General features: G+C 40.9%; 2 protein-coding genes, 5 long non-coding RNA genes and 1 pseudogene across 20 annotated transcripts; 3 read left to right on the forward strand and 5 right to left on the reverse strand.

Moving 5' to 3' along the window:
• Window positions 1-5,325: 5,325 nt before the first annotated feature.
• Window positions 5,326-171,149, reverse strand: LOC137250137 (uncharacterized). Of its 5 annotated transcripts, none has more exons than XR_010952768.1 (3): window positions 170,952-171,081; window positions 143,230-150,145; window positions 136,199-137,397 (listed from the first exon to the last, which is right to left on the reverse strand). XR_010952768.1 is itself a non-coding variant. In XM_067782472.1 (2 exons), exons 1-2 carry the CDS (start codon window positions 171,065-171,067, stop codon window positions 5,550-5,552), a joined length of 783 nt encoding a protein of 260 aa, XP_067638573.1. In that variant the 5' UTR covers window positions 171,068-171,149; the 3' UTR covers window positions 5,326-5,549. The 5 variants fall into 4 exon arrangements, 3 of the variants coding, with proteins under 3 accessions (XP_067638573.1, XP_067638571.1, XP_067638572.1); XR_010952767.1 differs by lacking the exon at window positions 136,199-137,397 and adding an exon at window positions 137,823-143,157; XM_067782470.1 differs by lacking the exon at window positions 136,199-137,397 and having other exon boundaries at window positions 137,823-150,145.
• On the reverse strand, window positions 66,540-68,200 carry LOC137248120 (phosphoglucomutase-like; annotated as a pseudogene).
• A 7,499-nt stretch (window positions 171,150-178,648) lies between the features above and the next one.
• LOC137248121 (uncharacterized) lies at window positions 178,649-184,492 on the forward strand. The gene is made up of 3 exons (XR_010952078.1): window positions 178,649-178,743; window positions 178,815-179,045; window positions 184,396-184,492. It is a non-coding gene; the product is annotated as an uncharacterized lncRNA (long non-coding RNA).
• Window positions 184,493-195,025: 10,533 nt separating this feature from the next.
• On the reverse strand, window positions 195,026-201,835 carry LOC137248123 (uncharacterized). The gene is made up of 3 exons (XR_010952081.1): window positions 200,673-201,835; window positions 200,381-200,600; window positions 195,026-195,385 (listed from the first exon to the last, which is right to left on the reverse strand). It is a non-coding gene; the product is annotated as an uncharacterized lncRNA (long non-coding RNA).
• Window positions 201,836-202,435: 600 nt separating this feature from the next.
• On the reverse strand, window positions 202,436-203,075 carry LOC137248122 (uncharacterized). 2 transcript variants are annotated; one of them, XR_010952079.1, is made up of 3 exons: window positions 202,885-203,075; window positions 202,654-202,734; window positions 202,436-202,618 (listed from the first exon to the last, which is right to left on the reverse strand). It is a non-coding gene; the product is annotated as an uncharacterized lncRNA (long non-coding RNA). The 2 variants fall into 2 exon arrangements; XR_010952080.1 differs by having other exon boundaries at window positions 202,654-202,726; window positions 202,867-203,075.
• A 5,468-nt stretch (window positions 203,076-208,543) lies between these two features.
• Window positions 208,544-224,491, forward strand: LOC137250138 (uncharacterized). Of its 4 annotated transcripts, none has more exons than XR_010952771.1 (6): window positions 208,544-208,743; window positions 216,971-217,036; window positions 217,098-217,305; window positions 217,365-217,484; window positions 222,011-222,395; window positions 222,455-224,491. It is a non-coding gene; the product is annotated as an uncharacterized lncRNA (long non-coding RNA). The 4 variants fall into 4 exon arrangements; XR_010952772.1 differs by having other exon boundaries at window positions 216,988-217,036; XR_010952770.1 differs by lacking the exon at window positions 208,544-208,743 and adding an exon at window positions 214,207-216,269.
• Window positions 224,492-226,963: 2,472 nt separating this feature from the next.
• Window positions 226,964-230,248, forward strand: LOC137250139 (protein transport protein Sec24D-like). Its single transcript, XM_067782473.1, has 6 exons — window positions 226,964-227,184; window positions 227,245-228,900; window positions 228,965-229,187; window positions 229,248-229,479; window positions 229,536-229,838; window positions 229,892-230,248. Exons 1-2 carry the CDS (start codon window positions 227,039-227,041, stop codon window positions 227,351-227,353), a joined length of 255 nt encoding a protein of 84 aa, XP_067638574.1. The 5' UTR covers window positions 226,964-227,038; the 3' UTR covers window positions 227,354-228,900; window positions 228,965-229,187; window positions 229,248-229,479; window positions 229,536-229,838; window positions 229,892-230,248.
• A 9,375-nt stretch (window positions 230,249-239,623) lies between these two features.
• Window positions 239,624-246,852, reverse strand: LOC137250140 (uncharacterized). Of its 6 annotated transcripts, XR_010952774.1 has the most exons (10): window positions 245,955-246,852; window positions 245,445-245,893; window positions 245,155-245,380; window positions 244,865-245,094; window positions 244,492-244,807; window positions 244,151-244,438; window positions 243,914-244,092; window positions 243,732-243,864; window positions 241,307-241,691; window positions 239,624-241,247 (listed from the first exon to the last, which is right to left on the reverse strand). It is a non-coding gene; the product is annotated as an uncharacterized lncRNA (long non-coding RNA). The 6 variants fall into 6 exon arrangements; XR_010952777.1 differs by lacking the exon at window positions 245,955-246,852 and having other exon boundaries at window positions 243,914-244,082; window positions 245,445-245,946; XR_010952775.1 differs by lacking the exon at window positions 245,955-246,852 and having other exon boundaries at window positions 243,732-243,849; window positions 245,445-245,946.
• Window positions 246,853-266,451: the final 19,599 nt, after the last annotated feature.

Consider the following 266,451-nt stretch of genomic DNA (forward strand, 5'->3'; position numbering starts at 1 on the left):
GTTCTGCGCTTCTGTCTGAGTTTTGAAAGGCATGATATGACTTTTTTTGTTATGGCGCAGGAACAGTAAGGTTGGCAAGGACCCCGCCCAGCCGACATGACTAGCCACTGTGCGCCCCCAGATCATGCCGACTGCCTTCCTTGCATTTCCTATGGGTATTCCATAACAATTTGGAAAATGGCTATTACAAAACAATTTAGTAATGGTGGAATGCTTACTGCACTGAAAAATCAGTGCACTGTGGCCGACTATGTAGACATGCAATCGTTAAAAAATCCACATGAGCGGATTCTAAAGCTACAATAGCTCTGCTGTTCTGTGATAGAGGGCATTTGTATGAATTCCACGTATAAGCGGGATCCACTTCATGGATAGCTCTGCATGCGGTACATTAATGTACGCGAATAAAGTCACCACAAGTCAAAAGTTGACTTTCCGTTGCGTTATATCGCAACGCGCACAATAGCTGATTCATTATACATAATTGATCAAATATCACTTCTTTAAATAAATATATGATTGCAAAGATATACAACCTATGGGAGCTCACTTACCGAGCACGTATTTTCGGTAACAGGAACAGGACACTCTCTTTTCCAAAAGAAGTTTTGGAAGTCTTCATTCGCTTGAATTTTGAAGCGATCACTTCGTTCTTCCACTTTTATCTCAAACGATAGGGAGCTAAAATATTCCTCAACATCGCCCGAAAGCATTATGTCTTTTATCGTCCTTATTTTCGTTTTTTATCACAGAAAAATAATTTTTGAACTTACCAACTTCAAACTATACAAATTTTAAATTAACTCTCGAAAAATAATGGGCTAAATATTAAACTTATGGTAGTCCAAGATAACTGCGCTGGCGTTGTGCAAGGCAATTGATTTTTTTAGCTCCTCATGTCAGGTAAACTCAGAAAATTTAAATAAATTAAAGTTCTGCAAGTGGGTCTTTGGAAAGATTTCAATTGTAAAGCAAAAACAAACTAAGCAGAAAAAATTTTTAAGCGGTAAAAAAGCGCCCAATAAAATTTTTTTTCCGGATGTATTTGCTTTAACAATTTTTTTATTTTGCAGGACCAACACAGTCTAATGCAATCGTAGGTAATTATATCAGAACAATACTAATCAATAGTACTTGATTTTTGGGTCGTATTCTTAGATCGAAGTTGGGGCAATTTTAAAAAGTGGAAATGCATACGATATATGTATGTACGCATATAAATTTTAACATTTCAATTAGCGAAATTTTATATTTTATTTGCTTGTTGTTGTTGCAGTGCTTCGCCCCATCCAATAGGTGCGACCGATCACAAATTGTCATCAATGTTCTCTAACGGGAGTCCAAGGAAACTGGCTGTTTCAACAGGGGTGGACCAGAGTGAGAGGGGTGAGGTTACAATTAAAGAGATGGTTGGTCTCATGTGGGGACACATTGCAAGCAGCATATACATTTGATTCTGGATAGGTAAGAGTTTAAACCGTTACAGTGCCCAGATCGGAGTTGAGCTAGAGTGACGCTCGTTTCCCTAGGGGAGTGCGTTCCTCTTCCGATAGTTCTGGGTATTTTTCTTTAAGTACTGGATTTGCCGGGCAATTCCTGGCATAGAGATCCGACGCCTGTTTGTGGACATCACTGAGGACCTGATTGTGTTTTTTTGCTTCGCACGGCTGAGTTCTCAGGTGCCGTATTTCCTCATAATGCTTACGGAGATGACTTCTTAAGCCCCTGGGCGGTGTTGGTTCGTCAATCAGATGTCTGTTGGGATGCCCAGGTTTCTGGGTATTGTTGTTGTTGTAGCAGTGCTTCGCCCCACCTAACAGCCGCGACCGATCACAAATTGTCATCAATATCCTCTAACGGAAGTCCAAGGAAACTTGCTGTTTCAACAGGGGGGGACCATAATAAAAGGGGTGTTAGATGTTGGTTCCACATTACAATTAAAGAGATTGGGGTTGATTCTGGATAGGTAAGAGTTTAACCTGTTACAGTATCCAGAACGAAGTTGAGCAAGAGTGACACGCGTTTCCCTGGGGAGTATGCGTTCCTCTTCCACAAGTTTTGGGTACTTTTCTTTGAGTACTGGATTCACCGGGCAATTCCTGAAATAAAGGTCCGACGCCTGTTTGTGGAGTTCACCAAGGACCTGCTTGTGTTTTTTTGCTTCATACGGCTGGGTTCTCAGGTGCCGTATTTCATCAAAATGCTTACGGAGATGACTCCTTAAGCCCCTAGCGGTGTTGGCTCATCAATCAGATGACTGTTTGGATGCCCAGGTTTCTGGGTATTCAACAGAAACTGTCTGGTTAGCATCTCATTTCTCTCCCTGATGGGGAGTATTGTCGCCTCGTTATGTAGATGGTGTTCTGGGGACATAAGAAGGCAGCCCGTGGCGATTCTGAGAGCAGTATTTTGGCAGGCCTGTAGCTTCTTCCAGTGGGTAATTTTTAGGCTTGGCGACCATATGGGTGACGCGTAGCACGTAAACGGCTGGCCAATTGCTTTGTATGTAGTAATGAACGTTTCTTTATCTTTTCCCCAGGTACTGCCAGCAAGGGATTTGAGGATTTTATTACGGCTCTGGATTTTCGGAACAATTGCGGCTGCGTGCTCACCAAAATGTAGATCCTGATCAAACGTCACACCCAAGATTTTGCGGTGGACAGTCGGTAGCGTAGTGCCATCGACGTGGATGTTCAAAATGGTCGACATTTGGGACGTCCATGTTGTAAATAAGGTCGCGGAAGATTTAGTCGGTGATAATGCTAGGTTTCGCGAGGCGAAAAAACTGGAGAGATCAGGGAGGTAGCCGTTTATTCTGTTGCAGAGCTCATCGATCTGTGGGCCTGGGCCTGTGGCCATTATTGTGCAGTCATCGGCGTATGAAACGATAGTGACTCCTTCTGGTAGTGAAGGTAGCTTAGATATGTAGAAATTAAACAAAAGTGGGGATAGGACACCACCCTGTGGCACCACTTGTTTAATTCTTCTTGGTTTTGATGTTTCGTTTCTAAATTGCACCGATTCCTGCCGACCACCCAGATAATTTGCGGTCCACCTTTTAAGACATGGGGGAAGGGTAGACCCTTCCAGGTCTTGCAGTAAAGTGCCATGGTTGACCGTATCAAAACCTTTTGATAGGTCTAGCGCTACGAGTACTGTTCTATGGTGGGGGTTTTGATTTAAACCGCAATTTATCTGGGTGCTGATGGCATTTAGCGCGGTGGTTGTGCTATGGAGTTTTCTGAAGACATGTTGATGAGAGGCTAGCTGCAAATTTGCTTGGAAGTAGGGGAGCAAAATGGCTTCAAGCGTCTTTGCTACTGGCGATAGGAGAGATATCGGACGATACGACTCTCCTATATTAGCTGGTTTCCCAGGCTTTAGTAGCGGGACCACCTTGGCCATTTTCCATTTTTCGGGTATGACAAAGGTGGAAAGAGACAGGTTGAAGACATGTGCTAAGTATTTGAAACCCTCTTTCCCTAGGCTTTTAAGCATCGGCATGGCTACGCCGTCTGGGCCCACTGCTTTGGATGGTTTAGCGTGACCAATGGCATCTTCAACCTCTGGCGGTGATGGTAATTGGTGACGCGCTGAATTTATGCTTATGTGCGTGTTTTTTGGCCCTCCGTCTATCTTTTTCGACCGTAGGATGCATTACATATTGACGGCAGAAAGCGCTCGCGCATTTTTTCGAATCCGACAGCACTTTATCGCCGAAGGCGATGGAAACTTTGTCATTGTGCTTAGACGGATTCGATAGGGACGTTACGGTGGACCAAAGTTTACCCACACCGGCAGAGAGGTTACAACTTCTTAGGTGCTCCTCCCATTTCGCCCGCTTGTGTTCATCCACAAGCAATCTGATGCGTTGGTTTATGCCCCTTATTTGGGGGTCGCCTGGGTCGAGGTGTCTTATAAGGTCACGTTCTCTCGCTAAATTTGCGGCCTCCGCCGGAAAGTGGGCCGAATTTCGGGAATTCTCCCGGCGGGAATGAAACGTGCCGAGGCGGATTCAATGACCTTGCGGAAAGCACGCTCCCTTTGGCGGACATCAATCGAGATAGGGAGGGCAGCAAAGCGGTTGTCTGTAAAAGATTTGTATTCCTCCCACTTTCCTTTTTTAAAGTTTATGAAAGTGCGTTTTTCTGTAACGATGAAGTCGGCGGTACGCTCGAACGAAATAAGTATAGGCAGGTGGTCGGATGCCAATGTTACCATCGGCTGCCAGTAGACGCAGTTTACGAGTTCTGCGCTCACGATTGAGATATCCGACGAACTGTGACAGCTTCCTACCATACGTGTGGGGCGTCTCCGTTTATTGTGCAGAACGTCGTTTCTTCTATTTGATCCGCCAACATCTCACCCCTACAGTCCGCCCGCAAGTTTGAATGCCATAGATCGTGATGGGCATTAAAGTCGCCTAAGATAATGGGATTGTTGCCAGTGAGTAAGGCGCTAATATTAGGGCGGTATCTACTGGGGCAACAGGTGGCAGGAGGGATGTAGATGTTGATGATTTCTAGGTTTGCATCGCCTGAATGGACAGATAGGCCTTGACGTTCTAAGACATTGGCGATGCGGTCGATGCCAGGATCAAATATATGATATTGCACAGAGTGGTGTATGATAAACGCGAGGCCGCCTCCATTTCCGCTCATATGTAGACTACGGGACGCCCTTGGACGTGAACAGCAAGGAGCCACAAAAGATTTATAAAAGTTACGTGGACGTCGGGTTTTGGTATCAAGCCCAGAACAACCTGTCCGATGCAACCATCCCTTACACGAGACACACTGAACAAAGTATGACCCCCCTAAAAAGATTCTTTCCGGCAGATGCAGCCAAACCGTTTCTCAGGACCGGGGTCAGGAGACGGACCCGGACTGGATACGATACCTTCCTGGAACAAGAGAATATGGAGCAGTGCCGCTGCAAGGAGCTGCTGGGAGGATAACAATTTGTGGGAGGGACGCAACAAATTAAATGGGGTTACACTGAAATGACAGTCCTTGGTCGGGAAAAATCCCGAGTCGCTCCGGTACATAGAACCGACTGCGGTGTCTGTTGGGATGCCCAGGTTTCTGGGTATTCAGCATTTCATTTCTCTCCCTAATGGGGAGTACCCTCGTCACATTGTGTAGGTTGTATTCTAGGGTTATAAGAAGACAGCCCATACCGGTTATGAGGGCAGTATTTTGGCAGGCCTGTATTTGCTTCGTGCGGATATGTCAAAATGGAAATGGCTTTACTAAGTTAAATACCAGTTTTCGATCAGAAATCGTATAACACAATTCGGCCCCTGTTTTGCAAATAAAACATCGATTATCATAACTTATTCACATTTCATATGTATCTATTAATGTATAGAAAAACTGAATCAAATAAAAAGTTGGAGTATTCACGTCAGCCTGGTCAACGAGTTTGGGGTCTCAAATTATTTTTGTCTGATGTATTACGTAACCAGATAAACAGGCTTAACCCAATACCCAACTACGTAATTCATTGAAAAACATACATTTAGTTATTTAATTGAAGAAATATAGTTTTTAAAGCATGTTGTCGACGTCCTGCTTGCTGTATATATGATGCAAAATATCTCCGTCATCTTTTTGTACGAAAATTCCATTATTACGGCAAAAAACGTTTTTATATCCTCGGTTTTGAAGAGATCTTGCATATAAAAATACCTCATTAGTATCTTCGTCAACAAATTCGTTCAAAATAATTCCTTTATCTTTTAACACTTCTTTTCTGTCCAGAAACATATTTTTGAAACTTAGTGTGGTAAATTTCACCACTATATTTAGTTTTTCATTTTGGTTTTGAGGCCGCAAAAAAAATTTGCGATCCAAGATGAAAACTGCTTCGATATCAGTACTTGTACAAGATATATTCATAATTTTGGATAACATAAACACTGTTTCGATTAGAGGCGTTTTAATATCGTCTTTTGAAACTCCTTTGATTATAATTGCCTTCATTCCTGTTGGCTCATTCAAAAAATTACGTGCCGTCAAGCTAGAGAAATCGGGCATTGGCTTTTTGTTTTCACAAGTGTCTTCTGTTTCCTTCACCTTCAAATCCCCCTGATCGGGCTCAAGTTTTAACATTTCCATTTCTTCCTTGATTTCCTTCTGTTGTTCGACACTCAAATAAATTTTGTGAGATGTTGGATTAGGATGTCGGCATTGTGGACACACAAATGCTGGTAAGCTAAAAAAAAAAAATATAATTTAGTATATGTATGCATGTAAACAATGAATAGTGTATTGTTGTTCAATATTGCGTATATTGATTAGAACGATTTATTAATAATGTATTTCAATTATAAGATGAATATAAAAAATGAATGAACGAAGATTGGTGTAAAACTTGTGATTGTCTGTGTCGGCTTTTCTTCAGCTACTGTCTCTCTTTACACGAGTTACTACTAACAGTTGTCTTGGTGATGCCAGTTTCAACCGGTGTTCCGGGTAACTATCTCACATGCATGCATTAATAACAGATGTGGTGAAACAATTAAGTGGGGTTAGGCAAAACATTTTGGCCTAAAGGACACTTCTAAATAAGACTAGGCCAAATTCTTGATTATTATGCACTTTAAGTTATCGTTCGAATCGCGGAACTGCCGAATAAATAACTCAAATATTCAGTATAACTAGCATAATGTTCTTTATTTACAACACAACTATGGTAGTTTTACTTCACTTACAACGTTTTTAAATCAAAAATTTTGACTATTCTTTAGCTTGCGCTGCTTTTATACTCTCAGTTGCCTCGTTCGCCTATTTCTCTCAAGGTCTAGATTTTTCACGAACAGCTTTCTCGAATAGTTGCTTATTTCTTTCTCGTTTATGTATCTCATATTGGATTAGGTTATATAAATTTATGTCTGTAGTGTACGTTAGAAACTAAAAAACATAACTATAGTTGATAAATGTTCATTATATTTTTAAGGAAACTGCATTTTATTTTTATTTTAAAAATGAGAACGCCGATGAACCAGTTTCAATAAGAAAACCCATTAGATATGTAAATCCCATGTTATTGTTGTTGGTGTAGCAGTACTTCGCCCCATCCAATAGGCGCGACCGATCACAAATTGTCAATATCCTGTAGCGGGTGTCCAAGGAAACTTGCAGTTTCAACAGGAGTGGACCATAGTGAGGGGTGTTAGATGCGTTGGTTACACATTGCAATTGAAGAGATCGTTGGTTTCATGTGAGGACGCGCGTTTCCCTATGGGGAGTGCGTTCCTCTTCTGCCAGTTCTGGGTATTTTTCTTTAAGAACTGGTTAGGTTAGATTGAACTGGCCTCACATAAACTGAATGTGTCAGAATTTGTTTGACGACCAAACGTAAGAACCCCAATCAGATGCCAGTACTTATGTTATAGAATAACTCCGTCCTCTTGGCCAATACTAGAAGTTTTCTAGGCCCTAACTTAATTACTGCCTCGAGACCTGACAGCTCTGCCTCCTCTACTAGCTGGAGCCTTGACCTGGCGAGTGCAGGACACGAACACAGAACGTGCTCAACCGTTTCTTCCTGCAGCTCACACTTCCTGCAGTTGCTGTTACTGACGAGGCCTAACTTATAAGCATGTGACGCCAGAAGGCATTGTCGAGTCAGTATGACCATCGTGAGCCTTAAGTCTTCTCTCTTCAGAGATATGAGCCACTTTGTGAGTCTAATATCGTAGGCTTTGTTAGAATTTTGTAGCCCTGCACTTTTGTCCACGCCTTTCCTGCTTGATGGTTCATATGCAACTCCTGTCTCCTTTTGATTTCTCCCAGCAGGATTGGGACGTCTATCGTCGACTCAGCGAGTGTTGCACCCTCCTTTGCCAACTGTTGTTGTTGTTGTATTAATGACCTTTTTGTTACCTTCTATCCCTTTATGACCGGGAACCTAGTAAAGATGTATGGTCCGCAGGGTCGTGTGATTTTTATTTGAATGAATCACGAATCCAAAAATAAAATGTATTTTTTATTTGAAAACTTTTTCAAATCAAAGATATTTTTTATCTTGTTATTTGATTATTCAGGCCAATCAAAGATACTTTTTATTTTTTATTTGATTCGGCATCCAAATAAAAATTAATTTTATTTGTTATTTGATTCTTCAGCCAAATCAAAGACACTTTTTATCTTTTATTTGATTCTTCAGCCAAATCAAAGATAATTTTAATTTTTTATTTGGGTTTTCAGCCAAATCAAAGATACGTTTTACACCTTTCATGCTAATGGAGTGGTGCATTAAGTTTGGTAAGTGTTTCGAAATTGTAAGTCCTTAAAGGAGAATAGATAGACCCACCGATTAAAATACGGGCATGATCAGGATATGATCTGAATTGATTTAGCCATGTCGGTCTGTCTGTTCGAACGAAAACTAGTCCCTCAATTTTGAGATATCTTGACGAAATTCAGTGAGAAGGTATATGTGTATTGGTTTCTGATTAGAAGTGTGTCGGAAACGACCGGATAGGACCATTATAGCATATGTTCCTTGGCGAGCTCTCTGGCCTAGTCCTAGCTGATCCACCCTAGCTATAAAAATCTTTAGGCGCTTACGAGCCGATTATGTTAGACAGCTTGGCTAGGCCGATTAGGCCTAGGTAAAAATAAGAAAAATTCGATTGGGCCTGAGTTTTTGCGAAGTTATAGACTTTCAAAAAACAAGAACATACCATTTTCGTACTACGCAAAATATTTCCTGTTTTTATATGCAACTGCGAAAATGGGTTTCAACCCATTAAATATCTTCTGTCGCCCTATCACCCAGCCTTATAGTGTTTTTAATCAGACAAATATCTTAGAATATATTCGTGCATTTATTCAAGAAGTAGATCTTAACTAAGATTCGTATAGTACTAAAACTGATATTTGCAAAAGAAAGTGTATACAACGAAAGGCTTAATGAGCATGGTTCGGATAACACTCGCAATTACGGGTTTTATCGATTTGCTTTATCTAGATCTCCCAAATTCAATAAAATAAAGCATGAGGCACGTATTTTAGGTCTCTGGCTTCAAAATAGCTCCTGCTCCATGAGAAACTTGACCCTGAATGAAAGAGAAAGGGGATACCGATGGGAGTTTGGACCAGAAGGTTACAGGAGGGAGGAGAAGGTCGCAGCTCGAAATCGCATTAGAAACGTCACCAGGTGTTACCGAGCATGGACGACGTGTAAGGCTAGACATTTCCATCAAATGGTTGGTTGGTTGCTGTGCTGCCCGGCTATGGAGCCGGGCCCAAGTAGCGCTCTAGGCTTTCTCCTGGAACCAATTATATGTTGGCTGATGTACCCTGCGTATTGCTTTACTCAAACCACTTGGTTAAAACTATAAACTTACTGATGTCCTTGATGCGGCAGTTTGATACCGCCCTTAAGTCGGGAAACATATAGTTGCCTAGAGTTCGGGACCGAAAGTTCGCGAGGGCTGGGCACTCGCAGAGGAAGTGGGTAACCGATTCCTCGGCACCCTCCTGTCTACAGCTCCTACACCTCTCATTGTAGGGGATACCCATTCTACTGGCGTGCGGGCCAAACGGCCAGTGTTCTGTAATAGTGGCCGTGATTCTGTATATTTCTACCTCGACCTATTTAGTAGATCATCGGTTCTTTTCTGGTTGTACTCTGGCCAGATTAGTTTGGTGGTTCTACAGGTGTCCGTAGAGTACCAATCACGGATTGCTATTTTCCTAAGATAGGTGAGAATGTCTCTTTTAATTGATGTGTGGTCGATGCACCGCGACTGCTTCCGTGATGTCTAACGATACTTCCGCCTTTGCTATTTCATCCACTTTTTCGTTGCCGTCAATGTTCCTGTGGCCGGGTAACCAGCTAAGTGTGATAGCTGCCTGGCTAGCTGCTTCACGTAGCACCCTCTTACAGTTATCGACGGCTTTTGAGGATGCGTATGGTGATTCTAGCGCTTTTAGCGCCGCTTGACTGTCGGAGTATATGACTACCTCACCGTCTATCCGGTTCTGCAGCAGGAAGATGCAGGCCCTCTCTATTCCTTGCAGCTCTGCTTGGAAGATGCTAGCTGTGTTTGCGGATGGGGATTGCGACATTTAGTTGGTTGGAGAAGACACCTGCGCCGACGCCGCAGTCCATTTTGGATCCGTCAGTGTAGAGTGAGGTGACCCCCTCCCTGCCAACTTTGCCGGTCGACCAATCCGTTCTAGAGGGTATCTGCACCTTGTAATTTCTGTCGAAGATCAGTGTTTTTGAGGGGTAATCTGTCGTCGAATCCACATCGGCGAGCCTTGTTAGGATGTCACTGTGGCCATATCGTTTCTCTGTCCAGCATCCAGACTCCCTTAGCCTGATGGCTGTGCTGATCGCTCTATATCTGATGTGGAGGGCTAGTGGCAGCAGGTTAAGTGTAACATTTAGTGCATCCGTCGGGCACGATCTAAGTGCACTTGTTACCCCTGCGCATGCTGCCCTTTGTATTTTGTCTAGTTTTTAGTGTTGTATTGCTTGTTCAGGGCAGGCCACCATGCTATGGCTCCGTCCGTGAGGATGGGCCTTATGACCGCCGTATAGAGCCACATCATGAGTTTTGGCTTTAGCCCCCAATTTCTGCTGACTATTCTCTTGCGCGAGTAGTATGCGATAAACGCCTTCTCTACCCTTTTTTCGATATTGGTTTTCCAATTTAACTTGTTGTCTATTACGACGCCTAGGTACTTAACTCTAGTTGAGAGCGAGAGTTCCGTACCATCTAGTGAGGGCAGTCGAAATGTTGGTATTTTCGTTCTGTTACTGAACAGTATCAGTTCTGTTTTGCTAGGGTTGATGTTGGAGCCGCACGATGCCGCCCAGGTGTGTAGCCTGCTTAGCGCACCCTGAAGGATGTCGCTTAACGTGGAGGGAAAAGCCCCCGAGACTGCAATAACCACGTCGTCTGCGTATGCTACTGCCTTAACATCATTCTTGTCGAGTTCGAGTAGTATCTCGTTCAGTGCAATTACCCATAGTAGTGGCGAGAGGACCCCGCCCTGGGGTGTACCTCTGCCAACTTTGCGGGTCATTGTCACTGAGCCCATATCCGATTGTATGGTTCTGTTTTCCAGCATTGGTTGAGTCCATCCACAAATGTGTGCCTTTGCAGGGCTTTCACAATTGTGCCGGTTTTGATTTTGTTGAAGGCGCTTTCTATATCTAGGAAAGCTGCTAGTGTGAATTGTTTGTAGTGTAGTGATCTTTCCACAAAGCCCGTTAGCTCATGGAGGGCGGTCTCCGTAGATCTTCCCTTCGTGTAGGCATGCTGTGCCTTTGACAGGTTTGGTCCTGTTATTATTGATCTAATATATATATCCAGAAGCCTCTCAAGGACCTTGAGCATGAAAGATGTGAGACTTATTGGTCTGTAGTCTTTGGCATTTTCGTGTGTGCGTCTGCCCGCTTTTGGCAGAAAGATTACTTTTGTTTTTCTCCAGCTATGTGGGATATAGGCCAATGCGATACTCGCTCTGTATACCACATCCAGCCAGAGGATCATTGGATCACCTAGCTTTTGTAGCATTACCGGGATAATGCCATCAAGACCGGGCGATTTTAATGGAGAGAAGCCATTTATGGCAAACCTGATCTTTTCGCTGTCTATTATCCTGTCCAGTAAGCCTTCTGAGGGCTGAGAGTCCCTGCAGAGAGATTCTTTTACTGGTGCTAGATCGCATCCAGGGAAGTGAGTATTGATGAATGTGTCAAGGGAGACCTCTGCTGAGTTTGTCCATAGGCCTGCCTCACTTCTTACGAGGTGATTGTTGTGGTGTTCTTTGGACAGAATTTTACTCAGTCTGGAGGACTCACGAGTGTTCTCTATTGAGGAGCAGAAGGATTGCCGGGACACAGCCTTCGCTACCCTTATAGCTTTTTTGTATGCTTTGAGCGCCTCCCTATATGGCTGCCACTCCTTGGTTATGAGGCACTCATTAAATGCCTTCCGTACTGTCGTTCTAAGTTTCCTAAGGTCCCCGCTCCACCAGGGTGGGGACTTCTTTTTACGAATACTAAATGGGGTGCACTTGTTGTAAGAGGTAGTTAACGCGAGCTCTACCTTGCCGACTAGCTCATCGAGCTTTTGCGGGCAGTTTATGTTAGGTTCGCTTATTTCTAAAGCTGGCGTAGATAGCCCTTCAAATTTATCCCACTCTGTTCTTCTTGGGTTTCTGTAGCGGTGAGTCTGGCCAGATCCAAATTTGATGTCGAAGAAGATCCAGCGGTGGTCCGAGAGGCTTTGTCTGACTCTCCATCAAATACACACAAAATAATAAAAAGCATCTTTGATTTGAATGTCGAATTCGAATCAAATAAAAAATAATAAGTATTTTTGATTTGGATGAAGAATCAAATAACAAATAAAAAGTTCTTTTTAATTTGGATGCCGAATGAAATAAAAGATAAAAAGTATCTTTGATTTGGCTGAACAATCAAATAACAAATAAAAAACATTTTTTATTTGGATGCCGAATCAAATAAAAGATAAAAAATATCTTTGATTTGAAAATAGTTTCAAATAAAAAATACATTTCATTTTTGGATTCGTGATTCATTCAAATAAAAATCACGCAACCCTGAAATAGATTAAACGACGTTCTGCACAATAAACGGAGACGCCCCCACTCGTATGGTAGGAAGCTGTCACTGTTCGCCAGATATATCAATCGTGAGCGCAGGACTCGTAAACTGCGTCAACTGGCAGCCGATGGTAACATTGGCATCTGACCACCTGCCTATACTTATTTCACTTAAGCGAACCGCCAACTTCATCGTCACAGAAAACCGCACTTTCATAAACTTTAAAAAAGGAAAGTGGGATGAGTACAAATCCTTTACAGTCGCTTTGCTGCCCTCCCTATTCCGACTGATGCTCGCTAAGGGGAACATGCTTTCCGCAAGGATGTTGAATCCGCCTCGGCTCGTTTTTTTTCCCGCCGGAAGAATTCCCGAAATCCGGCCTCATTTTCCCCCGGAGGCCGCAAATTTAGCGAGAGAAAAGACAGCTCGATCCCGGCGACCCCCAAATAAGGGATATAAACCAACGCATCAGATTGCTTGTGAATGAACACAAGCGGGCGAAATGGGAGGAGCATTTAAGGAATTGTAACCTCTCTGCCGGTGTGGGTAAGCTTTGGTCCACCGTAAAGTCAGTATCGAATCCGTCTAAGCACAATGAAAAAATGTCCATCGCCTTTGGCGATAAAGTGCTGTCCGATGCGAAAAAATGCACGAGCGCTTTTTGCCGACAATATATAATGCATTCTACGGTTGACAAAGTTAGATGGCGGGCCAACAGACGCGCACATAAACTTAAATTCAGCGCGTCCCCAATTACCATCGCCGTCAAAGAGGTTGAGGATGCCATCGGTCATGCTAAACCATTTAAAGCAGTGGGCCCAGATGGCATAGCTATGCCGATGCTGAAAAGCTTAAGTAAAGAGGGTTTCAAATATTTAGCACATGTCTTCAACCTGTCCCTTTCCACCTTTGTCATCCCCGAAAAATGGAAATTTGCCAAGGTGGTCCCGCTACTAAAGCCTAGGAAACCAGCTTTCATAGGAGATTCTTAACGCCCGATATCTCTCCTATCGTCAGTAGCCAAGACACTTGAAGCCATTCTGCTCCCCTACTTTAAAGCAAATTTGCAACTAGCCTATCATCAGCATGGCTTTAGAAAACTACATAGCACAACCACCGCGCATCCAGCTAAATTGCGGTTTAAATGAAAACCCCCACCATAGGAGAGTACTTATTGCGTTGGACCTGTCAAAAGCTTTTGATACGGTCAACCATGGCACGTTACTGACAGAGCTGGAAGGGTCTACCCTTCCCCCAAGTCTTAAAAGGTGGACCGCAAATTATCTGGGTGGTCGGCAGGCACCGGTGCAATTCAGGAACGCAACATCCAAACCAAGAAGAATTAAACAAGGGGTGCCACACGGTGGTGTCCTATCCCCACTTTTGTTTAACTTCTACATACATATCAAAGCTAACTTCGCCACCAGAAGGAGTCACTATCGTTTCCTACGCCGATGACTGCACAATAATGGCCACAGGCCCAGACCCACAGATCGATGAGCTTTGCAACAAAATAAGCGGCTACCTCCCTGATCTCTCCAGTTTTTTCGCCTCGCGAAACCTGACATTATCACCGACTAAATCATCGGCGACCTTATTTACAAAATGGACGTCCCAAATGCCGACCATTTTGAACATCCACGCCAATGGCACTACGCTACCGACTGTCTTTCACCCCAAAATCTTGGGTGTGACGTTTGATCAGGATCTACATTTTGGTGAGCATGCAGCCGCAATTGTACTGAAAATCCAGAGCCGCTATAAAATCCTCAAACCTTTTGCTGGCAGTACTTCGGGTAAAGATAAAGAAATGCTCATTACCACTTACAAAGCAATTGGCCAGCCGATTGCATACTTCGCATCCCCGATATGGTCAGCAAGCCTTATATACATTGACATTTATAGTTGATTTATATTTATAACCCCGAAAAATATAAATATATACCTCTTACTTAAAAGCGAAAAGTTTTAGTTCGATCCGAAAATGCCCCAACCCCCATTATTAGATGTGCCCAAGACGGCTGAAGATGAGAAGGCCCAAGGTAGCCCGGCTGACGGTACCCGCAGGAAACAAGGTGGAAAACCAAGAAAAATTAAAGACCCTTCAGGTACAAAGTTCATTGCAGAAAGTGACAGACTTGTCAAGTACTGCACTAAATTTTCCTCGACCCCCATAGAAGACAATACGGAATCAATTCTTGAAACAAAGAATAATAGTCTTGACAGTTTTTGGGCCCGCCTTCAAAACACTTAAGATAGTATAATGGAAGCTGAGGATTCCGATTTACCCGAAGGTTTCAAAACTTCGGCTGCGTCAAAATATGAAAACTGCCTGGACCTTTATGAAGACACAAAGGTTAAGATCTCAGATCAGCTGAAAATGCTTAGACCCACTAGCATACCAACCAACTTCCAAGAGTAGAAGAGCCCCGTTCCATAGAGATTAATGCAGGCATTCACCTCAAAGTGCCCGCTTGCGATACGGAGGTATTTCACGGAGGTAATGAAGAATTGCCTTCCTTCCGGGTTATGTTTACTGCAGTTTACATAAACCATCCCAAACTATCTCAAGCACAAAAACTGTACCACCTCAGGTACAAAACAAAAGGCCAGGCAGGAACTATAGTTAAACAATTCGCACTAAACGACGATAATTTTAATCTGGCTTGGGAAGCACTTAAAGATAGATACGAAAATACAAGAGTACTGGTCGATAAATAAGTAACGACTTTAATGAGTTTACCTAAAATTCAAAAAGAACCAAGTGAAGAGTTTATAAAATTACAGTCCACTGTGACTAACTGCTTATCGGTTTTAGCAACCCAGAATATCCCCACAGATAACTGGGACCCAATTCTGGTAAATATATGCGCATCGGCATTACCAGAAAAGTCGTTGCTTCTATGGGAACAATCACTCGCGTCCCGAAAGATATGCCCAACATGGCAACAAATGAAAGACTTCTTAACTACCCAGTACGAAATAGCAGAGAGGGTGGATACAAATCCATCTAAAAATACCCAACATGATTTTCAAAGAAATTTCACAAGACCCCAAGCCAGTAATCAAAATCCCAATAATCGAAGCTTCAACCGATTGCAAAGATATGCCACCGAAAATAGATATGCGTCGTGTGAATTGCGCAGAGGAGGTCACCCTTTAAGATCTTGCGAGCAGTTCAAGAACCTGTCGATTAGCGAAAGATACCATTGCGTAAGGAACGACCAGCTTTGCATTAATTGCCTAGCTCACTCCCACCTTGTAAAAGACTGCGACAGTAAGTTTAACTGTGTATATTGTTATAGGAGACACCATTAGATGCTCCACATGAATAACAATACAAATTCCCCCCACACCAGTTCACACCCCAGTAGAACAACAGGGCTAGTTACTACAGCTAGATCCGAAAATAATGAAATGCAAAACCCCGAAATAGAAACAGAAACCCCCTGCTGCTCTAATGCAGCAAACGTACAAGCTCTTCATGCAAACAGTGAAAGCAAAATTTTGTTGCCGACTGCGATAGTCTCCATCGAGCATCGAGGAGAACTATTCAAACTAATAGCTCTAATCGATCAAGGGTCACAAAGATCGTTTATCTCGTTAAAGGTACAAAACCGGCTAAGACTTCCTACTCAAACATCAAACTTTGAAATTTCAGGAATGGGCGGAAAAGTTATACAAAACTCTAACAAAATCTGCTCACTAACCCTGGTTTCCCCCGATGCTAGTATAAGAATAGCAGCACAAGCTATTGTATTACCACAACTTACGAGTATGCTCCCCAACTATAAGCTAAATAGCAAAGATGATATCCGCTTTCACAACTCAAGTTGAAGATATATCAAATGAAGATCTCAATTCCCAACTTAGAAAGTTTTGGGAATTAGAAGAAATCCCCCCGTACAAGTCACTACCCCCGAACACAAAAGAAGACTACTATGCAGCCACAACAACGCGCGCAGAAAATGGTCGATACATAGTACGACTCCCCTTCAAGCCAGAGTTTCCAGACACTCTCGCCTTAGGTCGCTCCCGTATCTCTGCTCTTCAGCAGTTTTTAAGCATGGAAAAAAGCCTGCTCAAAAGAGGTGAATTGAAATCAATGTATGATGATGTCTTGGAAGAATACCTCCAATTAGATCATATGGAAAAAGTAGATCCATACGAAAAGATTGCTGATGGTAAATACACATCATTTTACCTTCCCCATCACGCAGTTGTTAAGCCAGACAAAAAAACCACCAAAGTCAGAGTAGTCTTCAATGCCTCGAAATCGACAAGCTCAGGTAACTCCCTCAATGATGTGTTATACACTGGTCCCACGTTACAACCCGATTTAATGCTCCTCATATTAAATTGGCATATGTACAAATATGTTTTTAACGGCGACGTCGAAAAAATGTACAGACAAATTTTTGTGCATAAAGACGATCAAGATTTCCAACGCATCATATTTCGCAATTCACCCAACAGCCAACTGATTGATTACAAATTAAAAACGGTAACATTTGGCGTGAATTGCGCCCCCTTCTTAGCCATCCGAACGCTGCACGAATTAGCAGACGAAATTAGGTTCAAGTATCCCAAAGCAAAGCAAGGGTGCCTTTCATGGGGGTGTTTGCGCCTTGCACTCACCGGCGTCACCCCAAACCGTCGACTCGTAGGTGTTTTTTACACCCTCCCTCCCTCATGTAGGGGCGGAGCCTCCTCGTGGTGGCACCTGGTAACGCTTCGGCGGCTAATTCGAGCGGCGACCTTTCATCCCATTCCCCTCAACCCTATCTTCCCATCTTCTTCCTTTTCCTTTTTCTCACCCCTTCTCCTTAATGGGCTGGATCAAGGTGTTATACGACCCGTGCCGAGGATCAGCCTGGCTGGGGCCCATAAATAGCCCAGTCGTTAACGGAGTGCATCGAATACCGGGCGACCTTCGATGCTATTAAGCCTTACCCGGACATCGCGGATCTCTGTCTAGGTGGACCTTTCCCCTTCTCCGCTACTCGTGGGATGTTAAGTATGGAGGAAAAATTTTTAAGAATTGGTAAGGAGGGCGACTCTCCAAATAAGAAGTCGTTAGGAGCTTGCTCCGCAAAGGCTACGGCTCAGCCGGGTCTCAAATTAGCTGAGAGAACTCCTCAGAGGTTCGCTGTTGCAGCGGCAGATAGGCAGAAAAGGGCCGAGAGTTTATCCGGTTCGAGCAGTCCGATGGCCAGTACCTCTCATGGAGGGGGTACTGACCGGGAGGCCATCAGTGCCACTACCGCCCCTCCCTTGGGCCCTACCAGCAAACCCTCCACCCAGCGACAAGTGTCTGGTGGGTCAACTGCTGGGGGCCTCAGGGAGTGGGGGGGGGGGGGGGGTCGGATATAGGGCCAAGGGCCAATCAAGGCAGGAAAGGGCTGAGGGAAAATCCAGCCAGGGTATTCCAAAGGCCGGTACCTCTCGGGGAGGGGCCACCGACCGGGAGGCCCTTGGGGCGGCTGCCGCCCATCTCGTAGCCACCAGCACGGCTGCCACTCGGCGTCAAGCGTCTGGCGGTTTGGCTGCTGGGGGCTCCAGGGGTGTGGGCCGGCTCTAGGGTCAAGGGAGTCAAAAAGCCCAGTCATCAGGACTAGCGCTGGGCTGCCCGGATCCTGCGTAGGAATTCCTCCTCGCCGATAAGGGAGGGGGAAGTTTCCGCGGAGGACTGGGCGAAGGCTCAGCGCGATCTTGCTTGGGCAAAGCAGATGTTGCCGGAGTTCAGGCCGGACTGGGTCGAGAGCGATGAAGCCTCGAAGCGCCAGCGGTCTATGGATGAATCCAACCCTACGGCGCCGAAAAGGGCCAAGATGCAGGGAGGCTGGACTCGGTCTTTCGCCGAAATAGCCAAGGATCGGCAGATCATTGGTGTTATGGACGAGAGCAGCGAAGATGGCAGGATCCCGAAACAGCAGTGGACGTGGATTGAGGCAGCGCTCGCTACTGTGGCCGTTAAGGTCAAAAAAGATAACCCTGGTCCGCAGCCTTCTTATACCGATGCAGGGTGGTTCCAGGGAAATATAAAACTAATTGCGTGTGACGACGCCAGGTCGGCGAAGCTTTACAAAGCCGCCGTTTCGCTGAAAGGGGAGGTGTATCCGGGCGCGCGCCTCAAGGTAGTGGAGGCGTGTGATATCCCCTCACGACCAAGGGCGAGATCTTGGGTTCCAGTGACGCCAACGGACCCCGCTGATATCCTGGAACTGCTCCAGGAGTACAATCCGGGTCTACCGACCCAAAACTGGAAGGTGATTAACGTGGAGAAGACTGAACGGGCCACGATGCAGATAGTCCTGCTGCTCGACAGCGCAAGCGTCGAAGCGTTGAAAAGGCAGGATTTCAGGGTAAGCTACGGCTTCAAAAATATAAGCCTTAAGGTTTATAAGGCTGACGTTGAAGCCTTGGTAAACCTTGCATCTCGTACGGAGGTGGCTGAACTCCCCCCCCCCCCCCCCCCCCCCCCCCCAGTAAAGACGAGATGGAGGTAGACGAGGGCGAAGAAGCTGGTGGCTATGCTTCGTCAGGTTCGAGTGGAAGCTTGGCTCTCAGAGGGTTGTACTCTGAGGGTCAGCTTCTGGAGGACAAACAAGCAGTGATCCGGGTCCTCCAAATAAACCTGCATCACTGCAAAGCAGCATCAGCTGCACTCCTACTGCACCTGTCTTCAGGTGCGGTAGACATAGTTCTAGTCCAGGAGCCGTGGATCGCTGGCAATAGGATCTGTGGCCTGCGGACACCAACGTATAAGCTTTATAGCGCTCAGGAAAAGGGTAAGCCTCGCACATGTATATTGGCTAAGTCTACTCTTAATGTTTTTCTTCTACCCAATTATAGCGATGGGGATTTGACAGCGGTCAGCGTCGAGGTGCTAGGGAGGAGCTTTAAACTTGCCTCCTTCTACCTAGCGCACGATCACCAAGGCTCATTACCACCGGATAATTTCAAGGAGTTCGTGAGAGCGGCAAATCCACGAAACGATTTCATCCTACTCGGAGGCGACGCCAATGCTCATCACGCCCAGTGGGGCAGCAGAGATACAAATGACCGAGGTGAGTCTCTATTTAACTATCTGTTAGGCACTAATCTGAGTATATGTAATAGGGGAAATGCTCCCACTTTCATTACGAGGAACCGCGAAGAGGTCCTTGACATAACACTGGTCACAGACTCTTTCAGTGATCTGATCGTTTCATGAAGAGTTCTAAAGGAGCACTCCTTTTCTGACCATAGATATATAAGTTTTTCTATATCGCTGGCGCACGCAAGTCCTAAGTACATACAAAATATTACAAGAACTAACTGGGGGTAATATAAGAAGATTATAGGTAAAAAGCTATCTGAGGAGGTACGAGTCCCAGAAAGCGAGGAGGAGCTGGACGTGGTTGTAAATAATTTCAGTCAAAAGTGCAGGAATGCTTTAGATAGGGCTTGCCCGGCTAAAAAGGTTTTGCAAACTCACAAACCACCATGGTTGTCGTCTGATCTTGATAAACTTAGGAAGTCATGTAGGGCGGCATTTAATAAAGCAAAGTATGATGGACATGAATCCTCATGGGCTGCTTATAAAGCGAAAATAAATATATATAAAAAATCAATCCGGAATGGAAAGCGATCCTCCTGGAGGGATTTCTGCGGCAGAATTGAATCCACATCCGCGGCCTCCCGGTTAAGGAAGGTGCTATCGAAATCTCCAACTCAGCTAAGTTACGTCCAAAAGCCGGATGGGCACTGGACGGACTCCAGCGCTGCAACCATAAACTTGCTAATGGATGCGCACCTCCCAGCAAGTACGGGCGTGTCTTCAAGTATTGTCGGCGGAGGGTCACCTAATGATCAGCTGATAAGCGAAATCACAGATGATAAAAGGATAGATTGGGCTTTACAGACCTTCAAGCCCTATAAATCGCCGGGGCCGGCATTTTTCTGGCTCAGCTCCAGTGTACTGGCGAACTTATAAGGCCCTGGATTAAAGGGATGTTTATAGGTTGTCTTAGGCTCAATTACGTGCCAGTATCTTTATCCCCAAGGCAGGGAAACCCTCCCACTCTAAACCAAATGATTATAGGCCTATAAGCTTATCTTCTTTTCTGCTTAAAGCGCTCGAAAGACTTCTAGAGGACCACATCAGGAGGAGGATTGAGCCGTCGCTTCTTTCGCAAGCACAGCATGCCTATACTAAGGGCAGGTCAACTGACACGGCCTTGCACTCACTGGTATCCGCTATCGAAAGGTCACTAGACCTCAAGGAATACACATTGGTGACATTTCTAGATATAGCGGGTGCCTTCAACAACGTTCTGCCGGAGGTCATCACCTCGGCGCTGACCGATCTGGGGGTGGACGCGTGCCTGGTGGAGTTTATATACAATCTGCTTACGCGTAGGCAGATTAAAACTGAACTAGGTGGATGCGTGATCCGCAGACCGGTCGGCAGAGGCACTCCGCAGGGAGGTGTTCTCTCTCCGCTACTTTGGGCGGTTACCGTCAACCAACTACTCCGCCTCATGGAATCAGAAGGTTACCAAGTGATCGCGTATGCAGATGACATCTGCGTCACCATGCGGGCGAAATTTTCGCAAACTCTTTGCAACCTAATGGAAGGGGCACTATGCAAAATTTCGCACTGGGCCACAGCCACAGGCTTGGAAGTCAACCCGGATAAAACCGAGCTTGTCCTCTTCACGAGGAGGTATAAGGTACCAAATCTAACACCGCCAAGAATTGGGGGTACGTTTTTAGCGTTTAGCGATCGAGTCAAGTATTTGGGAATAATTCTGGATAGGAAGCTATTATGGAGTGACCATATAGTGGAGCGATGCAAGAAGGCAGCGGCAGCGCTGTTCGCCTGCAAGAGGGCAATTGGTACCTCCTGGGGATTCTCTCCGATTCTTCTTTATGGTGCCTTGGTCTGGTGGCCTACACTAGCTAAAACTACCTATCTTAAGACGCTTCAAAAGGTGCAACGGAGTTCGGAGCTCTCGGCTCCACTCCATCTGAAGCACTGAACACAATGCTATACCTTCCACCTCTTGACCTGGTGGCGAAGGAAATAGCGGTCATCGCCGCTCTACGCATAAGAGAAACAGGTCTCTGGTCAAATGGATCTAGTGGACACGCAACAATCCTGGGCACGAGCGCCCCAGTCCCAATACCGGTGCGCACTGACTACTGCACGCCAAAAAACGTCTTCGTTAAAAATTATAGTATATATATACCATCGCGACAGGACTGGCATACCAGACAACATACGATACCGGGTGCCATCAACATATTCACGGATGGTTCTAAGCTTGACGGGAAGGTGGGAGCAGGCCTCTTTTCGCCGGATTAGGGTCTAGAGGTTTCTTTTCGCCTACCAGATTACTGTAGTGTTTACCAAGCGGAAATGCTGGCGATACACAGGGCTGTGAACCATCCAGGGTCTATGCCTAAAGATGGTAAACGGGTGTTTATTTTCTCAAACAGCCAGACCGCCTTAAAGGCCCTGGACTCATTCGTAGACAACGCAAATTCGGTCACTGAATGCCGCAGATCTCTTAACGAGATTGCTCAGCACTTCAGTATCAGCCTTATATGGGTACCTGGGCACAGGGCCATCGAAGGCAATTGCAGAGCAGACGAGCTGGCCAGAAGAGGCTCCACCGACGATATCCTTCCGGGAAATGATTCGGTAGGCATACCCATGGCCACTTTCAGGCTTCGTGTGAACACAAGCAGTATAAGAATCGCAAATGGACTATGGTCAGCCATATCATCGTGTGAGACATCCAGGCAAACCTGGGGTCCTATTCAGTAACTGTGAGTTTTAAAATGTACACTTTCTTCATATAATTTGTATGAAAGCAAAATGTACATTTCAAAACTCATATGACAAGCGCACAGAAGCGCTTCTGATTTTAAACAAATCAGTTCTATCATCCCTGATAAGGGTTCTAACAGGGCATTGCTTAATAGGCACGCATGGAAGAGAGCGTCCAGCACCTTCTCTGTCATTGTCCAGCGCTTAGTAGGCGTAGGATGGCTATCCTTGGTAAACCTTTTCTACATGACCTCGCTGAGGTCTCTTGCTATGAAGTAAAGGCTCTGGCAAAATTTATAATTTCCACGAGGTGGTTTGACCCGCTTTAGGCAGGGTAGGGGTCCTCTTTTGAGACCGTATAGGGTATTACAATGGGCCCATTGGTGGCCTAAGTAGTGAGCTGTTACCATAGTGTTCAGCTCAGCCCTTGCAACCTAACCTATGCCAAAGCAACCCCAGTGTTATAAACCCAGACTTATGTAGATGACATATTGTCAGGAAGCCACAGTCTACCACTAGCATGCGAATCGCTATCCCAAGTGATAAAAGCCCTCAGTTCGGCTGGATTCCCCCTAAAAAAGATTACTGCAAATCACCCAGAAATATTGAAGGATATAGATCCTAGCCACCTTCTGGACTCAAATTTCCTAGTCTTTGAAAAGAAAAGTACAACTAAAACCCTTGGCATACAGTGGAATGCGATTACGGATACATTTTCGTACACCCTCGAGTCAATAGCTGCCATATCCGCAACGACAAAAAGACAAATTCTGTCGTCGGTGGCAAAATTTTTTGACTCTGCAGGATGGCTCGCATCAATTATGATACAGGCTAAAATGCTGATACAGGAATTATGGCTAGACGGAACTGATTGGGATGAGTCAGTGAAACCACTTCGCTTGGTGAAATGGTCCCAATATGCAAACAATTTGCAGTCCATCTCCGATATACAGATATCTCGATGGGTAAACTTTTCTCCCGTCAAGTCCAGATCCACGGCTTTTGCGACGCCTCAGAAAAAGCATACTGCGCCACTTTATATGTGCGAACACAACTTCATGGCAAACTAACCAGCCAATTGTTAGTCGCAAAAAGTAAGGTCGCCCCTCTTAAGACCGTAAGCCTGCCACGGCTTGAGCTATGTGGCGCCCTCTTTCTGGCCAAATTAATCTCTACCGTACAAGCTCACTTCAGCCTCCAAGATCGACGACTTTATCTCTGGTCTGACTCTGAAATCGTCTTAGCCTGGTTAGAAAAACCACCCCATACGTGGAAAACTTACGTTTCCAATCGCACTGCCAAAATCCTTGATCTAATAGGACCAGCCACTTGGCGACATGTAGTTAGTGCTGACAATCCCGCTGATCTTGGTACAAGAGGTTGCAACCCCCTGCAACTATCCACCTCCTCCCTTTGGTGGAACGGCCCTAGCTGATTATTAGACTCACGAGAGGTTGGCAATGTAATACCCCCCGAAATCCGAAAAGTCCCTTCTGGAGGAACCTGACTTCCTTGAACGATTTTCCCCTTACCCCCGAGCAACGCGCGTAGTCGCATATATGTTTCAATTTATACAGTGGCTCATGTCACTTTGGATCACCACCACTTACAGAAAGCAAAGATATCCCTCATTTCTGCCACCCAATCGGGGTATTTCAGCCATGAAATATCAATGCTAAAAGCTTCTAAGCCAATCGATAAGAAGAGCGCGCTTCTGGTCCTTAATCCATTTCTGGACACCAAAGGCATTCTTCGTGTCCACGGCCGTCTAGCGAAGTCCAATTTCCCATATAACGAACGGCATCCAATAATAATACCGGAGAAATCCGCCTTTGCGTCCCTTGCCGAGCATCGCCTCTTGCAACAAATAGTCCGACAAAAGTTCTACATCCCCCGCTTAAAACCGCAAATCAAGAAATGCATAATTATGTGTAAAACTTGTACTATGCACAAGCAAAAAATGCGCATTCAGATCATGGCACCCCTTCCTCCAGAACGCTGCAATTTCGCTCCGCCCTTTACCACCACTGGTGTTGACTTTGCTGGGCCTTTCCAGATAAGGGCCTCCATGTTAAGGACCTCCACCTATACAGAGGGTTATGTGGCCGTTTTTGTATGTTTCACTACAAAAGCGGTACACCTCGAGCTTTGTTCTGATCTGACAACCGCGGCTTTTCTCGCGGCCTTCGCCCATTTCGTAGGGCGGCGAGGATTCCCCGCTAAAATCATGAGCGACAACGGAAAGACCTTTGTCGGAGCCAAAAGGGACATCGAAAGACAATTCGTCAAATTCGCGGAAGAAGTCGCCCCCGAAATAGTAGCTAAATATGGTCCCCAGGGTATTGATTGGCAATTTATCCCGCCTAGCGCCCCTCACATGGGTGGCCTATGGGAATCAGCAGTAAAAAGTTTTAAAATGCATTTCAAAAGAGTCGCCGGAAGTCATAAGTTTAATTTTGAAGAGTTTACGACATTACTTACCCGAATTGAAGCCGTTCTTAACTCACGGCCCCTCTCTGCGCTCTCGCAAGATCCCTCCGATTTCACAGCCCTCACCCATGGGCACTTCCTAATAGGAGCCCCACTTTCGGCCACCCCGGAGCCAAGTGTTGACTCCCTTTCCCTTATAAACCGATGGGAACGAGTCAAAATCCTCCACCACGAGTTCAGTCGCCGATGGAAGGAGGAATATATTAAAAATCTCCATAAACGGTATCAGTGGAAAGACACCCAGAAAGCCCCTAATGTCGGAGAATGCGTCCTTATAAAGGACGAATGTCTACCCCCCCCCCCCCCCCCCCCCCCCCCCCACTAAATCACGGCTCGGCCGCATAGAAAAGGTACATTATGGCCCCGACGGGCACATCCGAGTAGTAGACCTCCGTACACAAACCGGTGCACTTACCGGACTGCTCGTTAAACTATGTTTCCTTCCGAGTACGTCGAACGCCGATTGAAGCCATAATACGTAAAATGCAACTTATAATTTCGAGAGCTTAACAACCCGACAATAATAAACCGATAATGTATAGTCGAACCTCACCTCCGTCTTGCCAAGCTTATTACTTACCTCCAACCGGCAACCGCATATAAAGCACGAACTCTCTTTCTCTCCCTACAGAGATCATGGATACTGAAATGACAACAACCTCCCCATCAAGTACATCTGGAAATGCCGTTGGACGACGTCTTGAGCTACCAGCTGCACGCCCGAAGCTTAACTACGCACAGCCCACGGCTTTCCCAACACCAGCCCCACGTAACCGTTCTCCTAGGGCCGCCCCACCGGAGTTGGCAAACTTAGCACGGCCGGCCCCAGAACAAGCTCACGTATCTCATCGCCCTCCCTTACGATGTGGGCTGTGCAGCCGCCTACATGCGATCCGCCTGTGCCCAATATTCAGGACCATGCAGCCGTTGCAACGTCGACAAGTGGCAGCCGCACACAATTACTACCTCAATTGTCTAGCACAAACGCACACTGCCGAAGCATGCACGTCGGAGAATGTATGTCCAATATGCCAACATCCACTCCATACCCTCTTCCATCACCATCCAACTGGCAGCCTCCGAGCTAGCCGAACCAATCGACGCGAACCGAACCCGACTTCGAGCGCTGCGCAACGCGGTAGGCGTCAGCTACCCGCAGCTACCTCACGACGCCGCCATACAACACGCTATCCAGCTCCGCAGCAGTATCAACGTCGCCGTCAAACTCGGCTCCCTCCAGTCACACACCGTGGGCGTACGCAGGCCGGATCGCATCACCGACGCGCCACCGGACTGAGCAACGTAGTGGAAACGTTGCAGCAACTACAGCGCTTGCTAGGCTAATTATTCGCCTAGGTGGCCAGGATGGTTAAACGAGCACACGATCCACATATACACCGCAGTTTCACACTCAACATTTAACATATAACTCTGTACCCCCACACACACACCTACACGCATACACAATGTAACACAACACAAAAGGAAACGTCAGACACAATTGTAACAAAAATACATAAGTTTGCGACCAGCGAAGCGATCACACGTAGACAAACCCCGTGCTCCCAAAAGAAAGTTTGAATTTGAATTTTGAGTTTAATCTCGCTTCATTTTGTTTCGCCATTTTAGATACGCGTAAGTATCAAGTGCCGTGCGCAGCCCCTACGCCCCTTGGAGTGACATATAGTGTGCCCCAACCCCATGCCTATTTATTTAAGCCTAAAGACTACTCAATTGGTGAATTAGTTTCTAAAATAACCGGTCTTTCTTGTTTCTTCACCTCGCGCAACCTGCCATTATCATCAAAATCCACGGCCACTCTGTTTACGACGTGTTAGGAACAGATGTCGCAAATATTGTGTCACACTACCGGCAGCGCATGGGGAAAACATAAAGAAACGTTGCTAACCACGTACAAAGAAATTGGCCGGCCGCTCATGATCTACGCGCCACCAGCCTGGCCGCCTGGTCTTAAAAGTACACACTGGAAAAGGCTACAGGCCTACCAAAATGCTGCAATCAGAACTGCCACCGGATGTCTCCTTATGACTCCCGAACACCATCTACATAGTGAGGCCAAAGAGCACAATGAAATGCTGAACAAACAATTCTTGCTTAATTGTCACAAACCAGGACTTCCTAGCAAACAACTGCTTGATTTACCACCGCCTCCACGGGGATTAAGGGAACATCTCCTAAAGTACTATGATGAGATCCGGCACCTGCCAACACTGCCGTTTGATCCAGGCAGTCATAAGCAGGCCCTTAGTCAAATCCACACATATTCGATAAACGCCTTTGTCAGGACGCGCCCGGTGAACACGTTATTAATATGTAATATTTGGGCGAGAGGGGAAGTTGCAGTTGGTCTTTACTCTTCGAGGCTGCGTCCATGTAAGGAAGGATAGTGATAAAGCCAAGCAGCCAGCAAAGATAATGCGAGATGAAGATTTGGAGGTGTTTCGCTAGCCTTAAGCCTGTATGTCTGTTTGTTGTTTTGTTTTTTGTTTACTTAGTTATTGTCCCTATTGATCTTGTTAAGATGGTCTGCCTGATGTATTTTTGCTATATCTCCTGCTATGTGTGCTCTTCTTTGTTTGCCCTTGTTAACGTATTTCTTTTAAGTCTATTAAAGATATTGGTTTGAATGTTGGCGAGAACAGCTTAGCGTTGCTAAATGCAATATGTAAACGGCAGAAAGATTTCAATATTGCTCATTTTAATGCACGGAGTTTAAATATTGTTACGAATATTAGCAAAACTGAGGAGTGCTGCCATCTCCAGGCCGATGCTAAGCAGTGACGTGAATTCACATCCATAATTCAATCATTATGTATCTACATAAACGAATCAATAATTGCGTCTACACATATGTACACATTCCGACGAGCAACATTTACATACAAGGCAGCGAGAGATGAGATGTCACACACCGATGAATTTACTTATACGCTTATGTGTGTGCGGGAGACTGTAAACTACAAACACATGCATATATCTTATCTGAGTTGTCACAAGAGAGAGCAATAATTTGTGCACGTAGTTGTGGCTGGCGAATTTTGTAGCCGAAACAACTAGTAAGTTCTGGAAATCGAAGAGCCTAGAAGTATGCAGCGTAAACTATAAAAGCGGGGCAGGCGAGTAAGAAGTAATTCAGTTTGATTTGAGTTGTCAAGCAGTTGCGATTAAGACGATATCTAGCGAGCAATAGCAGTATTATTTTGAATAGTAGAGTTTCATTGAGCTATCAATCAGTGTGGTAATTAAGCAAGCTATTCGTTGCACAGTTTGAGTGTATTGTGAAGTACTTTAATAAAGGCCATTTTGCATTATTACAAATTGGAGTTATTTATTCAACAGTTTAGCGATACGAACTTAGCAAAAGGGGCAAATAAGAGGATTTGTAAGCAAATTCGTTACAATTGGTGTCAGAAGAGGAATTGTTGAATAAATTCCGGAGGACAACAAGGACATGGCAAAGTTCAGTGAATTGAAGATCCAGCAACTAAAGAAGGAGTTGGAGAGCCGTGGATTGAATACAAGCGGCGTTAAACTTGAACTTCAGGCACGGCTACGAGAGGCAATGGAAGCGGAAGGAATTGATGTGGAAGAGTATGACTTTCATCTTGATGGCGAGGAAGTAACAAAAATTGAAGAGAAAAACGAAACATCGCAGACAGTTACGAGCACAGACTTGAACATGATTTTGGCTGCAATATCTGCTCAAACATCGACAGTGGCTTCTCAACTGGAATCGCAAAAGACAGATATAACATCTCAACTGGCATCTCAACTGGAAGAACAAAAGATAAATATGGCATCTCAACTAGAATCCCAGGAGAACCGTATAACATCCAAGATGGAAGAACAGAAGACACGTATTGCAGAAATGTCGTCAGAAATAACATCGAAAATTGAAGCACAAGAAACGCGTATTTCACAAATTTCAGCACAGATATCATCTCAGATCTCCACACAACTAGAAGAGCAGGAAGTCCGTATATCATCTAAACTGGAAGCGCATATGGAAGAAAAACTAACCCAGTTTCATGAAGGCTTCAGTGGTCGACAGGATAAAATCGAGGCCGAGGTGGATGCTTTGAGAGGACGTATCGAGCAGTTGCAACTAAATCGCCCAGCAGTTTCAACGAGTAATCCAAAGGTAAAGACACCATCCTTTGACGGTTCTGTTCCTTTTCAGGTCTTTAAGCTACAGTTTGAGAAGACCGCAGCAGTGAACCAATGGAATGCTGAAGATAAAGTTGCAGCTCTGTTCGTGGCACTGAAAGGGCCTGCCGCGGAAATCTTACAGACTATTCCAGAGTACGAACGGAACAGTTATGACGCATTGATGGCTGCTGTAGAACGGCGATACGGAAGCGAGCATAGGAAACAGATATTCCAAATTGAGTTGCAAAACCGCTACCAAAAAGCAAATGAGACATTGCGGGAGTTTGCTTCGGATATTGAAAGATTGGCTCATCTTGCAAATGCGGACGCGCCCGTGGAATACACGGAAAGAGTGAAGATTCAGAGCTTTATAAATGGCATACGGGACGTTTAAACGAAGCGAGCCACATACGCGAACCCAAAGCAAACATTTTCTGAAACGCTATCCCATGCATTGACTCAGGAAACGGCGTCATTATTGAGTAAACCAGCATACAAAGCTCATCGTGTGGAAGTAGAAAGGCCAGATTGGGTAGACACAATTTTGGAAGCACTGAAGGGATCTCAACAGAAGAATGCCGGAGTTATTAAATGTTTCAAGTGCGGCAACCCAGGTCACATTGCACGTCATTGCGATCTTGGTCCTAATAGTTCCAACAATGTGGGTGGCCGTAAACGCAAAGCTGGCGGAAATGAGCAAGAGCGTGTCGAATGTAAAGAACGAAAACTTGCCCCGGCTGTTGAATGTCCTGTGATATCTGTGTCGCAATTTGGAAGGAAATCAAGCAGTCTTACCGTCCGGGAATGTGGATGGTAAAGAGCGTGTACTGACTGTAGATACGGGGCATCTCATTCCTTGATTCGATCTGACTTGGTCAACAGGAGAGTAAAACCGTTACCTGGAGCAAAGTTGCGTACGGTCACTGGCGAGTATAACCAAGTTCAGGGAGAAGTGATATGTGAAGTATTGATTGGGAAGGTCATGGTTCTACACAAATTTGTTGTGGCGGAGATTGTTGATGAAGTTATATTGGGAGTGGATTTCTTGGTTGACCATGACATCAAGATCGATATGCAGAGAAGGGTGATGCGTTATGAGAACCAAGATGTGCCACTTAACTTTAGTTTGGAAAAAGGGTTCAGCAGTAATCGGGTACTGGTGGAAAAGACTCGACAAAGACCACGAAAGTCAAAGGCAAAGGTTGATAGATCGAATGGGCCAAATAAATCACAATCAAAAGTACCTGCGAGAGAAACACTGGCATTGACAAAACCTAAAAGACGCAGGAAAACGAAGCAACGAATTTCCGAGAAAGAATGCGAAGGTAGTTTCAAGCCGGAGCGCACTACTCTTGTGAAATGTGGGAACGATACCGATTATGCAAAGCAAATCCGTCCAGCGCAAGCTCTACGAAGTGGTTCATTGACCAAACAACAGAGTGTGAAGGAACGGCCCAGGGTAATGAGTAGTAAGATGAAACACTGGCATGACAAGAACTCTAATTCGGAAGGTTTCTTGGCGGGAGATTTGGTACTGTTAAACAACCCTCACCGGCGGAAAGGTGTTCCAGCCAAATTTCGGTGCAGTTGGGAAGGCCCGTACAAAGTTGTGAAGAAGATCAATGATACCATCTACCGCATGCAAACCACTGGGAAACCACGGATTAGAAGAGTGGTACATTTGGAGATGCTAGCGGCGTTTAGATTGGGAGATTTGTCTGATCGGGACGATCAGACTTAGGTGGAGGGCAGTGTTACGAATATTAGCAAAACTGAGGAGTGCTGCCATCTCCAGGCCGATGCTAAGCAGTGACGTGAATTCACATCCATAATTCAATCATTATGTATCTACATAAACGAATCAATAATTGCGTCTACACATATGTACACATTCCGACGAGCAACATTTACATACAAGGCAGCGAGAGATGAGATGTCACACACCGATGAATTTACTTATACGCTTATGTGTGTGCGGGAGACTGTAAACTACAAACACATGCATATATCTTATCTGAGTTGTCACAAGAGAGAGCAATAATTTGTGCACGTAGTTGTGGCTGGCGAATTTTGTAGCCGAAACAACTAGTAAGTTCTGGAAATCGAAGAGCCTAGAAGTATGCAGCGTAAACTATAAAAGCGGGGCAGGCGAGTAAGAAGTAATTCAGTTTGATTTGAGTTGTCAAGCAGTTGCGATTAAGACGATATTTAGCGAGCAATAGCAGTATTATTTTGAATAGTAGAGTTTCATTGAGCTATCAATCAGTGTGGTAATTAAGCAAGCTATTCGTTGCACAGTTTGAGTGTATTGTGAAGTACTTTAATAAAGGCCATTTTGCATTATTACAAATTGGAGTTATTTATTCAACAGTTTAGCGATACGAACTTAGCAGAGGGTTGCAAATAAGAGGATTTGCAAGCAAATTCGTTACAATATGTTGAAAATTGATGATGTCCGATACACATTTGAGTCTGCACTTGTTGATGTTATTTGTGTCTCTGAAACATGGTTTCTAAGTGATGTGAGCGATTTTCACTACAACATTCCTAGTTATAACCTCATTCGAAATGATAGGGTCGGAGAAAAAGGAGGAGGGGTAGCCATCTATTATAGGAGTAATCTTAGTGCGAAATTAATATTTCAGTCAGATGGCCAATGAACTGAATACCTTATGCATGAGTTAATCGGGGATTGCCCGTATTGCTTTAAATGTATGAAAACATTTATTTCAAGCAATTTTTAATTTTATAATTTATTTAATAATTTGGGAAAAATTTAAAAGTGACATCAGGACGGACAAGGCGACAGCTGTTTCGATTATACCTTGTAAATCTCTTCAAAGCCTTTTCTCCCGGGAGTGGGATTCGAACCTGGACTACTACGATAGTTGAAATGGTTACAAACGCATTCAGCTACGTCATGCCTTAGTTGTTGTAAAGTTTTTCTCAATTGCCTTTTTTGCATATATTAATCTTCTACACATCACATACTTCGTATGTACTTATGTGTTGAAGTTATGCATGTTTGTAAGGCGGTTTCAGAGAAACTTGGTATTGTTGCTGTTTTTGTTCTATTTATAGAACTACAACGAATTAACCAAATGTTGTCTGTTGTATATGAGTTAATCGGGGATTGCCCGTATTGCTTTAAATGTATGAAAACATTTATTTCAAGCAATTTTTAATTTTATAATTTATTTAATAATTTGGGAAAAATTTAAACAACGTGACATCAGGACGGACAAGGCGACAGCTGTTTCGATTATACCTAGTAAATCTCTTCAAAGCCTTTTCTCCCGGGAGTGGGATTCGAACCCGCACTCCTACGATAGTTGAAATGGTTACAAACGCATTCAGCTACGTCATGCCTTAGTTGTTGTAAAGTTTTTCTCAATTGCCTTCTTTTTGCATATATTAATCTTCTGCATATCACATACTTCGTATGTAATTATGTGTTGTTGCGTCACGTTGTTTAAATTTTTCCCAAATTCATAAATAAATTATAAAATTAAAAATTGCTTGAAATAAATCTTTTCATACATTTAAAGCAATACGGGCAATCCCCGATTAACTCATACACAACAGACAACATTTTTGAAAAAGTAGGTTTATTAAAGGCAGCGTTGCCAAACTAAAAAGAAGTAATTAACAAATTATTTGGCTCACAAATTGAACCAGACTTCTAACTGGATTTATCTGGCTCAAATCGTTGTTGTTGCATTTACATGCAAAATTATTTATCTGGCTCAGGATTTTGCCACCGAATGATGTCATATATGTCTGAAGACTTTTTTTGACGTACTGTCTTTGTATGTTGTGGAGTATACCAATATTGTAGTGTGTGGGGATTTCAATGTGAATCTGCTTTCTCGTGAATCGTTAAATTTCCTGGATTACGTTGCTTGTGCTGGCTTTTCTGTTGTTAATAAGTATGTACCGACTAGATATGATAATAACTCTGTTCACAGCTTACTTGACTATTTTTAGTGTCTATCTGTCTTTAGTTTTTAAATTTGACCAGTTTTCTTTTATTTCTGACCATGACCTAATTTGGATCCCTGTCTCCCCTCAAATATTTTTTGGCGAAACCTGAAGAGTTTGCGGGTATATTGCCGTGATGTCTCCGACTGTAAGCTGAGCGCAGATTTGTTTAACAATGCCTTTATTAAAGGCTGTTCTCCTTCTGCCAGCCAAGCCCTGCCCATTTCATGTAATTCGTCTGTTTATGTTGGTTCACCGTTCGAATTTGTCTCTGTATCCGAGTGTGATGTGATTAGATCAGTTCTCGAAATTAAATCTAATGCTACTGATGGTATACCAATCAAATTTATTAAGATCGTACTACCATTTATTGTTGGTACCTTAACCCACATTATCAATCACGTCATCACAACCTCTTGCTTTCCATCCCTGTGGAAAATTGCGTCTGTGCGACCAGTAGCGAAAACAAAATCTTCGTGTAGCCCCAGTGATTTCCGCCAAATTAGTATCTTGTCTGCCCTGTCGAAAGCCTTTGAGCGTCTTCTGTATGATAAAATTAACCTACATACCCATAGTAATGGTTTGGTTTCCCCTTACCAATCTGGTTTCAGTGCTGGCCGAAGTTGCTCCACTGCCATGTTAAAAATCTTTTGTCCTGCCTATTGCGAAAAAGAGGTTGCAGGGTGTTACCTTGCCCCGGCTGTACTTGAACATGATGCCTTTGCAGGTTGTTAGTAAAATGACGAACCTTGGCTTCGTGACTAATTCTAACTTATTCTGTGCTGATCACACAAATTCAGTTGTATTTAAAGTGTATGCCTCCTTAGGAAGTCTGGGGCTGACTGGTGCTTTTACACCTTTAGTCATTAGGCGTAGACTCGCTATTCAACTACTGCTACCTATAATTTCATACTCCGAATTAGTCTATAATAAGATGGATTCACAATCTGCCCACAAAATTGATATGTTATTCAATCATATTACTCGGTTTGTTTATGGTCTTAAGAGATATGATCACATCTCCAGCTGGAGAAATAAACTTTTGGGATGTGATATTTTCCAGTTCGGTAAACCAGAAGCTGTATTTTTCTGTTTCGTCTTATGTCGTGTAAGTCCCCCTCTTACCTATTTGGTTTTTTAGTATTTCGCGAGGTCTGAGCGTACCAGTGATTTAATTGTCCCTACCTTTAATTTCATAGCATCTGCGAGGTTGTTCTTTGTCAACACTATAAGAACCTGGAATTCCATACCTGCCTCCGTTAGGGGTAAGCTAAACAAGAGTAATTCAAGCAAATCTTATTTTCTTATTTCGCAAATTCGGACTTAAATTCTGACCGACCATCTATAGGTTATTAATGATGCCTTATAAGTATAATTACTATTGTTACTACTAATGCTATTGTTATTATTATCATTGTTATTATTATTACCATTAGTGTTAATATTATTCATAATTTTTATACTCACTTGACCAGAGCTCACAGAGTATATTAAGTTTGATTGGATAACGGTTGGTTGTACATATATAAAGGAATCGAGATAGATATAGATTTCCATATATCAAAATAATCAGGATCGAAAAAAAATTCGATTAAGCCATGTCCGTCCGTCCGTCCGTCCGTTAACACGATAACTTGAGTAAATTTTGAGGTATCTTGATGAAATTTGGTATGTAGGTTCCTGAGCACTCATCTCAGATCGCTATTTAAAATGAACGATATCGGACTATAACCACGCCCACTTTTTCGATATCGAAAATTTCGAAAAACCGAAAAAGTGCGATAATTCATTACCAAAGACAGATAAAGCGACGAAACTTGGTAGATGAGTTGAATTTATGACGCAGAATAGAAAATTAGTAAAATTTTGGACAACGGGCGTGGCACCGCCCACTTTTAAAAGAAGGCAATTTAAAACTTTTGCAAGCTGTAATTTGTCAGTCGTTGAAGATATCATGATGAAGTTTGGCAGGGACGTTACTCCTATTAATATAAGTATGCCCAATAAAAATTAGCAAAATAGGAGAAGGACCACGCCCACTTTAAAAAAAATATTTTGTTTAGTAAAATTTTAACAAAAAAATTAATATCTTTACAGTATATAAGTAAATTATGTCAACATTCAACTCCAGTAATGATATGGTGCAACAAAATACAAAAATAAAAGAAAATTTCAAAATGGGCGTGGTTCCGCCCTTTTTCATTTAATTTGTCTAGGATACTTTCAACGCCATAAGTCTAACAAAAATTAACCAATCCTTTTGAAATTTGGTAGGGGCATAGATTTTATGATGTTAACTGTTTTCTGTGAAAACGGGCGAAATCGGTTGATGCCACGCCCAGTTTTTATACACAGTCGTTCGTCTGTCCTTCCGCATGGCCGTTAACACGATAACTTGAGCAAAAATCGACATATCTTTAATGAACTTAGTTCACGTACTTACTTGAACTCACTTTATCTTGGTATGAAAAATTAACGAAATCCGACAATGACCACGCCCACTTTTTCGATATCGAAAAACGAAAAATAAAGTACTCATTAACTCCTTTCTTTTGATACCCATATTGTACAAACAAATTCTAGGGTCACCCCTGGTCCACCTTTATGGCGATATCTCGAAACGGCGTCCACCTATGGAACTAAGCATTACTCCTTTTTAAAATCCTCATTAACACCTTTCTTTTGATACCCATATTGTACAAACAAATTCTAGGGTCACCCCTGGTCCACCTTTATGGCGATATTTCGAAACGGCGTCCACCTATGGAACTAAGGATTACTCCCTTTTAAAATACTCATTAACACCTTTCATTTGATACCCATATCGTACAAACGCATTCTAGAGTCAACCCTGATCCACATTTATGGCTATATCCCTAAATGGCGTCCACCTATAGAACTATGGCCCACTCCTTCATAAAATACTCTTTAATGCCTTTCATTTGATACACATGTCATACAAACACATTCCAGGGTTTCCCTCGGTTCATTTTCCTACATGGTTATTTTCCCTTATGTTGTCACCATAGCTCTCAACTGAGTATGTAATGTTCGGTTACACCCGAACTTAACCTTCCTTACTTGTTATTAATATATTTACACCTATGTCTATTTTTAAGCTATTGCATAGATTTTATCGCGGGCTTGGCGACTAAATCAAAAAAAACCGTAACGGATATTTGTCAAAAAAGATCCGAAAAGGCTCGAAAAGGTTCGAAAATGTTCGTAAAGATTAGGTGTTAGCAACAGGCCAAATACATAAAATTGGATCTCTATCATAATCAGCGGTGGGCAGCAGTGTTGCCAGGTTAGCTTTTTCGAGGCTAGATTTAGCCTTTTTTTTGCCTTTAGCCTCGAAATTTTGGGTTTAGCTTCGTGACTTTTTTCTAGCCTTTTTTACTCCGAATGTATTTTTAAAAATTTCTAAAATAAAATAATTTCAATAGTTCCTGTGAACACCTAATACCTAATAATATGAGTTCTCTACAAAAGATTAATTCTTTTTCTGCTGAAAATTCGTTGAAAGTTTCAAAGCCAGATGTATTTCCTTACTTTGAAAAAGACAAGTATAGTTATTCTTCAAGTCAAATAGCATTAATAGAGCTGCAGTGGCGAAAACTTATAACTATACAATGGAAAAATGTACACTCCACCATGGAATTTTGGTCGGAAGTCCGAGAACATAAAAATGCATTAAACGAACCTCCGTTTTTAGAACTTGTCGAATTCATATTTGGTTTTTTAGCATTACCACTCAGTAACGCGGAGGTTGAAAGAATTTTTAGTGGCATGAAAATTCTGAAAACTAAATTAAGGAACAAACTAAAAATTAAAATACTTAATGCGCTGCTTAATATTAGATGCTCGTTAAAACGCTTATCTAAATGTTGTAATGACTTTGAATTTACCGATGATCTCATATCTATGGTAAATAGCCAAATTTTATACCCAGACTTAACCTCTTCTGATTCTTCAGACGGGGAATATTTTATATAAATAATTAGTTTGTAATATTTTTTTATATATATACACATATGCAATCATTTAAATTAAGTCCATGTGCTAGTCAAGGAAAATGTGCCTGATATGTTTTGAAACAGGAAGTTATGTTTATAAGTTTTTATTTAGAAATGTGTAAACTAAAATATAAAAAAAATTTTATGAATTAACCAAAAAATGTCTGGCCCTTTTTTAGCTTCTTTTTTTCTAAATTTAGCCTTTTTTAACCTTTTTTTTTTTGCCAATTTAGCTTCTTTTTTTTGCATCACCTGGCAACACTGGTGGGCAGGTTACCAAATTGGGAATGTGTTAGTAAACACGAACGCGTAGCGAGCACGAAAGCAAAATCAATTATTTATTTAGTTTGATTTCAATGCTTGAACGGTGAACACGTGTCACACGCAATCTTTGGTACTCTGTTTTAAGCGCGCGTGCGACACTTCCTCACCATACGACCATCGAAATCAAACTAAAAGAGCTGTCGTTGATTTTCACGAAGTAGCCATTGTGCTGGTCGCTTACAAGCCAACCTAATAAAACCGCACTGCGTTTTTTTAGCGCACGCAAACAACCGGCGTTTTTTGCCCTAACTCAAATAAGCATGCGTTGCGACAATGTAAAGCATGTGTGCAAACGTCAAATCTAAATGTCACGCAGAACAAAAATTGGAAATCGAGTTAGGTTTTCACGCAGCAAATTCAATTTGAGTTGCTCTCATACAAGTTGTATGTGCATGAGACATTTTTGACAGAAAATTACTTGCGTGCGTTTATATTAGGTTGGCTTGTTAGCAGGTGCTAAGCTCACGCCCACCCCGGATCATAAAGTTAAAGTTAAAGTGAATGTTAAAGTTAAAGCTAAAGTGAAAGTGAAAGTGAAAGTGAAAGTGAAAGTTAAAGTTGAAGTTGAAGTTGAAGTTGAAGTTGAAGTTGAAGTTAAGGTTAAAGTTAAAGTTAAAGTTAAAGATAAAGTTAAAGTTAAAGTTAAAGTTAAATTGAATGTTAAAGTTAAAGTTAAAGAGAAAGTTAAAGTTAAAAATAAAGTTAAAGTTAAAATGAAAGTTAAAGTTAAAGTCAAAGATAAAGTTAAGGTTAAAGCTAAATTTAAAGTTAAAGTTACAGTTAAAGTTAAAGTTAAATTTAAAGTTAAAGTTAAAGCTAAAGTTAAAGTTAAAGTGAATGTTAAAGTTAAAGTTAAAAATAAAGTTAAAGTTAAAGTGAATGTTAAATATTAACTTCTCATTTATTCAATAAAAGTAAAAAATTTGTTTTCTTATCGGTCACCACGCTTAAAAAGGTTAACTTGAATTAATATCAAAGAAAACAAAATGTTGCATAAATATTATAATTGCATAAGTTGATAATATGCAATAGCTTTACCGCGACAGTCCCCGAATGCCACACGTCCTTTTTTTTTACTTGATATAGTTCATTACAATTTTGTTTTTTGTTGTACTATAAAAGATGTTAAGTCTCATTATACTAATTATACCTTTCATGAACATGAAATGGTATATTAACTTTGGTCCGATGTTTGTAACGTTGAGAAGTTTTTCTATACTATATAGACTATATATCTATCAATATAGACTCACCATTAAGTATACCGAATTGATCAGGGCGACGAAATGAGTTGATATAGCCATGTCCGTCTGTCTGTTTGAACGCAAACTAGTCCCTCAAATTTTGAGATATCACAATGAAATTTAGCACAAAGATGTATTTTTGTATTATATTAGCAATTTGTCGGATCCGGTAGGATCGGACCACATTAACATATATCTCCCATACAACCGATCGTTCAGATAAGACGATTTTGGTCATTCCTGCCGCAATTTAGAAAGTATAAACGTGAAACTCGGTGATATATATTTTAATATATCATAAAAGATTTTCCGAAAAAATCACTTTGATCGGAGCTATATATTGTAACGAATTTGCTTGCAAATCCTCTTAATCCTCTGCTAAGTTCGAATCACTAAACTGTTGAATAAATAACTCCAATTTGTAATAATGCAAAATGGCCTTTATTAAAGTACTTCACAATAACAAACTGTGCAACGAATAGCTTGCTTAATAACCACACTGATTGATGATAGCTCAATGAAACTCTACTATTCAAAATAACACTGCTATTGCTCGTCTTAATCAAACTGCTTGACAACTCAAATCAAACTGAATTACTTTTTACTCGCTTGTGCGGCTTTTATAGTTTACGCTGCATACATCTAGGCTCTTCGATTTCCAGAACTTACTAGTTAATTTCGGCTACAAAATCGCCAGCTACAACTACGTGCACAAATTATTGCTCTCTCTTGTGACAACTCAGATAAGATATATGCATGTGTTTGTGCATTGACTCTCCGCTGCTCGTATACGTACATGGTACATATATGTAGACGCAGTTATTGTTTCGTTTATGTAGATACATAATGATTGAATTATTGATGTGCATTCACGTCACTGCTTAGCATCGGCTTAGAGACGATAGCATCGCTCAGTGCTGCTAACATTCGTTACACTGCCCTCCACCTAAGTCTGATCGTCCCGATCAGACAAATCTCTCGATCTAAACGCTGCTAGCATCGCCAAATGTACCACTCTTCTATTTCGTGATTTCTCAATTGCTTGTATGCGGCAGATGACATCACTGATCGTCTTCACAACTCTGTACGGGCCTTCCCAACTGCACCGATATTTGGATGGAACACCTTTCCGCCGGTGAGGGTTGTATAGCAGTACTAAATCTCCCTCCCGGAAACCTTCCGAATTATTTTCCTTGTCGTACCTGTGTTCCATCTTACTACTCATTATTCTGGATCGTTCCCTCGCACTCTGTTGCTCGGACAATGAAGAACTACTTCGCTGAGCTTGCGCTGGACGGATTTGCTTTGCATAATCAGTATCGTTTCGACGCTTCACAACAGTAGTGTGCCTTGGCTTGAAACCACCCTTGCATTCTTTCTTCGTTTTAATACGTCCGTTAGGGCTTTTCAATGCCAGTGTTTCGCTCACAGGTATCTTCGGCTTTGATTTGTTTGGCCCATTTCTTCCATCAACCTTTACCTTTGAATTTCGTGGCCTTCGTCGAGTCTTCTCCACCAGTACCCGATTACTGCTGAACCCTTTTTCCAAACTAAAGTTAAGTGGCACATCTTGGTTCTCATAACGCATCACCCTTCTCTGCATATCGATCTTGATGTCATGGTCAACCAAGAAATCCACTCCCAATATAACTTCATCAACAATCTCCGCCACAACAAATTTGTGTAGAACCATGACCTTCCCAATCAATACTTCACATATCACTTCTCCCTGAACTTGGTTATACTCGCCAGTGACCGTACGCAACTTTGCTCCAGGTAACGGTTTTACTCTCCTGTTGACCAAGTCAGATCGGATCAAGGAATGAGATGCGCCCGTATCTACAGTCAGTATTCGTTCGTTGCCATCCACATACCCTCTGACGGTAAGACTGCTCGATTTTCTACCAATTTGCGACACAGATATCACAGGGCATTCAATAGCTCGATCTAGCTCTCTACCTCTTACTCGCTCTTGCTCATCTCCTCCAGCTTTGCGTTTACGCCCACCCACATTGTTGGAACTATTAAGGCCAAGATCGCAATGTGACCGGACTTCCCGCATTTGAAGCATTTGATAACTTTTTCACTCCGCTTTTGCGATCCTTTCAGCGCCTCCAATATTGCGTCTACCCACTGTGGCCTTTCCACTTCCACACGGCGTGCTTTGAAAACTGGCTTACACAGAAGCGACGCTGTTTCTTGAATCAGAGCTTGTGACACCGTTTCTGCGAATGTTGGCTTTGGGTTTGCGTATGTAGCTCGCTTTGTTTCGACGTCTCGTATGCCATTTATAAAACTCTGGATTTTTACCCTCTCGGTGTATTCCACGGGTGCGTCCGCATTTGCGAGATGAGCCAACCTTTCAACATCTGAAGCAAACTCCTGCAATGTCTCATTTGCTTTTTGGTAGCGGTTTTGCAACTCAATTTGGAATATCTGTTTCCTATGCTCGCTTCCATAACGTCGTTCTACAGCAGCCATCAATGCTTCATAATTGTTCCGCTCTCCTTCGGGAATCGTCTGTAGGATTTCCGCTGCTGGCCCCTTCAATGCCACGAACAGTGCAGCAACTTTATCTTCCGCATTCCAGTTGTTCACTGCTGCGGTCTTCTCAAACTGTAGCTTGAAGACCTGGAAAGGAAGAGAACCGTCAAAAGATGGAGTTTTTACCTTCGTATTGCTCGCTGAAGCAGTCGGCCGATTAAGTTGCAATTCCTGTATACGACCTCTCAATGCATCCACCTCTGCCTCGAATTTTTCTTCAAACTGCGTTATTTTCTCGTCCATACGCGCTTCGAGTTTTGATGATATACGCGCCTCTTGCTCTTTCAGTTGTGTTTCCATCTTTGATGTAATCTGTGTCGACATTTCTGAAATACGTGTCTCATGTGTTTCCAGCTGGGATGCCATATATGTCTTCTGCTCTTCCAATTGTGATGTTATACGGGTTTCCTGCGATTCCAGTTGGGATATCATATACGTCTTCTGTTCTTCCATCTTCGATGTTATTCGTGTCTCTCGGGATTCCATCTGTGATGACATATACGTTTTATGTTCTTCCAGTTGTGATGACATGTTGGTGGATATTTGTGATGACATTTCTGTTATACGTGCCTCTTGCGCTTCCATCTTAGATGTTACTGTCGATGTTTGAGCAGTTATTGCAGCCAATATCATGTTCAAGTCTGTGCTGGTAATTGTGATGATTCGTTTTTCTCTTCAATTTTTGTTGTCTCCTCGCCATCAAGATGAAAGACATACTCTTCCACATCAATTCCTTCTAATTCCATTGCCTCTCGTAGTCGTGCCTGAAGTTCGAGTTTAATGCCAGTTGTATTCAATCCACGGTTCTCCAACTCCTTCTTCAGTTGCGGGATCTTCAATTCACTTAACTTTGCCATGTCCTTGTTGTCCTCTGGAATTTATTCAACAATTCCTCTTCTGACACCAATTGTAACGAATTTGCTTGCAAATCCTCTTATTTGCAATCCTCTGCTAAGTTCGAATCACTAAACTGTTGAATAAATAACTCCAATTTGTAATAATGCAAAATGGCCTTTATTAAAGTACTTCACAATAACAAACTGTGCAACGAATAGCTTGCTTAATAACCACACTGATTGATGATAGCTCAATAAACTCTACTATATATAACTCTTCGATTTCCAGAACTTACTAGTTAATTTCGGCTACAAAATCGCCAGCCACAACTACGTGCACAAATCATTGCTCTCTCTTGTGACAACTCAGATAAGATATATGCATGTGTTTGTGCATTGACTCTCCGCTGCTCGTATACGTACATGGTACATATATGTAGACGCAGTTAATGTTTCGTTTATGTAGATACATAATGATTGAATTATTGATGTGCATTCACGTCACTGCTTAGCATCGGCTTAGAGACGATAGCATCGCTCAGTGCTGCTAACATTCGTTACAATATAGTATATATCCCATACAACTGATCGTTCAGATAGAAAGATTTTTGGCCATTTCTCCCTGCATTTAGAAAGTATAAACGTGAAACTCGGTGATATATATTTTAATATATCATAGAAGATTTTATGAAAAAATCACTTTCATCGGAGCTATATATATCCCATACAACCGATCGTTCAGATAGAAAGATTTTTGGCAATTTCTCCCTTAATTTCTAATATAAAAACGTTAAACTTGGTGATATTTATTCCAATATATCATAGAAGATTTCATGAAAAAAATCTTTTCGATCGGAGCTATATATTATATATCCCATACAACCGATCTTTCAGATAGAAAGATTTTTGGCCATTTCTCCCTTAGTTTCCAATATAAAAACGTGAAACTTGGTGATATATATTCTAATATATCATAGAAGATTTCCTGTAAAAATCATTTCGATCGGAGTGGGTTTTTTGCCATTTTTATACCTTTCATGAACATGAAATGGTATATTAACTTTGGTCCGATGTTTGTAACGTTGAGAAATATAGAAGATAGACTCACCATTAAGTATACCGAATTGATCAGGGCGACGAACTGAGTTGATATAGCCATGTCCGTCTGTCCGTCCGTCTGTCTGTTTGAACGCAAATTAGTCCCTCAAATTTTGAGATATCTCAAAGAAATTTGGCACAAGGATGTATTTTTGTATTATATTAGACATTTGTCGGATCCGGTAGGATCGGACCACTATAACATATATCTCCCATACAACCGATCGCTCAGATAAGACGATTTTGGTCATTCCTGCCGCAATTTAGAAAGTATAACCGTGAAACTCGGTGATATATATTTTAATATATCATAGAAGATTTTCCGAAAAAATCACTTTGATCGGAGCTATATATAGTATATTTCCATACAACCGATCGTTCAGATAGAAAGATTTTTGGCCATTTCTCCCTGAATTTAGAAAGTATAAACGTGAAACTCGGTGAAATATATTTTAATATATCATAGAAGATTTTATGAAAAAATCACTTTGATCGGAGCTATATATAGTATATATCCCATACAACCGATCGTTCAGATAGAAAGATTTTTGGCAATTTCTCCCTTAATTTCCAATATAAAAACGTTAAACTTGGTGATATTTATTCTAATATATCATAGAAGATTTCATGAAAAAATCTTTTCGATCGGAGCTATATATAATATATATCCCATACAACCGATCGTTCAGATAGAAAGATTTTTAGCCATTTCTTCCTTAATTTCCAATATAAAAACGTTAAACTTGGTGATATTTATTCTAATATATCATAGAAGATTTCCTGAAAAAATCACTTTGATCGGATCTATATGTATATAGTATATACCTATCCCATACAACCGATCGTCCAGATAGAAAGATTATTGGCCATTTCTCCCTTAGTTTCCAATATAAAAACGTGAAACTTGGTGATATATATTCTAATATATCATAGAAGATTTCCTGTAAAAATCATTTCGATCGGAGCTATATATAATAAACATCCCATACGACCGATCGTTCAGATAAAAACCCCCTTATGCCATTTTTTATTTTATATTTATCTTAAAAATCGTTTAGGTATGTACATCTGTTCACTATATATTTCTTATCTTATACATCCGATTATTTGGAGATTACGAACGGGATAAGATTATTGTTCAGCGCCATTCGTGAAAGGTATGAAGTCTTCGGCATAGCCGAAGACAGTCCCGTCCTTACTTGTTTTTATTTAAATTAATGAATGAAATGAATGAATATCTCACCCTTGCAGAAGAAGAAAGCACACTACCAAGGGAAACACGAGTCACCCTGGCCCAACTTCGTTCTGGATACTGTAACAGGTTAAACTCTTACTTGTCCAGAATCAACCCCGTCATACGTAATATATGTCCTGCATGTGATGTGTCCCCACATGACACCAACCATCTTTTCAATTGTAATGTGGAACCTACGCCTCTAACACCCATCTCCCTATGATCCGCCCCTGTTGAAACAGCCAGTTTTGCTTGGACTCCCGTTAGAGGATTTTGATGACAATTTGTGAGTGCTCGTGCCCATTGAATGGGGCGAAGCACTGTTAATACAACAACAACTACTCACTGGAAGAAGCTAGAGGCTTGCCAAAATACTGCCCTCAGAACAGCTAATTAAAATGAAAGAGAAATGGAATGCATCCAAAGCAAACACGCACAAGCAGGTCCTCAGTAATAACCAGAAACAAGCGTCGAACCTCTATATCATGAATACCGATGAATCCAGTTCTTAAATTATAAGTACTGAAAAGACATGTACCTCAAAAGCTGTTATACAGGAGGAGGAAGGCAATCATGGCTTGAGAAGCAAAGACACAAAGGTTGATAAGTTAGCTTACTCGATGATACTAAAGGGAGCTAACGCTGAGACTGAGAGCTGCATACGAGGCGTCAGCTGCATGAAAGCGACAAAGCATGAAATTTTCGTGTAGCTAAGCGTACAGCAATGTTGGTCGCTGAGCGCACGTACGCTTGAAAAAAAGGAAGAACAAGATGTTTGTTTACATTTTTTTGTATGCAAATTTGTGTAATTAGTTAAAAAATGTTACTTTAGTTAATAAAAGTGCGTGAAAGGTATATTACCAAAACGAAATAGAGTATTAAACACCACAATAGCTTGGTTAGACATTGTTGACGCGTTTAAAAGGCTAACAAGTGTTGGAAACTAGAAATCACCCTTTTCTCTAGTCCGCGGTGGTTTCAATTACCTTTCATTTGGTTTCGGGGACGGATATAGCTGAAGAAATTTAATTTTTTATTTTTTTCAATAATTGTTTGCTTTTTGTGCGACGCTCGAAAGTAGCTTCGTGTGCAGATCTTGAGGCGTAGAGAAATTGTAGCTATATGAAATATCTTGTACGCGTCTATGACGCGTAGCCTCGTGTGCACCTTGCCTAAGAAATAAAGAGTGGCATACATTGTGTAGCATTCACTCATTAAGTTATTCATTCATTTGTACAAACATATATTTCAACCCGTTTTGGAATGTCTTAAAATACGTTGACTCTTACATACATATTAATACATTTGTACATACATATATTTTGGCTCGCTTTGGTACGGCCTGACATTCAATTGACACATTCATTCATTTGTACAAACATATATTTTTTACACCGTGCATCATCTGGTAACTTGAACCTTGGTATGCTACTGTTCAAAGCGTGCTCGCCACAAGCCTTTACCTGTATACAAATTATTAACATGATTTACTTATGCTTGCGTTGCAGATTCCACAGCTAACTTTATTTATGCTTGGAATGCAGTTCCCAGGGAACTGAACTGAATGTATATGTATGTTATACACCAATCCTTACAATTGAAAGCTCTCATACTTCATAAATCTATTACATCTACAACACCCCCACTAGAGCTTCAATTTATGTTTCTTTCATATTATATAAACCAAAGTATTCGTATGCATATATAAGTTATTAAATATTTCAATTCATAACTATTTTCCAATTCAAATTCAAAAAAAAAAAATTCGAAAATAGCTAATTAATTATGTTAAACCATACCGATTAATAAATTTTGCCAAAATGGAGCTGCTTACAGGCTTTATCATGATATCAGCAACCATTTCATTAGTGCTTTTGTAGTTTACTTTTATTATACCATTAGTAAGCTTCTCACGAACAAAATGATTTTTTACGTCTATATGTTTTGTTCGAGCATGATAACTGCTGTTCATTGCTAGTTTTATTGCTCCTTGGTTACCGCAATTTAGTTGAATTGATCGTTGTATTTGTCTCGAACCGTAAGAAAATAATTCAGTTTCCGGCTGTTTAAACCAGACAGCCTCTTGAACAGCTGCTACCATCGACATGAATACTGCTGCCGTAGATGACAACGCGATTGTAGGCTGCCTGCGCGTAGCCCACGAAAGTGCACCGCCTTTCATTAGAAACACGTAGCCTGTTGTAGAGCGGCGCTCATCTTGATCGCCGGCCCAGTCAGCGTCGCAATTTTTGTGGAAAGTCAACTTCTTGTTTATTTTACCTTTTAGGTAACGAAGCACTCTTTTAACAACGACCCAATTTGCTTTGCCGTAATTAGTGTTGAATCGACAGAGCACACTAACTGCAAATGATATATCCGGTCGACTAATTTATGCTGCGTACATGATGCATCCAATTGCTTCCTGATATGGTATAGACAATAATTCTTGTCGTTCGGCATTCGACTTTGGACACATGTCTTTCGATAATCGCTGGTTTGGATCCATGGGTGTGCTTACTGAGCTGCAGTCGCACATGTTGAATGGGCGCAAAATATCTGATATGTATTGCTTCTGATCTATGGAAATGGATCCGTCGTTGTGTCGTATAAGGTTCATACCAAGCACAGTACTGGCAAGTCCCATATCCTTCATATTCAAATGGATAGATAAATCTTGTTTTAGGCTTGTAATCATTTTATCATGGTTAACAAAAAATAGTATGTCGTCGACATATACAGCTTAAAATAATATTTTGACCTGAATGCTTAAAATATACGGATTGGTCTACTGTTCATCGCGTAAACTTCAGCTTCTCCGTCAGAACAGAGCTGAGTTTTAAATTCCACACGCGACTCGATTGTTTCAACCCATATAACGACTTACGGAGGCGACAATCCCTATGGGTTTTGTCCGCAAAGCACTCTGGTTGACGCATGTAAATTTCTTCTTTTAGTTCCCCTGAATGCTGTTACTGCATCCATTTGGTGTACGTCCATATTGTACTTGACAGCAGTAGCCAATAAAAAACGTATAGTCGAGTAACGTACAAGACAGTACGTCTCGTCATAATCAATACCTCTTATTTGCGAGTACCCTTTTATTACAAGTCGGACTTTATATCTATCAACAATACCTTCTGAGTTTCTTTAAGTTGAATTTTGTACTAAAGCTTTATACTCACATTGCTTCGCTCCAATTCCTACTTTCCGCGCTGTTTAATGCCCCCCGTACTGTTGATGGTTTACCGGGGTCCTTAATTGCAGTAAATAAACCAATATCTGTTGCGTTTGTTGCGGTGTTGCCATGGCTTTCACCTTCGGAAATGCGTCCTTGAGAATCAGCATCATGAAAATAATCATATGTTGGGTTCCCTGGGCAGCCACTGCTACTACTCTCACTGAAGCCATGAAATGATTCAAGTAGCGAAATCTCATTGCTGCCATTCTCACCACCCTCACTGAATCGAATATGTGATTCATTCGACGTATTGCTCGTACGTTCTTCATGTGGTTGCTCTTCGCGCACGTTGCGTTCCGTTATTGACTTCACACCTTTGCTCACGTGTTTGTCAAGCAGCACCTCTTTACCAATAATACTAATATCATCATCGCTTGAGTAATAATCGATGTCACTATAGTTATCATCGTTATTAGTTTTACTTTGGTTGTATTGCAATGAATAATTCATTTAATTTTTCTCTTTCACATTTTTATTAGAGCTGTTCCCAAAAAATGTAACATCCCGGCTTACGATAATTTGACTCCCCTGCGAGGACAGGCACCTTGTAGTGGTGCAGGGGCTTAGGCCGATCGTAAGTGGTTGCGAGCCGGCCGGATAGGGGCAGCCTGGCTACTAATATCCGGCTGATTCGTCGCGCATGCGAGCGGTAACCAGGAACTGTCACCTTCTAATCCAGGGTGTTATGCGACACCGTGCCCATTGGACTGGTTTGCAGCCAGGAGGTTTAAAACACCGGCTGTATTATAACGTCGCCTCCCTGACACCAGGCCACCTTGGGGAGTAACTGTGGCCTTACCGCGTCAAGGGCTTTGCCGCGGTGGACGAACCAAGTTCCCCATCCCCCAGCGGGTTAGGGGGTCAGAATATACCCGCGGTAGGTATGCCTGTCGTAAGAGGCGACTAAAATACCAGGTTCAAGGGGCTTTGTAGCGCAACCCTTCAGGTTGCCAGCGCACCTATCCGTGGCGAATCCTGTTTCATTAACAGACGAGGCTCTGGCGACCCCAAGCTCCTCCTGGATCTTGGGGGTGGGGAGGGAGGGATGGCCTTAATGTTTAATGTGGCCATATAAATCGTTCCCGAGATGGTCGGGCTAGCACCATAATAGTGCTGTATTACCGGAGCGTACCGGATCTGTATCCGGCAAAGGACCATCACATCGATAATACTCCCCAAAGCCCTCGGGGAGCAACCTTATCGCTACAACAACAACAACAACCGAGTTCCCCTATATATTAAAATAGATCACTACGCTTGCCAAGTCAAGCATGTGATCGTACGAAAAAGATGACGAATACAAACATGAACAACAAACACCAACAACAAAAACAAAGTGAAGGAAAAGAAATGAGGTTAAATGCTAAAAGCGGCGGTAACAACAAACGCCGAAGAGAAAAACGTGGCGAGAGAACTTACTCCCTGAGTCATCTAAACCTGACGGCGGAAGAACTTGCCCTTTTCGAGGAGCATGCCAGAGACGACGATGACCAAACGTCCGGGAGCGAGACGGTTAAAAAGGTAAAGAAGGACACGGCAGGCAGACTCCAGCGCCAGAGTGGGCAGAGCACCACCAAGACGGTCAGCGAGGACAAACAACACCACGGTGGGTCAACCACCGCCGTGAAGAATGTTATGGCCAACAAAAGTGAACAGCACAGTGGGCATAGCACCACGAAACCAGAGAGCAGCGCCAAACCACACCATGGTGGGTTAATTGTAATGTGGAACCAACGCCTCTAACACTCCTTTCCTTATGGTCCACCCCTGTTGAAACGGCAAGTTTCCTTGGACTCCCGTTAGAGGATATTGATGACAATTTGTGATCAGTCGTGGCTATTAGGTGGGGCGAAGCATTGCTACAACAACAACAACAACAACAACAACATGGTGGGTTAATCACCACCAGTGGGCCAAACCGAGCAGAGGCTAAGAAAAGCGATAGGAGCCCGGAAAAGGGGCACCCATCCACCCAAGAAAAAAGCGCACTCAGCTACAGCCATTGCGAAAACCGGCAAAGGAGAACCCGAGGGGATATGGAAGAGCGGCGGGGGAGTCGCAAACGCTCACCCTCAAGAGAGAGGTATCGACACAGCAGCAGAGAATCAGCGGCCAAAAGACATCTGGGTGAAGAATATGACCGCGATTACCCAGGAGGACAAAGACGATCCAATCCAAGAGACGACAAGGTCGAGCGAGACAGAGGAAGGAAGAGGTTATACACGGGACATGAAAGACGTTCGCCGAATAACAACACAAATGCCAGAGCAAGGTCATCGTCGTTCGAGGACTCTGGCACAGAGCAGCATCATGGTGCAAGCTGGACCGAACTGGGATAGCCAAGTGGCTTTGATGACCCTAGAAGAATCGGGCTAAGTGGAGCAGGTAAGAAGTGGTATCTTCGGTACCTAAAGCAGGGAAGGACTCCGGACAGTGTACGCGAGAAGGCACTGCAGCACATGAGGCCGAGCAAGAAAAACCCGACCGCCTGGAAATCAAGGTGTGGCGAGCGAGAAACAGCGAGGGGCGAGCATGCATCGCATCACCGCGGGTCACATAACCGCGGGCACCAACAAAGCTGTAACAGCAAACAGAGCGCTCCCGCTTACAACCTGACAGGAGTTTCGGCAAGACGGGAGGACGCACCACAGTCCAGGGGACAGGGGGCTCACCCCACACCTTCTACCTCGAGGAGAGCGAATGCGCCGCCGCCAGCACCTGGTGCATCAACTTAGCAAGTGAGGCCAAGAATGCAAGGCTACTCGGATGCCTTAAAGGGCATACGAATAGCGGTGCTTCCAAGGCAATATCCGGCGGAGGTCCTGAACCAGGAAGAGCTGACGCGGCTGCAGGATACCATAATGATTGAGGTATCGAATGGTTGGGGAAAGCAATCTCTAGCCTTCTGCGGTGTATATTTTAGACCGGGATTACTCCTTGTAGACTGCAAGGATGAGCAAACAGCCGAATGGCTGACTAACATCACACCAACTCTACAGGGTTGGGAGGGCCCTGCCCTTATTACGAGGAAAGGGGATGATATACCGCCGACGCATACCATCACTATGTATCTCCCCAGGAGCAATGACCAGGGATTCGCGCTTAAACTGCTGAAGGCCCAGAACACATTCTTAAATGTCGCGTTGTGGCGTATAATCAGCAGCAGTGTCGATGGCAAAACGCTACCGACTGTCCTACACCCCAAAATCTTGGGTGCGACGTTTAATCAGGATCTACATTTTGGTGAGCACGCAGCCGCAATTGTTCCGAGAATTCAGAGCCATAACAAAATCCTCAAATCCATTGCTGGCAGTACTTGGGGAAAAGATAAAGAAACGCTCATGACTACATACAAAGCCTACATAATTAGCCAGCCGATTACGTGCTACGCGTCACCCATATGGTCGCCAAGCCTAAAAATTACCCACTGGAAGAAGCTACAGGCCTGCCAAAATACTGCTCTCAGAATCGCCACGGGCTGTCTTCTTATGTCCCCAGAACACCATCTGCATAATGAGGCGAGAATACTCCCCATCAGGGAGAGAAATGAGATGCTGACCAAACAGTTCCTGTTGAATACCCAGAAACCCGAGCATCCCAACAGACATCTGATTGATGAGCCAGCACCGCCTAGGGGCTTAAGGAGTCATCTCCGTAAGCATTTTGAGGAAATACGGCACCTGAGAACCCAGCCGTATGAAGCGGAAAAACACAAGCAGGTCCTTGGTGAACTCCACAAACAGGCGTCGGGCCTTTATGCCGGGAATTGCCCGGTGAATCCAGTACTCAAAGAAAAGTATCCAAAACTCGCGGAAGAGGAACGCATACTCCCCAGGGAAACGCGTGTCACTCTTGCTCAACTTCGTTCTGGATACTGTAACAGGTTAAACTCTTACTTATCCAGAATCAACCCCGACATACAAAATGTATGCCCCGCCTGCAATGTGTTCCCACATGACACCAACCATCTCTTTAATTGTAATGTGGAACCAACGCCTCTAACACCCCTTTCCTTATGGTCCACCCCTGTTGAAACAGCAGGTTTCCTTGGACTCCCGTTAGAAGATATTGATGACAATTTGTGATCGGTCGCGGCTGTTAGGTGGGGCAAAGCACTGCTACAACAACAACAACAACACAGGAGGGATGCTTACGGGTAAACGTAGCTATCGGCGAGGCATCATTTATCAAAATAAAAGAAGCTGCTTTCAAGGTGAACTACCGGTTTAGTTTTGTCCCGGTCAGACCCTGGAAACAAAAAGCCCCAGCTAGTGTGGAACAAACCCACTCACAAGCGCAGAACACTGGGGAGCAAATCGCAGAGGCACCAACAACATCCACCCAGTGCCCAGCCAGCGTCTCCCCAGCCACAGGCGCAACACCCGGGTTAATCACCGGTCAGGAGCCTACGCAAGCTCAGTCAGGCGGTGAAATACAGGGAGAATCAAGGAACATCGTCTTCGCAGCGGCTTATTTTGCGGGAGATAACCACGAGGTCCCTCCAGAGGGTGTGAAGAAACTGACGGAATATTGCAGACGGGCAAAATTACACACATCTCTATGTACAATGACTAGTCATTAAATAAAGCACGAGGTTGAAGACAACACGTATTTATAACATGGTGTCAGGTGTTCGAACCATTTAATCAGTAATAACTAAATTAAACATGGCAAACGGAAAAGAAGAATTGGTGGCAAATTCACAAAAGCCAGCAATGACTTTTGCTTCAACCATTGGGCCAATAAATTTGGCTGCAAGTAATTTGGCAGTAGAGTGGAAAAATTGGTCTACTCAATTCAAACTTTTTTTACGCGCGTCAAATTTGGAGGACCAACCAAACGCGCGAAAAGTCGCTTTATTAATACACCATCTCGGGGCAGAGTCCCTACAGATATTCAACTCATTTAATGAAGATGTGGACACGGTCGAATACAATGAGTTGATTAAAAAATTCGAGGGCTATTTTGTGCCAAAAGCCAACATAGCGATAGAGCGCCACAAATTTTTCACACGTGGTCAACTTACAAGCGAATCCATAAAGGAATATGTGGCTGTCTTAAACAATTTAAGTTCGACGTGCGAATTTGGCAGTATCCGTGACGACCTTGTCCGGGACATTTTTATATATGGCCTGTCACACAAATTTTCAAAAATAAAGGAGAGGCTTCTGACCGAAGGTGACATACGCTTGCAAAAAGCACTCGACATAGCAAAATCCATTGAATTAGCCACAGCTCACAAAAATGTCATTGAAAATTCGGGAGAACAAGAAGTGAGCACCATTGCGGCATTGACGCGTTCAAACAGCAAGTGCAGAAAGGCCTCTAAGAAGGAACAAACGACAACAACGAAATGTACGAAGTGTGGACAGTTTCATCAAAACAAATGTCCAGCTGCAGGTGTCAAATGTCATGCTTGCGGTAAGCCCAACCACTTCGCCATGTATTGTCACAACAAACAACAACGGAAGAAATACATAAAAAATTTACAGAAAGATGAAAGCGAAAGTGAAAGTGAAGACGAGGGCGAGGAACTTTTTGTGGGCGTCATGAAAAAACTAAAACCACGTCATTCAAATAGGGAGTGGAACATCACCGTGCAAATTGGCAGCAGCAAGATTATTTGTCAGATAGATACAGGAGCACAAGCGAATGTTATGTCATTGAGTATGTATAATACATTGAAGCTAAACAATTTAAAAAAACATGTCAAAACCAAAATATTAACTTTTAGTGGCGAAAAATTGCCAACTGTAGGCAAGTGCAACATACGAGTGTTTTTTAAACAGAAAGTATATTCACTTGAATTCTATATTATAAATATGAATTGCAATAATATTATAGGTCTACAAAGCGCCGTTTTGATGGATTAAGTGAAACAGGTCAATATGGTAAAGTGCCTAAACAAAAAGTTCGAAGAATATTCAAATGTGTTTGAGGGTCTAGGGCTACTTAAAGATGAATGTCATTCAAAAATCAATCCGGAGGTGGAACAGTAACAGATCCTCCTAGGAAAATTCCATTTACACTGTATGAGCCTTTACAAAATGAACTAAATAGAATGGTGGATTTAAAAGTTATTACACCTGTTAAAGAACCAACCGAGTGGGTGAGCTTAATTGTGTTAGTTACAAAACCTAATGGCAATTTACGCTTATGTCTAGATCCACGAAATTTGAATAAAGCTATTTTGCGACCACGTTTTGCGTTTCCGAATATTGATGAATGTAAATCTAAATTAAGCGGGTCTAAAGTTTTTAGTACACTGGATGCGAATTCAGGGTTTTGGATGATGAAATTGGATGAACACTCCTCCAAGCTATGTACATTTAATACACCATTCGGCAGGTATCGGTTTTTACGCTTACCCTTTGATATCAATGCAGCGCCAGAAATATTTTATGCCGAAATGGTAAAATTATTTTGTGACATTGAAGGGTTAATAATTTACATGGATGACCTTTTGATATATGCATCTAACATCGCGGAACATGACAGAATATTGAAGAAAGTACTGGAAAAGGCTCAAAACGTAGGTTTGAAGTTTAATAAAACAAAATCACATTTTTATAGACGCGAAATTAAGTTCATAGGGCATGTTTTTAATGAGCAGGGAACTAAACCAGACCCAGAAAAAATTAAAGCCATAACAGAGTTACCAGCACCACGTTCAGTGCCTGAGTTACAGAGATTCCTGGGCATGATCAACTATTTAGGGACTTTTATAGAAAATATGTCAGCCAAAAATAAAAACTTACGCGAATTACTGAAAAAAGATATACAGTGGCATTGGAATGATTCTCATGAAAGGGAATTCATTAATCTAAAAAATGAAATTACAAAAGCACCGGTGCTGACGTATTTGGATACCCGCAAACAGCTGAGGTTGTCTGTAGACGCCTCTAAATTTGCAGTCGGTGCTGCTATTTTTCATGAGGAAAACCCGATTGCTTTCGCCTCAGCCTCTTTGACTAGCTCTCTGATTAATTATGCACAAATAGAAAAAGAACTTTTCGCTATTCTTTTCGGCTGCGACAAGTTCCACCAATACGTTTACGGGTTGAAAGTTATTGTAGAGACCGACCATAAACCTTTAGTATCGCTGTTTAATAAACCTCTTTTTAAAATTCCACCGCGACTACAACGCTTTATGATGCGTTTACAATGTTACAACTTACAAGTTGTGTATAAGCCTGGCAAATATTTATTTGTAGCCGATACACTCTCTAGAGCGCCATTGAGGGGAAAAACCAACCTTGATGTGGATAAAGAATTGGATTTACAGTGCAAATTTGTTAATGTTTCACATAGGACTTTCAGAAGAGTCCATAAAAGAAAGAAGAAGAAAGTGAAAAAGTATGTTAAAGACGGATGGCCATCAAATAAAAAAAATATTTGACCAGGCAGCCATGCCTTACTTTAGTTACAAAGATGACCTTTCAATTGTAGATAATTTACTTTTAAAAAATAATCGCATTGTTATCCCCAAGTTACTTCGTAAAAAGGTTTTATTTAACATACATGAGGGCCATATGGGCGTGCAGCGCTGCCAAAGTCTAGCTAAAGAATCAGTGTTTTGGCCTAACATAAATAATGACATCTTAAACGTAGTCTCTAGGTGCGAGCTCTGCATGAAATACAGAGTAGCAAATCGAAAACAAGAATTGATGAACCATGAGGTACCAGATATACCATGGTACAAATTAGGCTGTGATTTATTTGAGTTCAACAAAAGAACGTATGTACTGGTCGTAGACTACTATTCAAAGTATATTGAAATTGAACTTCTTAACTCGGGTTTCTCAAGCTTGGCAGTAGTAACTAAATTGAAATCTATTTTTGCCCGACATAGGGTACCGGGAATCCTTGTTTCGGATAACGGTCCGCCATTCAATTCTATTGATTTTAAAAAATTTTGTGTCGAATGGAATATTCAACATACAACTTCCAGCCCATATCTACCTACGTCGAATGGCCTGGCCGAGAGGTCAATTCAAACCATTAAGAAAATGTTACATAAATGTCTAGATGAAAAAACCGACCCATACACAGCACTTTTACATTACAGAACAACTCCGAAAAATAGCATGCCAAGCCCAAGCGAGTTGCTCATGTCTCGAAGACTGAGAACTAAAATACCACCAATGACACAAAATTTTGAAGCAAGGCTTGTTGATAAATCGGCGTATAGAATGGAAATCGAAAAACAAAGTCAAAAATCAGCTAAAAATTTCAATAAGAAAACCAGACCTCTTAAACCACTTAATGAAAAAGGGTATGCTAAAATTATTTAGATACACGGGTTCATAGATATAATAACATTCTGACATTAGATTGGCACACAAAACCTACCTCGTCTGGCCGCCTGATAAACTTTCTATCAGCCCAACCCTTCAAATACAAACTAAATACCGCAAAAAATCTTATCAACAAAGTCTTAACTATTAGCCATCAAAACTTCTGGGAAGCAAACATAAGAAAAATTAAACAAATTCTTACAAACAATAACTTTCCAAAAACACTTATAGACAGCCTAATTCGAGAGAAAATGTCAAATGATGAAAATAATATCAATACAAATACAACAAGAACCACAACTGATCAACCCAAACAGTATTACAGTGTTAAGTACATACCTAGATTAACCGAATACTTCTATAAGCACATTACGTCTGACAACAATAACATATGTTTAGCATACACATCGAATAATACGTTATCTAGTATCTTCACAAAAACCAAAACTCCTCTCAAAACTTCACAACAAAATAACATTGTCTATGAAATACCATGCAAAGGTAAAGAAAACGAAAGCTGCGATAAAATATACATAGGCACGACTAAGCGAAGTCTAGGAGTACGCCTAAATGAGCATGAAGCAGACATAAGGAAAAAGAAAATCAACACAGCGCTATCGCAACACACCACATCAAGCGGTCACTCAGCTGATATGAAAAATGTCAAAATATTAGACAAAGAGAAACGAACAAAAATCAGATACACTATAGAGAGCTTACGAATAATAGAGAAAAGGAACAAAACAGTAAACATAAAAGAAGACACGGATTGCATTTCCGCGGCTTATTTGTTATGCCTTTAAATTCTGTTGTTTAGTTTGACAATTGCACCACATATAGATGGTATTAGCGATATGTTTTTATAATAGAAAATTTAACATAAATGTATATGTATGTAAGTCCATTTTCCTTTATTGTTTTTTGTTTGGTTTTAATTTTTGGACATTGTTGAAAATCCTAGTTGAAATCTTATTTTTATAATTTCATGTCAAATTACGTTGGTAAATTGAAAAAATATTTAAATAAATGCAGTTTCGCCCCTGAGGAAGCTAAGGTGCTTAGCGAAACGTTGGGACGTAATAGTGGAGTTTTACTTGCACTAAAAGCAACATTATGGTCAAGAAAAGCCTATCATAACACAAAAATATTTACAATAATTTATTGACCGGCTACAACTAATAAAAATATGAATTTTGGAAATACTAGTATAGCCAACCAAACTAAAATCCAAGAAAACAAGACTGTAGAAAATAAAAATATGAATTTTGAAAATACTAGTATAGCTAACCAAACTGATAAACCAAATGAAATGTATACAACTCAAAGAGGAAGAAAAGTTAAACCACCAGACAAACTGAACTTGTAAAGCATAATATTTCAAATTGTATTGATACATATTTTTAAACTGAACTTGTAAAGCATAATATTTCAAATTGTATTGATACATATTTTATAAAGGGAAGATGTTGTATATGTATACCCATACTATTTATAACAACACAACTTGTACATGCTTAAGTGAACTAGGCAACCCTAGTTCAGTTATGCATTAGAAAACACATCTCTATGTACAATGACTAATCATTAAATAAAGCACGATTATCCAGTTTGTCATCGGGGCTATACCTCTAGAAGGACCACCAAAGCGAAATCCCACGAAAACAAACTGGGATATGTTCAGAAATACAATGCAGGAAAATCTTTCTACTATAGAGAATAGGAACAGAGGAACAAGTTATATGGAATAAGAGACCAGGGTTAACAACTTCAACAGTGTGATTATTGAAGCGTCGTGAATCAAAGGGCCCAGGGAGTAAAACCTCCTGGTGGTCGAGGAAGCTCTCGGAAATGAGGAAAACCGTGCGCAAACTCTTCAACCAAGCGAGACGCACGGGAAACTGGGAGCTGTACACAGAAAATCTAACAACATATAACAAAGAGATTGGGATAGCTAAAAGAGAGAGCTTCAGGAAATTTTGCGAGGGTATAACAGAAGTTCCAGAGGCAGCAAGGCTTCATAAAGCCCTAGCCAAGGACCAAAGAGAGACGCGATTATCGATGAAGCTCCCCGATGGAACCTATACAAGGACAGAGGAGGAAAGAGCACATGCCCTGCTTGCAGCGCACTTCCCGGACGCATCCTCGGAAACCTCGCCGGAGGAGGTTCGAGATTGGAACCTCGCCAAAGGACTCTTCAGCGACAGCACAGTTAAGTGGGCAGTAAGCTCTTTCCAGAGCTACAAATCTCTGGGAGTGGATGGCATATATCCAGCCCTTCTGCAGCAGGGAGAGGAATTGATCCCACACCTGGCCAGGATTATGAGGGATAGCCTCGCACTGGCATACATCCCAACAGTGTGGAGAAGAGCAGAAGTGGTCTTTATACCTAAAGTGGCAAAAAAGGACTACTCTAGCCCAAAGTCCTTTAGGCCTATAAGCCTGACATCCTTTGCTCTGAAAGCAATGGAGAAATTGTAGACCACGAGATTAGATCAAGGGCTCTCGATAGAATGCCACTACATCGAGATCAGCATGCATATAGGACAGGCAGGTCGACAGAAACTGCATTGTATCAACTGTCCACAGAAATCCGAAGTGCGTTCGAGTGCGGGGAGATAACGCTATGCGCATTTTTGGACATAGAGGGGGCTTTCGACAACACGACACACGAAAGTGTGAATCGGGCACTCGAGAGAAGAGAGATATAACGTCCAATCCGTATGTGGATAAATGCCTTATTGCGTACGAGGACTGCCGAAACCTCAAGTGGGGACGGTACAGTAGATATCAAAGGCTCTCAGAAAACGGAATCCGATGTCAGGGGTACGCGGATGATATTGTTATCATTGTAAGGGCCAAATTTGAGAGCACCCTTTGCGACATAATGCAAAGGGCGCTGAGGTTAACGAAAGAATGGTGTATGTTTAGGCCCAATGCCTAACTTTCACTTGATTGACGGCGCCCCTCCCTAATGTTTAATAATATTTCCAGCCACCCACACTCACGCCGCATTTGTGTGCATGCATGCACATGCATGCGTTGCGTACACATGCATGTGTGTGTGCAGGTTGTCAGCACCCATGCACGTATACGTAAGGGTGGTTGTGTGTGTGGTTTTTCCCCTCCTTAATACCAGAGGACCTTTTCGCGGCTTAGCGGTTGTCATCAACGGCACAACCGGCCTCTTTCTCGATCAACCGCCTAACGACACGCATCGTCCAAGGATCAACGCCGTACTTTGTTATACAGGTAAAATATCACTGGTCACCTTTGCATTGTATATTTCCTTTCAATTCAATTAAATACATTATTATAACGAGAAAATCCTCTTGGTGTTTTCTTTCTCGTATTTCTTTCGAGTGCACTATCAACCCGAGATCGACCCGTGTGCGCCTACCCATTGCCGGTTTCAGACGCACCCAGGCCGAACATTGGTCCTCCTCACCAGGAACTAAAAGCGCCTCTTTATATATACAGTCCACAACACGGCACATTTGCCTACTACTAAATTTACACGAATTGCCACAAAAAAAATCATCAAAAGTTTTATTTGTCACAGCATAGTCCAGCAGAACCACCAAAAAGTTGGAAGTTTGATACTATACACGACATTAGCCGCCGCTGGAGCCACAGCCATCACATCAAATTTTCCACAAAAACAAAGTAAGTTTATATTTCTTGCCACTTTTTTTTTTGAGTGTTGTTTTTTGCAAAGTAAAGAAAAAAACCCCGTGTAGTGCGCGAAAAATTAAAAATAAAAGTGAAAACAGTGAAGTGATTTAGTGAGCACCAATTTATTTTTCTAATTTCAAAGGTTAAATCACTCGGTTTGTTAGCCTTTATTTTCAGTCCTTGTGATTATCTGGTCTATCCCCCCACCAGTGGTAAGTTTTTCCAGACACAACACAAGGAAGAGGGTAACCTAACCTCACTTTCCGCACCATACTAAATAGGTTTTTGTTGTTGTTTTTTTGTATTTCACAAACACGAAATTAAGTTCAATTTAATTAATTAATCCGGTGCTCACTTCACTTTTTAAACACGTTTTACACTTTTTTTGGCGCTTGTTTTGCAATATCGCACGCATTTTTTCACTTCTTCAAAAATACACCCATTATTTGTGGAGGTGGCGAGTGGTCCCCTTTTTTGTTGTTGCCGCTGAGACAAAAATTTGTACATTAAATCTTTTGCTGTTTTCGCTGCTGTGACAAAAAGTCCAAAAATAAATCCTTTTTGTTGTCCCTGTTGTTAAAAAAAGTTGAAAAATAAACCTCTGTTGTTGTCGCTACCGAGACAAAAAGTCTGCAATATAAAAAGAAATAATAAAGCTTCGAATTTCAATAGTGTTTATTTACGGCTGGGCAGGTATTTTTACTCATTCCATTTCTCTAATCAGCAATTATTTCTTTAATAAATTCAAATAAGACCATGGAAACCTACATCAGACTGGTAGAATTAATCGCAGAGTTTGATACAGATTACAGCCTTATTCCGGAAAGCGACCATAGCAAACACACCCTTGCGATACAGCAGGAAGAGTTGCGGTCCTTGTGGAAGAAGGTAAAGTCTGCGTTTGATTCGCTACTATGAGCTGAGGAGGTGTCAGGGGATGACGTTATGGCAGTAAGAAAAAAGCAAAAAGCAGCATACGCAATCTACATGCGATGCCTAGCGTCTATATCTGCTGAGGCAGAAAAATTCAAGAAAGCGGACAAGAACGTCAACCCTGAGCAAGAACCTCATGCGCATAAAATTCGCCTCCCTGCTTGCGACACGGAAGTTTTTAAAGGGGATTATCTGTCTTGGCCAACTTTTCGCGACCTTTTCACGGCAATTTATATAAACAATTCCAGCTTGAAAGGGGTGGAAAAGTTATTCCATCTCAACAACAAAACGCAGGGCGAAGCAAAAGATATCGTTAAAAAATGCCCTCTCACAAATGAAGGTTTCGAGATGGCCTGGAAAAACTTGTGTGAAAGATACGAAAACAAACGTATCTTAGTTAACACACAACTACAAATTTTATTTAACTTAAAAAAGGTAGAAAGTGAGTGTGGCAGTTCAATAAAAAAGCTGCAAAATGATATAAATAATTGTATTTCGTCCCTCAAATGCCACAAAATTGACACTTCCAATTGGGATGCAATCCTGGCCTATCTATGCTCAACCAAGTTACCAGAGAGCACGCTGGCTCTTTGGGAGCAAAGTATAGACCATAAAATGGGCATATCCAAGTGGGAGGATATGGATAAATTCCTGTCTAATCGGTTTCAGACACTTTAAACAGTGTCTGGTTTTACAGGGCATGCCACTTCGAAAGTGCAAAAACCAAACGCGTCGCGACAATCGTCAGAAACCCCTACGAAAAGACTTGGTGCTTTTCAAACGAAAGTATCCAAGCAAACAATAAAATCAATTTGTAAAATGTGTAAATCCCCTGAACACAGATTACGCAACTGTTAACGCTTCTGCGAGTTAACCCCAGTAGAAAGGATTAAATTTATAAAATCCCCAAGTGGCTGCCTGAATTGCTTATCCCCAGGACACACCGTGACAAAGTGCACCAGTTCCTACAACTGTTCCAAATGCCACTCTCGTCACCACACGCTCCTGCATGCGGATACATCTCAGCACACGGCTGTACGCAATCCTTTCAAAGATGCGGATAATACCCCAACAACTTCGGCACAGGCGCGACAATCTGCGAACCAGAATGTAAAATCCTGTCATGCCAATTCCAGCACAGGCGTGCTATTAGGAACTGCTCGCGTACACATTCGCCATAATGGTACCGACTTCTCCGCACGGGCATTAATTGATTCAGGGTCTGAATGTTCCTTCATAACTCAAAGACTGAAACGCAGAATCAATTTGCCAGCGAGAAAAATGCATGCCCGAGTTTCAGGCATCACAAATGCGGTGTCAGCTCAGGTGAAAGAGGCATCCAAAATTGAATTACGTTCACCCGTGAATGCCTGCTTCAGCCTGACTACACCCGTTCTAGTCCTAGCCAAACTCACTGGGAATCTTCCATCCTGCCATATCAACGCCATAACTATTCAGGCATTCCCAGACTTGGTTTTGGCAGATAAAAGGTTCTACATCAACGAAGACGTAGACCTCATACTTGGAGGAGACATATATCCCCAAATTATACTGAGCGGTCTGAAAAAGAATGTACTAAATACACTTTTGGCCCAAGAGACAGTGTTCGGTTGGATACTAACCGGTCGCATCGAAGCACCGAGTCCAACGAAGAGCATCATGTCATTCTACAACGATGTTGCGTTGGACAACCAATTAAAAGCTTTCTGGGAGGTAGAAAATGTTCCCAAAAACAAAATGCTGAATGAAGAAGAAAGGTATTGTGAACAATTATTTAAGGACACAACAAAACGTGATGAAAGTGGAAGATATACAGTTTCGCTACTATTCAGGCAGGATTACCCTGAGAATATTAAATTAGGACCGTCCCTAAAGCGCGCATGTTCACAATTCTTCAGAAATGAGGGGCGATTACTGAAAAACCAAGATTTAGGAAAAGAGTATGTTCGGGTGTTGTCAGAATACGAAACACTTGGACATATGAGAAAAATCAAAAATAATGTACCATCCGACGATTCGGATAATTATTTCCTGCCCCACCACGCCGTTGTAAAGGCAGAAAGTACCACTACCAAGGTGCGCGTCGTCTTCAACGCGTCAAGTCCGACAGCAAATGGCATTAGTCTAAACGACATACTTCACCCAGGTCCAGTACTCCAAGCATACTTGCCTATTTTAATTTTACGTTGGCGACTGTATCGCTTCGTCTTTAATAGCGACATCGAAAAGATGTATAGGCAAATCTGGGTGAACGAAAATCACACCAAATTTCAACGGATTGTCCATCGAACATCCCCCAACGAACCCATCAGTCTTTACGAACTAAAGACTGTCACCTTTGGTGTAAACTGCGCCCCCTACCTCGCGATACGGTCACTTCTACAATTGGCTGATGATGTAGAAAATACGCACCCAATAGCATCGGATATATTACGAGAAAGTATGTATGTCGACGACGTTTTATCTGAAGGACATACAATAGCGTCAACCATCAGAGCAAGAAACGAGATTCGCGAAGCATTACACTCAGCTGGCTTTCTATTGCGCAAGTGGACATCAAATTGTGAGGAAATCCTTCAGGACATCCCCAAAACGGATCTGCTCAGCGAGGACTTCCTAGCGTTTGAAGAGGCTAGCTCGGTGAAGGCACTCGGAATACGATGGAACGCGCATGCAGACATGTTTTACTTCACCGCAGGAGCTTTAGAGAGTGGCGAGAACATCACCAAACGCGTAATCCTATCCGCTATAGCCAAACTTTTCGACCCTTTAGGCTGGCTTGCACCAATGGTCATAGTGGCAAAAATACTAATGCAGCATATCTGGTTAGAGGGCACCGGGTGGGACGAACCTGTCTCCCCAACTACCTTAGAACGGTGGGAAAATTTCACCCAACACTATAGCGAAATAGATAACATTAGGATACCGCGGTGGGTAAATTTTTCACCGGAAGACGACATAGAAATCCACGGCTTCTGTGACGCTTCCGAGAAAGCATATGCGGCAGCGGTATACATGCGCGTGGAAAGTGACGATCAGGTGTTCATACACTTACTTTTAGCAAAAACCAGAGTAGCTCCAGTGAAAACCATCTCGCTACCACGTTTAGAACTCTGCGGCGCCGTGCTGCTTGCAGAAATCATGGAATCAATATTCCGAAACATTCATTTGGGATCAGCAAAAGTTCACCTCTGGACGGATTCAACCATCGTACTAGCATGGATAAGAAAGCCGCCCTGTTCCTGGTCAAACTTCGTCGCACACCGAATCACTAAGATCATCGATATGGTCGGTAGCAAGGACTGGCTTCACGTGGACTCGGAATCTAATCCAGCGGATCTAGGAAGCAGAGGCCTAATTGCATCAGATTTGGTCAACAATTCGTTGTGGTGGCAGGGACCTTCTTGGCTGCAAGAAGACAATTCCCACTGGCCAGCACAAGAGACCGAATACAAAACGTCCGTTGAGGAGAAGAGGGCACAAACATATGCCACGACAAGGGTAGATCATGTAGATATTCTCGACCGTTTTTCAAATTTACCCAGGGCTTTAAAGGTTCTATCCAATGTTAGGAGATTTTACAAACGAATTCACCCAAAAACTAAAGCAATGTTCCACGAAAGGTCGTGTATCATCTCAGCCGATGAGATTAAGGCAACGACTCAAGCATTAATACGAGTCTGCCAGAAACAATTTTACGGGACAGAATATGTAAAATTGAAAAATAGGGAACCTATCGATCGAAAGAGTGAAATACTGTCACTCAACCCATATATCGACAAAGATGATATTATTAGAACAGGGGGCGTCTAGGGGCGTCAAAAGACATGTCATACAACGAGCGTCATCCGATCATCTTGCCTTACAATTGTAGGCTGTCTCGCCTTACAGTTATGATGGCTCATTATGACTCCCTTCATGGCGAGAACCAGCTCATGCTCCGTCTCATCCGAACCCAATACTGGATACCGAATGTCAAGACCATGATCAGAGCCGTCATCCACAATTGCAAAACCTGCATTATTCATCGAAAGCAGGCACAGTCCCAACTTATGGGTACCCTTCCCTGCGAACGGACTACTTTTACCCGCGCGTTCACCAATACCGGGGTAGACTTTGCGGGGCCTTTCGACATCAAAAGCTACCGCGGTAGAGGATGTCGACTGTCAAAAGGCTACGTATGCCTTTTTGTCTGTTTCTCCACTAAGGCCATTCACTTAGAGGCCACTAGTGACCTCAGCACCCCATGCTTTCTCGCAGCCTTCTCGCGTTTTATCGCGAGAAGAGGATGTCCGAAGAACATCTACTCCGACAATGGTACAAACTTTGTCGGAGCATCAAGATCTTTACGATCCGAATTTAAAGCCTTTCTGGCCGAAAGCCGAGACAAAACAGTCTCAAAGTATAGCCATCAAGCATTGAGCTGGCATTTTATTCCCGCCGCCGCTCCCCATATGGGCGGCCTGTGGGAAGCGGGAGTGAAGAGCTTCAAAAGCCACTTCAAAAAGATCGCGTCTCCCCATAAGTACACCATGGAGGAGTTCCAAACCCTTTTGTGCAGGATTGAGGCGTGCCTCAACTCGCGCCCACTCAGTCCAGGGTCGAATGACCCAACGGATCTGGAACCACTAACCCCAGGACATTTCCTAACCGGCAGCCACCTGCTGGCTCCACCAGAACCGGATGCCAGTGAGAGCTCTGCCTCGATGATCAATCGATGGCAGAAACTCAAAGCCCTCCATCACACCTTCTGCAAACGATGGAAGGTGGAATATCTATCCGAACTCAAAAACGAGTGAAGTGGAAGCATCCCAAAGAAAATATAAAAGTGGGAGATCTCGCTGTCCTCAAAGAGGACAACTTATCTCCCAACGAGTGGAGGCTAGGTAGAGTCGTCAACGTACACCCCGGCGAAGATAACCGAGTTCGCGTAGTCGAGCTCATAACAGAGAAGGGTCAAGTCAGACGACCTTTGGTCAAACTGATCCTTCTTCCAGCGGAGGAGATGGATTGCGAGAGGGCCAATAACTCCTCATAACAATCCCTCCGTTCCTCTCCCTCACTCCCTTCCGAACTCCACCTTTCTATCGAGACCCAAAAACAAACCCGAATTCACTCGCTTACCCAGAGCGAGGGCACCAGAAAATAACCCCCAATCAACTCGCTCCCCCGAACGAGGACACCATACCACTCACTCGTTACCCCATAACGAGGACACCAGAACCACCCTAATGCAGATCCCCATCTGCCACAAAACACTTATTTTTAATTTTCAAAACCAACCCACAATTCACCCGCTCTCCCAGAGCGAGGATAGCAAATCAACCCAACTTCACCCGCTCACCCCGAGCGAGGATGACAGAACACCTACACACTCGGCCAAAGGCGCGAGGCCAACAAAAATGTATCAATGTATGTATTGAAATAGCTATTTAAAAATAGTTAAAATGGAAACCAACCGTTTCCTTCTTAACTATAAATACAATCAAATAAAAATCCATGCGCAACTACCCATAGAGGTTGCACCTAACCAATACGTGCCTCCTTTCGAAAAGGAGGTATCTTCTTTTCCAGCAACTGCAGAAAAAATGAAATTCTGAGTTTTTTTTGTTCGTGGTGTTCTATTGTTCGTATAATTTTTTTTCCTTGTAATTGGCTACATTGAAGGCGAAAGCACCAAGCAAACCCGATGTTTCACTCGATTAGGCATTCAATAAAGCAATAATGAGACAGTTGAGAATTTGTATTTTTTATCGAAGATTGAGTTCGATAGGGCTTTAATGTAGAAAACTTTGATAATTATTTCATTAGCGCTCCGCATGAAATTGGTATTATATTTGTAAAACAACATATTCATGCTTATATAAAACACAAACATTAAATTTTATATTAATAAAACTTTTTTTTTTACAAATGCAATTAAAATAAAAAGAGCATCAGATATACATACATAATTTGGTCAAAGTGTTCGCAGTGGTTTTTGGTTTGAGTATGAATAAAGTTTCAAAAACTGTATAAAGTGCAAAACAAACTCGCATAAAATCCCTATGTGATAACAGTAGAGGCATTGCGTCCAGTAAATTTCGGCAGCTGAGAAATTTCTAAAGCAATATCAATCAATGGTTTAAGCATTTCGCTAACCAAACCAAGTACATTATCCTTCTCATAAGAGTCAATGTATAAACGTACAGTAGCCCCAGAACTGCATGTGCCACTCAACCGGAATATAATGCGACTGCCATCCTCAAAAACAATACGTAAACCCTGCTTCGTAGCAACAGATCTGTCTACTGGATCAGTATAACTAAAATTGTCTGCAACCTTAACTTTATAAGTTTTGCCATCGCTTATAAAGCTCTTGCCTACAAATTCTGGATTTGTTATATTCTTCTCCATAGTTGCAATCATTTCATTATACGGTTCCAATTCACATTCCTCATAATCGTAACGTGTAAAATAGTTGCGCCCATAGGTGGCCCAATGAACTTTGAGGATATCTTCGATTCTTTTGCCGGTGTGCTGCATAACAGATAGCCAAGCCAAAACAGCCCAAATGCCATCCTTTTCGCGTATATGATTTGAACCGGTACCGAAACTCTCTTCCCCACATAAACATAAACGTCCTGCATCCATAAGATTACCAAAGTATTTCCAACCGGTAGGCACTTCAAATACCTCTTTACCCAACTTCTTACCAACCAAATCAACCGCTGATGCAGTTGGCATACTTCTAGCGAAGCCTTGTATACCACTCTTCTTAAAATATGGTATACATTCTAAATTATTTGCAATTACTGCCAATGAGTCGCTTGGTGTAACAAAGAATGCACGGTGACCAATTATGATGTTGCGGTCGCCATCGCCATCGAATGCAGAGCCAATAGCGTAATCACCCTGTGCCACAGCTTGTACTAAATCCTTGGCGTAGGTTAAATTCGGATCAGGATGTAGGCCTCCAAAATCAGGTAGTGGTGTTGTATGTACTACACAACTCTCTGCGGCACCCAAACAATTCAAAAAGATTTCACGTACATATGAACCTGTTACGCCGTTTAATGAGTCGATACGCATTTTAAACGGTTTTCCAGTAGTTTTGCCACTAACAAAATCACGCAGTTTTTCAAAATCGAAAATCTCTTTCATATGTGACACATAATTTGCCACTGAATCGATAACATCAACAACGAACGGCTTGCCATTCACTTCATATTTGTTTGTACCTATTTTATTAATTACAATCTCTAAACCATTGACAATTTTGTACTCTTTAATTGCAGTGGATAGTTGGTAGATGTTATTGGTTACTGCATCTGGGGCGGGTCCACCATTTTCGCAATTGAATTTGATACCGAAATCATTTTCGGGACCACCAGGGTTATGAGATGCGGTGAGCACAATTCCACCGAGGGCCTTATACTGACGTATCAAACTTGAAACTGCCGGAGTAGACAGTATACCATTTTGCCCAACCAGTAATTTTGCAACTCCATTTGCAGCACACATACGTATAATAAGCTCTGCTGCTTCCTTACAATAGTAGCGCCCATCACCACCAACAACAAGTAGAGCTCCATTTAATTCGCATCCAAAATACAGTTTTCAGTGTAATTTTGTTGCGTGAATACTTTTACCTTTTGCGTAATCCACTGATGCCGGGTTTTCTGGCCCTCATATGGCTTTGTCGTGGCTACAGTAATATTTTGCATTTTCGAAGAATTTACAATTCCATAATTTAATTAAAAGCAAAATGATTGTATGATAAAGATCTACTAACGTTCGCTATACTCAAATTCTGACAATTACCCATGAGTACAACGCCCATGCCACGCAAACTGGTACGGATGTTTTGCATCTGTTTTAAATCCAACAGTGTCAGCGCCGACAATAAAACGTTTCGGATATTCATCAAAAAGTTCAACAACTTTCAGGAAATATTAAGCTTTCCAAGCAGCTTTGTTCTCCCTAACCATCGTGAATCAAGTAGTGTATTAGGGACTCGTAAATCGAATTTAAGAACAAAGCGCAAACGTGTGCAATCGACGGTGTCTTTGACCAAAACTCTATTGATAGATTTTGGATTTCAAATAAGAACAAAAAAGGGACCCGTACATAAAAACATCAATCAGAAATAATATATGTAGGTATATGACGATAGTAAGCACATCTATGAAAAATAGTGCTGTTATATATGTATATTAATATATATCGATATTTATATAGTAATGTTTAAATATACAAATATACCTACATTTTTTCGTTTGAACGCTCCAAACTTTTAACGTTGAATCTTTACTACCACTAACAATTAAACGTGAATCAGCAGACCAAGCTATTTCTTGAATCTTTGCAATACCATCTCCTGCACCTTTGGAATATTTAAGGTTACGATCGGTGACTGGATGGAAAGGTCCCGTACGCAGTACATAATCTGTATTCCGAGCAATATTATTCACCCAATGTGCATGTCCGGAAAAGGTTCGATAAAGCACTCCATCACTTGCACGCCACATTTTTACAGTGCGTTCTTTAGACGAAGTGTATATAAGGCCACGCCGTAGTAAGAAATGAAATGAAAGAACGGAAAATCACTTGATACACTTCCCGTTGTTTCAATTCATAGGAATTTTACATTCCATACACGGGTGTGTATGAATGTGCACAATATGTTTGTCTTTGCTGCTAGTAAATATTTACCAGTGCACGGACCTTTTTTAAAGGCAAAATGTTGGGAGACGAAAAATGGTAGTAGAAGTTTCATGAAAACGATAACTACGGTTTATATTTGTCACAAAAATTACCAATTCATTGTAAAACAAACAAATCACAAAATAAATTACATACCAAAACGTCTAACTACCACAACAATTCTCCAATGAACCAAAAATATTGCCACAAAATAACCGATTTCGGCATATTATTCGGAGAAGTATTCACACACACAAAAAAAAAAAAATGAAAGTGACAATAGCGCCGAAAAATTATTTGCGTGCTCAGTTACTACATTCATTTCATAAACAAAACCTACGCCGTCATTTCCGTTTTGACTTTCGGCACAACTCTGTTCAAATTTCGTTGGGGTGGTTACTGTAACCGCCTAATATTAGTTGGTTGTGCTCAGCAATTCATTACGTGACAAGATGATCACAGTATTTGTTCCCAATGCGACAATGCTGAAATATTGGTAGATTTTAGGCCTCGGTGGTAGTAGTAGTAGAAAATGAAAATGGGCCAGAAAAGTTAGTAAACCTACCAATGCGGTAAAGTCCGTGCACTGACTGTCCATATACTTATACCAACGTATATACATATACATGCCGAGTTAAAATGTACACTATATTAGGGATGCATAAAAGATGCGGCAAACGGGTACGCAAAAACCCGTTTCTGGCAAATCGGTATCGGAGCCAACTACCCTTCTGGAACCGTGCCTTTTGCTAAAGGCCATCAATAAAACAGCACTACAAGCGTACTTGGGGAAAAGTTGAAGAAATAAGTGAAGGGCAATACAAAAAAAAAATGATTCATTCTACAAATTCTTCTCTTCGTCCAAAACGAAGATTTTTTTTTCCTTACATAGCATACAATTTGCTGTCCAAATGTTTTTTTTGTGGCGGGCAGGAAAGTTGTTGGTTTTTAGCACCAACAACACAAATAACAGCGACTCAAAAGAACCCACGCTATACACTTCACACACGGTACACATCGTTCGCGCCTTAATCGATGGATGCTCCCCCACCACAGTGATTGCGGATGAGCTCGCCCAGGAGCTCCAACTTCCTACCAGCAGCATTGGCGGGCAAGCAGGATGTCTGCTGCGTATCCGAGGAAGACACGGACAGAACAAAAGGATTGCGACCCATGCTGCGGTCGTATCCAATTTTCGGCACATGACACCCACGACCAGCATCGACAGCGCTATCGCAGCCCCGTACGCACATCTCCGTCTTGCGGATCCGCAGTTCCATGCATCCGCGCCGATCGGCCTCATCCTAGGAACAGATGTCTATGCGGAGATAATATTACCAGGGATTCTGCCCACCACTTTTGGCCCTTTGCTGGCTCAGAGTACCATCTTCGGTTGGGTACTCTCGGGCACAACCAAGGCCTAACATGAAAATGTTCGGTAACGACCGAAATACAGGAATTTTTACACTTTTTATTCTTTTTTTATTTATTTTTTATTGAATTTCTGTTGTACACAGTCGCAAGAGGTGTGCATTGTGACTTCGTACAAGTGAAAAATCTTTCTATCCCTCCATTGACATACCTACGTGTCAAATCATAGCTGACAGGGAGGACGGCTGTCGCGAAGGGCCAAAGAATGGAAGAAAGGTTTCCTTTTCTTGTGTTCGCCGTTATTAAATTGAAGTGCCATGAATTGCGCATTTGCTTCAAATCAGCGTTTCCTTTAAATTTGTATACAGAAAATCAGACTACAGATTAATACTCACTCGCTGTTCACTATTGTGAACGTTTTATCAAAAATTCGCCACTTGTATGAATTCACAATGGAGGTGTGCGTTTAAAATCCTGTATCATTACAATAAGTTATTTTTTATTGAATTTTCTTCATACAAAATTCTATGCTTGTTCATTTCCAATGAATTTGTAATAAACGGCAAGAAATATGAACATATATATCTTTTTACTTTTTTGCAATCCCTAGCTCTAGGCAAACATGGCTCAGGCTTCTAACCATGACGGGAAAGTGGCGAATGACCGAGGCATCCGCAACCAAGCTCGCACTCTACGCAACTCATCGTGCGTGCTGCCAAGCCGGCGGACTGGCCGTCGTTAGGTTAAGTTAGTTATACGTTTTTTATTTTATTTTTTCCTCTTCTTTACGGTCGGTGATCCTTGGAGGACTGTGAGGTTGCGTACCGCAAGGGAGGCGGCATGTTTAGGCCCAATGCCTAACTTTCACTTGATTGACGGCGCCCCTCCCTAATGTTTAATAATATTTCCAGCCACCCACACTCACGCCGCATTTGTGTGCATGCATGCACATGTATGCGTTGCGTACACATGCATGTGTGTGTGCAGGTTGTCAGCACCCATGCACGTATACGTAAGGGTGGTTGTGTGTGTGGTTTTTCCCCTCCTTAATACCAGAGGACCTTTTCGCGGCTTAGCGGTTGTCATCAACGGCACAACCGGCCTCTTTCTCGATCAACCGCTTAACGACACGCATCGTCCAAGGATCAACGCCGTACTTTGTTATACAGGTAAAATATCACTGGTCACCTTTGCATTGTATATTTCCTTTCAATTCAATTAAATACATTATTATAACGAGGAATTCCTCTTGGTGTTTTCTTTCTCGTATTTCTTTCGAGTGCACTATCAACCCGAGATCGACCCGTGTGCGCCTACCCATTGCCGGTTTCAGACGCACCCAGGCCGAACAGTGTAATGAGGTAGGGTTAAGTATCAACCCTAACAAGACATCCATTGTGCCCTTCACCACGAAAAGAAAACTGGAAGGGATTAGACAAATCACAAGGGATGGAGTACACGACTGGGGTGAAATACTTGGGAGTCATGTTTGACTCTAAGCTCTTATGGACATTCTCTTATGGACTACTCTTATGACAATACCAGAGCAATAATGGTGTGCAGACGTATTGCAGGAAAATCCTGGGGATGCAGCCCAAAGATCCTAAGATGGATGTACACTATCATAGTGAGACCTATCATAGTGTACGGAGCAGTTGCGTGGGCATCAAGGACAACCATGGTGACCGTACAAAAATCACTCACGAAGCTTCAAGGCTTAGCGTGTGTCTGCATTACGGGAGATATGCGAACATGCCCGACAGCAGCAATAGAGGTGCTGTTTGAGTTAACGCCTATACATATAATACTTGAGCAGGCAGCTAGGAGAACTTTAGTAAACATAGCTAAAGAGGGATATGGAAGAGGCAAAGTGATAGTCACGGAGCATGGCGAAGCTGCAGGAGCAGATTCCACTTATCCAACTTCCCAGAGATGATACGAGGAAGATAATTAAGTTTGAGAAGCGCTTCAAAATAGAGCTGGGGAACAAATGTACGTGGGACACCTCCAGGATTGAAGCGCTTCACCAGGAACATACTATAATATGGTACACCGATGGCTCGAATACACCGGAGGGCATAGGAACGGGGATCTTCGGTCCCCGAACCAAAATATCCCTACCACTCGGAAAATATCCGAGCATCTTCCAAGCCGAAGTTGTCGCCATAAGCCGGTGTGCAGAGATAATTTTACAGCGGGGATATACCAACGAGAAAATCGCTATACTCAGCGACAGTCAAGCTGCACTCAAGGCATTATCTTCAGTTGAGATTAAATCATCAACAGTTTTTGAGTGCGTAGAGAGGTTAAACCGTCTAAGAGTTAATAACACCATCCGTCTAACATGGGTACCTGGACACAGAGGAGTAGATGGTAACGAGCGAGCGGTCGAGCTTGCCAGGTTGGCAGCGACCGGAAAGCTAATAGGTCCCGAGCATATGGTCCCAATAGGGTCACATACAATAAAGGAGGAATTTAGACAAAAGGAGGCGTGCCTCAGAGAACAACACTGGCGTGAAAGTCCAGGACTTCGGCAGTCAAAGGCACTAATAGGAGGGTACAACTCAAAGTGATATAAGGCTATGATTAATCTCCCAAAAAGTAGCCTTAGGATTTTAACAGGTATACTCACAGGTCACTGTAGGCTAAAGAGCCATATGCATAAATTGGGTATATCGGCTAGTAGCCTCTGTCGATTCTGTGATGCCGAAGATGAGTCTGCAGAACACATCCTGAAGGAATGTGATGCAGTCGCGAGACGAAGGCTTAGGATCCTAGCATCATCCAAATTAGAAAATAGTCACATACATTCTCTGAAGCCGAGAACCATTCTGGATTTTCTCAGAGAACTCGGCTTGGATGAAGTGTTGTAAAGAGAATAAGGGCACAATAGACCAATAGGTCGCAGTGCTTAACCTCGCAACATCTATCTATCTATCTATCCACGATAATTTGCGTAGTTTTTCTGTTGTACAATCTATATGCCTTCGATTGCTCGCTGTATCCGAGTAAAACACAGTCAACTGCTTTGGAGTCCAATTTCCGCCTATTCTCCTTCGAAATATGTACCATCGATTTGCATCCAAACACTCGAATCGACTCTAAGTTGGGTTTTATTTTTGTCCAGACCTCTTCGGGTGTAATGTTTTTCATATTACGACATGGAGTGCGGTTAATTAAATATGTTGTTGCTGCCTCAGTCCAATACGTTTTCGCAAATCAGCGTGTAAAAGCATACAACGTACTTTTTCAAAAATTGATCGATTCATGCGTTCCGCAACTCCGTTTTGTTCTGGTGTATATGGTGCAGTAAATTGATGGACAATCCCGTGCTCTGTAGTGAATGATTTAAACATTTTGTTGCAGAACTCTTTACCGTTGTCAGATCGTAGAATTTTGATTGTTGCCCTTTGTTGGTTTTCCACCAACTTTTTAAAATTTACAAAGAATTGAAATACCTCGCTTCTTTGCTTCATTGGGTATACAAACACTTTTCTACTGAAATCGTCCACGAAGGTAAGTAGATACTTTGACCCGCCAAATAATAATGTTGACATCGGGCCACACACATATGTGTGTATAATTTGCAACAACTCAGTTGCACGATTGTCAATATGTTTAAACGATGCACCTTTCTGTTTTCCCTGTGCGTACTGTTTTTGCTTGTATGGATTCAAATAACCATTTTGTAAATTAACACCTTCAACGTACATTTTGATGCCATGTAAATTGCCTTCACATGCATGGCCCATGCGCCTATGCCACAAGTTTGTTCTATCATTGCAGTCAAAGCACTTGCACATGGTTCTATTATGGAATTAAGTTTGTACAAATCACCTATTAGTGGAGCAGTTGCTATCAAGATTAAATTTCTCATCAAAAATTCATCAGTTTTTGTCATTAAACACAATAGTTTTGCCACGTTTAGCCATTTCGGAATACATAGCACATCATTGAAAGTTACGTGGGAACTATTGCTTTTACCACCAGAACTTAAAGTCATGCTCACGTCTCTAGCACACTACACATTGAGACGTTCATTGTTTCCCACAATGATTTCTTTAGACTTTGGTTCCCGCAAATTTTGTAGGTTATGTGCATTGCCTGTCACGTGGGCAGATGCACCAGAATCAATAAACCATTCGTTGGAGCTTTCGTTTTTTCCATCAAAGATGAAGACATCAACAATAAATTATTAAAACTTTTTTTTTTTATTTTGAGGGGCACCTGCTTGCGTAATGTCCTTTTTCATTACACTCGAAACAAGTTACAGATTATTTCTTTTTAGATTTGGACACATGCTTTTTGTTGTTGCTTTTTGACACCAGTGTCATAGTATTTTTGTTAGTGAATTCTTGCCTTACTTCTTGCAGAAGGTTAGTTCTTACTAAATCTGTAGTAAGCTCTTTCCCGCTATTGGCAATTGCCAACAACATTGGTCGATATACATCTGGTAAACCACTTAGCATAATTTGTGTAACGATATCGTCAGGAATTTTAGTGCCAGATTTGTCAAGCTTTTGTTGGGTGCATGACATCTTATTTACTTAATCTTCCATAGATGTAAAATCAGAAAGTTCCAATCGCATTAAATACTTTAACAAGTCCATGCGACATAAAACACCATTGTCCTCGAACGCTGTTTCACGGGCATCCCATGCAGCTTTTGCTGTTGTGCAGTTTTGCACATATGAATAGTTCGAGGACTGAACAAGTAGTCCAAGCGCTGAAATCGCATGCAGATTTTTCTCCACATCAGTATCGGAGCCTTCGATACATTTCCACAAGGTACGACTTCGCAGCGAACTTTTACGTGTCGTAGTTCTCACGACCTATCAGCTTTTAAATCTTTTCAATCCCCATTGTAATAAAGGTGTGTGAACTTTACCCAAGACCACTATTGCGCGTCAACAGCAATATTATAAATATATTTTCAATACTTTATGTTACAATATTACTCGAAAAATATACACGTGTAGGCCCATAACCTGTTAGAAATATACGAGTAAAAGAAAAGACGTCTTACTGCTTTGAGAGTTTGAGATCGAGACAGCTTTTATTCAAAGTGTATAAAAAGTATAAATGTCAAAGGACAAGTAAGAAATAAAGAGTAACATACGTTGAAAGCTCTCATACTTCATAAATCTATTACATCTACAACAACCTGAAATCATACCGCATTTCCCGGCGGAAGCCGCAAACTTAGCAAGAGAACGAGACCTGGCGAGACATCTCAACCCTAGAGACCTTCATATTAGGAGTCTCAACTCGGATAATATACTTACTTACTTACTTAATTGGCGCTTAACCGTCTAAACGGTTATGGCCGTCCAACAAGGCGCGCCAGTCGCTCCTTCGCTCCGCCAACCGGCGCCAATTGGTCACACCAAGGGAGTTTAAATCGTTTTCCACCTGGTCCTTCCAACGGAGTGGGGCCGCCCTCTACCTCTGCTTCCATAGACGGTTTCCGATAGAAACACTTCCTTGGTCGGAGCATCATCTTTCATTCGCATAACATGGCCTCGCCAGCGCAGCCGCTGCGTTTTAATTTTCTGGACTATGTGGATGTCTGCGTATAGCTCGTAAAGCTCATCATTAAATCTTCTTCGGTACTCGCCATCGCGTAGAGGTCCATAAATCTTTCGAAGAACTTTTCTCTCGAACACTCCCAAAACTGCTTCATCTGCTGTTGTCATGGTCCATGCTTCTGCTCCATATAGCAGGTTGGGTATGATAAGTGACTTGTAGAGTATGATTTTCGCTCGCCGAGAGAGGACTTTACTTTTCAATTGCCTACCTAGTCCAAAGTAACATTTCAGTGCTGATGTTGTTGCTAGTGTTGATGCTAGTTCCCAACTAAACTCGGATAATATGCGGCTGGTAAATGAACACAAACGTACCAAATAAGAGGAGCATCTAAGGAACTGTAACATCTCTGCGGGTTTGGTAAATTGTGGTCTACGGTCAAATCCTTGTCTAATCCAACTAAACGATAAAGTATCTATAGCCTTCGGCGACAAAACTTTATCTGATTCGAAGAAATGTGCGATGGCCTTTTGCCGACAATTTATAATACATTCTTCTGTAGGCAAAGCCAGAGGTCGTACTAACAGACGGGCTCATAAACACAAAAACGACGTACCACACATTACCATCACCCCCACAGGGGTTGAAGTAGCCATCGACAAGGCCATGCCCTCCAAGTCCATAGGCCCAGACTGAATAGCCATGTCAATGCTAAGGGAATAAACTACCTAACGCACGTTTTCAGCCTGTCGCTGAAATACTTTATCATTCCTGAACAATGGAAAATGGCATTGATAATTCTGCTACCAAAGCCTGGCAAACCAGCAAACGAAGGCGAGTCATATTGGCCGTTATCACTCCTTTCGCCAGTAGCGAAGACATTTGAAACCGTTTTTCTCCCTCATTTCACTGAAAATCTTCGCCTGGCCACGCACTACCTAAAATGCACAGCACCTTTCTATATATAAAAACTCTCTTCCCCACCAGAAGGAGTTACAATCATATCCTATGCCGATGACTGCACGATTATGGTAACGGGACCTGGCCCTTCAGTTGATGAATTAGTTCCTAAAATAAACAGCTATCTCCCCGATCTTTCTAGTTTCTTCACCTCGCGCAACCTGCCATTATCATCAAAATCCACGGTCACTCTGTTTACGACGTGTTAGGAACAGATGTCGCAAATATTGTGTCACACTACCGACTATCAATCACCCAATTAGGGGTAACGGTCGATAATACTCTAACCTTCAAGGCTCATGCCACCGAGATTGTTTCTAAAGTACAAAATCGCAAAAAAATCCTCAAGTAGCTTTCGGCAGCACATGGGGAAAAGATAAAGAAACGTTGCTAACCAGGTACAAAGCAATTGGGAGGCCGCTCATGAGCTACGCGACACCAGGTTGATCGCCTGGTCTTAAAAATACACACTGTAGGCTTTAGACCTGTCAAAATGCTGCTATCAGAATTGCCATCGGATTTCTCCTCATGACCCCCGAACACGACCTACATAGTGAGGCCAAAGAGCACAATGAAATGCAGTTGTTGTAGCGATAACGTTGCTCCCCGAAGGCTTTGGGGAGTGTTATCGATGTGATGGTCTTTTGCCGGATACAGATCCGGTACGCTCCACAGCACACTTAAGGTGCTAGCCCGACCATTTCGGGAACGATTTATGTGACCACATTAAACCTTCAGGCCATTCCCTCCCTCCGCACCCCCAAGTTGCATGAGGAGCTTGGGGTCGCCAGAGCTTCGTCTGTTAGTGAAACAGGATTCGCCGCGGATAGGTGAGGTTGACAATTGGGTTTGGAGAAGCTATATATTGCGCTGGCAACCAGAAGGGTTGCGCTACCCAGCCCCTTGAATCTGGTATTTTAGTCGCCTCTTACGACAGGCATACCTACCGCGGGTATATTCTGATCCTCTAACCCGCTGGGGTGGCATCCTCAACCTCGTTGGCAGTGATGGTAATTGGTGACGCGCTCAATTTATGTTTATGTGCGTGTCTGTTGCCCCTCCGTATATCTTTGTCGACCGTATAATGCATTATATATTGTCGGCAGAGAGTGCTCGCGCATTTTTTCGCATCCGACAGCACTTTATCGCCAAAGGCGTGGAAGCTTTGGCATTGTGCGTAGACGGATTCGATAGGGACTTTACGGTGGACCAAAGTTTACCTACACCGCCAGAGAGGTTACAACCGCTTAGGTGCTCCTCCCATTTCGCCCGCTTGTGTTCATCCACAAGCAATCTGATGCGTTGGTTTATATCCCTTATTTGGGGGTCGCCGGGATCGAGCTGCCTTATAAGGTCACGTTCTCTCGCTAAATTTGCGGCCTCCGCCGGAAAGTGGGGCCGAATTTCGGGAATTCTACCGGCGGGAATGAAACGAGCCGAGGCGGATTCAATGACCTTGCGAAAAGCACGCTCCCCTTGGCGGGCATCAGTCGGGATAGGGAGGGCAGCAAAGCGGTTGTCTGTAAAGGATTTGTATTTGTCCCACTTTCCTTTTTTAAAGTTTATAAAAGTGCGTTTTTCTGTGACGATGAAGTCGGCGGGACGCTCGAGCGAAATAAGTATAGGCAGGTGGTCGGATGCCAATGTTACCATCGGCTGCCAGTTGACGCAGTTTACGAGTACTACGCTCATGATTGATATATCCGGCGAACTGTTACAGCTTCCTACCATACGTGTGGGGCGTCTCCGTTTATTGTGCAGAACCTCGTTTCTTCTATTTGATCCGCCAGAATCTTACACCTAATGTCCGCCCGCAAGTTTGAATGCCATAGATCATGATGGGCATTGAAATCGCCTAAGATAATGCGATTATAGCCAGTGAGTAAGGCGCTGATATTAGGGCGGTATCCACTGAGGCAACAGGTGGCAGGACGGATGTAGATGTTGATTATTTCTAGGTTTGCATCACCTGACCCGACAGATAAGCCTTGACGTTCTAAGACACTGTCCGTGCGGCCGATGTCGGGATCAAATATATGATATTGCACAGTGGTGTATGATAAACGCGAGGCCACCTCCATTTCCGCTTTATCGATCTTTTCTGTGAACATTATACCCAGAACAGGCCTGCAGAGCAGATCTTGCTGTGAGTTTAGTCTCTTGGATCGCAGCAATGCTGATGTTGTGCCGCTTCATGAAGTCGACTATCTTCGTGATCTTCCCAGTTAATCCATTACAGTTTAACTGCAGAATTCTGAAGTGCATATGGTGAGACGTCGTCACTCTGGGAGTAAGTGACGGGTGACTACGCCTGGGTTGTGGAAGCCTAGGACGCAACTGCTGTTGTGGCCCTGGGACTGGACGTCCTTGGGTAAGCATTGGGGTACCCGGCGTATTTGGGTATGCGGCCTGGCAACATGGCGCAATGAAACCCTTCGGGGGGTTGCCGTCGCGGAGACCAGAACATCTAGGAAAGTGGCACCATCCATGGCAGGAGCTGCATTGGGCGGATGTCGCAAACATATATATTCTGTACTGGAAGACGGTGCAAAGGGAGGTAGGGACTAAAAGTCTGTTTCCCTGCCCTACACAACTGCTGCCAGAAAAGAGGGGGAGAAGACGGGGCAGGAGCTGATGCTCGGCATTGCTCCCGACTCTACTACGGAGATTGTAGGTATGAGTGGGAGCTGCCGTAAGAGTTGGTGCGCCGTGGTGCGCGAGCAGCAGCGGGTACTTGTTGTGGCTTGCGGAGCAGCGGGGCTGATGGAAGGTAGTGGAGGGGCGCTAAGGCGTAGACTACGGGACGCCCTAGGACGTGAACAGCAAGGAGCCACAAAAGATTTATAGAAGTTACGTGGACGTCTGGTTTTGGGATCTAGCCCAGAACAACCTGTCCGATGCAACCATCCCTTACACGAGACACACTGACAAGAGTATGACCGTCCTAAAAAGATTATTTTCCGGCAGATGCAACAAAACCATTCCTCAGGACTGGGGTCAGGAGACGGACCCGGATTGGGTTCGTTACCTTCCCGGAGCAAGAGAATATGGAGCAGTCCCGCTGCAAGGAGCTGATGGGAGTATGAGTTGTGGGAGGGACACAACAAATTAAATGGGGTTACACTGAAATGACAGTCGTGGGTTGGGAAAAATCCCGAGTCGCTCCGGTACATAGAACCGACTGCCTTGGGAAGCGATACCGAGATGATCCTAATTTGCTCTGCAGATATCATTTTAAATTCGGAAGTAAGGCTAGGAGATCTGAACAGCCATGTTGTTTTTCAAAAAATAGTGCAAAAAACTAGTCTTCTGCTGTTGCAGCGACGAACAACGGAAACTTAGAAACTTCAACTCGTCGCTTGTTTATATTTGACAAAGATAATAAACTTAATTTTCTTATCGATAGTGGGGCAGAAATTTCAGTCTTGCCGGTTTCAAAATTTGCATGTAGTAAGAAATCTGACATAATTTTAACAGCGGCTAACGGTACTATAATTTCAACTTTCGGTACAAAACTTTTAAATATAAATTTACGGCGCGAATTTCCATTTAAGTTTTCAATTGCGGATATTGCTAAACCAATCATAGGTGCGGATTTTTTATGTAAATATGGGTTACTTGTTGATATTAAAAATAAACGTTTAGTTGATCCGTTAACTAGTCATTCTGTAAATACTATATCACGATTTTGCAACGTCCCTCTTCCCAAAATTTTTTTTGTGGGTAATCAATATACAAAGTTTTTGAAAGAATTTCCATCTCTGATATCCGAACCAGATTATACGAAGCCAGTTAAGCATGCTACGGTACACAGACTTGTAACTGAAGGAAGCCTTCCTTTTTCTAAGCCCAGGCGCTTAGATCCTATAAAATTCAAAGTAGCAAAAACAGAGTTCGATTTTTTGTTAAAATCTGGAATTTGTAGGCAATCAGATTCATCCGTAGCATCTCCTCTTCATCTAGTACCCAAGAAGGACGTTAATGATTGGCGTCCTTCTGGTGATTTTCGTAGGCTGAACGTAGCAACAGTACCCGATCGTTATTCATTGCCTCATATCCATGATTTCAATATGAACCTTCTCAACAAAAACGTTTTTTTCCAAAATTGATTTAGTAAAAGCGTATCATCAGATACCAATGGCCAAAGAAGACATATATGTATAAAACGGCAATAACAACATCTTTCGGTATGTTTGAGTTCTTATGTATGCCCTTTGGGTTGAGAAATTCATCCCAAACTTTTCAAAGGTTTATTAACGAAGTTGTAAGTGGTCTAGACTTTGTATTTGCATACGTTGATGATTTGCTTATTGCAAGTAGAGATGAAAAGTAACATTTAAGGGACAGACTTGTAACTGAAGGAAGCCTTCCTTTTTCTAAGCCCAGGCGCTTAGATCCCATAAAATTCAAAGTAGCAAAAACAGAGTTCGATTTTTTGTTAAAATCTGGAATTTGTAGGCAATCAGATTCATCCGTAGCATCTCCTCTTCATCTAGTACCCAAGAAGGACGTTAATGATTGGCGTCCTTGTGGTGATTTTCGTAGGCTGAACGTAGCAACAGTACCCGATCGTTATCCATTGCCTCATATCCATGATTTCAATATGAACCTTCGCAACAAAAACGTTTTTTTTCCAAAATTGATTTAGTAAAAGCGTATCATCAGATATCAATGGCCAAAGAAGACATATATAAAACGGCAATAACATCTTTCGGTATGTTTGAGTTCTTACGTATGCCCTTTGGGTTGAGAAATTCGTCCCAAACTTTTCAAAGGTTTATTAACGAAGTTGTAAGTGGTCTAGACTTTGTATTTGCATACGTTGATAATTTGCTTATTGCAAGTAGAGATGAAATGGAACGTTTAAGGGACAGACTTGTAACTGAAGGAAGCCTTCCTTTTTCTAAGCCCAGGCGCTTAGATCCCATAAAATTCAAAGTAGCAAAAACAGAGTTCGATTTTTTGTTTAAATCTGGAATTTGTAGGCAATCAGATTCATCCGTAGCATCTCCTCTTCATCTAGTACCCAAGAACGACGTTAATGATTGGCGTCCTTGTGGTGATTTTCGTAGGCTGAACGTAGCAACAGTACCCGATCGTTATCCATTGCCTCATATCCATGATTTCAATATGAACCTTCGCAACAAAAACGTTTTTTTTTCCAAAATTGATTTAGTAAAAGCGTATCATCAGATACCAATGGCCAAAGAAGACATATATAAAACGGCAATAACAACATCTTTCGGTATGTTTGAGTTCTTACGTATGCTCTTTGGGTTGAGAAATTCATCCCAAACTTTTCAAAGGTTTATTAACGAAGGTGTAAGTGGTCTAGACTTTGTATTTGCATACGTTGATGATTTGTTTATTGCAAGTAGAGATGAAAAGGAACATTTCAGGGATCTGCGCATACTTTTCGAGCGTTTATCGGAATACGGTTTAAACATTAAACCTAGCAAATGTATCTTTGGAGTTAGTAACATAGATTTTTTAGGGCACAACATTTCCGGTTCTAGTATTAGACCATCAGATGAAAAAGTAGCAGTAATTCGTAGTTTTGAGCTTCCGAAGTCTTTGAAATTGGCTCAAAAGTTTATTGGAATGATAAACTAGTATCATCGATATATTCCGAATCTTGCTGAATATGCAAATACAATATATAATTTAATTAATAGCACAAATAAGAAACGGGACAAAACACTAATTTGGGACGACACATCAACTAAAGCATTTGAATGTATCAAAGAAAAATTTGCATATATGATATTATTGAATCATTTTAATAAAGATGCAAAGCTTTCTTTGAATGTTGATGCATCAAATACAGCGGTTGGTGGTGTCTTACAGCATCCTTTTAATGGCAAATCAGAACCAATAGGTTTCTTTTCCAAAAAGCTTTCAATATCAGAGACCAAATATAGTACATTTGACCGTGTGTTGTTAGCCATATATTTAAATATTAAGCATATTCGCTACCTCTTAGAAGAACGACAGTTTACAGTTTATACCGATCATAGACCCTTAATTTTTGCTTTAAATTCAAAAACGGAGCGTAGTCCGAGACAGACGAGGCATCTCGAATTTATTGCGCAGTTTACAAACGATATACAGTACATTAAAGGAAAAGATTATATAGTGGCTGATACATTATCACGAACTTTTGAAATAGAAGCAATTAAGAATTTCGACCTAAACTTTAAAGTATTGCAAAATGAACAACTAAAAGATAGTGAATTGGCCGAAATAATTGCTAGTAATAATTGCCTTAATCTTAAATTAATTAAGGTTTCATTTTTAAATTTCAATATCTGGTGCGAAGATTCGGGTGAAAATCGAGGACAAGTTATTCCAAACAGTTTATCGGATATGGTCGAAAGTGGTATTAACGGATGCGCATCACTGCCAGTTATAAGAAACTAATTGCGAAACTTAACTCCTTCTAACTGTTCAAAAGTTATTTAAAAAAACTGGCGCTTTCGATGTCAGCTTAACAAAGACTTTGCATCACCCAATTCACCAAGTAATTAAAACAAAACACTAAAAGAAAAGTTATATAATAAATTTATATGCTCAATTTCCCTTTTTTTTCAAAAAATTAATAATGAACAATGAATTCAAATAAAATGACCCAAGGCGAACATGTTTTCAAATTGTCCTAAATTTGTTAAAAACAGCAAATTACCCAAAAAAGGTGCCGATTTTTAAAAAAAAATTTATATTGCGATTGACTGAAAAAATAAGCAAAATCAGTGATGCAAAATCCTTTAGTACGTTCTAGGGGCATAAACACTCCTTTGGAATGATCCTTACCTCATACTTAAGTTGAGGATATATGTACGTATTAGAATGGTTTGAAAATCCCTTTGGCTTACATTCAAACATCTGTTGTTTATTTGCGAAACTATACAATAGCGTCTGAAATGTTGATTTTGATTTTCACACTTCATCATTCAACACCCAAGTCTCCCGGTTTGACATCATTCAACACCCAAGTCTCCCGATGACTATTAAAATCTATGTTGTGAACACAAACGTCTGCAAACTTTGGTCTACATTTTAAAAATCTTATCCAGGGTCCTTGTAAAATTTTAGATATGTAGATGCGTCGAGGATTATACGATTTTCACCAATGAGTTACGCAATGACATCCACTTAGACTGCTTATGATTTCGAGGGCGGCATCCTTGGCCGAATAGTCACTCGCTAATGTTTCAAGGTGTTTCTCTGTTGTAGCTCGGCAGCATAGCCCGTAAAAACATCCTTTAGAAAGTCTTCGGAGCTACACCTAGAGCTTCTAGGAAAGTGACGTCAACGAAGGTATGAGTTCGAAGTCGCAGTCCTATAGCTTCTGTGCTGGCATATGGTGTGAGGGTCAGGAGACGTAGTAGTGACTGGTGGTCAGGATTGCTACAGTTCGCATGTCGGGAATTGTAGCTCCTAAAAACAGCCGAAAAAAAACTGGAGGCGCCCTGGCCACGAGTCATGAGTATTAATAGCCACCGTAAGTCGCCTTTGTGCGTGACCGCCAAGGAGCCACAAATGATTTAAAGAAATTGTGTTCGCGACGATTATTAAGAGCTAACCCCAGATGAAACTACGCTTTGCCCGAGATATACAGACAAAAGTGTGACCATTTTATGTATCTCTATTTCTTTTCAGCAGACGCAGTAGTACCAATTCCAAGGACCGGTGTTAGGTTCGAAGCCTCTCTGGAGTAAGTGAACGAGGGACAATCCCTCCGCAAGGAGCTACTCCTGAAAATTCTTGATCGATCTGCAAGATTTTGAGGCAAAAACCCCGGATCTTTCCGAAATGGCCAAAACGTGGATTTCCTTAAATACATACAAACAAAACCTTTCCTAAATATTATTTTTTTAAATAGAAAAATCAAGCTTTTTAAAGTAAGAACACCGGCGTACACCGGCGCGCCGCCCACGCCGCCGCCGCCGGTATATAATAGAGCCTACGCCGCCGCCGCCGCCGCCGCCGATGAAGTGATCTGCGTAAACCTCTAATGCGAGTTGGGCGAAAAAGCCTACAGTTTTGTTTCGAGAGATGAAAGACCTGGCGAATCAGCAGCTAGGTAAAGAATTGTTGAAGTCCTTATGGCTGCGACGACGGCCCCTCCATGTGCAGCAAATTTTAGTAACGATGGAGGGTGAAGTAGAAGAGTTGGCAAAAAAGCTGATGACATAGTGGAAATTCCAACTATGATGTAACAGCAGCCATTTCAGAATTGGTGGATAGGTTAGATCGTTTAGAGAAGCGGGAGGTAACGCATAAACAGCAACGGATCGGATTGCCTCGACAAAAAGTACGACTGACCAGCTCACGCAGTGAGGACACACGGGATACAAACCGCGATATCTGTTGGTATCATCATATTTTCGGCAAGAACGCGACACGGTGTCGGCCACCATGCGCTTACACACCAAAACTTTCGGAAAACTAGTCAGCCCTCCGTACAAAGCGGCTATGTCGGAGGAAGATATGAACTCCAGCCGCCTTTACATTCGGGACAGAACGTCCTCAATGAAATTCCTCATCGACACGGGCGCCGAAGTTTCGGTCGTACCCAAACGTCACGGTGAGAGTATGCAACCAAACGCAATGAAATTGGTTGCTGCGAACAATACTACAATTAATACATTCGGCAAATGACAGATAACATTAGATCTCGGCCTACGACGGCCATTTAAGTGGTGTTTAATAATCGCCGACGTTGCGCATCCTATAATAGGTTCGGATTTCCTAAAACACTACGACTCACAGTGGCGCCTCTGTCGTTAAAGCATGGCAAAAATCAGAAAAATCATGAAAGCGTTCGCTAAATCTAATACATGTTTCTAATAGAGAATTTTCCTGGGATCAAGAATATACAACTTTTTTCACAGAAAATTAAAGTTTACCAGGTAGAGCCGCTCAAAGTTGACCAATTTCCAACATTGGGAAAAATTTGAAATATTTCTTCTTTTTCGTTGTATTTAAAATGGTTTTGTGAGTAAAGAGGGCGGCCGGTTGTCGTTTTCTTGTATAGCTATTAAAGATAATTTAATTTAGGATTGAAACAAAAAAAAAAATTGTTTTTTTTTTGGTAAAATTTGGCGGATATACCTGTTTTTCGAAATACCTATTTTTAGGCCCTTTTTAAAACTTTGATGGAAAAAATAAAAAAATGTTAAAATATGTGCTCCGTCAAATTAACAGCAGTTATTTGTGAAATATTCAGTTACCTAAATTCATAAAGTATACCTGCGTCCAGCTGCAACTTTACTTTTTACATCAAATAAAGTTAAACAACCCTTGGCATAAATACGCGCCTAAGCAGGTATATATAATTCAGTACGGCCGTAAGGTCGTTTTTGTTATTGGAACTTGTTAACAACATACGTTTTTTTAGTAACGAATTGTATACCTGAAAATAATTTTAATAATTTGAGTAGGTATATACAGCTATCCATCATACAATTACCATTATCATTCGTCTTTTGGAGATTAAGGAACTAAGTATTCTGTTTACTTAAATAAAGTGAATAGTATTTTTAAATATAGTTCACAGTTTAATATTTAGTCAGATACACTCGAAGCCAATTCTAATATGTATCTAGAAAACTCGAAACTATTTGCGGTGTTTAAATCTACAAAGTCAAGACGGGACTTCGTTGAGGCTATTATGAGAGAAATAGCGAGTGAAACAAGCATTAAAGAAAAGGAAGGCCTGGAAGAAAAAATTGGTTTACAATACATTATGATAGAAAGAAAATGGAAGGACGTCTATCGTAGCAATTCAAAATTTCTAAGTAAGCATGAAAAGTGGCTAGCTGACAAAACTTTTTTGGACGAAGAAACGCCTAGCACGTCAACCAATCCAACTAGAGGGAGACCAACAAAACCCATAGAAGAGTGTTCTACCTACGCAAGGAAAAGGAAGCTGTCTGATACCACAAAAGCTATGGCCACGACTCATCTTTCAGAAGCACTGGCTATTAAATATAAAAAAGACGAAGAAAACGTTAAGTCTCATATAACAGAAGCAGTTGCGGTAGCAAGTCCAGTGCGACTGATGAGGATCAAAAACAGCATTCCCACACCACCAAATGCGCTACCTAGGAAATACACTCCCGAAGAAGCTTTGGGGCTGTTTATAGATCTCGGCTTAACGAAGAAAAAATATATTATATTGCGTAAGTCATTATTGCAACGTAATGCCGATATTTTACCTGGATACAAAAAAATTACTCAAGCCAAGAAAGAAGCAGTTCCTCTAAGTCCCAAAATGACCGAAGTAGCAGCTGAAATTGAGCTACAAAACCTAATGGATCATACGTCTACACGACTCCTTTAAAGTTTTACTGAAGAAAAGTTGAAATTACTGCCAAAGGAGCTAGCATTGATAACTAAGTGGGTCTGTGATGGATCATCAGGACAAAGCGCAAATAAACAAAGAATAAATGTAGACGATGACCCAATTACAGATAGTAATATGTTTATGGCTTCTTCAAATTGCCAAAATAGAACCAACAATAATTGAAATTGAAGAGGGGAATGTTATTACAAAAAAGCATGATTTTCTTCTACCAATGGTCGATGGAAAAGTTTTGAACTTATTAACAAATACGACATCTACAATGAAATGTCCAACTTGTAAGAAGAGCCAAAAGGACTTTGAAAATCTTGATGATTCAATAACTGACGAACTAAATTATGAGTATGGAATATCTCCTTTGCATGCTAGGATAAGACGTATGGAATTTGTTTTGAAGCTGGCTTATACACTACCACAACAAGGAGAAGTTTTCGACGACAATACAACATGTAAGGAGAAACAAAACAGGAAAAAAAATAATTCAGGATGCATTCTATAAAGAGATTGGCCTTAGAGTTGGCTGTCCAAAGTATGGATACGGAAATACAAATGATGGTAACTCCTCAAGAAGATTTTTTTGAAAACGATGAAGTGACTGCTCGCATAACAGGAGTTGATGGAGATATTGTGAAAAGATTGGGAGTAATTTTAAATATTTTAAACTGCCATGTACCAGTTATTGGACCCAAATTTGGAGAATATGCATCTAAAACTACAGAGATGCTGCATCAAAAGTATCCTGAGAAGAAACTTACACCAACGGTTCATAAAATTTTAGCACATGGAAAAGATTTAAAAGAGTACCAGTGCTTACTATTAGGAGAATTGGCTGAAGAAGCTCAAGAATCTAAGAACAAGGACTACAAAATATATAGATGTATGAACACCTGCAAAGTATCACGAGTTAGACAAAACGAAGACCTTTTCAACATGTAAGCTATCTCTTCTGATCCAGTCATATCATCTATGAGGTATGTAAGAACACAAAAAGATCTTACATATGCGTATAGCTCAGAAATGGTTACAGTGACGATGACTATGTTAAGATAAAATAAGTTTCTTATCACAACAATGAAAAACAGATTTACTAATCAATTTTGTTACTTTATTGAAAAATAAGATATCTATGTACATGTTAATTTTTTATTTCAAATAAAAGAATTAATTAATTTAGTAATTTATAAATATATACATTTCGTTATTGCATTTCTCTAAAGTTTATCAAATTTATTTTAAAGCTTAGGCATTTCGCCTTCAAACGAGTATTAAATTTTTATAGAAATCAATACGTCTATCGAGTTTGGTACAAATTGGTAAAGCGGTTACTAAGATCAAACTTTTTGGCATAAATGGGCAGTGACACTCCCCTTTTCCAAAATTCGTTGGCTGTTCAATCTTGAGCTCAAATAAAATTTCTTTGAAACACTTTCAATAACTTTTAGTTATTAATAAAATACATATTTGGCTTGTAAATTAAAAAAAAAAAAATGTAAAATTTTACGATGAATTTTGAAACACCTTGTTATTGTGACACCAAAAACGGACTTTTGAGTTTTATAAGAGTATTGCCATTTAAAAGAAAAACACGTCTATCGATTTTGGTAGTTATTGTTTACGTGACTACTTAGATACAACTTTTTATCATATGTGGGAAGTGCCACGCTATCTTATCAAAATCATTAGTTTATCTTATTTAATGCTTAAATACGTCATTATAAGACAAATCTCATTTTATTTTTTTTATTTTTTACTAAAAACATTTTGTTTTTGCATTTTTCTAAAAAAAAATTTTGAAGCACCCTGTATCTGTGACATTTTGAGCTTTCACACAACAAAACTTCAAATAATTAGCTTTCATTTGCATTTTAAATTTTTAAAATATCTTCATTGGTTCAAAAGTTATGATTTTTGCAAAGAAAAAACTCAAAAGGCGCCACGACACGAGGAGCACCGGTAGCGCAAAGGGTGCGACGACGTTCTCCTGAAAAACTGGAATGCACGAAGAAAGAGTTTGAGTGTACCTAATCGAACGCGGGATTTGTCAGCGCTCAAGTAGTCAATGGGCGAGCCCGTTTCACATGATGCAGAAATCAAATGGGACGTGGCGGCCTTGCGGCGATTATAAGAGATTGAACGCGAAAACAGTGGCAGATAGCTATCCAATTCGGCATATACAGGACTTAGGTGGTGAATTGTTCGGGAAAAAAATTTTTTCGGTAATAGATTGCAAGAAGGCAAACCACCAGATCCCAGTGCACCCGGCAGACGTGCCAAAGACAGCTATTCTAACGCCGTTCGGACCATTTGAGTTTAAATATATGACTTTCGGGTTAAGGAATGCTGCCCAAACGTTCCAACGCTACATTGACGAAACAGTAAAAGGTGTATCCTTTGTTATGTTGATTGGGCCAATTTATTAATGATTGGTTTGCTAAAATGAGCATTTGCGGCCATAAATTAAAACAACGTATATTTGTTGTTCCCGACGCGTTTCGACGTTTACCTTACGTCTTCTTCTTTGGGGATCTATTTAATGTTAAGTATATAAAATTAAATACATTAAACATTATACATTAGGATATCTAACAATAAACATGAGACTGACACATCATTTAACACTTATTTTGCTACTTACATTAATATTAACATTAATAATTATTTGGTTCAAGTACTAATACAATTTGTTGCACAACATTATTCACACATTAAATGACATTTGTTTATTTTTTTTTTTGTTTATCTTTTGTATTTCCATACCTAGATGATGTACGCGTAGCTTCCACGTCGCCAGAGGAACATGCGGAGCATCTCAAACAGCTTTTTGATCGTTACCGCGAGAGGGGGTTAGTTATCAACGGCGAAAAAAATCAACTGGGTTTAGAAAAAGTGGAGTTTTTAGGACACTTAGTCTCAGCGGATGGTGTCAGACCGCTGCCACAGAAAGTCAAAGGTATTCTACAGTGCAAAAAGCCGAAGGAAGTGCACGAGTTGAGAAGGTTTCTGGGGACAGTAAATTTTTATAGGCGATTTTACCCCATGATGCGGCCACCGAGGCACCTTTACAGGAATTAATGGGACCATGTAAGAAAAGAGATAAAACCGAGATCCGTTGGACGACAGAAACAACAGAAGCGTTCGAGAGACTGAAACAACAATTGGCAGAAGCGGCCCTTCTTGCGTTCCCCATGAAAGATGCCACAATAGCTTTAATGACTGACGCCTCCGACGTCACAGTCGGTGCCGTGCTACAGCAATTAGTTAAGGGTAAGTGGATGCCATTAGGGTTTTTCTCACAGAAGTTTACCCCAACAGAACAACGCTATAGCGCATATGATCGTGAACTAACAGCAATTTACAAGGTAATACGGCATTTCCGTTATCATTTAGAGGGAACAGCTTTCATTATTTTCACGGATCACAAACCGTTGGCACATGCATTGGAACAGAAGTGGGAGAAACTTTCACCACGGCAGACACGACAGCTTAATTTCATTAGTCAGTTTTCTTCGGACATACGACACATCAGCGGCGGGGATAATATTGTAGCCGATATGCTCTCAAGGGTCGAGACCTTTTCGCTACCGACGCCAGTAGATATGCAACAATTGCATGACGAGCCAACAAAATGTAACGAACTTAAAGGATTACTTGATGGCGAACAAACCTCGTTGCAGTTAGTGGAACACCGACATCAACAATCGGGCATCGTAATAATTTGTGATAAATCAACCGGCACACTGCACCATACGTGCCAAAAGTGTTACGACAAGTGATATTTCAGGCATGCTTAACCAACGACCCGATATCATTTCGTTACGATAATTAACGTTAATAAACGAAACAAAGTCATTTCGTTTCGTGTATTAACGTTAAGAATGTCAAATTAACGAAATGATTTTGTTTCGTTTTCTGCCATATCAAAACGAAATCAAATCGTTTATGTTGATTATTAATTTCAAACTATGCTGGCAAAGCTGATTGATGGCGGAGTCATTAAAGGTGAAAGCATTAGCCAAGCTAATTGCAACTTTTCTCATGAATTTTGACAGTACGAACATTTCTCAGAGTATTTTTGACATTACCACCAACGAATTACACAAACAAATTACATGGAGTTTGTGTGGGTATGTTCGCTCGCTGTTAGCACCTTACGGCTTCACCATGGCTATAGCATTGCCAGCACAATTCAAACATAAAGTATCACGTTTTTGTTAACGTTTTTAACGTTAACGAAAGCTTTTCGTTTCGGTTAAAAAACGAGATACAATTTATCTTGATAATTTCTTTATCGATAATATTTCGAAGTGTTTTAACGGAAACGGTCGAAATTTTTTGATAAACGATTAGCTTAACGTTAAGGTGCATCCCTGTGATATTTAATGCTTGTCATGGTTTGGTCCACACAGGGGCGAAACCAACTATTAAATTGATAAAGAAAAGCTATGTATGGAAGAGAATGGGTTCGGACATACGCAGTTGCCCAGCGTGTCAACGATGCAAAATCTCACGGCACACGAAATCAGAGCTAGAACAATTCGCAGTTCCAAAAGGAAGATTTGACATGTCAACGTGGACATAGTTGGTCCCTTCACTCCGTCAAGAGGTTTCACTTACTGTCTCACATGTGTGGACCGCTTTTCAAGGTGGTTGGAAGTGATTCCTTTGACGGACATGACAGCGGAGACGGTTGCCAGAGAGTTTCTCAATGGTTGGATAAGCCGGTTCGGTACACCGAAGTTTATTACCACAGATCAGGGACGCCAATTTGAAAGCGCTTTGTTTAGTGAGTTGGCCAAACTTTTAGGAGTCAAGCATATACATACCACCAGCTACCATCCACAAGCAAACGGTATGGTGGAAAGATGGCACCGAGTTGTAAAGGCAGCCCTTAGATGTCATGCAGCGGATGCAAACTGGGTGGAAGTCCTGCCTCTTGTCCTTCTGGGGTTAAGAACAGCTGTTAAGGAAGACTTGGGAGTATCTGTGGCAGAGATGATCTATGACCAACCTATTCGGCTTCCTAGTGACATAATGGACTCGGAGGAGGAGGGTCCTGTGGACCAACAAAATTTTTTACGAGAACTACGACGGCATTTCGAGACCGTTCGACCAATACAAACATCAGAGCATGGTAAACCTGTATTTGTTCCCAAGGATCTGCGCTTTTGTAGTCATGTTTTTCTACGCGACGATACAATTAAAAAGCCGTTGAAAGCACCTTACGACGGGCCATATCTGGTTGTTAACAGATACCCCACATACACGATAATGATTGGTTCGAGGCCGGTAACCGTATCCATCGATAGACTTAAACCAGCTTATTTCCCTAGAGATGAATTAGCAGCAATAACACAAATATTGATGCCAGCACATCGGCGGATTTTCTGGAAAGGGGGTGGTGTAGTGACTACCCAAGCCGAACCCGGCAGCGATTTAGTTTAGCACCCCCCGAGTTCGGGGTTTAACTTGGTATCAAATGAAAGAGGGAGTTCTCCCGATCACAAATATATATACCTTAAAGTGAGCAAACTTATAATTTAAAAGTTATCTGTTGTTAAAGTTTGCAAATTTCTATACAACTTTTATATGTGTATACGTATATATATTTTATGACATTACAAATCTGTGCTGCCACATCTAAAAAACGGAACAAGTGCAGAATCGAAAAATAACTTATAAAAATACCTTTCATCTGATGTATATATATCTCTAACTTTTCTACTCTTTATTTACCAAAAATTTGAAAAAGCTCTTTTTTGCATTCGTGAACGAGCTGATATTACCTTATAACTCTTATGTTTATTTTTATGTTAGCCAATCCAACACCGGCTGCGCCATGCACAGTAATTCTGCGTAGAACACCTTTCTGCATAGGCTTGGCATGGCGTAGCCCAGGGTTATTTATTATAAGCCGGCGAAGGTCGCCTACGCGGAATGGTGTTTCAACTTCTCAAAATGAGTAGTAAAAATATATATCTTCCTTTTTCTTTATTAACTGAAAGGTGGTAAGGTAATATTTATATTTGTTTTTTTTTTTGTTTATGTGGCAGCACAGCTTTGTAATGTCATCAATAAAATATATATATATATAAATGTGCATGTTGCTACAAAAGCGCGATTGATTTAATAAAAACATTTATAATAAGTAAAACCAATGCAAAAATGAAATGTGAAATATACAAAAATGCAATTTAAGTTTATTGTTGCCAATTTATATAAATACGTATGTGGATTAAGGTTTTGAAAGATATGTAAATTGTAATTTAAAGTGCTATAGAAATTTGCTAAATTTGCAAACTTTAACAACAAATAACTTTTAAATTATAAGTTTGCGCACTTTAAAATATATATATTTGTGCTCGGGAGAACTCCCTCTTTCATTTGATATCAAGTTTTACCCCGAAATCGGAGGGTGCTATTCTAAAATTTTCCCTCGAACCCTGCCGCAATATGTGGCAACATCATAGAACAGCTGAGTTTTAGCAACTACAGCCAACGTCTAGTAAGACTTTGAATTTCAACGCATATATAATTTTGGGGATCTTCCTTTTGAAGATAACACATTGTTCTTTTTAGTTTAAGTTTGAGTTTTATTGAATTAAATATTATAGAATAAAAATTAAAATTCTATAAGTGGTGACCCCGACGACAACAGAATAGTACAACCAAGCATTACTGAGGCATTTTCCACATCATGGCCAACGAGAACGAAGAAACATTTCGCGAGGCAGTAGCTCAATTTCAAGTGGCACGGTTTGCAGTAAAACCGCCACCGTTTTGGAAACCAGATCCGCGTTTATGGTTTGCGCAGGTGGAGGCTCAATTTGCACGAGCGGGAATTACTACAGACGATACCAAATATTTTACTGTCGTTGGCGAAATCGATTCAGCTGGCACATGCCAGAGACATTATTTCCTCGCCACCCACTGCAAACAAGTACGACATATTAAAAGAGCGATTGATCGAAGAATTTAGCGAATCAAAAGAAAAAAAGTTTAGGCGATTATGCGAGTTAGAGATATACGCCGCCGCCGCCGATTTTTGTCGTTTTTCGCACGCCGCCGCCGAATGACAAAAAATATCGGCGCGGCGGCGGCGTCCGGCGCGTTAATATATTTTCTACTCGTTTAAGACTGTTTAGGCCATTTATTGTTCATGTCGAAAATTTATCGGATATGGTCGAAAGTGGTATTAACGGATGCGCATCACTGCCAGTTATAAGAAACTAATTGCGAAACTTAACTCCTTCTAACTGTTCAAAAGTTATTTAAAAAAACTGGCGCTTTCGATGTCAGCTTAACACAGACTTTGCATCACCCAATTCACCAAGTAATTAAAACAAAACACTAAAAGAAAAGTTATATAATAAATTTATATGCTCAATTTCCATTTTTTTTTTTTTCAAAAAATTAATAATGAACAATGAATTCAAATAAAATGACCCAAGGCGAACATGTTTTCAAATTGTCCTAAATTTGTTAAAAACAGCAAATTACCCAAAAAAGGTGCCGATTTTAAAAAAAAATTTTATATTGCGATTGACTGAAAAAATAAGCAAAATCAGTGATGCAAAATCCTTTAGTACGTTCTAGGGGCATAAACACTCCCTTGGAATGATCCTTACCTCATACTTAAGTTGAGGATATATGTAAGTATTAGAATGGTTTGAAAATCCCTTTGGCTTACATTCAAACATCTGTTGTTTATTTGCGAAACTATACAATAGCGTCTGAAATGTTGATTTTGATTTTCACACTTCATCATTCAACACCCAAGTCTCCCGGTTTGACATCATTCAACACCCAAGTCTCCCGATGACTATTAAAATCTATGTTGTGAACACAAACGTCTGCAAACTTTGGTCTACATTTTAAAAATCTTATCCAGGGTCCTTGTAAAATTTTAAATATGTAGATGCGTCGAGGATTATACGATTTTCACCAATGAGTTACGCAATGACATCCACTTTGACTGCTTATGATTTCGTGGGCGGCATCCTTGGCCGAATAGTCACTCGCTAATGTTTCAAGGTGTTTCTCTGTTGTAGCTCGGCAGCATAGCCCGTAAAAACATCCTTTAGAAAGTTTTCGGAGCTACACCTAGAGCTTCTAGGAAAGTGACGTCAACGAAGGTATGAGTTCGAAGTCGCAGTCCTATAGCTTCTGTGCTGGCATATGGTGTGAGGGTCAGGAGACGTAGTAGTGACTGGTGGTCAGGATTGCTACAGTTCGCATGTCGGGAATTGTAGCTCCTAAAAACAGCCGAAAAAAAACTGGAGGCGCCCTGGCCACGAGTCATGAGTATTAATAGCCACCGTAAGTCGCCTTTGTGCGTGACCGCCAAGGAGCCACAAATGATTTAAAGAAATTGTGTTCGCGACGATTATTAAAAGCTAACCCCAGATGAAACTACGCTTTGCCCGAGATATACAGACAAAAGTGTGACCATTTTATGTATCTCTATTTCTTTTCAGCAGACGCAGTAGTACCAATTCCAAGCACCGGTGTTAGGTTCGAAGCCTCTCTGGAGTAAGTGAACGAGGGACAATCCCTCCGCAAGGAGCTACTCCTGAAAATTCTTGATCGATCTGCAAGATTTTGAGGCAAAAACCCCGGATCTTTCCGAAATGGCCAAAACGTGGATTTCCTTAAATACATACAAACAAAACCTTTCCAAAATATTATTTTTTTAAATGGAAAAATCAAGCTTTTTAAAGTAAGAACACCGGCGTACACCGGCGCGCCGCCCACGCCGCCGCCGCCGGTATATAAGAGAGCCTACGCCGCCGCCGCCGCCGATGAAGTGATCGGCGTAAACCTCTAATGCGAGTTGGGCGAAAAAGCCTACAGTTTTGTTTCGAGAGATGAAAGACCTGGCGAATCAGCAGCTAGGTAAAGAATTGTTGAAGTCCTTATGGCTGCGACGACTGCCCCTCCATGTGCAGCAAATTTTAGTAACGATGGGGGGTGAAGTAGAAGAGTTGGCAAAAAAAGCTGATGACATAGTGGAAATTCCAACTATGATGTAACAGCAGCCATTTCAGAATTGGTGGATAGGTTAGATCGTTTAGAGAAGCGGGAGGTAACGCATAAACAGCAACGGATCGGATTGCCTCGACAAAAAGTACGACTGACCAGCTCACGCAGTGAGGACACACGGGATACAAACCGCGATATCTGTTGGTATCATCATATTTTCGGCAAGAACGCGACACGGTGTCGGCCACCATGCGCTTACACACCAAAACTTTCGGAAAACTAGTCAGCCCTCCGTACAAAGCGGCTATGTCGGAGGAAGATATGAACTCCAGCCGCCTTTACATTCGGGACAGAACGTCCTCAATGAAATTCCTCATCGACACGGGCGCCGAAGTTTCGGTCGTACCCAAACGTCACGGTGAGAGTATGCAACCAAACGCAATGAAATTGGTTGCTGCGAACAATACTACAATTAATACATTCGGCAAATGACAGATAACATTAGATCTCGGCCTACGACGGCCATTTAAGTGGTGTTTCATAATCGCCGACGTTGCGCATCCTATAATAGGTGCGGATTTCCTAAGACACTACGACTCACAGTGGCGCCTCTGTCGTTAAAGCATGGCAGAAATCAGAAAAATCATGAAAGCGTTCGCTAAATCTAATACATGTTTCTAATAGAGAATTTTCCTGGGATCAAGAATATACAACTTTTTTTCACAGAAAATTAAAGTTTACCAGGTAGAGCCGCTCAAAGTTGACCAATTTTCAACATTGGGAAAAATTTGAAATATTTCTTCTTTTTCGTTGTATTTAAAATGGTTTTGTGAGTAAAGAGGGCGGCTGGTTGTCGTTTTCTTGTATAGCTATTAAAGATAATTTAATTTAGGATTGAAACAAAAAAAAAATTGTTTTTTTTTTGGTAAAATTTGGCGGATATACCTGTTTTTCGAAATACCTATTTTTAGGCCCTTTTTAAAACTTTGATGGAAAAAATAAAAAAATGTTAAAATATGTGCTCCGTCAAATTAACAGCAGTTATTTGTGAAATATTCAGTTACCTAAATTCATAAAGTATACCTGCGTCCAGCTGCACCTTTACTTTTTACATCAAATAAAGTTAACAACCTTTGGCATAAATACGCGCCTAAGCTGGTATATATAATTCAGTACGGCCGTAAGGTCGTTTTTGTTATTGGAACTTGTTAACAACATACGTTTTTTTAGTTACGAATTGTATACCTGAAAATAATTTTAATAATTTGAGTAGGTATATACAGCTATCCATCATACAATTACCATTATCATTCGTCTTTTGGAGATTAAGGAACTAAGTATTCTGTTTACTTAAATAAAGTGAATAGTATTTTTAAATATAGTTCACAGTTTAATATTTAGTCAGATACACTCGAAGCCAATTCTAATATGTATCTAGAAAAGTCGAAACTATTTGCGGTGTTTAAATCTACAAAGTCAAGACGGGACTTCGTTGAGGCTATTATGAGAGAAATAGCGAGTGAAACAAGCATTAAAGAAAAGGAAGGCCTGGATCCCTGATCTCTCCAGTTTTTTCGCCTCGCGAAACCTGGCATTGTCACCGACTAAATCTTCCGCGACCTTATTTACAACATGGACGCCCCAAATGTCGACCATATTGAACATCCACGTCGATGGCACTACGCTACCGACTGTCCTACACCCCAAAATCTTGGGTGTGTTAACAAATACGACATCTACAATGAAATGTCCAACTTGTAAGAAGAGCCAAAAGGACTTTGAAAATCTTGATGATTCAATAACTGACGAACTAAATTATGAGTATGGAATATCTCCTTTGCATGCTAGGATAAGACGTATGGAATTTGTTTTGAAGCTGGCTTATACACTACCACAACAAGGAGAAGTTTTCGACGACAATACAACATGTAAGGAGAAACAAAACAGGAAAAAAAATAATTCAGGATGCATTCTATAAAGAGATTGGCCTTAGAGTTGGCTGTCCAAAGTATGGATACGGAAATACAAATGATGGTAACTCCTCAAGAAGATTTTTTTGAAAACGATGAAGTGACTGCTCGCATAACAGGAGTTGATGGAGATATTGTGAAAAGATTGGGAGTAATTTTAAATATTTTAAACTGCCATGTACCAGTTATTGGACCCAAATTTGGAGAATATGCATCTAAAACTACAGAGATGCTGCATCAAAAGTATCCTGAGAAGAAACTTACACCAACGGTTCATAAAATTTTAGCACATGGAAAAGATTTAAAAGAGTACCAGTGCTTACTATTAGGAGAATTGGCTGAAGAAGCTCAAGAATCTAAGAACAAGGACTACAAAATATATAGATGTATGAACACCTGCAAAGTATCACGAGTTAGACAAAACGAAGACCTTTTCAACATGTAAGCTATCTCTTCTGATCCAGTCATATCATCTATGAGGTATGTAAGAACACAAAAAGATCTTACATATGCGTATAGCTCAGAAATGGTTACAGTGACGATGACTATGTTAAGATAAAATAAGTTTCTTATCACAACAATGAAAAACAGATTTACTAATCAATTTTGTTACTTTATTGAAAAATAAGATATCTATGTACATGTTAATTTTTTATTTCAAATAAAAGAATTAATTAATTTAGTAATTTATAAATATATACATTTCGTTATTGCATTTCTCTAAAGTTTATCAAATTTATTTTAAAGCTTAGGCATTTCGCCTTCAAACGAGTATTAAATTTTTATAGAAATCAATACGTCTATCGAGTTTGGTACAAATTGGTAAAGCGGTTACTAAGATCAAACTTTTTGGCATAAATGGGCAGTGACACTCCCCTTTTCCAAAATTCGTTGGCTGTTCAATCTTGAGCTCAAATAAAATTTCTTTGAAACACTTTCAATAACTTTTAGTTATTAATAAAATACATATTTGGCTTGTAAATTAAAAAAAAAAAAATGTAAAATTTTACGATGAATTTTGAAACACCTTGTTATTGTGACACCAAAAACGGACTTTTGAGTTTTATAAGAGTATTGCCATTTAAAAGAAAAACACGTCTATCGATTTTGGTAGTTATTGTTTACGTGACTACTTAGATACAACTTTTTATCATATGTGGGAAGTGCCACGCTATCTTATCAAAATCATTAGTTTATCTTATTTAATGCTTAAATACGTCATTATAAGACAAATCTCATTTTATTTTTTTTATTTTTTACTAAAAACATTTTGTTTTTGCATTTTTCTAAAAAAAAATTTTGAAGCACCCTGTATCTGTGACATTTTGAGCTTTCACACAACAAAACTTCAAATAATTAGCTTTCATTTGCATTTTAAATTTTTAAAATATCTTCATTGGTTCAAAAGTTATGATTTTTGCAAAGAAAAAACTCAAAAGGCGCCACGACACGAGGAGCACCGGTAGCGCAAAGGGTGCGACGACGTTCTCCTGAAAAACTGGAATGCACGAAGAAAGAGTTTGAGTGTACCTAATCGAACGCGGGATTTGTCAGCGCTCAAGTAGTCAATGGGCGAGCCCGTTTCACATGATGCAGAAATCAAATGGGACGTGGCGGCCTTGCGGCGATTATAAGAGATTGAACGCGAAAACAGTGGCAGATAGCTATCCAATTCGGCATATACAGGACTTAGGTGGTGAATTGTTCGGGAAAAAAATTTTTTCGGTAATAGATTGCAAGAAGGCAAACCACCAGATCCCAGTGCACCCGGCAGACGTGCCAAAGACAGCTATTCTAACGCCGTTCGGACCATTTGAGTTTAAATATATGACTTTCGGGTTAAGGAATGCTGCCCAAACGTTCCAACGCTACATTGACGAAACAGTAAAAGGTGTATCCTTTGTTATGTTGATTGGGCCAATTTATTAATGATTGGTTTGCTAAAATGAGCATTTGCGGCCATAAATTAAAACAACGTATATTTGTTGTTCCCGACGCGTTTCGACGTTTACCTTACGTCTTCTTCTTTGGGGATCTATTTAATGTTAAGTATATAAAATTAAATACATTAAACATTATACATTAGGATATCTAACAATAAACATGAGACTGACACATCATTTAACACTTATTTTGCTACTTACATTAATATTAACATTAATAATTATTTGGTTCAAGTACTAATACAATTTGTTGCACAACATTATTCACACATTAAATGACATTTGTTTATTTTTTTTTTTGTTTATCTTTTGTATTTCCATACCTAGATGATGTACGCGTAGCTTCCACGTCGCCAGAGGAACATGCGGAGCATCTCAAACAGCTTTTTGATCGTTACCGCGAGAGGGGGTTAGTTATCAACGGCGAAAAAAATCAACTGGGTTTAGAAAAAGTGGAGTTTTTAGGACACTTAGTCTCAGCGGATGGTGTCAGACCGCTGCCACAGAAAGTCAAAGGTATTCTACAGTGCAAAAAGCCGAAGGAAGTGCACGAGTTGAGAAGGTTTCTGGGGACAGTAAATTTTTATAGGCGATTTTACCCCATGATGCGGCCACCGAGGCACCTTTACAGGAATTAATGGGACCATGTAAGAAAAGAGATAAAACCGAGATCCGTTGGACGACAGAAACAACAGAAGCGTTCGAGAGACTGAAACAACAATTGGCAGAAGCGGCCCTTCTTGCGTTCCCCATGAAAGATGCCACAATAGCTTTAATGACTGACGCCTCCGACGTCACAGTCGGTGCCGTGCTACAGCAATTAGTTAAGGGTAAGTGGATGCCATTAGGGTTTTTCTCACAGAAGTTTACCCCAACAGAACAACGCTATAGCGCATATGATCGTGAACTAACAGCAATTTACAAGGTAATACGGCATTTCCGTTATCATTTAGAGGGAACAGCTTTCATTATTTTCACGGATCACAAACCGTTGGCACATGCATTGGAACAGAAGTGGGAGAAACTTTCACCACGGCAGACACGACAGCTTAATTTCATTAGTCAGTTTTCTTCGGACATACGACACATCAGCGGCGGGGATAATATTGTAGCCGATATGCTCTCAAGGGTCGAGACCTTTTCGCTACCGACGCCAGTAGATATGCAACAATTGCATGACGAGCCAACAAAATGTAACGAACTTAAAGGATTACTTGATGGCGAACAAACCTCGTTGCAGTTAGTGGAACACCGACATCAACAATCGGGCATCGTAATAATTTGTGATAAATCAACCGGCACACTGCACCATACGTGCCAAAAGTGTTACGACAAGTGATATTTCAGGCATGCTTAACCAACGACCCGATATCATTTCGTTACGATAATTAACGTTAATAAACGAAACAAAGTCATTTCGTTTCGTGTATTAACGTTAAGAATGTCAAATTAACGAAATGATTTTGTTTCGTTTTCTGCCATATCAAAACGAAATCAAATCGTTTATGTTGATTATTAATTTCAAACTATGCTGGCAAAGCTGATTGATGGCGGAGTCATTAAAGGTGAAAGCATTAGCCAAGCTAATTGCAACTTTTCTCATGAATTTTGACAGTACGAACATTTCTCAGAGTATTTTTGACATTACCACCAACGAATTACACAAACAAATTACATGGAGTTTGTGTGGGTATGTTCGCTCGCTGTTAGCACCTTACGGCTTCACCATGGCTATAGCATTGCCAGCACAATTCAAACATAAAGTATCACGTTTTTGTTAACGTTTTTAACGTTAACGAAAGCTTTTCGTTTCGGTTAAAAAACGAGATACAATTTATCTTGATAATTTCTTTATCGATAATATTTCGAAGTGTTTTAACGGAAACGGTCGAAATTTTTTGATAAACGATTAGCTTAACGTTAAGGTGCATCCCTGTGATATTTAATGCTTGTCATGGTTTGGTCCACACAGGGGCGAAACCAACTATTAAATTGATAAAGAAAAGCTATGTATGGAAGAGAATGGGTTCGGACATACGCAGTTGCCCAGCGTGTCAACGATGCAAAATCTCACGGCACACGAAATCAGAGCTAGAACAATTCGCAGTTCCAAAAGGAAGATTTGACATGTCAACGTGGACATAGTTGGTCCCTTCACTCCGTCAAGAGGTTTCACTTACTGTCTCACATGTGTGGACCGCTTTTCAAGGTGGTTGGAAGTGATTCCTTTGACGGACATGACAGCGGAGACGGTTGCCAGAGAGTTTCTCAATGGTTGGATAAGCCGGTTCGGTACACCGAAGTTTATTACCACAGATCAGGGACGCCAATTTGAAAGCGCTTTGTTTAGTGAGTTGGCCAAACTTTTAGGAGTCAAGCATATACATACCACCAGCTACCATCCACAAGCAAACGGTATGGTGGAAAGATGGCACCGAGTTGTAAAGGCAGCCCTTAGATGTCATGCAGCGGATGCAAACTGGGTGGAAGTCCTGCCTCTTGTCCTTCTGGGGTTAAGAACAGCTGTTAAGGAAGACTTGGGAGTATCTGTGGCAGAGATGATCTATGACCAACCTATTCGGCTTCCTAGTGACATAATGGACTCGGAGGAGGAGGGTCCTGTGGACCAACAAAATTTTTTACGAGAACTACGACGGCATTTCGAGACCGTTCGACCAATACAAACATCAGAGCATGGTAAACCTGTATTTGTTCCCAAGGATCTGCGCTTTTGTAGTCATGTTTTTCTACGCGACGATACAATTAAAAAGCCGTTGAAAGCACCTTACGACGGGCCATATCTGGTTGTTAACAGATACCCCACATACACGATAATGATTGGTTCGAGGCCGGTAACCGTATCCATCGATAGACTTAAACCAGCTTATTTCCCTAGAGATGAATTAGCAGCAATAACACAAATATTGATGCCAGCACATCGGCGGATTTTCTGGAAAGGGGGTGGTGTAGTGACTACCCAAGCCGAACCCGGCAGCGATTTAGTTTAGCACCCCCCGAGTTCGGGGTTTAACTTGGTATCAAATGAAAGAGGGAGTTCTCCCGATCACAAATATATATACCTTAAAGTGAGCAAACTTATAATTTAAAAGTTATCTGTTGTTAAAGTTTGCAAATTTCTATACAACTTTTATATGTGTATACGTATATATATTTTATGACATTACAAATCTGTGCTGCCACATCTAAAAAACGGAACAAGTGCAGAATCGAAAAATAACTTATAAAAATACCTTTCATCTGATGTATATATATCTCTAACTTTTCTACTCTTTATTTACCAAAAATTTGAAAAAGCTCTTTTTTGCATTCGTGAACGAGCTGATATTACCTTATAACTCTTATGTTTATTTTTATGTTAGCCAATCCAACACCGGCTGCGCCATGCACAGTAATTCTGCGTAGAACACCTTTCTGCATAGGCTTGGCATGGCGTAGCCCAGGGTTATTTATTATAAGCCGGCGAAGGTCGCCTACGCGGAATGGTGTTTCAACTTCTCAAAATGAGTAGTAAAAATATATATCTTCCTTTTTCTTTATTAACTGAAAGGTGGTAAGGTAATATTTATATTTGTTTTTTTTTTTGTTTATGTGGCAGCACAGCTTTGTAATGTCATCAATAAAATATATATATATATAAATGTGCATGTTGCTACAAAAGCGCGATTGATTTAATAAAAACATTTATAATAAGTAAAACCAATGCAAAAATGAAATGTGAAATATACAAAAATGCAATTTAAGTTTATTGTTGCCAATTTATATAAATACGTATGTGGATTAAGGTTTTGAAAGATATGTAAATTGTAATTTAAAGTGCTATAGAAATTTGCTAAATTTGCAAACTTTAACAACAAATAACTTTTAAATTATAAGTTTGCGCACTTTAAAATATATATATTTGTGCTCGGGAGAACTCCCTCTTTCATTTGATATCAAGTTTTACCCCGAAATCGGAGGGTGCTATTCTAAAATTTTCCCTCGAACCCTGCCGCAATATGTGGCAACATCATAGAACAGCTGAGTTTTAGCAACTACAGCCAACGTCTAGTAAGACTTTGAATTTCAACGCATATATAATTTTGGAGATCTTCCTTTTGAAGATAACACATTGTTCTTTTTAGTTTAAGTTTGAGTTTTATTGAATTAAATATTATAGAATAAAAATTAAAATTCTATAAGTGGTGACCCCGACGACAACAGAATAGTACAACCAAGCATTACTGAGGCATTTTCCACATCATGGCCAACGAGAACGAAGAAACATTTCGCGAGGCAGTAGCTCAATTTCAAGTGGCACGGTTTGCAGTAAAACCGCCACCGTTTTGGAAACCAGATCCGCGTTTATGGTTTGCGCAGGTGGAGGCTCAATTTGCACGAGCGGGAATTACTACAGACGATACCAAATATTTTACTGTCGTTGGCGAAATCGATTCAGCTGGCACATGCCAGAGACATTATTTCCTCGCCACCCACTGCAAACAAGTACGACATATTAAAAGAGCGATTGATCGAAGAATTTAGCGAATCAAAAGAAAAAAAGTTTAGGCGATTATGCGAGTTAGAGATATACGCCGCCGCCGCCGATTTTTGTCGTTTTTCGCACGCCGCCGCCGAATGACAAAAAATATCGGCGCGGCGGCGGCGTCCGGCGCGTTAATATATTTTCTACTCGTTTAAGACTGTTTAGGCCATTTATTGTTCATGTCGAAAATTTATCGGATATGGTCGAAAGTGGTATTAACGGATGCGCATCACTGCCAGTTATAAGAAACTAATTGCGAAACTTAACTCCTTCTAACTGTTCAAAAGTTATTTAAAAAAACTGGCGCTTTCGATGTCAGCTTAACACAGACTTTGCATCACCCAATTCACCAAGTAATTAAAACAAAACACTAAAAGAAAAGTTATATAATAAATTTATATGCTCAATTTCCATTTTTTTTTTTTTCAAAAAATTAATAATGAACAATGAATTCAAATAAAATGACCCAAGGCGAACATGTTTTCAAATTGTCCTAAATTTGTTAAAAACAGCAAATTACCCAAAAAAGGTGCCGATTTTAAAAAAAAATTTTATATTGCGATTGACTGAAAAAATAAGCAAAATCAGTGATGCAAAATCCTTTAGTACGTTCTAGGGGCATAAACACTCCTTTGGAATGATCCTTACCTCATACTTAAGTTGAGGATATATGTAAGTATTAGAATGGTTTGAAAATCCCTTTGGCTTACATTCAAACATCTGTTGTTTATTTGCGAAACTATACAATAGCGTCTGAAATGTTGATTTTGATTTTCACACTTCATCATTCAACACCCAAGTCTCCCGGTTTGACATCATTCAACACCCAAGTCTCCCGATGACTATTAAAATCTATGTTGTGAACACAAACGTCTGCAAACTTTGGTCTACATTTTAAAAATCTTATCCAGGGTCCTTGTAAAATTTTAAATATGTAGATGCGTCGAGGATTATACGATTTTCACCAATGAGTTACGCAATGACATCCACTTTGACTGCTTATGATTTCGTGGGCGGCATCCTTGGCCGAATAGTCACTCGCTAATGTTTCAAGGTGTTTCTCTGTTGTAGCTCGGCAGCATAGCCCGTAAAAACATCCTTTAGAAAGTTTTCGGAGCTACACCTAGAGCTTCTAGGAAAGTGACGTCAACGAAGGTATGAGTTCGAAGTCGCAGTCCTATAGCTTCTGTGCTGGCATATGGTGTGAGGGTCAGGAGACGTAGTAGTGACTGGTGGTCAGGATTGCTACAGTTCGCATGTCGGGAATTGTAGCTCCTAAAAACAGCCGAAAAAAAACTGGAGGCGCCCTGGCCACGAGTCATGAGTATTAATAGCCACCGTAAGTCGCCTTTGTGCGTGACCGCCAAGGAGCCACAAATGATTTAAAGAAATTGTGTTCGCGACGATTATTAAAAGCTAACCCCAGATGAAACTACGCTTTGCCCGAGATATACAGACAAAAGTGTGACCATTTTATGTATCTCTATTTCTTTTCAGCAGACGCAGTAGTACCAATTCCAAGCACCGGTGTTAGGTTCGAAGCCTCTCTGGAGTAAGTGAACGAGGGACAATCCCTCCGCAAGGAGCTACTCCTGAAAATTCTTGATCGATCTGCAAGATTTTGAGGCAAAAACCCCGGATCTTTCCGAAATGGCCAAAACGTGGATTTCCTTAAATACATACAAACAAAACCTTTCCAAAATATTATTTTTTTAAATGGAAAAATCAAGCTTTTTAAAGTAAGAACACCGGCGTACACCGGCGCGCCGCCCACGCCGCCGCCGCCGGTATATAAGAGAGCCTACGCCGCCGGCGCCGCCGATGAAGTGATCGGCGTAAACCTCTAATGCGAGTTGGGCGAAAAAGCCTACAGTTTTGTTTCGAGAGATGAAAGACCTGGCGAATCAGCAGCTAGGTAAAGAATTGTTGAAGTCCTTATGGCTGCGACGACTGCCCCTCCATGTGCAGCAAATTTTAGTAACGATGGGGGGTGAAGTAGAAGAGTTGGCAAAAAAAGCTGATGACATAGTGGAAATTCCAACTATGATGTAACAGCAGCCATTTCAGAATTGGTGGATAGGTTAGATCGTTTAGAGAAGCGGGAGGTAACGCATAAACAGCAACGGATCGGATTGCCTCGACAAAAAGTACGACTGACCAGCTCACGCAGTGAGGACACACGGGATACAAACCGCGATATCTGTTGGTATCATCATATTTTCGGCAAGAACGCGACACGGTGTCGGCCACCATGCGCTTACACACCAAAACTTTCGGAAAACTAGTCAGCCCTCCGTACAAAGCGGCTATGTCGGAGGAAGATATGAACTCCAGCCGCCTTTACATTCGGGACAGAACGTCCTCAATGAAATTCCTCATCGACACGGGCGCCGAAGTTTCGGTCGTACCCAAACGTCACGGTGAGAGTATGCAACCAAACGCAATGAAATTGGTTGCTGCGAACAATACTACAATTAATACATTCGGCAAATGACAGATAACATTAGATCTCGGCCTACGACGGCCATTTAAGTGGTGTTTCATAATCGCCGACGTTGCGCATCCTATAATAGGTGCGGATTTCCTAAGACACTACGACTCACAGTGGCGCCTCTGTCGTTAAAGCATGGCAGAAATCAGAAAAATCATGAAAGCGTTCGCTAAATCTAATACATGTTTCTAATAGAGAATTTTCCTGGGATCAAGAATATACAACTTTTTTTCACAGAAAATTAAAGTTTACCAGGTAGAGCCGCTCAAAGTTGACCAATTTTCAACATTGGGAAAAATTTGAAATATTTCTTCTTTTTCGTTGTATTTAAAATGGTTTTGTGAGTAAAGAGGGCGGCTGGTTGTCGTTTTCTTGTATAGCTATTAAAGATAATTTAATTTAGGATTGAAACAAAAAAAAAATTGTTTTTTTTTTGGTAAAATTTGGCGGATATACCTGTTTTTCGAAATACCTATTTTTAGGCCCTTTTTAAAACTTTGATGGAAAAAATAAAAAAATGTTAAAATATGTGCTCCGTCAAATTAACAGCAGTTATTTGTGAAATATTCAGTTACCTAAATTCATAAAGTATACCTGCGTCCAGCTGCACCTTTACTTTTTACATCAAATAAAGTTAACAACCTTTGGCATAAATACGCGCCTAAGCTGGTATATATAATTCAGTACGGCCGTAAGGTCGTTTTTGTTATTGGAACTTGTTAACAACATACGTTTTTTTAGTTACGAATTGTATACCTGAAAATAATTTTAATAATTTGAGTAGGTATATACAGCTATCCATCATACAATTACCATTATCATTCGTCTTTTGGAGATTAAGGAACTAAGTATTCTGTTTACTTAAATAAAGTGAATAGTATTTTTAAATATAGTTCACAGTTTAATATTTAGTCAGATACACTCGAAGCCAATTCTAATATGTATCTAGAAAAGTCGAAACTATTTGCGGTGTTTAAATCTACAAAGTCAAGACGGGACTTCGTTGAGGCTATTATGAGAGAAATAGCGAGTGAAACAAGCATTAAAGAAAAGGAAGGCCTGGATCCCTGATCTCTCCAGTTTTTTCGCCTCGCGAAACCTGGCATTGTCACCGACTAAATCTTCCGCGACCTTATTTACAACATGGACGCCCCAAATGTCGACCATATTGAACATCCACGTCGATGGCACTACGCTACCGACTGTCCTACACCCCAAAATCTTGGGTGTGACGTTTGATCAGGATCTACATTTTGGTGCGCACGCAACCGCAATTGTTCCAAGAATTCAGAGCCGTAATAAAATCCTCAAATCCCTTGCTGGCAGTACCTGGGGAAAAGATAAAGAAACGCTCTTGACCACATACAAAGCAATTAGCCAGCCGATTACGTGCTACGCGTCACCCATATGGTCGCCAAGTCTAAAAACCACCCACTGGAAGAAACTACAGGCCTGCCAAAATACTGCTCTCAGAATCGCCACGGGCTGTCTTCGTATGTCCCCAGAACACCATCTGCATAATGAGGCGAGAATACTCCCCATCAGGGAGAGAAATGAGATGCTGACCAAACAGTTTCTGTGGAATACCCAGAAACCTGGGCATCCCAACAGACATCTGATTGACGAACCAGCACCGCCTAGGGGCCTAAGGAGTCATCTCCGTAAGCATTTTGAGGAAATACGGCACCTGAGAACCCAGCCGTATGAAGCGGAAAAACACAAGCAGGTCCTTGGTGAACTCCATAGACAGGCGTCGGACCTTTATGTCGGGAATTGCCCGGTGAATCCAGTACTTGAAGAAAAATATCCAGAACTCGCAGAAGAGGAACGCATACTCCCCAGGGAAACGCGTGTCACTCTTGCTCAACTTCGTTCTGGATACTGTAACAGGTTAAACTCTTACCTATCCAGAATCAACCCCGACATACAAAATGTATGCCCTGCTTGCAATGTGTCCCCACATTTATTTATTTATTTATTTATTTATTATTTAAAGTCGACGACAAACTATGGTCGACTGCATAATATAAAAGATATATAAATATACAACTCAAAAGATAAAATTTAAGATATATCGAGCTTTCAACAATGTTATATTACAAACAAAGAAATATTAATGAACATTACTATTTAATTTCAGAATATAATAATAATAAGAAATATGAGCAGAAATAAGATCTTATGCCGAAATCTTATACTGGCGGAATGCCTCAGATTCCGCTCAGCATGACTTCGGAATGCAGTGGATTCCAATCTCCCTGTTGGAATGCAACAAGATTCCAATCAGCATGTCATGGGAATCCGGCAGTGCTAAGAGTAGTGTAATGAGGATACGCCATCACAAGGCATAAAAAAGTAACATGACCTGTGTTGTTGGAATGCACCGGATTCCAATCAGCTCGATGCCTGACCCATAAGATTATACTGCCGGAATGCATACGATTCCGGTCAGTGACTCTTGAAAAAGCATGTTTTTTACGTTGTTGGAATGCACCAGATTCCAATCAACACAGTACTGTCTTGTTCCTTCTTAATGAGACATGTTGATAAATGTTCCTCCATCCTTAAGCGAGATAGTTCCTGTTTTTTATCGAAGGAATAAAATGCCGGCAAATTAAATTAGCTTGTATCTCTTAAATTAGATAGGCAAGTATTGCATTACGTATAGTGGCAAAAGTACATTCAAGACTGATGCAGCTATACAAGTCATTGTAGTGCGCGCACCAGATAAGAAGAGGATTATTTTTAGCAAAGTTTCGTCGACAAAGGGGTAAATAGAAAGGAACGTAGTGTCTGGATACTCTAGGGGGAACCGCAAAAAACAAGCGGCTGAGGAGGTCCGCGGAATCAATTTCTCCAATAATGAGCTTATGGATGAACAATACCCCCAGTAATATTCTCCGATTTTCCAGAGTGGGTAAGTTAATAAGAAGAAGTCTACTTCTGTATGGAGGAAGGTGGAGACTTGAGTCCCAATTAAGGCCGCGCAATGCAAATATCAAAAATTGCTTTTGAACTGACTCAAGACGCTTTATATGCTTTTGAGAAACAGGGGACCAAACGCATGAGCAATACTCGAGTATTGGACGAACCAGCGATGTGTAAAGAACCTTAGTGAGGTACGGATCATCGAACTCTTTAGCCCATCTTTTAACAAATCCAAGTAAACCCAACGCTTTGTTGGCTATAGATGAAATATGCATGTTAAAATTCAATTTCGGATCAAAAAGGACACCTAGATCATTTGCAATAGATATACGCTCCAAAGGCGTACCATCTATTACATAAGATTTCAATGCTGGCTTCACTCGGTGAAATGTCATATGCTTACATTTAGAGCAATTTAAAGCTAATAAATTTGTTGTGCACCAACATTGGAACGAGTCCAAGTCGGCCTGAAGAAGATCCAAGGAACTCAAATCGGTAGGACAGTAAGTGTAGCAAAGTTTTACATCATCCGCATACATTATAGTATGGGAATATAATATTGTCTGTGGCAAGTCATTAATGAAAAGGGCAAAGAGCAAAGGGCCTAGATGACTTCCCTGGGGTACGCCAGAGGAAACTCCGAACGATTCCGACAGATTGCACTTGAACAGGACTTTTTGGGTCCGGTTAGAAAGATAGCTTTTCAGCCACATTAATAGGTGAAACGGAAAGCCCAGTAAATCAAGCTTATGAATAAGCAACTCGTGGTTGACGGTATCAAATGCTTTGCTGAAGTCCGTGTAGATGACATCCGTTTGCTTGTTCGCTAAAAATCCTTCTATAACTATAGAGGTGAATACAAGCAAATTTGTAGTGGTTGACCTTTGACGAATAAAACCGTGTTGGCATGGAGATAAAAGACTAGAACACTGATATTGCAGTTGATTGGTGACAATCTGTTCAAAGACTTTAGGAATGACTGAAAGTTTAGCAATACCCCTGTAGTTTTCAACTTTTGACCTATTACCTTTTTTATGCAGGGGTATAATAAAAGACTGTTTCCAAAGTGCCGGGAATGACGCAGATCCCAGAGATAGCTCAAATAATTTTAAAATAGGCTCATACATGTTTTCGGCGCAGTACCTAAGCACGCAGCTAGGAACACCGTCCGGTCCCGGAGAAAAGGTGGGCTTCAAAGATTGAAGACTCTGAAGAACAATATTACCATCAATAGCAGGATTCCTAATGTAATTCGAGCTATCTAAGCGATAGGGATATTGACCAGAATGAAAACCACTGGATGAATACGTGGACTTAAAGAACTCAGAAAATAGTTCAGCAACGTCGTCATCAGTGCAAGCTTTTTTACCTCCAAAGGTTAATGAGGAAGGATACCCAGAAGTTTTCCGCTTTGAATTTACGAAACTGTAAAACTTTTTTGGATTTCTAAAAAAATGGGCTTTACAACAACTCAAGTAATTTTTATAACAAAGCTGATTAAGACGGTGAAATTTAGAACGAGCTATTAGATATTTAGAGAGGTCAGCAGATGCTCCAGATTTCTTGAACCTCTTATAAAGCCTAGATTTGATGTTATTAAGTCTGATAAGTTGCCTTGAAAACCAAGGGGGCTTATTCGAACATAGGGTATAGCGAGTAGGAATGCAGGTATCAAAGAAGCTATCAAGCGTACTGTAAAATATAGAGATAGCCGAATCGACATCAGTGCAAGCATAGAGATCCGACCAATCATGGGAAGCCAACAGATCATTGAGCATAATGAAATTCGCTTTGTAGAAGCATCTAGATCGGGGACGAGACTGTACTTGAATCCTACGGGGTAGGCTGATATCAAGTGATATCTCTAGCGTAGGGTGAAGAGGGTCTTCTGGAAGGGATAAAGGTGGTATTTGCGTAAGGGCAGTACCCACCGAGCCATCCACAAATACTAAATCCAGCATTTTATTTCCACTATTTGGAACATTGTTAATCTGTAAAAGAGATGAGTCTAACAAGCAATTGAGAAACTCATGTTGAGCAGTGGGAGTTAAAAAGTTTGAATCACTTATATTAACCCAACTAACTGTTGGCAAGTTAAAGTCACCAACAACAACAAGTCGATCGTTATCTCCCAACTGCGAATGCAAATCACAGATGGCCGAGCTATGACTAGCATAAACATCCATATCCGAACGAGGTGGTATATACGAACAGCAAACAATTACGCTATAGCTACCGAATGAAAGCCTAACTGCTATGAATTCGATATGGGAGATATTGTCCAGCGAAATCAACTCAGACGATAGGTTAGATTCAACAGCAATAAGGACACCTCCCGCTCTAGAGATGCGATCACGCCGATAAACAGCATATTTATTTGAAAAAACCTCAGAATTGTAATTATCAGGCTTTAGCCAGGTCTCCGTAAAAGCTACAACTTGTGCAGAAAAGTTGAAAGAATTAAGGAAGAATGGAACAAGTTTTGATCGTAAACCACGAACATTTTGATAATTAATGAGAAGACGGGACAGATCAGCAATTACCTTTGTGTTGTTATTACTGTGTTCGTCATACCGTTTTTTGGCTGTAATAAAACAGGTTCGGCCCTCGCCTTTCTCGTGAACAAGTGAACCACAGTATGCTTGGGCCAAAAAGAGGAATCAAGTACCTTATCGAAATATTCATCTGAAAGGGATATTTTAAATGAGGAGATGTCTCTCTCATATTTAAAGTTAAATTTATACACATTGATGTTACTAGTGGGTGCAACACCAAGTTTAGAGCAAACGTAATGAGCAATGTCATTTTCGGTAAGCGAGGCGTGTAATCGGGACACAAATACAGCCCTACGAGGTGGCACGGCAGTCACCTGCAAAGGAGTAGCGGATAGCGCACCAGAGAGCTGGGAAGGTGCGGCCGTTATAGCGTTGGTTATCGAGCCCGTACTATTTTTTTCAGGTACACTTGTATCGCTAGCAACAACCCCAGTATCGGTAACTGTTATTGTTGGAGCTAAAAATACCGGTGGAGGTGTAGGATGAATTGGGGAGTCCAGCGAAATCAACATTGGTGACGTAGAACAAACAGCCGCAAAGGTACCACTATTAGTTCGTGCATCGTTTAATTTGCCAGAGATCGTCTCACTGGAAGTCTCGACACAACCTTGTGGAGATTTCTGAGCTGCATTGTTCATAACGTCTTTGGTTAGCCTGTTCGTATTAGTCAACGCGGTTGAAGGGACATTCGTAGGAGGACAGCTTTGCCCCTGACTCGAAGACAAGTTGGAGTCATTGTTGGGCATACATTTCTTTCGTTTTGGGGATTCAGATATCACTTTCAATTTTTTAAAGTGAGCCTCCATCGTTTTGAATCTTTCGTTAAGGTCACGAAACCCAATAAAAATGTTGTTGAACTCTTTCTGAGTTTGCCTCATAAAAGCTCGCATGTCATTTTCTACGGAACGACAATCATGACATGTCCAGTTCAGTCCAATTTTGCTGGATATTAGGTCAACCACCCGACCACCTATGTGAGAGAAACCGGCACAGATAACATGAGCCATATTATCACAGAGCCAACAACAAACATAAGTATCACCACGGGAAATTTTCTTTTGATTGGTGCACTTCTTGACACAGCAATCCAACATAATTGCAAAGTTAAACAAACCCAAAAGAAAAATAGGCAAAAGAAACTATAAGTATAAGATAAATTGAACAGCTGTTCAAAAATTATGGGCAAGAGTTATTTTGGAGCACTGGATGCAAATCGCAAGACAGCGTATAGCTAGCAGCGAACACAACACAAAGCAAAAAGGGCACACAATGACTTGCTAATAGCACCCACCAACAAAAAGGTATGCAGTTATCACAAATTTTTGTGAAAATCTATGATATATGAACACACAGACTGAATGTTTAAATTGCACAAAAAGCCACTATGTATATTGCACTGTGTAAAGATTTAATACGAAATTAAACTTTTAAACTGTTTTCTATTCTATGAATAAATATTTATGAAAGATAAAACTTGTTTACAAAGTAAAAAGAATAACAATTCGAAGAGCGATCAAAAACACGTCCGCGCACGGCAAGGTTACCAGATCATATGACACCAACCATCTCTTTAATTGTAATGTGGAACCAACGTCTCTAACACCCCTTTCCTTATGGTCTACCCCTGTTGAAACGGCAAGTTTCCTTGGACTCCCGTTAGAGGATATTGATGACAATTTGTGATCGGTCGCGGCTATTAGGTGGGGCGAGCATTGCTACAACAACAACAACAACAAGGCCTGGAAGAAAAAATTGGTTTACAATACATTATGATAGAAAGAAAATGGAAGGACGTCTATCGTAGCAATTCAAAATTTCTAAGTAAGCATGAAAAGTGGCTAGCTGACAAAACTTTTTCGGACGAAGAAACGCCTAGCACGTCAACCAATCCAACTAGAGGGAGACCAACAAAACCCATAGAAGAGTGTTCTACCTACGCAAGGAAAAGGAAGCTGTCTGATACCACAAAAGCTATGGCCACGACTCATCTTTCAGAAGCACTGGCTATTAAATATAAAAAAGACGAAGAAAACGTTAAGTCTCATATAACAGAAGCAGTTGCGGTAGCAAGTCCAGTGCGACTGATGAGGATCAAAAACAGCATTCCCACACCACCAAATGCGCTACCTAGGAAATACACTCCCGAAGAAGCTTTGGGGCTGTTTATAGATCTCGGCTTAACGAAGAAAAAATATATTATATTGCGTAAGTCATTATTGCAACGTAATGCCGATATTTTACCTGGATACAAAAAAATTACTCAAGCCAAGAAAGAAGCAGTTCCTCTAAGTCCCAAAATGACCGAAGTAGCAGCTGAAATTGAGCTACAAAACCTAATGGATCATACGTCTACACGACTCCTTCAAAGTTTTACTGAAGAAAAGTTGAAATTACTGCCAAAGGAGCTAGCATTGATAACTAAGTGGGGCTGTGATGGATCATCAGGACAAAGCGCAAATAAACAAAGAATAAATGTAGACGATGACCCAATTACAGATAGTAATATGTTTATGGCTTCTATTGTTTCATTACGACTAAAATATGAAGCTTCAGAATATTGGAAAAATCCACGTCCGTCATCAACTATATTGTGCTGCCCGATATTATTTAAATACGAGGAGTCTTCGGAACTCATAAAAGCTACAGTGAGTGATATAAAAAATCAAATTGCCAAAATAGAACCAACAATAATTGAAAGTGAAGAGGGGAATGCTATTACAAAAAAGCATGATTTTCTTCTACCAATGGTCGATGGAAAAGTTTTGAACTTATTAACAAATACGACATCTACAATGAAATGTCCAACTTGTAAGAAGAGCCAAAAGGACTTTGAAAATCTTGATGATTCAATAACTGACGAACTAAATTATGAGTATGGAATATCTCCTTTGCATGCTAGGATAAGACGTATGGAATTTGTTTTGAAGCTGGCTTATACACTACCACAACAAGGAGAAGTTTTCGACGACAATACAACATGTAAGGAGAACCAAAACAGGAAAAAAAATAATTCAGGATGCATTCTATAAAGAGATTGGCCTTAGAGTTGGCTGTCCAAAGTATGGATACGGAAATACAAATGATGGTAACTCCTCAAGAAGATTTTTTTGAAAACGATGAAGTGACTGCTCGCATAACAGGAGTTGATGGAGATATTGTGAAAAGATTGGGAGTAATTTTAAATATTTTAAACTGCCATGTACCAGTTATTGGACCCAAATTTGGAGAATATGCATCTAAAACTACAGAGATGCTGCATCAAAAGTATCCTGAGAAGAAACATGTCAACGTGGACATAGTTGGTCCCTTCACTCCGTCAAGAGGTTTCACTTACTGTCTCACATGTGTGGACCGCTTTTCAAGGTGGTTGGAAGTGATTCCTTTGACGGACATGACAGCGGAGACGGTTGCCAGAGAGTTTCTCAATGGTTGGATAAGCCGGTTCGGTACACCGAAGTTTATTACCACAGATCAGGGACGCCAATTTGAAAGCGCTTTGTTTAGTGAGTTGGCCAAACTTTTAGGAGTCAAGCATATACATACCACCAGCTACCATCCACAAGCAAACGGCATGGTGGAAAGATGGCACCGAGTTGTAAAGGCAGCCCTTAGATGTCATGCAGCGGATGCAAACTGGGTGGAAGTCCTGCCTCTTGTCCTTCTGGGGTTAAGAACAGCTGTTAAGGAAGACTTGGGAGTATCTGTGGCAGAGATGATCTATGACCAACCTATTCGGCTTCCTAGTGACATAATGGACTCGGAGGAGGAGGGTCCTGTGGACCAACAAAATTTTTTACGAGAACTACGACGGCATTTCGAGACCGTTCGACCAATACAAACATCAGAGCATGGTAAACCTGTATTTGTTCCCAAGGATCTGCGCTTTTGTAGTCATGTTTTTCTACGCGACGATACAATTAAAAAGCCGTTGAAAGCACCTTACGACGGGCCATATCTGGTTGTTAACAGATACCCCACATACACGATAATGATTGGTTCGAGGCCGGTAACCGTATCCATCGATAGACTTAAACCAGCTTATTTCCCTAGAGATGAATTAGCAGCAATAACACAAATATTGATGCCAGCACATCGGCGGATTTTCTGGAAAGGGGGTCGTGTAGTGACTACCCAAATCGAACCCGGCAGCGATTTAGTTTAGCACCCCCCGAGTTCGGGGTTTAACTTGGTATCAAATGAAAGAGGGAGTTCTCCCGATCACAAATATATATACCTTAAAGTGAGCAAACTTATAATTTAAAAGTTATCTGTTGTTAAAGTTTGCAAATTTCTATACAACTTTTATATGTGTATACGTATATATATTTTATGACATTACAAATCTGTGCTGCCACATCTAAAAAACGGAACAAGTGCAGAACCAAAAAATAACTTATAAAAATACCTTTCATCTGATGTATATATATCTCTAACTTTTCTACTCTTTATTTACCAAAAATTTGAAAAAGCTCTTTTTTGCATTCGTGAACGAGCTGATATTACCTTATAACTCTTATGTTTATTTTTATGTTAGCCAATCCAACACCGGCTGCGCCATGCACAGTAATTCTGCGTAGAACACCTTTCTGCATAGGCTTGGCATGGCGTAGCCCAGGGTTATTTATTATAAGCCGCCGAAGGTCGCCTACGCGGAATGGTGTTTCAACTTCTCAAAATGAGTAGTAAAAATATATATCTTCCTTTTTCTTTATTAACTGAAAGGTGGTAAGGTAATATTTATATTTGTTTTTTTTTTGTTTATGTGGCAGCACAGCTTTGTAATGTCATCAATAAAATATATATATATATAAATGTGCATGTTGCTACAAAAGCGCGATTGATTTAATAAAAACATTTATAATAAGTAAAACCAATGCAAAAATGAAATGTGAAATATACAAAAATGCAATTTAAGTTTATTGTTGCCAATTTATATAAATATGTATGTGGATTAAGGTTTTGAAAGATATGTAAATTGTAATTTAAAGTGCTATAGAAATTTGCTAAATTTGCAAACTTTAACAACAAATAACTTTTAAATTATAAGTTTGCGCACTTTAAAATATATATATTTGTGCTCGGGAGAACTCCCTCTTTCATTTGATATCAAGTTTTACCCCGAAATCGGAGGGTGCTATTCTAAAATTTTCCCTCGAACCCTGCCGCAATATGTGGAACATCATAGAACAGCTGAGTTTTAGCAACTACAGCCAACGTCTAGTAATACTTTGAATTTCAACGCATATATAATTTTGGGGATCTTCCTTTTGAAGATAACACATTGTTCTTTTTAGTTTAAGTTTGAGTTTTATTGAATTAAATATTATAGAATAAAAATTAAAATTCTATAAGTGGTGACCCCGACGACAACAGAATAGTACAACCAAGCATTACTGAGGCATTTTCCACATCATGGCCAACGAGAACGAAGAAACATTTCGCGAGGCAGTAGCTCAATTTCAAGTGGCACGGTTTGCAGTAAAACCGCCACCGTTTTGGAAACCAGATCCGCGTTTATGGTTTGCGCAGGTGGAGGCTCAATTTGCACGAGCGGGAATTACTACAGACGATACCAAATATTTTACTGTCGTTGGCGAAATCGATTCAGCTGGCACATGCCAGAGACATTATTTCCTCGCCACCCACTGCAAACAAGTACGACATATTAAAAGAGCGATTGATCGAAGAATTTAGCGAATCAAAAGAAAAAAAGTTTAGGCGATTATGCGAGTTAGAGATATACGCCGCCGCCGCCGATTTTTGTCGTTTTTCGCACGCCGCCGCCGAATGACAAAAAATATCGGCGCGGCGGCGGCGTCCGGCGCGTTAATATATTTTCTACTCGTTTAAGACTGTTTAGGCCATTTATTGTTCATGTCGAAAATTTATCGGATATGGTCGAAAGTGGTATTAACGGATGCGCATCACTGCCAGTTATAAGAAACTAATTGCGAAACTTAACTCCTTCTAACTGTTCAAAAGTTATTTAAAACAACTGGCGCTTTCGATGTCAGCTTAACACAGACTTTGCATCACCCAATTCACCAAGTAATTAAAACAAAACACTAAAAGAAAAGTTATATGCTCAATTTCCATTTTTTTTTTTTTTCAAAAAATTAATAATGAACAATGAATTCAAATAAAATGACCCAAGGCGAACATGTTTTCAAATTGTCCTAAATTTGTTAAAAACAGCAAATTACCCAAAAAAGGTGCCGATTTTAAAAAAAAATTTTATATTGCGATTGACTGAAAAAATAAGCAAAATCAGTGATGCAAAATCCTTTAGTACGTTCTAGGGCCATAAACACTCCTTTGGAATGATCCTTACCTCATACTTAAGTTGAGGATATATGTAAGTATTAGAATGGTTTGAAAATCCCTTTGGCTTACATTCAAACATCTGTTGTTTATTTGCGAAACTATACAATAGCGTCTGAAATGTTGATTTTGATTTTCACACTTCATCATTCAACACCCAAGTCTCCCGGTTTGACATCATTCAACACCCAAGTCTCCCGATGACTATTAAAATCTATGTTGTGAACACAAACGTCTGCAAACTTTGGTCTACATTTTAAAAATCTTATCCAGGGTCCTTGTAAAATTTTAAATATGTAGATGCGTCGAGGATTATACGATTTTCACCAATGAGTTACGCAATGACATCCACTTTGACTGCTTATGATTTCGAGGGCGGCATCCTTGGCCGAATAGTCACTCGCTAATGTTTCAAGGTGTTTCTCTGTTGTAGCTCGGCAGCATAGCCCGTAAAAACATCCTTTAGAAAGTTTTCGGAGCTACACCTAGAGCTTCTAGGAAAGTGACGTCAACGACGGTATGAGTTCGAAGTCGCAGTCCTATAGCTTCTGTGCTGGCATATGGTGTGAGGGTCAGGAGACGTAGTAGTGACTGGTGGTCAGGATTGCTACAGTTCGCATGTCGGGAATTGTAGCTCCTAAAAACAGCCGAAAAAAAACTGGAGGCGCCCTGGCCACGAGTCATGAGTATTAATAGCCACCGTAAGTCGCCTTTGTGCGTGACCGCCAAGGAGCCACAAATGATTTAAAGAAATTGTGTTCGCGACGATTATTAAAAGCTAACCCCAGATGAAACTACGCTTTGCCCGAGATATACAGACAAAAGTGTGACCATTTTATGTATCTCTATTTCTTTTCAGCAGACGCAGTAGTACCAATTCCAAGGACCGGTGTTAGGTTCGAAGCCTCTCTGGAGTAAGTGAACGAGGGACAATCCCTCCGCAAGGAGCTACTCCTGAAAATTCTTGATCGATCTGCAAGATTTTGAGGCAAAAACCCCGGATCTTTCCGAAATGGCCAAAACGTGGATTTCCTTAAATACATACAAACAAAACCTTTCCAAAATATTATTTTTTTAAATGGAAAAATCAAGCTTTTTAAAGTAAGAACACCGGCGTACACCGGCGCGCCGCCCACGCCGCCGCCGCCGGTATATAAGAGAGCCTACGCCGCCGCCGCCGCCGATGAAGTGATCGGCGTAAACCTCTAATGCGAGTTGGGCGAAAAAGCCTACAGTTTTGTTTCGAGAGATGAAAGACCTGGCGAATCAGCAGCTAGGTAAAGAATTGTTGAAGTCCTTATGGCTGCGACGACTGCCCCTCCATGTGCAGCAAATTTTAGTAACGATGGGGGGTGAAGTAGAAGAGTTGGCAAAAAAAGCTGATGACATAGTGGAAATTCCAACTATGATGTAACAGCAGCCATTTCAGAATTGGTGGATAGGTTAGATCGTTTAGAGAAGCGGGAGGTAACGCATAAACAGCAACGGATCGGATTGCCTCGACAAAAAGTACGACTGACCAGCTCACGCAGTGAGGACACACGGGATACAAACCGCGATATCTGTTGGTATCATCATATTTTCGGCAAGAACGCGACACGGTGTCGGCCACCATGCGCTTACACACCAAAACTTTCGGAAAACTAGTCAGCCCTCCGTACAAAGCGGCTATGTCGGAGGAAGATATGAACTCCAGCCGCCTTTACATTCAGGACAGAACGTCCTCAATGAAATTCCTCATCGACACGGGCGCCGAAGTTTCGGTCGTACCCAAACGTCACGGTGAGAGTATGCAACCAAACGCAATGAAATTGGTTGCTGCGAACAATACTACAATTAATACATTCGGCAAATGACAGATAACATTAGATCTCGGCCTACGACGGCCATTTAAGTGGTGTTTCATAATCGCCGACGTTGCGCATCCTATAATAGGTGCGGATTTCCTAAGACACTACGACTCACAGTGGCGCCTCTGTCGTTAAAGCATGGCAAAAATCAGAAAAATCATGAAAGCGTTCGCTAAATCTAATACATGTTTCTAATAGAGAATTTTCCTGGGATCAAGAATATACAACTTTTTTTCACAGAAAATTAAAGTTTACCAGGTAGAGCCGCTCAAAGTTGACAAATTTTCAACATTGGGAAAAATTTGAAATATTTCTTCTTTTTCGTTGTATTTAAAATGGTTTTGTGAGTAAAGAGGGCGGCCGCTTGTCGTTTTCTTGTATAGCTATTAAAGATAATTTAATTTAGGATTGAAACAAAAAAAAAATTGTTTTTTTTTTTTGGTAAAATTTGGCGGATATACCTGTTTTTCGAAATACCTATTTTTAGGCCCTTTTTAAAACTTTGATGGAAAAAATAAAAAAATGTTAAAATATGTGCTCCGTCAAATTAACAGCAGTTATTTGTGAAATATTCAGTTACCTAAATTCATAAAGTATACCTGCGTCCAGCTGCACCTTTACTTTTTACATCAAATAAAGTTAAACAACCTTTAGCATAAATACGCGCCTAAGCAGGTATATATAATTCAGTACGGCCGTAAGGTCGTTTTTGTTATTGGAACTTGTTAACAACATACGTTTTTTTAGTTACGAATTGTATACCTGAAAATAATTTTAATAATTTGAGTAGGTATATACAGCTATCCATCATACAATTACCATTATCATTCGTCTTTTGGAGATTAAGGAACTAAGTATTCTGTTTACTTAAATAAAGTGAATAGTATTTTTAAATATAGTTCACAGTTTAATATTTAGTCAGATACACTCGAAGCCAATTCTAATATGTATCTAGAAAACTCGAAACTATTTGCGGTGTTTAAATCTACAAAGTCAAGACGGGACTTCGTTGAGGCTATTATGAGAGAAATAGCGAGTGAAACAAGCATTAAAGAAAAGGAAGGCCTGGATCCCTGATCTCTCCAGTTTTTTCGCCTCGCGAAACCTGGCATTGTCACCGACTAAATCTTCCGCGACCTTATTTACAACATGGACGCCCCAAATGTCGACCATATTGAACATCCACGTCGATGGCACTACGCTACCGACTGTCCTACACCCCAAAATCTTGGGTGTGACGTTTGATCAGGATCTACATTTTGGTGCGCACGCAACCGCAAATGTTCCAAGAATTCAGAGCCGTAATAAAATCCTCAAATCCCTTGCTGGCAGTACCTGGGGAAAAGATAAAGAAACGCTCTTGACCACATACAAAGCAATTAGCCAGCCGATTACGTGCTACGCGTCACCCATATGGTCGCCAAGTCTAAAAACCACCCACTGGAAGAAACTACAGGCCTGCCAAAATACTGCTCTCAGAATCGCCACGGGCTGTCTTCGTATGTCCCCAGAACACCATCCGCATAATGAGGCGAGAATACTCCCCATCAGGGAGAGAAATGAGATGCTGACCAAACAGTTTCTGTGGAATACCCAGAAACCTGGGCATCCCAACAGACATCTGATTGACGAACCAGCACCGCCTAGGGGCCTAAGGAGTCATCTCCGTAAGCATTTTGAGGAAATACGGCACCTGATAACCCAGCCGTATGAAGCGGAAAAACACAAGCAGGTCCTTGGTGAACTCCATAGACAGGCGTCGGACCTTTATGTCGGGAATTGCCCGGTGAATCCAGTACTTGAAGAAAAATATCCAGAACTCGCAGAAGAGGAACGCATACTCCCCAGGGAAACGCGTGTCACTCTTGCTCAACTTCGTTCTGGATACTGTAACAGGTTAAACTCTTACCTATCCAGAATCAACCCCGACATACAAAATGTATGCCCTGCTTGCAATGTGTCCCCACATGACACCAACCATCTCTTTAATTGTAATGTGGAACCAACGTCTCTAACACCCCTTTCCTTATGGTCTACCCCTGTTGAAACGGCAAGTTTCCTTGGACTCCCGTTAGAGGATATTGATGACAATTTGTGATCGGTCGCGGCTATTAGGTGGGGCGAGCATTGCTACAACAACAACAACAACAAGGCCTGGAAGAAAAAATTGGTTTACAATACATTATGATAGAAAGAAAATGGAAGGACGTCTATCGTAGCAATTCAAAATTTCTAAGTAAGCATGAAAAGTGGCTAGCTGACAAAACTTTTTTGGACGAAGAAACGCCTAGCACGTCAACCAATCCAACTAGAGGGAGACCAACAAAACCCATAGAAGAGTGTTCTACCTACGCAAGGAAAAGGAAGCTGTCTGATACCACAAAAGCTATGGCCACGACTCATCTTTCAGAAGCACTGGCTATTAAATATAAAAAAGACGAAGAAAACGTTAAGTCTCATATAACAGAAGCAGTTGCGGTAGCAAGTCCAGTGCGACTGATGAGGATCAAAAACAGCATTCCCACACCACCAAATGCGCTACCTAGGAAATACACTCCCGAAGAAGCTTTGGGGCTGTTTATAGATCTCGGCTTAACGAAGAAAAAATATATTATATTGCGTAAGTCATTATTGCAACGTAATGCCGATATTTTACCTGGATACAAAAAAATTACTCAAGCCAAGAAAGAAGCAGTTCCTCTAAGTCCCAAAATGACCGAAGTAGCAGCTGAAATTGAGCTACAAAACCTAATGGATCATACGTCTACACGACTCCTTCAAAGTTTTACTGAAGAAAAGTTGAAATTACTGCCAAAGGAGCTAGCATTGATAACTAAGTGGGGCTGTGATGGATCATCAGGACAAAGCGCAAATAAACAAAGAATAAATGTAGACGATGACCCAATTACAGATAGTAATATGTTTATGGCTTCTTCAAATTGCCAAAATAGAACCAACAATAATTGAAATTGAAGAGGGGAATGTTATTACAAAAAAGCATGATTTTCTTCTACCAATGGTCGATGGAAAAGTTTTGAACTTATTAACAAATACGACATCTACAATGAAATGTCCAACTTGTAAGAAGAGCCAAAAGGACTTTGAAAATCTTGATGATTCAATAACTGACGAACTAAATTATGAGTATGGAATATCTCCTTTGCATGCTAGGATAAGACGTATGGAATTTGTTTTGAAGCTGGCTTATACACTACCACAACAAGGAGAAGTTTTCGACGACAATACAACATGTAAGGAGAAACAAAACAGGAAAAAAAATAATTCAGGATGCATTCTATAAAGAGATTGGCCTTAGAGTTGGCTGTCCAAAGTATGGATACGGAAATACAAATGATGGTAACTCCTCAAGAAGATTTTTTTGAAAACGATAAGTGACTGCTCGCATAACAGGAGTTGATGGAGATATTGTGAAAAGATTGGGAGTAATTTTAAATATTTTAAACTGCCATGTACCAGTTATTGGACCCAAATTTGGAGAATATGCATCTAAAACTACAGAGATGCTGCATCAAAAGTATCCTGAGAAGAAACTTACACCAACGGTTCATAAAATTTTAGCACATGGAAAAGATTTAAAAGAGTACCAGTGCTTACTATTAGGAGAATTGGCTGAAGAAGCTCAAGAATCTAAGAACAAGGACTACAAAATATATAGATGTATGAACACCTGCAAAGTATCACGAGTTAGACAAAACGAAGACCTTTTCAACATGTAAGCTATCTCTTCTGATCCAGTCATATCATCTATGAGGTATGTAAGAACACAAAAAGATCTTACAGATGCGTATAGCTCAGAAATGGTTACAGTGACGATGACTATGTTAAGATAAAATAAGTTTCTTATCACAACAATGAAAAACAGATTTACTAATCAATTTTGTTACTTTATTGAAAAATAAGATATCTATGTACATGTTAATTTTTTATTTCAAATAAAAGAATTAATTAATTTAGTAATTTATAAATATATACATTTCGTTATTGCATTTCTCTAAAGTTTATCAAATTTATTTTAAAGCTTAGGCATTTCGCCTTCAAACGAGTATTAAATTTTTATAGAAATCAATACGTCTATCGAGTTTGGTACAAATTGGTAAAGCGGTTACTAAGATCAAACTTTTTGGCATAAATGGGCAGTGACACTAAAACTAAATTAAACAGCCATCTTGAGCTCAAATAAAATTTCATTGAACCACTTTCAATAACTTTTAGTTATTAATAAAATACATATTTGGCTTGTAAATTAAAAAAAAAAAAACATGTAAAATTTTACGATGAATTTTGAAACACCTTGTTATTGTGACACCAAAAACGGACTTTTGAGTTTTATAAGAGTATTGCCATTTAAAAGAAAAACACGTCTATCGATTTTGGTAGTTATTGTTTACGTGACTACTTAGATACAACTTTTTATCATAAGTGGGAAGTGCCACGCTATCTTATCAAAATCATTAGTTTATCTTATTTAATGCTTAAATACGTCATTATAAGACAAATCTCATTTTATTATTTTTATTTTTTACTAAAAACATTTTGTTTTTGCATTTTTCTAAAAAAAAATTTGAAGCACCCTATATCTGTGACATTCTTAGCTTTCACACAACAAAACTTCAAATAATTAGCTTTCATTTGCATTTTAAATTTTTAAAATATCTTCATTGGTTCAAAAGTTATGATTTTTGCAAAGAAAAAACTCAAAAGGCGCCACGACACGAGGAGCACCGGTAGCGCAAAGGGTGCGACGACTTTCTCCTGAAAAACTGGAATGCACGAAGAAAGAGTTTGAGTGTACCTAATCGAACGCGGGATTTGTCAGCGCTCAAGTAGTCAATGGGCGAGCCCGTTTCACATGATGCAGAAATCAAACGGGACGTGGCGGCCTTGCGGCGATTATAAGAGATTGAACGCGAAAACAGTGCCAGATAGCTATCCAATTCGGCATATACAGGACTTAGGTGGTGAATTGTTCGGGAAAAAAATGTTTTCGGTAATAGGTTGCAAGAAGGCATACCACCAGATCCCAGTGCACCCGGCAGACGTGCCAAAGACAGCTATTCTAACGCCGTTCGGACCATTTGAGTTTAAATATATGACTTTCGGGTTAAGGAATGCTGCCCAAACGTTCCAAAGCTACATTGACGAAACAGTAAAAGGTGTATCCTTTGTTATGTTGGTTGGGCCAATTTATTAATGATTGGTTTGCTAAAATGAGCATTTGCGGCCATAAATTAAAACAACGTATATTTGTTGTTCCCGACGCGTTTCAACGTTTACCTTACGTCTTCTTCTTTGGGGATCTATTTAATGTTAAGTATATAAAATTAAATACATTAAACATTATACATTAGGATATCTAACAATAAACATGAGACTGACACATCATTTAACACTTATTTTGCTACTTACATTAATATTAACATTAATAATTATTTGGTTCAAGTACTAATACAATTTGTTGCACAACATTATTCACACATTAAATGACATTTGTTTATTTTTTTTTTTTTTTGTTTATCTTTTGTATTTCCATACCTAGATGATGTACTCGAAAAGTAGGGGTTGCGTTCGTACCAGCAGCAACGACGCCACTAACCACATCACCCCTAAATAAACAACGAGAGGTAGCTCCGCACCCACATTTCAGGCGGTAACGTGTTAAAGAGGTTGGGAATACAGCAGCCAGCACCTCGTCGTCGTTCACCTCACAATTTGTCGACAAATGCGCATGTTAGCCGACACGATTCTATGCAATTGATAAGCAATTGGTAACCCATAAGCAGCGCTGTAACGCCGCCAATATTTGACAGACCCGCCAGCTCAAATCCACTTCCGCCAGTCGTCCTTATAACAACAAGCGCGCTACCGCCAGCTACAGCGCCAACCAAACGCGCCAACCACCATCGCCGGTGCAACCACAACCATTACAGTGCACAACCGCCAACCGTGCCAACCAAAACCGTGCACCACCACTACTACAGCGTCAACCAAACGCGCCAACCACCATCGCCGGTGCAACCACAACCACTACAATGCACCAACCACCACCAACAGCGCCTACCATTACAACGCGCCAACCACCATCACCGGTGCAACCACAACTATTACAGTGCACAGCCGCCAACCGTGCCCACCAAAACAGTGCACCACCACTACTACAGCGCCAACCAAACAATACCAGCTACTACAACAACAGCAGGGCCGCGAACATAGGCCTGCTGCCACTCCCGGTTACGACAACAAATATCTACGGTTAAAGCGATGAGTTCATTCCGATACTGACCAAAATATACGTATTTGTACTCTCAACTTTTTTCTTTCATTTTTGACTCTGCAACAACATGTAGTTATCAATATTCAAACATATTCAAACTTAAGACTATAACGCTAGTATAAAATTTTAACACGTAATACATCTATACATATACCTAAATTAAAGAGAGCAAGCAGCATCCACTTGTTGCAAAGTTAAAAATGTAAACGTAACGTAAGTAAAGTTAAAGAAGTTTAATTAATTTAGAAGCAAGAAGAAAAAAAAAAAACAAAAAAAAAAAAAAACAATACCAACACTGACTGTTAAATGTAAAACAATTTCTTTAATGAGTATGATTTACTATAAATTTAAACGTTTACGTTTTACTTGAATATGTAAAACAATTTCTTTAATGAGTATGATTTACTATAAATTTAAAAGTTTACGTTTTAATTAAATATATTTACTAGGAATACACAAAAAGAAAATTACAAAAAAATTTAAACTATACACTATGTGCGTTATAAACGTTAACTTGATTATTAAGTTATCTAGCGAACCGTATAAATAGGTCTGAGCGATTGACGCACTGCCTACTACATAGATAAGCATACGTAATTGTTAGTTTAAATCATGGATGAATAGGTACTTTAGAGAAGAAGGAATTTTTAGGCCCTTACCGTTTGCGAAATTTTGCTAAATTAGCATAAAAACCTTTGATAAAAATATAAACTATTGGAATCAGGCAAGGAAACTGGTATAGCTGGGATAAAGGGGGGAGGGGGATATGTTCAAATCAAAGTAATGGTAAAATTAAACAAAAATGAATATTAAATTAAAATAAAGTTACCTAAACTCAAATAAATTAATTGAAATAAAATAGACTAAAAGGAAATAACCTAACCCAAATACAATAAAGAAAAGAAGTAAGCTCAAATAAACCAGAACAAAATAAAATAATCTACAGTAAAACAAACTAAAATAAAATACCACAATTTTTTTCTAAATGTACCCCTCCCCCTCTAACCAGTTTACATCTCCTCTCCCTCCATCTTCCTCTAACTTAGCAACCAATAAATTTTTTTTTGGAGTAGGTATTTCGGCCAGATTCCAGGTAAGTGCAAGGGTCACAAGCACCTACAGTGTGGTGCAGAACAATAGCAACACAGACATACAATTTAATTGTGATAAGTAAATTTGTATAGTAGGTGAGGAGCTTATAAGTAGTCGGCCAATTGATGTAACTTTGATCTATGTTCTAGAAAGTTTTTTTTCTCGCTCCAACCAGTTAGCAACAAACTTCCAAATTGCATTGGCAGTAACATTTAAACGCTTTTACACTAAGTTCAAAAGAAAAAGGGAACCAAAGGAAGAATTTAGTTGATTTTGAAGTCGCCCGATGTAGACCAATCGTGCAGCAATCGAAGCGACAGGATCTGTTATTTTCGGTTTCAAGGCAACTGTCTTCAGACCATTATTTTAAAAACAAACTTTCGAACTAGCATGATCACAGTTGTATCAAGATGACCTCAGTTTTCGTTCTATCAATCTGAATTGCGAAATTGATGTATGTAACGTCTGAGTTCCTAACTCTTGGAATTAATGTATCTAGGTTTTATATCAGAACGTTTGTAAGGAATATTATCTTACAAAATCAACATCCAAACAGACTCAGTTTTCTTTTATTATCCCCATTAACATGAGATACAATTAAGGTATAAAAGCCAAATTAACTTTCAATGATAAGCAAGCCTCCGTCTCTTTAGATCGTGATTTTGGAAGATTTAACATTAGTTAGCTGTAATCTCTCAAGTTTTGCCTAGTATTAATTCAGATTTTTTTTTGTTTATATAATGAAGTGTCAATAAAAACATAGTAGGAATGGGAATGCTGGCGTTCGTAGGGAAAACAGGTAAGGGGCCACCGAAAATTAGGTGCGTCGGTGGCTATGGTTTTGAGGGTGGGATAAGCACTGGGCGTCGCAACAAAACCCGCGGCGCCCCCTCTATATATTCGGCCCTTCATTTCTTCAGTTTTATGTTTATTATTCTGATTTTCAGCGTTGGTAACCGGCCATGTCCGGTTCGTTGATTTTTCTGCGGTTATTTTTTTTTTTTGAATTTAAATTTTGAATGTTTAACGGTCTGTCCGTGACATCCGGGTCGGTCGGATGATGTTTTAGTTTGAATTTATAAGCGTTTTGAGTCGGTCTCTGCGCTTCTGTCGGTTTTTCTTGACTTTGACAGCTGTTAGTTTGAGAGGCATGATAGGAATTTTTTTCTGTTTAAGGCGCAGGAACAGTAAGGTTGGCAAGGACCCGCCCCAGCCGACAATGACTAGCCACTGTGCACCACAACATCATGCCGACCGCCTTCCTTACTGCTTCCATCATAGATACGATTCCATAACAGATGGCGCCCAACGTGATTTGGTGCCTGACGCGCTGGTCATTCCTGGTCAACTTGTGAAGTTGACCATCCCACCAGTCCGAGGTGAGCAGCCGTAGGAGCAACCACCTGCGTTGCGGTGTGATGGTTGGACGGATCAGGTTGTCCGGAGTGATCATCGTCGACAGTTGCTGAGGGCGCCATAACAGATGGCGCCCAACGTTTTGGTGTCCGAGGCACTGTCGCGATGACAGTTGCTGAGGGCGCCATAACAGATGGCGCCCAACGTGGCGCCTGAGGCGCTGTTCGCGAGGGTCATTCCGGGTCAACTTGGGAAGTTGACCATTCCACCAGTCCGAGGTGGGCAGCCGCAGGAGTAGCCACCTGCATTGCGGTGGGATGGTTGGCGGATCAGGTTGTCCGGACTAGTCATCGGGGGCAGTGACCGAAGGAGCCACGGGACTTAACGTCGTGTCCTCCGGACTTTTGTATTCACCCGGTGATGCAGTGCTGAACGCACTTAGTTTTTTTGTACATTTGGGGTTTTTTGTTACCGGAAGTTGTCCGTTAGTCGGCTTTGGAAATAATGTGTCAGCTAATTGGGTTTTTATTTTTTTCTAATGTTAAAATTTTTATACTTTTTTTTTAGTTTCCGTTTTTTTCTGCCGAATTTGTGATGTCCAGTGTGTGTGTGTGTGAATTGCAAGAACCCCAGCTCATCCCACGTCTCAGGTGGTAACTCAGAACACCATCTGGATTGTGACGGGTTGAGCTGGGATTCAAAGTGGCACTCCTTCCTGTCCCAACAGACTGGGGAGCGGCTCCGAAACCGCTCCACCCATTGCGGCGGAAGCAGGAGGGGTGTCCAGTGAGAATGGACGGGAGACCTCAACACCCCCAACCAGTCCCAGGGGCTAGCCCCTGGAGACTGCCCCTGCGTTGCAGCTGGGCGGGTTGAGACCAACCCGTGTGTGTCTGGAACTGACCCTAGTGGCCCAACCAGTCTCTGAAGGGGGCCTTAAGACCCCTTCGCATTGCGGTTGGGAGCACTAGGGACAAGTATGAATGGAGCTGTTTTTACATTTTTTTTTTTTCTTTCCCCTGTAGCCTACGGCCTTCTAAGGATGGGATGTCAGCATTCCCATTAAAACCTATATCGCATATTTTATTAACTAACCACCTTTTTCAGCTTTTGGAAATTTTTCTTTATTCGATACGATTATCGATAAATGATTGCATTAACTCTCGCGCAATATTTTTTTATACAGATATATACATTTTTTTTCAACAAACCATCGTCTGGAAACAGAAGTTTTTTTTTCATACTAGGATTTAACAACCGCAATTTTTTTTACCGGATTATAATGTCGCGTGACCAGTTCTTTGGGCAACCGGGCCAGAATACTCCGTTCGGGAGTGCGGGAAATTTCCGAGGGCACCAGAACCGGGGTGTTAATAATAGGGGGCCTTTTCCAAGGCCAAGCGTCTCTTGGTGGTGCACACCCCAGTAGGGGGGCAATACGGAAATTCCGCGGGGATTCATACAGGCTCGGACCTGAACAACCACTGCGAAAATTTGAATAGACCCGGGGGTACCAGTAATTTGAACGCGCCCCTACTAAACGCGCATGATATCTCGGGGCTAATGACCAATGTGTCGACCTACGCACCAGATGGAGCTGGTGCTTTACCACCGAATTATGGAATGGGAAATATAAGAGAAGCTGCAAGTGACCGGGCTATTACTTCGGGGATCCATCACGACGCTCCTCGTGAGGACTCGTGGGTAGAAGTATTACACCAGCTGTTCAGGACCTCGCAGGAAGAGATGCGGAGGGAGATGGGGTCAATCAGAAACAATATGGACCAGCTCAACGCCGGTCTCGAATCTGCGCAGCAAGCAATGAACCAGAACCGGAATGCGAATAGAATAGACCGTAACCCACTTCCAACAGTAGCACCACCGGTGTACCCTGCTCCGAGCAGCATAGTAGTGAAACCGCAGGAGTGGAAAATCTCGTTCGACGGCACTGGAAGCGTGGCAGATTTTCTTTTTAAGCTAGACACCTTGTGTGAGCGCACACAATGCACGGACGAACAAATAATGGCTAGTTTCCACCTATTTCTTTCCGGGCGGGCCGAAGAATGGTACTGGCTGTTCACGAAACAAAACCCAAATGGGACATATGCCTTTTTGTGCTACTCCTTAAAAAGAGAGTTCGGTACTTTAAAAACTGACCAGGAGATCATGATGGAGATCTCCATGCGGAAGCAAAAAGCAAGTGAGTGCTATGACGTGTTCCACACGGACATAATCTACTTGAACGCGCGCTTAAGAGAGCCAATGTCGGAGGTTCTACTGATTGACATTATAAAAAGGAACGTCAACAGTAGCCTTAAGCTGATGCTTTTCAACGCAGATGTAAGGACCCTTCATGATCTACGCGATGTAGCACGCACAGGTGAACAAGTGCTGAAGGAAAGCAAGCTGTTGGGAGCCACTTACCCAGGACGGCATGTGAACGAAGCACGTGTGGCAACCCCGGACATGAAGAGGGAAAGCAAGGACAGCGAAATGGATCCGCAGATAGAGGCGCTGGAATATCGACGCAACAGGAGACCGGACTATTCAGGAATCCAATGCTGGAATTGCCAGGCAATGGGCCACTCCTATATATACTGTGAGGAACCCATCAAGAATCCTTTTTGTTTTAGATGTGGGCATAAGGGTGTATTTACTCCTAAATGCCCTAGAGACCATCGCAGGCAGGGAAACCAGTACCCGAGCGAGAAGGCGGGGGAACCTCGTTCGGCTTCATAGCTCCCACACCAGCCGGTGCTCGAGCCGTCGTCCAGTGCACCGAACCAGAGGGTGAATCTCTGCACGGAGGTGGTGAGCTTCCGAGGTGCAGTAGTACCCTGGCAGAAGAACCCTCAAACGTGATAATAACTTACCCTGACAGTACGGACAATTCGAATAGTTCTGGATCCGAGAGTTAAACGTCCTCATCCGCGAGGGGCGAACCGATCAAGATTCTGCGACGCCAGCACAGGGATGTCGCTTGCCAAAAGCAATTTTCACCAAACCTAGAAGAAAGGGAACATAGGTATGAACAAATAAGACATACCATTTTTGAACAATACCCGGTATCGGACAATATTTTGAAGTGCAGGAAGAGATACCACAGGAGAGTACAGGAGAGACCCCAGCGGGTTAGGGGATCAGAATATACCCGCGGCAGGTATGCCTCTCGTAAGAGGCGACTAAAATACCAGATTCAAGGGGCTGTGTAGCGCAACCTTTCAGGTTGCCAGCGCAATATATAGCTTCTCCTCATGGAACTTGGGGGTAGTGAGGTAGGGAATGGCCTGAAGGTTTAATGTGGCCACATAAATCGATCCCGAGATGGTGGGGCTAGCACCTTAATGGTGCTATGGTACCGGAGCATACCGGATTTGTATCCAGCAAAGGACCATCACATCGATAACACTCCCCAAAGCCTTCGGGGAGCAACCTTATCTCTACAACAACAACAACAACAGAGTACAGGAGCGTAGACTGCTGCAAGCCACCACGTTAACGCTTACAGAGGATGAAAGGCCTCTCGTAAAGGCAAAAATTAAAGATAATTTTCTTGTAGGGTTGTTGGACTCGGGAGCCAACGTCTTCATCTTAGGAAAAAATGGATTAGAATTCCTAGAGGATAACGGCTTCGATTATCAGCCCTTACATGCGTTCGTATACACCGCGGGCGGCAACAAGCAAAAAATTTTAGGCTCAGTATCTCTACCGGTCACCTTCAAAAATACCACAAAGGTTATTCGTTTTTACCTTGTTCCCTCATTGCTCCAAGAAGCGTACTTCGGGGTACATTTTTGGAGAGCATTTGCGTTAGCTCCCGAAATATTCCCAAGCATAGAGTGCATAGAGATTAGACCTGAAAAGGAAGAAGAACTTAACCTCCATGAATTGTCACCAGCCCGGAAATTAGAATTGCAAAAGGTCATCGAGACGTTTCCTTCGTATGAGAAGTTAGGCCTAGGGCAAAATAAATTAGTGGAGCATCACATCGACACCGGTGATGCCGTTCCCATAAAAAGCAAACATTTCCCTCTTTCGCCACCGAGGCAAGCCGAAGCTTTCAGCGAACTAGACAGGTTACTCGAATTAGGAGTTATAGAAGAATCAAACTCTCCGTGGTGCAGTCCTGTGGTACTGGTTCGGAAACCAGGCAAAGTTAGGCTGTGCATACATTCCAGGAAGGTCAACGCGGTGACTAAAAAGGACTCATTCCCCCTGCCTCATATCAACGGCTTATTGAGCAGACTGAAAGATACGCATTTTATTAGTGGAATTGATCTGAAGGACGCGTTCTTCCAGATCAAATTGACAGAGTCCTCCAAGGAAAAAACAGCATTCGCAGTTCCGGGGAGGCCTCTGTACCACTTCAAGGTAATGCCATTTGGTCTGTGCAATGCACCGCAGACTATGAGTAGGCTGATGGACAAGGCAATCCCTTCGCGTCTGCGAGAGAACGTTTTTGTCGAAATCAATTTCTTTTCATAGTACTAGACCATTTTTCAAAATACGTTTGGCTAAAGCCCATGCAGGGAGCCACCACTGTTAACGTTATAAATTACTTCGCTTCAGAAATTTTTCCGGCTGTAGGGGTCCCTGAATTTATTCAGTGACAATGGTAAACAGTTTATCTCGAAGGAAATGAACCAATTTTTAGCAAATTACGGGGTGACGCACGTGAGGACGGGGTTATATTCTCCCCAAGCAAACGCATCCGAGCGCGTTAATAGAGAAATTGTTTCGAAGATTAGGATTTTCCTGAAAGATAAACCTGACCATACCGATTGGGATAAGCATATACCCGAGATTTTATCAGTTTTGAGAAGTGATTTTCATACGGAGATTCAGTGCTCTCCATACTTTGCATTATACGGCTAAAATATGGTCCAACATGCCTCAGCATACAGTATATTAGAGAAACTCGGCAGCCTTCGGGAAGACCAGGTTACGATAGTGAGCAGAACGGACAAGTTGACTAATATTCGCGAGCAGATCCGTAGAAATTTAGATCAGGCCAAGGATAGGGGGATAAACACCTATAACAAGCGCTCTAGGCAAGTCAACTACAAGGAAGGCCAAGAAGTTTTCAGGAAAAACTTTGCCTTAATTAACTTCAAACAGGGCATTAACGCCAAATTCCTGCCAAAATACCTGAAGTGTCGCGTGCTCCGAAAAATAGGCAATGCACTGTATGATCTCGAGGACCTCAACGGGAAATTGATAGGTCGCTTCCACGCTTCGGATACTCGTCCACAATAAACCAACAAGAACGGTCTTTCTGTCAAACTACAATTTGATTTTTTTTTTATATAGCTACCAATTGGACCTTTTTTTTTGTCTGGGCGTTTTGGCGGTCGGGGACATCTCGCCCAGTATTCTCCCCGAGCACTGACCTCATAGGATGTTCACGCGCGTACTCACCGAGAACCGTGAACACCCTGGCAGTCCACGCTTGAATTGGACTAGTCTTTCGGAGTTTGGACGAGTTCTCCATATCAAAATGTCTACACCCATATTTTTTTTTTTGCCTTTCTGTGGGGGCGATGACCACTAGAAATCATCTTTCGGAGTTTTGACGAGTTCTCCTTAACAAATGTTTACTTGCCGCAAAGCCCTTTTAAACCAGGAAACAGAATTAATTCCCCAATTGACTTAACTTTTTTTGATGGACCTATGTTGCCCGGCTAGCTTCGTAATAGGACTTTGAGACTCTTATCTCAGGGGTGAGCCGTTCCCCACGTTGCTTGTCGTCGGAGGTCCCTGGCAGTGGCTTCCCACAGATGGTCCGGTTTCCTGTTCGCTTCATCGTCAGGTCTTCAAAGCGAAGCAGGTTTGTTATGCTCTACTGTTATGGTCTACTGTTACGGTCTACTTGAGAGAGTCGGCGTGCGAACACACCTAGTGACTAGTGATGGGACCTAAAAGTTGCGATGCAAAGGTATCGAAACAAGAAAGAAAAGATCGGCGATCACTAGCAAAAAACCACGAGTTTCGGCAGATCGAAAATCTCTTTCTTTTCTTTTCCTGGTTGGCAGCGGACGGAGTAAGTCAGACGAGAATTACAGATTCATAGTGGCGTTTAGCGATTTGTGTGCATTTAATGCTTTTTTTCCTGGTTGGCACGCGGATCAAACGAGGATTACGATTTATAGTGGCGCTTAGCGATTTATGTGTTTTAATGCCTTTTTTTCCTGGTTGGCACGCGGATCAAACGAGGATTACAGATTTGTAGTGGCGCTTAGCGATTTGTGTGCTTTTAATGCTTTTTTTCCTGGTTGGCACGCGGATCAAACGAGGATTACAGATTTATAGTGGCGCTTAGCGATTTGTGTGCTTTTAATGCTTTTTTTTTCCTGGTTGGCACGCGGATCACACGAGGATTACAGATTTATAGTGGCGCTTAGCGATTTGTGTGCTTTTAATGCTTCTTTTCCTGGTTGGCACGCGGATCAAACGAGGATTACAGATTTATAGTGGCGCTTAGCGATTTGTGTGCTTTTAATGCTTTTTTTTCCTGGTTGGCACGCGGATCAAACGAGGATTACAGATTTATAGTGGCGCTTAGCGATTTGTGTGCTTTTAATTCTTTCTTGCCCTGGTTGGCACGCGGGTTCGTTTGCGAATTCGAGCAAGGCTTATTAGCCAAACCGTTTGATGCCCCGAAAAGCGTTTAAATTCTGCGAAAAGTAGGGGTTGCGTTCGTACCAGCAGCAACGACGCCCCTAACCACATCACCCCTAAATTAACAACGAGAGGTAGCACCGCACCCACATTTCAGGCGGTAACGTGTTAAAGAAGTTGGGAATACAGCAGCCAGCACCTCGTCGTCGTTCACCTCACAATTTGTCGACAAATGCGCATGTTAGCCGACACGATTCTAAGCAATTGATAAGCAATTGGTAACCCATAAGGAGCGCTGTAACGCCGCCAATATTTGACAGACCCGCCAGCTCAAATCCACTTCCGCCAGTCGTCCTTATAAGAACAAGCGCGCTACCGCCAGCTACAGCGCCAACCAAACGCGCCAACCACCATCGCCGGTGCAACCACAACCATTATAGTGCACAACCGCCAACCGTGCCCACCAAAACCGTGCACCACCACTACTACGGCGCCAACCACCATCGCCGGTGCAACCACAACCACTACAACGCACCAACCTCCACCAACAGCGCCTACCATTACAACGTGCCAACCACCATCGCTGGTGCAACAACAACCATTACAGTGCAAAACCGCCAACCGTGCCCACCAAAACCGTGCACCACCACTACTACAGCGCCAACCAAACGCGCCAACCACCATCGCCGGTGCAACCACAACCACTACAACGCACCAACCACCACCAACAGCGCCTACCATTACAACGCGCAATCACCATCGTCGGTACAACCACGACCCCCTCGATAGCGCCAACCACGAGCGCAAAAACCACCAGATGTACCACCACCACCAGTTGCAACGAACATAGGCCTGCGCCACTACTGTCAACAGCAACAACAGGCGGCACCACAGACTACGATACCAGCTACTACAACAACAGCAGGGCCGCGTACATAGGCCTGCTGCCACTCCCGGTTACGACAACAAATATCTACGGTTAAAGCGGTTAAAGCGTTCCGATACTGACCAAAATATACGTATTTGTACTCTCAACTTTTTTCTTTCATTTTTGACTCTGCAACAACATGTAGTTATCAATATTCAAACATATTCAAACTTAAGACTATAACGCTAGTATAAAATTTTAACACGTAATACATCTATACATATACCTAAATTAAAGAGAGCAAGCAGCATCCACTTGTTGCAAAGTTAAAAATGTAAACGTAAGTAAAGTTAAAGAAGTTTAATTAATTTAGAAGCAATAAGAAAAAAAAACAAAAAAAAAAACAAAACAATACCAACACTGACTGTTAAATGTAAAACAATTTCTTTAATGAGTATGATTTACTATAAATTTAAAAGTTTACGTTTTACTTGAATATGTAAAACAATTTCTTTAATGAGTATGATTTACTATAAAATTAAAAGTTTACGTTTTAATTAAATATATTTACTAGGAATACACAAAAAGAAAATTACAAAAAAATTTAAACTATACACTATGTCCGTTATAAACGTTAACTTGATTATTAAGTTATCTAGCGAACCGTATAAATAGGTCTGCGCGATTGACGCACTGCCTACTACATAGATAAGCATACGTGAATGTTAGTTTAAATCATGGATGAATAGGTACTTTAGAGAAGAAGGAATTTGTAGGCCCTTACCGTTTGCGAAATTTTGCTAAATTAGCATAAAAACCTTTGATAAAAATATAAATTATTGGAATCAGGCAAGGAAACTGGTATAGCTGGGAAAAAGGGGGGAGGGGGATATGTTCAAATGAAAGTAATGGTAAAATTAAACAAAAATGAATATTAAATTAAAATAAAGTTACCTAAACTCAAATAAATTAATTGAAATAAAATAGACTAAAAGGAAATAACCTAACCCAAATACAATAAAGAAAAGAAGTAAGCTCAAATAAACCAGAATAAAATAAAATAATCTACAGTAAAACAAACTAAAATAAAATACCACAATTTTTTTTCTAAATGTACCCCTCCCCTTCTTACTGGTTACATCTATGGCCTTCCTCTAACTTAGCAACCAATAAATTTTTTTTTTGAGTAGGTATTTCGGCCAGATTCCAGGTAAGTGCAAGGGTCAGAAGCACCTACAGTGTGGTGCAGAACAATAGCAACACAGACATACAATTTAATTGTGATAAGTAAATTTGTATAGTAGGTGAGGAGATTATAAGTAGTCGGCCAATTGATGTAACTTTGATCTATGTTCTAGAAAGTTTTTTTTCTCGCTCCAACCAGTTAGCAACAAACTTCCAAATTGCATTGGCAGTAACATTTAAACGCTTTTACACTATGTTCAAAAGAAAAAGGGAACCAAAGGAAGAATTTAGTTTATTTTGAAGTCGCCCGATGTAGACCAATCGTGCAGCAATCGAAGCGACAGGATCTGTTATTTTCGGCTTCAAGGCAACTGTCTTCAGACCATTATTTTAAAAACAAACTTTCGAACTAGCATGATCACAGTTGTATCAAGATGACCTCAGTTTTCGTTCTATCAATCTGAATTGCGAAATTGATGTATGTAACGTCTTAGTACCTAACTCTTGGAATTAATGTATCTAGGTTTTATATCAGAACGTTTGTAAGGAATATTATCTTACAAAATCAACATCCAAACAGACTCAGTTTTCTTTTATTATCCCCATTAACATGAGATACAATTAAGGTATAAAAGCCAAATTAACTTTCAATGATAAGCAAGCCTCCGTCTCTTTAGATCGTGATTTTGGAAGATTTAACATTAGTTAGCTGTAATCTCTCAAGTTTTGCCTAGTATTAATTCAGATTTTTTTTGTTTATATAATGAAGTGTCAATAAAAACATAGTAGGAATGGGAATGCTGGCGTTCGTAGGGAAAACAGGTAAGGGGTCACCGAAAATTAGGTGCGTCGGTGGCCATGGTTTTGAGGGTGGGATAAGCACCGGGCGTCGCAACAACACCCGCGGCGGCCCCTCTATATATTCGGCCCTTCATTTCTTCAGTTTTATGTTTATTATTTTGATTTTCAGCGTTGGTAACCGGCCATGTCCGGTTCGGTGATTTTTTTGCGGTTATTTTTTTTTTTTTGAATTTAAATTTTGAATGTTTAACGGTCTGTCCGTGATATCCGGGTCGGCCGCATGTTGTTTTAGTTTGAATTTATAAGCGTTTTGAGTCGGTCTCTGCGCTTCTGTCGGTTTTTCTTGAATTTGAGAGCTTTTAGTTTGATAGGCATGATAGGAATTTTTTTCTGTTTATGGCGCAGGAACAGTAAGGTTGGCAAGGACCCGCCCCAGCCGACAATGACTAGCCACTGTGCACCACAACATCATGCCGACCGCCTTCCTTACTGCTTCCATCATAGATGCGATTCCATAACAATGTATTTAAAGATCACTGTCAGTATATAAGAAATAGAATTACTAAAAACTCAGATATTATTAAGTACCTATCATGTAAGCGCTCGCTCATTGGCCCAGCTCTATTAATTCATGTTGTCAACGCTCTAATACTCTCCTTAATAAACTACGCTATTGAAATTTATGGACATCACTCAAAGAACCATATCATGCTTGCTGCTCCGTATCCCTCGGCTATAAGAAGTTCGCTTCATGCTTTTCCAACATCGCCTATCAAAAATTTATTAGCTGAATCTGGTCTTCCCTTCCTAACGGATACCATGGAAGACAGCACTATCAAACTCTACCCTAGAATTATCCTTGGTTCCAACAACACGCTACAAAATGCTTTGTATTCATCATCACGGATCCGATCGCCAAAAATTTAATCAGCTATTTACAAAAGCGCGACTTTTGCCAAACCAAACAACTTGCCATTAAAACCACCTAAACTACGTAAACTTTGTCATCCTCCATGGCTGATTTCTAAAGAAACTTTTATAGACAATCTAGTTCGCCTACCTAAAAACACCACTCCGAATGCGATTTACGTCACTGAATTTCGAGTAGTTGCGAGTGCATTAAAACATAATAGTTGGAGATTTATTTACACGGACGGATCTAAAAACACCAGTACGTCTTTTGCTGTCGTTAGCAAGAAAGGTAAGCCGATATCCTATGGGCTGCTTTTCCCTTTCTGTTCTATATTTATCGCTGAAGCCTCCACAATTTTCCACGCCGTTCTACATGCTTCTAAAAACGCTGGAAAATATGTAATATGTACCGACAGCTTATCGTGTTTTCAATCTATACAAAATAGCAATAACCTCACTAATGTCATCAACTGAATTATAGAATATCTTATTCTATATCAAAAGAAAATTAAGCTAATGTGGGTTCCAAGCCACACTGGTATAACCGGAAATTCTTACGCTGATGAATTAGCAAAAGATGCATCTAATGCGCCCACATTAACAGTCAGTTTCTTTACAAAATCCGAGATATATCGTCTCATCAACGAAAGGAGACACTCTAAACTGGCCATCGATTGGATTTCTTATAATCACCATTATGCTATAGTCAACTCAGCAAGGATCAAACCAGTATATCCTTCAACAATACCAGCTAACTTTCTCACTCCATACATACGTCTCCGAATAGGACACAAAATAGCTACGCATGCTCACCTCCTTGGTAGCATAAGAACCAATTGCTGTCCATTTTGCAACGCCACAGCAACTGTCCTCCACCTATTAGAATTTTGCCCAATGCTTCGAGATAAAAGAGAATGCAGCTTCAATACGGATCCTATTTCCCTCCTTTACAACCCAACTGATAAAAACATAAAAACTAGATATCATTTTCTAAAAGATCAGATCTATTGATAAGAATTTAACACAAATCGTTTATTCAACGGACAGCCTCTGATGCTAGCGCTGCATGTTTTTTAGGTTGTACATATGTTAAATAACATTGTATAAGCTTTTATAAATAAAATAAAAAATAAATAAAATGTTACATGGAATTGTACATTCAGGTACAAAGGCTACCCGTAGATTCATTGTTAAGAAATACTAGTATCGCCTGTGGTCGAAATTCGACCAACGTGTATTTTTTTCAACTCAGTCTATGCATCAAGTGTTGGAAATATAGCAAACTGGTCTAACTTACTTAACTTTTTCTTTAAAATATTTAATTTGATCTAAGACTTTATACTTTTTGATTGTATTTTCTTAAATTTTGTACAAACTTTTCACGTGTAATTATAACGTTTTGGTATGGAGCTCCTTAAACAAAAATATAAAAATTATGTAAATGAAATTGACATAGAATTATGGTGAAATTACTTGAAATTGAATTGAAAATTAGGTTTTTCCACACCACCCGGAAGGTCCCCGTTGGCGCGCTACCGAAGTTAGTTTTGGGAGCTCGGTTCCCCAGTACGCCTATATCACCCATACACATATATCGCCCATTTACTTCAATAGTGTCATAATTCAAAAAACATGAACTTTTAGTTAAAAACGAAGAAATTTGCTAAAGGAATTTAGCCTATTTCACGCCATCCGTTTAATTTTGTATAAATACATATCTAATTGGTAAGTGTGCACAAAAAAAAATTTCGAGTAGAATAGAGGATACCTTCATAAAAAATAAAATAAAAATATAAAAAAATTATGTAATGAGAAAGAAGTCAGAGTTTACTAAAAAATGTTTAATTAAGGAAAAAAAATAAAGTACTTAAATTGCGAAAAAATTAAGTGAAGTGAACAATTAGTTCCATATAAAAACGCAATAACCGCACTTAGACTTTTTTCCGGGTTTTAATGTGATCATTGTGGAAATATGAAGATCCTAATATTCGGATGTTTAATGTTGGGATTCCCATTGAGATCTATGTACGTAATTAATTTGTATTAAATTTGTAAACACTCCATTTCATGAATATATATGACCATATCTACCATAAAATATCGTCTGTGAACAATATAATACTAAGATATAACAAAGCAGAATAAATTAGAAAGAAAAGAAAAACAAACAAAAACATTGAAATTATTCACGCAAACATATTTACTAAAATAAAATTGATTTCGTAACTTTAAGCGACATAAACAAATTAGGGTTATGGGATCTAAGCATTCGATTAATGGATATATAATCCAACAAAGTTAGTTTAATAATAAATATAGTGGGTAATATACTGCCTATGCAATGATGCCGGTTGCCGCTTTGACCTAAAATTAAAAACGTTTTTGGGACGTTTTTTTGTTTCGTTTAATATACAACATGAAACTTTCCGATTCAGTCAAGTTGCATTTAAATAATAATAAACCAATTTGAAATAAGAGAATTTATAAACACTCCATTTCATGAATATATATGACCATATCTACCATAAAATATCGTCTGTGAACCATATAATACTAAGATATAACAAAGCAGAATAAATTAGAAAGAAAAGAAAAACAAACAAAAACATTGAAATTATTCACGCAAACATATTTACTAAAATAAAATTGATTTCGTAACTTTAAGCGACATAAACAAATTAGGGTTATGGGATCTAAGCATTCGATTAATGGATATATAATCCAACAAAGTTAGTTTAATAATAAATATAGTGGGTAATATACTGCCTATGCAATACGGCCGCTATGATGCCGGTTGCCGCTTTGACCTAAAATCAAATACGTTTTTGGGACGTTTTTTTGTTTCGTTTAATATACAACATGAAACTTTCCGATTCAGTCAAGTTGCATTTAAATAATAATAAACCAATTTGAAATAAGAGAATTTATAATAAAATAAAATAAGAAATAAAATAAATTAGCATAAAAGGCAATATAAAAAATTTAATGTTATATTTTTGTAACTTTTTTTTTTTGTTCATTAACGTACTTTATCTAAAATGAGGATTAAATCTGCAAATGCAAAAATATTTTCGGGCATATTGTTATAAATAAATTAGTCAGTTTCAACAAAAGTTAACTCACTTATCTTGTTTGGTTGATTTTCCGACAGGGTGGATAAATGATGTATATTGGAACGATTTTCCGTCATCCCTTGTCAAAGTTGGTTTTGAGACAAACCGGTTTCGGCGTTGTGCCATCGTCAGTGTCGCTTTTCGTTCTGATCTGTTGTTGTCGTTTGTCCTGTATTGTTTTTGGTATTCACCTGTGGGATCCTCTCTCATTCTACGACATTTCATTTCCTCTATGAGATCCTCGGTTTTGGATATATATTGCTCTTTTTCGATTGTTGTTGTTGTTGTAGCGATTAGGTTACTCCCCGAAGGCTTTGGGGAGTGTTATCGATGTGATGGTCCTTTGTCGGATACAGATCCGATACGCTCCGGTAACACAGCACCATTAAGGTGCTGGCCCGACCATCTCGGGAACGATTTATATGGCCACATTGAACCTTCAGGCCATCCCTCCCTCCCCACCCCCAAGTTCCATGAGGAGCTTGGGGTTGCCAGAGCCTCGTCTGTTAGTGAAACGGGATTCGCCGCTCGAAGGTGAGGTTGACAATTGGGTTGGAGAAGCTATATGTTGCGCTACACAACCCCTTGAATCCCCTCTTTTTCGATTAGCACAGTGGTGTTTCCTTTGTCCGCTTTCGTTGTGACAATATTGTTTTTCCTTAGTTTATGCCGTAGATTCTTTATTGTTTTCTCTTCTGTATTCGATTTTTGTCCTTCCTGTGCTTTCACCTCCTTTTTTATGATTTCCCTGCACATGTGTCTTGCGTGCTCCTGTTCTTTCTGTGGTATCAATGATATTGCGATCTCCGCATCTACAATCGCTTGCTCCGTTTTTCTTACTGTATTCTGGTCCATGATATTGTGCTTCAGGCCCTTTTCGAGAAGTTGTGCCTCTTCCTTGGTAATGGCCACTGTTGTGAGGTTAACGAACTTGTCATGAAACTGGTGAGTGTTTTGGTTTGGTTACCCTCTCGTCGTCCTGCCAGCTTGTCCAATTTTCGGTTCAGCGACCTGTATTTCTGTTGTAGTTCCTGATCGACCTCTGTCTTAATGCGGTCGAAACATTCCATTAATGCAGTCGTAGGTAGTTGTTCTGCCAATCTTAAATGGATAGATAATAACTCGGCATTTATCTCATCCTTCTTCGAGTACAAGCTTTCCAACTCATATTTTAAGAAATCCTTTTCCTTAAAAAATTGTTTCCTTAAAAAATTCTTTTCCTGCTAGATTTGGTATTTGCCTTTATTGTTATTTTTGCGAATTTCGGAGTAACATTCAATTCCAGGCATTGTTTGTTGAAACAAATGCTCGCCTTTGCTTTATATATTTTCAGTAGGCGTCGCTTGTAAATTGTTAGTAGTCCGTTCGCGTTCAAGTTAAAAGCCTGACAAGCAATAACTGACTTATCTTGTTTGGTTGATTTTCTAACAGGGTGGATAAATGATGTATATTGGAACGATTTTCCGTCATCCCTTTTCAAAGTTGGTTTTGAGACAAACCGGTTTCGGCGTTGTGCCATCGTCAGTGTCGCTTTTCGTTCTGATCTGTTGTTGTCGTTTGTCCTGTATTGTTTTTGGTATTCACCTGTGGGATCCTCTCTCATTCTACGACATTTCATTTCCTCTATGAGATCCTCGGTTTTGGATATATATGCTCTTTTTCGATTGTTGTTGTTGTTGTAGCGATTAGGTTACTCCCCGAAGGCTTTGGGGAGTGTTATCGATGTGATGGTCCTTTGTCGGATACAGATCCGATACGCTCCGGTAACACAGCACCATTAAGGTGCTGGCCCGACCATCTCGGGAACGATTTATATGGCCACATTGAACCTTCAGGCCATCCCTCCCTCCCCACCCCCAAGTTCCATGAGGAGCTTGGGGTCGCCAGAGCATCGTCTGTTAGTGAAACGGGATTCGCCGCTCGAAGGTGAGGTTGACAATTGGGTTGCAGAAGCTATATGTTGCGCTACACAACCCCTTGAATCCCCTCTTTTTCGATTAGCACAGTGGTGTTTCCTTTGTCCGCTTTCGTTGTGACAATATTGTTTTTCCTTAGTTTATGCCGTAGATTCTTTATTGTTTTCTCTTCTGTATTCGATTTTTGTCCTTCCTGTGCTTTCACCTCCTTTTTTATGATTTCCCTGCACATGTGTCTTGCGTGCTCCTGTTCTTCCTGTGGTATCAATGATATTGCGATCTCCGCATCTACAATCGCTTGCTCCGCTTTTCTTACTGTATTCTGGTCCATGATATTGTGCTTCAGGCCCTTTTCGAGAAGTTGTGCCTCTTCCTTGGTAATGGCCACTGTTGTGAGGTTAACGAACTTGTCATGAAACTGGTGAGTGTTTTGGTTTGGTTACCCTCTCGTCGTCCTGCCAGCTTGTCCAATTTTCGGTTCAGCGACCTGTATTTCTGTTGTAGTTCCTGATCGACCTCTGTCTTAATGCGGTCGAAACATTCCATTAATGCAGTCGTAGGTAGTTGTTCTGCCAATCTTAAATGGATAGATAATAACTCGGCATTTATCTCATCCTTCTTCGAGTACAAGCTTTCCAACTCATATTTTAAGAAATCCTTTTCCTTAAAAAATTCTTTTCCTGCTAGATTTGGTATTTGCCTTTATTGTTATTTTTGCGAATTTCGGAGTAACATTCAATTCCAGGCATTGTTTGTTGAACCAAATGCTCGCCTTTGCTTTATATATTTTCAGTAGGCGTCGCTTGTAAATTGTTAGTAGTCCGTTCGCGTTCAAGTTAAAAGCCTGACAAGCAATAACTGACTTATCTTGTTTGGTTGATTTTCCGACAGGGTGGATAAATGATGTATATTGGAACGATTTTCCGTCATCCCTTGTCAAATTTGGTTTTGAGACAAACCGGTTTCGGCGTTGTGCCATCGTCAGTGTCGATTTTCGTTCTGATCTGTTGTTGTCGTTTGTCCTGTATTTATAGTTCGTAGGTATATGAGCAGGTATTGTCAAATTGATGCTTGTGTATATTTAGTTATGTGTATGTGCTGTGTGTTCATTCAGAACCGAGGGTGGTTTACTAATCGATTTGTGTGGCTGACTGGGGTAGGTAGAAATCTGTGATTTTAGTCCTTTGACCGTCTTTGTCGGTTTTTTGTTTTGGTGTGTTAATTGTTTTGTGTTTATTTGTTGGTGTGTGTTTGTCTGTTGTACCTGTGTGATTAAGTTGTTTCCTGTAAACAAGTTTTAAAGGCTCGAATATTGTGTCAGAAATTGTGTTTATCTGTTCGTTTATTATTCTACCGTCGAATGTTTTCTGTTTGTAGATTTCCATGTTTTCGAGTACGTTGAGACGTCGGCTCTTTTCCTGTATGTGAAGAACCCTAATTGTTTTATTGATGTTTGCTGTGGAACATTCATTCTCGACCATGTGATTCGCGAAGTTAGACTCGGGTATAATGTTTGGATTCCGTGTTTTTTTGTTGTAATCTCTAATATGTTCTCTGAACCTCGTTCTTATTTGCCGTCCTGTTTGTCCTATGTAACTATGCTGGCATCCGCAGGTAAGCTTGTATACGCCGTGGCTGCTAAACGGATCCTCTGAGTTAATGTTAGTTCTTAGTTTTCGTCCTAGATTGTTCGATGTTTTGAATGCTGTGTTAATGTTGTATTTTTTAAAGAAGTTCGCCAATTTATATGTTGCTTTTCCAGTATATGTTATAGTCGTCCAGCTATTATTTTCCTTTTCATTATTTCTTTTTGGTTCTCCATTTGTCCTTCTGAGCTTATCTACTAGTGCTTTTTTATATCCGTTGTTTGCAGCGATATTATATATGACCTCAAGTTCTCTCTTATTTGCCTCTTGTGTAAGCGGTGTTCTTTCAAGTCTATGTACCAAGTGCCTTAATGCTGCATTTTTATGCTGTTGAGGGTGATTTGAGGTATTGTGTATTACTGTATCGGTGGCCATTGACTTTCTATATATGTCATAGTTAAATCTTTTGGCTTCTTTATCAATATTTATCGTGAGGTCTAGATAGTTGATTCCTCCGTCTTTTTCGGTTTCCATTGTAAATTTTATATTTCCGTGCTGCTTGTTGAGGTACTCCAGAACAAGCTCTTCGTTATTAGTAGTTAAAACGCATATTATGTCATCCACGTATCTAGCATAAAATGACACGCCTAATTTGGACTTCAGCTCCTGTATGTACTTTTCTTCCACATTTTGCATAAACACTTCCATAAGAATTGCTGATGTGGGGCTTCCCATTCCAAGACCGTTTGTTTGTCTATATATTTTATTGTTGAATTGAAAATAGTTTTGACGTAAAGTGGTTCTTAGCGTATTTGTGATTTGCATACTTTGTTTTTTGTGTTATGAACTATTGTTGAGCTAACTATGTCCAAAGTCTCCGATAGTGTTATAGATGGGTATAAATCTTTTATGTCAAAAGATACCAATTTGCTATTTCTTGTTAGCTCTACGGTCTCGAGTCTCTCTATTAGTTCTGTTGTGTTAGCTATTGCATATTCGTTCCATAGCTCCAGAGTATCTATCAATATCGTTTTTAAATATTTGGACAGTTTGTAACATGGTGTCGATTTAAAATTAATGATGGGCCTCATTGGCGTGTCCGGCTTGTGGAATTTTGGTAGCGCAACCAGTGGAGGAGCCGAAGGGTTCATTTGGAACAATCTATGTGCCATGTTAGAATCTACTATATTGGTTGCATTCTTTATAGCAACTTTGATTTGTTTTTTGGTATTCATCTGTGGGATCCTCTCTCATTCTACGACATTTCATTTCCTCTATGAGATCCTCGGTTTTGGATATATATTGCTCTTTTTCGATTAGCACAGTGGTGTTTCCTTTGTCCGCTTTCGTTGTGACAATATTGTTTTTCCTTAGTTTATGCCGTAGATTCTTTATTGTTTTCTCTTCTGTATTCGATTTTTGTCCTTCCTGTGCTTTCATCTCCTTTTTTATGATTTCCCTGCACATGTGTCTTGCGTGCTCCTGTTCTTCCTGTGGTATCAATGATATTGCGATCTCCGCATCTACAATCGCTTGCTCCGTTTTTCTTACTGTATTCTGGTCCATGATATTGTGCTTCAGGCCCTTTTCGAGAAGTTGTGCCTCTTCCTTGGTAATGGCCACTGTTGTGAGGTTAACGAACTTGTCATGAAACTGGTGAGTGTTTTGGTTTTGGTTACCCTCTCGTCGTCCTGCCAGCTTGTCCAATTTTCGGTTCAGCGACCTGTATTTTTGTTGTAGTTCCTGATCGACCTCTGTCTTAATGCGGTCGAAACATTCCATTAATGCAGTCGTAGGTAGTTGTTCTGCCAATCTTAAATTGATAGATAATAACTCGGCATTTATCTCATCCTTCTTCGAGTAAAAGCTTTCCAACTCATATTTTAAAAAATCCTTTTCCGCTTTTCTAACTGTTTTCCTGCTAGATTTGGTATTTGCCTTTATTGTTATTTTTGCGAATTTCGGAGTAACATTCAATTCCAGGCATTGTTTGTTGAACCAAATGCTCGCCTTTGCTTTATATATTTTCAGTAGGCGTCGCTTGTAAATTGTTAGTAGTCCGTTCGCGTTCAAGTTTAAAGCCTGACAAGCAATAACTGACTCATCTTGTTTGGTTGATTTTCCGACAGGGTGGATAAATGATGTATATTGGAACGATTTTCCGTCATCCCTTGTCAAATTTGATTTTGAGACAAACCGGTTTCGGCGTTGTGCCATCGTCAGTGTCGATTTTCGTTCTGATCTGTTGTTGTCGTTTGTCCTGTATTTATAGTTCGTAGGTATATGAGCAGGTATTGTCAAATTGATGCTTGTGTATATTTAGTTATGTGTATGTGCTGTGTGTTCATTCAGAACCGAGGGTGGTTTACTAATCGATTTGTGTGGCTGACTGGGATAGGTAGAAATCTGTGATTTTAGTCGTTTGACCTTCTTTGTCGGTTTTTGTTTTGGTGTGTTAATTGTTTTGTGTTTATTTGTTGTTGTGTGTTTGTCTGTTGTACCTGTGTGATTAAGTTGTTTCCTGTAAACAAGTTTTAAAGGCTCGAATATTGTGTTTATCTGTTCGTTTATTATTCTACCGTCGAATGTTTTCTGTTTGTAGATTTCCATGTTTTCGAGTACGTTGAGACGTCGGCCCTTTTCCTGTATGTGAAGAACCCTAACTGTTTTATTGATGTTTGCTGGGGAACATTCATTCTCGACCATGTGATTCGCGAAGTTAGACTCGGGTATAATGTTTGGATTCCGTGTTTTTTTTTGTTGTAATCTCTAATATGTTCTCTGAACCTCGTTCTTATTTGCCGTCCTGTTTGTCCTATGTAACTATGCTGGCATCCGCAGGTAAGCTTGTATACGCCGTGGCTGCTAAACGGATCCTCTGAGTTAATGTTAGTTCTTAGTTTTCGTCCTAGATTGTTCGATGTTTTGAATGCTGTGTTAATGTTGTATTTTTTAAAGAAGTTTGCCAATTTATATGTTGCTTTTCCAGTATATGTCATAGTCGTTCAGCTATTATTTTCCTTTTCATTATTTCTTTTTGGTTCTCCATTTGTCCTTCTGAGCTTATCTACTAGTGATTTTTTATATCCGTTGTTTGCAGCGATATTATATATGACCTCAAGTTCTCTCTTATATGCCTCTTGTGTAAGCGGTGTTCTTTCAAGTCTATGTACCAAGTGCCTTAATGCTGCATTTTTATGCTGTTGAGGGTGATTTGAGGTATTGTGTATTATTGTATCGGTGGCCGTTGACTTTCTATATATGTCATAGTTAAATCTTTTGGCTTCTTTATCAATATTTATCGTGAGGTCTAGATAGTTGATTCCTCCGTCCTTTTCGGTTTCCATTGTAAATTTTATATTTCCGTGCTGCTTGTTGAGGTACTCCAGTACAAGCTCTTCGTTATTAGTAGTTAAAACGTTTTCTTTAATTATAAACAAATAGAGTAATATTTGTTAACAAAAATAGGCCTATGCACTGCGGCTGATCCATACGAATCGATTCATATAACTTTTATATGATTTTACGTATGCTAAGTATGCGAAACAGCCTGTCAATTGATTATATGGAAATTTTGTTATCGTATTAATATATAGATAGTGGGTATTATACTGCCTACAAAATACGGCCGCTATGATGCCGGTTGCCGTTTTGCCCTAAAATCTAAAACGTTTTTGGGACGTTTTTTTTCATTTAATATACAACGTGAAATTTTCCGATTCAGTCAAGTTGCATTTAATAATAATAACCTAAGTTGAAATAAAAGAATATATAATAAAATAAAATAAGAAATAAAATAAATTAGCATAAAAAACAATATAAAAAATTTAATGTTATATTTTTGTAACTTTTTTTTTTTGTTCAGTATAAGACGTACTTTATCTAAAATGAGGATTAAATCTGCAAATGCAAAAACATTTTGGGGCAAATTTGCCATTAATTGTTATAAATAAATTAGTTAGTTTCAACAAAAGTTAACTCATTATTTGCGATTTCATGTTTTTTTGTAAACAACTAAAGTAAAAGACAAAGAATCTGTTAAATAAAGACTTATGTATTTACGTGTAAGTGAAATTTGCCACAAAAAATGGACAGGTCAGAAATTAATTCTATTAAGATTTTTTGGTACGCTACAAATTATTTTGGAACAATTATTTAGGAATTTGGTAGAGGCTATTATAGGTAAGTTGCAACAATGGGAAACCATGTTTTAATCTTTCATGGTTATGTAGGTTTGTGGCTTAGAGCACTTACATAATTTGTCCAAAGATGGCGCGCTTTTGTGCAAGAAAGTAAATATCCAAATTTGGAGAGATTGTTGGATTTACAAAAAACTTTTTCTATTAATTATAGACAAATAGAGTAATATTTGTTAACAAAAATAGGCCTATGCACTGCGGCTGATCTATACGAATCGATTAATATCACTTTTATATGATTTTACGTATGCTAACTATGCGAAACCGCCTGTCAATTGTTTGTATGGAAATTTTGTTAGCGTATTAACCCATTTACGCCCAAACAAAGACCGTCAGTATTTTTTTATATTTATTTTCAGTTTTGTCATCTTACAAATCACATTAATTAAGTTTAGTATTACAAATTTACGAAAAAGTGACAAAAGTTGACTTTTGAGGGTGTACTTTATTTAGTACAGCGGGCACTTATGAGTTATATATTTTAAAACATTCTTTGTCAATGTATAACGTTTTTTGGCATCCTGTACATTGTCATTTTATTCGCGTATGACACAAAACATATCGTAGCTGTTTGGGAAGCTTTCCAGGGCTACTTCCGTTGTTCCTGTTTGGACCTGCTACGATACAGCCGAATGGACGAGCTTTGTTGACGTTACGGTTCTTAAGGTAGTTCCGAGCAATGTGCCTTCTGAAAGCCAATTGGTCGAACCTATTTTCGCTAGATAAAGTATGTAGACGCCAAGTGTTAGATATGCTCATATCAAGCATGTATGTGAAGATAACCCACCACCATTTTTACCACGAATACCAATGCGATTTTCACGCATTGTTCCAGTTGTTTTATATCCAGTTCCTTTCAAGTCTCGCAGTAAATCACAATTAGTAAAAAAATTGTCAAAAAAAATTGTATGTTCCTCAGGTATCGAAGGCATTTTTAGTAACAACGATTTGACAACTCTATGACCTTGTGAGGTGACAGATGTTTTTCCGCAATATACATCAAAAACATAGGAGTAACGATCAGAACTGGCTGCTACCCATTTTTTGTAACCGAATCTAATTGACTTACCTCGAATGAATTGCTTAGAGGGATGGTGGCCATAATATTTTATCATTGATTCGTCGATCGAAATGTTCTCATGAAATATCCCGTTCTGACAAAACTTTTGAATCAATAGGTCACACAGGGGTCTAATTTTGAACATGTTATCATTGGAAGTAGATGCAAGGCTATTATCAACTAAGTGAAAGTTTCTCTTGATTTCTAGAAATCGTTTTCGTGACATGCCGTTCGACACAATATAATCTTCAAGATCTTCGTCGTAACTCCAACATTGGCGCTCACGTGGTAGTCTATGATAGCCAGATAGTATTAGGATACCCAAAAATCTCCGTAGGTCATCATCGTCCAGTACGAAGTCATGCCTATTATTTTAGGCAGCATACAGGTCAGTGTTCTGCTTGATCAAATGGAGTACCTCATCAAATATTTTTTTCAAAAATCTCTACCGACGAACGTTACGACGGTTAGGTAGCTGTTCAATAACTTCGACTTTTCGCGATGAGCAATCATTATTCATAAACTGGGAGGAGTAAGACGGCGTGCATTTTTCCATTTTGGCCGTGAGTCAGACGGATTTAAACGTCTTCTTTTGCTACACAAGGGTTCGTCATCACTATCGTCCCATTCAGAATCGTCATCGAAATTCGCATTACGGCGCATGAACATACATATCACATGTGCCCATTGTACTAAAAAAGCGACAGTTGACAAAATGATTTCCTAAATCCTGCAAATCACAAACATTTACACGCACGGCACTAAATAAGATTAGCTTTGTCTTTTTACACTTTAAAATTATGAATATTTAAATGGTAAGTCCAATATTTTAATGGAAAATCGCAAATTTTTCTTCTGACTAACTCCGATGTGAAAACTGCATGTGCAAATGTCAAAATCTGGAGTCATCTGTTATACCAATCTATCTGTGATCTTAAGCAAAACGAAGATAATATTACAAGGTGGCTGCACATCTAAATAGTTTTGTTATAAAAGTCGTAGCAAAGTTTTAGGCATGGCTTTTATTGGTGTCGTTTATATAGTACAGAGAGCGCAAATGGGTTAATATATAGATTATTGGTCAAAAGAATGTGTAAATTGTCAAAAGGTAAAAGTTTATCGTCATACAAAATTACCAGTAAGCAAAATTCCAATACCTAAGACTAGATTCGAACATATTCATTTAGGCATTGTAGGTCCTTTACCTGTCTCTAGAGGACATCGATATATATTTACTATTATTGATAGGTTTACTTATGCGTTGGCCGGAGGCATATCCGTTAAGAGACATTTCCGCAAATACTATTGCAAAGAAGTTTCTTCATGAATATATTTCACGTTTTGGAGTTCCTTTGGAAATAACCACTGATCAGGGAGCACAGTTTACATCGAACTTGTTTTCGGAACTGACCAAGTTACTTGGAAGTCACCATATAACTACTTCTCCTTGCCATTCTCAAGCTAATGGGATGGTAGAACGATTTCATAGGCAGTTAAAATCCTCTATAATGGCTAGAAATGGTGCAAGAGATTGGTACGAAGAGTTACCGATAATACTTCTTGGTTTGCGATCAACTTTCAAAGAAGATATTTCGGCTACACCAGCAGAAATGGTTTATGGTCAAAATTTACGTTTGCCTGGGGATCTTATTGTTTCAAGTTCAGAGAATATAAGTTCATCGGATGTTTTAGATAGTTTGAGCAAACATTTTGAAAATGTTCAATCGAATTTGCAGCATCATCAAAATTCTACTAGAGTTTTTGTTCCAAAGAATTTAAAAGATTAGTTTTTGTTCGTGTTGTAAATAAACATTCTTTACAACATCCTTATGAAGTTGTAGAAAAAGATGTTAAAAATTTTAAAGTAATTATAAATAAATAAAACTAAAAAGAAAGTTACTTTTAACTTATTTAATATTAAATCTCTGGAAGGGGGAGTAATGTAGGGTTGTGTTATTTTAATTTATGATATTAAAATAAGTTATATTTATGTTTTATATAAAACTCCTTTGTAGAAATTGAATGAATTATTCTTGTTAATTTTTTATATTTCAATTTTGAAATTATTATAATAAAAAAATTTTCATTCTATAAACATCTTAAAACGAAAACGCAAGTATACTTTCGGGCGTTGTACCATAAAATAATTTTTATAATAAAGTTTTAACGAAAATAGTGATATTTTTTAATTTATTTATTTATTTATTTATCAGTCTACAAATTAAACAATTATACAGACCAAGTATACCGACACTTAATTCTCAGATGTAATACACGATATAAACAACATAAGCAGTCATCAATTTTAAAGTAATATTTAAACAGTATTTAATTAAACGCTTGACAATTTCAGCTAAAATCTTAGAAGTAAGCAAAAGTTAAAATGTTGTAAATGTGTTAAAATGTACTCATGAAGGAGCTATTAAATAATAATTTATGAAATTGACAATAAAGCAAATTAATAGTAGATAAAATATATACAGAATAGAATTTATACAGAGTAAATTTGATTGTATACATATAAAAATAACGCAATTTTGCAAACAAGTTTCAAGTAACTGGTACTTCATATTTGAAACAGAGGGTTGAACAGTATATCACGGTTTAGCGTTCTTTGCTTCATTTCGAATTACAAATTTAATTTAGTTAAAAGGTATTTTTTAATACCAAGAAACGAGTCGCAGACGTCTAAATTTTTACAGTGTTTATTAAAGTCACGACATAAAAAGCGAAGTGGTTCGTGCATTTCATAATTCTACCTGCATATAGCTACAAAAATTGATTGAAAATGTCTAGATGGCCTAATAGGAACGTTAAACTTAATTTCACCAAGCAAAAATGGACTATTTATTGACCCTCTTATTAATTAAGCATCTCCCTGCTCCCTGGCTCTGCAATGTAGGCAGCTGTATTAGTTTTAACCGGCTGCAATAGGGGGGAAGATTTTTAGAAGGATCCCATGGTGTTTTAATGCGAAAAGCAAACATTGTTTCTAGACCGATTCCAGCTTGTCAGAATGAAGTAGATAACGCGGATTCCAAATTATTGAAGCATATCCCAAAGTAGGTCTGACCAATGATATAAAAAGAGTTTTTGTAACGTATGGGTCATTAAATTCTTTAGACCAACGTTTAACGAAAGTACTTTCGCGCTATTCACGCAAGATTCAATATGAAGTTTAAAATCGAGTTTTGGGTCCATTGTAACGCCTAAATCAATAAAATTAGTAACTCGCTTGATTACATAGGTGCCAATAACATAATCATGGGATTGGAAGGACTTCCTTGTAAAACACATGAACTTACATTTAGGTAGGTGTAGTGACATGGCGTTTACATTACACCAGTCACCTAGACTACTCAGATCAGCCTGAAGACATGCCCTATCCACGGGTGAGCGGATAGGCATTACAAGTTTGACATCATCAGCGTACATCAACGGCTTGCAGCTCTTCAAAGCATTAGAAAGGTCATTAATGAACAACAGGAACAAAACCGGACCAAGATGGCTGCCTTGAGGAACACCAGAAGTTACGTTTATGAACCGAGACCAACAATTATTAAATATAAGTGTTTGTTTTCTTTCCTTCACATAAGAAGAAACCCAAGATAGAAGCAAAGGAGGAAATCCTAACCGATCAAGTTTGAATAAAAGTATAGAATGAGAAACTTTATCAAATGCCTTACTAAAATCAGTATAAATAACATCAACTTCACAATTAGTCTTAAAACTGTTGGATACAAAGGTTGTAAACTCGAGCAAGTTGGACACCGTTGATTTACCCTTGCAAAAGCCATGTTGTGAAAAGTCAATTAATGAAGATACTCTAAAAGCAATCTGTTTTGTGATAATCAATTCAAATAGCTTAGGAATAGTGTTGAGTTTGGCTATTCCTCTATAATTTATAACACACGTTCTGCTTCCATTTTTATGCAGTGGTATAATGAATGATTCTTTCCACTTCTTGGGGAATACCCCTTGCTTCAGGGACGCATTAAACAAACAGGCGATATAAGTATCGAGCACAACATTTCAGCACTGCCGACGCAATTTGATCCGGACCACTGGAGTAAGAATTTTTTAGATTTTCCCGATGAGTTAAAACATCACTAGTACATATAACTATATGGGACTGCCTGGGAATCCAGAGGAGACAATCTGAAAGGATAATTCGATGGCGGGTAATCATAGGTGTTTGAATAATTAGATTCGAAGAAATCCGCAAACATGTTAGCAATTTCGAAGCTATCGTTGGAAATCTGATCATTTACCTTCATTGTAGAAGGAAACCCTTTTATCTTCCTTTTTGAATTAACGAAGCTGTAAAACGACTTAGGATTGACAAAAATTTGGCTTTTAATCCTACTGATATAGTTCTTGTAACAAATTCTGTTCAATGTGTTATATTTGTGACGTAAAATTGAGTAGGCGGCATAGTCAGTCATTGATCCAGAAAGTTTGTAACGTTTGAATGGACGCGTCTTCTGATCTTTCATGCGTTTCAATTATTTAGTGCTCGCAGACGTAGGCATGTTTTTTTTAAATATTCCGTATAATACATTATTAAAATGGGATATACTCTCATCAATATCCCCATCGTACTCAGGCCAATTTATTCTCGATACTTTTCGAGTATTACTTTAGACCAATTGGCTTTTCTAAACAGAAATCGGTGAGGGGTCTTTCGCACTACGTTGGAGGAACGCTCAGATAAATTATGAGATTCCATAAACATCGCGAGAGCAGGATGATACATTACAAAACAATTTGAATCGTCTGAGAAAATTAAATCCAAGCATTTACCGAATTTATTCGGAATGTTGTTAACTTGAAAAAGTCCAACATCTGCAAACCCGTTTAGGAAATAATAGTGGATATAGTGAACTATAAAATTACAAATCGGTGTATCAATTTTAAGTGGTTGTAAACCCACAAGTTTATGTTATTGTGAAGTACTTTCAAAGTAGTCTCATAAAGACCATTTTTGCATTATTGAATATTGGAGTTATTTATTCAACAATTTAGCGATACGAACGTTAGTAGAAGGTGTAAAATAAGTGAAGTTTCCCTAAATTCGTTACAATACTGATGTCAAGACACGTCGTTTGACACCTCTCTCGATATTTTTGGACGCGGGTAATTTTTTACGACAGCATGACACTGCTAATACGCGTGAAAAAATATCGAGAGAGGTGTCAAAAGACCAGTATTGAAATCAGTACTAATAATCCGAAACCGGAAAAGAAAAATTTTATCTCTGTCCGGAGATACCCACAAAAAAAAATTGTGAACATAAGTGTTTTCCGCGGGTATAGTTTTGGTCTCCAACCGGTGTCGGACCCACCCAGGGTAATTTTTTATAAGCGCGGCCGAAGGCAGCCTATGCAGAAAGGTGTTCTGCGCAAAAATAATGTGGATCCCACCCCCGGTTTCGGAGGGACCTGTCGGTCATTTTTCGGTTTTTCGTTAATATCTTTTGAACGACTTAAAATTTTTCTTTTCCGGTGTCGGATTATTAATACTGATGTCAAGACGCGTCGTTTGACACCTCTCGATATTTTTGGACGCGTATTAGCAGTGTCATGCTGTCGTATAGAATTACCTTTTTCATAAGCGCGGCCGAAGGCCGCCAACGCAGACAGGTGTTCTGCGCAAAAATACTATGGATACCACCCCCTGTTTCGGAGGTATCCGCGGGCCTTTTTTCGGTTTTTCGTTGATATCTTTTAAACGAGTTAAAATTTTTATTTTCCGGCTTCGGATTATTCTTGTCGAGATTAATACGCCTTTTGACACCTCTTTCGATATTTTTGGACTCGTATTAGCAGTGTTGTTGTTGTTGTAGCAATGCTCGCCCCACCTAATAGCCGCGATCGATCACAAATTGTCATCAATATCCTCTAACGGGAGTCGAAGGAAACTTGCCGTTTCAGCAGGGGTGGACCCAAGGCAATCGGTTCTATGTACCGGAGCGACTCGGGATTTTTCCCGACCAAGGACTGTTATTTCAGTGTGACCCCATCTAATTTGTTTCGTCCCTCCCACAAATTGTCATCCTCCCAGCAGCTCCTTGCAGCAGGACTGCTCCATATTCTCTTACTCCGGGAAGGCATCGAATCCAATCCGGGTCCGTCTCCTGACCCCGGTCCTGAGAAATGGTTTTGCTGCATCTGCCGGAAAAGAATCTTTTTAGGACGGTCATACTCTGTTCAGTGTGTCTCGTGCAAGGGATGGTTGCATCGGACATGTTGTTCTGGGCTTGATCCCAAAACCCGACGTCCACGTAACTTTTATAAATCTTTTGTGGCTCCTTGCTGTTCACGCCCAAGGGCGTCCCGTAGTTTACGTCTAAGCGCCCCCACTACCTTCCAGGAGCCCCGCTGCTCAGCAAGCCACAACAAGAACCCGCTGCTGCTCGCGCCCCACGGCGCCAACAACTCAAACAGCTGCTACCACTCATAACTACAATCTTCGTTGTAGAGTCGGAAGCAATGCTGAGCAACAGCCCCTGCCCCCATCTTCTCCCCCGCTTTTCCGCCAGCAATCGTGTAGGTCAGGGAAACAGACTCTTAGTCCCTACCTATGTTTGCACCGTTTGCCAGCACAGAATATATATGTTTGCGACATCCGCCCAATGCAGCTCCTGCCTTGGGTGGTGCCACTTCCCTAGATGTTCTGGTCTCCGCGGTGGCAACCCCCCGACGGGTTTCATCGCGCCATGTTGACAGGTCGCAAACCCAAATCATCCGGGTACCCCAATGCTTGCCCAAGGACGCCCAGTCCTAGGGCCACAACAGCAATTGCGTCCTGGCCTTCCCCAACCCAGGCGTAGTCACCCGTCACTAACCCCCAGAGTGGCGACGTCTCCCCTTATGCACTTCAGAATTCTGCAGTTAAACTGTAATGGACTAACTGGGAAGAGTACGGAGATAGTCGATTTCATGAAGCGGCACAACATCCGCATTGCTGCGATTCAAGAGACTAAACTCACAGCAAGATCTGCATTGCAGACCTGCTCTGGGTATAACGTCCACAGGAAAGACCGCGAGAGCGGAAATGGAGGCGGTCTCGCGTTTATCATACACCACTCTGTGCAATATTGTATATTTGATCCTGGCATCGACCGCAGGGACAATGTCTTAGAACGTCAAGGCCTATCTGTCCGGTCAGGCGATGCAAACCTAGAAATCATCAACATCTACATCCCTCCTGCCACTTGTTGCCCCAGTGGATACCGCCCTAATGTCAGGGCCTTACTCACTGGCAACAATCGCATTATCTTAGGCGATTTCAATGCCCATCATGATCTATGGCATTCAAACTTGCGGGCGGACAGTAGGGGTGAGATGTTGGCGGATCAAATAGAAGAAACGACGTTCTGCACAATAAACGGAGATGCCCCCACACGTATGGTAGGAAGCTGTCACAGCTCGCCAGATATCTCAATCGTGAGCGCAGAACTCGTAAACTGCGTCAACTGGCAGCCGATGGTAACATCGGCATCCGACCACCTGCCCATACTTATTTCGCTTGAGCGTAACGCCGACTTCATCGTCACTGAAAAACGCACTTTCATAAACTTCAAAAAAGGAAAGTGGGAAGAATATAAATCCTTTACAGACAGCCGCCTAGCTGCCCTCCCTATCCCGACTGATGCCCGACAAGGGGAGCGTGCCTTCCGTAAGGTCATTACATCCGCCTCGGCACATTTCATTCCCGCCGGGAGAATTCCCGAAATCCGGCCCCACTTCCCGGCGGAGGCCGCAAACTTAGCGAGAGAACGTGACCTTATAAGACAGCTTGACCCAGGCGACCCCCAAATAAGGGATATAAACCAACGCATCAGATTGCTTGTAGATGAACACAAGCGGGCGAAATGGGAGGAGCACCTAAGAGGTTGTAACCTCTCTACCGGTGTGGGTAAACTTTGGTCCACCGTAAAGTCCCTATCGAATCCGACTAAGCACAAAGACAAAGTTTCCATCGCCTTTGGCGACAAAGTGCTGTCGGACGCGAAAAAATGCGCGAGCGCTTTCTGCCGACAATATATAATGCATCCTACGGTCGGCAAAGATAGACGGAGAGCCAATAGACGCGCACATAAACACAAATTCAACGCGTCACCAATCACCATCACCGCTAAAGAGGTTGAGGACGCCATTGGTCGTGCTAAACCATCCAAAGCAGTGGGCCCAGACGGCATAGCCATGCCGATGCTTAAAAACCTAGGGAAAGAGGGGTTCAAATATTTACCGCATGTCTTCAATATGTCTCTTTCCACCTTTGTCATACCTGAGAAATGGAAAATGGCCAAGGTGGTCCCGCTACTGAAGCCTGGGAAACCAGCTAACATAGGTGAGTCGTATCGTCCGATATCTCTCCTATCGCCAGTGGCAAAGACGCTTGAAGCCATTTTGCTCCCTTATTTCCAAGCAAATTTGCAGCTAGCCCCTCATCAGCATGGCTTCAGAAAACTCCATAGCACTACCACCGCGCTGAATGCCATTAGCACCCAGATAAATTGCGGTTTAAATCAATACCCCCACCATAGAACAGTACTCGTAGCGCTAGACCTATCAAAAGCTTTTGATACGGTCAACCATGGCTCGTTACTGCAGGACCTGGAAGGGTCTACCCTTCCCCCATGTCTTAAAAGGTGGACCGCAAATTATCTGGGTGGTCGGCAGGCATCGGTGCAATTTAGAAACGAAACATCAAAACCAAGGAGAATTAAACAGGGGGTGCCACAGGGTGGTGTCCTATCCCCACTTTTGTTTAATTTCTACATATCTAAGCTACCTTCACCACCGGAAGGAGTCACAATCGTTTCCTACGCCGATGACTGCACAATAATGGCCACAGGCCCAGGCCCAAAGATCGATGCGCTATGCAATAAAATAAACGGCTACCTCCCTGATCTCTCCAGTTTTTTCGCCTCGCGAAACCTGGCATTATCACCGACTAAATCTTCCGCGACCTTATTTACAACATGGACGCCCCAAATGTCGACCATTTTGAACATCCACGTCGATGGCACTACGCTACCGACTGTCCGACACCCCAAAATCTTGGGTGTGACGTTTGATCAGGATCTACATTTTGGTGAGCACACAGCCGCAATTGTTCCGAGAATTCAGAGCCGTAACAAAATCCTCAAATCCCTCGCTGGCGGTACTTGGGGAAAAGATAAAGAAACGCTCATGACTACATACAAAGCAATTAGCCAGCCGATTACGTGCTACGCGTCACCCATATGGTCGCCAAGCCTAAAAATCACCCACTGGAAGAAACTACAGGCCTGCCAAAATACTGTTCTCAGAATCGCCACGGGCTGTCTTCTTATGTCCCCAGAACACCATCTGCATAATGAGGCGAGAATACTCCCCATCAGGGAGAGAAATGAGATGCTGACCAAACAGTTCCTGTTGAATACCCAGAAACCTGGGCATCCCAACAGACATCTGATTGATGAACCAGCACCGCCTAGGGGCTTAAGGAGTCATCTCCGTAAGCATTTTGAGGAAATACGGCACCTGAGAACCCAGCCGTATGAAGTGAAAAAACACAAGCAGGTCCTTGGTGAACTCCATAAACAGGCGTCGGACCTTTATGCCGGGAATTGCCCGGTGAATCCAGTACTTAACGAAAATTATCCAAAACTTGCGGAAGAGGAACGCATACTCCCCAGGGAAACGCGTGTCACTCTTGCTCAACTTCGTTCTAGATACTGTAACAGGTTAAACTCTTACCTATCCAGAATCAACCCCGACATACAAAATGTATGCCCCGCTTGCAATGTGTCCCCACATGACACCAACCATCTCTTCAATTGTAATGTGGAACCAACGCCTCTAACACCCCTTTCCCCGATTCATGAAGCGGCACAACATCCGCATTGCTGCGATTCAAGAGACTAAACTCACAGCAAGATCTGCATTGCAGACCTGCTCTGGGTATAACGTCCACAGGAAAGACCGCGAGAGCGGAAATGGAGGCGGTCTCGCGTTTATCATACACACTTCATTACAATTGAAGAGATGGTTGGTGTCATGTGGGGACACGTTGCAAGCGGGGCATACATTTTGTATGTCGGGGTTGATTCTGGATAGGTAAGAGTTTAACCTGTTACAGTATCCAGAACGAAGTTGAGCAAGAGTGACACGCGTTTCCCTGGGGAGTATGCGTTCCTCTTCCGAAAGTTTTGGATAATTTTCGTTAAGCACTGGATTCACCGGGCAATTCCCGGCATAAAGGTCCGACGCCTGTTTATGGAGTTCACCAAGGATCTGCTTGTGTTTTTTCACTTCATACGGCTGGGTTCTCAGGTGCCGTATTTCCTCAAAATGCTTACGGAGATGACTCCTTAGGCCCCTAGGCGGTGCTGGTTCATCAATCAGATGTCTGTTGGGATGCCCAGGTTTCTGGGTATTCAACAGGAACTGTTTGGTCAGCATCTCATTTCTCTCCCTGATGGGGAGTATTCACGCCTCATTATGCAGATGGTGTTCTGGGGACACAAGAAGACAACCCGTGGCGATTCTGAGAGCAGTATTTTGGCAGGCCTGTAGTTTCTTCCAGTGGGTGATTTTTAGGCTTGGCGACCATATGGGTGACGCGTAGCACGTAATCGGCTGGCTAATTGCTTTGTATGTAGTCATGAGCGTTTCTTTATCTTTCCCCTAGGTACTGCCAGCGAGGGATTTGATGATTTTGTTACGGCTCTGAATTCTCGGAACAATTGTGGCTGCGTGCTCAACAAAATTTAGACCCTGATCAAACGTCACACCCAAGATTTTGGGGTGTAGGACAGTCGGTAGCGTAGTACCATCGACGTGGATGTTCAAAATGGTCGACATTTGGGGCGTCCATGTTATAAATAAGGTCGCGGAAGATTTAGTCGGTGATAATGCCAGGTTTCGCGAGGCGAAAAAACTGGAGAGATCAGGGAGGTAGCCGTTTATTTTATTGCATAGCGCATTGATCTTTGGGCCTGGGCCTGTGGCCATTATTGTGCAGTCATCGGCGTAGGAAACGATTGTGACTCCCTCCGGTGGTGAAGTTAGCTTAGATATGTAGAAATTAAACAAAAGTGGGGATAGGACACCACCCTGTGGCACCCCTTGTTTAATTTTCCTTGGCTTTAATGCTTCGTCTCTAAATTGCACCGATGCCTGCCGACCACCCAGATAATTTGCGGTCCACCTTTTAAGACATGGGGGAAGGGTAGACCCTTCCAGGTCCTGCAGTAACGAGCCATGGTTGACCGTATCGAAAGATTTTGATAGGTCTAGCGCTACGAGTACTGTTCTATGGTGGGGATATTGATTTAAACCGAAATTTATCTGGGTGCTAATGGCATTTAGCGCGGTGGTAGTGCTATGAAGTTTTCTGAAGCCATGTTGATGAGGGGCTAGCTGCAAATTTGCTTGGAAATAAGGGAGCAAAATGGCTTCAAGCGTCTTTGCCACTGGCGATAGGAGAGATATCGGACGATACGACTCACCTATGTTAGCTGGTTTCCCAGGCTTTAGTAGCGGGACCACCTTGGCCATTTTCCATTTCTCAGGTATGACAAAGGTGGAAAGAGACAGATTGAAGACATGCGCTAAATATTTGAAACCCTCTTTCTCTAGGCTTTTAAGCATCGGCATGGCTATGCCGTCTGGGCCCACTGCTTTGGATGGTTTAGCACGACCAATGGCGTCCTCAACCTCTTTAGCGGTGATGGTGATTGGTGACGCGCTGAATTTGTGTTTATATGCGTGTCTATTGGCTCTCCGTCTATCTTTGTCGACCGTTGGATCCATTATATATTGTCGGCAGAAAGCGCTCGCGCATTTTTTCGCGTCCGACAGCACTTTGTCGCCAAAGGCGATGGAAACTTTGTTGTTGTTGTTGTTGTTGTAGCGATAAGGTTGCTCCCCGAAGGCTTTGGGGAGTGTTATCGATGTGATGGTCCTTTTCCGGATGCAGATCCGGTACGTTCCGGTACCACAGCACCATTAAGATGCTAGCCCGACCATCTCGGGAACGATTTATGTGGCTACATTAAACCTTCAGGCCATCCCCTCCCTCCGCACCCTCAAGATCCATGAGGAGCTTGGGGTCGCCAGAGCCTCGTCTGTTAGTGAAACAGGATTCGCCGCGGATAGGCGAGGTTGACAATTGGATTTGGAGAAGCTATATATTGCGCTGGCAACCTGAAGGGTTGCGCTACACACCCCTTGAATCTGGTATTTTTGTCGCCTCTTACGACAGGCATACCTACCGCGGGTATATTCTGACCCCCTTACCCGCTAGGGTATGGAAACTTTGTCTTTGTGCTTAGTCGGATTCGAATGGGACTTTACGGTGGACCAAAGTTTACCCACACCGCTAGAGAGGTTACAACCTCTTAGGTGCTCCTCCCATTTCGCCCGCTTGTGTTCATCCACAAGCAATCTAATGCGTTGGTTTATATCCCTTATTTGGGGGTCGCCTGGATGAAGCTGTCTTATAAGGTTCTCTCGCTAAGTTTGCGGCCTCCGCCGGGAAGTGGGGCCGGATTTCGGGAATTCTCCCGGCGGGAATGAAATGTGCCGAGGCGGATTTAATGACCTTACGGAAGGCACTACGCTACCGACTGTCCGACACCCCAAAATCTTGGGTGTGACGTTTGATCAGGATCTACATTTTGGTGAGCACACAGCCGCAATTGTTCCGAGAATTCAGAGCCGTAACAAAATCCTCAAATCCCTCGCTGGCGGTACTTGGGGAAAAGATAAAGAAACGCTCATGACTACATACAAAGCAATTAGCCAGCCGATTACGTGCTACGCGTCACCCATATGGTCGCCAAGCCTAAAAATCACCCACTGGAAGAAACTACAGGCCTGCCAAAATACTGTTCTCAGAATCGCCACGGGCTGTCTTCTTATGTCCCCAGAACACCATCTGCATAATGAGGCGAGAATACTCCCCATCAGGGAGAGAAATGAGATGCTGACCAAACAGTTCCTGTTGAATACCCAGAAACCTGGGCATCCCAACAGACATCTGATTGATGAACCAGCACCGCCTAGGGGCTTAAGGAGTCATCTCCGTAAGCATTTTGAGGAAATACGGCACCTGAGAACCCAGCCGTATGAAGTGAAAAAACACAAGCAGGTCCTTGGTGAACTCCATAAACAGGCGTCGGACCTTTATGCCGGGAATTGCCCGGTGAATCCAGTACTTAACGAAAATTATCCAAAACTTGCGGAAGAGGAACGCATACTCCCCAGGGAAACGCGTGTCACTCTTGCTCAACTTCGTTCTAGATACTGTAACAGGTTAAACTCTTACCTATCCAGAATCAACCCCGACATACAAAATGTATGCCCCGCTTGCAATGTGTCCCCACATGACACCAACCATCTCTTCAATTGTAATGTGGAACCAACGCCTCTAACACCCCTTTCCCCGATTCATGAAGCGGCACAACATCCGCATTGCTGCGATTCAAGAGACTAAACTCACAGCAAGATCTGCATTGCAGACCTGCTCTGGGTATAACGTCCACAGGAAAGACCGCGAGAGCGGAAATGGAGGCGGTCTCGCGTTTATCATACACACTTCATTACAATTGAAGAGATGGTTGGTGTCATGTGGGGACACGTTGCAAGCGGGGCATACATTTTGTATGTCGGGGTTGATTCTGGATAGGTAAGAGTTAAACCTGTTACAGTATCCAGAACGAAGTTGAGCAAGAGTGACACGCGTTTCCCTGGGGAGTATGCGTTCCTCTTCCGAAAGTTTTGGATAATTTTCGTTAAGCACTGGATTCACCGGGCAATTCCCGGCATAAAGGTCCGACGCCTGTTTATGGAGTTCACCAAGGATCTGCTTGTGTTTTTTCACTTCATACGGCTGGGTTCTCAGGTGCCGTATTTCCTCAAAATGCTTACGGAGATGACTCCTTAGGCCCCTAGGCGGTGCTGGTTCATCAATCAGATGTCTGTTGGGATGCCCAGGTTTCTGGGTATTCAACAGGAACTGTTTGGTCAGCATCTCATTTCTCTCCCTGATGGGGAGTATTCACGCCTCATTATGCAGATGGTGTTCTGGGGACACAAGAAGACAACCCGTGGCGATTCTGAGAGCAGTATTTTGGCAGGCCTGTAGTTTCTTCCAGTGGGTGATTTTTAGGCTTGGCGACCATATGGGTGACGCGTAGCACGTAATCGGCTGGCTAATTGCTTTGTATGTAGTCATGAGCGTTTCTTTATCTTTCCCCTAGGTACTGCCAGCGAGGGATTTGATGATTTTGTTACGGCTCTGAATTCTCGGAACAATTGTGGCTGCGTGCTCAACAAAATTTAGACCCTGATCAAACGTCACACCCAAGATTTTGGGGTGTAGGACAGTCGGTAGCGTAGTACCATCGACGTGGATGTTCAAAATGGTCGACATTTGGGGCGTCCATGTTATAAATAAGGTCGCGGAAGATTTAGTCGGTGATAATGCCAGGTTTCGCGAGGCGAAAAAACTGGAGAGATCAGGGAGGTAGCCGTTTATTTTATTGCATAGCGCATTGATCTTTGGGCCTGGGCCTGTGGCCATTATTGTGCAGTCATCGGCGTAGGAAACGATTGTGACTCCCTCCGGTGGTGAAGTTAGCTTAGATATGTAGAAATTAAACAAAAGTGGGGATAGGACACCACCCTGTGGCACCCCTTGTTTAATTTTCCTTGGCTTTAATGCTTCGTCTCTAAATTGCACCGATGCCTGCCGACCACCCAGATAATTTGCGGTCCACCTTTTAAGACATGGGGGAAGGGTAGACCCTTCCAGGTCCTGCAGTAACGAGCCATGGTTGACCGTATCGAAAGATTTTGATAGGTCTAGCGCTACGAGTACTGTTCTATGGTGGGGATATTGATTTAAACCGAAATTTATCTGGGTGCTAATGGCATTTAGCGCGGTGGTAGTGCTATGAAGTTTTCTGAAGCCATGTTGATGAGGGGCTAGCTGCAAATTTGCTTGGAAATAAGGGAGCAAAATGGCTTCAAGCGTCTTTGCCACTGGCGATAGGAGAGATATCGGACGATACGACTCACCTATGTTAGCTGGTTTCCCAGGCTTTAGTAGCGGGACCACCTTGGCCATTTTCCATTTCTCAGGTATGACAAAGGTGGAAAGAGACAGATTGAAGACATGCGCTAAATATTTGAAACCCTCTTTCTCTAGGCTTTTAAGCATCGGCATGGCTATGCCGTCTGGGCCCACTGCTTTGGATGGTTTAGCACGACCAATGGCGTCCTCAACCTCTTTAGCGGTGATGGTGATTGGTGACGCGCTGAATTTGTGTTTATATGCGTGTCTATTGGCTCTCCGTCTATCTTTGTCGACCGTTGGATCCATTATATATTGTCGGCAGAAAGCGCTCGCGCATTTTTTCGCGTCCGACAGCACTTTGTCGCCAAAGGCGATGGAAACTTTGTTGTTGTTGTTGTTGTTGTAGCGATAAGGTTGCTCCCCGAAGGCTTTGGGGAGTGTTATCGACGTGATGGTCCTTTTCCGGATGCAGATCCGGTACGCTCCGGTACCACAGCACCTTTAAGATGCTAGCCCGACCATCTCGGGAACGATTTATGTGGCTACATTAAACCTTCAGGCCATCCCCTCCCTCCGCACCCTCAAGATCCATGAGGAGCTTGGGGTCGCCAGAGCCTCGTCTGTTAGTGAAACAGGATTCGCCGCGGATAGGCGAGGTTGACAATTGGATTTGGAGAAGCTATATATTGCGCTGGCAACCTGAAGGGTTGCGCTACACACCCCTTGAATCTGGTATTTTTGTCGCCTCTTACGACAGGCATACCTACCGCGGGTATATTCTGACCCCCTTACCCGCTAGGGTATGGAAACTTTGTCTTTGTGCTTAGTCGGATTCGAATGGGACTTTACGGTGGACCAAAGTTTACCCACACCGCTAGAGAGGTTACAACCTCTTAGGTGCTCCTCCCATTTCGCCCGCTTGTGTTCATCCACAAGCAATCTAATGCGTTGGTTTATATCCCTTATTTGGGGGTCGCCTGGATGAAGCTGTCTTATAAGGTTCTCTCGCTAAGTTTGCGGCCTCCGCCGGGAAGTGGGGCCGGATTTCGGGAATTCTCCCGGCGGGAATGAAATGTGCCGAGGCGGATTTAATGACCTTACGGAAGGCACGCTCCCCTTGGCGGGCATCAGTCGGGATAGGGAGGGCAGCAAAGCGGCTGTCTGTAAAGTATTTATATTCTTCCCACTTTCCTTTTTTGAAGTTTATGAAAGTGCGTTTTTCAGTGACGATGAAGTCGGCGGTACGCTCAAGCGAAATAAGTATGGGCAGGTGGTCGGATGCCAATGTTACCATCGGCTGCCAGTTGCCGCAGTTTACGAGTTCTGCGCTCACGATAGAGATATCTGGCGAGCTGTGACAGCTTCCTACCATACGTGTGGGGGCGTTGTTGTTGTTGTTGTGCAGAACGTCGTTTCTTCTATTTGATCCGCCAACATCTCACCCCTACTGTCCGCCCGCAATCACCTAGGATAATGCGATTGTTGCCAGTGAGGATTAGGGCGGTATCCACTGGGGCAACACGTGGCAGGAGGGATGTAGATGTTGATAATTTCTAGGTTTGCATCGCCTGACCGGACAGATAGGCCTTGACGTTCTAAGACATTGTCCCTGCGGTCGATGCCAGGATCAAATATATAATATTGCACAGAGTGGTGTATAATAAACGCGAGACCGCCTCCATTTCCGCTCTCGCGGTCTTTCCTGTGGACGTTATACCCAGAGCAGGTCTGCAATGCAGACCTTGCTGTGAGTTTAATCTCTTGAATCGCAGCAATGCGGATGTTGTGCCGCTTCATGAAATCGACTATCTCCGTGATCTTCCCAGTTAGTCCATTACAGTTTAACTGCAGGATTCTGAAGTGCATAAGGGGAGACGTCGCCACTCTGGGGGTAAGTGACGGGTGACTACGCCTAGGTTGTGGAGGGCCAGGACGCAATTGCTGTTGTGGCCCTGAGACTGGGCGTCCTTGGGTAAGCATTGGGGTACCCGGATGATTTGGGTTTGCGACCTGGCAACATGGCGCGATGAAACCCGTCGGGGGGTTGCCGTCGCGGACACCAGAACATCTGGGAAAGTGGCACCACCCAAGGCAGGAACTGCATTGGGCGGATGTCGCAAACCTATATATTCTGTGCTGGCAGACGGTGCAAACGGAGGTAGGGACTAAGAGAGAGGGCTAAGGCGTAGACTACGGGACGCCCTTGGGCGTGAACAGCAAGGAGCCACAAAAGATTTATAAAAGTTACGTGGACGTCGGGTTTTGGGATCAAGCCCGGAACAACCTGTCCGATGCAACCATCCCTTGCACGAGACACACTGAACAGAGTATGACCGACCTAAAAAGATTCTTTTCCGGCAGATGCAGCAAAACCATTTCTCAGGACCGGGGTAAGGAGACGGACCCGGATTGGATTCGATGCCTTCCCGGAGTAAGAGAATATGGAGCAGTCCTGCTGCAAGGAGCTGCTGGGAGGATGACAATTTGTGGGAGGGACGAAACAAATTAGATGGGGTCACACTGAAATGACAGGCCTTGGTCGGGAAAAATTCCGAGTCGCTCCGGTACATAGAACCGACTGCTTTGGGAAGCGAGGTATGACTATTAGCAGTGTCATGTAGTCTTGTAAAGCTTTTGCGAAATATTTTTGGTAATAGTATAGTTGAGGGGTCGACTGCTAATACGCTACCAAAAATTTCGAGAGGTGTCAAAAGACGCGTATTAATCTCGAGAACAATAAGCCGATGGCGGAAAAGAATAATTGTATCTATGTCCGGAGATATTTGCAGTTGAAGTTGGCGATTTTCATGTGGTTGTTGTTGTTCGTACCCACAAAATACCACGGTTATACCACACACCCGGACTTGGCATGGCGTAGCCCAGTGTTATTTTTGGTAATAGTCTAGTTGAGGGGTCGACTGCTAAAACGCTACCAAAAATATCGAGAGAGGTGTCAAACGACGCGTCTTGACATCAGTATTAATAATCCGAAGGCGGAAAATAAAAATTTTAACGCGTTCAAAAGATATTAACGAAAAACCGAAAAAAGACCCGCGGGTACCTCCGAAACCGGGGGTCGGATCCATAGTATTTTTGCGGGTAATAGTCTAGTTGAGGGGTCGACTGCTAATACGCTACCAAAAATATCGAGAGAGGTGTCAAACGACGCGTCTTGACATCAGTATTAATAATCCGAAGGCGGAAAATAAAAATTTTAACGCGTCCAAAAGATATTAACGAAAAACCGAAAAAAGACCCGCGGGTACCTCCAAAACCGGGGGTCGGATCCGTAGTATTTTTGCGCAGAACACCTTTCTGCGTTGGCGGCCTTCGGCCGCGATTATAAAAAATAACCCTGGGCTACGCCATGCCAAGTCCGGGTGTGTGGTATAACCGTGGCTACCGCCACGTTGATGCACAATTTTTTTGGGGGGTACAAACACAACAACAAACACATGGAAATCACCAACTTCAAATGCAAATATCTCCGGACAGAGATAAAATTTTTCTTTTCCGCCATCGTATTATTGTTCTCGAGATTAATACGCGTCGTTTGACACCTCTCTCGATATTTTTGGTAGCGTATTAGCAGTCGACCCCTCAACTAGACTATTGCCTTATTTTTTATAAGCAAGGACTCAGAAGGGTGTTCTGCGCAAAAATACTATGGATCCCACCCCGGTTTCGGAGGTACCCACGGGTCTTTTTTTGGTTTTTCGTTAATATCGAGTGTGAACGAGTTAATATTTTTATTTTCCGCCTTCGGATTATTAATACTGATGTCAAGACGCGTCGTTTGACACCTCTCTAGATATTTTTGGGAGCGTATTAGCACTCGACCTCTCAACTAGACAATTTCCTTATTTTTACGACCATGTTATCGGCAATTAACATACTTATCTTTACACTGCTCCAAACAATCCTTGTGGAAAATATGTCCACAATCTGTGCTATGGATCTCTCTGCTATCCTTGAAGTCTTCCAAACATATACAACATTCCAAATGAGACATTTTCTTAGTTTGAGCTAAATTATAATTTTCAAACGAATGTAGGCAAATATTCTAGTCAACTTCTAGTACTAGTCAAAGGAGGTATCAGCGAATTTGTCACAGCGCCTTAAAATTCACATTAAGGTAGGGCCACATTTAACTGCACTACGCAACACTGCGCTTCACGGAAAAATATTCTTTGCATGAATGCTTATGGGGCATGTCATTTTCGTCAGCAGCACTGCACGAACCGGCACAGCGCATCAAAATTTATCAACGACCCTAAAGCACCACAACTCACAGACATAAGATTGTGCATTGCGCATGTAAACAAAAGATCAGCTGTTTTTGATGACGTAGAAATAGCTAATTTTAATTTAGCCGCGCTTTGATATACGTGTATTTGGCGTTATTTGGAGAGTTTTACATAAATAAATCAATTAATAATGCTTTATTCTGTGTTTGGGTGTAAAAAGAACAACAGGAAAACCAGTGAAAACAAATGGAGATTTTTCCATTTTCCAAAGGATGCAGTAATGGCTAAGAAATGGCTTCATTTTTGCCGCCGAAAGGACGTAGTGAATCTCAAAACAGCATGCATATGTGAAGTGCATTTCACTCCCAAAGATTTCGAAAAAAAAATGCAATTTGAAATGGGTGAGTATATAAAATTTCTAATAAATAATGTATTTAATTACAATAAATATTTATAATTTTAGGCTTATGTACCAAAAATCACAAAAAGCTGCTACCCAGCGCGTTTCCAACGAGATATTCAGCCAGTGCAGAAAAGATAAGTGAACGCCAAAAGAGAGTTGAATCTCGTGCAAGGAAGCAGCTGGTGGAAAAGTTGTTGAATGCTTCAGCTGACTTAATGTACGTAAGCCAAACTGAGGACATCGCTGGCTCAATGGATGTAAGTCAAACTGAGGATATCGCTGAGGCACAAATCATCGTAGCACCAATAGTTGACGAGAAGGATGCGAAAATTCAAGTATTAGAAAAAGAAATGTAAGTAATTAAAGACAATGTAAAGTCGTAGGTTTCGTTATTTTATTAGTAATACATTGACTCATACTTTGCAAGAAAATTTTTAGAATAGAAATTGCATGTTCATATTAAAGTAAGTTAATATGTGTGTATAAGACTTTTAATTTGTGCAATACCTCCTGACGATTTCTTTTGACGTTAATATCCTTAATATTATGCATGTTCCAGGGAGACGCTAAAGAAAAAAGTAATAACATATAAAAACAATTTTGCAAAGCAGTTCGCAGAAGTGAAACGTTTACGAATTAGCGTAAAAAAATCGGAGTTCCACCAAATAACTTTGGAAGAAAAACTTTTAACCATCTTCACCAAAGTCCAAGTATGTGGTTTTACTTTCTTGTATATAGTTATGTATTAGAAATAATTAATGATCTTTGCCTCAGGTTGAAAATAAAAACTGGGAACTAAAGGAAAAATTGGCTGGAAGAGGACATTGCCAAGTCAGTCACACTGTACTCAGCGAGCCCAAGTGCGTATAAATTGTTAAGGAGAAAGAAATTCCCTCTGCTTGCGGTCCGAGCATTGCAGTGCTGGTCAAAAAAAATTGACATCTCTCCGGGGATTATTGAGCCAGTAGTCAAGCTATTGACAGCAACGACGGAGTTGACCGGATCCCAAAAAAACGCGTGTCCTGAGTTTCGACGAAATGAAGGTTCGAAAGGTTTTCTTTTCTGACAGGTTGTCCGACTCAACATTGCCTCCTGCTAATTATGTTCAAGTGGCAATGCTAAGAGGTGAATGAATACCCAAATTCAATTTAAATAGCTGAGTTTTGACTTTATTTTGTTAAGGTTTAATATGCAAATGGAAACAACCCGTCTTTTACCAATATGACTGCCCAGTGACGAAGAGTATTTTGTGGAATATTTTATCAACGGTCAAGAGATGTGGGTACAATATTGTTGCCATTGTAAGCGATTTGGGTGGATGCGATAGAGGATTATACACAGAGCTTGAAGTTGATATGGACAAGCCTTGGTAATATTGCGGCCACCGTGGTGTGATGGTAGCGTGCTCCGCCTACCACACCGGATGCCCTGGGTTCAAACCCCGGGCAAAGCAACATCAAAAATTTTAGAAATAAGGTTTTTCAATTAGAAGAAAATTTTTCTAAGCGGGGTCGCCTCTCGGCAGTGTTTGGCAAGCGCCCCGGGTGTATTTCTGCCATGAAAAGCTCTCAGTGAAAACTCATCTGCCTTGCAGATGCCGTTCGGAGTCGGCATAAAATCATGTAGGTCCCGTCCGGCCAATTTGTAGGGAAAATCAAGAGGAGCCCGACGCAAATTGGAGAGACGCTCGGCCTTAGATCTCTTCGGAGGTTATCGCGCCTTACATTTATTTATTTTATTTTTTGGTAATATTAAAACCATATTACGAAACTTTCAAATCAGAATAGTGTGAAGGCAGGGATTAACACTTTTTTTCTTCAACAGGTTTTCACACGACGGTGACAGAATTGTGGTTTTCGCAGATGTACCGCATTTAATAAAACTTATTAGGAGTAATTTTTGTCACCATGGTTTCCTTATAAATGGAAAGGAAGTTAAAAAGGACATCATTTCAGAAATTCTTAGCTTTTCTTCCAGTGATCTGTCAATAACGCACAAAATTTCGGAGAAGAACCTAACTGTAAAGGGAGCAGAAAGACAAAAAGTGAAGCTAGCAACAAAATTGTTCTCTCACACGGTTGCTCAAGCCATTTCGCGAGCGGGTACGCTGGGATTATTAGACGCAGAAAACAAAACTGGGAAGAGTGTTATAAGCTTTAAAAATTGTGAGTTAAATAATGGCAAAATACAATTGTAGTACTATTTTTTACTTATGTATGTACATATAATATATTTGTAGACAAATGACTGGTTTGACATTATGAACGTTAGAGTGCCCAAGGAAGGTGCCAGAGAACGTTTGCATGCGTATGGGCTATCGTTAAATATACAAAACAATATTTTGGATCAAATTTCGGAGTTGGTTTTATCGATGAGCGTTGGTAAAGCAACTTATTTATATCCATTTCAGAAGGATAAACTTCCATATAATTTAACATAGCATTTAACATATAATGTAACAGCCTCATTCTGGTTGGCGAATGATACGCTCAACGAACGATATCGTGTGCTCATGGTATTCTGAATCTTACGTCGCCGTTTATCGTGTAGCTTTACGTCGTACGTCAACTACACGATATCCAGTGTAAAACTGCAAGTTGACATATGTTTTGTTTTTGCGCACGTCCATAAAGTTTACAAAATAAGTGAAATAAAAATAAAGATGTTAGTGATATAAATATAATAAAAATGTATCAAGCTATTGCTCTATTAGAGAAGAAGAATTAAAAATCCAAAGGCGGATATTGGAGACCGCTTGAACGTTCTTCACTTACCGGACACTGAGTCAAATTTCTAATATAAAATAAAATTTTTTTATACAATAATAACTAACTAATTAATAATAATCACTTTTTTGTTTGTGCCGCTCATTTTCAACCAAAACGATAGGTGAATACCTGTTGTTTGTTTATGACACTTGGTTTTCGTATTGGTAGCAAAGAGGATAAATACAATAAGAGCCGTCACTCGTTGTTTTTTTGGCATTTACTCGATGTAAACTGTGAGGTAGTCGCTACTTTTGTTTTATGAGGAACATTTTTGAATTGCCTTGCATTTATCCATGCGGTGTTGTCACTTTATGCAAACGTGTTTTTTGGAAAGAGAATTAAATAATTAATTAAATACAGTCGTAAAAATAAACACAAATACCCCATGAAAATGTATAGAAGACATTTATAAACATCTCGCCCAAAAAAAAAGTAGCGACTACCTCACAGTTTACATCGAGTAAATGCCTCAAAAATAACGAGTGACGGCTCTTATTATATTTATCTTCTTTGTTGGTAGCACCTTTTCGTGATACAGAATACCAATCGAGCAGTTTCGTCAAAGAGGATAAATACAATAAGAGCCGCCACTCGCTGTTTTTTTGGCATTTACTCGACGTAAACTGTGAGGTAGTCGTTACTTTTGTTTTATGAGGGACATTTTTGAATTGCCTTCCATTCATCCATGCGGTGTTTTCACTTTATGCAAACGTGTTTTTTGGAAAGAGAATTAAATAATTAATTAAATACAGTCGGAAAAATAAACACAAATACCCCATGAAAATGTATAGAAGATATTTATAAACATCTCGCCCAAAAAAAGGTAGCGACTAACCCACAGTTTACATCGAGTAAATGCCTCAAAAATAACGAGTGACGGCTCTTATTATATTTATCCTCTTTGGTTTCGTTACGTAACAGTCAGCTGTTATCGTTTTGTCTATCGTATTGCAATTCATAATACGAACACACGAACGATGATCGTTTTGGAGACGATATCGTCAAACAGAATAAGGCTATTAGCATTGTGAATCAAACTAATGTTATCATCCGGTGGCAAAGATCCTGAGCCAGATAAATAATTTTGCATCTAAATGCAACAACAACGATTTGACCCAGATAAATACAGATAGAAGTCGGGTTCAATTTGTCAGCCAGATAATTTGTTAACTACTTCTTTTTAGTTTGTTAACGCTGCCTTTAATAAACCTACTTTTTCAAAAAATAGATGTCGCTGCTTAGCCTTTCGCCGTATGAGTTAAATGAAAAACAGCGGCGACATCTGCCTATCACATTTCACTTGTGCGAAAATTTCACGCCATCTGCTTCCCAAGTCTCTCAATGATCCAAAGCATTCCTGTGAGAATTGAGCGTGAGCCGGAGCTGTAAAACTCACTGGATGACGGCATAAGTGTGATATCTTATCTGTCAAATGCCCGACAGGATCATTGTGAATGATGACTAAGTGTGTTACCCTGCAAAAATCGTGTGATCAAAAACGCACACAGCCACACGAATTTTTGACAGAGGTGACGATTTGGAATGAAAAATTCTCCAAACGAAATAGCATGTTGACAAATTTAGCTTTGCCACAATGTATCGTGCTCTCTCGCACCTACTATATTCATAGGTATTGTGAAAAAAATTGTCTCCGAGTCCGCCATTTTCCGCGAATTGAGCTGCAGGCCTGTGCTAATTTTGGAGCATTAAATTAAATTAAAACAACAAGCAACAACAGCAACTTTATAGCTGGTCAATATGGTGAAACAGCTAAGCCGCCACCTCAAGTCAATGCGCCAATTTCCATGGATTCGCCATCGCCTCCAGCAAGGACACCGTCAGGGAAAGCTGTACCTGGTGGTCCCAATCAGATGACTATAAATAGGGCAAATATACCTGGCTTGCCTCATACTTTGTGTTTAATAAATTTTGTTATTTTTCTAGACTGGTCAACCACCAGTTTCAGCTACACCACAAAGCTGTTCCCTACAAGACGGAGGTAACCAGTTCACTCACACATTCAAAGCTTTTTTCGCTCTCCACTAACACATCGACGTTTCATGCTGTCATCGAAATGATAGTTCATTAATTATTCCGGAAAACATTGAAACGGAAAACAAATATGTTTGTTTACAACGAAAAATATCTTGTGCTTTTAGTTGTGACATGTGACGGAAATTAAAAATTTTGTTGCAGAGAACACCTTTTTGCATTGGCGGCCTTCGCCCAAAATAACATTAAGTTAATTTTAGTTGTGACATGTGACGGAAATTAAAAATTTTGCTGCAGAGACCATCTTTTTGCGTTGGCGGTCTTCGCCCAAAATAATATTAAGGGTAACGTTTTACACGACGGTACACCACCTAATTTAAAAATATCAAATAATAATAAAAACGGAGATCGAGGCGCGCCTTTTGATGCCACGTTTGATAATTTTTGATAAAAATTAGGTGGTGCACCGTCTTTTAATTCGTTACCATATTAAGTTGTATAGAATCGACGGGATGGCCTACAAGGTTTCATGTCAACTAAATCGCTCCCGATATGGTCGGGCTAGTACCTTAATGGTTCCCGGAACGTACCCGATCTGCATCCGGCAAAGGACCAACAAAGTCGATAACGGGGAGTGTCCTTATCGCTACAACAACAACAACATTATTTACCTTCTGATTTTCATTCATACGTATGTGCATTTTTAAATAATAAAAAAAATGTTATATTATTCTAATAGATAGCATCTCCGCCGGGTTGCGATTCAGCTCAGAATATGCCAAAATCAGAGGAAATCTAGGTAATATACCCTACAAGAATACTGACTATCATATGACTATCATCTGATTGTCAGCAATGTCAACCTAACGATCAGCGCCTCATACAAACTTTCTATCACAAACTTAAGGGGACTTGCGCAAATGTGATGTAAACAACTGTGTACGTGTGAGTTTTTGTCTCCTTCTTATACACCAACATCGCCTACTGATTAAGTATATAGCCGTACTGCTCACTCTCATTCCTTTTCCTGGATCAGTGCTGACACTCTAACTATCAAAAAGTGTCATAAATGATAGTTTACTGTATATATCAGGTTTGACTGTTATACTATCATAAATGACCATTGTTATATTCCGCCAAAAATGAAACAATGCTTTTTGCTTTTTATTTACTTTATTTCATTACGTTTTTAATTTTGTACATGATAAAAGCATACGTGTTTCTTATTTGTTTAAAATAAATAGTTTTATAAGAATTCGAGTTCAGAATGTTCAATTTAAATTCAGAAAATTACAAAACAACAGAAGAGCGCTTTCCTCATGCGGAAACACATTTAAAAATGAATCATCACTAACCACTATTATTTTTTGCGTATCAATTTTTTGAGTGCGCCCCATACATTCCGACAGCTTTTGGTATTTTTTAATATTATTTTCGATTTTTTTCTTTTAGCATGGAGCTTTGAAATGCTCTCTTTTTCATTTTTTAAACTTATTTTTTATATGGTTTTCGTCGGTTGAAAATGACGGAATTTAAAAAATAACAAAACAACCGTGATAATCATTTGATTGTCATATGACAGTCAGTAGTGACAACATGATTAAATCGGATAAACTGTTCTCGCATACATAAAATTCCGTTGAGAATTATGTATCTGTCTCACATGCATAATGGAAGACGCGTATTCACGTCTAGATCAAGAATCCGAAAGCGGAAGTTTACTTTTTTTACCCGTTCAAAAGATATTAACGAAAAACCGAAAAAAGACTCCGGGTCCCTCCGAAACCGGGGGTGGGATCCATAGTATTTTTGCGCAGAATACCTTTCTGCGTTGGCGGCCTTCGGCCGCGCTTACAAAAAATAACCCTGGGCTACGCCATGCCAAGTCCGGGTGTGTGGTATAGCCGTGGCTACCGCCACGGTGATGCTCAATTTTTTTGTGGGTATAAACACAACCACAACCACATTAAAATCGCCAACTTCAACTGCAAATATCGGACAGAGATAAAATTTTTCTTTTCCGCCTTCGGATTATTGTTCTAGAGATTAATACGCGTCTTTTGATACCTCACTCGACTCACTGGCCCAACTTTAGGGTGGGTACCGTAAACTGCACTACTACCGAAATCTACAACTAAATGCAGATTCACGTGTCATTTGCCAAGGATACAAGGTACCTTACAAGCAACATGCTTTGGAATACGGTACCAAACTGGTTGGATGTATTTCCCTAAAAAAGGGTGGAACTAAGCATCTTGGTTTGCCAGTATTTGCTTCGGTAATTTATATTGATTTGTAGTGATTAAAATTGCATTAGTAGATAATGTAATGTGAATTAAAATTGAATAGGTAGCCGGAGCAAAAAAGGCAACTGATCGGCATGTAACTGTTATTTATGTGGCGCCACCGGGAGCTGCTGCTGCTATCCCAGAAGCATTAGAAGCAGAAATGGCTTTGATTTTTTGCATCACCAAAGGTGTGCCATAACATGATATGATTCGCGTTAAGCACGCTCTCTTAAGGCAAAAAAAATCGCGTCTAGTCAGGCCCGATTGTCCAGGAATCATCGCACCAGAAAGGGTAAGTAAATTGGCTACCATATTAAATAATTTGTCATGTTTTTGTTGATAATCAACTGAAGAATGCAAATACGACAGAGTTCGAAGTTCATGAGAAAACCAATTAATTTTTTTAATTAGCGTTTGGAGAGAATAATACATATGTATGTATGCATAGAACTGCATAGAAGGGGAGGCATTAATTAATTATTATCAGTAGATTTGCAAGATTTTTGTCATTTTCCCTGCATCGCAGTTGTCATTACATTACGTTAAGAGAGGACATCAACACCTTACTACCCACAGCCAGCTAAAATTTTTGTAAATTTTGCTCTTTTCATCACTGTTTCAAAACGTGGAAAGTTATATATCGAGCATTCCATGGAGAATGGTACATTATAGCACACTTTCGCATTGCGGTCATTATTAATATTCAATCCCTAGAAGGTTTAATGTAGTCATAGTTCCCGATATGGTGGGGCTAGTACCTTAATGGTGCTTGTTACCGGAACGTAGATAGATAGATAATTTATTGAGAATTGCACAGTGACTTGCACATCTCCTTCACAGCACCTCATCCTAGCCGACTTCCGTGATGAACCCTAGCAGTGTTCTTGGCATGAGGGATTAAACCATAAGCCCATAAACTTAGCCCTACGTCTTGAAATTGTTCGATATTATACCCAGCTTTTGCATGTGACTGTTCAGTCTACAGTGTCTTGTAAGAATAGCCGTTAGGGTTCTTAGGTTATCTTTTTGAGAGGCCTATTAATGCCCTAATTCGAGTTGTGCTGTAACCCTCTAACAGTAACTTAGATTGACTCAGGCCTGGCATGTGCGCCAGTGTTCTCTCTTTTCCCTCCCTTCTGCTAATAAATGCCCCTGTGGGCCAACTGGCAGGAACGGCTGGGGATCGATGGGTCATGCAGTTGCTGCCTCTCTTTCCGTGTTGTCCGCCTGCTGTTGTTGTAGAAGCAGTGCTTCGCCCCATCCAATAGGTGCGACCGATCACAAATTGTCATCAATGTCCTCTAACGGGAGTCCAAAGAAACTTTATGTTTCAACAGGGGTGGACCATAATGAGAGGCGTTGGTTCCACAATACAGTTAAAGAGATGGTTGGTGACATGTGGGGACACATTACAAGCAGGACAATGTTTTGTATGTCGGGGTTGATTCTGGATAGGTAAGAGTTTAACCTGTTACGTTATCCAGCTCGAAGTTGAGCTAGAGTGACTACTCTCGTTTCCCTAGGGAGAGTGCGTTCCTCCTCTGCTAGTTTTGTTCTTTGAGTACAGGAATCACCGGCGTAGAGGTCCGACGCCTGTTTGTGGAGTTCACTGAAGACATGCTTGTGTTTTTTAGCTTCATACGGCTGTGTTCTCAGGTGCCGTATTTCCTCATAATGTAATGAGGCCGTGAACAACAAGAGCCACAAAAGATTTATAAAAGTCACGAGGACGCTGGATTTTGGAATCTGGCCCAGAGCAACCTGTCTGATGCAACCATCCCTTGCACGTGAAACACTGACAAGAGTATTTATTTTTTTAATTTAATTTATTTATTATTACGGCTGTTTAGGTCTAAAACTTAAACTACTAAGTACAATTCATTGTTATAATCACTTATTTCTATTGAATATGCTGTTGGAATGCCATGTGATTCCGATCAGCATATTTACTAGCGTGACAAAGGGACGAGTCTGGGAGCCACTCATTACGACGTTTCCAATCCTCCAGTGCTCCCAGCTTAAGGCAACAAAATTTGGAACTTATATTTTTCAATTATATGTGTATTTTAAGCTGTCGGAATGTATTAGTCTCCGATCAATGCAGCTAAACATGTCTTTGGATGTTGGAAATTGAAAATAACCCCTCAACTTTGTTTATTAAAGACGCTGTCGGATTGCATGAAGATTCCGATTAGCACAGCTCAACATATAATGGGAGGTTGAAAAGGACGTGTTTCCAATCCACCCTGCTGCAACTTTTATTTGGTCTTATTTTCGTTATTTTTGTTACACATTATATAATTTTATTGTTATATTAATGCTGTCGGAATGCGAGTGATTCCGATCAGCAACAGTAAATACCAGCTGGAAATACCGAATTCCAGCGAAATTAGTTGTTGGAACTGTCTGGAGTTACAGGTGGCCACCGATTTTCTTTTCCTTAGGGCCGGATGCATTGTATTTTGCTGCTACCAATATTACCATTCCCTTTTCGCGCTCCAGTATCGGTATATCATGTAAAAAAATAAAAGAAAAAAAAACTTTATCTTATTGGAAGGGTTTTACAATGCTCCAATAAACTTTTTTTAAAAGTATTGAAGTTATTACTACTTTTTATGTGATTAGGAAGTTCATTGAAATATTTCAGGCCCTTATTTATATGACCGTCCTAAAAAGATTCTTTTCCGACAAACGCAGCAAACCCATTTCTCAGTACTGGGGTCAGGAGAAGGACCCGGATTGGGGTCGATACCTTCCCGGAAGAGGAGAGTATGGCGCAGACCCGCTGCAAGGATCTGCTGGGAAGTTGACAATTTGTGGGAGAGACGCAGCAAATTAAACATTGAGTCCGCCTGCTCATTGCCCTCCACTCCCCTGTGGCCTAGGACCCAGGCCAACAGTACTACGTTGTGTGCTCCTAATTGATTCAGCTTTTCTACGCACTGAAGGACCAGTGCTGACTTTATTTCGAACGCCGCAAATGCCTTTAGTGGAACCTGACTGCCTGACTGAGTGTGGCAATTGTTTCATTGGGGTATCAGCGCTGAAGGTTCAGCTTAGCGCACTAACTTATGGCGAATACTTCCGCTCGAAAATGCTCGGATGTGCTTTTAGAGTTACTGATATTTTGGTTCTGGGTCCGAAAACTCTGGCTCCAATCCCCTCTGGCGTCTTCGAGCCATCTATGTACCATACGATCTTGAGCAGTCTAGTAATAAATTGCACCCGCCTATACCTATACAGCTGTACCAAGAGACGAAGCAGCCCATTACATATTGGCACAACCGGAGCACTGCTGGACATCCATCCTATATGAAAGCTATGCATTCAAAAGTGTTTGTACCAGTGGCTGGTGCACACCGAACTGAACCAATGTATGCTATATTGAGGCCTGCACAAATACCAAGCTATGTTTATGTAAATAATATTACTGCTAATGTCAATTTGCACGGTTGAGCACATACAGTACCTACGTTTATACAAGGTGGAACACCACACTACCTACATGGCGATGTAGCCACCGATCAGGTTGTTGTAAGAGATTAATTAAAATATGTTATTCATAAACACTGATTCTTATATTTTCATTATCATTAAACTGTAGACTAGACTCATGACGGGTATTCTTACTGGACACTGCTTTCTGGCGTCACATGCCTTTAAATTAGGCTTGGTCAGTGATAGCAGATGTAGGAAGTGTGGGTTGGAGGAGGAAACGATCGATTACGTTCTATGATCGTGTCCTGCGCTTGCCGGGCTAAGACTCCAGCTGACAGCTGTCAGATCTAGAAACAGCAAGTGGCTTAAGTTCTAGGAAGCCGCTAACCCGCTGGAGCCATGAGAAGCGTGAGTGCACTTTGGGTGTCCCAAGACAAGTTCCGTACCTGCTCCGAATAATTTGTAGCTATCTAAGCGACAAAGTACTCCCTTTTGATACAGATGAGGGACTAAGAAAGCACAACACCACGGGCGGTGTCCCTCAGGGATCTGTTCTAGGTCCAACTCTTTGGAATGCGATGTATGGCGGGGTGCTACAAATCGACCTTCCCGGAGGCACGGAAATTGTCGGCTATGTAGATGATATTGTCGTAGTAGCAGTGGCCAAGAAACTTGATCTGCTCCAAGCATTATGTAATGACGCCATGGGAAGAATAAAGGAATGGTTGACGAACACGGGGCTGGAGATGGCTAGTAATAAGACAGAAGTGGTTCTGATGAGCTCAAAGCGGACTGTGGATGAGTTGGTCCTAACCATATGAGATTATCAAATAAATTCAAAGCCCTCCTTGAAATATCTAGGAGTAATCATTGACTCAAAACTAACTTTTAGGGAGCACTTCAGGGCGGTGTGGGACAAAGTTTCTAGAGTTAGTGGAACCCTAACGCGAATAATGCCCAACATCGCCGGCCCAAGCGAAGCTACCCGTCAGCTATTATCCAACGTAACCAGCTCTATAATATTATATGCAGCACCAATATGGCACAGATCTAAAATGGTCCACCAAAAAGATATACTAGCAGCCTACCGCCTTACTGCTATACGAATAGCATGTGCTGTTCCGACGACGCGATCCATGTTTTATGCAGGAGAATCCCAGTAGATCTACTCTCAAGTGAAATGGCCGATCTGCCGAGATGCTAAGAAAAGCGCAAGGTCACGAACAATAGTTAGGTGGCAAGAACGGTGGGAAGATTCGAGAAAAGAGCGCTGGACCTTCATGCTAGTCCGGAATATAGCGGAATGGTACGAGCGAAAACACGGCAAACTAAATTACCATCTCACTCAGATATTGAGCGGGCACGGTGGCTTCAAGGAATATCTACATAAGCGTGGGATAGAGGAGGATCCTTTCTGTCCAAGCTGTCCGTCCGAATTGGAAAGCGCAGAACATGTAATATTTCACTGCCCTCGTTTTCACGGCGAAAGACTGTCTGTAAACAGAGTTTTTGGAGAGGAACCTTCCATTAGGAATTTAGTTCCACGAATTTGCGGACAATTAGATTGTTGGATTGCTGTGAGCAAGATGGCCTTTATAGTAATGACGAAATTGATGATGAATGCCGAAAGGGAGCGCAGAGAAATGCGCATACGAAGTAGTGGCGACTAAATCGCCTTCCCCCCCCAATATGATCAACTTGGAGACAACCAAACGTTTATTTTCCTGTCCAAAACAGAACTGGTGCATGGCACTGCTGCTAAAGAAGGATAGGCGTAGTCATATCAATTCGTTCCCGGGTTAGTCGGGGAAAGCAATTTTAGCATTAGTTTGTCCTTTTCAATTTGAGCATCCATTCAAGAACTTCGCATAATAGATTAAACAGTCATCTGTATTTATTTGTTATTGTAGCACGTCTAATTAATTTACTTCGTAACATCAATCAATTGTCCCTTGTTACAATTTTATGTTCTCTATGAATGCAACAGCAAAGTATCTTTGGGTACCCCTGCCAACGGAAGATGCATAGGCATGGTGGAGGTTCATTTGAAGTTACTTTACCAGGTCCTGATTCTAGTTATCTGAAATTTCTCTTGTGCCTTTGGAAAAGAGCTATGTGTGGAGCCCTATTTATGGAACACTTTTCGGCTTATATTAAAAACTTTTAATCTATTCTTACTGATATGAGTTTCTTTTTCATTCTAGGTAATTTGATTTTGACGATGTGAGGATAGAAATATCCCAAATATTCCAGCTGTGGCTGTAAGAACATACATTTGCTCAAATTAGAAGAAAACTGCACATCCAGTACCTACGTTTATACAAGGAGGAACACCACACTACTTTCATGGGGATGTAGCCACCGATCACGTTGTTGTAAGAGCTTATTTTAAATATGTTATTCATAAACACTGATTCTAATATTTTGTTTTGGTTTTTACTATAGAGTCAACCTGTTATATAAGCGATGTGAGCTATGCCTGTAACTTAAGCGCCTTCAGATGTAATAGCTACCCCGGACGCGGTCACAGGAGTAGTTCACTACCTGGGGATTACACTAATCAAGGACTTTCAATATCGGAAGGTTTTCCAGCACCATAACAACACCAACAATATGTGCAATCACCCGAATAAATTGTACAACAAACGTTAACACCACATCATCAGCCAGCAACAACAACAACAATCGCAACAAGTTGAAACTTCTAAACAATTAATGACTAGTGAACCACCAACATATCCGCAATATGCGCAAACATCAACACCAACATATGTCGCCTACTTTGCAACACGGTGAAGATGGCCAAGGCCATTCTGATTCTAATACTGATAAAGGCGAACCATTGGAAAATTTAAAAACTCAAACAGACCACGAAAAATGTAGATGATGGTATTAATTCTAGTACGGATAGTAAAGAATTTAAACCTAGGAAAAAAGCTAAACTTGATAAAAACTTAACGGAAGATGACAATGTTTCTAATTCTAATACTAAGGAAGATGAACCTTTGATAAATATGAAGCTTAAAACAGAGTTATCAAAAAATGACGATGATGATAATGATGCTGATGTAAAGTCCAATGTTGAAAATGAGGAAAATTATGAAACAGAATATGAAAATAGTATGTGTGTGGATTATAACCTGAAGCAGAACTGTCATATCCGGTACGACCAGAATTAGATGTTAAGAAAAGAGCCTACATAAAGAGGCTCAGTATATTTATGGAAAATATATCATGAGACAATGCCCAATGTATGTATTTCAATTAAATTCACCACATTGTTGGAAAAAGCATCTAAACTTTATGCATCGTGTAGAGAAACCAGAACATTTACAATTTAAATATAACGAACGCGGTGCAAAATGTAAATTTTGTGATATTCAAGCAGCTACACCAAGCTTCAAAAAATTATTGGACCGTGAGATTTCTCATATGCCTAATAGTTATTATTTAAAATGTAAATTATGCGATTGGAAGACGAAAATACATTCAAGTATGAATTTTCATTTACGTGTACATCACGCTGAAACAATTGATGTAACAACGAAAAGTTTAGAATTGACTGTTTGTCCATATTGTAATCACAATGGTATTTACGCAAACACTTAATACAGGAACATGAGAAACCAGTGGATGAAAGAACATCTTTTCTATGTTTAGAACGTGGTGAACAATTTAGAACAAATACAAGTTTACGTGTACATGTTTATGAAAAGTTTGCTCATTGTACACCACAAGATTTGAACGGAAAGATCTTGAGGGTATGGTTACACCTATGTGGCATCTACAAGCTATTTATAATGACTAGTATGGAATGAATCCGGATATGGAAGAAAACGGAGGTGACGAAATGAATCACCATGCTTCTTTGGATTCTGGTGATACTCCTGACATGCTTCCTAATTTCGCTACGTCTGATGTTACTATACCTACCAAACTAATATGACTCTGCAAACTGATGAGCAACCCTACCAGCGTAGGAAAAATAAGAACTTCAAAACAAGGTTTCGGAAAGGGAACGACTATGAATAGACGTTAATGAATTTATATAGTTTATAAATATTAGTAAATATAAAAATTCATATATGTAAAGTTCACTAGAGTAATAAGGGAATAATTTAAATTGTAAAAAAACATTGTATATATGAATAATTTATAATTAAATATTATCTGAACATAAAGGACGCGTTTCATTCATAGAAAAAGCGATTTGACAGAAGGTAACCGATACGGGTAACCGATAGGCCAGTTACCCGTGTTGTTGTTGCATATGTTTTGGTTAGCGATAACGAAAACATACCTAATGAAGTAACTTAAAAATGTAAATAACATCGAGCGAGAAGGAATGTCGAAAACACAATAGGTAAGAGCGAGAAAGCGAGTCACACGTACACTATTTTGAGAGAGCGCATGCGTTACCTTTTAACGAAGCTTTTTCGTGCCCCGTTGCTTCTTTGATATTTGCTGGGGTATACTCGCCGTGCCCAGGGTTCGTTTACAATAAATTTGTATTAAAGGGGCACCTTGCAAATCGATTTAATATAAAAAAAAACTTCACTCTCTTTATTGGTTCTAAATTCTATAATATAAAATAAAACGTGTTTGTATACTTCATTTCCAATTTCACTTGGATTATCTTGCGGTATCCTTGATTGCGGTGGCGGGCCTTAGCGGTCCGGCCGTATTCTGTTAGCTGGGTCCCGTTAGTATGTGGCGTCGGTGCCTTGACGCGCCTTATGGCGGCGTCTCTTTCTGCTGCGGTGCTCTGTCGCGCCTTACGTCGGCGTCTACTTGTATTGCTGAGGCGATGCTCTGTCGCCGTGTTCCGTTAGACGGATCGCGTTAGTATGTGGCGTCGGTGCCTTGACGCGCCTTATGGCGGCGTCTCTCTCTGCTGCGGTGCTCTGTGGCGCCTTACGTCGGCGTCTACTTGTATTTCTGAGGCGATGCTCTGTCGCCGTGTTCCGTTAGACGGATCCCGTTAGTATGTGGCGTCGGTGCCTTGACGCGCCTTATGGCGGCCTCTCTCTCTGCTGCGGTGCTCTGTCGCGCCTTACGTCGGCGTCTACTTGTATTGCTGAGGCGATGCTCTGTCGCCGTGTTCCGTTTATGGTTAGTGGCAGTGCTAAGCCTGCTGCGGCCAGCGTCGTATTCCTGCGTATCTCTGCTGCGGCCAACGTCGTATGTACGCGTAGTTCTCCTGCTGCCAACGTCGTGCGTATTCGTGGCTCTGCCAGCGTCGTATTTATGGGTGGCTCTGCTGCCAACGTCATGTGTATGCGTGGCTCTGCTGTGGCCAACGTCGTATATTTGCGTAGCTCTGCTGCGGCCAACGTCGTATGTAAGCGTGACTCTGCTGTGGCCAACGTCGTGTGTATGCGTAACTCTGCTGGCGTCGTGTGTATGCGTGACTCTGCCGCCGAGGCTTATGGCGATGGCGCGCGGGCTCGTGACGCTGTGGGCCTTCGCTTAGCGGGGAGCGAGCGTAGTTTAAGGCGTTGTAGAGCGGTCAAAACCAGCTTACCCACAATCCTCAACCCACGGCTCTCTCCTACGACGGGAACTGTCTTGCGATGGTCAAAACCGATACGCCTTTCAGATGCCCTTCAATTGCTGCTCAGGTGACAGTCGCAACTTTGCGCCCCGTTAGGTGAGATCCGTTAGCCTCGGTACAGTCACGTTGTTGCGTTTCACCTCAACTCACTCCTACTGCGGTTGCCGACGTACTTCTGCCGCGGATGACGTTTGGCTGAGCGCGGGATCACGATGCTGTGGAGGGCGTTTGCTTACGAGGGAGCAAGCGTGATCTAAAGCGTTGTAGAGCGGTCAAAACCTGCTTACCCACAATCTTCAGCCCACGACTTTCTCCTATGAAACGCACTGGCTTGCAATGGTCAAAACCGATATGCCTTCCGGAGCGATCCAATAGTAGCTCCGGTCGCAACCACAACCGCGTGCTGACTGCTGTGCTGCTGTGTCGCTCCTTTTATGGCTGTTGTGTTTGGTGTTGCTAGCTCAAATGGATGCGTTGCCATGGTCACCGTGTTGCTGTTGAATGTTGCGAGCGCTCGTTGTGTTGCTGCGACTGGTTGGTTGATCGTGTTGCTAGAGCCTTTTGTGGCCACTTGTTGTGTTAATGTCGTGTCAAATATGTTGTGGGGTCGTTTTGTGTGGGCCAAATTAATGAGGATTTATTTGGTCCTCACACCCCCCCCCCCCCCCCCCCCCACCCACTTCAGAAATTTAGCCCTCGGTGCCCAGTATTCGTATGCGGGCCCTGCCTTTTACACCGTGACGGTGTATTCCCGTGTGCGAAAACTTACGCGCTTAGTTGCACGCGTGTTGCTGACGTCGGCGTCGGTAGCTCCTTCCAGCAGTACTACCCTGGGGCGCTTTGCTTCCTCCTCCTCGTAATGCTGGCGCATACGCTTGACGCTGTTGTTTAGTTTGGCGTTATGGCTCTCCATCTTAGGTTGTTGGTTTTTTTTTTTTTTTTTGTTTTTTTTTTTGGAAAAGAAATTCGTAGCAAAAGAACGTGTTTCGGTGGTTTGCGATAGAATGACCGGTGCTTGCTTATCCTCGCATCCTTGATATTAATTAGATTGTTTTCCCTGAATTTATTTTAATTTCCCGCGATGGTCTCTGCTGCATGATATGGCTTTAGCTCCCCAATATTGACCGTTTTCTCCTCCCCGCCGTTGGTTTTTTCGTACTTTGAGTATCACTGATGATACATATCCTAGGATCTGGTAGGGTCCGTCATATTTGGGGGCCAACTTTGCCGCGAAATTTTCGCCGGCCTTGGAGAGATGGTGTTCCTTTGCGAGCACTAGTTCGCCGACTACGGGGGTCCATTTTCTCCGCTGTAAATTGTAGTGCCGTGCTTGATCTGCCGCCGCTCGTTCCATGTTCTGCCTCACTATTCTGAATGTCTCTTGCATTCTGTCAGATTTCTCTTCTGCCGTTGTGGTAGCTGTGCCCGTCCCCAGGTTGACCTCGTCAAACAATGCCCCTGGTAGTCGCGGTTCCCGTCCTTGTACGAGGAAGGCTGGACTGTATCCTGTGGACGCGGTCACACTGGTGTTGATGGCCAGCTCGATTTCTGGGAGACGGTCGTCCCATCTGTTGTGCTGTGATCTGGTGAGTTTTGCTATGATTCTCTTGATTGTCCTGTTCGCCCGTTCCGTCGGGTTTTCTTGCGGGGTGTAGGGCGCCGTGAATTGTTGTCGTATCCCCATTTCCCTGAGGTAACGCTGCCACATTGTGCTGGTGAACTGGACGCCGTTGTCCGATATCAGTATCTTGGGAGCACCAAATCTTGCGAGGATGTATTCTCTGAACGCAAGGCGTAGGCCTTCTGCTGTCGCACGCCTCATGGGGACCAGTTCCACCCATTTGCTGAAGCGGTCGAAAAATACTAGTAGCATCGTGTTCCCGTGTGTGGATCGTGGGAGTGGTCCAACGAAATCGACGCATACCGTGGCGAATGGTTCTTGGGCCACTTGTGTGAGCATCTTTCCGGCCGGCTTTTGCTGTGTTTCCTTGTACTTCTGGCAAGACTCGCACTGTCGTACGTATCGACTGATGTCCCGAAACATGCCGGGCCAGTAGTACCGGTTGGCAATCCGCGCTACTGTCCGGCGGATGCCCATGTGTCCAGCGCTTGGTATATTGTGATTTTCTTCTAATACTCGTTGTCGCAGTGGTGTGGGTATACAAAGTTTCCAAGGTACCGCTTCCTCATCTTGTGACCGGCAGGGAATATGGCGGTACAGTTGTCCATCTTGTATCATGTAGTCAGAATATTTCTCGGGGTTAGTGCGCACTTCATTCACGCGCTTGTGCCACCACTTGCATGGTCGCTCTGTTGTCGTTGCCAGTCGTAGTGGCTGTCGTGATAGTGCATCCGCTACCAGGTTCAGCTTTCTTTTCCTGTACTCTATGTCGAAGGTATGCTGCTGAAGTTCCAAGGCCCATCGTGCTATACGGCCGGAGGGGCTTTCGATGGAGTTTAGCCACTTTAGAGACATATGATCCGTGATTACCCTGAATCGGTACCCTTCCAAGTATGGCCTCATCTTGCGTATTCCCCAGACGCAAGGCGTTCCCCGCCTTCCAAATCCTGTGTCAATACGGCGCCTAGCCCGAAATTGCTTGCGTCCGTTTGCAAGGTGAAGGTCTTGGTGAAGTCCGGACAGGCAAGTATCGGTGCTTCCGTTAGTTTTTGCTTTAAGACCTCGAAGGCTTCCTGTTGTTCGGCTCCCCACTTCCAGTGTTTGCCCTTTTTCAGCAGGGTTGTGAGTGGCTGGCTGATCGTCGCGAAGTCGGGCACGAATCGTCGGTACCAAGATGCTATACCGAGATATTGACGCACCTCTTTCGCGTTCGTTGGTGGTTTCAGGTCTTTGATGGCTGCAACTTTCTCGGGGTCGGTGTGAATTCCCCTGTCGCTTACTACGTGTCCTAGGTATCGAATTTCTTTCTTGAAAAACTCGCATTTCTCCGGATTTATTCTGAGGTTGGCGCGCTGTAGTCGTAGCATCACTTCTTTCAGGTTGCGAATGTGCTCCTCCAAGGTGGATCCTATGATGATTATGTCATCGAGGTAAGCGAAAGCGTAGGGTTCCATCTCCGATATAATAACCTGATCTAGTGCTCTTTGAAACGTTGCAGGTGCGGAGTGTAGGCCGAACGGCATAATGCGCCACTGGACTAACCCGCGTCCCGGTACCGTGAAAGCTGTATAGGGACGGCTCTGGGGCTCCAGTGGTATTTGCCAGTAGCCATTTTTAAAATCCAAACTGCTGATATACTTCGCCCGTCGTAGCTTGTCCAATATATGTTGTATTCTGGGTAAGGGGTACGCGTCGGGTACGGATCGGGCGTTAAGCTGCCGATAGTCCACGCATAACCTCCACTTCCCGTTTTTCTTCTTGGCTAGTACGATTGGTGCGCTGTGTGGGCTACAGGATGGCTCGATGCATCCTTTCTGAAGTAATTCGTCAATTTCGTTGTTGATGATGGTCTGCATAGCTGGGTTGCGTGGGAAGTGACGTTGCTTGATAGGGCGGTCGTCCGTCAGGATAATCCTGTGCTCGGCTATTGTCGTCACCCCACTCATGCTCTCAAATTTTCGGAGTTCTTCTGCCAGAAAACTGTGCACTCGTTCCGCCTCGTCCTCATCGTAGGCCCCATTGATCCTGTTGATCCTATCAATTATGTTATTGCTGTTCTCACCTGGTGGCGATACCTCCTCCGTGATCTGTGTCGGCTCGGCTGATGGCAATGTATGCTGTGTGATTGGCCTGGATAGCGCGAGGTGACCTCCTCCGCAGGATATGGCTGTTACGGAAGATTCGTTCCAGCCGCTGTTCGCTGGTGTATCCTGCGTGTCTCATCAAGCTCTGTATAGCTAGCACGTAATCCTTGTACTTTTCCTTGTTATGCTGTCTTCGTTGGCGTATGTCGTCCTCGAGACGCTCGAAATACCTGACTGGCAGGAAGAAACATAAAAAATCCTGTTTGAAGCTTGTCCACCTTTCCCAGTGCGCATTGTTATTGCGATACCATTGTAGCGCGGTGCCCTCTAGTAGCTCTGGCATGGTTTTTGGTAGGAGATCCACGTTTAGCGCGTACACTTCGGCTAACTCCTCTAGCCGCTCGATGAACGCTAACGGATCCCGTCCACCGTCATACTTTAGTGACCACTTCCGCACTTGGTCGATGATGGGGGCGAACACAACGGTCGGTGCTTGAGTTACCTGAGACGTATAATTTATGGCTAATGCCCTTGTCCCTGATGGTAAGTACGGTTGCGCGCGTTGCGTATTCCGTGGAGGAAATTCCAGTGGGTTCTGCTGTGGTTGACCCTCGGTCGTGGTTCCTTCTGCGGCCGGAGGGATTGGTGTCTGCGGGGTGCCGTTGGCTGGTACTGCTATTCCTGATGATAAGTTCTTTTGTGGGGGTGCTGTGTTCCTGGGAGGAAACGCGAACTGGTCTCGCTCTGCTGGTCTATCTGTGTTGTTCATGGTTTCCCCTCCGTTTGACGGAATCGGTGTCTTAACCTCATTTAAGTCACTCGTGTCTGTTCCCTTATAAGCGGCTTCTATGGATAAAAATTTTCCCTGTATTTCCGCGTCAACATTTGCTTTCGAAGCCAAAGCTGCTATGCGCTTTCGGATCTCCCGGGTGGTGCCTGTGGGCTCAATACCCAATTCCTGTGCGATGGATATCAGCTGCTCCTTTGAAATGTTGTCTAACCACGTGGTATCAATCTGGTCGGCCATTTTACGGTTAGGCTTCTAGTCAGGAATGTTCCTTCTGACGTTGTACGATTTTCAGGGTCCCTGCTCGGGCGCCAATTGTAACGAAGCTTTTTCATGCCCCGTTGCTTCTTTGATATTTGCTGGGGTATACTCGCTTTGCCCAGGGTTCGTTTACAATAAATTTGTATTAAAGGGGCACCTTGCAAATCGATTTAATATAAAAAAAACTGCACTCTCTTTATTGGTTCTAAATTCTATAATATAAAATAAAACGTGTTTGTATACTTCATTTCCAATTTCACTTGGATTATCTTGCGGTATCCTTGATTGCGGTGGCGGGCCTTAGCGGTCCGGCCGTATTCCGTTAGCTGGGTCCCGCTAGTATGTGGCGTCGGTGCCTTGACGCGCCTTATGGCGGCGTCTCTCTCTGCTGCGGTGCTCTGTCGCGCCTTACGTCGGCGTCAACTTGTATTGCTGAGGCGATGCTCTGTCGCCGTGTTCCGTTAGACGGATCCCGTTGGTATGTGGCGTCGGTGCCTTGACGCGCCTTATGGCGGCGTCTCTCTCTGCTGCGGTGCTCTGTCGCGCCTTACGTCGGCGTCTACTTGTATTACTGAGGCGATGCTCTGTCGCCGTGTTCCGTTAGACGGATCCCGTTAGTATGTGGCGTCGGTGCCTTGACGCGCCTTATGGCGGCGTCTCTCTCCGCTGCGGTGCTCTGTCGCGCCTTACGTCGGCGTCTACTTGTATTGCTGAGGCGATGCTCTGTCGCCGTGTTCCGTTTATGGTTAGTGGCAGTGCTAAGCCTGCTGCGGCCAGCGTCGTATGCCTGCGTATCTCTGCTGCGGCCAACGTCGTATGTACGCGTAGTTCTGCTGCTGCCAACGTCGTGCGTATTCGTGGCTCTGTCAGCGTCGTATTTATGGGTGGCTCTGCTGCCAACGTCGTGTGTATGCGTGACTCTGCTGTGGCCAACGTCGTATATTTGCGTAGCTCTGCTGCGGCTAACGTCGTATGTAAACGTTACTCTGCTGTGGCCAACGTCGTGTGTATGCGTAACTCTGCTGGCGTCGTGTGTATGCGTGACTCTGCCGCCGAGGCTTATGGCGATGGCGCGCGGGCTCGTGACGCTGTGGGCCTTCGCTTAGCGGGGAGCGAGCGTAGTTTAAGGCGTTGTAGAGCGGTCAAAACCAGCTTACCCACAATCCTCAACCCACGGCTCTCTCCTATGACGGGAACTGTCTTGCGATGGTCAAAACCGATACGCCTTTCAGATGCCCTTCAATTGCTGCTCAGGTGACAGTCGCAACTTTGCGCCCCGTTAGGTGAGATCCGTTAGCCTCGGTACAGTCACGTTGTTGCGTTTCACCTCGACTCACTCCTACTGCGGTTGCCGACGTACTTCTGCCGCGGATGACGTTTGGCTGAGCGCGGGATCACGATGCTGTGGAGGGCATTTGCTTACGAGGGAGCAAGCGTGATCTAAAGCGTTGTAGAGCGGTCAAAACCTGCTTACCCAAAATCTTCAGTCCACGACTTACTCCTATGAAACGCACTGGCTTGCAATGGTCAAAACCGATATGCCTTCCAGAGCGCTCCAATAGTAGCTCCGGTCGCAACCACAACCGCGTGCTGACTGACTGCTGTGCTGCTGTGTCGCTCCTTTAATGGCTGTTGTGTTTGGTGTTGCTACCCTACAAGACAGGTACCCGTTACCTAATCGATTACTTAATCGTCACAAATAACTTGTTCACCAATTATCGTCTTAATGACTTTTACATTGCTGTCGTGAAAAAGGTAACGCATGCGCTCTCTCAAAATAGTAGGGGGACTCATGATAGCATATAAACTTATAAGGTGTAAAATTATATCCATTTACACACGCGGTTATATGAACGCACCTAGTAATACTCTTGATAAACTTGATTGTTTTTCAGCTGTATTATTTCCAAAAAAATTTTTTTGATTGTTATACAAATTAAAAAATACCAAGATTAAGTGAAAAATCAAAACTAAAACGCCTTTACTTGCTGATGTTGGAGATTTTTGATGAAAATGCCGTCTGTAATGTCTGCAAGGTTGCATTCCTTTGAGTTTACCGCGTTTACACAATGAAATGTGCGCGTAAATTTATACAAATTGTGTAAATGATTTTTCATACAAAATTTGACAGCTCGTGCGTAAACTAGATAAATTTATACGTTTACACACTTTATAAGGCATTTATACGGTTACATGAGTCCCCCTAGTGTACGTGTGACTCGCTTTCTCGTTCTTACCTATTGCGTTTTCGACATTCCTTCTCGCTCGATGTAATTTACATTTCTAATTTACTTCATGAGTTATGTTTTCGTTATCGCTAACCAAAACATATGCAACAACAACAACACGGGTAACTGGCCTATCGGTTACCCGTATCGGTTACCTTCTGTCAAATCGCTTTTTCATGAATGAAACGCGTCCTTTATGTTCAGATAATATTTAATTATAAATAATTCATATATACAATGTTTGTTTTACAATTTAAATTATTTCCTTATTACTCTAGTGAACTTTACATATGTGTATATTGATATGTACAAGTTAATTAAGTACAATAACGTCTATTAATAGCTGTGCCCTTTCTGTAACTTTCGAAGCTCAGTGATGCTGCTCAATTTTTCCTGCGCTGGTGGTGTTATTCAACATCAGTTTGCAGAGACATATGAGTTTTGTAGGGATAATACCGGAAGCCCCAATTCGTGCTATAAATTCGATTTACAGGTGATATTGATCCTTTGGTATTGACCCTTTCCCATAGTATGCTTGTTAGCGCCTTATCTGAGGTACTAAAAAGGCGGGGGGATAGTTGTCGCAGTTTTATTATAATTTGAGCAAACAGCTGGAATATTTGGATATTGCTATGCGCACATCGTCAAAAACAAATTACCTAGAATGAGAAAGAAACTAATATCAGTAAGGATAGATTAAAGTTTTTAATATATTTAACCCGAAAAGTGTTCTATAAATAGGGCTCCACAATTAGCTCTTTTCTGAGAGGCCAAAGTCACAAGGGACTCAAGGAGATTTCAGATAACTAGAATCAGGGGTACCCGAAGATACTTCGCTGTTGCATTCATAGAGAACACAACATTATAACAAGGGATAATTGATTGATGTTACGAAGGAAATTAGACGTGCTACAAAAACAAACAAATGCAGATGACTGTTTAATTCAACAACAACAACAACAACTGTTTAATTCATTATCCGAAGTTCTTGTATGGACGTACAGTATGAAAAGTGCAAAGTACTGCTAAAACTGATTTCTCCGAGTAACCCGGGAACGAATTGATGTGACTACGCCTATCCTTCTTTAGCAGCAGGGTCTAGAACCAGTTCCCTGTTGGACAGGAAAATAAACGTTTGGTTATCTCCAAGTTGATCATTTCTATTACAGAATATACTCGTTTGCTGCATCCGACCAGTACATCCAGCGGATTAGGGTATCAGAATATACCCGCGGTAGGTATGCCTGTCGTAAGAGGCGATTAAAATACCAGATTCAAGCGGCTGTGTAGCGCAACCCTTCAGGTTGCCAGCGCAATATATAGCTTTTCCAAACCCAATTGTCAACCTCACCTATCCGCGGCGAATCCTGTTTCACTACCAGACACGGCTCTGGCGACCCCAAGCTCCCCATGGAACTTGGGGGTGGAGAGGGGGGAATGGCCTGAAGGTTTAATGTGGCCACATAAATCGTTCCCGAGATGGTCGGGCTAGCACCTTAATGGTGCTGTGGTACCGGAGCGTACCGGATCTGTATCCGGCAAAGGACCATCACATCGATAACACTCCCCAAAGCCTTCGGGGAGCAACCTTATCGCTACAACAACAACAACAACAGTACATCCAACTTTCCCAGATTTTCTGGACTCAGCAAGGGTATCCTCCTGAATGGTGCATTTGTTGCACGCTGCTGCCTGGCCGCTCACCCAAAAACACAAGACACGACGGAATATTCCTTGGGACTCCCAAGGCCACTAACGCTTCTCATGGCTCCAAAGGTTAGGGGGCTTAGAGTATAACCGCGGTAGGCATGCCTGCGTAAGAGGGGATTAAAATACCAAATTGGTTCAGGGGGTTGTGTAGCGCAACCCGTTCAATGGGTTGCCAGCGCAATATATAGCTTCTCCAACCCAATTTTGAACCTCACCTACCCGTGGCGAATCCTGTTTCTTTAACAGCCGAGGCTCTGGCGACCCCATGTTCTTTATGGATCTACATTTGAAGGCGCTTAGTTAGCTGACATCGCTTACTTAAACGGTTGATTCTAAAGGAAAAACCAAAACAAAATATAGGTTAGGTTGAACTGGCGGGTTCATGACGACCTCACGTAGACTGAATGAGTCCGTAGTGTTACCAGAAGTTTGTTTTAACGACCAAGCTAAAAACCATATCAACAACCAGGACATGTTATAAAATAACTCCGTCCGACAAATACCAGAAGCTTCCTAGAACTTAAGCCACTTGCTGCTTCTAGATCTGACAGCTGTAAGCTGGAGTCTTAGCCTGACAAGCGCAGGGCACGAGCACAGAACGTAATCGATCGTTTCCTCCTCCAACCCGCACTTCCTACATCTGCTATCACTGGCCAAGCCTAATTTAAAAGCATGTGACGCCAGAAGGCAGTGTAAGTATACCCGTCATGAGTCTACAGTCTACAGTTTAATGATAATGAAAATATAAGAATCAGTGTTTATGAATAACATATTTTAATTAATCTCTTACAACAACCTGATCGGTGGCTACATCGCCATGTAGGTAGTGTAGTGTTCAACCTTGTATAAACGTAGGTACTGTATGTGCTCAACCGTGCAAATGGACATTAGCAGGAACATTATTTACATAAACATAGCTTGGTATTTATGCAGGCATCAATATAGCATGCATTGGTCCAGTTCGGTGTGCACCAGCCACTGGTACAAACACTTTTGAATGCATAGCTTTCATATAGATTGGATGTCCAGCAGTGCTCCGGTTGTGCCAAAATGTAATGGGCTGCTCCGTCTCTTGGTACGGCTGTATAGGTATTGGCGGGTGCAATGTATTACTAGTGTGCTCAAGATCGTATGGTACATAGATGGCTCGAAGACGCCAGAGGGGATTGGAGCCAGAGTTTTCGGACCCAGAGCCAAAATATCAGTAGCTCTAAAAGCACATCCGAGCATTTTCAAGCGGAAGTATTTGCCATAAGTTAGTGCGCTAAGCTGAACCTTCAGCGCTGATACCCCAATGAAACAATTGCCATACTCAGTCAGGCAGTTAAGCCCAACTAAAGGCATTTGCGGCGTTCTAAATAAAGTCAGCACTGGTCCTTCAGTGCGTAGAAAAGCTAAATCAATTAGGGGCACACAACGTAGTATTGTTGCCCTGGGTCCTAGTCCACAGGGGAGTAGAGGGTAATGAGCAGGCGGACTCAGTGTTTAATTTGTTGCGTCCCTCCCACAAATTGTCATCCTCCCAGCAAGGATTTGCGGGTCTGCGCCATACTCTCCTCCTGAAATATTTCAATGAACTTCCTAATCACATAAAAAGTACTAATAATTTCAATACTTTTAAAAAAAATTTATTGGAGCAAAGTTTTTCTCTTATTTTTCACATGATATATCCGATACTGGAGCGCGAAAAGGGAATGGTAATATTGGAAGCAGCAAAATACAATTTCGCTGGAATTCGGTATTACCAGACGATATTTACTGTTGCTGATCGGAATCACTCGCATTCCGACAGCATTAATATAACAATAAAATTATATAATGTGTAACAAAAATAAGGCCAAACAAAGGTTGGAGCAGGGGGGATTGGAAACACGTCCTTTTCAACCTCCCATTATATGTTGAGCTGTGCTAATCGGAATCTTCATGCATTCCGACAGCGTCTTTACTAAACAAAGTTGAGGGGTGATTGGATACACGTTATTTTCAATTTCCAACATCCAAAGACATGTTTAGCTGTGTGGTTTGCAGACTAATACAATCCGACAGCTTAAAATACAAATATAATTGAAAAATATAAGTTCCAAATTTTGTTGCCTTGAGCTGGGAGCACTGGAGGATTGGAAACGCGTCCTTTCCAACCTTCCTTAAATTAGTGGCTCCCAGACTCGTCCCTTTGTCACGCTAGTAAATATGCTGATCGGAATCACATGGCATTCCAACAGCATATTCAATAGAACTAAGTGATTAGTTTAAGTTTTAGGCCTAAACAGCCGTAATAATAAATAAATTAAATTAAAAAAATAAATACTCTTGTCAGTGTTTCACGTGCAAGGGATGGTTGCACCGGACAGGTTGCTCTGGGCTAGATTCCAAAATCCAGCGTCCTCGTAACTTTTATAAATCTTTTGTGGCTCTTATTGTTCACGGCCTCATTACATTATGAGGAAATACGGCACCTGAGAACACAGCCGTATGAAGCTAAAAAACACAAGCATGTCTTCAGTGAACTCCACAAACAGGCGTCGGACCTCTATGCCGGTGATTCCTGTACTCAAAGAACAAAACTAGCAGAGGAGGAACACACTCTCCATAGGGAAACGAGAGTAGTCACTCTAGCTCAACTTCGAGCTGGATAACGTAAGAGGTTAAACTCTTACCTATCCAGAATCAACCCCTACATACAAAACATTGTCCTGCTTGTAATGTGTCCCCACATGACACCAACCATCTCTTTCACTGTATTGTGGAACCAACGCCTCTAACACTCCTCTCATTATGGTCCACCCCTGTTGAAACAGAAAGTTTCCTTGGACTCCCGTTAGAAGACATTGATGACAATTTGTGACCGGTCGCACCTATTGGATGGGACGAAGCACTGCTACAACAACAACAGCAGGCGGACAACCCGGAAAGAGAGGCAGCAACTGCATGTCCCATCGATTCCGAGCCGTTCCTGGCAGTTGGCTCACTCAATAAATGCCCCTATTAGTAGAAGGGAGGGAAAAAGAGAACACTGGCGCAATATGCCAGGCCTGAGTCAATCTAAGTTACTGTTAGGGGTTACAGCACAACTCGATATAGGGCATTAATAGGCCTCTCAAAAAGATAACCTAAGAACCCTAACGGCTATTCTTCCAAGACACTGTAGACTGAACAGTCACATGCAAAAGCTGGGTATAATATCGAACAACACATACCGATTTTGTGATGGATCAGCAGACGGTGGACCATATCCTTCTAGATTGCGGCGCAATTTCAAGACATTGTTTATGGGTTCACCATGGCCAGAGCATTCCCACATTTAATCCCTCAAGCAAAGAACACTGCTGGGTTCATCAAGGAAGTCGGCTAGGATGTGGTGCTGTGAAGGAGATGTGTAAGTCAATGTGCAATCCTAAATAATTATCTATCTATCTACGTTCCGGTAACAAGCACCATTGTGGTACTAGCCCCACCATCTCGGGAACTATTGATATGACTACATTAAACCTTCTAGGGATTGAATATTAATAATGCCGGCAATGCGAAAGTCTGCTAAAATGTACCATTCTCCATGGAATGCTCGATATAAACCTTTCCACGTTTTGAAACAGTGATGAAAAGAGCAAAATTTACAAAAATTTTAACTGGCTGTGGGTAGTAAGGTGTTGATGTCCTCCTTAACGCAATGTAATGTCAACTGCGATGCTGGGAAAATGACAAAAATCTTGCAAATCTACTGATAATAATTAATTTTTCCTCCCCTTCTATGCAGTTCTATGCATACATACATATGTATTTTTTTCTCCAAACGCTAATTAAAAAAATTTATTGGTTTTCACATGAACTTCGAACTCTGTCGTATTTGCATTCTTCAGTTGATTATCAACAAAAGCATGACAAATTATCACTAAAAAATTCATACATGTTGCTTATATATTTAATATGGTAGCCAATTTACTTACCCTTTCTGTTGCGATGATTCCTGGACAATAGGGCCTAACTAGACTTGAACACTAGAGCGTGCTTAACGCGAACCACATCATGTTATGGCACACCTTTGGTGATGCAAAAAATCAAAGACATTTCTGCTTCTAATGCTTCTAGGATAGCAGCAGCAGCTCCCGGTGGCGCCACATAAATAACAGTTGCATGCCGATCAGTTGCCTTTTTTGCTGCGGCTACCTATTCAATTTTAATTCACATTACATTATCTACTATTGCAATTTTTAATCACTACAAATCAATATAATTTACCGAAGCAAATACCGGCAAACCAAGATGCGTAGTTCCACCCTTTTTTAGGGAAATACATCCAACCAGTTTGTTACCGTATTCCAAAGCCTGTTGCTTGTAAAGTACCTTGTATCCTTGGCAAATGACACGTGAATCTGCATTTAGTTGTAGATTTCGGTAGTAGTGCAGTTTACGGTACCCACCCTAAAGTTGGGCCAGTGAGTCGAGTGAGGTATCAAAAGACGCGTATTAATCTCTAGAACAATAATCCGAAGGCGGAAAAGAAAAATTTTATCTCTGTCCGATATTTGCAGTTGAAGTTGGCGATTTTAATGTGGTTGTTGTTGTGTTTATACCCACAAAAAAATTGAGCATCAACGTGGCGGTAGCCACGGCTATACCACACACCCGGACTTGGTATGGCGTAGCCCAGGGTTATTTTTGTAAGCACGGCCGAAGGCCGCCAACGCAGAAAGGTGTTCTGCGCAAAAATACTATGGATTCCACCCCCGGTTTCGGAGGGACCCGGAGTCTTTTTTCGGTTTTTCGTTAATATCTTTTGAACGGGTAAAAAAAGTAAACTTCCGCTTTCGGATTCCTGATCTAGACGTGAATACGCGTCTTCTGATACCTCACTCGAAGATTTTGGCCCAAATTTCGGTGGGTACCGTAAACTGCACTACCCTACAAGAAACGCTGATAGTTTTACTAATACACTCACACTTGTAATTGACAATGCTGATCCTGCGATGACGTAAACATTGATACTCAAATTTATGTATGTTCCTTTGATCGCTCACGCATGTCCGCATGTTCCTAACGACAGCCTATAATCATGAAAAAGGACTCAAACTGGGAAAGCTTCGGACACCTGGTACAGAACAAAAGAACATGCAGCAGATACCATTATGCATGTGAGACAGATACATAATTCTCAACGGAATTTTATGTATGCGAGAACAGTTTATCCGATTTAATCATGTTGTCACTACTGACTGTCATATGACAATCAAATGATTATCACGGTTGTTTTGTTATTTTTTAAATTCCGTCATTTTCAACCGACGAAAACCATATAAAAAATAAGTTTAAAAAATGAAAAAGAGAGCATTTCAAAGCTCCATGCTAAAAGAAAAAAATCGAAAATAATATTAAAAAATACCAAAAGCTGTCGGAATGTATGGGGCGCACTCAAAAAATTGATACGCAAAAAATAATAGTGGTTAGTGATGATTCATTTTTAAATGTGTTTCCGCATGAGGAAAGCGCTCTTCTGTTGTTTTGTAATTTTCTGAATTTAAATTGAACATTCTGAACTCGAATTCTTATAAAACTATTTATTTTAAACAAATAAGAAACACGTATGCTTTGATCATGTACAAAATTAAAAACGTAATGAAATAAAGTAAATAAAAAGCAAAAAGCATTGTTTCATTTTTGGCGGAATATAACAATGGTCATTTATGATAGTATAACAGTCAAACCTGATATATACAGTAAACTATCATTTATGACACTTTTTGATAGTTAGAGTGTCAGCACTGATCCAGGAAAAGGAATGAGAGTGAGCAGTACGGCTATATACTTAATCAGTAGGCGATGTTGGTGTATAAGAAGGAGACAAAAACTCACACGTACACAGTTGTTTACATCACATTTGCGCAAGTCCCCTTAAGTTTGTGATAGAAAGTTTGTATGAGGCGCTGATCGTTAGGTTGACATTGCTGACAATCAGATGATAGTCATATGATAGTCAGTATTCTTGTAGGGTATATTACCTAGATTTCCTCTGATTTTGGCATATTCTGAGCTGAATCGCAACCCGGCGGAGATGCTATCTATTAGAATAATATAACATTTTTTTTATTATTTAAAAATGCACATACGTATGAATGAAAATCAGAAGGTAAATAATGTTGTTGTTGTTGTAGCGATAAGGACACTCCCCGTTATCGACTTTGTTGGTCCTTTGCCGGATGCAGATCGGGTACGTTCCGGGAACCATTAAGGTACTAGCCCGACCATATCGGGAGCGATTTAGTTGACATGAAACCTTGTAGGCCATCCCGTCGATTCTATACAACTTAATATGGTAACGAATTAAAAGACGGTGCACCACCTAATTTTTATCAAAAATTATCAAACGTGGCATCAAAAGGCGCGCCTCGATCTCCGTTTTTATTATTATTTGATATTTTTAAATTAGGTGGTGTACCGTCTTGTAAAACGTTACCCTTAATATTATTTTGGGCGAAGGCCGCCAACGCAAAAAGATGGTCTCTGCAGCAAAATTTTTAATTTCCGTCACATGTCACAACTAAAATTAACTTAATGTTATTTTGGGCGAAGGCCGCCAATGCAAAAAGGTGTTCTCTGCAACAAAATTTTTAATTTCCGTCACATGTCACAACTAAAAGCACAAGATATTTTTCGTTGTAAACAAACATATTTGTTTTCCGTTTCAATGTTTTCCGGAATAATTAATGAACTATCATTTCGATGACAGCATGAAACGTCGATGTGTTAGTGGAGAGCGAAAAAAGCTTTGAATGTGTGAGTGAACTGGTTACCTCCGTCTTGTAGGGAACAGCTTTGTGGTGTAGCTGAAACTGGTGGTTGACCAGTCTAGAAAAATAACAAAATTTATTAAACACAAAGTATGAGGCAAGCCAGGTATATTTGCCCTATTTATAGTCATCTGATTGGGACCACCAGGTACAGCTTTCCCTGACGGTGTCCTTGCTGGAGGCGATGGCGAATCCATGGAAATTGGCGCATTGACTTGAGGTGGCGGCTTAGCTGTTTCACCATATTGACCAGCTATAAAGTTGCTGTTGTTGCTTGTTGTTTTAATTTAATTTAATGCTCCAAAATTAGCACAGGCCTGCAGCTCAATTCGCGGAAAATGGCGGACTCGGAGACAATTTTTTTCACAATACCTATGAATATAGTAGGTGCGAGAGAGCACGATACATTGTGGCAAAGCTAAATTTGTCAACATGCTATTTCGTTTGGAGAATTTTTCATTCCAAATCGTCACCTCTGTCAAAAATTCGTGTGGCTGTGTGCGTTTTTGATCACACGATTTTTGCAGGGTAACACACTTAGTCATCATTCACAATGATCCTGTCGGGCATTTGACAGATAAGATATCACACTTATGCCGTCATCCAGTGAGTTTTACAGCTCCGGCTCACGCTCAATTCTCACAGGAATGCTTTGGATCATTGAGAGACTTGGGAAGCAGATGGCGTGAAATTTTCGCACAAGTGAAATGTGATAGGCAGATGTCGCCGCTGTTTTTCATTTAACTCATACGGCGAAAGGCTAAGCAGCGACATCTATTTTTTGAAAAAGTAGGTTTATTAAAGGCAGCGTTAACAAACTAAAAAGAAGTAGTTAACAAATTATCTGGCTGACAAATTGAACCCGACTTCTATCTGTATTTATCTGGGTCAAATCGTTGTTGTTGCATTTAGATGCAAAATTATTTATCTGGCTCAGGATCTTTGCCACCGGATGATAACATTAGTTTGATTCACAATGCTAATAGCCTTATTCTGTTTGACGATATCGTCTCCAAAACGATCATCGTTCGTGTGTTCGTATTATGAATTGCAATACGATAGACAAAACGATAACAGCTGACTGTTACGTAACGAAACCAAAGAGGATAAATATAATAAGAGCCGTCACTCGTTATTTTTGAGGCATTTACTCGATGTAAACTGTGGGTTAGTCGCTACCTTTTTTTGGGCGAGATGTTTATAAATATCTTCTATACATTTTCATGGGGTATTTGTGTTTATTTTTCCGACTGTATTTAATTAATTATTTAATTCTCTTTCCAAAAAACACGTTTGCATAAAGTGAAAACACCGCATGGATGAATGGAAGGCAATTCAAAAATGTCCCTCATAAAACAAAAGTAACGACTACCTCACAGTTTACGTCGAGTAAATGCCAAAAAAACAGCGAGTGGCGGCTCTTATTGTATTTATCCTCTTTGACGAAACTGCTCGATTGGTATTCTGTATCACGAAAAGGTGCTACCAACAAAGAAGATAAATATAATAAGAGCCGTCACTCGTTATTTTTGAGGCATTTACTCGATGTAAACTGTGAGGTAGTCGCTACTTTTTTTTGGGCGAGATGTTTATAAATGTCTTCTATACATTTTCATGGGGTATTTGTGTTTATTTTTACGACTGTATTTAATTAATTATTTAATTCTCTTTCCAAAAAACACGTTTGCATAAAGTGACAACACCGCATGGATAAATGCAAGGCAATTCAAAAATGTTCCTCATAAAACAAAAGTAGCGACTACCTCACAGTTTACATCGAGTAAATGCCAAAAAAACAACGAGTGACGGCTCTTATTGTATTTATCCTCTTTGCTACCAATACGAAAACCAAGTGTCATAAACAAACAACAGGTATTCACCTATCGTTTTGGTTGAAAATGAGCGGCACAAACAAAAAAGTGATTATTATTAATTAGTTAGTTATTATTGTATAAAAAAATTTTATTTTATATTAGAAATTTGACTCAGTGTCCGGTAAGTGAAGAACGTTCAAGCGGTCTCCAATATCCGCCTTTGGATTTTTAATTCTTCTTCTCTAATAGAGCAATAGCTTGATACATTTTTATTATATTTATATCACTAACATCTTTATTTTTATTTCTCTTATTTTGTAAACTTTATGGACGTGCGCAAAAACAAAACATATGTCAACTTGCAGTTTTACACTGGATATCGTGTAGTTGACGTACGACGTAAAGCTACACGATAAACGGCGACGTAAGATTCAGAATACCATGAGCACACGATATCGTTCGTTGAGCGTATCATTCGCCAACCAGAATGAGGCTGTTACATTATATGTTAAATGCTATGTTAAATTATATGGAAGTTTATCCTTCTGAAATGGATATAAATAAGTTGCTTTACCAACGCTCATCGATAAAACCAACTCCGAAATTTGATCCAAAATATTCTTTTGTATATTTAACGATAGCCCATACGCATGCAAACGTTCTCTGGCACCTTCCTTGGGCACTCTAACGTTCATAATGTCAAACCAGTCATTTGTCTACAAATATATTATATGTACATACATAAGTAAAAAATAGTACTACAATTGTATTTTGCCATTATTTAACTCACAATTTTTAAAAGCTTATAACACTCTTCCCAGTTTTGTTTTCTGCGTCTAATAATCCCAGCGTACCCGCTCGCGAAATGGCTTGAGCAACCGTGTGAGAGAACAATTTTGTTGCTAGCTTCACTTTTTGTCTTTCTGCTCCCTTTACAGTTAGGTTCTTCTCCGAAATTTTGTGCGTTATTGACAGATCACTGGAAGAAAAGCTAAGAATTTCTGAAATGATGTCCTTTTTAACTTCCTTTCCATTTATAAGGAAACCATGGTGACAAAAATTACTCCTAATAAGTTTTATTAAATGCGGTACATCTGCGAAAACCACAATTCTGTCACCGTCGTGTGAAAACCTGTTGAAGAAAAAAAGTGTTAATCCCTGCCTTCACACTATTCTGATTTGAAAGTTTCGTAATATGGTTTTAATATTACCAAAAAATAAAATAAATAAATGTAAGGCGCGATAACCTCCGAAGAGATCTAAGGCCGAGCGTATCTCCAATTTGCGTCGGGCTCCTCTTGATTTTCCCTACAAATTGGCCGGACGGGACCTACATGATTTTATGCCGACTCTGAACGGCATCTGCAAGGCAGATGAGTTTTCACTGAGAGCTTTTCATGGCAGAAATACACCCGGAGCGCTTGCCAAACACTGCCGAGAGGCGACCCCGCTTAGAAAAATTTTCTTCTAATTGAAAAACCTTATTTCTAAAATTTTTGATGTTGCTTTGCCCGGGGTTTGAACCCAGGGTATCCGGTGTGGTAGGCGGAGCACGCTACCATCACACCACGGTGGCCGCAATATTACCAAGGCTTGTCCATATCAACTTCAAGCTCTGTGTATAATCCTCTATCGCATCCACCCAAATCGCTTACAATGGCAACAATATTGTACCCACATCTCTTGACCGTTGATAAAATATTCCACAAAATACTCTTCGTCACTGGGCAGTCATATTGGTAAAAGACGGGTTGTTTCCATTTGCATATTAAACCTTAACAAAATAAAGTCAAAACTCAGCTATTTAAATTGAATTTGGGTATTCATTCACCTCTTAGCATTGCCACTTGAACATAATTAGCAGGAGGCAATGTTGAGTCGGACAACCTGTCAGAAAAGAAAACCTTTCGAACCTTCATTTCGTCGAAACTCAGGACACGCGTTTTTTTGGGATCCGGTCAACTCCGTCGTTGCTGTCAATAGCTTGACTACTGGCTCAATAATCCCCGGAGAGATGTCAATTTTTTTTGACCAGCACTGCAATGCTCGGACCGCAAGCAGAGGGAATTTCTTTCTCCTTAACAATTTATACGCTCTTGGGCTCGCTGAGTACAGTGTGACTGACTTGGCAATGTCCTCTTCCAGCCAATTTTTCCTTTAGTTCCCAGTTTTTATTTTCAACCTGAGGCAAAGATCATTAATTATTTCTAATACATAACTATATACAAGAAAGTAAAACCACATACTTGGACTTTGGTGAAGATGGTTAAAAGTTTTTCTTCCAAAGTTATTTGGTGGAACTCCGATTTTTTTACGCTAATTCGTAAACGTTTCACTTCTGCGAACTGCTTTGCAAAATTGTTTTTATATGTTATTACTTTTTTCTTTAGCGTCTCCCTGGAACATGCATAATATTAAGGATATTAACGTCAAAAGAAATCGTCAGGAGGTATTGCACAAATTAAAAGTCTTATACACACATATTAACTCACTTTAATATGAACATGCAATTTCTATTCTAAAAATTTTCTTGCAAAGTATGAGTCAATGTATTACTAATAAAATAACGAAACCTACGACTTTACATTGTCTTTAATTACTTACATTTCTTTTTCTAATACTTGAATTTTCGCATCCTTCTCGTCAACTATTGGTGCTACGATGATTTGTGCCTCAGCGATATCCTCAGTTTGACTTACATCCATTGAGCCAGCGATGTCCTCAGTTTGGCTTACGTACATTAAGTCAGCTGAAGCATTCAACAACTTTTCCACCAGCTGCTTCCTTGCACGAGATTCAACTCTCTTTTGCCGTTCACTTATCTTTTCTGCACTGGCTGAATATCTCGTTGGAAACGCGCTGGGTAGCAGCTTTTTGTGATTTTTGGTACATAAGCCTAAAATTATAAATATTTATTGTAATTAAATACATTATTTATTAGAAATTTTATATACTCACCCATTTCAAATTGCATTTTTTTTTTCGAAATCTTTGGGAGTGAAATGCACTTCACATATGCATGCTGTTTTGAGATTCACTACGTCCTTTCGGCGGCAAAAATGAAGCCATTTCTTAGCCATTACTGCATTCTTTGGAAAATGGAAAAATCTCCATTTGTTTTCACTGGTTTTCCTGTTGTTCTTTTTACACCCAAACACAGAATAAAGCATTATTAATTGATTTATTTATGTAAAACTCTCCAAATAACGCCAAATACACGTATATCAAAGCGCGGCTAAATTAAAATTAGCTATTTCTACGTCATCAAAAACAGCTGATCTTTTGTTTACATGCGCAATGCACAATCTTATGTCTGTGAGTTGTGGTGCTTTAGGGTCGTTGATAAATTTTGATGCGCTGTGCCGGTTCGTGCAGTGCTGCTGACGAAAATGACATGCCCCATAAGCATTCATGCAAAGAATATTTTTCCGTGAAGCGCAGTGTTGCGTAGTGCAGTTAAATGTGGCCCTACCTTAATGTGAATTTTAAGGCGCTGTGACAAATTCGCTGATACCTCCTTTGACTAGTACTAGAAGTTGACTAGAATATTTGCCTACATTCGTTTGAAAATTATAATTTAGCTCAAACTAAGAAAATGTCTCATTTGGAATGTTGTATATGTTTGGAAGACTTCAAGGATAGCAGAGAGATCCATAGCACAGATTGTGGACATATTTTCCACAAGGATTGTTTGGAGCAGTGTAAAGATAAGTATGTTAATTGCCGATAACATGGTCGTAAAAATAAGGAAATTGTCTAGTTGAGAGGTCGAGTGCTAATACGCTCCCAAAAATATCTAGAGAGGTGTCAAACGACGCGTCTTGACATCAGTATTAATAATCCGAAGGCGGAAAATAAAAATATGGTAATAGTCTAGTTGAGGGGTCGACTGCTAATACGCTACCAAAAATATCGAGAGAGGTGTCAAAAGACGCGTATTAACCTCGAGAACAATAATCTGAAGGCGGAAAAGAAAAATTTTATCTCTGTCCGGAGATATTTGCAGTTGATGTTGGCGATTTCCATGTGGTTGTTGTTGTGTTTGTACCCACCAAAAAAATTGTGCATCACCGTGGCGGTAGCCACGGTTAAACCACACACCCGGACGTGGCATGGCGTAGCCCAGGGTTATTTTTTATAAGCGCGGCCGAAGGCCGCCAACGCCGAAAGGTGTTCTGCGCAAAAATACTATGGATCCGACCCCCGGTTTCGGAGGTACCCGCGGGTCTTTTTTCGGTTTTTCGTTAATATCTTTTGAACGCGTTAATATTTTTATTTTCCGCCTTCGGATTATTAATACTGATGTCAAGACGCGTCTTTTGACACCTCTCTCGATATTTTTGGTAGCGTATTAGCAGTCGACCCCTCAACTAGACTATTACCCGCAAAAATACTATGGATCCGACCCCCGGTTTCGGAGGTACCCGCGGGTCTTTTTTCGGTTTTTCGTTAATATCTTTTGAACGCGTTAAAATTTTTATTTTCCGCCTTCGGATTATTAATACTGATGTCAAGACGCGTCGTTTGACACCTCTCTCGATATTTTTGGTAGCGTTTTAGCAGTCGACCCCTCAACTAGACTATTACCAAAAATAACACTGGGCTACGCCATGCCAAGTCCGGGTGTGTGGTATAACCGTGGAAAATTTTATTTTGTGGGTACGAACAACAACAACCACATGAAAATCGCCAACTTCAACTGCAAATATCTCCGGACATAGATACAATTATTCTTTTCCGCCATCGGCTTATTGTTCTCGAGATTAATACGCGTCTTTTGACACCTCTCGAAATTTTTGGTAGCGTATTAGCAGTCGACCCCTCAACTATACTATTACCAAAAATATTTCGCAAAAGCTTTACAAGACTACATGACACTGCTAATAGTCATACCTCGCTTCCCAAAGCAGTCGGTTCTATGTACCGGAGCGACTCGGGATTTTTCCCGACCAAGGCGTGTCATTTCAGTGTGACCCCATCTAATTTGTTTCGTCCCTCCCACAAATTGTCATCCTCCCAGCAGCTCCTTGCAGCAGGACTGCTCCATATTCTCTTACTCCGGGAAGGCATCGAATCCAATCCGGGTCCGTCTCCTTACCCCGGTCCTGAGAAATGGTTTTGCTGCATCTGCCGGAAAAGAATCTTTTTAGGTCGGTCATACTCTGTTCAGTGTGTCTCGTGCAAGGGATGGTTGCATCGGACAGGTTGTTCCGGGCTTGATCCCAAAACCCGACGTCCACGTAACTTTTATAAATCTTTTGTGGCTCCTTGCTGTTCACGCCCAAGGGCGTCCCGTAGTCTACGCCTTAGCCCTCTCTCTTAGTCCCTACCTCCGTTTGCACCGTCTGCTAGCACAGAATATATAGGTTTGCGACATCCGCCCAATGCAGTTCCTGCCTTGGGTGGTGCCACTTTCCCAGATGTTCTGGTGTCCGCGACGGCAACCCCCCGACGGGTTTCATCGCGCCATGTTGCCAGGTCGCAAACCCAAATCATCCGGGTACCCCAATGCTTACCCAAGGACGCCCAGTCTCAGGGCCACAACAGCAATTGCGTCCTGGCCCTCCACAACCTAGGCGTAGTCACCCGTCACTTACCCCCAGAGTGGCGACGTCTCCCCTTATGCACTTCAGAATCCTGCAGTTAAACTGTAATGGACTAACTGGGAAGATCACGGAGATAGTCGATTTCATGAAGCGGCACAACATCCGCATTGCTGCGATTCAAGAGATTAAACTCACAGCAAGGTCTGCATTGCAGACCTGCTCTGGGTATAACGTCCACAGGAAAGACCGCGAGAGCGGAAATGGAGGCGGTCGCGCGTTTATTATACACCACTCTGTGCAATATTATATATTTGATCCTGGCATCGACCGCAGGGACAATGTCTTAGAACGTCAAGGCCTATCTGTCCGGTCAGGCGATGCAAACCTAGAAATTATCAACATCTACATCCCTCCTGCCACGTGTTGCCCCAGTGGATACCGCCCTAATCCTCACTGGCAACAATCGCATTATCCTAGGTGATTGCGGGCGGACAGTAGGGGTGAGATGTTGGCGGATCAAATAGAAGAAACGACGTTCTGCACAACAACAACAACAACGCCCCCACACGTATGGTAGGAAGCTGTCACAGCTCGCCAGATATCTCTATCGTGAGCGCAGAACTCGTAAACTGCGGCAACTGGCAGCCGATGGTAACATTGGCATCCGACCACCTGCCCATACTTATTTCGCTTGAGCGTACCGCCGACTTCATCGTCACTGAAAAACGCACTTTCATAAACTTCAAAAAAGGAAAGTGGGAAGAATATAAATACTTTACAGACAGCCGCTTTGCTGCCCTCCCTATCCCGACTGATGCCCGCCAAGGGGAGCGTGCCTTCCGTAAGGTCATTAAATCCGCCTCGGCACATTTCATTCCCGCCGGGAGAATTCCCGAAATCCGGCCCCACTTCCCGGCGGAGGCCGCAAACTTAGCGAGAGAACCTTATAAGACAGCTTCATCCAGGCGACCCCCAAATAAGGGATATAAACCAACGCATTAGATTGCTTGTGGATGAACACAAGCGGGCGAAATGGGAGGAGCACCTAAGAGGTTGTAACCTCTCTAGCGGTGTGGGTAAACTTTGGTCCACCGTAAAGTCCCATTCGAATCCGACTAAGCACAAAGACAAAGTTTCCATACCCTAGCGGGTAAGGGGGTCAGAATATACCCGCGGTAGGTATGCCTGTCGTAAGAGGCGACAAAAATACCAGATTCAAGGGGTGTGTAGCGCAACCCTTCAGGTTGCCAGCGCAATATATAGCTTCTCCAAATCCAATTGTCAACCTCGCCTATCCGCGGCGAATCCTGTTTCACTAACAGACGAGGCTCTGGCGACCCCAAGCTCCTCATGGATCTTGAGGGTGCGGAGGGAGGGGATGGCCTGAAGGTTTAATGTAGCCACATAAATCGTTCCCGAGATGGTCGGGCTAGCATCTTAATGGTGCTGTGGTACCGGAGCGTACCGGAACTGCATCCGGAAAAGGACCATCACATCGATAACACTCCCCAAAGCCTTCGGGGAGCAACCTTATCGCTACAACAACAACAACAACAACAACAAAGTTTCCATCGCCTTTGGCGACAAAGTGCTGTCGGACGCGAAAAAATGCGCGAGCGCTTTCTGCCGACAATATATAATGGATCCAACGGTCGACAAAGATAGACGGAGAGCCAATAGACACGCATATAAACACAAATTCAGCGCGTCACCAATCACCATCACCGCTAAAGAGGTTGAGGACGCCATTGGTCGTGCTAAACCATCCAAAGCAGTGGGCCCAGACGGCATAGCCATGCCGATGCTTAAAAGCTTAGAGAAAGAGGGTTTCAAATATTTAGCGCATGTCTTCAATCTGTCTCTTTCCACCTTTGTCATACCTGAGAAATGGAAAATGGCCAAGGTGGTCCCGCTACTAAAGCCTGGGAAACCAGCTAACATAGGTGAGTCGTATCGTCCGATATCTCTCCTATCGCCAGTGGCAAAGACGCTTGAAGCCATTTTGCTCCCTTATTTCCAAGCAAATTTGCAGCTAGCCCCTCATCAACATGGCTTCAGAAAACTTCATAGCACTACCACCGCGCTAAATGCCATTAGCACCCAGATAAATTTCGGTTTAAATCAATATCCCCACCATAGAACAGTACTCGTAGCGCTAGACCTATCAAAATCTTTCGATACGGTCAACCATGGCTCGTTACTGCAGGACCTGGAAGGGTCTACCCTTCCCCCATGTCTTAAAAGGTGGACCGCAAATTATCTGGGTGGTCGGCAGGCATCGGTGCAATTTAGAGACGAAGCTTCAAAACCAAGGAAAATTAAATAAGGGGTGCCACAGGGTGGTGTCCTATCCCCACTTTTGTTTAATTTCTACATATCTAAGCTAACTTCACCACCGGAAGGAGTCACAATCGTTTCCTACGCCGATGACTGCACAATAATGGCCACAGGCCCAGGCCCAAAGATCAATGCGCTATGCAATAAAATAAACGGCTACCTCCCTGATCTCTCCAGTTTTTTCGCCTCGCGAAACCTGGCATTATCACCGACTAAATCTTCCGCGACCTTATTTATAAGATGGACGCCCCAAATGTCGGCCATTTTGAACATCCACGTCGATGGTACTACGCTACCGACTGTCCTACACCCCAAAATCTTGGGTGTGACGTTTGATCAGGGTCTAAATTTTGTTGAGCACGCAGCCACAATTGTTCCGAGAATTCAGAGCCGTAACAAAATCATCAAATCCCTCGCTGGCAGTACCTAGGGGAAAGATAAAGAAACGCTCATGACTACATACAAAGTAATTAGCCAGCCGATTACGTGCTACGCGTCACCCATATGGTCGCCAAGCCTAAAAATCACCCACTGGAAGAAACTACAGGCCTGCCAAAATACTGCTCTAAGAATCGCCACGGGTTGTCTTCTTATGTCCCCAGAACACCATCTGCATAATGAGGCGTGAATACTCCCCATCAGGGAGAGAAATGAGATGCTGACCAAACAGTTCCTGTTGAATACCCAGAAACCTGGGCATCCCAACAGACATCTGATTGATGAACCAGCACCGCCTAGGGGCCTAAGGAGTCATCTCCGTAAGCATTTTGAGGAAATACGGCACCTGGGAACCCAGCCGTATGAAGTGAAAAAACACAAGCAGATCCTTGGTGAACTCCATAAACAGGCGTCGGACCTTTATGCCGGGAATTGCCCGGTGAATCCAGTGCTTAACGAAAATTATCCAAAACTTTCGGAAGAGGAACGCATACTCCCCAGGGAAACGCGTGTCACTCTTGCTCAACTTCGTTCTGGATACTGTAACAGGTTAAACTCTTACCTATCCAGAATCAACCCCGACATACAAAATGTATGCCCCGCTTGCAACGTGTCCCCACATGACACCAACCATCTCTTCAATTGTAATGAAGTGTGTATGATAAACGCGAGACCGCCTCCATTTCCGCTCTCGCGGTCTTTCCTGTGGACGTTATACCCAGAGCAGGTCTGCAATGCAGATCTTGCTGTGAGTTTAGTCTCTTGAATCGCAGCAATGCGGATGTTGTGCCGCTTCATGAATCGGGGAAAGGGGTGTTAGAGGCGTTGGTTCCACATTACAATTGAAGCGTTTCTTGTAGGGTTGCTGACAATCAGATGATAGTCATATGATAGTCAGTATTCTTGTAGGGTATTACCTAGATTTCCTCTGATTTTGGCATATTCTGAGCTGAATCGCAATCCGGCGGAGATGCTATCTATTAGAATAATTTTTTTTATTTTTTAAAAATGCACATACGTATGAATGAAAATCAGAAAGTAAATAATGTTGTTGTTGTAGCGATAAAGACACTCCCCGTTATGGACTTTGTTGGTCCTTTGCCGGATGCAGATCGGGTACGTTCCGGGAACCATTCAGGTACTAGCCCGCCATATCGGGAGCGATTTAGTTGACATGAAACCTTGTAGGCCATCCCGTCGATTCTATACAACTTAATATGGTAACGATTTAAAGACGGCGCACCACCTAATTTTTATCAAAATTTATCAAACGTGGAATCAAAAGGCGCGCCCCGAGCTCCGTTTTTATTATTTGGTATTTTTCAATTAGGTGGTGTTCCGTCTTGTAAAACGTTACCCTTAATATTATTTTGGGCGAAGGCCGCCAACGCAAAAAGATGGTCTCTGCAGCAAAATTTTTAATTTCCGTCACATGTCACAACTAAAATTAACTTAATGTTATTTTGGGCGAAGGCCGCCAACGCAAAAAGGTGTTCTCTGCAACAAAATTTTTAATTTCCGTCACATGAACAACTAAAAGCACAAGATATTTTTCGTTGTAAACAAATATATTTTTTTTGTGTTTTAATGTTTTCCGGAATAATTAATGAACTGTAATTTCGATGACAGCATGAAAAGTCGATGTGTTAGTGGCGTGGCGCAACGATACAAGGTGGCAGCATGGGACAGCTGATTTTAAGCTTTTTTTTATTTGATTTGATACATCAAAATACGGCGCAGTACGATTTTGACATTTGTCCATCGAATTTACAAAAACAAAGTACTTGAAATTTTTATTTATGTTTGTAGGTATGTCACCATGCTGCCACCTTGTATCGTTCCGCTATGGTTAGTGGAGATCAAAAAAAGCTTTGAATGTGTGGGTGAACTGGTTACCTTCGTCTTGTAGGGTAGCTCAAATGGTTGCGTTGCCATGGTCACCGTGTTGCTTTTGAATATTGCGAGCGCTCGTTGTGTTGCTGCGACTGGTTGGTTGATAGTGTTGCTAGAGCCTTTTGTGGCCACTTGTTGTGTTAATGTCGTGTCAAATATGTTGTGGGGTCGTTTTGTGTGGGCCAAATTAATGAGGATTAATTTGGTCCTCACAACCTTTTTCCCGACAGCAATGTAAAAGTCATTAAGACGATAATTGGTGACCAAGTTATTGGTAACGATTAAGTAATCGATTAGGTAACGGGTACCTGTCTTGTAGGGTTGTTTGTTTTTGACACTTGGTTTTCGTATTGGTAGCAAAGAGGATAAATACAATAAGAGCCGTCACTCGTTGTTTTTTTTGGCATTTACTCGATGTAAACTGTGAGGTAGTCGCTACTTTTGTTTTATGAGGAACATTTTTGAATTGCCTTGCATTTATCCATGCGGTGTTGTCACTTTATGCAAACGTTTTTTTTGGAAAGAGAATTAAATAATTAATTAAATACAGTCGTAAAAATAAACACAAATACCCCATGAAAATGTATAGAAGACATTTATAAACATCTCGCCCAAAAAAAAAAAGTAGCGACTAACTCACAGTTTACATCGAGTAAATGCCTTAAAAATAACGAGTGACGGCTTTATTACCCTGCAAAAATCGTGTGACCAAAAACGCACACAGACACACGAATTTTTGACAGGGGTGACGATTTGGAATGAAAAATTCTCCAAATGAAATAGCATGTTGACAAATTTAGCTTTCCCACAATGTATCGTGCTCTCTCGCACCTATTATTTTGATAGGGATAGCAAAATACGTCATTTTTGCGTGCAAAAAAATCCGCCATTTCTAATTCAGCAGACAGCAAAACATTTGGTGGTCGAAAATTTTTTCAATTTTGAGAGTTTTAAATGGAATATCTCCAGAAAGAATTAAAATTAAGAGGGAGTTCTCCAGATAACATATATATATATTTTAAAGTGCAGAAACTTATAATTTAAAAGTTATTTGGTGTTAAAAATTGCAAATTTCTATACAAATTTTATATGTGTATACGTACATATATATATGTGGCAGCACAGCTTTGTAATGTCATCAATAAAATATGTATATGTATATATATATATATATATATATATATATATATATATATATATGTGCATGTTCTAAAAAACCGCGATTGATTTAATAAAAACATTTATAATAAGTGAAAACAATGCAAAAATGAAATGTGAAATATACAAAAATGCAATTTAAGTTTATCGTTGCCAATTTATATAGATATGTATGTGGATTAAGGTTTTGAAAGATGTGTAAATTGTAATTTAAAGTGCTATAGAAATTTGCTAAATTTGCAAATTTTAACAACAAATAACTTTTAAATTATAAGTTTGCGCACTTTAAAATATATATATATGTTATCTGGAGAACTCCCTCTTAATTTTAATTCTTTCTGGAGATATTCCATTTAAAACTCTCAAAATTGAAAAAATTTTCGACCACCAAATATATATAAAATATATATATTTGTGATCGGGAGAACTCCCTCTTTCATTTGATACCAAGTTTCACCCCGAACTCGGGGGGTGCTATTCTAAAAATTTCCCAGTCTTTAATATACAATGATTTTTGCTGTTTATTTCGACAAAAATTTTTATTTGATTTTTGTGCTCATCGAAAGAATTCACAATTATATAGCACCATGCCGCGAATTATGATAAAAGGTGGTGCGTGGAGAAACACTGAGGTAAGCATTTGACGCGACTGGTTACTCTTGGCCGTTTATTAACTAAATTGATAACTTTCAGGATGAAATCCTCAAATCAGCTGTAAGGAAATATGGCAAAAACCAGTGGTCACGTATTGCATCACTGCTGCACCGCAAATCTGCCAAGCAATGTAAGGCACGCTAGTACGAATGGCTTGATCCTAGCATAAAGAAGACAGAATGGTCACGGGAGGAGGATGGAAGGTTTTTGCATTTTGTTGGTGGTGAACGTTTCAACATTTTCCAAGGTTTGGCATTAATTTCATTTGTATAGTTTATAATTATTTAAAGGTTGCGTTAATACTAGAACAAGTACATTGATTTTACGTGGCAGTGTTAAAAAATTTTTGGAAGAAACTCTGAGCTTCGTTACATGATGCTATAATGCTTGTGCGGCGTACAATTAAACATGATTCTGTTGTTGCTGGTAAGTCAAAATAAAAATTGAAAAAAAAAATCTTAGGGTAGGGAGGGATGGCCTGAAGGTTTAATGTGGCCACATAAATCGTTGCCGAGATGGTCGGGCTGGCACTTTAATGGTGCTGTGTTACCGGAGCGTACCGGATCTGTATCCGGCTAAAGGACCATCACATCGATAACACTCCCCAAAGCCTTCGAGGAGCAACCTTATCGCTACAAAAACAAGAAAAACATTGTGTCCAAATCCCAAAAAAAAAACTATAAAATTTGTGTCAGTGAAATGATAATTATTTTTTTTGGTTGTTAGTTTTAAGGCATCGTCATCGAGTTCCTTCTGATCGTATATGCCGGTTCTTTTGCATTCTTTTACATGCATAAAGTGCCGTTGAAGCCTTCCTCACCCTCTCCTCACCCTCTTGAGCTTCCATGACAGCTTACTGTCTAGGATCATTCCTAGATATTTTGTGCAAGGTTTCTCCCGTAGGGTCGCCCCTCCTAATTTAGGCCTGGTCCAATTAGGGACCTTGTACCTCTTTGTAAACAAGACCATATGCAACGTCATCTGCGTAAACGGTAAGTTTTTCTGGTCCCTCGTAGAATCCCCTAAGCAGTTGGTTAATGACCAGCGTCCACAGCAGAGGTGATAGCACCCCTCCCTGCGGAGTGCCCCTGTCCACTAATTTCGTGGCTGCGTACAATCCCCATTGCGACGTTATCTTACTGCAGTTTAACATGCAGTCGATCCATCTGGGTAAGGCTGGATGTACTTTAACGTAATTAAGACCATCAATAATCGCTCATTTAGAAAGCCATGGCAATGCTTAAGAAGACTTCTAAAGCATATTCCTTATATTCCAGGGCTTTTTCTATGCTTATCACCACCCTATGCAATGCGGTGTCTACTGACTTGCCTTTGGTGTACGCCTGTTGTGTTGTGGAGAGCAGCTTTTCATCCACGTTGGACTTTATGTACACATCTATCAGCCTCTCAAAGGTTTTGAGCAGAAATGATGTTAAGCTATTGGGTCTATAATCTTTGGGATACACGTGACCGATCTTCCCCGCCTTGGGTAGGAAAGCTACACAAGAGTGCGGTACATGACTCAGTTTATGCACCCATCGAATATTATTTTAAGCCATCCCACGACCGCCCTACTTGAAACTAGTAGCATGGCCGGACATGTACCATCTGAGCCCGGCGATTTCATCACCACTACGAGATCCTCAGTAGTGTAATTAGGCAGCATATATGAATGCAGCTGTTTCCTTACCATTACTACAGCTCGCACCCGTCCTTCCGTTTGCGCATAGTAAACGCCAAATCCGCGCGCGCTAAGTCCAGACACCTTTCCTCCCGATGGAAGCCACGGCTCCTGGATCAGCGCGTTAGGAGGAGGAGTTCGCTCGACGCCACTTTACTGTGTTGGAGGTTTATCTGTAGGACTCGCAGCACCAATGGGCTGCTTGTCCCCCTCCAGCACCTTCATCGTGACGTCGTCGTCCTCCCCTAGCCCTTTTGGTTTAGAGTGTTCGAAGCCCCCTTCAGCCTCTTGTACCTGTTGTGCCGGGTGTTCCTCTGTGCGACTCACAGCACCATCTGGCTGTTGGTCCCCTTCTAACACATTCGGGATGACGTGGGCTACCTCCACCTGTCTTTTTTCCCTTAGGCTTTTGAGGTCTTTTTCGACTTCGCCCACTTCCAGCGTATTAGGATTTTTATCCTCGGGAGTTCTTTTCCTAAGTCGCATATAAATTTTGCCTGTACCAAAGGACATTTTTCCAAGCTGCGTGTAAAATATATCATCCGCCTGCTTGTTTACTTGGAAGATGTAGAACTGACCTTCCTCCGTAGGCCGAGATACAGTTACCTTCCAATCCTGTGTCGGTATGTTCGGATTCTGATTCTGCAGAAGTCGCAGTGTATCCTCCGACTTCATCACGCATGGTATCCATACCTTAACTTTTGGTACCTTGGGGATTTGCGCTTTATCCACCATCTCAAAACGCGCGTTCGTGGCCTGCCTTTGGAGGTTTGGAACACTTCCTCCAGCCACCGCAAGCTCGCGATGTTGTCGCACGCTCTCATCTTCATACCATTATACCATCCCCCGAATCAAAGGTTGGAAGGAGCTTACTTGGTTATTCCCGCATCATCTTAAGCATTAAGCTAATAAGCTCCTTTTCTACAGATCTCCACCTTTCACTAGTCATCTGTTGGAAAGGACTGCTACGATAAACCAGCGCCACAGTCAGTGACTGCTTTGCCACATCACTCATCTTCTCGGGAAAAGCCGGCGTCTTAGTGTTATTTCCCTTTGGCACCTCCGAAAAAGCCGGAGTCTTAGCTCCCTCTAGTACCTCCGAGAAAGTCGGAGTCTTAGCGTTATCTCCCTTTGGCTTATCTCCTACTTCCATAGTTGGAACTTCCCTCTGACTCGCAGCCTTCGAGGTAGTTGCTACCTCGCTATTGGGACCCATCTGTCTTACAGCTTTGGGCCTACTTGTCTTGACTATGGGACTGCCCTGCGTCGCGGCTCTGGGACTGGGCCCTTTATGCCTCTTGAAAGCAGGCTTGTCGCCTTCCGCCGAACGTTGCCTTTTCATTCTGCCATTCGACGCTTCTTCCTCCTCATACCGGTTGCAGAACCGAGGGTTTCTCGCAGCAAACCTTTTGAACTGCCTTCGACCTACTTCTGCCGCCTCATGAGCCCATGCCAAGCGCTCGATCTCCTCTTCTGTTGGGTCCACCACTGCTCCCAAGCGTTTTACAATTCTTAGTACTGCACGGTACTTCGAGAGAGCTCTTTGCTCCGCACCCTTCTCCACTCTTCTACTCCTTTTTCATTTGTGTGCTTCTCCAACACGGAGTTCATTGAATTAGCACTACTCTCGCTCCCCGAGTCCGACGCATCGCTTAATGCGTATTTGTCGTCCTTGGCTTGCGGCTCAGTCCTCTTCTTATCATCGCCCTTATGAAAATTAGGTAATGAATCGTTCACCTTGGTCGTACGACCCCCAGCCCGACAAGGCGGGCTCAGCGGTCCAGTATTATATCATCATCATCATCCTCCTCAACTCCTATTGGAGCATAGGGCCTCGACCACCGACTTAAATCTTATTCTGTTAGGTGCAGTTCTTGTGATGTCATTCCACGTATATCCTGCGTCTTCGAGTTCTTTATCCACAGTTCTGCGCCAAGTTTTCGCAGGTGCACCAGGTCGTCGGCTTCCTTGTGGATTCCATCGCAATGCTTGTCTGGCTATATTTACTGGAGGTCTTCTGAGAGTGTGACCAATCCACGACCATTTACGCTTGGTTATTTCTGTGGTAGCCTTCGAATCGGCCATCGAATTTTCAGGATTCGGCGCAGACATTTATTAATAAAAACTTGTAGACGTTTCTGAATTAAAGTTGAGCTTTTCCTCGTCTCGCAAGCATAAAACAGTACTGATTTAACATTCGAATTAAACAGTCGAAGCTTCGTTTTTAAAGATATTTGGCTGGACCTCCACACGTTTGCCAGTTGCCCAAAAACCATTCTTGCTTTGTTTATGCGAGACTGAACGTCCTCATCTGCACCGCTCTTATTTGAGACAATACTACCAAGATAAACAACGGACTCTACACCTTCGATTTCATTTTCGTCAACCGTAAGCGTCAATGGCCTTGATGAAATACTATAGCCGCATCTTATGACTTTGGTTTTCGCTGTATTGATGCTTAGTCCGGCCTCCTTTGCATGTGTGTTGACAGCTTCTAAATTGTGTTGAAGGTCAGTACTTCTGTGGCTTAGCAGTATTATATACGGGGAAAGAACCGTCAGCCACAGCAGCGCCCCTTACTGTGGTAAGGCCATCAATACTTCCCGAGGTGGTCCGGTATCGGGAAGGCTCCGTTCGAATACAGCCGAATTTATCCCCTGGCTGCAAATCATCCAATAGGCACGGTCCGCATAACACCCTGGATTAGGGGGTTGGCAGTTCTTGGTCACCGACATCCCGCCGCCCTCCTATGAGGCGAAACGGCGTAGATGCCAGTCCTAAACAGCTCCTCCTCATAGTCGGGCGCTATTGAGATCGGCTAAGCCCTCACACCAACGACGATTTTCGTTACAATTACTAGTGCATGCTCTCCAAGATGTAGATCCTGATCGAAAGTCACACCCAAAATTTTAGGGTGTAAGACAGTCGGTAGGGTAATGCCATATGGTCGACATTTGGCGCGGTCATGTTTTAAATAAGGTCACCGATGATTTGGTTGGTGAAAATATAAGGTTTCTCGAGGCGACAAAACTGGAGAGATTGGGGAGATAGCTGTTTATTTTATTACAAAGCTCATCGATGTAGGAAACAATAACATAGGCGTAGAAGCAATAGTGACTCCTGGTGGTAAAGGTAGCTATTGATATGTAGAAGTTAAGCAGAAGTTTGAATATGAGTTTTTTTAAGTTATAGCAAAATACGTTACCCCATTTTAGCACAACTATCATTTTTTGATTTTATTAAATTTTATAAAATGTTTCTTCCTCTACAGTTCTATTTCGGTATTGGATGGTAAATATGGCTTTCGCATTTTCTCCATCAATAGTTGTGAAAAGGTGGAAGAAATCTATGCGTGTAAATCTCACATATTATCTTGGTCGAGCGTTTCTTCAATAGCTCTCTAGTGGTGATGGTGAGAGCAGAGAAACCCAACTGTTTACAAATGTTACACTTCAAAAAGAATCAAAATATCTGCCATTGCGTCTACGGCTCAAATACCCACAGTATATGAATGAATCGATTGCACCTAATTGTCTGCCTAACGGATAGTATACATATTCATCAAATCGAAAATATTGCACGAAACGAACTGGGTCTGAATACTGAAACAGTACACATATTCAAAATCGATGAGGAGGCTGTGATGATGGTATAGGGTGAGTTGTTGAATAACATACGAAAACCACTTTAACCCATCTATATATTTGCATTACAGCTAAAGCTTTACAAACAGCAAAAATTGCTGGCGCCAAGCAATTGGAAAAGGCAGTGAAGCATTCATCACACTGTACGGATGGTGTAAAGTTAGAAACTGCTGTTGTAACAGCTGCCACCGACACAACGGTCATCTCTACTTCGCCGAGTAGCGGCTCGTCCGACTATCTATCGAAGACAGTATAATCATATCTTTTGCCAACACAGGTTAGCGATGTGCTTGCACAGGAAAGATTTCAATTGGAAAACAAAAACCAATTAAGAGAGTTTATTTATTATTAAAGTATTTACTTTTCTTTATATCAACAGTATTAATTTAAGTTGCAATATCACGTACATATATAATAAGGGATGTGATACGATTGCTGTCGGAATTAGATTTGAAACCAATCAATACTCCTGCTAAGGGTTGTAGAATTATTGCTTAAATAATTATATTTAGAACAATAATAAGTCTGACTTAATTACAAGTCGTACATTTTTAAGTTCATCAATTACGACAGCAATCGGATTCCACGACACCTTTGAATATTCTTGATCTGAAAAAAGAGTAAACCTAATCTGAATTTCTACTAAGCTTTAAGTTGTAGATTATTCAAATAATTGGAGTTTTTTCTAAAGCTTAAAATTATTTTCTGCTCGCTTAGAAAAGATTTCAATTGGAAAACAAAAACCAATTAAGAGAGTTTATGTTATTATTAAAGTACTTACTTTTCTTTATATCCATTGTATTAATTTAAGTTGCAATATCACGTACATATATAATAAGGGATGTGATAAGATTGCTGTCGGAATTAGATTTGAAACCAATCAATACTCCTGCTATGGGTTGCAGAATTAGTGCTTGAATGATTAGATTTAGAACAATAATAAGTCTGACTCAATTACTAGTCCTACATTTTTAAGTTCATCAATTACGACAGCAATCGGATTCCACGACACCTTTGAATATTCTTGATCTGAAAAAAGAAGAGTAAATCTAATCTGAATTTCTAATTAAAATTGATTTAAATTGATTCAAATAATTGGAGTTTTTTCTAAAGCTTAAAATTATTTTCTGTTCGCTTGGAAAAGATTTCAATTGGAAAACGAAAACCAATTAAGCGAGTTTATTTATTATTAAAATACTTACTTTTCTTTATATGAACTGTATTAATTTAAGTTACAATTTCATGTGCATATATAATAAGGGATGTCGTGACACGATTGCTGTTGGAATTAGATTTGAAACCAATCAATATTTCTGCTAAGGGTTGCAGAATTATTGCTGGAATGATTAGATTTAGAACAATAATAAGTCTGACTCAATTACTAGTCCTACATTTTTAAATTCATATTTTACTTTACTTTATTACTTTCAAATTCAATTACGACAGCAATCGGATTCCACGACACCTTTGAATATTCTTGATCTGTAAAAAAAAGAGTAAATCTAATCTGAATTTCTAATTAGCTTTTAGTTGTAGATTTAAATTGATTCAAATTATTGGAGTTTTTTCTAAAGCTTAAAATATTTTCTGTTCGCTTGGAAAAGATTTCAATTGGAAAACGAAAACCAATCAAGCGAGTTTATTTATTATTAAAATACTTTTCTTTATATGAACTGTATTAATTTAAGTTACAATTTCATGTGCATATATAATAAGGGATGTCGTGATACGATTGCTGTCGGAATTAGATTTGAAACCAATCAATACTCCTGCTAAGGGTTGCAGAATTATTGCTTGAATGATTAGATTTAGAACAATAATAAGTCTGACTCAATTACTAGTCGTACATTTTTAAGTTCATCAATTACGACAGCAATCGGATTCCACGACACCTTTGAATATTCTTGATCTGAAAAAAAAGAGTAAATCTAATCTGAATTTCTACTAAGCTTTAAGTTGTAGATTATTCAAATAATTGGAGTTTTACCTAAAGCTTAATATTATTTTTTTGCTCGCTTAGAAGAGATTTCAATTGGAAAACAAAAGCCAACTAAGCGAGTTTATTTATTATTAAAGTTCTTCTGTTTTATATGAACTGGAGTAATATAAGTTCCAATTTCATGTACATATATAATAATATTGAAAATAATAAATATTGAAAATTAAATTTTTTTGGTTCATATTTATTCATATGGCTTCTCCAGGTAAAGTAGATCTGCAGGTAAAATTCACGTTATATGGCGGTTATATAAATGGTAAAACCGCAGTAAAATTGATTGTCAAATGACTTGAAAATGTAGAGTGAAATGACGGAAAAATGACCGCCATTTGACGAGCATTGTGACGTGTGTGAGCAGTACAGTACTATGCTCACATCCTATAGGTGGGAGCGGAATGCACGATCACATTAATAGGAACGAAACGGAAAATTTGGTCACAAAACCTAATCCGCCCATGCAAAAATGACAATGAATATAACCGCTGCAGAAAGTCACAATGACCGTAAAATGACTAGTAAAATGACGTGGAGCGTTTTTGCAGGGTATATTTATCCTCTTTGGTTTCGTTACGTAACAGTCAGCTGTTATCGTTTTGTATATCGTATTGCAATTCATAATACGAACACACGAACGTTTTGGAGACGATATCGTCAAACAGAATGAGGCTATTAGCATTGTGAATCAAACTAATGTTATCATCCGGTGGCAAAGATCCTGAGCCAGATAAATAATTTTGCATCTAAATGCAACCACAACGATTTGACCCAGATAAATCCAGATAGAAGTTCAATTTGTGAGCCAGATAATTTGTTAATTACTTCTTTTTAGGTTGGCAACGCTGCCTTTAATAAACCTACTTTTCAAAAAATAGATGTCGCTGCTTAGCCTTTCGCCGTATGAGTTAAATGAAAAACAGCGGCGACATCTGCCTATCACATTTCACTTGTGCGAAAATTTCACGCCATCTGCTTCCCAAGTCTCTCAATGATCCAAAGCATTCCTGTGAGAATTGAGCGTGAGCCGGAGCTGTAAACCTCACTGGATGACGGCATAAGTGTGATATCTTATCTGTCAACTGCCCGACAGGATCATTGTGAATGATGACTAGGTGTGTTACCCTGCAAAAATTGTGTGACCAAAAACGCACACAGCCACACGAATTATTGACAGAGGTGACGATTTGGAATGAAAAATTCTCCAAACGAAATAGCATGTTGACAAATTTAGCTTTGCCACAATGTATCGTGCTCTCTCGCACCTACTATATTCATAGGTATTGTGAAATATATAATTTTTGTGTGGAAAAAAATTTTCTCCGAGTCCGCCATTTTCCGCGAATTGAGCTGCAGGCCTGTGCTAATTTTGGAGCATTAAATTAAATTAAAACAACAAGCAACAACAACAACTTTATAGCTGATCAATATGGTGAAACAGCTAAGCCGCCGCCTCAAGTCAATGCGCAAATTTCCATGGATTCGCCATCGCCTCCAGCAAGGACACCGCCAGGGAAAGCTGTACCTGGTGGTCCCAATCAGATGACTATAAATAGGGCAAATATACCTGGCTTGCCTCATACTTTGTGTTTAATAAATTTTGTTATTTTTCTAGACTGGTCAACCACCAGTTTCAGCTACACCACCAGCATCAAGTGCAGGCGGTGTTGCAGCTCCATACCAGCACACAGGTGAATAGCAAATGCCTGCGCAATCGTGTCCAATGCCACGGCCATTGTAAATTTTACTAAGTAGCGCAACTAACAGCTGATTGGTGAAATTTCGCACATTCCAACGCACAGTTCTCGACTCAGTTCCAAAAAAAAACTTTAGATTATTTAATTGAAATTTTAAAGTGAGATAATCCTTACAAATTTATGTATACAAAATATATATGGCGTTTTTGTTGTTATTAAACCAATAATTTTATTTATATTAATGCTTTTATCATTTTTTTTTAACTTTGAAAAATCTCCGAACACCATTCCTTCATTATATGACATTCGACTGCCTAGTCCACTGCCTTCCACTCTATTCGCAACATAACCTCTACTTAAGCTGCCAAATTATATATTAAACAATGGCCACGACAGTCTGGTCTAATGCAGTCACAATCCGGTCAAATGCCAGCTCAACACCATATGCACCAGCCATTTGGTGGCCATGAGAAACATGGTCCTCCAGGTATGCCGCCCGCATCAACTGAACTAGGTGGGGCAATGACACCACATCTAGTTATACCAAGGTATATACCACAACAGCAACCGGGTTATGCAATGCCACGATAGCAGCAGCAACAACCTCCCCAGGCTGGCTATCTGCCAATGCCACAAAATCCGGGCCATCCACCACAACCTCAACATCCAGGTTATCCTCTACAACAACCAGGTGCACCACGTGGTTACATGGGTCAAATGATGCCACCAACACAACCTGGACAGACGCCAATGCTCAGTCAACCACCCAAGCCGGGTCAACCCCCAATACCCGGACACGTCCGGACGTCCTGATTATAATGTATGCTAATACAACTAATAATTTACAAATTTGCTGATGATTATTTTTGTGTTATTTTCTTTAGCAACCACCTGCAACTGTTACTGGTAAATATCAACAGCCGCAACAGTATGATCAAGCCCAGCGCCGTTTAGATCCCGATCAGATGCCAAATCCGATAAGCGTTATCATTGAAAATCAAAATAGCGCTGGTGGTGCTTTTATTACTAATGAACAGGGTTTATTACCACCATTGGTGACCACAAAATATGTGGTAGAAGATCAGGGTAACTCCTCGCCACGTTACATTAGGTATCGATAATCGAAATTAATGTTTTGTTTGGCAATTACATTGATCTTTCTTCTTTGCAGGTCGTCTTTGTATTGCATACCTGCAACAGCTGATTTATTAAAAACAACAGCTTTGTCCATTACACTTACCGTCTCACCAATAGCACGCACCGTTGAGGGTGAATTTTAAGTTGCAAATTCATGTACATATATAATAAGGTATGACGTGATCCTATTGCTGTCGGAATGAGACTTGAAACCAATCAATACTCCTGCTAGGAGTTGCAGAATTATTGCTTGAATTGAATATGCTTGATCTGAAAAAGGAGTAAACCTAATCTGAATTTCTACTAAGCTTTAAGTTGTAGATTATTCAAATAATTGGAGTTTTTTCTAAAGCTTAAAATTATTTTCTGTTCGCTTGGAAAAGATTTCAATTGGAAAACGAAAACCAGTTTATTATTAAAATACTTACTTTTCTTTATATTTCAATTTCTACTAAGCTTTAAGTTGTAGATTATTCAAATAATTGGAGTTTTTTCTAAAGCTTAAAATTATTTTCTGTTCGCTTGGAAAAGATTTCAATTGGAAAACGAAAACCAGTTTATTATTAAAATACTTACTTTTCTTTATATGAACTGTATTAATTTAAGTTACAATTTCATGTACATATATAATAAAGTATGTCGTGGTACGATTGCTATTGGAATTAGATTTGAAACCAATCAATACTTCTGCTAAGGGTTGCAGAATTATTGCTGGAATGATTAGATTTAGAACAATAATAAGTCTGACTCAATTACTAGTCGTACATTTTTAAGTTCACCAATTACGACAGCAATCTGATTCCACGACACCTTTGAATATTCTTGATCTGAAAAAAAACTAAACCTAATCTGAATTTGTACTAAGCTTTAAGTTGTAGATTGTTCAAATAATTGGAGTTTTTTCTAAAGCTTGGTACGCAGACCACAAGTAATTGCTCAAGAAAAATTTTGCCTTTTTTCTTGCGTGAAAAATAGTAGTATGGAAGTAATTTTGACGTTTAAAAATCTACGGTGAATAGTGAAACAAGCAAGAAGAAGAGCACATAAACAAAAGAAATATAAAGAATGTCACTTCCTTATTAGGGAAAGTATTCGCAAACATATATTTTTGATAATTTTCTGTCTAATAAATGTTGTTATTTTTCTAGAGTGGTCCTCAAATTGGTCAGCTACACCACCAACATCAATTGCCGGCAGTGTTAAATCTCCATACCAGCAAACAGATGAACAGCAAATGCCACCGCAACTGGGTCAAATGCCACGTCAGCCTGGTCTAATGCAGTCAAAATCCGGTCAAATGCCACCTCAACACCCTATGCGCCAGTCATTTGGTGGCCATGAGCAACAAGGTCCTCTAGGTATGCCGCCCGCATCTACTGGCCCAGGTGGGGCAATGACACCACATCCAGTTATGCCAAGGTATATACCACAACAGCAACCGGTTTATGCAATGCCACGATAACAGCAGCAACAACCTCCCCAGGATGGCTATCTGCCAATGCCACAAAATCCGGGCTATCCACCACAACACAAAATCCAGGTTATCCTCTACAACAACCAGGTGCACCACGTGGTTACATGGGTCAAATGATGCCATCAACACAACCTGGACAGACGCCAATGCTCAGTCAACCACCCAAGCCGGGTCAACCCCCAATACCCGGACATGTCCGGACGTTCTGGTTATAATGTATGCTAATACAACTAATAATTTACAAATTTGCTGATGATTATTTTTGTGTTATTTTCTTTAGCAACCACCTGCAACTGTTACTGGTAAATATCAACAGCCGCAACAGTATGATCAAGCCCAGCGCCGTTTAGATCCCGATCAGATGCCAAATCCGATAAGCGTTATCATTGAAAATCAAAATAGCGCTGGTGGTGCTTTTATTACTAATGAACAGGGTTTATTACCACCATTGGTGACCACAAATATGTGGTAGAAAATGGTAACTCCTCGCCACGTTACGTTAGGTATCGATAATCGAAATTAATGTTTTGTTTGGCAATTACATTGATCTTTCTTCTTTGCAGGTCGTCTTTGTATTGCATACCTGCAACAGCTGGTTTATTAAAAACAACAGCTTTGTCCATTACACTTACCGTCTCACCAATGGCACGCACGGTTGAGGGTGAATATGAGCCACCCATTATAAATTTTGGTGAATTGGGTGCAATTAGATGTAATCTTTGCAAGGCTCATATATACAATTTGTAGATGCTGGTCGTCGTTTCCAAAGTCTTGTGTGTAAAGTAACAACAGATGGTAAAAAAATCTGTAAATTTTGCTTGTGTTCATTGATCCATATTTTTTCTCAACAGTGCCAACTGAATATTTCCAACATTTGGGCCAAACCGGACAGCGTGTAGATAAATATGTAAAAAATGTTTGGGTACCGATAGCTCTCAAGGTAAACCTCAACTCATATCCAACATCAATGCCTCGCAATCAATTGTGGACGCTATAAGCACTACATTGGGTCCACGCAGTATGGACAAGCATATTGTTGATTCCAGTGGTAAGGCCACAATTTCAAATGATGGGGCAAGCAGTATGAAACTATTGCATATTGTGCATCCAGCCGTAAAACTTTAGTCGACATCGCCAAATCTCAAGATGCTGAGGTAAGTTTTTTGTTATATTAGAATGTGTACAATAAAAATGTTTCTCTTATCAGGTCAGTGATGGCACCACTTCAGTAGTACTTTAAGCAGGTGAAATCTTAAAACAAGTTAAGCCATATGTTGAGGAAGGTGTGCATGCACATATCATCATTAAAGCTATACGTATAGCATTACAATTATGCATGACCAAAATATGATATGGCTGTACATGTAGAGGCGCCAATCAAAGGAATAACAACGTGCTTTATTGGAAAAAGACGCTGCCACAGCAATGTAATCCAAACTTATTCATCAACAAAAAGATTTATTTTCTAAAATGGGTTTGGACGCTGTACTTTCCTTTAATGGACCCAAAGTCATACAAAAAATATAAAATCGCAAAATTAAATATAGAATTGGAATTGAAGGATTTTATTCAGTCTATAAATTTCACTTTCAGACAATGTATGTATATACAAAGAAACATTAAAAACTAAAAATAAATATACATACAAACAGTGGCTCCGAAATCTATAATAGAAGCCACCTAAACAAAATTTGCAAAAGTTACAGAGAGTTAATCAAACTTTGAAAAACGGACATCAAAGTTTGCACCTTTTTTGGCAGAGTGTCTAGCAAATTTTTGAGTACGCAGTTTTGTAGCCCAATCAATTTCAAAATAATAATGTAAATGCTAGAACGACTAAAAAGTTTATCTGAATTTTCAGAACTTTTTTGTAGATGCTGTTCAACATTTTCTTCCATACAAAAGAAAATTTTTCTCATGCGTTGTATGGAAGAAATTTCTCAACAGCCTCTACAAAAAAATTCTGAAAATTCAGATAAACTTTTTAGTCGTTCTAGCATTTACACCATTATTCTGAAATTGATTGGGCTACAAAACTGCGTACTCAAAAATTTGCTAGACCCTCTGCCAAAAAAGGTGCAAACTTTGATGTCCGTTTTTCAAAGTTTGATTAACTCTCTGTAACTTTTGCAAATTTGGTTTAGGTGGCTTCTATTATAGATTTAGCTATATTTTGCAAATTAGAGTGCCTTTTTGTTATGCAAATTATACAGCCTTCCTGTGATGCATTTTAATCGAGATTTTGATACAATATAGAATATTTAATGGTTCATCTAATGACCTGATTAGATCAAAGTTTAAAAAATGGCACACTCACGCTTCTGGCAATCAAGTGACGATATGTACAGTGTGCGCCAAAACTAAAGCACCGAAGTCTCTGTTGCTTTTGGTTAAGTAAAATCTTAAATGCAAGTTCTTAATTCAATGGGGCGTATACTCTAAATTAGTTGCAACTTTTTTGACAGATAGCCCATTGGAAGTTTTGTCAAAAAGCTACAACTAACTTTAAGTACCCTCTTAATTCTGACTATGAATATGCCCCAATATTTTGCTTTTATTTGTGAAGACCACATCGACGGCTGAGTGGAACATCACCGTATTTCAAAACATTTTTCGAAAATTCCCTTTCTCAGAAATTGTTTCACGAGCGCCTTAAATTAGAACTTGTCTCAAAAATGTCCTATTTCAAAACTTGGTTCAAGAACGTCCTATCTCAGAATGAGTTTCAGAAACGCCCTATCTCAGCTGCAAGTGTATATAGTTTTCGTTCAAATATGACCTTTTGTAAACTCATTCTAAGACACGGCGTTTTGGAACTAAGTTATAAAATAGGGCGTTTTAGGAAAAAATTCTAAGTTAAGGCGTTCGTGAAACAATTTCTGAGAAAGGGCTTTTTTTTTTAAATGTTTTGAAACAGGGTGATCTTCCACTCAGCCGTCGATATACTAAACATTTATATATTATATTGAGTATATGTTCTTCCTTAATAAAAGAGACTTAACATCCTAGAACTTATAATTTGACTTTTGTTGAGCTATGTAGATGTTCTGAAAGGAATTTCGGTGCTTTATTTATGTCGCACACTATATATCATAAATTTCACCAACAGACTTTAATATTTACTCTTGGAGAGCTTATTAATAATACAATACAATAAATAATAATAAAGGCATGCTTTCAATAAGCGCCTATAAACTTGCCCTCTTATCCATAAAAAAATAAAATAGGTTTATTAAGCTCTTATAATTGGAAATTTGTATGGAAATGTCATTTTAAAATGCTTTATAAACCTCCAATATTTTATATGAATAATGGGATTAAATAAATATACCCCCTTATACATAAAAAATCATGAGGGTTTATAAAGATTTTTAAAATGACATTTCCATACAAATTTCCAATTATAAGAGCTTAATAAACCTATTTTCTTTTTTATGAATAAGGGGTATAATTTATAACAAACATAAAATAACATTTCTTTTTATGTAATAATATATTGGGTAATATGAACAAAAGAGTTTGCTAATAGACTTCAATATTTGGACGCTTTAAGAGCTTATTAAATTCATTAAATGTATACTTTCAATAAGGGCCTGTATTAGGCTAAGGCGATTTGGCAATTTATACCGTGCCGTCGAAATTATAGTTCCTCATGTTCGTACGAACCAAAAATTTAATGTTGTTATAAAAAAAATTAAAAACTTAGAAGGAATCATTCGCAAATCTAAATCTTTTCCATTTTGAATTCAGAAAACGTCAACTGAATTTCAGAATAGGTAATTGGATTTCAGAATAGGCAATTGAAATTCAGAATGTGTGAAGTGGATTTCAAAAATAGACAATTCAATTTCGGAAGGCATCAATTGGATTTCAGATATCAAACAATTTATTACGCAAAGTTGGAAAATAATTTTTAAGTTAAAGACATTTCATAAATTCATTTAAATGTAAAATGGTTCGAAAGTTATTTTCTGAAATCCACTTGACGATTTCTGAAATCCAATTCACATATTCTGAATTCCAATTACATAGTCTGAAATCAAATTAACATATTCTGAAATCCAGATAACTATTCTTAATACAAATGACACATTTTGAAATTCAATTAACTATTCTGAAAGGTGTAGTTGACCGATCAATTATGTACCTATTAATTTGGCAATGAGTGTATGTTGTAGACCAATTTTTTGTTCGTACCAACATAAGGAATCATAATTCAGACGGCGCGGTCTAGCCTGCTTACTTAAATATAATTTATAACAATTTTTCATGAGGACGATATGTGATCACAGGTGGTGCACTGACGTACAGACCAATTTATTCTGTGGTCTGGCTGGATTTGTGTTCCACGTTTTCTGTAGAAGGATACTGTTTATGTGAAGACACATGTCATCTCCGACAGAACGTGGCAGCTTATTTAGCAGCCAGTCAAAAGTCGATAATGCCTGGGCGTATGGGGATTTCTTACGATCCTCCAAAAACTCCTCTTGCTTTTTTAAAATTCTATTGAAGCGCCCCCACTTCTCATCTGGACTTTGAGATAACGTATACGGTTTCGAACGCTTTGGATTCTGTAAATACAAAATGATAGGTCTATTTATATATTTTATTTATTTATTATTTATAGAACGTCATGCTGTTGCGCATATTGCCAGACATCAACGCAGAATGTGATGCTGGTGCAAATGCGCAATATTGCTGTCGATATTACCATCTGCACCCATTCTCACATAGTCGTATTGGGAATCGTTGTCACTAATTTGCGTGCTGTTCAAGTCCTCTGATGGATCTAAGGGAGATTGGCTTCATTCCTCACTGAAATTCGATGAAGATGTAAATGTCCTGCAAGGGAGTACATGTACAACGTTAACATTTTTTCAAGTATACACACAGAATTCATGACAATGGATCAAACTTCAAAAAATTTTTTTTTATCAAAACTTGAATTTTTTTATCCGAATTTCAAAAAATTTTTCGAATATGCAGTTTTGTAATGTCCAAGTTAGAAGTTTCTCAGAAGTTTCCCCGAATTCTCAGAACTTTTTTTGTAGACAGTGTTGGTTATTTTCTTAAAAAAAATATAAATATTTCGTTTTTTATTCGATATTCAAAAGTTTCATTTCGTTGATATCAAAGTAAAAAAAAATTGATTTTTAGAGTTTGAGTATGTTTTTCCATACAAAAAACGCTCAAAAAATTACTAAAAAATTCTAAGTTTTTGATTTTGTTTCTGATGCCAACATAACGAATTTAAAAAAATTTTTTTTGACTTCGTTGTCGAAAAAAAATATTTGTTTATTTCGTTGTGCAGCCTTGTTTTCTTCCATACAACTCATGCACAAAAAGTGATTTTTCAATCAAAACATATGGAAAAAATACTCAACACTCTCGACAAAAAAAAATTCTGAAATTTCGGGGAAACTTATGAGGTACTTCTAACTTACACATCTATCTATATATATAAAAATCAAATTATGTATGTATGTACATATGTAGGTATGGATCGAGTTGCGTCCTAAACGTATCGACCGATCACAACCAAATTTGCACAACCCACTAGAAACCTTCCAAGGATGGTCATAGGCTAAAAATAATATCGATATATAAAAGGGGCGTGGCACCTCCCATGCTAAATGAATATTTAGTACTACATAACTCTGAATATATTCATGCTAGAACATTGAAATTCAGTAAGGAGTTATATGAGGTCAATCCCCAACACAAAAAAAATGTGGGGAGGGGGAGAAGGTCATCGGGAAGTTAGTTAAAAGTGGATTGCAAAATTACCTTCGTTTTTGTGAAACGTTTGGCAACAATACCATTTCCCCGGCATACTCCCAATATAGCCGCATCCAACGCAGCGCCGCCGCTACTGCCACTCTTTTGCCGCTTGGATGCTCTGGCGTGGTAGCGATAGCTTTCCCGAAGGCTGGTCCACGCGTCTTTGCTTTCAATTACTAATGTAAATAACACATATAATTAAATGTGATACTTTGCATTTGCTCACAATTGTTAAAACATGTCCAAAAATGTCGCGAGAGGTATATAAAGATACGTTTTGACTTCCGTACCAATAACACACTTGCAGTTTTCTTGTGCGTACACGAACCAAATGGAAATTACAGAAAATTTCCAACTTTGCTTGCAAATACCTATTTATAAAAGACAAAACGCGTTTTTTGACACTCCTCCATATATTTTTGGACGTGGTTTAACAGTTTTGAGCTAAAGTAAATAATTACCAATTAAAATACACAAATATGGTAATTGTTAACTTTAGCTCACAACTGCAAAAACCCGACCAAAAATATCGGGAGAGGTGTCAAAAGACGAGTTTTGATCCCAGGACCACGACTCCGAGAGCGGAAACTCAAACTTTATTTCTGTCAAAAGTTATTTCCAAAAAAACCGAAAAATGGCCCCGGAGCGCTCCGAAACCGGGGGTGGGATCCATAGTTTTCTTGCGCAGAACACCTATCTGCATTGGCGGCCTTCGGCCACGCTTATAAAAAATTACGCTGGGTGGGTCCAACACCGGTTTGGAGACCAAAACTATATCCGCGCAACACACTTTTACCCACAGTTTTTCTTGTGGGTACTACAAAATCATCAAAATAACAACCACATGACAATTTTCAATTTTGTTTGCAAATATCGGTAATAGTCTAGTTGAGGGGTCGACTGCTAATACGCTACGACGCGTCTTGACATCAGTATTAATAATCCGAAGGCGGAAAATAAAAATTTCAACTCGTTAAAAAGATATTAACGAAAAACCGAAAAAAGACTCGCGGGTACCCCCGAAACCGGGGGCGGGATCCATAGTATTTTTGCGCAGAACACCTTTCTGCGTTGGCGGCCTTCGGCCGCGCTTATAAAAAATAACCCTGGGCTACGCCATGCCAAGTCCGATTGTGTGGTATAACCGTGGCTACCGCCACGGTGATGCACAATTTTTTTTGGGGGTACTAACACAACAACAACCACATGAAAATCGCAAACTTCAACTGCAAATATCTCCGGACAGACAAAATTTTTCTTTTCCGTTTTCCGATTATTGTTCTCTTAATACGCGTCTTTTGACACTTCTCTCGATATTTTTTGACGCGTATTAGCAGTCGACCCCTCAACTAGACGTATTACCCAAATATCTCCGAAACGAAATAAAATTTTGAATTTCCGCCTTCGGATTCGTGATCCTGGATGCAAAGCGCGTCTTTTCACTCCTCTCCCGATGGACGAGTTTTAGCAGTTGTGAGCTAAAGTAAACAATTACCACAAATATACATACAAAAAGTTTTATTAACATACCTTCTTTCCCAAGGGAGCTACTTAAGTGGACCCAGGCCTGATCCACTGCATTTTTGTTGCAATGCAATGGATCAGACCACTCTTTCACTTCCCTTATCAGAGCCCGTTTCTCCTCCGCCGTGAAATTTAATACTTTTTGCGTTTTGGTGCTGCAGCAATATTTATTTCCAATTCTGAAATAAAATAATAATTATTTATTGCAGAAAAATTAAAAAACCATTTGCTTACCTAATTTTTCCAGTTGTTTACCTTTTTTTCTTCAAGAAATATATGGCACTTGACATATTTCTTGCGGAAACCGGTGTTGCCGTATGTAAATTTAATGGAAAAATAGTAGTGAAGTATCGTACTAAATTTCTTGTAAACTGCGTACTACTTCAAGAAAATTTACCACAAGGAATTTTCTTGAGCATTTCTTGAGCGTTTTTATATGGAATTTTTACTTTCTTGTGATCTGGTTACCACGCTTTAGAAAAGATTTTAATTGGAAAACAAAAAACAATTAAGCGAGTTTATTTATTATTAAAGTACTTAATTCTTTTTTATATGAACTGTATTAATATAAGTTCCAATTTCATGTACATATATAATGATATTGAAAATAATAAATATTGAAAATTCAATTTTTTTGGTTCATATTTTATTCTTCATATGGCTGCTCCAGGTAAAGTAAATCGGCAGGTAAAATTCAAGTTATATGGCGGTTATATAAATGGTAAAACCGCAGTAAAATTTATTGTCAAAAGACTGGAAAATGTAGAGTAAAATGACCGAAGAAATGACCGCCATTTGACGAGCATTGTGACGTGAGTGAGCAGAACAGTGCTATGCTCATATCCCATAAGTGGGAGCGGAATGCACGATCACATTAATAGGAACGAAACGGAAAATTTGGTCACAAATGTGCATCCAATGCAAATACCCACAGTATATGAGTGAATCGAATGCACCTAATTGTCAGCCTAACGGATAGAATACATATTCATCAAATCGAAAATATTTCACCAAACGAACTGGGTCTGAATACTGAAACAGTACACATATTCAAAATCGATGAGAAGGCTGTGATGATGGTATAGGGTGAGTTGTTGAATAACATACGAAAACCACTTTAACCCATATATATATTTGCATTACAGCTAAAGCTTTACAAACAGCAAAAATTGCTGGCGCCAAGCAATTGGAAAAGGCAGTGAAGCATTCATCACACTGTACGGATGGTGCAAAGTTAGAAACTGCTGTTGTAACTGCAGCCACCGACACAACGGTCATCTCTACTTCGCCGAGTAGCGGCTCGTCCGACTATCTATCGAAGACAGTATAATCATATCATTTGCCAAGACAGGTTAGCGATGTGCTTGCACAGGAAAAGATTTCAATTGGAAAACAAAAACCAACTAAGAGAGTTGTTTATGTTATTATTAAGGTACTTACTTTTCTTTATATCAACTGTATTAATTTAAGATGCAATTTCATGTGCATATATAATAAGGGATGTCGTGATACGATTGCTGTCGCAATTAGATTTGAAACCAATCAATACTCCTGCTAAGGGTTGGAGAATTATTGCTTGAATGATTAGATTTAGAACAATAATAAGTCTGACTCAATTACTAGTCGTACATTTTTAAGTTCATCAATTACGACAGCAATCGGTTTCCACGACTCCTTTGAATATTCTTGATCTGAAAAAAGAGTAAACCTAATCTGAATTTCTACTAAGCTTTAAGTTGTAGATTATTCAAATAATTGGAGTTTTTTCTAAAGCTTAAAATTATTTTATGCTCGCTTAGAAAAGATTTCAATTGGAAAACAAAAACCAATTAAGCGAGTTTATTTATTATTAAAATACTTACTTTTCTTTATATCAACTGTATCAATTTAAGTTGCAAATTCATGTACATATATAATAAGGTATGACGTGATCCTATTGCTGTCGGAATTAGACTTGAAACCAATCAATACTCCTGCTAGGAGTTGCAGAATTATTGCTTGAATTGAATATGCTTGATCTGAAAAAGGAGTAAACCTAATCTGAATTTCTACTAAGATTTAAGTTGTAGATTATTCAAATAATTGGAGTTTTTTCAAAAGCTTAAAATTATTTTCTGTTCGCTTGGAAAAGATTTCAATTGGAAAACGAAAACCAGTTTATTATTAAAATACTTACTTTTCTTTATATTTCAATTTCTACTAAGCTTTAAGTTGTAGATTATTCAAATAATTGGAGTTTTTTCTAAAGCTTAAAATTATTTTCTGTTCGCTTGGAAAATATTTCAATTGGAAAACGAAAACCAGTTTATTATTAAAATACTTACTTTTCTTTATATGAACTGTATTAATTTAAGTTACAATTTCATGTACATATATAATAAAGTATGTCGTGGTACGATTGCTATTGGAATTAGATTTGAAACCAATCAATACTTCTGCTAAGGGTTGCAGAATTATAGCTGGAATGATTAGATTTAGAACAATAATAATTCAGACTCAATTACTAGTCGTACATTTTTAAGTTCACCAATTACGACAGCAATCTGATTCCACGACACCTTTGAATATTCTTGATCTGAAAAAAAACTAAACCTAATCTGAATTTCTACTAAGCTTTAAGTTGTAGATTGTTCAAATAATTGGAGTTTTTTCTAAAGCTTAAAATTATTTTCTGCTCGCTTAGAAAAGATTTGAGTCGGAAAACAAAAACCAATTAAGCGAGTTTATTTATTATTAAAGTACTTACTTCTTTTTTATATGAACTGTATTAATATAAGTTCCAATTTCATGTACATATATAATGATATTGAAAATAATAAATATTGAAAATTCAATTTTTTTGGTTTATATTTTGTTCTTCATATGGCTGCTCCAGGTAAAGTAAATCGGCAGGTAAAATCCAAGTTATATGGCGGTTATATAAATGGTAAAACCGCAGTAAAATTTATTGTCAAAAGACTGGAAAATGTAGAGTGAAATGACCGAAGAAATGACCCCCATTTGACGATCATTGTGACGTGAGTGAGCAGAACAGTGCTATGCTCATATCCCATAACTGGGAGCGGAATGCACGATCACATTAATAGGAACGAAACGGAAAATTTGGTCACAAATGTGCATCGCCCCATGCAAAATTGGCTATGAATATAACTGCTGCAGAAAGTCACAATGACCGTAAAATGGCTAGTCAAAAGACGTGGAGCATTTTTGCAGGGTATCTTACTGTCAGCTGCCTGGCAGGATGTTCAATATGGCTACCCTGCAAAAACGCTCCACGTCATTTTACTAGTCATTTTACGGGCATTGTGACTTTCTGCAGCGGTTATATTCATAGTCATTTTTGCATGGGCGGATTAGGTTTTGTGACCAAATTTTCCGTTTCGTTCCTATTAATGTGATAGTGCATTCCGCTCCAACCTATAGGATGTGAGCATAGTACTGTGCTGCTCACACACGTCACAATGCTCGTCAAATGGCGGTCATTTTTCCGTTATTTCACTCTACATTTTCGAGTCATTTGACAATCAATTTTACTGCGGTTTTACCATTTATATAACCGCCATATAACGTGAATTTTACCTGCAGATTTACTCTACCTGGAGCAGCCATATGAATAAAATATGAACCAAAAAAATTGAATTTTCAATATTTATTATTTTCAATATTATTATATATGTACATGAAATTGGAACTTATATTAATCCAGTTCATATAAAACAGAAGAACTTTAATAATAAATAAACTCGCTCAATTGGTTTTTGTTTTCCAATTGAAATCTCTTCTAAGCGAGCAAAAAAATAATATTAAGCTTTAGAAAAAACTCCAATTATTTGAATGATCTACAACTTAAAGCTTAGTATAAATTCAGATCAAAAATATTCAATGGTGTCGTGGAATCCGATTGCTCTCGTAATTGAAGAACTTAAAAATGTACGACCATTAATTGAGTCAGACTTATTATTGTTCTAAATCTAATCATTCAAGCAATAATTCTGCAACCCTTAGCAGGAGTATTGATTGGTTTCAAATCTAATTCCGACAGCAATCGTATCACGACATCCCTTATTATATATGCACATGAAATTGTAACTTAAATTAATACAGTTCATATAAAGAAAAGTAAGTATTTTAATAACAAATAAACTCGCTTAATTGGTTTTCGTTTTCCAATTGAAATCTTCTCCAAGCGAACAGAAAATAATTTTAAGCTTTAGAAAAAACTGCAATTATTTGAATCAATTTAAATCTACAACTTAAAGCTAATTAGAAATTCAGAATAGATTTACTCTTTTTTTTCAGATCAAGAATATTCAAAGGTGTCGTGGAATCCGATTGCTGTCGTAATTGATGAACTTAAAAATGTACGACTAGTAATTGAGTCAGACTTATTATTGTTCTAAATCTAATCATTCAAGTAATAATTCTGCAACCCATAGCAGGAGTATTGATTGGTTTCAAATCTAATTCCGACAGCAATCGTATCACATCCCTTATTATATATGTACGTGATATTGCAACTTAAATTAATACAATTGATATAAAGAAAAGTAAGTACTTTAATAATAACATAAACTCTCTTAATTGGTTTTTGTTTTCCAATTGAAATCTTTTCTAAGCGAGCAGAAAATAATTTTAAGCTTTAGAAAAAACTCCAATTATTTGAATAATCTACAACTTAAAGCTTAGTAGAAATTCAGATTAGGTTTACTCTTTTTTCAGATCAAGAATATTCAAAGGTGTCGTGGAATCCGATTGCTGTCATAATTGATGAACTTAAAAATGTACGACTTGTAATTAAGTCAGACTTATTATTGTTCTAAATCTAATTATTCAAACAATAATTTTACAAACCATAACAGGAGTATTGATTGGTTTCAAATCTAATTCCGACAGCAATCGTATCACATCCCTTATTATATATGTACGTGATATTGCAACTTAAATTAATACTGTTGATATAAAGAAAAGTAAATACTTTAATAATAAATCAACTCTCTTAATTGATTTTTGTTTTCCAATTGAAATCATTTCCTGTGCATGCACATCGCTAACCTGTGTTGGCAAAAGATATGATTATACTGTCTTCGATAGATAGTCGGACGAGCCGCTACTCGGCGAAGTAGAGATGACCGTTGTGTCGGTGGCAGCTGTTACAACAGCAGTTTCTAACTTTACACCATCCGTACGGTGTGATGAAAGCTTCACTGCCTTTTCCAATTGCTTGGCGCCAGCAATTTTTGCTGTTTGTAACGCTTTAGCTGTAATGCAAATATATAGATGGGTTAAAGTGGTTTTCGTATGTTATTCAACAACTCACCCTATACCATCATCACAGCCTCCTCATCGATTTTGAATATGTGTACTGTTTCAGTATTCAGACCCAGTTCGTTTGGTGCAATATTTTCGATTTGATGAATATGTATGCTATCCGTTAGGCATACAATTAGGTGCAATCGATTCATTCATATACTGTGGGTATTTGAGCGGGAGACGCAATGGCAGATATTTTGATTCTTTTTGAAGTGTAACATTTGTAAACAGTTGGGTTTCTCTGCTGTCACCATCACCACTAGAGAGCTATTTAAGAAACGCTCGACCAAGATAATATGTGAGATTTACATGCATAGATTTCTTCCACCTTTTCACAGTTATTGATGGAGAAAATGCGAAAGCCATATTTACCATCCAATACCGAAATAGAACTGTAGAGGAAGAAACATTTTATAAAATTTAATAAAATCAAAAAATGATAGTTGTGCTAAAATGGGGTAACGTATTGTATGTTAAAGTATAGCGAAGTCTCAGCGGCTTTGTCCTGGTGAAAATTGAGTTTGAATAGGTTTTATTCTTCATTCTTAGAAACATGTACGAAGGTACCTGGTAAGATATTAAAAATCCTCAACGCTTTTTTTGCTATAACTTAAAAAAATCATATTCAAACTTCTGCTTAACTTCTACATATCAATAGCTACCTTTACCACCAGGAGTCACTATTGCTTCTACGCCTATGCTATTGTTTCCTACATCGATGAGCTTTGTAATAAAGTAAACAGCTATCTCCCCAATCTCTCCAGTTTTGTCGCCTCGCGAAACCTGATATTGTCACCAACCAAATCATCGGTGACCTTATTTAAAACATGACCGCGCCAAATGTCGACCATATGGCATTACCCTACCGACTGTCTTACACCCTAAAATTTTGGGTGTGACTTTCGATCAGGATCTACATCTTGGAGAGCATGCACTAGCAATTGTAACGAAAATCGTCGTTGGTGTGAGGTCTTAGCCGATCTCCAGATCTGTAGAAAAGGAGCTTATTAGCTTAATGCTTAAGATGATGCGGGAATAACCAAGTAAGCTCCTTCCAACCTTTGATTCAGGGGATGGTATAATGGTATGAAGATGATGGCTAGAGGAGGACGACGACGTCACGATGAAGGTGCTGGAGGGGTACAAGCAGCCCATTGGTACTGCGAGTCATACAGATAAACCTCCAACACAGTAAAGTGGCGTCGAGCGAACTCCTCCTCCTAACGCGCTGATCCAGGAGCCGTGGCTTCCATCGGGAGGAAAGGTTTCTGGACTTAGCGCGCGCGGATTTGGCGTTTACTATGCGCAAACGGAAGGACGGGTGCGAGCTGTAGTAATGGTAAGGAAACAGCTGCATTCATATATGCTGCCTAATTACACTACTGAGGACCTCGTAGTGGTGGTGAAATCGCCGCGCTCATATGGTACATGTCCGGCCATGCTACAAGTTTCAAGTAGGGCGGTCGTGGGATGGCTTAAAATAATATTCGATGGGTGCATAAACTGAATCATGTACCGCACTCTTGGAGAACTGCTCGTGTAGCTTTCCTACCAAAGGCGGGGAATATCGGTCACGTGTATCCCAAAGATTATAGACCCATAATTTCTGCTCAAAACCTTTGAGAGGCTGATAGATGTGTACATAAAGTCGAACGTAGATGAAAAGCTGCTCTCCACAACACAACAGGCGTACACCAAAGGCAAGTCAGTAGACACCGCATTGCATAGGGTGGTAATAAGCATAGAAAAAGCCCTGGAATATAAGGAATATGCTCTAGAAGTCTTCTTAAGCATTGCCGGGGCTTTCTAAATGGGCGATTATTGATGGTCTTAATTACGTTAAAGTACATCCAGCCTTACCCAGATGGATCGACTGCATGTTAAACTGCAGTAAGATTACATCACAATGGGGATTGTACGCGGCCACGAAATTAGTGGACAGGGGCACTCCGGGTGCTATCACCTCTGCTGTGGACGCTGGTCATTAAGCAACTGCTTAGGGGATTCTACGAGGGACCAGAAAAACTTACGGTTTACGCAGATGACGTTGCATATGGTCTTGTTTACAAAGAGGTACAAGGTCCCTAATTGGACCAGGCCTCAGTTAGGAGGGGCGACCCTACGGGGAAACCTTGCACAAAATATCTAGGAATGATCCTAGACAGTAAGCTGTCATGGAAGCTCAACGTGGAGGAGAGGGTGAGGAAGGCTTAAACGGCACTTTATGCATGTAAAAGAATGCAAAAGAACCGGCATATACGATCAGAAGGAACTCGATGACGATGCCTCAAAACTAACAACCAAAAGCAAAAATTATCATTTCAATGACACAAATTTTATAGTTTTTTCTTCCGGAGTTGGACACAATCTTTTCATAATTTTACTTAACAATTTAAGATTAGAAATTTTTTTCAATTTGTATTTTGACTTACCAGCAACAACAGAATCATTTTTAATTGTACGCCGCACAATCATTATAGCATCATGTAACGAAGCTCAGTTTCTTTCAAAAATTGTTCGGCACCGCCACGTAAAATCAATGTATATGTTCTAGCATTAACGCAACTAATTATAAACTATAAAAATGAAGTTAATGTCAAACCCACTATCAAACCTTGGAAAATGTTGAAATGTTCACCACCAACTTGACGTTCTTCAAAGTAATCACATTGACCCAAAACACTTGAATTAATATCATTAGCTGTAGTCATAACAGCTCCACCACAAGCTTTCATTGTAAGTTTCAAATCTTCTTCTGGTACACTAACAGAACATTTCACGATCTGCAAAATACTGTGTACCAACATCACCAATTGGTATTTAGAAAACACAACATTGGCGCCTTACTTACCTATTTTATTGTACAGGAGACGCCATTCAGCATTAACAATTTTCTGATACTCTTGGACATTGGAGACCATTGCTGTGGCAGAGCATTTTTCCAATAAAGCACTTTGTTGTTCCTTTGATTGGCGCTTCCACATGTACAGCCATGCCATATTTTGGTCATGCATAATTATAATGCTTTACGTATAGCTTTAATGATGATACGTGCATGCACGCCTTCCTCAACATATGGTTTAACTTGTTTTAAGATTTCACCTGCTTAAAGTACTACTGAAGTGGTGCCATCGCCGACCTGATAAGAGAAACATTTTTATTCTACACATTCTAATATAACAAAAAACTTACCTCAGCATTTTGAAATTTGGCGATGTCTACTAGAGTTTTACGGCTGGATTCACAATATCCAATAGTTTCATAATGGTTGCCCATCATTTGAAATTGTGGCCTTACCACTGGAATCAACAATATGCTTGTCCATACTACGTGAACCCAATTGAATGCGAGGCATTGATGCGGATATGAGTTGAGGTTTACCATGAGAGCTATCGGTACCCAAGCATTTTTTACACAAATACTCATGTACCCAATACAAGTTCAGGACGTTCATATTTATTGACACGCTGTCCGGTATGGCCCAAATGTTGGAAATATGCAGTTGGCACTGTTGACAAAAAATATGGATCAATGAACACAAGTAAAAGTGAAAGAATTTTTTTACCATCTCTTGTTACTTTACACATTAGACATTGGAAACGACGACCAGCATCTACAAGTTGCTATTGAGCCTTGCAACGATTAGATCTAATTGCACCTAATTCACCAAAATTTACAATGGGTGGCTCATATTCACCCTCATCCGTTCGTGCCATTGGTGAGGCGGTAAGTGTAATGGACAAAGCTGTTGTTTTTAATAAATCAGCTGTTGCAGATATGCAATACAAAGACGACCTGCAAAGAAGAAAGATCAATGTAATTGCCAAACAAAACATTAATTTCGATTATCGATACCTAACGTAACGTGGCAAGGAGTTACCCTGATCTTCTACCACATATTTTGTGGTCACCAATGGTGGTAATAAACCCTGTTCATTAGTAATAAAAGCACCACCAGCGCTATTTTGATTTTCAATGATAACGCTTATCGGATTTGGCATCTGATCGGGACTAAACGGCGTTGGGCTTGATCATACTGTTGCGGCTGTTGATATTTACCAGTAACAGGTGCAGGTGGTTGCTAAAGAAAATAACACAAAAATAATCATCAGCAAATTTGTAAATTATTAGTTGTATTAGCATACATTATAACCAGGACGTCCGGACGTGTCCGGGTATTGGGGGTTGACACGGCTTGGGTGGTTGACTGAGCATTGGCGTCTGTCCAGGTTGTGTTGGTGGCATCATAAAAGCCATCAATAACAAGTGCCAAGAATATATCCGCGGCATACCTGCCGACCAAAATGATTCAAGGGGTTGTGATTGCCAACCTCACCTACCCGTGGCGAATCCTGTATCTAACAATTTGGTGTGAACAATTGGTGCCAGTTAACCATTGTGTTGGCATTAATTAGGCAAAATGCAAAAACTTTTCATCCTCCTCGCGTGACCATTCTGTCTTCTTTAAGCTAGGATCAAGCCATTCGTACCAGCGTGCCTTACATTGCTTGGCAGATTTGCGGTGCAGCAGTGATACAATACGTGACCACTGGTTTTTGCCATATTTCATTACAGCTACTTTGAGGATTTCATCCTGAAAGTTATCAATTTAGTTAATAAACGGCCAAGAGTAACCAGTCGCGTCAAATGCTTACCTCAGTGTTTCTACACACACCACCTTTTATCATTATTCGCGGCATGGTGCTATATAATTGTGAATTCTTTCGATGAGCACACAAATCAAATCAAAAATTTTTGTCGAAATAAACAGCAAAAATCATTGTATATTAAAGACTTTGGGAAAATTTTAGAATAGCACCCCCGAGTTCAGGGTAAAACTTGGTATCAAATGAAAGAGGGAGTTCTCCCGATCACAAATATATATATTTTAAAGTGCGCAAGCTTATAATTTAAAAGTTATTTGTTGTTAAAATTTGCAAATTTAACAAATTTCTATAGAACTTTAAATTACAATTTACACATCTTTCAAAACCTTAATCCACATACATATCTATATAAATTGGCAACGATAAACTTAAATTGCATTTTAGTATATTTCACATTTCATTTTTGCATTGTTTTCACTTATTATAAATGTTTTTATTAAATCAATCGCGCTTTTGCAGCAACATGCACATATATATATATATATATATATATACATATATTTTATTGATGACATTACAAAGCTGTGCTGCCACATATATATACGTATACATATATAAAATTTGTATAGAAATTTGCAAACTTTAACACCAAATTACTTTTAAATTATAAGTTTGCGAGCTTTAAAATATATATATATGTGATCTGGAGAACTCCCTGTTAATTTTAAATATTTCCGGAGATATTCCATTTAAAACTCTCAAAATTGAAAAAATTTTCGACCACCAAATGTTTTGCTGTCTCTGCTGAATTAGAAATGGCGAATTTTTTTGCACGCAAAAATTACGTATTTTGCTATCCCTATAAAAATATTAGGTGCGAGAGAGCACGATACATTGTGGGAAAGCTAAATTTGTCAACATGCTATTTCATTTGAAGAATTTTTCATTCCAAATCGTCACCCCTGTCAAAAATTCGTATGTTTGTGTGCGTTTTTGGTCACACGATTTTTTCAGGGTACTTTTTAGCGTTTTGACAGGGTGTTCAATATGGCGGCGCCTATCTTCAGCGGGTAATAGAAAGAGATACAGAATGAGACAGCGATAGTCAATTACAAATCAGGTGATCCAATCACTTTGAAATTTTGGCGTCTATACAGAAGATATCACACTTTGTTATCATTCACAATGGACAGGATGTTCAATATGGCTACTTTTTAGCGTTTTGACAGGGTGTTCAATATGTCGGCGCATAGGGCCGGCTATCTTCAGCGGGTGATAGAAAGAGGCACAGAATGAGATAGCGATAGTCAATTACAAATCAGGTGATCCAATCACTTTGGAATTTGGACGTCTATGCAGAAGATATCACACTTAGTTTGATTCACAATGGCTATTAGCACAAATAACCTACCCAGATTGCGCATTGACGAGTTCAAAATTGCCTCGTTCTGCGCATCTACGTCACATTTAACTTGGGCGAACAGCTGATATGCTGTTTTTATTGCAAAATAAAAGAGCATGTTTTTGTGTAAATTTATTCTATTTTAATTAATTGTTTATCTAAAATGTTTTTAATCGTAAATGTATCCGAGAAATGTATTGTTCTTAGCGGTCAACTATAATTTAACATATATAAACAAATATCGCCGAAACTTCGCTCACAATTGACAACATTATATATGTGTGATAGATCCTGGTTTTGCCAAGCAAAGTAACTTTAATTCTCGTACTGGTATGGAATCATTAATGGTTGTGCTGATTTCTAAAGCATCAGCGTGCGGGACGTGCTGGACACACTGCGCCAGGCAAATGTTTTCGCCTCTATACCGCTTGGGCTTACAAACAAGAATCAGAAAATAATATTGTACCAGGACGAGAACGAGGACGCAGAAGTGGAGTTCATTAGCAAGGTAAATATAGGGATATGTGTATTAAAATGGAAATGTAACTAAATATAATTTAAGGAGTTCGAATACGAAGAATCAAACGCAAACATTGTTGATGATCCCGTTGACATAAGTGATACCGATAATTATGATTTAGAAATCGCAAACGAAAAGCTAACTAAATTAGTGGTAGAAAGCCTCAACCCACATAAAACCGGCCAATGTACTAGTCAAAAGCAGTTACTCCTTAGTGAAAGTGTAGGCGGCATCGTTTGTATTGAGCAAGAGGATAGTATTGCAAATGATGAGAATGGGCTGACAAAAGGAGTTGCTGGCTATGATGATAATTTACCAGATGATCCAAGTATTGGTGGTACACGTAAAACTTGTTTTGATTTTAAATGCGAGTTTTGTACATCTATATTCGAGTTTCAGAGGGACTTGTTACATCACTATGAATTAGATCATGGTAGGTATTTACGGAGTTCTACGCTATATACCAAAAGTTTTGTTCATTGTTCCATTTTTTAGGAGATAAAAATCTAAATTTATCCTGTGATATTTGTGAAAATAGATTTGTTACGAAAAATGCTTTACGTTTACATAGACGGCAAGTTCACCAAAAGCATGAGTATATGGATTGTAATCTCTGTGGACGCCCTGTACTAAAATCATTTTATCATGTGCACTTGAGGCGTCATAACCAACTGAAGTTGCTGTGCAGCAAATGCCGTAAGTGAAACTACATAGTACTTAAAAGTTAATGCATATATACATGGATTTGAGCGTGGTTTTGAATAGGGGCATTGTATGTAAACAGATATTTCATTGTCCTTGCTGTGGTAGTAGGTCAAATGTGCGACCCTTTATACACAACTCTTTCAATCCCACTGTTGTTAATGTTGTTGTTGTTGTTGTAGCGATATGGGTGCTCCCCGAAGGCCGTGACGGTCCTTTACCGGATATAGATCCGGTACGCTCCGGTACCATAGCACCATTAAGGCGCTAGCCCGACCATCTCGGGAACGATTTATGTGGCCACATTAAACCTTCAGGCCATTCCTTCCCTCCGCACCCCCAAGTTCCAGGAGGAGCTTGGGGTCGCCAGAGCCTCGTCTGTTAATGAAACAGGATTCGCCGCGAATAGGTGAGGTTGACAATTGGGTTTGTAGAAGCTATATTATGCGCTGGTAACCTGAAAGGGTTGCGCTACACAACCCCTTGAATCTGTTATTTTAGTCGCCTCTTACGACAGGCACACCAACCGCGGGTATATTCTGACCCCCTAACCCGCTGGAGTCTGTGTTGTTAATCCTTTGCCGAATATACATAAATTCGGTACGTTCAACAAAATATTACCTTTAAGATACTAGCCCGACTATCTCGGGATCGATTTCAAGCTGGATCATCCAAACACGTCCTTCAGTGAGGAGTTTTTGATTCCCAGTTTACGTTAAATGAGGTATGATAGAACCACTAGTAGAACAAAATACTTCATGATTTTAAACCTGCATTCAAATTTATGTTGTGTTGCTATAGAAATAAAAAAAAAAAAAAACCATTTCCATAACAGTTCTACGACTTTTGATCTTATGCTGTTAACTTCATCTTGTGTTTCCCTCCCTGAATGTTCGGAGAGTTTTACCAGAACTTTCCCTTCGAACCTTCAGCTCGACCTTAAATTACTAAACGCGAGTCACTCTAGCGTAACTTCGTTCTGGATACTGTAACAGGTTAAACTCTTACCTATCCAGAATCAACCCCGATATACGAAATGCATGCCCCGCTTGCAACATGTCCCCACATGACCCCAACCATCTCTTTAATTGTAATGTGGAACGAATGCCTCTAACACCCCTTTCATTATGGTCCAGCCCTGTTGAAACAGCAAGTTTCCTTTGACTCCCGTTGGAGGCTATTTATGACAATTTGTGATCGGTCGCAACTATTAGGTGGGGCGAAGCATTGCTACAACAACAAAAACAACCCTAAATTACTAATGTATATGTTTTCGAAAAGATGTTTGGAGCTTGCAAGACCACCTAATATAAAGGGAGACAGGATGCTGATAAGATTATGATGTATGCATATCAGACAACGAGCTTGAACAGCACTTGGAGCTTGCAAGACCACCTAATGTAAAGGGCTACAGGATGCTGATAAGATAATGATATATGCATATCAGACAACGAGCTTGAACATCACTTGGAGCTTGCAAGACCACCTTATGTAAAGGGCGACAGGATGCTGATAAGATAATGATGTATGCATATCAGACAACGAGCTTGAACATCACATGGAGCTTGCAAGACCACCTAATGTAAAGGGCGACAGGATGCTGATAAGATAATGATGTATGCATATCAGACAACGAGCTTGAACAGCACTTGGAGCTTGCAAGACCACCTAATGTAAAGGGCGACAGGATGCTGATAAGATAATGATGTGTGCATATCAGACAACGAGCTAGAACATCACTTGGATTAAAACTCTCACAAATAACGCCAAATACACGTATATCAAAGCGCGGCTAAATGAAAATTAGCTATTTATACGTCATCAAAAACAGCTGATCTTTTGTTTACATGCGCAATGCACAATCTTATGTCCGTGATTTGTGGGCTATTAGTTTGATTCACAATGAGTAAAAAATCCTCGTGTTCCAATGGTACATGAACCAGATACGGATAGAGATTTAATATGCAAATGCAACAACAATGTGATCCACGAGGAATGACTTCGAAGCACAAATCACCCACAGGAGATTGCGAATTATGCATGTAAACAAAAGATCAGCTGTTTTTTATGGGCAATTCATACGTCATTTTCCTTTAAAACTTGTTTTTTTTTCTCTCTTTCGTTCATCGCTCAAGTAGTCAACTGTGACGCAGATGCGCAGAACGAAGCAATTTTTAACTCGTGAATGCGCAATGTGGCTAGATGATTTGTGACTTCGAAGGCTAAAAAACGTAATTCTTTACTTTAGCTCACAACTGCTAAAACTCGTCCAAAAATATCGAGAGGTGTCAAAAGACGCTTTTTAATTCCAGGATCACGAATCCGAAAGCGGAAATTGGAAATTTTATTTCGTTTCGGAGATATTTGCAAACAAAGTTGAAAATTTTCATGTGGTTGTTGTAATTTTGATGATTTTGGTGTACCCACAAGAAAAACTGTGGGTAAGTGTTTTGCGCGGATATAGTTTTGGTCTACAAACCGCTGTTGGACCCACCCAGGGTAGTTTTTTATAAACGCGGCAGAAGGCCACCAATGCAGAAAGGTGTTCTGCGCAAAAATACTATGGATCCCACCCCCGGTTTCGGAGCGCTCCAGAGCCATTTTTCGGTTTTTTGGAAATATCTTTTCACAGAAATAAAATTTTGAATTAGCTTTCGGATTTGAGGTCCTGGGATTAAAACGCGTCTTTTGTCACCACTCCAGATATTTTTGGTCGAGTTTTAGCAGTTGTGAGTGTCAGGGGTGGGTGTTCCCCGCGTTGGGCTGGCATAACTTTTTTTTGGGATTCTTAACCGCTTAATAGGGACCGCTTGTCGTGAAACGCGACACAGCTTCAGCATTCGCCGGTGGTATCTGGGCATAAGAAATTTCACCATGGCACTAACACGGCAATTTCACAATAAGCTATGAATAATTTTTATTAATTAGCATTTATTCTTTTGCAATGAAACAAAGCAAACAAGTACCACTTTTAGTGGTTGCGCCATAGCTTACGTGCACCTATTGGTGTGGCCCGCACCATAACACAAACAACCTACTACTATGCACAAAGGATTTAGCCACACGCGTAAATAATACCTTTATGTAGATCATAACATCATAACACAGTCACGTCGCACTTGCTTCTTTCCTTAATATAAAGGAAGAAAAAGGGAACAAATTTTGTATTGTTGTGGTCAAATTAATACAAATTTGCATTTTTTTGTTTTCTTTTTCTGTTTTGGTTGTGGTTTGTTATGGTCGTGTAATTACTCTTTGCGAATGTCAAAACAATGGTCCACACATAGCAACTAGGAAACTCAACGAAGGTAGAGCTTTTGAAGTGTTGCCGGACGGATATTCTTTTTATAAATTGTTGGTATAAAGTGGAGTATAGCAACAAAGAGTTGCCCGGTAGCAACCCGCTAACGATTAGCGGATAATGGAGGATAGAGGATTAACGTTAAAAGGAAAAGGCATAAAAGGGCATACGAAAGGTGCATACGGTATAGTACCAGAAAGTTATCGTCACGGCATACGACTGCCCAGCGCTAGTTATTTAATAAAAGTGGTGTGAAAAATTGTAAAGTTTTTAACAGATAAATTGTTAGTTTTTTAAATGGGCAAAGTGCCCAAATGGAGTCGCTGCAAGGAGTTAAGCGTATTTTAGTGCAGACGGCGGTAAAGAAAGGTGAGAGTAGTTTTTTTATATAGTGATGGTGGATGGATATGCACATATGTGCAAGCGTGCATACAGGTGTCTGTATAGATATATATGTATGAATGTACGCGGATATATGTGGATATCTATCTACGGACAGAATATTCGAGGGTTTATAAATTTAATTAAAGTCCTGTGCGTTGCAGGAAGTGACGGTACATGGTGCCCCGGGTTGCCTAGAGTCGTGCAAGCAAGAAACAGGAATTTTTGCCCTTTGTGCAACACATCCAAAAGGCGAGATGTAAGTTTACATGAAAATAAGGTTTTAAGCAGTTTTTTGTAAATAATTTTTGTTGTGGTGTGCCTAGAAAATTGAGCGCGGGAGGCTTAAAGGTACAACTCGCCGTAACTGATATTTTCTAAGTTTTTTCCGATTCATACATATATATACGTGTCGATATACATACATGCGATTTTTGTAAACGGAAACCAAAGAAAAGGAACTAATTTTCATATTTCCAACTTTTCGCATACATGCATATGCATACAATTAGCTTTTCTGTCTACAACCTAAAGATAGATTGCGGAATATTTATAATACATAGTCGGCCGGTGGTCCGAACAACCCCGTTATTTTTTGTGATGGCGTAATCGTGGACATACGCGGTTTTACATTTCCATTACCCACAATTACATCTTTTTATGAAGACAAAGTGGCGCGAAACAATTGAATTCGAAATTATATATATATATATATATATATATATATATCTATTGTCAATGTGTTACGTGAAGAGAATATGTTTTTTGTTAACCATTACTTCTAATTTTTTTTATACATGGAATCACATGCGCACACGCAAAGAACCTTTTTCGAAACGTAAACTTCGAATTTTCAGTAAATTTAATTTTTTTTGGCTTAATCCAGTTTTTTGGCATACCCTATTGTGGTCTATAAAGGACAGGCAAAAGTCTTGTGACGATACTTTATGTAATAACACGGGGTTGCGGGACATGTTAAGAATATAAAATTTGTGCGTGTGGGTATTGTTACCATTAAATCCCTCAATAGGGTAGTTCAAATTTAATTTATTTTTTTTGCGAGGTCAAAAATGAGAAAAATTAGTTGTTAAGATATGGATAGTTAGTTTTATATGTATACTGATGTTAGTATTGCAATTTTTGTCTATATGCATATCGATTCTGCCCATATATTGATCCTTTTTCAATCCAAACGTATATTTTTTTTTGTTGCCATAGATGCTTATACTTAGTCCTGGAAAACCAACTTTTTATGAACGATACGCCAGCCTGTAATACCAGAGGCAAAACAAAAGGTGCCGCCATGGCAGCGAATGAACAAAATGCTAAACTATCGATTGAAGATGGCCCAGCCTTTATTGATTTATCGGATAGAATTGTCGGGTCGAAGAGTAGTGGGAATGTAACTCCGGGAAATATGGAGAATGAAGGTGCTAAAAGTATGACACATACGGTAGGTAGTAATACAGGGGCGGTACCTAAGCAAAATACAGGAGCTCAAGTTACCCAATCAGTGCTATTACGGCCACCCTTTTTGTCTTTTCCTCGTCCTCCTCCGTTCCATAATTTCGCGAATAATGCAACAGCTCATCGGCCAATCCCTCATAGCTTACGCGACGAAGTTGCTCCTTTGGTTAGGGAATTGATGGGGAATGCAAAAGAGGCCCTGTTGGGAGAAATGCGGATAGGAATGCAGGAAATGATGAAAGCCATGAAGAATTTAAACGGCGAAATGGGATCAAGCGGTCAAAGGAATAGCGCGCGTGTATCGCATAAAAGGAGAAAGCATAATGCCAGTAGCGAATCCATGGAATCAAGGAGGTCAGTACCCGAAAATGAAGGTGTTAATGAAAATGCCAGCAACCATGCCAAATTACCAAGCCAGGTCAATTCGCAAAAGCATATCCCTATAAGGCCTTCGGTGGGTCCATTGCCGGCGTTTAATGCTTTCCGTCTGACAATCAAAATAAGAACATGATAAATAGATTGGATTTGAAGATATAGAAGTGGGGGATTAGTTATCAAGGTCACCACAATGCCATGTCTATAGAGGATTTTTTGTTTAGACTCCAATATATGAACGAAAAGTATGGGTGCTCGTGGGAAGATATTTTACGGGATTTCCACCGTCTTTTGAGTGGCGAAGCGCGAGAATGGTACTGGTTGTACATTCGTACAAACCGAAATGTGGACTGGCAGACTTTAGGGTTTGCATTGCAGCGCCAGTTCGCTTCTCAGTTGGTGGATTATGAGGTAATGCGCGAAATCAATGAACGTAAGCAAAGGCCAGGCGAGACAATCGATGAGTATTTCCATGCCATCGGTATACTTCGCTCTCGGTTGAGAAGTCCCATACCCAAATACGAAATGGTCCGTCTTATAAAAGGGAATTTGCGGGAATCCTTAGCCAAACTAGTCTATCCCATCGCGATATACTCCGTGGAGCAGCTGAGGATGGAGTGTAAAAAGTGCAACGCTGTTTCCCTCGGAATCGGGAAAGAATGCCGCAAAGTGGATTCATGACCCGTCAATACCAATTGAATGAGGTCGTACATACGCCAGCTGATGAGCAGGAGTCTCCCAGAGATGAGGGTCAAGTCTCTGTGGAAGAGCTCCGCTATCAGCGCGTAACGAAACATCCATCATCGCGCGATCAATCAACCCGTGAAAATGTATGTTGGAATTGTGGACTCGAAGGTCATATGTTCACAGAATGCATGTCACTACACCGAAGGATATTTTGTTTTAAATATGGAAAGGTGGATATAATCACACCCATATGTCCGATATGCAATCCAGCGAGAAACGCGAATCGGAACGCGATGACAGCGGGGGTATTGCGCTCCACACAGTTCCCGCACGTATAGCACACCATTAGATGTAGGAAATTTCGTGGTCCGGGATGAACAACCAGATGGAAATGCGAAAATAATGAAAAATACCGCGTTACAGGCAAGTTATAACAAAAGTACCCTACACCGCCCAGTTATGCTCTCGTTGGAAGATCGCATGAGAAAGTACCTTGAAGCGCGCCAACGAATCTTGGCCGAGAGTGTACTGCGAGGTCGTAGGATGGTTTCGCGCAAAATACAGAAAGCAAGGGAACATTGTCAACGACGAAAGCGACTCCGGCGAGAAGTTGTGGCGGTTGTCAAAAGGGCGGATCGAGTTGACCCGCGGGTATACGCGGATATAGAAATTAAGGATAGGAAAGTACACGGACTCCTGGATACGGGGGCGTGTACTACATGAGTTGACGGCAGAACAACAACAACGGTTGCAAGAAAGCTTTAAAACTTTTGAGCAACACGGATTAGGTCGAACTCGTCTTGAGAAACAATCTATTCAGCTCGTAGAGGATGCAGTGCCAGTTAAAGATCGCCATTATCCTTAATCTCCCGCGATGCAATCTATAGTTTACGAGGAAATTGACAAAATGTTAGAGTTAGGAGTTATAGAAGAGAGTGAAAGTCCTTGGGGCAATAGAACGACTGTCGTGCGTAAACCTAGGAAAACCCGATTTTGTTTGGATACGCGGAAGTTGAATGCTTTGACAGTCTAAGATGCATACCCCTACAGATTATCGAAGGGATTATCAGTCGCCTGGACGATACACATTACATCAGTAGCGTAGACCTGAAGTTCGCCTTCTGGCAGATAGAACTCGAGGAAAAGTGCAAACCATATACTGCTTTTACTGTCCCGGGACGTCCCTTATACCAGTTCGTAGTTATGCCATTTGGCTTATGCAATGCAGCGCAACGGTTGTGTAGATTGGTGGACCACGTTATACCACAGAAGTTGAAGTCCAACGTGTTTATATATTTGGACGACTTGCTTATCATTGCCCCAGATTTCAATTCGAATATGCGAACGTTACGAGAAGTGGCTGTTTGCCTAAAAAAAGCGGGTTTAACGATAGGTTTAAAAAAATCCATGTTTTGTTTTAAATAACTACCCTATCTAGGATGTATTGTAGGCGGGGGAACGCTGAAAACAGACCCTGAGAAAGTAAAGGCGATTTTGAACATTCCTTTACCTAACACCGTAAAACAGGTAAGAAGTTTTTTAGGAACGGAAGGTTGGTACAGGCGTTTCATAAAGGATTTTGCAACGCTGGCTGCACCATTGACCGACACGTTAAAAAAAATCCAGCAAATTTGAAATAACGCCAGAAGCAACAGAGTCCTTTAACGAATTAAAGAAAGCTCTTACGAGCGCTCCTGTACTAAAACACCCCGATTTTGCAAAGCGTTTTTGGGTCCAGTGTGACGCTTCTGACTATGGTGTTGGAGCGGTGCTCTATCAAAAAGCAGATGATGGTGCTGAAAATCCCATTGCATACTTCTCGCAGAAGCTAAACTATTGCCAACGTAAAAACAGCACGACTGAAAAAGAATGCCTCGCGGCGGTGATGGCAGTGAAAAAGTTTCGCCCGTATATTGAGCTAATGCCATTTACAGTAGTGACTGATCATTCCAGTTTTAAGTGGCTAATGTCCCTAAAGGATTTGAACGGAAGATTAGCGAGGTGGTCATTGCATCTGCAAGCATTCAACTTCGAGATTGAGCATAGGAAAGGGTCAGAGAATGTAGTTGCCGATACGTTGTCTCGTTGTATCGAAGACATATCACAATCTATAATAGCCGGGATAGATACATTAGAATTTGAGTCTACGGAATACCGAAGTTTAATAAGCTCAATTGAGGGCAATGCGGAGCGATTCCCCGACTTAAAAGAAGAAGATGTGTTTGTTTTTAAAAGGGCGTTAGCAAAAGACATAGAATTAGAAGAAAGAGAATGGAAGTTGTGGGTACCGTCAGCATTGACATCGACATTGATCGAAAATGCTCATAGTTCTGAAACAGCTGCACACGGAGGAATGACCAAAACTTTACATCGCTTACGGCGTATGTATTACTGGGCGAATATGGTGGTGCAAGTCCGAAATTTCGTTCGTGACTGCAGGGTCTGTAAGGAAAGTAAGCCTAGCAATACTATTTTGAAACCAGGGAGGGGATCCGAAGTAGTCACAGAAAGACAGTTTCAAAAAATTTATATTGACTTCCTTGGCAAATACCCCAGGTCAAAGAGAGGAAATACATTTATATTTATCGTAGTAGATCATTTTACTAAATTTACATTTTTAAAGGCAATGCGGGAAACAACAACGACTAATGTCGTGAAATTTCTTACTGAGGAAATATTTTACAAGTTCGACGTGCCGGAAACAATTCATTCCGATAATGGCAAGCAGTTCACCTCAAAATAGTTTGGCAAAATGGTGGAGACATATAGTATCAAGCATCTGAAGACTGCGTTTTATTCTCCACAGTCAAATGCTGCAGAACGAGTTAACCAATCGGTTTTGTCCGCAATCCGCTCATATTTGAAGACGGACCACCAGGATTGGGACTTATATTTGCCAGAAATTGAGTGTGCGCTGCGCAGCGCCATACACTCCGCAACTGGTGTGTCACCCTACTTTGCCTTATTCGGAATGAATATTGTAACGAATTTTCGTGCAAATCCTCTTATTTGCAATCTTCTGCTAAGTTCGAATCACTAAACTGTTGAATAAATAACTCCAATTTGTAATAATGCAAAATGGCCTTTATTAAAGTACTTCACAATACTGTGCAACGAATAGCTTGCTTAATAACCACACTGATTGATAGCTCAATGAAACTCTACTATTCAAAATAATACTGCTATTGCTCGCTAGATATCGTCTTAATCGCAACTGCTTGACAACTCAAATCAAACTGAATTCATTTTACTCGCTTGTGCCGCTTTTATAGTTTACGCTGCATACATCTAGGCTCTTCTATTTCCAGAACTTACCAACTATTTCGAGTGTTTATAGTTCTCATATAGTTTCTACTTGTTTACAATTTTCTACTTTTCAGCGTCTCTCAGATGTATGTGAGTTTGTAGTTTACAGTCTCTCGCACACACATAGGCGTATAAGTAAATGCATCTGTGTGTGACATCTCTCGGCTGCCTTATATATGTGTATACATGATTTGATTATTGACGTGAACATCGCTTAGCATCGCCTTAGTGATGGTATAGCTTAGGGATGCTAATATCCGTGACACTGCCCTCCACCTAAGTCTGATCGTCCCGATCAGACAAATCTCTCGATCTAAACGCTGCTAGCATCGCCAAATGTACCACTCTTCTACTCCGCGGTTTCTCAATGCTTTGTATGCGGTAGATGGTATCACTGATCTTCTTCACAACCTTGTACGGGCCTTCCCAACTGCACCGAAATTTGGATGGAACACCTTTCCGGCGGTGAGGGTTGTATAACAGTACCAAATCTCCATTCCGGAAACCTTCCGAATTATTTTCCCTGTCGTACCTGTGTTCCATCTTACTACTCATTATTCTGGATCGTTCCCTCGCAATCTGTTTCTTGGCCAATGAAGAATTACTTCGCAGAGCTTGCGCTGGACGGATTTCCTTTGCATAATCAGTATCGTTCCGACGCTTCACAACAGTAGTGTGCCTTTGCTTGAAACCACCATTGCATTCTTTCTTGGTTTTAGTACGTCCGTTAGGGCTTTTCAATGCCAGTGTTTCTCTCGCAGGTACTTTTGATTTTGATTTATTTGGCCCATTCGATCTATCAACCTTTACCTTTGAATTTCGTGGCCTTCGTTGAGTATTCTCCACCAGTACCCGATTACTGCTGAACCCTTTTTCCAAACTAAAGTTAAGTGGCACATCTTGGTTCTCATAACGCATCACCCTTCTCTGCATATCGATCTGGATGTCATGATCAACCAAGAAATCCACTCCCAATATAACTTCATCAACAATCTCCGCCACAACAAATTTGTGTAGGACCATGACCTTCCCAATCAATACTTCACATATCACTTCTCCCTGAACTTGGTTATACTCGCCAGTGACCGTGCGCAACTTTGCTCCAGGTAACGGTTTTACTCTCCTGTTGACCAAGTCAGATCGGATCAAGGAATGAGATGCGCCCGTATCTACAGTCAGTATTCGTTCTTTGCCATCCACATTCCCTCTGACGGTAAGACTGCTCGATTTTCTACCAATTTGCGACACAGATATCACAGGGCATTCAATAGCTGGATCTAGCTCTCTATCTCTTACTCGCTCTTGCTCATCTCCTCCAGCTTTGCGTTTACGGCCACCCACATTGTTAGAACTATTAAGACCAAGATCGCAATGACGTGCTATGTGACCGGACTTCCCGCATTTGAAGCATTTGATAACTTTTTCACTTCGCTTTTGTGATCCTTTCAGTGCCTCCAATATTGCGTCTACCCACTCTGGCCTTTCTACTTCCACACCGCGTGCTTTGAAAACTGGCTTACTCAATAGTGAGGCCGTTTCCTGAGTCAATGCATGTGATACCGTTTCAGAAAATGTCAGCTTTGGGTTTGCGTATGTAGCTCGCTTCGTTTCCACGTCCCGTATGCCATTTATGAAACTCTGGATTTTTACCCTTTCAGTGTATTCCACGGGTGCGTCCGCATTTGCAAGATGAGCCAATCTTTCAATATCTGAAGCAAACTCCTGCAATGTTTCATTTGCTTTTTGGTAGCGGTTTTGCAACTCAATTTGGAATATCTGTTTCCTATGCTCGCTTCCATAACGTCGTTCTACAGCAGCCATCAATGCTTCATAATTGTTCCGCTCTCCTTCGGGAATCGTCTGTAGAATTTCCGCTGCTGGCCCCTTCAATGCCACGAATAGTGCAGCAACTTTATCTTCCGAATTCCAGTTGTTCACTGCTGCGGTCTTCTCAAACTGTAGCTTAAAGACCTGGAAAGGAACAGAACCGTCAAAGGATGGTGTTTTTACCTTTGTATTGCTTGCTGAAACAGCTGGGCGGTTTAATTGCAACTCTTGTATACGACCTCTCAAAGCATCCACCTCGGCTTCGATTTTTTCCTCAAACTGCGTTATTTTCTCGTCCATACGTGCTTCGAGTTTTGATGATATACGCGCCTCTTGTGCTTCGAGTTGTACTGTTATGCGTGCCTCTTGTGCTTTCAGTTGTGTCTCCATTTTTGATGTAATCTGTGTCGACATTTCTGACATACGCGTTTCTTGTGCTTCAATCTTGGATGTTATGCGTGTCTCCTGCGATTCCAGTTGAGATGACATTTGTGACGACATTTCTGAAATGCGTGCCTCCTGTGATTCCAGTTGGGATGCCATATATGTCTTCTGTTCTTCCATCTTCGATGTTAAACGTGTCTCCTGCGATTCCAGCTGAGATGCCACTGTCGATGTTTGAGCAGTTATTGCAGCCAATATCACGTTCAAGTCCGTGCTCGTAACTGTCTGCGATGTTTCGCCTTTCTCCTCAATTTTTGTCGTTGTTTCGTCCCCATCAGGATAAAAGACAAACTCGTCCACATCAATTCCTTGCGACTCCATTACCTCTCGTAGCCGTGCTTGAAGTTCGATCTTATTGCCGGTTGTATTTAATCCACGGTTCTCCAACTCCTTTTTCAGTTGCTGGATCTTCAATTCACTGAACTTTGCCATGTCCAAGTTGTATTCCCAATCTTTGGAATTTATTCAACAATTCCTCTTCTGACACCAATTGTAACGAATTTTCTTGCAAATCCTCTTATTTGCAATCCTCTGCTAAGTTCGAATCACTAAACTGTTGAATAAATAACTCCAATTTGTAATAATGCAAAATGGCCTTTATTAAAGTACTTCACAATACTGTGCAACGAATAGCTTGCTTAATAACCACACTGATTGATAGCTCAATGAAACTCTACTATTCAAAATAATACTGCTATTGCTCGCTAGATATCGTCTTAATCGCAACTGCTTGACAACTCAAATCAAACTGAATTCATTTTACTCGCTTGTGCCGCTTTTATAGTTTACGCTGCATACATCTAGGCTCTTCTATTTCCAGAACTTACCAACTATTTCGAGTGTTTATAGTTCTCATATAGTTTCTACTTGTTTACAATTTTCTACTTTTCAGCGTCTCTCAGATGTATGTGAGTTTGTAGTTTACAGTCTCTCGCACACACATAGGCGTATAAGTAAATGCATCTGTGTGTGACATCTCTCGGCTGCCTTATATATGTGTATACATGATTTGATTATTGACGTGAACATCGCTTAGCATCGCCTTAGTGATGGTATAGCTTAGGGATGCTAATATCCGTGACAATATGTTTAGCAGTGGCGCCGACTATACCTTGGCTCGAAAACTGAGCGCCCTAGACGATAACGAAATTCTTCTGTTAAATAACGGCGACAAGATGAAGATAATGCGGGAGAAAATCAAAAAAAAAAAATGCACGAGGTATATAAGACAAACGCGACGCGTTACAACAAGAGGATTCGCGAAGTTAGATTTATACCCGGACAGGAGGTTTACAAGAGGAACTTCGTGTTAAGCGACTTTAAAAACAGTGTAAATGCAAAATTCTGCAAAAAAATTCACGAGCTGTAGGATTACAAAAGCACTGGGGAAGAATATGTACCTTATAGAAAACCTATGTGGGCGTAGTTTGGGTGCTTGGCATGCGAAAGACCTCAAGCAATAATTTACCATATGCGTTGATGTGTCTCCGGCGATGAGGGTCAAGTCGTCCGGAGATGCACGTATGACTCGTTGTAAGCGACCATGAAGAACAAATAGAAAAAACCATAAAGTAAAATTCTCTCGCAAAATTATAACCAAAATACTTCCCGTAAACTCCCACTGATTGTTTAATTTTGCATTACTTTGGTTGCATATGCCCGGCGTAACTCTCGAAGCAGGAGACTGTGTCAGGGCTGGGTCTTCCCCGCGTTGGGCTGGCATAACCTTTTTTGGGATTCTTAACCGCTTAATAGGGACCACTCGTCGTGAAACGCGACACAGCTTCAGCATTCACCGGTGGTATCTGGGCATTAGAAATGTCACCATGGCACTAACATGGCAATTTCACAAAAAGCTATGAATAATGTTTATTAATTAGTATTTATTCTTTTGCAATGAAACAAAGCAAACAAGTACCACTTTTAGGAGTTGCGCCATAGTTTACGCGCACCTATTGGTGGGGAACGCACCATAACACCAACAACCTACTACTGTGCACAAAAGATTTATAGCGTTTTCTTTTCTGGCTATAGTGTTACGCTTTTTGCATGCCGCTCAAGGGTTGTTGTTCTATTCTAAAAAACAGGAAAAGCCTTTATGGGGTATTTCGTTCTTTTGTGAAAATTGTTGCCTGCTCGCAACGCAAAAGCGTTACACTTTTACCTTGTATAAAATGGCGGTGTGGCAGTGCAAATCTGTGAAACTCTCAATTCGCTCTTGAGTTCCACATATACTCTGTTAATAGCTATCATAGGGTGGCAAAATCCTGAGCCAGATAAATAATTTTGCATGTAAATGCAACAACAACGATTTGAGCCAGATAAATCCAGATAGAAGTCTGGTTCAATTTGTGAGCCAGATAATTTGTTAATTACTTCTTTTTAGGTTGGCAACGCGGCCTTTAATATACCTACTTTTTCAAAAATAGATGTCACTGCTTAGCCTTTCGCCGTATGAGTTAAATGAAAAACAGCAGCGACATCTGCCTATAACATTTCACGTGTGCGAAAATTTCACGACATCTGGAGCCCTATTCGCTAACTGTGAGTTTAAAGGTGTTGTCAGGGGTGTGTGTTCCCCGCGATGGGTATACCTTTCCCCGCTCAAAGGATGCGCTAAATTCTCGATATGGTGCCGAAGTAACCTACAAAAGATAAAACAAAAGTACCATAAAGTAAAAAAAATCTCAGATTCAAGTTTCTAAGCTACTTCCCGTAAGCTCGACACTCCTCGACACATCGCCCATTGCGCTTCAAGGCCAGAACTGTAGACGAACTGGCCATGTCGCCAGTCAAAGTCTTTTGTACTTCAGGTGTGAACAAATCGGGTCGCATAGGTATAAGCCTGAAAAGATAGCGAAGATGAAATACATACAATAGTTGTGTCACTCATTACAGGATTCGATAGAAAATAGCTAATCGTAGGGTTAGCTAAAGTTACAAGCGTACTATTTAAAACGTATAGTGCCGATAATGCTGGCGTTGCGCATGAGGATGTATGGAAACATATGGTTGCAGCGCTGCTGATCCCAATGTACTTTGGTGTATCTAGCGTGTACACCCGTCGCAACAACAGCACGGTCAGTTTTCTTATATATATAACATAAACGAATCATAAGACAAGAATAATTACCTTTTTTTTATGCCGCAAACCAAACATGAATACTTCTCGACAGGGCTGGTTCCCCAATCAATGGCAGCGTTATACCAAACAGACCAGGTTGTCAAGTTGAGTTGGCGCCGATTAAGTGTTGCGCGGGGGATCGCCAAACCATCCAGGGAAGTTGATTTTGGGAAGAGCTGCCATATATGGTCGGTTACAACAATAACTCGTGAAAAATATGCACGAAAATTTAATTTTTTTTATCATCCACGACGGAATATTTATAAATAAACAGGAGAAACGTCAAAATGAAGTGATTAAAATTTCCTTGTGTTGGGATATTTCAAGAGCTTTCAGATGGACGGGTTGCCAGATGTTGAGTAAAAGTACTGTGGGTTGAAATGGTCTGAAGAAAAAAGGGGACAGATATAGGTTAGACATAGCAATAAATGGTCGGCCATGATGGAAATAGGGAAACAGCAAAATAAACTGTATCGGTGGCGGATTTTGTCTATATATAGGAGGTATTGGCAGGCAATGAGGAAAAACTGTATTAGAGTTGAAGCAGTGCGGTGTGATGCGCGCCAAACATTGTGTGTTTTCTTAAAGTGAAGTTCCCTGTGCGCGAAGTCCACAAAGGACAGTACGCTACACGAAAAATTTAAAATAGTGTACCTAAATTTAAAAATTATTTGCGGATGCTGGGTGCTGAAGGCCCCTAAAGTGATATTGTGGCTGGTCGCCGTGCTCAACACCCTGGTTAAGGGTCACGACGAATTCCTGAGGAAGAGGACGAGACACGTGACATCCATCGATATTACGGATAACTTAACTCTGTACGTGCAGAAGATTTTGTCCGGTAAGTTTTCCATATGCCATGTTTTTTTTTTTTATATATGAAGTGTTAGTTTTTCTGCGCCTTTTTGAGGTTCACGCAACCTCGCCTTTCGACTTCGGTCACAAACTCCAAGGAGAAATCTGGCCCAGCATAAAGCGTATGGGGGTACAGATTTCCTCCAGTGGCTGTCCACAATCAAATTTCTTTTAATTGTCTCATAATTAGTTTTTTTTTTGCCATTTAAATATCACGCCGGTGATATTAATCTTCTGAACAATCCATTTGTGTTAAGAGCCTTCATGGTGCTTATGTGCCTATAGGTACAGTGCGAGGTGCGTGAACACCAAATCAGTGTGAAGGTACCATAATAACCTCGCATTAAATTATACCTTTTTTCTGTTAGTGGGAACCAAATAACCTAGGAACGTACGGCGCCGCGCGCCAGGGAAATTTTTAAAAATTTACCAGCACAAATTAGAACAAAGTCCACATCCATGCCAAAAAATTACAGTGGCTACAAAACCGAGACATTTTGAAAAGGGCTTTTTCCAACTCGACTGCGAGCAACCAGTCCTAAATCAAAGACAAATTTTTGTTTGATCTTTATATAAGTTTTATTTGTTTCTTTTTCTGTCGTAAAATTGATCTTGATGTACAGTTTATGGCTGCGGTCACATGAATACACCAAACCCAAAAACTTAAAGTTTTACCTCCGTTTTTTTTTGAGGCCACAGAGGCCTGGCTCCCAAGAAATACCTATTATTGCCAAATAGAGCTCTGTTAGTTAGGTCGTAGGATTCTGGGTGTAAGGAAATCAATCACATTACTTCTTCGACTGAGCAATATAGAGGTTTGGTCCTTTGTGTGGCAGAAAGTCCAATAACTAATAGGGAACAATTGTATATTATATATATGTGTTTTACTTATTTACGTAACTTTTTATTATTTACAAAAAAAGAAATCAATATATATTATATTAGCCTTAGTGGCATTTCCGGTTTTTTGAAATTCTGTCCTTTTTACTGTGGTTAAAAGAAAAAAAATATATATGTTGAGTTGAGCTAAAGCTCTATTAATATGGTTGGCTAAATTTGATTGGGAGGGGAGTGAAGGATGACGAAAGGGTAGGTACTGTGGAATCATTCGGAGTCAAGGTAAGAAAGGGGACTCGCTGAAGTGGCAAAGAAATCGAGCGGTCCAAGGATGGGCGGGCTTCCGGTGGATGTAGGTAGATGAACGAGGACGATTGTAACATCCGTCCCCTGTCAACGTGGATTAGGGTTGAGAACCACGCCTTATGTCCGGAGCTAGCTGGGGCATTCCATGTTGACGGCGACAAAAGGGTGGATGCACTGGTACGTGCACGTTACAGTGTACACAAGAAATTGTGTAAACTTTGAAATTCTGATTCTGTAAAGCAAAACTGTGAACAAAAAAACTCACTGATAAAAACTTCGTGAGTTTTCTTGGCAGCCGGTGTACACTTTTATGACATTCAAAACTCATATGCACTGTTGCAGAATAGAATTTTTGTTTTCATGGCGTTTGATGAATATTTTCTCACTGACATACGACTTTTACATTCAGCGCTCATTCAGCAAAACAATATGCACAATAATTTACAGAATCGCACGAAAATTTAAAGTGTAAATTGTGTGTGCAAATGAGTTTTCAATGAGTGTACATTTTTCAGTTTTTCATAGTTAGAGAATTGACCCCCTGCTTCTCAAGTCTCTCAATGATCCAGAGCATTCCCGTGAGAATTGAGCGTGAGCCGGAGCTGTAAAACTCACTGAAAGACGGCAAATATGAGTGCACAAATCACTTTCCTAGATTGCGCATTCACAAGTTCAAAATTTCTTCGTTCGGCGCATTTACGTCACAGCTGACTGTTTGAGCGAATGAAAGAGCGGAAAAAAAACAAGAGATAAAGGAAAATGACGTAAGAATTGCCCATAAAAAAGATATGATCCAATGTTTACATGCGCAATGCGCAATCTTCTTGTTTGCTTTGTGATATGAGTGATATGGTGAGATGAAATGTTCTTTGTATGCAATATAAATGTTGACAGTTTTCTGGGATAGGAGTAACACTATTAAGGCTTTACCATTTACTTAGGCAACAATTTATTTCAGAAAAGTAAACGCTATTAGCCACACGCGTAAATAATACTCTTATGTGGATCATAACA

The sequence above is a fragment of the Eurosta solidaginis genome, chromosome 4 (assembly GCF_040869045.1).
Source record: "Eurosta solidaginis isolate ZX-2024a chromosome 4, ASM4086904v1, whole genome shotgun sequence".
NCBI classification, from domain to species: domain Eukaryota; kingdom Metazoa; phylum Arthropoda; class Insecta; order Diptera; family Tephritidae; genus Eurosta; species Eurosta solidaginis.

Excerpts from the sequence above, each read along its gene's own strand:
- LOC137250137 (XM_067782470.1), bottom strand. The coding sequence starts at position 147,546 with ATGCAAATCACAAATACGCTAAGAACCACTTTACGTCAAAACTATTTT.
- LOC137250139 (XM_067782473.1), top strand. The coding sequence starts at position 227,039 with ATGCCAAATCCGATAAGCGTTATCATTGAAAATCAAAATAGCGCTGGT. Across the intron at positions 227,185-227,244 it reads TCCTCGCCACGTTACATTAG|GTCGTCTTTGTATTGCATAC; the intron begins GTATCGATAATC and ends TCTTCTTTGCAG.